The sequence below is a fragment of the Perognathus longimembris genome, chromosome 20, assembly GCF_023159225.1.
Source record: "Perognathus longimembris pacificus isolate PPM17 chromosome 20, ASM2315922v1, whole genome shotgun sequence".
In the NCBI taxonomy this organism is placed as follows: Eukaryota; Metazoa; Chordata; class Mammalia; order Rodentia; family Heteromyidae; genus Perognathus; species Perognathus longimembris.
The window spans coordinates 19,412,964-19,684,626 of NC_063180.1; the positions used below are offsets into that span (position 1 = coordinate 19,412,964).

General features: G+C 54.3%; 18 protein-coding genes across 33 annotated transcripts in view; 12 read left to right on the forward strand and 6 right to left on the reverse strand.

Annotated features, from left to right (window-relative positions):
* The first annotated feature begins 3,982 nt into the window (after positions 1-3,982).
* Positions 3,983-7,638, forward strand: Sertad1 (SERTA domain containing 1). The gene is made up of 2 exons (XM_048369272.1): positions 3,983-4,416; positions 6,586-7,638. Exon 2 carries the CDS (start codon positions 6,586-6,588, stop codon positions 7,291-7,293), a length of 708 nt encoding a protein of 235 aa, XP_048225229.1. The 5' UTR covers positions 3,983-4,416; the 3' UTR covers positions 7,294-7,638.
* Positions 7,639-20,302: 12,664 nt separating this feature from the next.
* Prx (periaxin) lies at positions 20,303-32,267 on the forward strand. Its single transcript, XM_048329692.1, has 6 exons — positions 20,303-20,341; positions 20,427-20,525; positions 21,385-21,510; positions 23,991-24,147; positions 27,542-27,738; positions 28,324-32,267. The coding sequence occupies exons 3-6, from the start codon at positions 21,484-21,486 to the stop codon at positions 32,056-32,058; spliced, it is 4,116 nt and encodes a 1,371-aa protein (XP_048185649.1). The 5' UTR covers positions 20,303-20,341; positions 20,427-20,525; positions 21,385-21,483; the 3' UTR covers positions 32,059-32,267.
* Positions 32,268-34,885: 2,618 nt separating this feature from the next.
* Hipk4 (homeodomain interacting protein kinase 4) lies at positions 34,886-41,460 on the forward strand. Its single transcript, XM_048330018.1, has 4 exons — positions 34,886-35,350; positions 37,030-37,386; positions 39,162-39,995; positions 41,063-41,460. Exons 1-4 carry the CDS (start codon positions 34,886-34,888, stop codon positions 41,246-41,248), a joined length of 1,842 nt encoding a protein of 613 aa, XP_048185975.1. The 3' UTR covers positions 41,249-41,460.
* A 464-nt stretch (positions 41,461-41,924) lies between these two features.
* Pld3 (phospholipase D family member 3) lies at positions 41,925-56,530 on the reverse strand. 3 transcript variants are annotated; one of them, XM_048330020.1, is made up of 12 exons: positions 56,397-56,530; positions 51,805-51,894; positions 51,623-51,697; positions 51,384-51,526; positions 50,075-50,258; positions 48,162-48,282; positions 47,952-48,079; positions 46,848-47,048; positions 45,098-45,237; positions 43,511-43,676; positions 42,565-42,664; positions 41,925-42,451 (listed from the first exon to the last, which is right to left on the reverse strand). In XM_048330020.1, the coding sequence occupies exons 2-12, from the start codon at positions 51,829-51,831 to the stop codon at positions 42,264-42,266; spliced, it is 1,473 nt and encodes a 490-aa protein (XP_048185977.1). In that variant the 5' UTR covers positions 51,832-51,894; positions 56,397-56,530; the 3' UTR covers positions 41,925-42,263. The 3 variants fall into 3 exon arrangements, with proteins under 3 accessions (XP_048185977.1, XP_048185976.1, XP_048185978.1); XM_048330019.1 differs by lacking the exon at positions 56,397-56,530 and adding an exon at positions 52,452-52,548; XM_048330021.1 differs by lacking the exon at positions 56,397-56,530 and adding an exon at positions 52,463-52,528.
* On the forward strand, positions 55,631-74,425 carry C20H19orf47 (chromosome 20 C19orf47 homolog). 8 transcript variants are annotated; one of them, XM_048330033.1, is made up of 12 exons: positions 56,695-56,784; positions 57,637-57,784; positions 60,494-60,613; positions 62,484-62,535; positions 64,137-64,224; positions 64,316-64,430; positions 66,684-66,765; positions 68,433-68,570; positions 71,233-71,382; positions 72,016-72,086; positions 73,294-73,645; positions 74,181-74,425. In XM_048330033.1, exons 3-12 carry the CDS (start codon positions 60,569-60,571, stop codon positions 74,258-74,260), a joined length of 1,173 nt encoding a protein of 390 aa, XP_048185990.1. In that variant the 5' UTR covers positions 56,695-56,784; positions 57,637-57,784; positions 60,494-60,568; the 3' UTR covers positions 74,261-74,425. The 8 variants fall into 8 exon arrangements, with proteins under 8 accessions (XP_048185987.1, XP_048185990.1, XP_048185983.1 ...); XM_048330030.1 differs by lacking the exon at positions 56,695-56,784 and adding an exon at positions 55,631-55,647 and having other exon boundaries at positions 73,294-74,425; XM_048330026.1 differs by having other exon boundaries at positions 73,294-74,425.
* A 5,786-nt stretch (positions 74,426-80,211) lies between these two features.
* Akt2 (AKT serine/threonine kinase 2) lies at positions 80,212-110,072 on the forward strand. 3 transcript variants are annotated; one of them, XM_048330022.1, is made up of 14 exons: positions 80,212-80,384; positions 94,535-94,664; positions 96,884-97,012; positions 98,160-98,271; positions 104,154-104,307; positions 104,444-104,575; positions 104,805-104,870; positions 105,399-105,467; positions 105,799-105,921; positions 107,028-107,156; positions 107,263-107,477; positions 107,925-108,012; positions 108,113-108,215; positions 108,724-110,072. In XM_048330022.1, the coding sequence occupies exons 2-14, from the start codon at positions 94,619-94,621 to the stop codon at positions 108,801-108,803; spliced, it is 1,446 nt and encodes a 481-aa protein (XP_048185979.1). In that variant the 5' UTR covers positions 80,212-80,384; positions 94,535-94,618; the 3' UTR covers positions 108,804-110,072. The 3 variants fall into 3 exon arrangements, with proteins under 3 accessions (XP_048185979.1, XP_048185981.1, XP_048185980.1); XM_048330024.1 differs by lacking the exon at positions 80,212-80,384 and adding an exon at positions 85,568-85,701; XM_048330023.1 differs by lacking the exon at positions 80,212-80,384 and adding an exon at positions 91,715-91,854.
* Positions 110,073-112,403: 2,331 nt separating this feature from the next.
* LOC125338982 (cyclin P) lies at positions 112,404-116,918 on the forward strand. The gene is made up of 7 exons (XM_048330034.1): positions 112,404-112,522; positions 112,603-112,788; positions 113,770-113,859; positions 113,950-114,105; positions 114,981-115,139; positions 115,287-115,438; positions 115,912-116,918. Exons 1-7 carry the CDS (start codon positions 112,517-112,519, stop codon positions 116,084-116,086), a joined length of 924 nt encoding a protein of 307 aa, XP_048185991.1. The 5' UTR covers positions 112,404-112,516; the 3' UTR covers positions 116,087-116,918.
* A 1,823-nt stretch (positions 116,919-118,741) lies between these two features.
* On the forward strand, positions 118,742-120,934 carry Ttc9b (tetratricopeptide repeat domain 9B). The gene is made up of 3 exons (XM_048329508.1): positions 118,742-119,404; positions 119,848-120,030; positions 120,706-120,934. Exons 1-3 carry the CDS (start codon positions 118,984-118,986, stop codon positions 120,819-120,821), a joined length of 720 nt encoding a protein of 239 aa, XP_048185465.1. The 5' UTR covers positions 118,742-118,983; the 3' UTR covers positions 120,822-120,934.
* A 153-nt stretch (positions 120,935-121,087) lies between these two features.
* Map3k10 (mitogen-activated protein kinase kinase kinase 10) lies at positions 121,088-135,244 on the reverse strand. The gene is made up of 10 exons (XM_048329507.1): positions 133,948-135,244; positions 129,973-130,153; positions 126,995-127,143; positions 126,367-126,542; positions 125,046-125,292; positions 123,709-123,825; positions 123,316-123,469; positions 123,119-123,231; positions 122,288-122,944; positions 121,088-121,660 (listed from the first exon to the last, which is right to left on the reverse strand). Exons 1-10 carry the CDS (start codon positions 134,633-134,635, stop codon positions 121,338-121,340), a joined length of 2,805 nt encoding a protein of 934 aa, XP_048185464.1. The 5' UTR covers positions 134,636-135,244; the 3' UTR covers positions 121,088-121,337.
* A 5,384-nt stretch (positions 135,245-140,628) lies between these two features.
* Positions 140,629-158,502, forward strand: LOC125338949 (carcinoembryonic antigen-related cell adhesion molecule 3-like). Its single transcript, XM_048329980.1, is given in 9 exon segments — positions 140,629-140,777; positions 140,779-140,915; positions 142,471-142,552; positions 143,583-143,656; positions 152,332-152,616; positions 153,318-153,677; positions 155,659-155,777; positions 158,036-158,298; positions 158,409-158,502. Coding segments are annotated over 9 exon segments (1,563 nt in total).
* A 3,671-nt stretch (positions 158,503-162,173) lies between these two features.
* Lypd4 (LY6/PLAUR domain containing 4) lies at positions 162,174-165,072 on the reverse strand. The gene is made up of 4 exons (XM_048329579.1): positions 164,997-165,072; positions 164,665-164,808; positions 163,130-163,456; positions 162,174-162,423 (listed from the first exon to the last, which is right to left on the reverse strand). Exons 1-4 carry the CDS (start codon positions 165,061-165,063, stop codon positions 162,221-162,223), a joined length of 741 nt encoding a protein of 246 aa, XP_048185536.1. The 5' UTR covers positions 165,064-165,072; the 3' UTR covers positions 162,174-162,220.
* A 4,988-nt stretch (positions 165,073-170,060) lies between these two features.
* Positions 170,061-174,460, forward strand: Dmrtc2 (DMRT like family C2). The gene is made up of 8 exons (XM_048329578.1): positions 170,061-170,288; positions 170,373-170,527; positions 171,474-171,550; positions 172,021-172,201; positions 172,325-172,451; positions 173,159-173,219; positions 173,370-173,544; positions 174,348-174,460. Exons 1-8 carry the CDS (start codon positions 170,065-170,067, stop codon positions 174,458-174,460), a joined length of 1,113 nt encoding a protein of 370 aa, XP_048185535.1. The 5' UTR covers positions 170,061-170,064.
* Positions 174,461-179,922: 5,462 nt separating this feature from the next.
* On the forward strand, positions 179,923-185,406 carry Rps19 (ribosomal protein S19). Of its 3 annotated transcripts, none has more exons than XM_048329580.1 (6): positions 179,923-180,061; positions 180,551-180,621; positions 180,935-181,035; positions 184,230-184,413; positions 184,755-184,872; positions 185,119-185,406. In XM_048329580.1, exons 2-6 carry the CDS (start codon positions 180,551-180,553, stop codon positions 185,227-185,229), a joined length of 585 nt encoding a protein of 194 aa, XP_048185537.1. In that variant the 5' UTR covers positions 179,923-180,061; the 3' UTR covers positions 185,230-185,406. The 3 variants fall into 3 exon arrangements, with proteins under 3 accessions (XP_048185537.1, XP_048185539.1, XP_048185538.1); XM_048329582.1 differs by having other exon boundaries at positions 179,980-180,061; positions 184,755-184,809; positions 185,341-185,406; XM_048329581.1 differs by lacking the exon at positions 179,923-180,061 and adding an exon at positions 180,212-180,310.
* A 4,398-nt stretch (positions 185,407-189,804) lies between these two features.
* Positions 189,805-194,540, forward strand: Cd79a (CD79a molecule). Its single transcript, XM_048369280.1, has 5 exons — positions 189,805-189,939; positions 191,220-191,513; positions 191,702-191,820; positions 193,908-193,976; positions 194,107-194,540. Exons 1-5 carry the CDS (start codon positions 189,864-189,866, stop codon positions 194,218-194,220), a joined length of 672 nt encoding a protein of 223 aa, XP_048225237.1. The 5' UTR covers positions 189,805-189,863; the 3' UTR covers positions 194,221-194,540.
* Positions 194,541-195,939: 1,399 nt separating this feature from the next.
* Positions 195,940-217,754, forward strand: Arhgef1 (Rho guanine nucleotide exchange factor 1). 3 transcript variants are annotated; one of them, XM_048369277.1, is made up of 31 exons: positions 195,940-196,084; positions 201,852-201,893; positions 201,984-202,067; positions 203,004-203,117; positions 205,166-205,264; positions 205,438-205,480; positions 205,639-205,885; positions 206,497-206,526; positions 206,702-206,801; positions 206,973-207,069; positions 207,158-207,193; positions 207,611-207,748; positions 208,465-208,570; positions 209,167-209,178; positions 209,907-210,074; positions 210,330-210,475; positions 212,778-212,924; positions 213,377-213,459; positions 213,600-213,725; positions 214,008-214,122; positions 214,213-214,313; positions 214,475-214,552; positions 214,672-214,747; positions 214,822-214,989; positions 215,513-215,600; positions 215,703-215,792; positions 215,939-216,009; positions 216,090-216,179; positions 216,937-217,100; positions 217,185-217,289; positions 217,398-217,754. In XM_048369277.1, exons 2-30 carry the CDS (start codon positions 201,870-201,872, stop codon positions 217,266-217,268), a joined length of 2,925 nt encoding a protein of 974 aa, XP_048225234.1. In that variant the 5' UTR covers positions 195,940-196,084; positions 201,852-201,869; the 3' UTR covers positions 217,269-217,289; positions 217,398-217,754. The 3 variants fall into 3 exon arrangements, with proteins under 3 accessions (XP_048225234.1, XP_048225235.1, XP_048225236.1); XM_048369278.1 differs by lacking the exon at positions 209,167-209,178 and having other exon boundaries at positions 216,093-216,179; XM_048369279.1 differs by lacking the exons at positions 209,167-209,178; positions 209,907-210,074 and having other exon boundaries at positions 195,941-196,084; positions 216,093-216,179.
* A 276-nt stretch (positions 217,755-218,030) lies between these two features.
* Positions 218,031-250,808, reverse strand: Erfl (ETS repressor factor like). Its single transcript, XM_048329981.1, is given in 11 exon segments — positions 218,031-218,770; positions 218,772-218,794; positions 219,321-219,438; positions 219,520-219,715; positions 219,951-220,217; positions 234,566-234,748; positions 238,757-238,812; positions 239,864-240,068; positions 241,586-241,691; positions 243,784-243,899; positions 250,765-250,808. Coding segments are annotated over 11 exon segments (1,737 nt in total). The 3' UTR covers positions 218,031-218,347.
* Positions 250,809-250,946: 138 nt separating this feature from the next.
* On the reverse strand, positions 250,947-253,608 carry Rabac1 (Rab acceptor 1). The gene is made up of 5 exons (XM_048329432.1): positions 253,419-253,608; positions 253,049-253,261; positions 252,170-252,267; positions 251,270-251,371; positions 250,947-251,187 (listed from the first exon to the last, which is right to left on the reverse strand). The coding sequence occupies exons 1-5, from the start codon at positions 253,472-253,474 to the stop codon at positions 251,099-251,101; spliced, it is 558 nt and encodes a 185-aa protein (XP_048185389.1). The 5' UTR covers positions 253,475-253,608; the 3' UTR covers positions 250,947-251,098.
* A 4,604-nt stretch (positions 253,609-258,212) lies between these two features.
* The window catches only part of Atp1a3 (ATPase Na+/K+ transporting subunit alpha 3), a 17,399-nt gene continuing 3,948 nt past the window's right edge, over positions 258,213-271,663 (reverse strand). Inside the window, exons 2-23 of the mRNA XM_048329431.1 lie at positions 271,317-271,403; positions 271,130-271,189; positions 270,788-270,991; positions 269,450-269,563; positions 269,205-269,339; positions 268,750-268,867; positions 268,375-268,643; positions 267,831-268,029; positions 267,633-267,742; positions 267,397-267,531; positions 265,099-265,291; positions 264,073-264,248; positions 263,844-263,980; positions 262,369-262,519; positions 262,016-262,184; positions 260,834-260,988; positions 260,623-260,746; positions 259,908-260,053; positions 259,454-259,584; positions 258,902-259,003; positions 258,557-258,648; positions 258,213-258,281 (exon numbers count right to left, since the gene is read on the reverse strand). Coding sequence (XP_048185388.1) covers positions 258,253-258,281; positions 258,557-258,648; positions 258,902-259,003; positions 259,454-259,584; positions 259,908-260,053; positions 260,623-260,746; positions 260,834-260,988; positions 262,016-262,184; positions 262,369-262,519; positions 263,844-263,980; positions 264,073-264,248; positions 265,099-265,291; positions 267,397-267,531; positions 267,633-267,742; positions 267,831-268,029; positions 268,375-268,643; positions 268,750-268,867; positions 269,205-269,339; positions 269,450-269,563; positions 270,788-270,991; positions 271,130-271,189; positions 271,317-271,403 — 3,036 coding nt within the window. The 3' untranslated portion in view covers positions 258,213-258,252. The remainder of the gene's footprint in view (positions 258,282-258,556; positions 258,649-258,901; positions 259,004-259,453; positions 259,585-259,907; positions 260,054-260,622; positions 260,747-260,833; positions 260,989-262,015; positions 262,185-262,368; positions 262,520-263,843; positions 263,981-264,072; positions 264,249-265,098; positions 265,292-267,396; positions 267,532-267,632; positions 267,743-267,830; positions 268,030-268,374; positions 268,644-268,749; positions 268,868-269,204; positions 269,340-269,449; positions 269,564-270,787; positions 270,992-271,129; positions 271,190-271,316; positions 271,404-271,663) is intronic.

The window sequence follows — 271,663 nt, forward strand, 5'->3', positions numbered from 1 at the left end:
GATCTCAGCCTCCTGAGTAGCTAGGATTACACACATGAGACATCAGTGCCCAGCTAACTTTTTATTTTTTGGTCAGTCATGGGCTTGAACTCAGAGCCTGGGTGCTGTCCCTGAGCTTTTTCACTAAAGGTTAGTGCTCTACCACTTTGAGCCACAGTACCACTTCCTGGTTTTAGGTGGTTAAATGGAGATAAGAGTCTCACAGAGGGGGGAAGGGGTTGGAAGGTGGCTTGGCAGTAGAGTGCTTGCATGCATGAAGCCTTGGGTTCCATTCCTCAGTATCACGGAAGCAGAAAAAGCCAGAAGTGGTGCCATGGCTCAAGTGGTAGGGTGCCAGCCTTGAGCACAGAGAGACTGGGGGACAGTGCAGACCCTGAGCTGAAGCCCAGGACTGAGGAAGGAAGGAAGGAGTCTTAGACTTTTTTGTACCTGCTAGGTATTCAGCCTCGTGTTGGCCTACTTAATACATTTTACCCAGGAATTCCCTGAAGCATGGGGGGTTTGGAGTAGTCAGTGGTAGAGCAGGTCTGAGACCCTAGATTTTTGTAGCATACACACACTATGCATTCAGGTTTAACTGAAAGGTTGTGTGTGTAGGTGTGTGTGTGCATGCGCCCATGTTTGTGCGTGCATCATGCGTGCATACATCCACATGCACGCATGTGCATACTAGTCCTGAGGCTGGGTGCTGGTGCTGAGATTTCTTTTCTCAAGGCTACTACTCTGCCACTGGAGCCACAGCTCCATTTCTGGTTTTTTGTTCATTAATTTTATCTGCTGGGGCTGGCTTCAAACCCAGGACCCCCTAGATCTCAGCCCCCAGAGTAACTATGCTCACAGACTGTAAGACATTGCTACTGGGTTGCAAGACAGAAAGAAGAGGCCGAATTGGGGGTCAGTACCCCGGTGCAGGGGAACATGGAGGCTCCCGTGGCACCCAGCAAAACGCTGGCTGCAGAAGTGGAAAGGCTGGCCCGGCAGAGGAGGAATGGAGGCCCTGAGGGTAGAGTCCACCTCCCCCAACCTGTCCTCCTCCGTCACACTGCGGGGGAGGGGGGGAAATGGGCCGAGGTGGCCCTGGGCGGGACCGGGAGGCCTTGTCCCTCCCACCTGCCAACCCTCCTCCCTGGCTGGCCAGCCAGCAGGAGACCAGAGCAACCAAGGCAGCTGGAGCCGCCTTGGCGCCTCCTCCCTCCCTGGAGGCTGAGGTTGGGCGGGACCAGTGGCTGGGGCTGAACTCCCCAGGCCATCAACCCTCCTTCTTCCCTCCCCCCACTCCTCGGGGCTGGTGGCTTCCTTTCTGGTTTCATTTCTCAAGGCCTGGTTGCTCTCTCCTGCACTCTCGAGCTCTCTCTCCCCTCTCTCCTTCTCTCTCTCTCTCTCCCCAACTTTGAATTCCTGGCTCCAGTACCTCCTTGGGAGAAGCTCAGTCCAATCACCCTAGCCAAGGCACCTCCCCCCACCCACCCCCAGGCTTCTCCACTCTTCAATTGCTGAACCCAAACAGATATTCTTTTTCATCTTCATTCATCTTCCAGGGACTTTTTGCATTGCCCAACTCTGCAGGTGGAGAAAGAAGATCCACAAAATGGTCCAAAAGTTCAGATAAATTCTCCCATCTCTGAGGCATCTCCCAGTTCAATTAACCTTGCTATCTGACTTGTAGCACCTCAGGGTCTTTGCACTGGCTGTTCCCAGTTAGAATGCATTTCCCCCTCGCCCACCTCCAGAGTTTTTCTGCTGCTAGAATTTTGTCATGTTTGCTCAAATGACACCTCTTCACATCTCTCCCTCTGTACTTTATTCTTCCCCTTTTTATTTCTTTTCTTCCTTTGTTTACTGGAAGTTCTGGGGACTGAACTTAAGGTTTTCCTTGCTTGGTAGGCCTTTCTACCACCAGCTCTTTTTACGCTAGTTATTTTTCAGATAGGGTCTCCTGTTTTTTGCCTAGATTGGTCCAGACAATGATCCTCCTACCTATACTTCCTGCTTAGTTGAGATCATATTGGGTGAGATGAGGGTCTCACAAACTTTTTTTTTTGTTTGTTTGTTTTGCCTCTGCTGGCCTCAAACCTGGACCTTTCTGATCTCTACCTGTTGAACAACTGGAATTACAGACATGAACCACAATGCTCAATTATACTCTCCCTCTCTCATTGCTGTACTGGGGCTTGAACTCGGTGTTCTTTCACTTGAGCCATGCCTCCATTTCTGATTTTCTGCCTCTTGTAAAGTCATCAGCCTGCCTGGTGCAGCTAGTTCATGCCTGTCATCCTAGCTACTCAGGAGCTAAGATCTTAGGATCATGGTTCAAAGCCAGCCCAATCCATGAGACTCTTATCTCCAACAAACCACCAGAAGTGGCTCAAGTGGTAGAGCACTAGCCTTTAGCAAAAGAATCTCAGAGACAGTGCCCAGGCACAGAGTTCAAGCCCCAGGACCAGCAGGAAAAAAAAAAAAAGTTGAGCATGGGATACATACCTGTAATTCTGGCACCGAAAAGCTAAAGGAGGATCTTGGGTTCTAGGAGGATCTAGGGTTCTGGGCTGTACAGTAAGACAACCAACTCAAAAAAAAAAAAAAAAGAAAGAAAGAAAAAAGAAAAGAAAAATGATCAATGATATTTATAGGGGTGATGATTGAGGTAGAACTGTCAGAGTGGTTGCTTAACAAGCTCAGGGTACTGGCTTCCCTTCCAATACCACCAAAAGTGAAAAAGAAAATAAAAAGAATATTCACTTACAAACCACAAGTGAAATACTATTTCACATATTAAGAGAGTGGAGAATTCCATACTATCACCTGTAATGGTTAATGTTAAGTGCCAATTTGATTGCGCTGAAATTAGTTGAAGCTCACCTCTGGGTGTGTCTGTCAAAGTATTTCCAGAGATGATTAACTCTGGGGGAAGACTGGCCTCAAATGCAGGTGCCACCATCCATACACCTTGGCTGGCTGAAAGAAAAGGGAAAAGGAGGAAGCTTCTTAGAGTAAAAGGTAGTACTCTCATTTTTCCTCCCTCTTTCCCGTCCCTCTCTCTGCTTCCTGGCTTCCAGGGGGTGAGCTGCTGTATTTCCTCATGCCCCTCCTTCATGATGGACTGAAATCTCTCAAACTGTGAGTAAAACAATTCTTCCCATTATGTTACTTTTCTCAGGGTATTTGTGGTGGAGATGGAAGGTCTTACTAATACATCCCCTACTATCCAGGGCATATTAAAATATCTTTTGTTGCCTCTGAATCCAGGAGATCCTTCCCAGCTTGGAACTAAAGGTAGACACTGCCATGCCTGGGTAAAAGATCATTTACAGTTGCTTTCCTTCTCTCCCAAATCAGGAACTAACTGAAAGATTCACCTGTTACTTCTGCTTCAATAAAGAAACTACATAGTATCTTTCAGGAACTCTCCCCCCAGCTCCCCTCCCCCTTTTTTCATTTTTTTGTGCTCCCACTGCTGTTTGAATTCAGGGCCTGGGTTGCTGTCCCTAAGCTTTGTTGCTCAAGGCTGGTGCTCTACCACTTGAGGCAAAGCTCTATTTCCAGCTTTTAGTTGTTTAATTGAAGATAAGAGTCTTACAGACTTTTCTACCCAGGCTGGCTTCAAACCTCCAGCTTCAGATCTCAGTCTTCTGAAGGAAGACTGAGGAAGCTTCTCCCTTCCCCCCTTTTCTTTCAGCTAGGATGACAAGAATGAGCCATCCATGCCTAGGTGACACCCCTAGGTGAAATTCCCTTTCCACCCCCTCCCTCTGGTCTTTAACCACAACTGAATCCAACTATCCATCACCCGCCCCGCCGAATCCGGTCGAGTGCTCTTACAGGTAAGATCTTACCCTAACTTTCAAGAGGTAAGCAAAGACCACATTTAGCAGATTTTTGGAGCAGAGTTTAGGCCTTTCTCCAAGGTCACACATTAGCGAGTTACTGACACAGGATTTGAACTCTATGTGATCTAGAGTGTACCCCCTTGGGAGTGTCTGGGTACCTAACCCGCTGGGTTTGGCAGAAACACGGGACTGTAGTTTCAAACGCCAAAAAGCCTCCCCTACCTGCCTCAGTTCTCCTCCCCACCCTTCTACCCCCAGCAAATCACCACCAGCCTTTACTCCTGGCCTCAGGCAGCCGTCTGGGCATGCGCTTTTAAAGCCAACCTCGCCTCCTTTTTAATCGGCCGCATCCAGGACCCGCCCACCTCCGTCGACGACCAATCATTGGGGAGGAGGGCGTGTCCGCCACGCGAGTGGGCGGTGCTTGAGGGTAGTCCAGAGTCTGGAGTCGTGCGCCGGAGTCAGAACTGCGTCTTCCGAGCCGGGCGCCGGTTGCCGGTGGAGAGTGAGCGAGCGATGCTGCCGCCGCCACTTCCTGATTGGCTGCAGGTGGCTACGTCTTCGTTCTGATTGGCAGCGAGTGAGCTGGGTATGTAAATGAAGGGGCCTGGGGAGAGAAGGGGTTACCGGCGGGCCCGCTTTCTTGGCGTGTTCGATCCCCAAGGCTTGGGTTAGATGAAGGTTTACCTAGGATCGAGACGTCCGGGCCTTTACGTGCCACTCGCCCGGGGCCGGGCTGGGTGAATCACGCCGCAGCCCGAGAAGGGGGCGGAGGCGCCGGGCTCCCTGGCTCCGGCTGCGTGACTCACCCGCCCCCGCCGCCGCCGCCTCCACCGCCTTCCGGAAGCCAGGGGCGCGCAGAACCGCCCGTCGGGGGTCCCGACGTCTTGCCCGGCAGGCCGAAGTCGTAGGGCGAGAGACTCAAGGCAGTGTTGGGGATCCCGGGGTCAGAAGGGCCGGAATCCCCTGGGAGGGCGGGGGGAGGGGGCGGCCGGTGCGCCGCTAGGGGGCGCTGCGGGCCCAGGGGGGCGGAGCCAGGGTGGGGGCTGAATTCCTGCGGTTCCCGGACTCCCGGGCCGGCGGCGGCCGAGGGGGCGAGAAAGACTCCGTTCTGAGTCGTGAGATGTCGCCTAGGAAGGGTCGCGGGGATCGGGCCCCGGGATCTTCCCGGTAACCCCCGTGTAGTTTGGGCCAGAGGTCCCCAAACCCCCAGGTCCTCTCACCCCGCGTCTTTAAGCTTGTCCGTCACCGACCCCCTCCCTGTCACCGGCCCCACGTCTGACCCCGGGCCCCTGTGCCCACCTTTATTGCCGCGCACCCCCCTCCGCCCCCCGTTCCGCAAGCCCGGTCCACTCTCCTTGTCTCCCGTCTAACTTCTCAGACCCTTTCCATGCCCATCGTCTGCATCTCGTGTCCCAGGGAGACCCCTCCGTGGGAGGAAAGACCGCACTGCCACCCTGCGACACCCCCTTCCCCCTTGCCATAGCCAAGGGGAATCTTCTGGAAACTTAGAACACACACCCTGCTTGACACCCTCGGGCCTGTGACTCCCGCCACTGGGAAGCCCAGCTCCCCGCTCCGCCCAGCTGCCTTCTCCCTGCGCCCCACCCCCACCCGGACTCCTATGGGGTCCCAGCAGGGGAAGGCCACACTGGATTTTTTTTTTTTTTTCAAGCTCTGGTTTACCATGCTTCTGGATGTTTCTTTGCCTTTGTGACCTCTTCCCAGAATGCTTTTCCCCTGGGTCTTCCATGGCTCACACCTCCTCTTATCAGGGCTCAGTGCCAATGTCACCTCTTCCAGAAGCCTGCCCAGACCACCCTCCAGGATCTTTATGATGTCTTCTTATGACTATCCGTTTTCCCTGTATTTCAGATTTAGTGTTTAGTGCATAATAGACACGCCATGTAAAACAGGTACTTTTGTAAATGAAAAGGCTTAGTAATCCACATCATTTGCTGAAGAGATATTATGAAGAGTTACTTAGTAATAGGAGTAATTACCAAGTAACAGGCAATGTTGCTAGTGCTTTCATTAAATTAGTATTTATTAGTTGTATCAGGGGTCTCATTGTGATACAATGTGTCCCATCAGACTCACTTTCCCCTCAAATGCTGCTTATTTCACTTAATCTTTAAAACAACATATAAAGTAGGAATAACTATCATTTAAACCTTCAAAGTTCCCTTAGAAAGCCCAGACTCAAACTAGGCACAAGTAGCTCATGCCTATAATCCTAGGAGACTGAGATCTGAGGATTATGGTTTGAAGACAGCTCAGACAGAAAGTTTGAGACACTCATCTTTAATCAACCAGCAAAAAAGCCAGAACTGGAGGCATAGCTCAAGTAATAGAGAGCATCAGCTATGAGAGAAAAAGATGAGCTGCAGTATGAGGCTTCTGAGTTCAAGTCCCCATGTGGCACCAAAAAAAGGTTGGGGGGGGGGAAGAAAATGGGCTGGGCTTAGTGGTAGGGTGCTTGCCTTGCATGCATGAAGCCCTGGGTGTTTGATTCCTCAGTACCACATAAACAGAAAAAGCCGGAAGGGGCACTGTGGCTCAAGTGGTAGAGTGCTAGCCTTGAGCACAAAGAAGCCAGGGATAGTGCCCAGGCCCTGAGTTCAAGCTCCAGGACTGGCAAAACAAAACAAAAAAAGGAAGGAAGAAAATAACCAACATTCAGAGAGGTTAAATCACTTATCCAGCATTTGTCACAGTCAGTGTGTGAACTTAATATTTGCTCTTTTCTTCCCTGCAGATGATGCTGAGCAAGGGTCTAAAGCGCAAGCGGGAGGAGGAAGAGGAGGAGGTGGCAGAGAAGGAAACCCTGACAGTGGATGCCTGGTGGCTGGACTCGGGCCCCCCAGCTGTGACACAAGCCCCTCCAGCTGTGGCCTCCAGTTCCCTCTTTGACCTCTCCGTGCTCAAGCTTCACCACAGCCTGCGGCAGAGCGAACCTGACCTAAGACACCTGGTGCTGGTGGTGAACACCCTGCGCCGGATCCAGGCTTCCATGGCCCCCTCTGCTGCCCTACCCTCTGTGCCCAGCCCACCCCCAGCCCCCATGGAGACCGATAACTTGCTGGCCAGCTCGGATGCTGCCCTCTCAGCCTCCATGGCTGGCCTCCTGGAGGACCTTAGCCATATCGAGGGACTGAGTCAGGCCCCACAGCCCCTTCCAGATGAGGGGCCCCCAGGTCGCCCCATGGGCGGAGCCCCAGCAGGTTTGGGTGCCTTGGACCTACTAGGCCCAGCCACAGGCTGTCTGTTGGACAATGGACTGGAGGGCCTGTTTGAAGATATTGATACTTCCATGTATGATAGTGAACTCTGGGCACCAGCCTCCGAGGGCCACAAACCAGGCTCTGAGAATGGGCTGGAGAAGGAGGAAACTCCGGTGTTGGATGAGGCTGAGCTGGACTACCTCATGGACGTGCTGGTGGGCACACAGGGGCTGGAGCGCTGACCCCAGGGCTGGGACAGTTGTCTGAGCTGAGTCTGGTGGTGAGCCCTTCCTAGAGACACACGGCTGGCTTCCCCGGCGCAGAGGATGGGGCCTGGCCATATAGGAGAGACAGAATCGGTCCCTGGGCAAGTTCGCATCCATCCTCTTGTCTGGGGCTGAAGGAGGAGTGGAACAGGCCCCTACTGATGAGTGACAGGACCTGGTTATTGACATGCTTGGCCCAGGCCCTGCCTGTGCTAGACTGAATTTCCTGGGGTAATAACCCTGGCTTTTCCTTCCCCGATGTGGGAAAAGATCTCAACTTATTTTTTTGGTTTTGAAATTAAAAGCATTCTTGAGAAATCTCAAGTTTGTGTGTTTCTTTGTCTCTGATCCAACTAATAAGAGCATGAGATAAAGCACTGATAAATAAATAAATCACAGGCTGGCCGCCAGTGGTGCATGCCTATAACCCTAGCTATTCAGGAGATTGAGATAGGATCATGGTTCAAAGCCAGTCCAGGCAGGAAAGTGTGACTCTTATCTCTCAAGAACCACCAGAAAACAGGAAGTGGCGCTGTGGCTAAAGTGGTAGAACACTAGCCTTGAGCACAAAAGCTCAAGGACAGTGCCCAGGCTCTGAGTTCAAGCCCCACAACTGACAATAAACAAGTAAGTTACAGTTTATTAACACCAAGAAATTAAGCTTCACTGAACATGAACAGGGCTCTAGGCCTGTTTTAAGCACTGACATGTATCTCACTTAATCCCATAACAACCCCAGCAGAGACTAAGGCTCTGGAGGGAACTGTGTTTCAAATCATGGATTTCACTGAAGAAGCAGAACTAGTCTGACAACTGGTGGGACTTTTTCTCCAGAACACCCAGCCCAGTTTCCTTGTCCTGCCTGTATGTTCCTAAGTGTGAAGCCCTAGGCCACTTGAAAAATAATAAATCTGTCTTTCCCTGTGTATTTTGCAGGGAGAGGGAAGAGAACTTGTAGAATGGACGAGATAGATCAGGCCTGTAGTCTCAGATCTGGGGAAGCTGAGGCAAAAGGATAGACAATTCAAGGTCAGCCTGAGATACACAGCCAAACTACCTCAAAAAGGAAACCAAATTGTGTGCTGGGGGTTCACACCTGTCATCCGACCTAACCAGGAAGCTGAGATCTGAGGATCCAGGTTTAAAGCCAGCTGGGGCAAGAAAGTGAGACTCTGACCTTCAATTAACCACCAAAAAGCTGGAAGTGAGCTGTGACTCAAGCGGTAAAGCACCAGCCTTGAGCTGAAAAAGCTCAGGGGCAGCAAGCATCCAGGACTTGGGTTCAAACCCAGGCCTGGCCAAAAAACAAAACAAAGAAAAACAGCAAACCAAGAGAATAGCCTAGAAAGGAAACCAGAAAGCTGAGTAGAGTGGATGGAACTCCATAGGGCATGGCTCTCCAGGAAACTAGTGAAGGGGGGGGGGGGGACGGGGGACGGGGAGGGAAGGGCTGGGAAGGTGGCCTAGTGGTAGAGTGCTTGCCTAGCATGCATGAAGTCTTGGGTTCGATTCCTCAGTAACACACACACACACACACACACACACACACACACACACACACACACAGAAAAAGCAGGAAGTGGCGCTGTGGCTCAAGTGGTAGAGTGCTAGCCTTGAACAAAAAAAGCTCAGACCCTGAGTTCAAGACCCCAAGGCTGGCAAAAAAAAAAAGGGGGGACTGGATCAATTTAAAAAAAAAAAAAAAAGGCTCCTGGCTTCCAATCCCCTAGGGCTAAGGGCAGGCAGGACAGCTGAAACCGGAGCCCCCTGAGTGGCTGGAAAGGGAGGACAAGTGGAGGAAGGGGGAAGGAGCTGGCTTTCCTTCCAGATGAAGCAAGCCGGGGTCGGGGCAGGCTGGGGGCCACCTGCCTAGGCCAGACCGCGCCAGGCCAGGCCCGAGCCGCAGCCGGGGCCGCAGCCGGAGCCGGGCCGGGTGTCTGCGACCGCCCCCGCCGTCCAGCCGCATTCCTGGCCCGGCTGGGCGGGGCGCGCTCGGGCCTGGCACGGGACCGGGCGGCGTCCTTCCTGCGGGGCGGGGGCGGGGGCGGGGGCGGGAGGGAGGCCGGACGGAAGGAGGGACGGAGGGGGGCAGGGAAGGGGAGGGGTGTCCCTGGGATCGCGGCGGGGAGGCCGGGGCCGGACCCCAGGCCCCCTCCCTGCGGGCCGGAAGCTTCTTGCGGGCGCGGCCGGCCGGGGTGGAGCTGGGAGGCGGGAAGGGGCAGCCGGGGCTCGGCTTCCCGGAGCTGCTGAGCCGGGCCCGGGGGAGGCGGTGGCCCCCTCCAGGGGCCTGGGTTCGAGTGAGGGTCTTCTGGGGCGCCCCGGTGAATCCCAGCCCGGCGCCCACCACCCAGGCTGCGGGCGCCCGCGCTGCGCTCGCCGGCGCCCCCTGGCGCCCGCCCCGGGGTGCTGCGGGAAGCTGGGGCGGGGAGGGGGCCGCCTTACCTCCTGTTCACCTGCACTGAGGGCTACTTCTGATATTGGGGGGTATGGGGGGGGGGAAATCTGTGCGTCCTGGAGATTCAGCTAGCCTGCTGGTCTGCAAAGAAACACGGTCACATGTAATGCATGCCTGTAAGCCGGCTACTCAGAAGGCAGGGACTTAGAGGATAGGGTTGGGGGTCAGCATGCTCAAAAGCTTAAGACCTAATCTGAAAAATAACTGAAAAGGAACCAGGCACTGGTGGCTCACACCTGTCATCCTAGCTACTCAGGAGGCTGAGATCTGAGGACCGCAGTTTGAAGCCAACCAGGGCAGGAAAGTCCCTGAAACTTTTTTTTATTTTTGCCAGTCCTGGGGCTTGGACTCAGGGCCTGAGCACTGTCCCTGAGCTTCTTTTGCCCACTCTACCACTTGGGCCACAGTACCACTTTTGGCTTTTTCTGTGTATGTGGTACTGAGGAATTGAACCCAGGGCTTCAAGCATGCTAGGCAAGCACTCTACCACTAAGCCACATTCCCAGGCCTCCCTGAAACTTTTACCTCCAACAAACCAGCAGAAAACCGGAAGTAGGGGGGCTGGGAATATGGCCTAGTGGTAAGAGTGCTTGCCTCCTGAACACATGAAGCTCTTGGTTTGATTCCCCAGCACCACATATATGGAAAACAGCCAGAAGGGGCGCTGTGGGAAGACGCCAGGGATGGTGCTCAGGCCCTGAGTCCAAGCCCCAGGACTGGCCAAAAATAAATAAATAAATGAATAGTTTTAAAAAACAAAACCGGAAGTAGCATTGTGGCTCAAAGTGGTAGGGTGCCAACCTTGAGCAAAAGAGTCTAGGTTCAGTGCTCAGGCCCTGAGTTCAAGCCCCATGACACATAAACACATACAAAACCAACTACAAGGGCTGGGGATATAGCCTAGTGGCAAGAGTGCCTGCCTCGGATACACGAGGCCCTAGGTTTGATTCCCCAGCACCACATATACAGAAAACGGCCAGAAGCGGCGCTGTGGCTCAAGTGGCAGAGTGCTAGCCTTGAGCAAAAAGAAGCCAGGGACAGTGCTCAGGCCCTGAGTCCAAGGCCCAGGACTGGCCAAAAAAAAAAAAAAAAAACCAACTACAAAAGGGAATGGGGATGTGTATGTGGCTCAAGCTATAAAGCATTAGGGAAGCCTGAGGCCCTAAATTCAAACCCCAGTTACTGCAAAGTACTATAAGAAAAAGAGTCCTGGTAATGGTGGCTCACACCCATAATCATACTTACTTAGGAGCCTGAGATCTGAGGATCACAGTTCAAAGCCAGCCCTAGCAGAGAAGTCCCCATGAGATTCTTATCTCCAATTAACTACTCAAAATCAGAAGTAGAGCACTAACAGTGAGCAGAAGAGCTCAGGGACAGTGTCCAGACCCCAAGTTCAAGCCCCACGGCCAGAAAAAAAAAAAGGAAGACAAAAAAAGGGACAAAACTTTTTTCTGAGGCTAGGTACATAGGGTGTGGGCATAAATAAATCTTTGCTGAATGAGGGAAGGATAAAAAAATGAGGGAGGGGGGAAAGTGGAAGGCACCTCTCCAGGTGTCAGACCATGGATGTTGGTGGTGGGGCTGCATGTCGATGAATGCCCTAGAGCACAGGGCCTGGAGTGGGTGGTGGGGCTGGGGTGGGGGGTCCCCACTGGAATACACAAAGGCACTGTGAAAAGCAGTAGCGGTGCCAAGGCTGGCAGCTCTGCCAGGAATGATGTGGGCCCTGGAATCTGCTGGCTGAGGTGCCTGACCCCCAGGAGCTGGCCCAGCATATGGGAGTCTAGCATGGGGAGGTGGTCAGAGGTGGAGGAAGGCAGGGTCTCAGGCCTGAACCCTGCAGAAACTCAGGGATACAAGAGAGATGGGATCAGGGTTGTGCTTTTGTGCAAAGGACATGCTCCAAGGTATCTGACCTCCCTCTGCTGTAACACCATCACGATAAACATGGACACGTGGGCTGGGATGAAGAAAGCACTTGCTTACTAAATGCAGTATCTTAGGTTTGATCCCCAAGTACCAAAATATAAATTTTTTTTTTTTTTTTGGCCAGTCCTGGGCCTTGGACTCAGGGCCTGAGCACTGTCCCTGGCTTCTTCCCGCTCAAGGCTAGCACTCCGCCACTTGAGCCACAGCGCCCCTTCTGGCCGTTTTCTGTATATGTGGTGCTGGGGAATCGAACCTAGGGCCTCGTGTATCCGAGGCAGGCACTCTTGCCACTAGGCTATATATCCCCAGCCCCCCAAAATATAAAATTTTTGAAAAGTTAAAAAAACAAACACCAAAACAGCTGGGTGATCTGAGGATTGTGGTTCAAAGCCAGCCCAGTCAGGAAAGTCCATGAGACTCTTATCTCCAATGAACCACCAGAAAACCAGAAGTGGCGCTGTGGTTCAACATGGTACAGTGCTATCTAGGGAGCTCAGGAACACCACCTAGGCCCTGAGTTCAAGTCCCAGAACTGGCACCAAACACATAAAACTATAATAATGGAATCCATGAGCTCAGGGGAAGGGACCCCGGGGAGGGCCAGGGAGGCCATAGGACTTGTGAGGGTAATGGGAGGATGGGTTGTACAAGGAGATGCAGGGACCTGAGCTAGAGGATCAAGACACCCAGGGACAGTGACCAGGAGAGGAGAGGACTGGAGGTCAAGGCTAAGGCCAGTGAGGAGCGTGGTGGGTGCAAAGGGCTGGGGCCCACCGAGGAGAAGGCATCCCCCCAAACAGGGGCTCCCTAGACAGAGCAGGGAGTGAGGGTGGCATGAAGGGTGGGCGCAAGGGGCTGGGCCACACCGGGCAGGACAGGATGAGCCCTCTGCCTGGGGGTCAGGAGAGGGTGGTCCCTGGGAGTGTGGCTTCCGCCTTCTCTACTCCCCCCCCCCAGCCCTGCAGGATGTCCTGTGTTTACTGAAGTGACCTGGGCCGGAACTGGACACTAATACCGCCCCCCCCAACTCAACTTCCTCTAGCCACACCCCCTCAGAAGAAGGGAAGCAAGACAGACAGGGAGATGGAGCAAAACAGAGAGGAGCTGCTCGTGGTGGTGCTCACCTGTAATCTCATCACTAGGGAGCCTGAGGCAGGAAGAAGATAAGTTCGAGGTCAGCCTGAGTTACAGAAAGAGACTGATTGAAAAACAAGAAATAAAAAGCCAGGTGCAGAGACTTGCAACTGTAATCCATGGATGAGAAGATCACAGTTCAAGGCCAGCCAGGGACAAAAATTGAGACCCTCCCTTCTCAACCAATAAAAAGCTGGCCCAGTGGTGTGTGCCTGTCATCCCAGCTCCATGGGAAGTGTGAATAGGAAGATCGTGGCCTAGACCAACCCCGGCCAAAAAAAAAAAAAAAATTGTGAAGCCCTGTCTCAAACCAGAAAATAAAAAGGCTGGGAGTGTGGCTCACATAGAAGAGTGAGGCCTCCCTAGCAAGTATGCAAACCTGAGTTCAAAGGCCAGTAACAAAAAAAAAAAAAAAAAAAAAGGTGGGCACGAGTGGCTCACGCCTGAATTCCTAGCTACATAGGAGGCTGAGATCTGAGGATTAAGGTTCAAAGCCAACCTGGGTAAGAAAAAGTCCATGAAACTCTTAACTCAATCACCAAAATAACCCAGAAATAGATGGGTTGGGAATGTGGCTTAGTTGTAGAGTGCGTGCCTTGCATACATAAAGCCCTGAGTTTGATTCCTCAGTGCCACATACACAGAAAAAGCCAGAAGTGGTGCTGTGGCTCAAGAGGTAGAGTGCTAGCCTTGAGCAAACAAAACTCCAGGACAGTGCCCAGGTCCTGAGTCCAAGCCCCAAGATTGGCAAAAAGAAAAAAAAAAAAAAAGACATAAAACCGGAAGTAGAGCTGTGGCTCAAGTGGTAGCCTTAAGTAAAAATGATCAGGGACAGCACCCAGGCCCTGAGTTCAAGCCCTACGACAACCCACAATAAATAAAGAAAGCCAGGCTGGTGGTTCTGGCCTGTCATCCTAGCTACTCAGGAGGCGGAGATGCTAGCATTGTGGTTCCAGCCAGTCTATTCCCAAGGTGAATGTCCCCCAGGTTCAGCTCTGGGAGGTTTGTCAAATGAAGAAGGGAATGTTTATTGAGTCAATCAGAGAGAGAAACAGATAGAGACCGAGACCGAGACCGAGACCAAGACGGTCTCTCAGAGCAGCCCTGACCATGGTGTCCCAGCTCCTTCCATGGTCCCGGAGGGCTGGCAGGGCTGGCGCCGGTGCTGGCTGGGTTCCGGCCCCGCCCCAGGCCTGGAAGGCATTTCCTAGAGCTCAGCACATTCCTGTCTCACTGGTGGCTGAGAGTGGGCAGGGGGACACTCTGGAAGGGAAGAAGGAGGCCCCCAGAATTCTGGGCTCTTGCCATCCTGTTCCTGCTCTCCACACCTCTCCCCCACCCCAGGCCCTCAGAACAGGCCTGCATGTGGGTTCGGAGACGGCTGGGCAGGGAGACCACCTGGGTTGGTGGCAGGGCCTGCGGCTGCCCAAGCCCCATGGCAGTGCCTGGCTGCACAATGGGACAGAAGCTGCTGACCTATGCTTTGGGGGTAATCCCCAGCCTTGTCCGGGCCCCTGCCTCAGACCCCGGCTCAGAGAGCCACAAGCAGCCAAGGCAGCAGCCCAGTGGGCACCCAGGGCATGTGGGGGTACTTGTGTTCCCTGTGCCGCCCCCCGGGGTCTGGTGAGTCAGGGCAGGCTGGGGGTCCGGAGCAGTGGAGGGGGGTAGGGGAGGCCTGGGGGCCTTGGTTTGGGATTTGGAAGGTTTGGGTTTCTTTTATTTATTTATTTTGTTGATGGTGAGGTTTGAACTCTAGGCCTGGGAGCTGTCCCTGAGCTCTTCAGCAAAGGCTAGCACCCTACCACCTGAGCCACAGCGCCCCTTCTGGTTGACTTTTCTGCCCAGGCTGGCTTTAAACCCTGATCCTCAGATCTCAGCCTCCTGGGTAGCTAGGATGACAGGAGCGAGCCACAGGTGCCCAGCTTTGGGTTTCTAACAATTGGCTGTGTGTCTCTGGATGACTCATTCGCCCTCTCTGAACCTTCTTGCCTGTGACTTGTGTAGCCCAGTCCTTGGGTTGGGAGTCCCGGTCCACCATTTCCTGGTCATGCAGCTATAAAATGAGCACCTTGAGTCAGAGGCAGAACTTGGTATGTCCAGTGAATAATTAGCAAATAGAAGGGGACCTCCTTAAACGGGGGGGGGGGGGGTTCAAAAGCCCCTTGAGAATAGCCAGCCTTCTAATTTGTGCAGTAGTACAGGGGATGGAACTCACTTACCCACCAGACAGACCATGCCTCGTGTGTGTACTGTGAGCCACAACTCCACTTCCAGCTTTTTCTGCTAATCAACTGGAGTGGAGTCTCTAGGATTTGTCTGCCCGGGCTGGCTTTGAACTGTGATCCTCAGACCTCAGCCTCCTGCCTTGCTAGGGTTACAGGCATGAGCCACAAGCTCCTGGCTTCATTTTGTATTTGAGAAAGGATGTTATGATTTTTTTTTTCTACCTTGGCTAGCCTTGAACTCATAACCATCCTGCTTTCACCACTCAGAGAGCCGAGCTTACAGGCATGTGCCATTTCTAGCCTTTCAAAATACTCAGTCTTCAAACCATCCCAGAAGGGGAGGGGGGGTTGCCCCTACTCTCATTTGAAAGAGGAAGAAATCAAGGTCTAGATGACAGTTGGTTTTGCCAAGGGTCACACAGAGCCAGGCCAAGCTGGATCTGAACTAAAATCATCAGGGAATAGGGAGGAAGAGGAGTTTACCTTGGGGACTGAGGAGGTGATGGAGATGGGGGGATTGCTTAGCCTCCAGGGATGGGTGGTCACATGCAAAGCCCCTCGGCAGCAGGGCCGGGTAGAGGTCAGGGCTCAGGCTAGGGAGGGGCGGTGTCTCTGTCCCTGCCCCCCACCCATGGATGCCGCTGGAAGAAGGGATGTTTGTTTCCCCACCACCCACCCTCTGCTGACATCACCCCTGAGCAGCCAATGACTGGGGTCTCCCTCTCCCATCCCTCCCCATTCCTTTTCCCCCCCCAGCCTAGGGCTAGGATGGGCCAGACAGGCTGGGAGCTCTGGAGGTCCTGGAGGCGCCTGGAGGTCTGAGGGTAAGCGATCAGCTGGCTGGTCCCTTCCAGGCCAGGGCTGAGAAGCCTTGGATAAGAAACCTGGGGACCTGGGAGGTTTGGGAGGTGCTGGGGCTGGGGTGGGAGGGTGGCAGAAGAGCTAAAGGCCGGCAGGGTGCTGGTGGCTCACACTTGTCATCTTAGCTATGCAAAAGGCTGAGATCTGAGGATCACAGTTCAAAGACAGCCTGGGCAGGAAAGTCCATGAGACTCTGATCTCCAATGAACCAGTAAAAAGCCAGAATTGGAGTGGTGGCTCCAGGTGGTAGCCTTGATGACAACACCCAGGTCCTGAGTTTGAGCCCCAGGACTGGCACCACACACACACACACACACAGAAAAGTTAAAGGCTTAGAAGTCAGACCCTGGGTTCAAAGCCCAATGTCCTCCTCTTTCTGGTTGTGCAGACTCAGGCAAGATAATTCAAGCTCTGTGCCTCTACTTTTCCATCTCTAAAATGGGCTGACAGAGGCCACCTCCCTGTACTGAGGGAGTACATAACGCTGCTTATAAAGCTTTGGGGCAAGCTTTCTGGTCCGTGAGAGAGGGGGGCTGGGGAGCTGGTGCTGAGTCTATCCATGGGGATTGTACCTCTCACCCCCTTTGGTTAAGGGATGGTGACCACTGGGGATGCCAAGGCTGGATAGGAGAGCCTGTGAGACAGAAACACTTCTGGACGCTGTTGGAGGCCACTTCCTGCATAACTGGGACTATTCTATGTACCTGTCAATCTTCTAGGCCACTTAACTGGTTCCGTTTTCCAGGTGGAGAAACTGAGGCCCCAGAGGGGAAGGTCCTTTGCTCAGGTCCTCATACCTGAGAGGGGCTGGAGCAGGGACACACGGAGGTGCCACCCCCTCTGGCCCCAACTAATGTCCCAGGGTCTGCAGGAGTCAGGTGGCTTCTGATGACAAGTAGCTCTGTGCTTGATAGTGGTCTCTGGGGAAAAAGTGGGCCAGAAGGGCTTCTGGTGGGTCCCTAGCAGCCATGGCTCCACAGAGGGACCGGGGCCCAGGTGACAGCCCCCCTCCCTTCCTGGCCACCATGAAGGCCTGGAGTAACCCAGAAGAAGCACACCTCCAAATTGTGGACCCAAGCGCCTAGTGAGGGCTCAAGACAGCTAGGCACCAGTGGCTCATGCCTGTCATCCTAGCTACACAGGAGGCTGGGATCTGAGGACTGTGTTTCGAGGCTAGCCTGGGTAGGAGAGTCCATGAGATGCTTATTTCCAATTAACCAGCAAAAAAAGCCAGAAGTGGAGCTATGGCTCAACCTGGAGCAAAAATTAAAGCTTAGGGATAGTACCCAGGTCCTAAGTTCAAATCCTAGGACTGACACAACAAACCAGATCAGAACAATGGTTGGCATCTAGAAGGTTCTGCCTGGCTTCAATAGCTTGAGAAACCCCATGAGATCTCCCATCCAACCTAAGTTGGGACCCCTGGAGGGGGGGCCTCCCTCCTCCCCTTGCCTGTGGGGATTGGCAGGGCTAGGAACAAGGAGTACCTGGGTGGGGTGGGTTTCCTTCCGGAAGCTTCCCTCACTCCACCCCAGGGCCTGTCACTCAGGAAGGGCACAGTTAGGCTAAATATAACCTGGGCTGGCAGCTGTCCTAGGCAAAGATGAGGAGGGTGCTCTCCTGCCCCTGGTGCCAGGCTCTGAGTGTGACTGTCTCCATCTGGCTTGGAGCTGGGAGGCTGGGGCCTGGGGGAGGGGATCCCCCCTTGACATCTATGACTGCTGCTAAGCCCCTTGCTCCCCATCTCTCCACACCCCATGGTTCCTGGTAGCTTTTCCCAGTTGGGATCCATCCTTGTCTCTCAATTATTTTATTATTTTATTTTATTTTATTTTTGTCAGGTCCTGGGGCTTGAACTCAGGTCCTGGGTACCTGTCCCTGAGCTTTGGTGCTCAAGGCTAGCACTCTATGACTTGAGCCACAGCACCATTTCTGGCTTTTTAATTTTTTTAATTTTTTATTTTATTTTTTGTGGTTCATGTGAGATGAGAGTCCCATGGACTTTGCTGCTTGGGCTGGCTTTAAACCATGATCCTCAGATCTCAGCCTCCTGCGAAGCTAGGATGATAGGCGTGAGCCCCTGGCGCCCAGCTCTTGTTTCTCAGTTCTTGAGGGGGTGCCACCAAGCAGGGTCAGCCAAGGCCTGGCACAGGAATGCATTCATGGCACCCTCGACCCCCGCCCTGCTTGTGTCTCAGATGCTTTGCAGCTCATGCTCTCCCAGGGCTGTACCTCCTCAGTGAAAGTTACCCAGAGCAGGCTCCAGGGCCCTGGCTCCTAACTGTGCCTGTTGCCTGGCTGTGTAATTCTGGGTGGTTCACTTTCTCTCTGAGCCTCACTTTCCCCTCTTTACCAACTAGCACACCCAGCCTGATTTTGAGGCCCGTGGGAGCTAATCCAGCACCCAAACCAGAGCACACACACCCCTCCCCCAGCACAGGAGCCAGCCTGGGGGCTGGGGAGGTCAGCAGGGAGGCTGGGACCCCTGGGAGATCCAGAGAGGCGCCCTCTGACACTGTGGGGGCCGACAGTAGGGGGGAGGCAGCAGGATGCTGAGGGGGTCTTCGTTCTCCGCCCTGGCCAGTGGTGGGCTATGAAGGGCCATTGTGTCTGCGGGCGGGTGGGCAGAGGTGGAATGCAGACTGGCCAGCAGATGGGCCATTGTGTGAGAGAATGTGCCGCGTGAGGTCTGACCTTTCTCTGCCAAGTAGGGGTTGGCGGGCTGGCACGCCAGGTGGGGGCCAAGCTTGGGGTGGGGGGCGGGGGACAATCTCTATGTCCATTCCTCCAGAAAGGGGCCTGGCAGGAGTCCGTGAGCCTCCAGCTCTGTGTGTGGGGCCAAGTTCTCCAAGCAGCTAAGGTGTTCAGGGTGAAACAGAAAGTGAAGTTCAAGCCAGGCACGGTGGCTCACACCTGTCATCCTAGCTTCTCAGGAGGATGAGATCTGAGGATTATGGTTCGAAGCCAGCCTGGGCAGGAACGTCCATGAGACTCTCATCTCCAATGAACCAGCCAAAAGCCAGAAGTGGAGCTAAGGCTCAAGTGGTAGAGTATCCTAGGTACTTAGGAGGTTGAGATCTGGATGATCACAGTTTGAAGCCATCTGAGGCAGAAAAGTCTGTGAGAATCCATCTCTACTTCATCAGCAAAAAGCTGAGCTGGAGACATGGCTCTAGTTGGTAGAGCACCGGCCAAGCAAGCAATATGAGAGAGGGCAAAACCCTGAGTCCAATTCTTGGTATAAGGGGAAAAATAATTATCAACCTCACAATGGTCTCTGGGGCACTGGACCTTCAGCCAGGGACAAGGTCATTCTTTTTTTGAAAGTCATGGGACTTGGACTCAGGGCCTGGGGGCTGTCCCTGAACTCTTTCACTCAAAGCTAGTGCTCTACTACTTTGAGCCACAGCTCCACTTCTGGTTTTCTTGTGGTTAACTGGAGATAAAGAGTTTCACAGACTTTCCTACCCAGGCTGGCTTTGAGCCACAATCTTCAGATCTCAGACTCCTGAGTAGCTAGGTACAGGCATGAGCCGATGGTGCCTCAAGGATGATCTTAGTAACACTAAAAGCAGAAAGTACTTACAATATACCTGCTATGTGGCCACCACTTTCTTTCTTTTTTTTCTTTGCCAGTACTGGGTCTTGAACTCAGGGCCTGTGTTCTGTCCCTGAGCCTTTCTGTGCTCAAGGTTAGTACTCTACCACTTGGGCCACAGCACCACTTCTGCCTTTTTCTAAGTAGTTTATTTGAGATAAGAGTCTCATGGACTTTCCTATCCTGGCTGGCTTTGAACTGTGATCCTCAGATCTTAGCCTCTGGAGTAGCAAGGATTACAGTCCTGAGCCACTGGCGCCTGGCACCACTTTCTACTTATTAACTTATTGCATCTCCAGAACAGTCCTGCCAGGGGGCTGCCCTTCTCCTCCCATCTTATTAGACAAGGAGAAGAGGACCTTTGCCTACGGGATAAGAGGCTGGGGGGACTAAAACTATTTTACAGGGAATTCACTCCCTTTCTCAATGTGGCTGGCACCAGGGTTCGGCTGTCAGACAGATCTAGGAGTCAGAAAGGTTTTACCATTTGTGGCTCATCTGGGCCTTTTGGTTTCTTTCTTTTTTTTTTGGCCAGTCCTGGGCCTTGGACTCAGGGCCTGAGCACTGTCCCTGGCTTCTTCCCGCTCAAGGCTAGCACTCTGCCACCTGAGCCACAGCTCATCTGGGCCTTTTGGGGCTAAGGTTCTCTGAACCTCAGTTTCCCTACCTGCACTCTGGAGATGAGGCCCTGGCAGAGCCTGCTCTGGGAGGGCCAAGCCCTGAGGAAGTCCTCAGTGAGTGTGGATTGACCACAGCTTGCAATTGGTTCTTCTAGAGTCCCGGACCCAGGAGGCCCAGGGTGCTGGAGGTGACCCTCAGGTGAGCTCTGGCTGATGCCACATGTCCCTTCCTGCCTCCCTCCCTGGCTTGGGTGGAACCTCAAGTCCCCTTCTCTTCCTGGCAGGCAGCAAGACCCCAGCGGAAGGGTTTGAGCCCTGCAAACAGCTGTCCTGTACCTCCGGCTGGGCTCCGGTTAGGGGAGAGTACCTGTACCCAGGTGGCGGTGAGGGGACACCATGGGTGGGGCTCTTCCTGACCCCTTCCTTTTCCTCCAAAACTTTGGTGGTAATGGGGTTTGAATTCAGTGCCTCCAGGTGTTAGGCAAGTGTGCTACCATTTGAGCTGCACCCCCATCTGATTGGTTTTTTTTTTTTTTTTTTAGTTTTGGGGTTTTTTTTTTTTTCCACATAGGGTCTTGGTGCTTTTGCCTGGGCTGGATTAGGATCAAGATTCTCCTACGGGCTGGGGATATGGCCTAGTGGCAAGAGTGCTTGCCTCGTATACATGAGGCCCTGGGTTCAATTCCCCAGCACCACATATACAGAAAATGGCCAGAAGTGGCGCTGTGGCTCAAGTGGCCGAGTGCTAGCCTTGAGCAAAAAGAAGCCAGGGACAGTGCTCAAGCCCTGAGTCCAAGGCCCAGGACTGGCCAAAAAAAAAAAAAAGGATTCTCCTACTATTGAGTGCTGGTGGCCCATGACTTTAATCCTCTCTACTCCAGAGACTGAGAGCTGAGGATCTCAGTTCAAAGCCAGCCCGGGAAGGAAAGTCCGAGATTCTTATCTCCAATTAACCACCAGAAAACTGGAAGTGGTACTGTGGCTCAAAGTAATAGAGCACTAGCCTTAAGCAAAAGAGCTTAGGGGCAGCACCCAGGCTCCAGGTTCAAGCCCCACAACCACCAAAAACAAAAAACAACAACAAAAAAGATTCTCCCACCTCCACTTCCCAAACTAGCTGGGATTACAGAAGTGCCCTAGCACACTTGGCCATTCCCTTCTGATGCCTCCCAGGCCTCCCCAATAAGCCTAACCTCCACCCTTATCCTTTCTGATCTTGAACCTCCATACCTGTTGTGGCAGGCGCAGCGGCAGCTGCTCCATGCAGAACTGAAGTTGGTCCTGCAGCAGAAGGAGGAGAGGAAGCAAGAGCGTGGGGCTGGGGAGACTTCTAGCAGCACCATGGAGGTCAGGAGCAGGAGTGCAGAGGTGAGTGACCCCTCAAGGAGCACAGAACAGGGCAGCAACAAGACACTTCCATGCTTTTCTGTGCCTCAGTCTCTCCATCTGCAATATGGCAAGATTCAACTGTGAGGGCAAAAAAATAGCAGACATTTTATAAAATGCTTAGGGCAATGCTTCAACCCACAGCAGCTAACCCACTGGCTCCTAAAGAGCTTGAATTACTAATGAGCCAAAGAAACCCAATAGAACTGGGCCCTGGCTACTCAGGAGGCTGAGATCTGAGGATCAAGGTTCAAAGCCAGACAGGGCAGATTTGAGGCTCTTGTCTCCAATGAACCAGTAAAAAAAATCCAGAAGTGGAGCTCAAGTAGTAGGATGCCAGGCTTGTACAGAAAAACCCCAAGTGAGAGCTCAAGGCCCTGAGTTCAAGCCCCAGTACCAGCACAAGCTATGCCTACCGTCCCACCTACTTCGGAGGTAGAAAGAGGATTGCAAGTTCAAGGCAGCTCAGGCAAAGCTATACAGACCCCATCCAAAGAAGGACAAAATTAAAGCAAAAGGACTGAGTATTCTTGAGGCTCTGGGTTCAATTCCCAGTACCAAGCAAGTATGGGAGGAAAGAAGACAAAGAAACCAGGTAGAAATCCTTCCTCAAACAAGAGTGAACGATCAGTGCCCACTTTCGCTGGGCAGGTGACTTCATCTCTTAAAGCCTCAGTTTCCCCATTGGTGAAATGAGGCAACTCTGAGGACTCACCTTCCTGCCATTTGCACAGTCTGGCGCTAAAGCATCCTCAGACAGTGGTGACTGTTGCTGTAATGGAAAGAAGACATTTTCTTTTTTTTTTTTTTTTGGCCAGTCCTGGGCCTTGGACTCAGGGCCTGAGCACTGTCCCTGGCTTCCTTTTTGCTCAAGGCTAGCACTCTGCCACTTGAGCCACAGCGCCACTTCTGGCCATTTTCTGTATATGTGGTGCTGGGGAATCGAACCCAGGGCCTCATGTATACGAGGCAAGCTCTCTCACCACTAGGCCATATCCCCAGCTTGAAAGAAGACATTTTCATTTATTTGTCCTACTGTGTACTACACAGAGTAGGTCTACTTTATAGGATCTTTACTAAGGATGGGGTGCTGACAAGGGGGTCCCTACTGTCTACAGGATAGCATGGTTTCTGGGGTCACAGATGTACAGACAAGGTGGAGCTTCTTAACTTGTTGTGTGGTATTAGTCAAGTTACTCGAGACTTAGTGTTCCTCTTTGGTGAGTGCCAAAGCTGTAGAGAGGATAAAAAGAGATGGTAGGTAGAATGCTTAGCCCAGGGCCTTTGAAGGCAAAGAGAAGTGGAGATGGCCTTGCTGGACCCTAGTCCTTTAGGGCCCCTGGCATGGGGTGTCTGGCCCAGCCCTGCTCTCTTCCACTCCAATCCTTGCTGGTCTCAAAGCCCTGCCCTGCTCCCTGCTTCCTGAGGTCACCATTCACAATCAGACACTCCTTCAAGTTTACTGGTGCTACCTAACTTTTACAGAGGGATGGGCCAGAGACAGCAACGTGGTCCCAGAGAGAGACACAGGGGACTGGATTCCTAGACAGAACTCCTTTTTGGGGAAGCCTCCATGTGCACCCCCTTTCATGTACTCTAAAGTCAGGGTGATCCTGCATCATTTACAGTAAATACCAAGAATGCCACCATTCATTACCCACATCGCCTCCCCCCTCATTGGATTCCCTCTCCTGTGGGCGTTATGCAAGAACATGGGGTTATACCATCCACAATAGAGCACAGTGTCAACACACAGTCGCTCCCACAGGGGGGCAAGTCCTCCACTCCTCCATCCCGCATGGTTTAAGGGTCCAGCCCTGTCCTAAGAATCCCATCCTTAATCCTATTCAGGAGACTGGGATTTGAGGATTACGGTTCAAGGACTGCCCACGCAGGAAAGCCTGAGAGATTCTTAATCTTCAACTAAAGTCGGTAGTGGAGCTGTGGTTCAAGTGGTAGAGCACCAGCCTTAATCAGACAAAACCAAGTAAGAGTGCAAGAGGCTGAGTTCAAGCCCCAATACTGGCATAGGAAAAAACAAGAAAACAAAAACCACAGGGCAAATCTACCCTTAGCATAAGAGATTCTTCCCCTGCCTCAAATCCTTCATAATCTCCAGCCACACTTCTCTCATTTCTCTGAGAGAACCCTCAGGAATCTTATTGGGCCTCGGGAGCATTGGCTCTTAGCCCCGCCCACCCAGTTGGCCCCGCCCGATTCATGGCCACGCCCCCGGATGGCCCTTATTGGTCCTTCCTCTGTCATGGCCCCGCCCCCAGCGCACATGGGCCGGGCTGTTTAACCGTAAGGTGCATCCGGGAGGGCGAGTCTCCGGCGCGCACGTGCATAAAGGGGAGACGTACCCCGAGGATCCGCGTTCGAGCCGCTTTTCAGCGCGATGGCAGCTTATGGGCGAGGTTTAGCCCTGGAGCCCCATGGAGGCCTCTCACTGCCTTCCGCAGGAGCTGAGGCGTGCGGAGCTGGTGGAGATCATCGTGGAGACCGAGGCGCAGACCGGTGTCAGCGGCATCAACGTCGCAGGCGGCGGCAAAGAAGGGATCTTCGTCCGAGAGCTGCGCGAGGACTCGCCTGCCGCCCGGTCCCTAAGCCTGCAAGAAGGTGGGCGTGGTCAGAAAGCGGGCGTGGCCTCTCCGCGCGGAGGGAGGCCGGGCGGAAACTGACGGGGGATGCTGTGGGCGTGGCCTGTGTGTAGCAGGCGGGATTCTGAGGCCGGGAGGTGCTGTACTAGTACTTGCTGTTTTGCTTCAGGTGATTGTTTTGATCATGCTCCGTGGGCTCATTTTCATTTTGGGATTCCAAAACCTGGGTTAGGCGGTTGCTCGCGCTTGTAATCCTAGCTACTCTGGAGGCTGAGATCGGTGGATCACGGCTTGAAGCCAACGGGGCGGAGAATTCCCAGTGAGACTCGTATCTCCAGCCAACCACCTGAAGAGGAGCTGTGGCCCAGAGTGGTAGAGCGCTAGCCTTGAGCAAAAAAGAGCTCAGGAACGGGGCCCAGGCAATAAGTTCAAGCCCCACGACCACCCCCCCAAAACATGAAAAACAAGTTTGGTTAACTAGTGTGTACTCTTTATGCACCTCAGTTTTCTCATTTTTAACTTTAATTTAATTTTATTTTATTGCCAGTCCTGGGGCTTGCACTCAAGGCCTGGGCACTGTCCCTGGCTGCTTTTGCTTAAGGCTAGCACTCTACCACTTGAGTCACAGCGCCACTTCTGGCGTTTTCTGTTTATGTGGTTCTGAGGAATCAAACCCAGGGCTTCATGCATGCTAGGCAAGCACTGTACCACTAAGCCACAATCCCAGTCAGTTTTATCATCTTATTTTTTATTTTTATTTTTTTGCCAGTCCTGGGCCTTTGACTCAGGGCCTGAGCTCTGTCCCTGGCTTCTTTTTGCTCAAGACTAGCCACATGAGCCATAGCGCCACTTCTGGCCTTTTCTATACATGTGGTGCTGAGGAATTGAACCTAGGGCTTCATGTATACAAGGCAAGCACTCTACCACTAGGCCATAGTCCCAGCTCTTCTCATCTTTAAAATAGGAACAATCAACTGGGTGCCAGTGGCTCATGTCTGTAATCCTACCTATCCCAAGAGGCTGAGATCTGAGGATCATGATTCAAAACCAAGCTAGGCAGAAAATCTGTGAGACTCTTATCTCCAGTTAACTACTTACAGTTAGTGGTGAAGCTGTGGCCCATGTGGTAGAGTATCAACCTTGAGTGAAAAAGCTAAAGGACAGTGTCCTGGTCCTGAGTTCAAACCCCAGTACTGACAGAAAAAACAAAACAACAACAAAAATAGGAACAAGCAGTACTGATGTCATGGTGTTATTATGTAGAACAAATGAGTCAGTGTTTAAAAAACAACAACACCTTGCACAAAGTTAAGTGGCAAATAGTAAGCACTGTGTAAGTGCTAGTTAATAGCTGTGCTGTTAGGGCTGGAGAAAAAGGGTGGAGTTAACTTGGAAAGGACGTGGAGATGCAACTTATTCATGCAACAATTATCAAGTGCCTTCCCTATGAGACATTATTTAAGTGCTTCCTAGTGGAGAGAGGCATATTTTAAAAAATAAATAAAATAGAAAATTAGATGTGTGGTTGCGCAAGGAGCAAAGCTGCATTTTTTTCTTTTTTTTTTTTGGCCAGTCCTGGGCCTTGGACTCAGGGCCTGAGCACTGTCCCTGGCTTCTTCCCGCTCAAGGCTAGCACTCTGCCACCTGAGCCACAGCGCCCCTTCTGGCCGTTTTCCATATATGTGGTGGTAGGGAATCGAACCGAGAGCTTCTCAGGAGGCAAGCGCTCTTGCCACTAGGCCATATTCCCAGCCCCAAAGCTGCATTTTTATGTAGGGTGGGCTGAGAAACATGAGAAGGCTGAAGGAGACAGAAAACAAGTCCCCCCCCCCCCCCGGAATATAGCTCAGTGGTAGAGCCATTTGTCTAGCATATTTGAGGCTCTTAAGTTTGATCTTCCTTGAGAAGAAAAAGCTAAGCATCCAGGCCTTGAGTTCAAGCCCACGCCCCCTCTCCCTACCCCCCAAAAAAGACTGGAGGCCTTTTATTCATAGAGTCTGTGAGTGAAGGAGGAACAGAAGGTTGATCTTGTCTAGGGCATCAACAGTACACCCTAGGGGCAGTGTTGGGAGCAGAGACAAACAATATGGGTAATAGACAGGGATGTTTAGTACTCAAATGGTGTTGGAGATAAAAAGAAGGACTTGAATTCTGGATCCATTTTCAAGGAGGAGCCTAGATATTTGGGATTAGCTGTAGGGTATGATGAAGAGAGAGGAGTCACAGACCCAGGGATTTTTGACCTGAGGATGGAGTTGCCAGTTCTGCAAATGGGGTACCCTGGGCTGGTGCTTGCCACTAGAAATAATAGCATGTTTCCAAGCTGATGGCAATTGTGTGGAAGAGGTGTGGGGAGAGGAGAGAATTGCTGGAGAATGTCCCTGGGCAGGCAATGGAAGATTGGTGTGAGCTAGTCATTTCATCCCTAGGAATGGGAGAAAATCACCAGTAAAGGAAGCAGGGAATGTGGCTTAGCAGTAGAGTGCTTGACTAGCATGCATGAAGCCCTGGGTTTGATTCCTTAGTACCATATACACAGAAAAAGCTGGAAGTGGCACTGTGGCTCAGGTGGCAGAATGCTAGTCTTGAGAAAGAACTCAGGGAGTGCTTGCCTCGTATTCATGAAGCCTTGGGTTCGATTCCCCAGCACCATATATATAGAAAATGGCCAGAAGTGGCTCTGTGGCTCAAGTGGCAGAGTGCTAGCCTTGAGCAAAAAGAAGCCAGGGACAGTGCTCAGGCCCTGAGTCTCTAAGGACTGGAAAAATAAATAAATAGATAAATAAATAAATAAATAAATAATTCAGGGACAGTGTCCAGGCCTCGAGTTCAAGCCTCATGACAGACAAAAAAACAAAAACAGGTTTATTGAGGGCCAGCGGCTCATGCTTATCATCCTAGCTACTCAGGAGGCTGAGATCTGAGGATCACAGTTCAAAGCCAGCCCAGGCAGGAAAGTCTGTGAGACTCATCTCCAGTGAACCACCTGAAAGCCAGAAGTGGAGCTGTGGCTGAAAAGGTAGAGTGTTAGCCTAGAGCACAAAAGCTCAGGGACAGCTCCCAGGCCCTGAGTTCAAGTCCCAGGACTGGGACAAAAATAAAAGGAAAAGAAAGAAGGCAGGTCAGTAAAAAGACTTGGGAGCGTACGAAAGAAGTATGAAAGTTCTCGGTAAAGAAGAGCGTGTGAAATTGTAAGGCTGGAGAAGGGGAGTGGAAAGGGTCCCCTGAGTAGAGTGACTTTGTCCAGAGCTGGGCGGGGCTAAATCATTGGGGCGGGGCTCCGCTGGAATTCCGTGGTGGTGGAGTTTCACCTGCATGGGGTGGGCGGGGCGGGGCTTTACAGATTTGACTTCAATTGGGTGAGCGGGACCAGATGAGACCACGCCCCCGTCCTCCTCCCCTGCCCCCTGCAGGGGACCAGCTGCTGAGCGCCCGCGTGTTCTTTGAGAACTTCAAGTACGAGGATGCACTACGCTTGCTACAATGTGCCGAGCCTTACAAAGTCTCCTTCTGCCTGAAGCGCACCGTGCCCACCGGGGACCTAGCGCTGCGGCCTGGGACCGTGGCTGGCTACGAGATCAAGGGCCCGCGGGCCAAGGTGGCCAAGCTGGTACGCGTGCTTAGCCCGGCCCCGGCCCTGGCCCCGGCCTGCCCCAGCGATCCGGTCTGTGCTCCGTGAGCCCCATTCCCAGCCATGGTGGGCCGGCCTTGCCCCCTCTCTCCCTCATCACTAATCCAACGCTAATCCATCCTCTGTCTTTTGCTCTCCGCTCCCAAAACTCCTCCCCTGGATCCCCTGGAGGGTCCCCCCTCCCCATCCCAGCCCATGCCCCTTCCCCCCACCATCCCGTCTTAGAGAAGCATCCTTATGATGAGATTCAGGCTCCCTAGGGGTACTTGGAACTAAGGCCAGGCTCCATTCCCGAATGATGCTCAGGAACCTTCATTCCCCATGTCTGCAATAATGGTGTTGGGAAATTCCTGGAGGAGGGCCTTAGAAGTCTTGGGCCCCGTTCCTATGTGCCTGTAGATTCCGGGGAGAAATGGCAGGCAGGAGTGGGGACAGTGTTTTGGAGATAAGAGACTAACCCAGCACATCCTCAGTCTGGTGCAATCAGTGACAGTTGGGGTTCTTTCTGTTCACTCCCAGCCTCCCACTGTCCCACCGCCTCCTGCCTCTCTCCTCTCTCCCCAGAATATCCAGAGTCTGTCCCCTGTGAAGAAGAAGAAGATGTTGGTGGTGCCTGGGGCTCTGGGGGCCCCTGCAGACCTGGCCCCTGTTGACGTCGAGTTTTCCCTCCCCAAGTTTTCCCGCCTGCGCCGGGGCCTCAAAGCTGAGATCTCCAAGGGTCCTGTCCCAGCTGCCCCTGCCCGCCGGCGCCTCCAGCTGCCTCGGCTGCGGGTGCGAGAAGTGGCTGGAGAGCCCCAGGCAGCACGGATGGCGGCTGCCGCTCCTCCCCCCAGGAAGGCCAAAGTGGAGGTCACTGAGGTAGCAACAGGAGCCAGGTTCACGGCCCCTCAGGTAGAGCTGGTTGGGCCTCGGCTGCCAGGTGCTGAGGTGGGTGTCCCTCAGGTCTCAGCCCCCAAGGGGGGCCCCTCTGCAGAGGCAGGCAGCAGTTTCACCCTCCACCTGCCAACCCTTGGGCTAGGAGCCCCAGCTGCACCTGCTGTGGAGGCCCCAACGGTAGGGATCCAGGTTCCCCAAGTGGAGCTGCCCACCTTGCCCTCACTACCCACTCTACCCACCCTTCCCTGCCTAGAGACCCGGGAAGGGGCTGTGACACTGACAGTCCCCACCCTGGATGTAGAAGCACCTTCTGTAGGGGTGGATTTGGCCTTGCCAGGCTCGGAGGTGGAGCCCCAAGGAGGGGAAGTGCCTGATGTGGCCCTAAAGATGCCCCGCCTCAGTTTCCCCCGCTTTGGGGTTCGAGGGAAAGAAGCCCCTGAGGCTAAGGTGAAGGGTCCCAGACTTCGAATGCCCACCTTTGGGCTTTCTCTCCTGGAGCCCCGGCCCTCTGCCCCAGAGGCTGTAACAGAGAGCAAGCTAAAGCTGCCCACCATCAAGATACCCTCGTTTGGCATTGGAGTAGCAGGGCCTGAGGTCAAGGGGCCCAAAGGGCCAGAAGTGAAGCTGCCTAAGGTCCCTGAGGTCAAGCTCCCCAAAGTGCCAGAACCAACCCTTCCAGACATACAAGTCCCTGAGGTGCAGCTCCCCAAAGTCTCCGACATGAAACTCCCAAAGGTGCCAGAGATGGCAGTGCCAGAGGTTCGACTCCCAGAGGTGCAGCTCCCCAAAGTCTCCGACATGAAACTCCCGAAGGTGCCCGAGATGGTAGTGCCAGAGGTTCGACTCCCAGAGGTGCAGCTCCCAAAAGTTCCAGAGATGAAACTTCCTGAGATGAAGCTGCCCAAGGTGCCCGACATGGCGGTGCCTGACTTGCGGCTCCCGGAAGTCCAGCTCCCCAAAGTTCCAGAGATGAAGCTGCCCAAGGTGTCCGAGATGGCTGTGCCTGACATCCGACTTCCAGAAGTACAGCTCCCCAAAGTGTCAGAGCTAAAGCTCCCTGAGATGAAGCTGCCCAAAGTCCCCGAGATGGCTGTGCCCAACCTCCACCTTCCAGAGGTGCAGCTCCCCAAAGTGCCTGAGATGAAGCTCCCCAAAGTCCCCGAGATGGCCGTGCCTGACCTCCACCTTCCAGAGGTGCAGCTCCCCAAAGTGCCCGAGATGAAAATCCCAGCCATGAAACTCCCTGAAGTGAAGCTCCCCGAGATCAAACTGCCCAAAGTCCCTGAGATGGCCGTGCCTGACCTGCACCTTCCAGAGGTGCAGCTCCCCAAAGTGCCCGAGATGAAGCTCCCCAAAGTCCCCGAGATGGCTGTGCCTGAGCTGCAACTCCCAGAAGTACAGCTCCCCAAAATGTCAGAGATACAACTTCCAGAATTGCAAGTGCCGAAAGTCCCAGAGGTGTGTCTCCCCCAGGCCCCGGAGTTGAAGGTGTGCAAGACGCCAGATGTGGAGCTCAAGGTACCAGGTGTGCAGCTCAAAGCTCCTGCAGCAGAGCAGGCAGAGAAGACAGAATTTGGCTTCAGGATGCCGAAGATGACCATGCCCAAGCTAGGCAGGGTGGGGCCTCTGGCACAAGACAGGGTGGGCCCTGAGGACTCGGGGAAGCTGGTGACCCTTCCCTGTTTGCAGCCGGAAGTGGGAGCTGAGCCTCGAGCGGGCATTCCCTCCCTCACTCTGCCGTCTGTAGAGCTGGACCTTCCAGGGGCCCTCGGCCTGGAGGCACAGAGTCAAGCAGCCCAAGCGAGCAAGGTGGAACGACCAGAGGGTCTCGGAGTGGCAGCAGGTGTTGGCGAAGCGGGCTTCAGGGTGCCATCCGTTGAGATCGCGGCTCCACAGCTCCCCACTCTGGAAGTTGCCGAAGAGCGACTGGAGATGACGGAGATGCAGGCCAAACCCTCCTCCAAGTTCTCCCTGCCTAAGTTTGGACAGTCGGGATCAAAGGTGGCCAAGGCAGAGGCTGAGGGGGCCAGGCGAGCCAAGCTGAAAGTCTCCAAGTTTGCCATTTCACTCCCCAAAGCTCGGGTGAAGACTGAGGCTGAGGCAAAAGGGGCTGGAGATGCAGGCCTGCTGCCTGCACTCGACCTGTCCATCCCACAGCTCAGCCTCGATGCCCATCTGCCCTCAGCCAAGGTGGAGCTCTCGGGGGCTGATGTCAAGCTCAAGGGGCCTCGCTTTGCACTGCCCAAGTTTGGGGTCAAAAGCCGGGACATTGAGGCAGGGGGAGAGGGAGGGCCAGGGGTGGCTGAGTTAGAGGGCAAAGGCTGGGGTCGGGATGGGAAAGTAAAGATGCCCAAGTTCAAGATGCCATCTTTTGGGCTGGCCCGAGGAAAGGAGGCAGAAGGCCAGAGTGGACATGTCAGCCCTGTGGAGAAGCCGGACTCCGTAGCCGGAACACTGAAGATCCCCGAAGTTGAGTTGGTGACGCTGGGGGCCCAGGAAGAAGGTACGGCCCAGCCTGTGTCCACAGCCCAGCAGGTGGGCACAGAGGGCCCGCTGACCCTCTCCGTGCCCCAGGTAGAGCTGGCCAGCTTTGGGGAGGTGGGGACCGTGGGGCAGCAGGCAAAGCCCGGAACCCAGGGGGCAGAGGGCGAGCTCTTAGTGGGCGAGGGTGTCTTCAAGATGCCCATGGTGACTGTGCCCCAGCTTGAGCTAGACGTAGGGCTGGGCCACGAGACCCAGCCTGGCCAGACAGCCACAGGTGAGGGCGGGCTGAGGCTGAAGTTGCCCAACTTAGGGGCAGTGGCCGGGGGAGAGGGCAGTGAGGAGCAACCCTCAGGTGCCGAGCGTACCTTCCACCTCTCACTGCCTGAGGTGGAGCTCTCCCCACCCGCCGTGGGCAGCCATGCCGAGTACCAGGTGGCCGAGGGTGGAGGGGATGCAGGACACAAGCTCAAGATGCGGCTGCCACGGTTTGGCCTCGTGCGGGCCAAGGAAGCCGGGGAGGAGGGAGAGAAAGCCAAGAGCCCCAAGCTCAGGCTTCCCCGAGTGGGCTTTGGCCAGAGTGAGGGGGTACCCGGAGAAGGGTCCCCCAATTCGGAGGAGGAAGAGGAGGTGGAAGAGCGCAGTGGGGAAGGAGCTTCAGGCCGCCGCAGCCGGGTCAGAGTCCGCCTGCCCCGCGTGGGCCTGGCCACGCCTTCCAAGACCTCTAAGGGACAGGAGGGTGAGGCAGCCTCCAAGTCCCCTGTTGGGGAAAAGTCACCCAAATTCCGCTTCCCCCGGGTGTCACTGAGCCCCAAGGCGCGGGGTGGTAGTGGGGACCGGGAAGAGGGTGGGTTCAGGGTCCGGCTGCCCAGCGTGGGATTCTCAGAGACGGGGCCTCCAGGCCCCAGCAGAGTGGAAGGGGCTCAGGCTGCTGCCGTCTGAAGCCCTATGTAGATGGAGCCCTCCCTCCTGTCTTCCTACCCCCCCCCCCACGTTTCCTCTCCCCACCCTCCATTTCGTGTGTGAGATACTAGCACTAACCCCCAAAAGGCCCACAGGTGGCCCACCCACCCCAGCAGGGTGCCAAGGCCTGTGCACCGCTCATTGGCAGGAGCGTCTGTGTCATGCCATGCCATGTGAATAAAATAATCCCCAAGCCACCATGCGCGTAGTGTTCTGTGTGGGTCTGGGTATGTGGGGGTGTAGAGAAAGGAGCCCCCAAAGAGGAGGTTCACAGCTTCTGGGGACAGGAGAAACAGGACACCCTGGTCTGAGAAGCAATGGTATGGCATTGGGTAGGCCCTGGTTGTAGGTGGCCCATCCTGGCTCTTTAGGGTGTGTGTGTGTGTGTGTGTGTGTGTGTGTGTGTGTGTGTGTGTGTCCCTGGGGCTTGGACTCAAGAGCCTGGGCACTGTCCCTGAGCTATTCTTATTCTTTTTCTTTTCTCAAGGCTAGCACTCTACCACTTGAGTCACAACACCACTTCCGGCTTCTTCTGTTCATGTGGTACTGAGGAATCGAACCCAGGGCTTCATGCATTCTAGGCAAGCACTGTACCACTAGGCCACACTCCTGGCCCCTCTTTAGGAGCTTTTGTGTTTGTGGAGGTGTTACTAAGACTGGAACTCAGGGCCTGGGCACTGTCCCCTAGCTTTTTCCTCAAGCTTGGTACCCTACCACTTGAGTCACAATTCTATTTCTGGATTTGGAGTGGTTCATTGGAGATAAGAGTCTCACAGAAGCCAGGTACTGGTGGCTCACACCTGTCATCCTAGCTACTTTGGAGTCTGAATTCTGAGGATCAAGCCAGCCTGGGCAGGAAAATCTTTGAGATTCTTATCTTCAATTAACTATGAGGAAACCAGAAATGGAGTTGTGGCTCAAAGTGAAAGAGTGCTAGCCTTGAGCAAAAGAGCTTAAGGAAAGCACTCAGGCCCTGAGTTCAAGCCCATGACCAGCCCAAAAAAAAAAAAAAAAAAAGTCCCACAGACTTTTCCATCTCAGCCTGGCTTTGAACTGTGACCCTCAAATCTCAGCCTCCTGAGTAGCTAGGAAGACAGGTGTGAGCCACCAGCACCTAGCTTCCCAGAAGCCTTTGCAGAGAACTCTGGTGAGTCCCCCAACAGAACGTGGCTGTGGACCCCTCTGCCTGGATCCTGCTGTCTTAGGGAACCCAACGTCTACTGGGACAGTTGCTATCCCCTGCCCTCTGCTGACACCTGTCCTTTCCTTGTTGGGCTTGTTTGACAGCTCTGTCCACTTTGGCCCCACCCAGGAGGTCCTACCCATTCCCTCTTGATTCAGAGCCTCCACTCCGAACATTGGACCATCTCTTAGGATGGGGTCCTAGGGTCCTGGGTACCTGTGGGTTCTGGGTACCTGAATATCTGTGCACCTGTTCTGGAGCCATCATCCCCTGTGTGCCCCTTCCTCTTGTCCATTTAAGATCTATCTAGGCCTCCATCCCCTCCATCTCTCTGTGACATAAGGTGCCATGTTCAGCCCCAAGTGTGCCCCTCTGCCCCACTTTGACCTCTTCTATTCTCACACCTGCCCTTCCCATCACAGAGAATGAGGGGCCCTGGCTCCTCCCAGCCTTGGCTGGCTTCGAACTGTGATCCTCAGACCTCAGATCCAGAGAAGCTAGGATGACAGTGCTTAGGTTTTTTTGAGGCAGGATCTGCTAACTTGGTACAGGCTGGCTTTGAAGTTTGATGTTTCCTTCCCTCTGCTCGAATTACAGGCATGTAATTACCTGGTTGTCATTTGTGCCTCAATTTTCTCTTCCATATGACTGCTACTCAATAAATATTGAAGTGTTTTGATGTTATACCCAACCTGACCTTGCCATCTTCTCCCCTAAACTTCTTGTCCATGTCCCTTTGTCAGAGAGCCTTGGACTTTGTCCTACACAGTCCTCCACTTTCAATCTCTCAGCCCCTGGGTTGCCTTCCTGGCTTTCCAAACCTTCTCTGTACAACCTTCTCTGCTTTGCCCCACCCTGGGCCACCTGGGTTCTGCCCTAGCCTAGTTTGGGACTTTCCAGTGACTCGAGCCTAGTGACACTCAGCTCTAACTTTGCTCTCTCTCCCTCAAAGCCCTTCTGTGGCTCCCTAGGCACTCAGGGTGCAAACTCCTTTGACCTGTAGTCAGGGACTTTTCAAACCTGGCTCTCTCCCAGCCATGCCTCCCTCTGATGGCAGCCACAGGCTCTGGCAAGGATTTGCTGGAAACACCACACACACACACACACACACACACACACACACACACACACCCCACACACACCCTTAACTTAAAAAAAAAAGTTCACTTTTTCTCACTTTGACCTGTCGGTTGGTCTGCATTCATGTGTGCAGGGTCCACATGGATTCCCTCCTGGTCAGCCCCTCCAGGGTTCCGCCAGCAGGTGGGGGAGGGGACCTGACCTAACACCCCATCCCCGCATTCTAGCCTGGGGCTCAGGTCTCCAACAACAGAACCAGAGCCACAGAGCAACGCTGGAACCCATTCGGGGTGCCCTGGGGCCCCTCGTCCCAAGCCGGGTGGGCTTTGGGGGAGGGGTGCAGCCCCTGATTGACTTGCCTTGTGGCCAAGGGGGGCTGAGGGGTGCCGGAGAGGCAAGAGGGCCAACCTGCTAAAGACAGACACGAATTCAGTTCTCTTCCCCCCTCTGGGGGTCCTGAGGGGTGGGCAGCTTGTGAGGGCTCTACGCAGTGGGGAGAGCCTGTGGTTCCCGGGACAGAGCAGGGTGGTGATTGGTGGCATCATGGCCACCATCCAGTCGGAGACTGACTGTTATGACATGATTGAGGTGCTGGGCAAGGGGACTTTTGGGGAGGTGGCCAAGGGCTGGCGGCGGAGTACGGGCGAGATGGTGGCCATCAAGATCCTGAAGAATGATGCCTACCGGAGCCGCATCATCAAGAATGAGCTGAAGCTGCTTCGGTGCATGCGGGGCCTGGACCCTGAAGAGGCCCACGTTATCCGCTTTCTGGAGTTCTTCCACGATGCCCTCAAGTTCTACCTGGTCTTCGAATTGCTCGAACAAAACCTCTTTGAGTTCCAGAAGGAGAACAACTTTGCACCTCTTCCTGCCCGCCATATCCGCACCGTCACCCTGCAGGTGCTCCGAGCCCTCGCCCGGCTCAAGGAACTGGCCATCATCCACGCCGACCTCAAGCCGGAGAACATCATGCTGGTGGACCAGACCCGATGCCCCTTCAGGGTCAAGGTGAGTGGGGACGCCTGGGGTCACAGCTTTGCCCAACAGTGGATGCTTTCCCAACGCTCATGGCTCGCGTGTTCCGCTCCCAGCCCTGAATTCCTCCCTCCCCCCTCTCTCATGTTTCTTCTCACTGCTGGCTTCCACTTCCTCCATTTCCCTATCCTAATTATTCTTTTGTTCTTCCTTCCTTCCTTTTCTTTTCTCTCTCTCTCTCTCTCTCTCTCTCTCTCTCTCTCTCTCTCTCTCTCTCTCTCTCTCTCTCTTTCAGTACTGGGACTTGAATTCTGGGCCTGGGCTCTGTCCCTGAGCTCTTCAGCTCAAGGTTAGCACTCTACCACTTGAACCACATCTCCACTTCTGGTTTTCTGGTGGTTCATTGGAGATAGAGTCTCACAGACTTTCCTGTCTCAGCTGGCTTTGAACCATGATCCTCAGATATCAGCCTCCTGAGTAGGATAACAGGCATGAGCCAATGGTGCCCGGCCCCCATCCTACTTCGGAGGTCCCCTCCACCCCAGATCTGAGGACTCCCCATTCTATACCAGTCTCCACTTAGCCACTCTGGCCTAGTCCTGTCCTTATGAGGCTATATGACATTGGGGAGACTGAGTGGTCAAAGTAAGGAGTAAAATGTGGTATGGGAACGAGGAGAAGAGGAGACTGTGGGGTCGTGGTGAGGGGTGGCAGATAGTAATGACGGAAATTTAGATGATGTGATTGGAGAGACTTCAAGGAGAAGGTGATATTTGAAGGATGTCCTGATGAAGGGAGAGAGGGAGCTATGTAGGCACCTAGAGAAGTTCACTATTACATCTGTCTAGGAGATACTGGACATATGTCCTGGTAGCAGCCATGAAAAGGCCCTGAGGTAGGAGCATGTGCTGCTGAATAGGTGTATAAAGAAGCACAGAGGAGGTCTACAGGGGCTGCAGCATGAAAAAAAAGTGAGATCAAGACATGACGGGGTTAGGGCAGACTTTGACTTGGATACTGAGCAGAGGTGGACAGACAGGGCTGTACAGGCCGCCTCTGCCTATGTTGGGGAAGCAGGAATGAGCAGGAGAACAGAGGTAATGAGACAGAGTCTGAACATGTCAAGTTCTGGGTAGGTTTGAGGAGGTTTGAAGCCAGTCTGGGCAAGAAAGTCCCTGAGATTTTGATCTCCAATGAACCACCTCCCCCCCTCCCCCCCCCAAAAAAAAGCTGGAAGTGGAAGTGGTGGCTCAAGTGGTAGAGTACCAGCCTTGAGTGAAAAAGCTCAGGGAGAGCACTTGAGTTCAAGGCCTGAGTTCAAGCCCTAGTCCTGACACACACACACAAAAAGAAACCAGTGTATGGGCTGGGGATATGTCCTAGTGGCAAGAGTGCTTGCCTGGTATACATGAGGCCCTGGGTTCAATTACCCAGCACCACATATACAGAAAATGGCCAGAAGTGGCGCTGTGGCTCAAGCGGCAGAGTGCTAGCCTTGAGCAAAAAGAAGCCAGGGACAGTGCTCAGACCCTGAGTCCAAGCCCCAGAACTGGCAAAAAAAACCCACAAAAAAAACAGTGTAGGTCACAGGCACTCAGCCAGCCAGAGGCAAAGGACAGACACAGAAGGACACCCAAGAAGAGAGAGCAGGTTATCCCCAGTGCTGTACCCCCCATGTGGACCTTCTCTCCCCCCACCCTGCTCTCCCACAGGTGATCGACTTCGGCTCTGCCAGCATCTTCAGCGAGGTGCGCTACGTGAAGGAACCCTACATCCAGTCTCGCTTCTACAGGGCCCCCGAGATTCTGCTGGGCCTGCCCTTCTGTGAGAAGGTGGATGTGTGGTCGTTGGGCTGCGTCATGGCCGAGCTGCACCTAGGCTGGCCCCTCTACCCGGGCAACAATGAGTATGACCAAGTGCGTTATATCTGTGAGACCCAGGGCCTGCCCAAGCCGCACCTGCTGCACGCCGCCCGCAAGGTCCACCATTTCTTCAAGCGCAATCCCCACCCAGATCCCACCAATCCCTGGCAGCTCAAGTCGTCGGCTGATTACCTGGCAGAGACCAAGGTAGTGAGGCAGGCAAAGGGTGAGGGGGTGGTCATCTGGTACACGGCCACAAAAACAGCCCAAATGCACTGGGCGCCGTGGCTCATGCCTGTAACCCTAGCTAGGTGGGAAGCAGAGAGGGGAGAATTGTACTCTGAGGCCAGTGGGAAAAGAGTGAGACTCTACTTGAAAAACAAACTAACAGACTGGGAATGTGGCTTAGCGGTAGAGTGTTCGCCTTGCACCCATGAAGCCCTGGGTTTGATTCCTCAGCACCACATAAACAGAAAAAGCCGGAAGTGATGCCGTGGCACAAGTGGTAGAATGCTAGCCTTGAGCAAAAAGAAGCCAGAGAGAGTGCTCAGCCGCAGGACTGGCAAAAAAAAAAAAAAAAAAAAAAAAAGAAAAGAAAAAGAAAAAGAAAGGAAGAAACTAAAGCAAAAGAGGCTGGCTCAAGTGATAGAACATCTGCCTAGTAAGCATAGGATCCTGAGTTTATGAGGCTAGTTTGTTTTGTTTTGTTTTGTTGTTTTTTTGCCAGTCCTGGGGCTTGGACTCAGGGCCTGAGCACTGTCCCTGGCTTCTTTTTGCTCAAGGCTAGCACTCTGCCACCTGAGCCACAGCGCCACGTCTGGCTTTTTCTGTTTATGTGGTACTGAGGAATCAAACCCAGGGCTTCATGTATGCGAGGCAAGCACTCTACCACTAGGTCATATTCCCAGCCCCAGGATCCTGAGTTTAAATCTCAGTACCACCCCCAAAAAGAAAGAAAAAAATAGGAAGGAAGGAAGGAGGGAAGGAAGGAAGGAAAGAAGGAGGGAAGGAAGGAAGGAAAGAAGAAAGGAAGGAAGGAAGGAAGGAGAAAACAAAACAAAGCCTGCCAGGCACCCGTAGCTTACTCCTGTAATCCTAGCTACTCAGGAGGCTGAGATCTGAGGATTGTGGTTTGAAGTCAGCTCTAGCAGGAAAAGTCTGTGAGACTCTTATCTCCCATGAACCATCCAAAATCCAGACATGGAACTGTGGCTCAAAACTGTGACAAAACTGAAGGATGGGCTCCGGAGACTCACGTGTAATCCTAGCTACTCAGGAGGCTGAGATCTAAGGATCGTAATTCAAAGCCAGTCTGGACAGGAAAGTCGATGAGACTCATCAGAAATAAACCATTCAGGAAAAGCTGGAAGTGGTGCTGTGGCTCAAGTGGTAGAGCACAGAGAGGCTCAAGGATGGAGCCTAGGGACTGGCAAGGCCCAGGACTGGCAAAAAAAAAAAAAAAAAAAAAAAAAAAAAAAAGGAGCTGGGAATGTGGCTTAGTGGTAGAGTGCTTGCCTCACATGCATGAAGCCCGGGGTTCAATTCCTCAGCACCACATAAACAGAAAAAGCCAGAAGTAGTGCTGTGGCTCAAGAGGTAGAGTGCTAGCCTTGAGCAAAAGGAAGCCAGAGACAATACTCAGGCTCAGGCTTAGGCCCTGAGTCCCAAGCCCCAGGACTGGCAAAAAAAAAAAAAAAAAAAAAAGAAAAAGCTAATGATAGTGCCCACGTTGTGAATTCAAGCTCTTTGGACTGGCAAAAGATAAAAGAAATAAACACACCAAACAAACAAACAAACAAACAAAAAACACCCCCCAGAAAACAAGGGGTATGAGTGACGGCGTTAGAACCCTCCTAGCAGCAAGAAAGCTCCAGGTCTAATCACAGTTAGAACCGGATGTCAAGGGCTCCTATGAGGAGAGTCTGGCATGGTAGGCCTGGGCACCTGTCCATATGTCCCTCCCCCTCCCTCCCCTTCACCAGGTTCGCCCATTAGAGCGCCGCAAGTACATGCTGAAGTCTTTAGATCAGATGGAGACCGTGAATGGCGGTGGGGCAAGCCGGCTGAGCTTCCAGGACCGCGAGGCGGTGGCCGAACTGGCTGACCTCAGGAGCATGGTGGAGCTCATCAAGCGCATGCTCACGTGGGAGTCCCACGAGCGTATCAGCCCCAGCGCGGCCCTGCGTCACCCCTTCGTGTCCATGCAGCAGCTGCGCAGCGCCCACGAGACCACACGCTACTACCAGCTCTCCCTGCGCAGCTGCCGCCTGTCGCTGCAGGTGGAGGGCAAGGCCCCCCAGGCCATGGTGGCCACCACTGAAGATGGGGCCCCTTATTACCGGCTGGCCGAGGAAGAGGAAGCAGTGGGCATGGGCACTGGGCCCTTCTTCTGGGATGAGAAGGCACCGGGCATGCAGAGAGCCATTGATCAGCTGGATGACCTGAGCCTCCAGGAGGCAGGGCAAGGTCTGTGGAGTGAGGCCCGGGCCGACACCGTCTCCGACATGCTCACTCCGCTCAAAGCAGCCACTGCTGGCCGCAGAGTCCCCGACTCAGGTCCAGAGCCCATTCTGGCCTTTTATGGCAGTCGTCTGTCTGGTCGCCATAAGGCCCGGAAGCCACCTATGGGCTCCAAATCCAACTCCAACTTCAGCAATCTGATCCGGCTGAGCCAGGCCTCCCCTGAGGATGACGGGCCCTGCCGGGGCAATGGCTGGGAAGAAGGAGAAGGCCGAGGGGCTTCCGTAGAACTGCCCACCATCCCTCAGAGGGACGGGGATGGGCCCAGCATCAAGGACATGACGATGGATGCTGAGGTAAGCCATCAAAGCAGGTGGATGGGGAGGGGTCCTTCCATCTGTTTTTCTTTTATTCTAATTCTTTTTTTTTAAGGGGGAGGGTTTGTCCTAGGACTTGAACTCAGGGCCTGGGCACTGTCCCTGAGTTTTTGTGCTCAGGGCTAGTGCTCTACCACTTTGAGCCACAGCATCACTTGCAATTTTCTGTGGTTCATTGGAGATAAGAGTCTCACGGCCTTTTCTGCCTGGGCAGCTTCAGACTGCGATCCTCAGCTCTCAAGCCTCCTGAGTAGCTAGGATTACAGGTGTGAGCCATCAGTTCCTGGCCTGTTTTTTGGTTTTAGGTTTTTGGTTGGACATGGGGTTTGTACTTAGGGCCTGGGCACTGTCCTTGAGCTTTTCCATTCAGGGCTAGCGCTCTACCTCTTTGACCATTAGCTCCACTTCCAGTTTCCTGGTGGTTAAATGGAGATTATAGTCTCACAGACTTTCCTGACAGGGTTGGCTTTGAACCATGATCCTCAGATCTCAGCCTCCTGAGTTTCTAGGATTACAGGCATAAGCCACTAGTACTGGCTTCTCTGTTTTATCTGCAATGCGCTAACTTACCTTTGACTATGGCAAGAGTTACCCTACTCTAACCCACATCTGGGATGTAAGATTCAGCAAAACACTAACCCATCCTGCAAGGTGATATATAATGGTGTCTTCACACTGATGCTCCTAAGATAGGACAAAGGCTTGGCCATTCTAACACACCTCAGGCTGTAACTAAAACTCAGGCTCTAGTAATACACCTGTAAGAACTGACACACCTGGTGACTCACACCTGTAATCCAAGCCACTGGGGAGGCAGAGGTAGGAGGATCTTGAGATTAAGGACAAGTGCTGGCAAACCTAGCCACATCCTGTCTCTATAGCCAAATAAAGCCAGGCATAGATGGCTCATGCCCGGATATGGGTTCAAAAACAAGCAAGGAGCTGGGTGCTGATAGAAAGAATCCTTGCAGAGGACTGTGCCCCATCCCTGAGGTCAGAGGTCACCCACACTTCTTGCTGAAACCCCCTCTCTTTTCTCCTTGCAGAGGTCTGGCCCTGAGCTCTTTGAGCCCAACAGCTGTCCTGGAGAGTGGCTGAGCGAGCCGGAGTGGGCCTTGGAGAGCGTCCGGGGATCACGGGCTCAGGGGCTCCCACCCCGGCACCCCCACCCCCACCCTCACGGGCCACCCCGGGCTACCAGTTTCCTGCAGCATGTCGGTGGGCACCACTGATGGTGTCACCCAGCTCTGCCCATGACCGGGACTGCGCTAGCTGGGCTGGCATTCCTCAACCTGAACTGCTCCACAGAGCCATCCCCAGAGCCTACAAATTATTCTTTCACAAAAGATAATTATACAGAACCATCCCTTTCCCTTCCCCTCCCCGCCCAGTGCATGCCTGCACCCCTCCCTCCCCAAACACTGAAGGCCTCTAGGGTCTGGCCCATGGCCTCCTCAGCCAGGAAGGCAGGAAGATGGATGCATGCTACTGGCCCCGAGCTCGCTCCCGGCTCTGCCGTCTCTGCCTATTTCAATAAAGAACTGTTCTACCACTCCTGTCTCTGGACTGGCACACGGGAATCTGCCTCCAGAACATTCTCTGGGTTCATCCCAGAAAGTCCTCAGGCATGCTGGTTCCCCCTGGGGACATGGGTGATGGTTCAGGTCATGCTGTATCTAGTGTATCTAGGCACATGCTCTGTGTGTGCAGCACACGCCACCCCATGTTGGCTCCAAGCATGTTCAGTCTGTGCCAGCCCATGAGCCTTATCTACCACCCAGGACACACCAAGCCACACAGGCCAAGGGCTTAGCATACTGTCACCCCCCACCGCCCCCACCAAGACTCATGCTGGCTGTCCCTTGGCCCTGACATCCCATCTCACATCAGTCAGTCAGACACAGGCTGTACAGACAATTATTTACTTATTATAATCTTGGGCCCTCTTTGCCCTAGAAAGGAGGGATAGCCTAGGGGTCTGGGCCCAGCATGCACCCCCCACTTCTTTGGGGGTTCCCTCCCTCAGCCCTGCTAGGCCCCAGGGGCCACAGTATCAGGCTGGTGAGGGACAGAGGTAGAGGCAGGAGCACAGGGGAGAGCCTGTGGAGCCACAATAGGGGAGTCGATAGAAAGCAGGGACACGAGGATGGGGATGGGAACCAGAGTCTGGGTTTTCCGGGATCATGGGGTGGCGAGGGGGGGTTGGTGGGGGGCTCAAAGGCCTTGGCCTGTCCACTGGACTGGGCCTCAGAGCAGGCGACAGGCGTTGCCCACGCTGTCAGCCGAGGCATCCAGGTCGTGGCTGTAGGGAGAGTCCCAGTCCCTCAGGAAGATGGCCTCCAGCTGGCTTCTCAGGCCACCGTGCCCATTCTGGGTCACAAGCAGGGAGGTTCCTGCAGTGTCTGTGAAGTAGCTGCCCGACCAGTTGGAGGTTCCTTTGGATATGGTGTAGAGAGTAAAGGTCCCATGGGGTATTCAGGCGCTGGCACCTGCACCCTCCTTTCTTCTTCTAACCACCCCCCTGCCACCATGGTGCTCCTACACTCACCGATGTAGGCCGCACGTTCGGTCACCATGTATTTGTTGTGATTCACACGGGCATAAGGGATGCGGGCCTGGGCCTCATCCGCAGGGACCACGAAGAGTTTCTGCCAGGGAGAGGAGGAGGAGGATGGGGAGGGAAGGGGAGTTAAAGGCAGTATAGCAAGGAGGTGAGATACAGGTGTGTGTGTGTGGAGGAGGTCAGAAGAGCCCCAGGAAAGCTGGGTACTAGAGGCTCACGCCTGTCATCCTAGCTACTCAGGAGGCTGAGATCTGAGGATCAAGGTTCAAAGCCAAACTGGGCTTTGTCCCCATGAGACTCTAATCTCCAATGAATCACTCAAAAATGGGAAGTAGCTTTGGGGCTCAAAGTAAAGTGCTAGTCTTGAGCAAAAGAACTCAGGGACCGCGTCCCAGGTCCTGAGTTCAAGACCCATGACTGACCAAAAAAAAAAAAAAAAAAGCCCTAGGATTAGAGAGTGGTATGCAAGTGGTCCCGGTGCTGCTGCCCCTGCTGGTGTCTCCACCCGGTCCCCCATCCTCTTGCCCATGTCTCCATCCTGTCCCCCATCCTCTGCCTGTGTCCATCTTTTTTTCTTTTTTTAAATTTGTCAATTGTGGGGCTTGAACTCAGGACCTGGGTGCTGTCCCTGAGCTTTTTCACTCCATGCTAGTGCTCCTCTACCACTTTGAGCCACAGTACCATTTCTGGTTTTCCGGTGGTTCATTGGAGATAGGAGTCTCACAGGCTTTCCTGCCTAGGCTGGCTTCAAGCCTTGGTCCTTAGATCTCAGCCTAAGTAGCTAGGATAACAGGCATGAGCCACCAGTGCCTGGCCTGTGTCTCCATCTTGTCCCAACCCTCTGCCCCTGTCTCTAATTGATCCCTGATCCTCTGCCCATGTCTCTACCTGGTGCCTGTCAGTGCCAAGGCTAGTATGGGCAGGCACTTACCACTTGGATGTCAGAGTGGGTGTGGTTGTCCCTCAGGGCAGCCAGGGAGAGCAGGAAGGACCGCATGGACGGCTCAGAGTGTCCCCAGCAGCTGATGAGCAGGCGCACCTTGACACCCCGCTCGTAGGCTGCCCGGCGCAGCCCGTCATCGATGGTGGGCCAGAACCTGGGGACAGGGATGAGGAAGGCAGCCTTACCCATAGCCTTCATCTTCAGCTTTGGGGACACAGGGCTGGGCCCTGTGTTGGCTTCCAAGAGCATCCGTAAACCTTTACTGCACTCATGGCTGGCTCCTAGCCTGTTCCTGTTTCCTTTGAGCCCTCATCCCCTGTTCCTGACTTGCAAAACCCTGTCCCTCATCATCTTATCTACTCAACCCACACAGCCTCCTCCAACATCCCCTCCCCAGCCAAACCATCCCTTCATTTTGTTTGAGATAGGGTCTATCACTCTGTAGTGGTTTGAGGCTGTCCTCAAGCTCAAAATGCTCCTGACCCATTCTCTGAGTTTTGAGATGATATGAAAATCTCCCTACCGTGTGTGTGTGTGTGTGTGTGTGTGTGTGTGTGTGTGTGTGTACGTGCACACACGTGCACACACAAGTTCTGGGGCTCTGGGGCTGGGAATGTGGCCTACTGGCAAGAGCGCTTGCCTTGTATACATGAAGCCCTGGGTTCGATTCCCCAGCACCACATATATAGAAAATGGCCAGAAGGGGCGCTGTGGCTCAAGTGGCAGAGTGCTAGCCTTGAGTAAAAAGAAGCCAGGGACAGTGCTCAGGCCCTGAGTCCAAGGCCCAGGACTGGCAAAAAAAAAAAAAAAAAAAAAAATCTCACACGTTCTGGGGCTTGAACTTAGGGGCTGGGTGCTGTCCCTGAACTTTTTTGCTCAAGGCTGGCACATGAGCCACAGCTCTACTTCTGGCTTTTTTGGTGGTTAATTGGAGATAAGTCTCATGGGCTTCCTTCCTGCCTGCCTGCCTAGGCTTTGAACCCTGATCCTCAGATCTCAGCCTCCTGAGTAGCTAGGATGAGAGGCGTGATCTATCAGTACCTGGTGCAACCCTAGTATTCGTAGCTACTTCCTACATCCATTTTCAGTCTGGGCTTGTACTTATATGCATGTGTATTATCTCTCTCTCTCTCTCTCTCTCTCTCTCTCACTCCTCCCTCCCTCTCCCTCCCTCTCTGAACTTAAGGCCTTGCAAATGCTAGATAAGCACTCTCCCCCAGAGTTGTGACTTTTTTTTTTAAGGTAGAATCTTGCTATGTCATTCAAACTGCCCTTGAACTTCCCATCTCAGCCTCCGGAGTGCCGGGATTACACGAGTGTGTCACCACACCCAGCTTCCACACCATGCTTTCTGCTGTCCCAAACCCCAAATTCGACACCCTCGGGCTCAGGCCTCTAGCTCCCCAGTTCCTTTGTTTTCCTCACCCCACCCCATCCAGTTCCTGTCTTGGTCATCTGGTGGTGTGTTTGTCACTTCCGCCTCCCTGTCTGTACCTGTGCTCTCGTCTCAGTGCCCGCCTGCTCTCTAGGCTCTGTCACTCCCTCTCCCCAGCCCCTGCCTATGCCCAGCGGCACCTGCGAGGGTGAGAGAACTCCATAGTGGGCAGATAGTTCATGACCGCGATGTAGATGAAGCTCCGGGCACTGTCCACCACGTTGAGCAGGGCCTTCAGGTCTGGGGTGCGGCTACTTGGACACAGAGGTGGGGGTGCACTCTGAGGATGAGAAGAGAATCACAGAAAATGTCCTGCTAGAGGCGTGCTCAGGGGTTGAAGGCATGGCTCAGTGGCAGACAGCCAATGAGAGAAAGTATCAGGTCCTGAGTTCAAGTCCCAATCTTGAATCGAAAACAAAATGAAACAGAGGTATAGTCATAATAGCCCCTGAGTGTGGCTAGTTCCCCATGAACCAGGCCCCTTGGGTCAATCACTATGTCAAGAAACAGGCTCAGAGTGGGAAAGAGACTTGCCTAAGGTCACACAGCTGGTCGATGGAGCCAAGAGTTGCACCCAGGCTACCTGGTTCCAGAACTTATGCTCTGAGTGGTTCCTGATTCAGCATCAACATCACTTGGAAATTAGTTTTAAAATACAAACTGTGCTAGGTACCAGTGGCTCACACCTGTAATCCTAGCTACCCAGGAGGCTGAGATCTGAGGATTGCAGCTCTATTCCAGCCTGGGCAGGAAAGTGAGACTCTTAACTCCAATAACTAACAAAAAGCTGGAAGCAGAGCTGTGGCTCAAGTGGTAAAGTGTCAACCTGGAGCAAATAAGCTAAGGGAACAGGCATAGTAGTACATGCCTGTCATCCCAACAGTTGGGAGGTTGAAGCAGGAAGACTTTGAGTTTGAAGCCAGCCTGGGTTATATATATCAAAACCTGGTCTCAAAAAAAAAAAAAAAAAAGGTAGTCAGTACTGCCTGACAGAAATTTCTGGACTGATAGAAAGGTTCTCTCTGCACTGCCCATCATAGTAGCCACTTGTCACATGCAGATTGTACATCATTTTAATTTTAATGAATATGTTTTTTTTTTCTTTCAGTAGTATTGGGGATTGAATTCAGAGAGCCTTGCATACTCTGAGCAAGGTACTTTACTTATTGAGCCATGCCTCCACTCCTTTTTTTCTTTTTTGCCAGTCCTGGGGCTTGGACTCGGGGCCTGAGCACTGTCCCTGGCTTTTTTGCTCAAGGCTAGTACTCTACCACTTGAGCCACAGTGGCACTTCTGGCTTTCTCTATATATGTGGTGCTAAGGAATCGAACCCAGGGCTTCATGTATGTGAGGCAAGCACTCTACCACTAGACCATATTCCCAGCCCCTCCAGTCCTAATTTAAATGGAAAGAGCCAGCTCTTGGTGACTGCACCAGACAACAGCAAAGGTTCAGTGTGGACTATGCCCAGAGGTTGGAAAATATGTGGCACCCATTTTCTAGATAAACAGAGGCCAGCAAGGCACTTGGCGGCTCACGCCTGTCATCCTAGCTACTCAGGAGGCTGAGATCTGAGGATCATGGTTCAAAGTGGGCTCAGGCAGGAAAGTCTGTGAGACTCTTATCTCCAACGAACCATTAGAAAACCAGAGGTGGCGTTGTAGCTCCAAGTGGTAGAGTGCTAGCCTTGAGTGAAAAAGCTCAAGGACAGCACCCAGGCCCTGAGTTCAAGCCCCATGACTGACAACAACAACAGAGGCCAAAGGAGACTGAACCTCTGCCCAGGCCCCCGACCAAGCAGAACGCCAGGACCAGGTAGGGCCACAATGGAGGCTGTGACAGGTAGTGAGTGGCTGGGGGCAGGGCAGATCCTGCTTTTCCCAGACTTACCGCCAGATAGGCCAGAGCAGGGGTGCCATTGAGGCAGATCTCCATGGGTGTTTCTTGATTGTAGTGGGTGTCATAGGACTGGGGCCAGGTGGACGGAATGGAGCTGCCGGCCTGGCCCAGGAACCAGTAGGCCTCAAAGATTTTGGTCAGGTCTTGAGCCAGGCAGCTGCAGTTGTACATGACCACACCCAGCTCCTTGACCTATGGGAGGAGCAGTACTTAGCCTGGGGACAAGGAAGGCTCCAGCCTCCTCTCCCTCCCCTCCATCCCTCGGTCTCCACCACATCTTTACCCTGCATGGATAACATTCTAGATCTTCATTTCAAATTCACAGGCATGAACTTGACCCATGATTCAGCTTTCATGAAGGTTCACATAAGCTCTTGCTTCTATCCCAACATCCTGCTCCATCAAATGTCTGTCCTCCTCCTGGAAGCCTCCTTGGCCTGCTCAGACTACGTATCCTTCCCATCCCTCCGAGGCTCTCAATCACCATTCTATCAGGTCTTTCCTGTCCTAGATGCTCTGCCTGTGTCTCTCCATCCCACCCAACCCCTCCACCTGCTCCTCTCCATCTACCCCCAACTGAGAGGCCTCTGAGCTGTCACTGCCTGGTTCTAGGCCAGGCTACCAAACTGAAGTACAAGTTCATGATGTCTGCCACATTCCCAGCATCCCCCAGGGTAGAGAAGGGTTTAGAAACAGGTGCACAGGAAATGTGTAGCAAAGACCAAATGGATGGACAGGGTTTTCAATGCCCTTTTTCTTTTCTTTTTTTTTTTCTTTGCCAGTTCTGGGGCTTAGACTCAGGGCCTGAGCACTGTCCCTGGCTTCTTTTTGCTCAAGGCTAGCACTCTACCACTTGAGCCACAGCACCACTTCTGGCCATTTTCTGTGTATGAGGTGCTGGGGACTTGAACCCAGGGCTTCATGTATACGAGGCAAGCACTCTTGCCACTAGGCCATATTCCCAGCCTTCAATGCCCTGTTTCTTATGGGTAGCTTTCATCAGGAATTGAGGGAGCCTCAAGCTAGAGCTGAAAGTGGGGAGTATGGACAGTAGACAGATGTACTGGGAGGAAAGCTGGGCAGGTGAGGGCTCACCTGGGTCAGGGAGCGCCAGTCCATGTTGGCACTGCCCAGGTAGAAATGGGTCTGGTCCACCACCCAGAACTTGGTATGCAGGACACCATGGGTCAGCTTCTGCATGTCCACCATGCGTACCTGGGCACCTGAGGCCAACAGTGACAAGGGTCAGGGAGCCGGCTTGGAGGCCCCTCCCCAGGCCTGCCACCGTTTGTGTTCCTAGCTCACCGCTCTGTAGCAGGGCTTGCAGGTCCGCTGGTGACTGAGGCCCATTGGGCTTGCTCACCGCGATACGGACCTTCACACCCCGAGGTGCCAGGGCCTGGAGCTGCCGGAAGACCTCCTCGCCCTGTGGGAGAGAAATACATTCTCTTGGGCTGTGCCAGCCAGTATGTCAACCTTCCTCCACTCTTGAGTTACTTCTATGGGGCTGGATTTGGCATTGAGATATGATTAAGAATAAACAAGGCCAGGCGCCAATGGCTCACGCCTGTCATCCTAGCTACTCAGGAGCCTGAGATCTGAGGATCAAGGTTTGAAGACAGGCTGGGAAGAAAAGTCTCTGTGAGGCTCTTATCTCCAATGAACCACCAGAAAACCACAAGTAGAGCTCTGGTTCAAAGTCCTAGAGTACTAGCTTTAAGTACAAAATCTCTGGGACAGTACCTAGGAGTTCAAGCCCTATGACTGATGGGAAAAGAAGAAGAAGAAGAAGAAGAGGAGGAAGAGGAGGAGGAGGAGGAGGAGGAAGAAGAAGAAGAAGAAGAAGATGAGGAGGAAGAAGGAAGAAGGAGAAGAAGAGGAGGAGGAGGAAGAGGAGGAGGAGGAGGAGGAGGAGGAGGAGGAGGAGGAGGAGGAGGAGGAGGAGGAGGAAGAAGAAGAAGAAGAAGAAGAAGAAGAAGAAGAAGAAGAAGAAGAAGAAGAAGAAGAAGAAGAAGAAGAAGAAGAGGAAGAAACAGGCCAAGTACCAGTGGTTCCTGTCTATAATCTTAGCTACTCAGGAAGACTAGATCAGGAGGATCACAGTTTGAGGCCAGCCTAGGCGAAAAAGTTCCCTAGAATCAGCAAAAAGCAGGGCTGGAGGCACAGGGAAGGTATGGGGTAGCAGGATACCAATAATAAAACCACAGCCAAAGATCAGCTGGTATTTACTGTGTGCCCTGCCTTGAACTAGTCCTTTCATGTTTGAAATCAGTGAGCTGCTAGGAGGCTACGAGGCAGGGCTAATTCCAACCCTCAGAGGTGGAACAGGATCTGAGCCCAGGCTTTGGTGTCTTTTTGTTTGATGCTTGCTCTTTTTGTGTGTTGGTCCTGGGGCTTGAACTCAGGGCCTGGCCACTGTCCCTGCACTTTTTTTTTGCTCAAGGCTAGTAGTATTCTACCACTTGTGAAACAGCTCCAGTTCTGGCTTTTTATTGGTTCATTCTCCAATGAGTCTCATGGACTTCCCTGTCCAGGCTGGCTTCACACCATGATCCTGATCTCAGCCTCCTGAGTAGCTAGGATGATAGGACAGACCTGTTGCAGAGATCCACTTTGATGGGAGACTGCAGGAAGTGGGGGCTTCTGGGAGTTATTTTGTTTCTTTGGTGGTATTCTGAGACAAAGTATCACCATACAGTCCAAACTCCATCCCCTTACCCCATCCTCCCAAGTGCTGGGATTACAGGCAGCACCATCATCACACCTGGCTGATTCTGTATGGGGCATGGTTTTGGCTCTTCCATCCTGACATGAGCCTTACAGGGCAGCCGGGCATTTTGGACCAAGGACACTGAAGCCAAGGTGTTGACCTGTCTAAGGGGGCACTGCTGGAAAGCTGGCAGCCTTGCTCATGGCTGGGAGTGAGTGACAACCTGTCTGCTCTCCCATGTCTTCGTGGGATGGGGTCAGGGTCACTGGAGCAAATGACATCTGCCAGCCTAATTCCCTTGTAACCAAACCCACAGTCTGACATTCAGAGGCCTCTAGATGATTTTGAAAAATACCTTCAGTCTAGACGGCTGCCTCTGAATACCTGGGAGACACGTCTACATGTCGCCAGGGCTGTGTGTGTGTGTGTGGAGAACCTTTCATCTGTCCCCCCACTGTCACTTCCCACCCCACCCCCGATGCTCCCCAGGGCCCAGACTGAGGGGTACCTGCTGAGCAGAAGGCTCCTGAGTGTGGGTGTCATTGTTGGTGAGGGTCCAGTAGAAAGAGGCGATGTCCAGGCTGCTGTGAGCCCCGGCGAGCAGACCCAGCCAGGCCTGGCTAGTGGAGGGGTTGCTGGTGGTGGTATTGGGGAAGTCCAGGCCCTCCGGAATGCTCTCCACCAGCACTGCTCTGGGGAGGGGGTGGGGAATGGAAGATAAGCGGGGCAACATCAGCTGCAGGGGGCAGGAGGTAAAGGGCTAGGAGGTTGTATGTATTTGTGTGTCTACTCAGGACTCTTGTGGGTCTCCAATGTGTCTAGGAGGTGATGGGGAAGGTTGTGTGTGGCTCTGTGTGCACGCACGTGTGTGTGTGTGAATCCGGTGATGGGACTGGAAATCACTATGCATGCTCAGTGAGGGTGGCTCATGCCTATCATCCTAGCTACTCAGGAGGCTGAGATCTGAGGGTCGTGGTTCAAAGCCATCTTGGGCAGGAAAGTCCATGAGATTGGTGTGTGTGTGTGTGTGTGTGTGTGTGTGTGTGTGTGTGCGCTAGTCCTGGGACTTGAACTCAGGGTCTGGGTGCTGTCCCTGACCTCCTTTTGCTCAATGCTAGTATTCTACCACGGAGCCACACGGAGCCACAGCTCCACTTGTAGCTTCTTTTGTGATTAATGATAGGTAAGAATCTCAGGGATGTTTCTGACCCAGCTGGCTTGGAACCATGATCATCAGATCTCAGCCTCCTGAATAGCTAGGATGACAGGCATGAGCCACTGGCCCCTGGCTCTCTGTGAGACTTTTATTTCCAATGAACCACCAGAAAACTGAAAGTGGAGCTGTGGCTCAAAGTGGGAGAGCACTAACCTTGAGCAAAAAGACCTCAGGGACAGCACCCAGGCCCTGAGTCCAAGCCCCTCAACTGACAAAAACAAAAACAAAAAGCTGGAAGTAGAGGTGTGGCTCATGTGACAATGTGCTGTCCTTGAGTGTGCACACACACGTGCACACACACATACACAGCTCAGAGACAGTGCCAAAAAAAAAAAAAAAGAAGAAGAAGAGAAAGAGAAAATGCTATGCGTTTTCATGTCTATTTGTTCCCAGGCCTGCATAAAAGATGACGCTGTGGCTGTCATGGAAACGGTGTGTGTGGGGAGAAGGGGGCGGATGTGTGTGCGCACTCGGACATCTGCATCACCAATCACCCCTTTGCACTGGGTGGGGCTGGGTGGGTTTACGTGTACCTGGTCTGTCAAGGCCCCTTCCCCCTTCTTCCTCCTGTCCCATCCCCTCTGCCACCCCTCCCACTTACTCGCAGGGGTCATAGCAGGGGGCTGGGCGCTGGTTGGGCCCAAAGAGATGCATGTCCCCATATTCCCAAAGGAACAGCTGAGTCATCAGGGCACCGAAGCCCACCACGGCCAAGATAAGGACCAGCAGGACCCAGCGGGCTTTCTGTGGGGAGGAGAAAAGGAGGCGATCAGCTTGCCCAAGACCCACAACCCAAGCATCCCGAGACACATCAAGGGTTAATAAGGTTACGTTTTTTACCTTCTCTGCTGCCTTCCAGGCCTCGATCTCATTCAGGTGCAGCTCAATTGCAGACTCTTCAGCAGGCACCTTCAGCTGGAGGACGGGGACAGGGAATGGTAGGGGGGTGACAGGGCAAGTCTGTGGGTCTCCTGCCCTCCACTGCACCTGGACCCTCCCCACTGGTGACCCTGTTCACCTACCTCCTGATACATTAGTTTAGGCTTCATGTTGCCTGATAGCTGTGGGTGCAGGGTCTGCAGAGCCCAAACAGGTATGTCAGGGTCTCCAAGCTGGGAAGATGGGGGAAGGAGAGGGAAGAAAAAAAAAGCAAGCACCAAATGGGGCTGTCAATAGGTTTTCAAGGGGATATCACACAGAAGGCAGATTTAGTCTTGGGCAGTGATCATTGTCCATGATCACGAGACCCTTGGCAGTCATCCCCCCCACCCCCAAAAGGGGGAAGCTAGATGGTAGCTGGTCAGCAGGGATTTCGAAATCCTCCAAAGATTCAATGCTTCTGCCTGTCATACTGTGTATCACCGCCCCCCCACCTCCCACACGCCACCTCTCAGCACCCCTTCTTTAGCCTTATCTGAGCTCTAATAGAGATCCCACCCCTAAAGATTCCCCTGGAGGAAGTCAATGGAGAGCTTTGCCCTGGGTTGCCTTTTTGGTTTTTTCCTCCAGTCCTGGGAAGCTTTTTCCGGATGACATTTCTGACCTCACTTTCCCGTACCCACCAGACCTAACAGCGCAGGTCCCCCAGCCTCAGGCCCATCAGGGGCCTTCCCCTCCATGCGGTCCCCCCCACCCTCGTTTTCCTTTCCCTTCTCTCCCCTTGAAAGACCTGGATCTTAGTCTGCAGGCGGCTCGCAGCTACCTCCGCGGGGCCCCAGCTTCTGCCCCAACAGGCTGGGCAGGAGGGGGCGGGAGGAGGGGCGTGACTTCACGGACCACGCCCACTCACTGCAGCGGGGTGCCTGCGCAGTACGTGCGCGCGAGGCTCCACTGCAGCCAGGCAACGGGGGCGGGGCCTCCGGATAAGGCCCGCCCACCTGGGCGGGGACGGGGAGGGGAGGAGGAGGAGGTCTGTGTAACTGGGAGATAGGGTTTGACAAACCTCCCAGGCCGTGAGGGGCAGGGAGGTTACTGCAGGGTAAAATAAATAAAGGAACCCCAACAAACTCTATTAATGTTGTTTTTTTTCTTGCATCATCTAGTTAAAAAATACACAAAAGTACTCATGAAAAAGCTTATAAATAAAATGGAAAGAGGAGATCAAAGTTGAATAGTCTAGAGATGAAGTGGGTGAAATTTATAGCAAAAGGAGAAAGCTGGTGGATTTTCTGTCTGGATTACAGTATTTGATTTTTTAAAATTTATGGAAGCTGCTGTTTTGATAAGGATTAAAACAAAAAACAATTTTTTGAGACCCAGACTTCTGGATCCCATTTCTCCAAGCAGGATTTAAAGCCACCACTAGGGAGGGAAATAAGTACAGAAGATTCTCTCATTTTATCTCTCTCATTTTTGTGAGACAGCACCTTGCTATTCAGGCTTTGAGCCTGAATATGGATGTATATACATGTGTGTACATACATATATGTGTTTGTGTGTGTACTATAATAAATAACTTTTGGTTTCTTCAGGTTTATTGGCTTGTAGGCAGGTCACTCCAATGTCTGCCTTCTCTGTGGTATCTATTCCTTATAAGGACACCTGTCTTTGGGTTTAAGGCTTAATAAAGTAATTCAGGTTAACCTCATCTCAAGATTCTAGATGGTTTTTGGTTAGTGAGGGTTTCACTGTATAGCCCAGGCTATCCTTTTGTGTGTGTTTTTGTACATTGAGACACTGTGTACTATATATCCTCTAGTAAATGCTCTACTACTTGAGCTATGCCCTAGCCTTTTTTATTTAAAAAAATTTTTTTTGGCTGTGGGGCTTGAACTCAGGGCCTGAGCGCTGTCCCTAAGCTCTTTTGCTCAAGGCTAGCACTCTACCATTCTGAACCACGGCATCACTTCCAGTTTCCTGGTGGTTCATCGGAGATGAGAGTCTCACAGACTTTCCTGCCTGGGCTGGCTTTGAACTGCAATCCTCAGATCTCAGGCTTCTGAGTGAGTCACTGGTGATTCACTGGTGCCCAGACTCTTTTTTTTAAAAATAGGGTCTTTTTTTTTTGTATGTGATTTTTTTAGAACACTATTTTATTATTTAATTAGTCTACATTTGTAGTATGAGGGGTCCATTGCGATATTTCTGCATGTGCACACAATGAGCTTTAAACAAATTCACCCCTTCCACCATATTCCTATTGGTCCCCTGGGTCTTGTGCTTTTTGTCTGGATGGCCTCTTGCCTCTGCCTCTAGAGCAGCTGGGATTACAGGCATGTACTCCTGGGCCCCTAAATGCACATAGTTTCTATACAAAATATAATGAGACTTGGCCCCCCTAGATCCCAGCCTCCAGAGGCTAGTGGCCAGAGCTGCAGAAGGAATATGGCTCCACAACTCCAGCCCCAGATCTGGCAATAAAGGGCAAAGGACTGGGTACAACTGGAGTAGTCAGGGCAGCTGGGAGCACTCCAGGGACCCTAAGCCCTTGGTGAGACTCCAGCACCAACAGGAGGCTGATCCTCCTGTTCTACTTCCTCTTGGATTTGGGGCACACCTTGACCATGTAAGACACCCCTTCCAGCCCATAGAATGATTATTCCCCAGTTACCCTGCTCAGTACCCTTCTGGGGTTGCCATTGTCCTCAGAACACCTAAACTAATTCTACTAATTCTCCTCCTCCTCCTCCTCCTCCTCCACCTCACCACCTCTTCTTCTTCGCCAGTCCTGGGGCTTGAACTCTGGGCCTGGGCACTGTCCCTGAGCCTCTCTGTGCTCAAGGCTAGCCTTGAGTGAGCTACAGCACTACTTCCAGCTTTTTTGAGTAGTTTATTGGAGATGAGTCTCACGGGGACTTTTCTGCCACAGCTGGCTTTGAACTGCAATCCTCAGACCTCAGCCTCCTGAGTAACTAGGATGACAGGTGTGAGCCCCCAGAGCCCAGCAGAACACCTAAACTTCTAACCATGTCCCATAGGTACTGACTTGGACAGGCCGTATGGACCCTTGCTGGCCATGATAGCTTCAGTTCCGCCTTCCCCCTTCCATTCCTGTCACTTACTCCCATTCTCACTCTATCTCCTACATTTGTTCTGCCTCTGGGTCTCCATTTGAAAGCTACCTGCAGGTGTCAGCCTGGGTGGCCACCCCATCCCAGCTTTCACGTAACTTTCCCATCTCCCCTCTATCTACTTCTGACTGGTTCCTCCCCTGCTCAAAAGTTCCTTGGTATTCCTAGAAAAAAAAATCATAGTTCCTCCTCACTTCCAGGGCCTTGAGTGAGCTTCTCCCCTTAACCTCTTTCACTTTTTTTTTTTTAGCCACCCCAAGCCTTATTGAATATCTTTCAGTTCCTTGAACTGAAACCACATATTCATCACTAAATCACTCTCTGTGGCTTCTCCTGCCCAGCACACCTTCCCTATAGCCCCTCTACACTTTGTATCCCGCTCAGCATACATACCATCTCCTCCAGGAAACCCTCCTGGATCTCCCAACACACTACAGGCATCTCCTCTGGGTCTCACAGCCATCGTTGCCTCCCTATCCCTTCTCCAGTCCCAGAGATATCTCTGGGCTGTCACTGAAATGAAGATTATGTATTCACAGAAGCAAGGTTTGAGATGGCTGCTGGACCCCTCTGATGTGGTGATCAAGGGAGGGGGAGATTTTGAAGATAGTGTGGAGATTGTGGTGTGTGGGGTGGTGTGACTGCTGTGGAAGAGGGGATGACACCATGGGAACGGAATGGCTCCCGTGGGTGGGGGTGGTGAGCAATGGCAGTCAGCTGACAAAGGGAGTAGAGGAGATTGGATGGGGGAAGGGGACATGCACGCAGCTAACCGGGCACGACAGCAGGACACAGATGTGTCCAGATTCGCCACACGCCTCCCCTGACGTGGGCGTCCTCCTGTGCAATTTACACGTGAGGACGCTGGGGTTGGGATTTAATTAGATGCTCAAGGTTTCCCCGGAGGTTTAGGGAAGGGCTGAGATTCTAGGTGCACCTCAAGTAATGGCTCCAGTATGGAGTTATGGTGGGAGAAGGGAAATAAATGATAGACTATAAGGCGGGTATCTTCCTAAGGGGAAAGCTGGGTGGAGGAGGCAGGATGACTGTCGTGACTGTCGCAGGATGGGAAGAACGGGGGCTATAAGAGGGCAACGAACACAGCGAGGGATGAGAGGAGTAGGGTCACCTGTAACCTCAGCACTCTGGAAGCTGAGGCTGGAGGATCGGGAGTTTGAGGCTTAGCGGGGACTTGAGGGCGAGACTTGGCCTTAAACACACACACAAGTCGGAGGAGCGATGGGAACAGAAGAGGGGGCGGAGGAGGGGGGAGAGAAAGATTTACAAGAGAGGGTTTCACGAAGCAGAAATGGCAACGAAAGAGGGGAGGGGCGGGAGGCCTGAGTTGATGACAACTTAAAAAGGAGGCGACTGCGCACCTGTGAGGGCTTAAGGGGAACGAACACGAACTAAAACGGCTGATGACGACGGAGGGAAGGCGATGAGCACAGGAGGAGAGTACTGACGATTCACATGGGCTACGATCTATAAGAGGAGTGGGCGAAGGAAAGGATGGAGGACGACATAAGAAGGGGGATGCATTGCAAGCGAGGGGTGACGCAAGGGTGGGAGCGGAGGCATCGCACCCTCACATCGCACCGTACCTGTACTTCACGTCGGCCCCTCAGGACCCAGCCAGTACGCACGCAACCTTCCAGGCTGGAGCCCCACCTCCCCAGCCCACCTGTGCGCGTGCGCACTCCAACTCCGACGGCCAGGGGGCGTGGCCTAGGCCTGCGCCCTCCTCATTGGCCGCTTCTCCGCCGTCAGCGCACGCGGGGTGGGGGGTGGGGGGCGCCTCGGAAGTCTGCACGCAGTCACGTGGTATCCTCTCGCTGGTTGGTGGCTGACCGGAAGGCTAGGGCGTTCGCCGGAGCTCAGAGTGACTTCCGGTGCCGGGCGGCACTTCCGGGGCGGGAGGAGGGAAAAGAGGCATCTGACAGTTGGTACGGTCTGGAGGGCGGGCGGCGCGAGTCGGTGCTACTGGGCTGGGTGAGCCACATGAGGCGCGGACCGGGAGAGGAGGGACTGGGCTGGGTGGGATGGGGGGACGGAGGGCGTCCGGGACCCCATAGCCACGGTCCAGGCTCGTAGCGCTTTCTTTCCTTGCGCCTCAGTTTCCTCCCCTGGAAAAAGGGGTGTCAGAATCCGACGGTAGCCCTCGCTTCGTGGGTGACCACGTCGTCACTATGTTGTTTACCATAGGCCCTGAGGCGCGGGAAGGGGCCTTGGGTTTGTAGGCCGGTGGATTTGAGTTCCAAGTTGTAGCCCCGTTGTGTGGCCACGGGTCCCCTGCCTTTCCCTCGCTGAGCCTCAGTTTCCCCGCCTTTGCTGGGAGGGCTGATGGTCCCAGTAGCACAGATTTATTGGGTGGATTCTGAGTTGTTGGGTTGTTGTGTTTTTTTAAGCATAGTAAAAGATAGGTAGGTTTGGGACTATAATAATAGTTCTGACAGGCACTGGTCGCTTAAGCCTGTAATCCTAGCTATCCAGGATGCTGAGATCTGAGGGTCGCGCAATTCGAAGCCAGCCAGAGCAGAAAAGTCCATATGACTCTTACTTCCAATTAACCACAAAAAGCCAGAAGCGGAGCTGTGGCTCAAGTGGTAGAGCATTAGTCTTGAGGGGAAAAAAAGAAAAAAGCTTAGGGACAGCGCCCCCCTCCCCAAGTTCTGAAAGTCAATGGTGTAGCTAAAAATCCCCCCAAAAAGTAGAAGGGAGAAAACTCAGAGATGGCCATAGGAAACATAAAACTGATCCTGGGGCAAATCAACTTCCTGCTTACTTACCCCTTGGCCACATTTGTGGGGTCCTACTAGTTTTTTTTTTTTCTTTTTCTCAAAGATGACTGGTGAATATTCCTGTATTGGACAAGGAAAAATTGCTTTGCCATCTTAATGGGATACTTTGCTTTCCATAAGAAGAAGGAAAACTTAACCTGAAATAGAATGGAAATAGAATAGCCCATTCAATTATAATCAGTCAATGAAAGGTAACTGAAAAGCAAATGATTAATACTATTTGATGATATGTTGTCAGATCTCAGAGACCCCATGAATTGGTGTGTGCGTGCTGGTCTTGGGGCTTGAGCTGGTCTTGGGGCTTGAACTCATGGCCTGAGTGCTGTCCCTGAGCTTTTTCCACTTAAGGCTGTTGCTCTACTACTGAGCAACACCTCCACTTCTGGCTTTTTGTTGGCTAATTGGAGATAAGAGTCTACCGGACTTTTTCTGCCTAAGCTGGCTTTGAGCTGTAATGCTCAAATCTCAGCATCCTGAGTAGTTTAGGATTATACACATGAGCCACCGGTGCTCAGCTCAAGATTTATTTAATTAAGTGCATACTTACCACTTGCTGAATATTGTTCTAAGGGCATTGAAGTTATTTAATTCCTTTTTTGCGGGACAGGGTCTTCTGATATGGAACCCAGGCTGGACTTGAACTTGAGATCCTACTGTTTATTTCATCCTAGTGCTGGGATTACAGTTATGTGTTACCATACCTGGCACTCTTATATTTTTAAGAATAAGTAATCTTAATCATTCTTACTCTATAGTTGAGGGAGATGAGTTCCAAAAAAGTTTAAGCCACTCAGAGCAAGGGTTAGAAAATGTTAAATCATTAGTCAGGATTTGGATCTTGATTAGTGGTAATACTTGGTAAATTATCATTAATCTGGAAAATGTTAATTAAGTGAAGGGGGAGCTGACCTTTTCTTTTCTTTTTTTTTTTTTTTTTGGCCAGTCCTAGGCTGTGAACTCAGGGCCTGAGCACTGTCCCTGGCTTCTTTTTTGCTCAAGGCTAGCACTCTGCCACTTGAGCCACAGCGCCACTTCTGGCCATTTTCTGTATATGTGGTGCTGAGGTATTGAACCCAGGGCCTCATGTATAGGAGGCAAGCACTCTTGCCACTAGGCCATATTCCCAGCCCCTTATTTTTTTCTTTCAATATTTTTATTGTCAAAATGTGATACAGAGGGGTTACAGATTCATATGAAAGGCAGTGAGTACATTTCTTGTTCTACTTGTTACCTCCTCGTTTTATTTTTTGCCAGTCCTGAGGCTTGAACTCTGGGCCTGGGTGCTGTACCTGAGCCTGTTTATGCTCAAGGCTAATGTTCTACTACTCGAGACACAGCACCACTTCCAGCTTTTTCTGATTAGTTTATTGGAGATATGAATCTCATGGACTTTCCTACCTGGGCTGGCTTCAAACCAGTCCTCACATCTCAGCCTCCTAAGTAGCTAGGATTACAGGTGTGAGCCACTGGTGCCTGGTAGAGCTGGCCTTTTAAAGATTGTTATTTTGTTAACTTCATTTATTTAGAAAGTCAGTACTGGGGGCTGGAAATATGGCCTAGTGGTAGAGTGCTTGCTTCCCATACATGAAGCCCTGGGTTTGATTCCCCAGCACCACATGTATAGAAAACGGCCAGAAGCGGCGCTGTGGCTCAAGTGGCAGAGTGCTAGCCTTGAGCAAAGAGAAGCCAGGGACAGTGCTCAGGCCCTGAGTCCAAGGCCCAGGACTGGCAAAACAAAAAAACAAACAGAAAGTCAGTACTGGTGATGAGCTTTTAAGATGGTAAAGAGAGGAAGTTGAACATGGTGACACATACCTGTAATTCTACCACTTGGGAGGCAGACCAGCCTGGGTTCCAGAGTGAGACCTGTCTCAAAAAACAATACACATCGGGGCTGGGAATATGGCCTAGTGATAGAGGGCCTGCCTCATATATATGAAGCCCTGGGTTCAATTCCTCAGCACCACATATATAGAAAAAGCCAGAGGTGGCGCTCTGGCTCAAGTGGTAGAGTACTAGCCTTGAGCAAAAAGAAGCCAGGGACAGTGCTCAGGCTCTAAGTTCAAGCCCAGGACTGGCATAATAATAATAATAATAATAATAATAATAATAATACACAGACAAAACAATAGGGAGAGAAAATTGAGTCCAGTGAAGATTTCTATCATAGTGGGATGGGGGAAATAGCAAGGATTCTGGCAATTATTGCCTTAGGCCTTCCAAAATCAGACCACAGTGCCTGGCTTTCTATCAGCGAGGCACTGGTGGCTCACACCTGTAATCCTAGCTACTCAGGAGGCTGAGATCAGCCACTCTGGGCAGAAAAGCCCCTGTGAGATGTGAGACTCTTATCTCCAATTAACCACTTAAAACCTCAAGTGGTAGAGCCACTAGCCTTGAGCACAAAAAAGCTCAGGCATAGTGCCCAGGCCCTGAATTCCAGTCCCACAGCTGACAAAAAAAAAAGAAGAAAGAAAGAAAAGAAATCTCTTTATCAGCATTAACCATAGCCATTGGACTGACTTGTATTCAAGTCCTGGCCCTGTTACTTGCTGTGTGATGTTGGGCCTACCACCTACTTTCATATACATATATGGGGCTTGAACTCAGAGCCTGGGCACTGTCCCTGAGCTGCTTTTGCTCAAAGCTAGCATTCTTCTACTTGTGCCACAGGACCATTTCTGGCTTTTTCTGAGTATTTTGTTGGAGATGAATCTCTTGGACTTTGCTGCGTGGTCTGGCTTTGAATCCTGATCTCAAATCTCAGCCTCCTGAGTAGCTAGGATTACAGGCATGAGCCACCAGTGGTGGCTCATGTATTTTATTTTATTTTTAAGTTTTGTGTTGTTTTCCTGTTTTGTTCATTTTTTTCTTTTTTTCTCCTCCCTTCCCCCACTCAGGTTCTTTGTGAGAAGACACTGAGATGTGTGTACTTAGTTCCTGGCACATAGTAAACACTCGAAAGGATCTGCTCCATGGGCTTCGGGATCAGGAAGAACTTGTTTTTTAAACCCCGTAAGGTCAGTTGCTTGATGTGACCTTTGGCAGATGACTGGTCCTCACTGAGTCAGATTTTTTTAAATTGATGAAAACAGAGCTAATTACAGTCTTGTTCATTCATGAGGCTACTGTGAGACATCTGCAGGGTGATCAGCTCTGTCCTGGCATGACTAAGCTAATACAGTGAGACCGTGGCTCAATAACATACAACTCTGGGAGAGAGGGAAGGAAGGAGTGGGAGGCTGGGGATGACAGTGGTCTTGCCACGTCCACCCTGCCCGGTCTCAGCGCCTTCAGACATAGAAACCAGTTTAACGTTCATCGCAAGCATCCAGGGTGAGTGACATTTGCATCACCCCACTTTGCAGATGGAGACACTGAGGCCTGACTGGCAAAGTAACTTGTCAAAGCCACAGTATATTAAGTGGCAGAGGCCCTTTGGTTAGGTTCCAGAGCCTTTACATGTAACCATTATGTCATCAAAGTGAGCTGGGGAGCTACGAATCAGAGGCTCATGCCTGTCATCCTAGTTACTCAGGAAGCCGAGATCTGAGGATCACAGTTGGAAGCCAGACTGAGCAGAGAAGTCCATGAGACTTGTATCTAGTTAATCACCCCAAAAGCTGAAAGTAGAGCTGTGGCTCTACCAGTCTTGAGTGAAAGAGCTAAGGGACAATGTCCAGGCCCTGAGTTTAAGCCCTTGGACCAGTAGAAAAAAAAAAAAGGCAAGAGCCCAGAGTGCCTGGTAGAAGTGACGGATGGCTGGGCCAGGTAGAAAGGAGCCAGGGAAAGGAGATGGAGGGAGGGCCAGGGCAGTGTGGCCAGGTGGTCCTGCAGGCTGATAGCATCACATCATCACTTTGCATGTTGCCATTCTTCTCACAGTGCTTCTAAGGCCTTTCTAGCATGTGCTGGTCTTACCCAAATGAAAGTTGGTTTTCTTTCTTCTCTGCCCCCCTCCCTGGCCCCCCATCTTGCCTGCCTCCTCCTGCTCTCTGCTCACTTGCCTCCAGATACATGGGCTCCTCGCTGTCTCTCAGACATGCCAAATGAGCTCCTGGCTCTGGGCATTGCACTCACTGTACCTTCTGGAACACTGCTCCTCCATAAAACCCCCCTGCTGCTCTTTTGCCCTCCTTCAGCAGTCTCTAGGGGTCACTTTCGGGCTTCTTTGATTACCATGTTGAAAATCACAGCCTCCCTCTCCAATCCATCCTGCCAGCTTCTAACACTGCATTGGCTTATTTGCTGTCAGTCTGCCCTCTCACCCGTCCCCCGCCTGCAGGCTGGGCTCCATGGTGGGGTACCCTTGGGATCTCTGGGTGCTTTCACATGGTAGGTGCTCAGGAAGTCTGTTTTTATTTTTACTTCTTGGTGCCAATCTTGGAGCTTCAACTCAGGACCTGGACACTGTCCCTGAGCTTTTTTGCTCAAGGCTACCCCTCCACCCCTTGAGCCACAGCTCCACTTCCAGCTTTTTAGTGGTTCATTGGAGAGAAGGGTCTCACAGACTTTCCTGCCCAGGCTGACTTTGAACCATGATCCTCAGCTCTCAGCCTTTGTGAGTAGCTAGGATGACAGGTGTGAGGCACTGGCACCCTGGGCTGGCTGAGTACACATGGTGGACATGGAGGGCAGAGGGTATCTCCTTTCTGTCCTCCTGTTCCAGCCAGATCCCCTGGGGTATGTGGGACTGGAGCTGCACCTCATCACAGGCAGTAGAGATAAGTCAGAGTCTCCTGCCAGCTGCTCCAGGCTATTCTTGGTTGCTGATCCCCTAGCCCAGGAATGCTCCTCTGCAGGCAGACAGACAGACAGGCACCGGGAGAGGGAGGACACGCTCACAACCCCAGCGACTCATGGTCTCTCTCCCTTCTTTCTCTGCTCCAGGCTTCAGGGAGCAGGGTCAGGGCCAGGGAGAGGATGGTGTCGGTCACTATGGGTGAGTCTAGCCTTCCCTGTGGGGCCCCCTCTCCCCACTAGCCTTGCTGAGGTCCAGCGTTGGCTGAAGGGGCAGGGTGGGGGAGGGAGAGCCAGGTCTCCTTTGGAGCAGCTGTGCTCTGATGACGAAGATAGGGGCGGGGCTGGGGCCTCCTGCCAGGCAACCTACGTCCTTCTGCCCCTTCTCCATGTCTGTGCTCCTCCCTGCCTAGTTTGGCCGTGAAGAACTTGGAGTCCCACCTGGCTTCTCAACCTTGCTTTCCTCACCTGTGAAATGGAGATAATAATTCTGTGTGTTGGGTCTGAGGCGATTATGGCATGTAAAGTCTGTGCACAGCTCTCAACAGATATTAACTATTTATTGCTATGTGACATCCTTAGATTCTTCTTTGCTATATCTACTATCTATCTATCTGTCTATCTAATTGTACTATTTGAGATTGAACCTAGGGCCTTGTATATTACTACGAAAGTGTCTACCTCTAGAACCATGTCCCCAGCTCCTAGACTTTTTTTGTTGTTGTTGGTTGTGGGACTTGAACTCAGGGCCTGAGTGCTATCTCTGAGCTCTTTAATTTGAGGCTAGTGCTCTAACACTTTGAACTACAGCGCCATGTCTGGTTTTCAGGTGGTTAATTGGAGATAAGAGTCTCATAGACTTTCCTTCCCTGGGCTGGCTTTGAAATGTGATTCTCAGATCTTAGCCTCCTGAGTAGCTAGGATTACAGATGTGAGTTACAGGTATGAGCCATTGGCACCTGGCAGCTCCTAGATTCTTAAAACTATTTCTGGATTTCCTAGGGACCAGAGTAGTGGGTAGCTTAGAAAAAAGTTTGAGTGAGGCACTGGTGGCACACCCTTATAATCCTAGCTATTCAGAAGGCTGAGGTCTGAGGATTGCAGTTCAAAGCCAGCCTGGGCAGGAAAATCCTTGAGATTCTTATCTCCTATTAACCAGCAGTGTTAGAAGTGGAGCTGTGGCTGAAGTGGTAAGTGCCAGCCTACCAGCTAAAGGACAGTACCCATGGCCTGAGTTGAGGGACTAGTACCTGTACATACACAAAAACAATTCCCTCTCTGCTCCCATCCTCCCAAAAATAGAAAAGAAAAGAAAAATGGAAAGGGGGAGCTGAGATTCTTTCTTTCAGTCTGGTGAAGGAGGTGCTCAGGAAGAAGTCTCTCACCCTCTCTAGTCCCACAACAGTTCTCCAACACAGCTTTGGCTAGCTGGTCCAAAACCTCCTTGGGAGAGTTGTGGCCACAGCTCTGCTCCTGGACCTTCCATGCCACCCACACACTGTCTGGTCCCTTGTGTGTTCTGTACTCCACTTTGGGCCTCGGTTGGCTGATAAGTAATACCAGATTTCTAATACTCTAAAATAGCATGGGGTAGGCCTGGTAGTGCACACCTGTAACTCCAGCTACTCTGGAAGCAAGGCTACTTGACTCCCAGGTGATCCATTGTGTGCAGAATGAGTAAGCCTGCAGCCTGGCCTGTGATGGGCTTGTAGTTATGGGTCCACTGCTATTGCAGTTTTATTGCTGCTGCTCACTAAGGACAATGGAGAGAATAATGCACCCTGTTCTGTCCACTCCCCCCAGCCACTTCTGAGTGGATCCAGTTCTTTAAGGAAGCCGGCATCCCCCCAGGCCCTGCTGTGAATTATGCTGTGATGTTTGTGGATAACAGGTGAGATGGACAAAGGAACGAAGGGACAAGAGAGCTTGGTGGGGGGGGGGGGGGGATGGAGCTGGCCCATCTACCTTCCCCTTCCATGCAGGATCCAGAAGAGCATGTTGCTGGACCTCAACAAGGAGATCATGAATGAACTGGGCGTGACAGTCGTGGGGGACATCATCGCCATCCTCAAACACGCCAAGGTGGTGCATCGCCAGGTGGGTGCCCTGTGCCAGAGCCAGCAGGAGGCCAGGCAGCAAAGGCAGACCAGCCTGGGGGCTGAGGCTCAATCAGCTATTTGCTGTGTGCCCTGGGCACATCACCTCACCTCTCTGAGGCTATTTTCTCTGTTCAGAGAGCCTGTCTATCGTGAAAGTTGCTTTTGAGTATTAAGTTCACAAGCACAGGCCAAACTTCCTGAAATCTGGGCTCAAGAAATGTTCTCTGTAATTATAATCACTGCTGACTCTTAATTTTCCTCATTCTGATGGTCACCTGCCTCCCTGACCTTCTCTGACCCCAAGCAGGAGTTGTGTTATGGGACTGGGGTGACGGCCTGGCCCTTCCAATCTGGCTTGTCCACTGTTCATAGTGACCCACCTCCCCACACCTCCAAATAGGCTGTTCACATACCCTGCATCGGGTACTAGGGTCTCTACCAGGGAGTCATGTGGCCTGGAGGGAGCTGCTCGCCAAGTAAGTGCCACCTGGAGAGAGATGCTCACTAAACACCTGCAAAGTACTTGGGTGCTGTCTCTGTCCTTTGCACACATGAACCCCTGAACCTTCAGGATCCCCCTGGACCCAGCAGAAGACTTACTCCAGAGTTGAGCACTCAGGACCCTGCTTTATCCCCATACTGTTCCTGATTCCTTCTAGTAGTTTCTTCCAGCCCAGGCACAGGCTTTGAGCTGTCTACCATATGGACAGGATTCCTCAGTAAAGGCTTTCTCAAAGAGGGACATTAGCTCAGTGGAAAGGGCAGTGTACAAAACATTATTTTTTTCCTTTTAAGCTTTTTCTTTATAATTTTTTTGTGGCAAGCATGCTGGGGCTTGAATTCAGGGCTTCACACATGCTAAGCAAGTGCTCTACCACCAAGCTCCTTCCCCAGCCCTGTTTGTTCTTTAAATGGTTACATTTGGGATTACTTTGTGTGTGTATGTGCTGGTCCTTCTGGGGCTTGAACTCAGGTCCTGAGTGCTATCCATGAGCTTTTTCCCTCAAGGCTGGCACTCTGTCACTTGAGCTACAGCTCCACTTCCAATAATTAATTGGAGATAAGAAGCACAAATTTCCCTGCCTGGGTTGGCTTTCAACCATGATTCAAAGTCTTTTTTAATACGTGACAGTTTCATTGTCCTTTCCTGTGTTTCAGTCATCTTGATGGTCTTGTTTATGGGATGGGGACTGAACCCAGGGCCTGGAGATTGCTGGGTAAGCTCTCTAGCACTGGGCTACAATGACAATTTTTTGTTGTTGGTCGTGGTGCCTGAACTCAGGGCCTGGGCACTGTCCCTGAGCTTTTGTGCTCAAGGTTAGCACTCTACTATTTTGAACCATAGCTCCACATCTAGTTTTCTAGTGGTTAATTGGAGATAAGAGTCCCATGGTGGCTCACGCCTGTCATGCTAGCTACTCTGGAGGCTTAGATCTGAGGATCGTGGTTCCAAGCCAACCTGGGCAGGGAGGTTCATGAGACTTTTTTTTTTTTTTTTTGTCAGTCCTGGGGCTTGAATTTAGGGCCTGGGTACTGTCCCTGGGCTTCTTTCACTCAAGGCTAGCACTCTACCACTTGAGCCACAGTTCACTACTTCCTTATGAGACTCTTACCTCCAATTAACCACCAGAAAACCAGAAGTAGAGCTGTAGCTCAAAGCGGTAGAGTGCTAGCTAGCCTTGAGTGAAAGAGCTCAGGGATAATGCCTAGGCCCTGGGTTCAAGTTCTATGACCAAAAAAAAAAAATCTCATGTACTTTCCTGCCTGGACTTGCTCCAAACCACGATCCTCAGATCTCAGCCTCCTGGCTAACTAGGATTTCAAACATGAGCCACCAGCGCCCTGCCCCCTTGACAGTTGGTTGTTTTTTTTTTTTTGCCAGTCCTGGCTTGGACTCAGGGCCTGAGCACTGTTCCTGGCTTCTTTCTGCTCAAGGCTAGCACTCTGCCACTTGAGCCACAGCGCCCCTTGACAGTTTTAAAGTTCTGCTCAGATGTTTCGTGAACCATCTCTTTATTTTGGGGTATGAGATACTTTCTTCTGGTCAGACGCAAGATGGTTCACACCTGTAATCCCTGCCCTCAGGAGGTGGAGGCCAGCCAGGCTGCATAGCAAGTTTGAGGCTGGGCTGGGCTACTCAGTGAGACCCCCTCTCCAAAACCAAAACCAAAACGTCAGTGCTTCTTGTCTGAAGCTGGGGTTCTGACCCTCCAAGTCTTGCTCTGGCTGACCCTGTTCCTATTTTTCACAGGACGTGTGCAAAGCTGCCACCGAGTCAGTGCCCTGCAACTCCAGCCCAGTCTCAGGCGAGCTTCGCCGTGCTGCCTCTAGCGGTGAGTGTCGTCTGTCCAGACCCCCTCTTTCATGGCCCTGGCAGGGACAGGGAAAGCACTTCTGCTTCTATCCTCCTGTGGTTTGCACTGGTAGAAACAAAGCCACCTGAGGCCCTCCTTCCTAGGGGAGACAGTAAGCTGGGCAGCAGGTGGCCATTGTCTGTCATCTGTCTGTCTGTCTCTCTCTTTTTCTCTCTATACTAAAGATTCAACTCAGGGCTTTGGCAAGCACTCTGGCATTTGAGCCATGCCCCCAGTCTGTGTGTTTGTTGTTCTGGGGCTTGAACTCAGGGCCTGGGCACTGTCCCTGGCTTCTTGCTCAAGGCTAGCACTTTACTACTTGAGCCATAGCGCCACTTCTGGCTTTTTCTGTTTATGTGGTGCTGAAGTATCAAACCCAGGGCTTCATGCATCCCAGCCTGACTTTTTTTTATGGTTCATTGAAGATAAGAGTCTCATGGACTTCCTTGCTCAGGCTGACTTTAAACCTCTATCCTCATCTCATATCTCAGCCTCCTGAATAGCTAGAATTATAGGTATGAGTCACTAGCACCTGGCCTTTTTTTTTTTTTTTGCCAGTCCTGGGCCTTGGACTCAGGGCCTGAGCACTGTCCCTGGCTTCTTCCCACTCAAGGCTAGCACTCTGCCACTTGAGCCACAGCGCCACTTCTGGCCATTTTCTGTATATGTGGTGCTGAGGAATCGAACCCAGAGCCTCATGTATACGAGGCAAGCGCTCTTGCCACTAGGCCATATCCCCAGCCCAGCACCTGGCCTTTTTTAAAATCAATTTTTGAGCTTGGGTATCTCACTATGTAGCCCAGGCTAGTCTTGAACTCTTAGCCTCAAATGACCCTCCTGCCTCAGACTCCTAAGTTGCTGGCTTACCACTATGCCTGGCAAAATTGTGGCTATAAACACAAACATTTATTCCTCATGATTTTATGGGTTGGCTGGTCATGTGGGCTCAGAGCCAGCCCAGTGGGTCCCAGTGGTCCCATGAACTACGGTTGGGTGACCAAAGATGGCTCTGTTCACAGGGTAACTTTGTGTCATTTGGGCCAACAGAGGTGATTTGGCCAGGGCCACTTGTTGCGCAGCAGGCTAGCCCAGTATGTGCCACAGCAGTGGTCTCCTAAGGCAGCAGGCCCCAGTGCTCAAAGCCCCTTGCATAGTATTACTTTTTTTTTTTTTTTGCCAGTCCTGGGACTTAGACTCAGGATCTGAGCACTGTCCATGGCTTCTTTTGCTCCAGGCTAGCACTCTACCACCTTCAGCCACGGCGCCACTTCGGGCCTTTTCTGTTTATGTGGTACTGAGGAATCGAACCCAGGGCTTCATGCATGCTAAGCAAGCACTCTACCACTAGGCCACATTCCCAGCCCCCAGTATTTGCTCTTTTTTAATGGCCTAGGGAAGTCACATGGCTGAGCCCCATCCATGTGGGCAAGAGCAACCCAAAAGCATGGATGCTGGGGAGCTGAGCCAAGCAGGGTCCATTTCCACAATGTCCACAGCTGAACCCCAGACAAGGATTTCCCCATGGTGACACAGCTGGAGGGCTTTCCAGACTCCTGCTTACTGTCTCTGTCCCTGAGCTGAGGTTATTGGTTCCAGTCCTTCCTCTGGGAGCACACTAATCAGAGCCTCCCCTTCCTTCTTCACAGCTGCCTCCAGAATGATCACCAACAGCCTGAACCGAGACTCCCCGCCCGGCACTCCCTCCAGGCGGCCAGACACCAGCACCTCCAAGATCTCCGTCACTGTATCCAACAAGATGGCAGCCAAGAGTGCCAAGGCAGCGGGTGAGGAGGCGGGCTGTGGGGAGCAGCTAGGGAATGTAGATGGAGAAGGTGTTTGAGGTAGGGGTCGTGCTCTCCATGTCCTACGTGTGTGGAGTTCATGGGCATGAATCATCTCTGTGAATTTAGCCATCACCTCCGCCCTGAGAGCCTCGTCTTCGTGGTTTCGGGAAGACACAGTTCCCATTGGTGCTTGATGCCCAGGGTCAAAGGTAAAGAATCCATTGTCTCCTTCCAGCAGCCAGAGGGATCCTTGCAGACCTGTGTCTGACCCTCTAGGGGTTCCTTTTAGTCGCGTAATGAGGCCAAACCTTCCCCACAGGGCCCCCAGCCCTCATCTCCAGCATCTCCTCCTCTTGGCCACTGGCTCAGTGTGCCTCACATTCCTCTTGCTCCTCTTCAATGTGGGTCTTTGCCTGGAAACTTCCTCCTGCCTGTATTTCTCCATGGCTGGTCTTTGTTCCTGTGCCTGTGTCTCAATGTAAAAGCTGGGAGCCTCTTTCACCCCTATCTCCAGCATATTCTGGCTGTCTTTGTCAGACTCATCATGATGGCCTGTGGCATATGTAGAAACAGACCTGATGGAGGGCTTCCTCTTTCTGATGCCCAGTCCACTCATACCACGTCATCTGCTGTCATCACCTGCAAGTCTGAGAGAGCCCTACCCCTTCTGGCCTTTTATTAGAGTGCCAAGAACTAGGAAGTTTAATTAGTTCCTAGGGCATTGAAGCAGTGGTCATCTGGGAGGGACTGGTCCTTTCATCCCTTAACACTTTTGAAGGAATTCTTTTTTTCTTGGTGCAGTACTATTGAACTCAGGGCCTGGGCACTGCTCCTTAGCTTTACTCAAGGCTGGTTCTCTACCTCTTGAGCCACAGCTCCACTTCTGGATTTTTGGTGGTCAATTAAAGATAAGAGTCTCATAGAAGGCCAGGCCTGTAATCTTAGCTGCTCAGGAGGCTGAGATCTGAGGATCACTGTTCAAGGCCAGCTCAGGCAAGAAGGACTGTGAGAATCTTAGCTTCACTTAACCACCAGGAAACTGGCAGTAGCAATGTGGCTCAAAGCACTAGCCTTGAGCAAAAGGGCTCGGGGACAGCTCCCAGGCCCTGAGTTTATTAAGCCCTATGACTGAAAAAAAAAAAAAAATAAGAGTCTCACAGACTTTCCTGCTGGATTGGCTTTGAACTGTGATCATCAGATCTCAGCCTCCTGAGTAGGATTATAGGGGTGAGTCACTGACACCCATTCTGGAATTTGTGTGTGTACCAATACCTGGGTTTGAACTCAGAGCCTCTTACTCAGCTTCCTTGCTTATAACTGGCATTCTGCCACTTGAATCATGCCCCCAGTTTGCTATTTTTCTACTTAATTGGAGATGAAATTACAATGAGTTTTCTGCCCTGGGCGTTTTCCACCTGTAGTCCTCCAGGTCTCCTCTTTTTTTTTTTTTTTTTGCCAGTCCTGGGCCTTGGACTCAGGGCCTGAGCACTGTCCCTGGCTTCTTCCCGCTCAAGGCTAGCACTCCGCCACTTGAGCCACAGCGCCGCTTCTGGCCGTTTTCTGTATATGTGGTGCTGGGGAATCGAACCTAGGGCCTCGTGTATCCGAGGCAGGCACTCTTGCCACTAGGCTATACCCCCAGCCCCCTCCAGGTCTCCTCTTGAGTAGGATTATAGGAGTGAGCCACTGTGGCCAGCTTGTTTTGTTTGTTTAATTGAAGTGTAAAACCAGATATGGTGGCACAAATCTGTAATCCTAGCTCTTGAGGATGAAATGCCCCAGGCCAGCCTGGGATAGCAGTTCAAGGATAAATTGGACTCACAAACAAGCATGCCCTTGCTACTACAAAGAAAAGGGCACGGACTGGGAATTTGGCCTAGTGGTAGAGTGCTTGCCTCATATACATGAAGCCCTGGGTTCAATTCCCCAGCACCACATATACAGAAAACAGCCAGAAGTGGCGCTGTGGCTTAAGTGGCAGAGTGCTAGCCTTGAGCAAAAAGAAGCCAGGGACAGTGCTCAGGCCCTGAGTCCAAGCCCCAGGGCTGGGCCGGCCCCCCCCCCCCAAAAAAAAAGGCACCCTTCTGCCTGGCATCTGTAAGGTAGGCTGGAGTAGGGGGTCTATTAAAGAAAAACACATAATTTATAATTTACTTTTTTACTTTGGATAGTCTTTTTTTTTTTCTTTTTTTTCCTGGTACGAGGGATTGACCTAACACTTTGCACTTAACAAGTGCCTAACAGGCAAGTGTTTTGCCACTGAATTACATCCCAGCCCTTGTAATTTACTTTTTCATACCCAAATGGAAATTATTCTACTTGATTCCTTGTTTAAAAGTGAGCATTTGAAAGAGAGAAAGAGGGAGGGAGAGAGAGAGAGAGGAAAGTGGTACCTATGGCGTTCTGGAACCTTCCCACCATCCAGTGGGTTCCCAGTTTAAAGAGATTAGGCTGGACCCTGGTGGGCTGCAGAGAGCCTGGGGTCCCCAGCGCTTCCTGCGACCTCATCCCAGGCCTGGGAGGTGCTGGCTATGCCAGGCAGTAGGATAAGGAGTTCCAGTCAGCCACACGTGGCGATAAAAGGCCGTGGTGTGCCCTCTGCCAGTGCCAGGAGATCGGCCTATCCCAGTGGGTACTGACCCTGTCTGTGTCCCCACTGCAGCTCTGGCCCGCAGGGAGGAGGAGAGCCTGGCTGTTCCTGCCAAGAGGCGCCGGGTCACCGCAGAGATGGAGGGGAAGTACATCATCAACATGCCCAAGGGCACCACCCCCCGCACCCGCAAGATCCTGGAGCAGCAGCAGGCTGCCAAAGGTACTGGCCAGGGGCGCACACAGCACTGTGCGCATGCCTGGGATGCACTGGCTGGCAGTGCAGGTGGCTCTTCCGCCCCTCGTTCCTGAGGATGGGGCATGGAGTCCAGGATGGCTTTCATTTTTGTGCCAGTTCTGGGGCTTAAACTCAGGGCCTCACACTTGTTCACTGCTGGCTCTCTACCCTCTGAGTCACACCTCTGGCTTTTTGCTGGTTAAGCAGACATGGCATTTCGTGGGCTTTATTACCTGGGTGAGTTTTTGAACTGTCTTCCAGGTCTCAGCCTGCAGGGTAGTTAGGATCACAGGAATGAGCCACCAGTGCCCAGGGAGATTTGTGCTTTACTTAGGGAAAGGACTCATGATCAGAGCCTCAGAGGCTGTGACCCCAACATGAAAGAAAGAAGTGGGACTAAGAACCCCCATGCCCATTTCATGAACTTGTACTAAGGTATTAGGAATTTTCAGTATTAATTTGAGTTGATCTTTGCCACAATTGACATTTGCCAGTGAGGAGACAAAGCCTGACCATCCCTGCTGTGGCTAAGGTTACTGGTGTCAGTGCCAAGAGGAACCCAAGCTGTGACCCAAGAGGGGCTCCCAGTGCTCCCTGATAGTTGTATTCTTTTCCCAGGTCTCCATAGAACGTCCGTGTTTGACCGCCTTGGTGCGGAGACCAAGGCAGACACGACCACAGGGAATAAGGTGAGTGGGGCCTGGAGAGGCGACTGCCCCGGACATCTCTGCCCTTGCTCTGCACCTGCCCGGCCCATCTCCCCCACTGGCCAGCCCTGCTTCTCTCCGTTGCTCTGGTGGCTTTCCTGGCTAGCTGATCACCGCCGTATTTCCTTCCAGTGCCTCTCTCCCTGAAGCTACCCCTTTCCTGGGGTTTATCTCAGAGTGCCCACCTTCCCTACGCCAGTCACTGAGTTAGAGGACTCCATGTCCAGCTCCTCCACCATCTTCCCCATCTGGATGGGGCTGTGGCCTCCTGATCAGTCCCTACAGCTGCCACCACTGCAGCAGCGCCTGCTGCACAGGACAGCTGTCCTCCCCCGCAGAGAGCCGAGGCTTTTCTGTGCCTGCCATGAAATCCACACTTCTCGCTGGGGCCCGGAGCCCCTGGCTGCCTGAGTGACCAGGTCACTTAAGCCATTTTGCCTGTTTACTCAAATCAGGGAGGTGCATATGAGGGGGTGTCTTGGGGATGGTAAGTGCAACCTTAGCCTTCACCTTTGAGGGACCCTACAGAGCATTTCCTTTCTCCCAGTCACCAGTGCACACCCTACCTATGTCCCACCTCCCACAGTGTCATGGCAGCCATGGGGAAGCATTAAGGCGATGGGCTGTGGCCTAGTGAGCAGTGAGTGCTCATTAAGTCTGATTTCCCTGGAGGGCCTCTGCTCCCAGCGGAGCAGAGTCATCTCTTTCTTCCTCATCTCCTGCCTCAGCTCTCTGTCCCCACTCCTTGCTGAAAGTACTGCTGTCTGACAGAATCACTGGTGCTGTGTCTAGGGCCATGCCTGTCTCCACACTGGACCATGAGCCCATGAAGGCAGGATAAGGCTGTCCTGACCACCTCTAGGTCCCTGGCCTGCCCAGTGTAGAACGGGGTACAGAGTCAGGCTCAGCAGGTGACCAAAGGGATATTTGTCTCTGTGCTGTCCTGCAGACCTGGCCACTTCTTCCCTCCACGTGGCCACCCTCCTCCCCCATGCCCGCATGGAGCCACTTCATCTGGCCCTCAGAGCTCAGCCTAGCTGGGTCCTTTGTCAGGGAGCCTTTCAAGCTGCCAGGCCAGCTCCCTTGGTCCCCTGTCATGGCCCTCACCACTGTCTCAGTTGTTACCCATGGCTTCCCTGCGTGGAAGAGGAGGTGGCAAGTTGAGTGACTTGGGCCTCTCTGACCTCAGCCCACAGGAGTTTTCAGCCGCCTGGGGGCCACCCCAGAGATGGATGACGATCTGGCCTGGGACAGTGACAATGACAGCAGCAGCTCTGTCTTGCAGTACGCTGGGGTCCTGAAGAAGCTGGGGCGGGGCCCAGTGAAGGCCAGTCCCCAGCCAGCCCTGACGGTCAAAGCCAAGGCCACAAGCTCCAAGGCCACAGTGCCCACCGCCCCAACGCTGCGGCGCCTGGCACTCTCCTCACCCCCCGGGCTTGAGAAGAAGTCGGAGTCCCTGGCCAAAGTCAGCATCATCCACAGACTGGGCAAGGCCGCCCCGGTGCCCGAGGCCCAGGACAGCCAGGTCACCAGCACCAAGAGTAAGTCCTCAGCCAAGGTGAAGGTCACCATTAAGAGGACTCCAGTGGGGCCCCGGGGAAGCAATTCCAGCGAGGGCCTTGGTGCCCAGATGGACCACACGGGCACTGTGAGCGTGTTCAAAAGACTGGGCCACAGGGCCTTCTAGCCCATGTGGGGGGCAGGGGGGCGGGCTCCCCGGTCCCTCCAGTCCTGTCTCTGACCAAATCCTCCTTGCTGATTGTGGACAACATGGCTGTTGAGTGTCCGCGCTGGGCTGAGCCCTCTGCTCTGGGATGGTCCCTGTGGCTGGGCCTTGCCTGCTCTGGGATGGCTCCTCCCTCCTGCCCTCTGCCTTCCCCCTTGGCCTTGGCAAGACCCCGCTTTTCTACTAATCCCCAGCACTCTCCCCTCTCAGCTGCTCCAAACTCCCTGTCCCCAATCCCTGCCCCCGGGGACCTTACCCTAAGGTCCTCTTGTGTCCCCTCCCAGCTGCTGTAGCTTCCCTCTCCCTCTTCACTCTTTCATTTCTCTTCTGTTTTCTGTCCTGGTGGCAAGGCCCGACTCTCCGCTGCGTCCTGCCCGACCCTCCAGCACCTCCGGCCTCTCAGCGACCCCCACGCCGACGCTGGCGTTGAGCCTGTCGAGACTCTTAGCTGTCCCTGGGCTGCCATGGGGGACCTGGGCATGTTTTCCTCTCTCAAAAGTCCTGCCAGGGACTGCTGGGCAAGGGGGCATCAACAGGGGAGGCTGATCGGAGAGAGAAGACAATGGCGGTTTTAATATATTTTTTCGTGACTTCCCATCTGTTTCCCTCCCCTCCTTGGGGGCGAGAGGCAGGTCAGGTTTTCATACCAACACAGTGCTGGGGTTGTGGGGGGGGTACCACTGGCCAAGGAGGGCTTGATTCCCAAAGCCAAGTTCCTGCATACATGGGCCCCTCACCATTCCGTTATACCACCTCCTCCCCCTACAACCAGAGCTGTCACTCTGCCACCCCCCCACACCTGTTTCTGTCACTCTGCCTGTTGTGTCCTTTCTAACTGGGCTCCATTTGTGAGCACCGATTTGTCCATTCTCGTTCCTTGCTCTCAGCAGCCCCTCCTCTGTGCCAGGCCTATCGTAGCTACCACAGTGGGCAAGGCAAGGCGGGCCAGGTCCCCCCTGTGGAACTCTGGCCTCTTTAGCAAGGGAAAGGGTGGCCATGATGATGTGGTCCAGAGAAGCTGGCTAGGGCACTGCAGGGGTGAGGTGGGAGAAGGTTCAGAGGAAGTGACACAAGCAGTTCTGCAAAGTCCAGAACATGCCCAGAGAGGTCTGGGAACAAAGGCCCTGACAAAGGAGCATGAAGAAGGCTGGCCAACAAGGACAGGCCTGCCTTCAGGTCTTTTCAGGCTAGGCTGGTGGACAAAAAGCCCTAATGGCCTAGGACAGCTCTATGTCCAGTGTTTGAGAATTCCCGTCTCAACCAATAAAAGCTGGGTGTGGTGGTGCATGCCTGCAGGATTACAGTCCTGACTGGCCTAGGCATAAGCAAGGAATCCTATTTGAAAAATAACTAAGTCTAAAAGCCTGGAGACATGTCTTAAGTGGTAGAGCACTTGCCTGAAAAGCTTAAGACTTTAAGTTCAAATCCAACTACCTCAAAAAAAAAATCAGGCTGGGCATTGGTGGCTCATGCCTATAATCCTAGCTACTTAGTAGGTTGAGATCTGAGGACTGAGAGTCAACGCCAGTCTGGCCAGGGAAGTGTGTGAAACTCTTATATCCAATAAGCTACTCAGAAAAAGCTGGAAGTGGTGCTGTGGTTCAAGTGGTAAAATGCTAGACTTGAGCAAAGGAAGCTCAGGGACAGAGCCCAGGCCCTGAGTTCAAACCCCAGCACAGGCACCAATAAATAAATAAGTAGGTAAATAAATCAGGCTAAGTGTTGGTGGTTCATGCCTACAATCCTAGTTACTCAGGAGCCTGAGATCTGAGGATTTCAGTTCAAAGCCACTGTACGCAAAAAAGTCCATGAGACTGACCATGAACTGAAAGTGGCGCCATGGCTCGAGTGGTAGAGCACTGGCCCTAAGCAAAAAAGCTTAGAGACAGCATACAGTCCTAGAGTTCAAGCCCCAGAACTGTCAGGAAAAAGAAAATCAGAATACAAAAAAACATTTTTTTTGTAACTTAATTTTAAAGTGAAGGCAACCTTAGAAAAGTGGGAAGAGCAACACCAGAGAAACGATGTGCCCTTTACTGAGCTTGCTACTTGTTTACAACTTGTTCCACCATATACTTAATCCTCTGCTTCCCCCTTTCAGGAGACACACATCTATCCATCCTGCTTATGTGTAATTTTTTTTGACACATCTCTGATTTCACTTGGAGAGCTTCATGCCCCCTTTTTAGAGTAGTTTAGTGTGCAGCCCTAAGGACAAGAGCATCTCTTTAATAAGCACAGTGCAACTATCAAAATCAAGAAACTGGGGGCTGGGCATCATAACCCATCCCTGTAAATCAAGCTATTTGGGAGGTGGAACATGGGGAAACTGCACTCTGAGCAGCCCTGGGCAAATAACCTATAATCGGAGCTACTCAGGAGGCTGAGATCGAAGGATCTCAATTCAATGCTAGCCCAGGCAGGAAAGTCCGTGAGACACACACAATCTAGAAGCAAAGTTGTGGCTCAAGTGGTAGAGCAGTAGCCTTGAGCAAAAAGTTCAGGGACATGAGTTCAAGCCATGAGTTCAAGCTGCAGGACTGGCACAAAAAGAAAAGGGGGTACAAATTGGGCTTATACCCCAATTATAGAATACTTGCCTCTAGTATGCACGAGGCCCTGGATTTGATCTCTAAGCACTGCAGATAACAAACAAACAAAAAGGAAGCATTGGGCACCCGAATGGACATGTTAAATTGCAAACTCCTTGTACAACCATTTGGAATTGAAGAAAAACTGGAAATTTAAAATGGAAACAGTCTACAACTCATGTTGCAATTAATTTCAGTTGTCCTAATTGTTCCTGGTTGTTACTCGCCTCACCACCACTGAAAATCCAATTCAAAATCACATGTTTTTCTTGTTTTTGTTTTAATTTTGGAGTCTTACTATGTAGCACAGGCTGACCTTGAACTCACTGTCTTCTAGTCTCCCATTCTTGAGTGCTGGGATTATGGGCTGGTGTCCTTAAACCTGAGTCATTTGTGGCATTAAGGTGCCATCTAAAAGCTTGCTTTTGTACCATGAGTGTTAATATAACAGCAAAAAAATATCCCCCAAATCGCTCAGAAAATGAAGCTTCAAGACAGCTGAGTTCCAGCTGGAATGGCCAGTTCACGAGGCGCCATCTTGTGGCAGGATCATGAATAGAGTTAAGACCTTGCCCCATTAGGTAGCTGTAAAATTGTGATACAAGTATCTCAATTTTTTTCTTAATGATATGGACACTATGTTTTAAGAATGTGGTTTCTTATAAGGCTAAAACTCTGTCCATATCTGATCTTTATTCCAGGCCTGAACTTGTCTACTAACAAAGGACTGAACAAAATAAAAGAATGCCCTACCTTTATGTATCCCTCACAGTACAGGGTCTGTGTTCACAACCTTGTTAAAAGTTGCTTTGGACAGGGACAGATCTCTTTAACTGCTTTTCTGGTAAGAGTGGGCGATGTTGAAAAACAGTTCAATCACAAGTTTAATTACTCTAGCCTCAGTCTCTTGCTGAACTCCAGGAGATCTCCAAACACTAGAAATGGGAGCTTGAAGTCTCAGCTATCTTTCCCTGAAGGAGAGAGCTTTTCTTCCAGATATTCCTTCCCCTCAAATCTGAACAAGCAACCCTGGGGGTACTGTTCTTCAGCTCCGACCTCCATACCCTTCCCCTTCTTACCAGGAAGCCTAAGAAGTATCTCTCCTCCCTTGGAGGAAAAGAACCTCAAGTAAAATAACCTGAGAGGTTTCTGGAGCCTTCCCAGTAGCTGGATAACAAGTGTGAACCACAATGCCTGGGTTGTTGATGGAGATGAGGTTTAGCTAAATTTTTTGCCCTGCTTCAAAGGGGGTAATGCTTAAATATACCTCAACAATTCCCACACTCTATAGGATCTTTGTGGAGCAGTGCTGGATACACAGTGATGACTGAGTCCTGGTCTCCTTCCTCAAAGGGCCCCTGTACCCTGGGAAACAGATTTGTCACCAGACAGTAATAGTAGAAAATGGCCAAGGATGTGAAAGTTGACACTGGGCAGAGTTATTAATACTGTCTGATGTGGGAAGACTATAAGTTAGGAATAGAGTTGAGCATTAAGTATTAATATAGGACAGTGTATTAAGGACTGTTTTCAGCATTGAATAGCTTATTTATTTATTTATTTATTTTTGCCAGTCCTGGGCCTTGGACTCAGGGCCTGAGCACCGTCCCTGGCTTCTTCCTGCTCAAGGCTAGCACTCTGCCACTTGAGCCACAGCGCCGATTCTGGCCGTTTTCTGTATATGTGGTGCTGGGGAATCGAACCTAGGGCCTCGTGTATCCGAGGCAGGCACTCTTGCCACTAGGCCATATCCCCAGCCCTGAATAGCTTATTTTTGGGAAAACTAAGACCCATATTTGAGCAGGACTTGCCAAGAACTCAAGAGACAGGTAGATTGAGGATTCAACTCTTTTTTTTTTTTTGTCAGTCAGGAGGCTCGAACTCAGGGCCTGGGCTCTGTCCCTGAATTTTCACATGCAAGGCCAAGCGCTCTACCACTGAGCCACAGCTTCATTTCTGGTTTCCTGGAAGTTCCCTGGAGATGAGTCTCACAGGGATGTTTTCTGCCCAGGCTGTCTTCAAATCATGATCCTCACTTCTCAGCCTCCTGAGTAGCTAGGATTACAGGTGTGAGCCACCCGCACCCAGCAGGATTCAACTCTTAAAAAACATTTTTCTCGGGCTGGGAATATGGCCTAGTGGCAAGAGTGCTTGCCTCATATACATGAAGCCCTGGGTTCGATTCCCCAGCACCACATATATAGAAAATGACCAGAAGTGGCGCTGTGGCTCAAGTGACAGAGTGCTAGCCTTGAGCAATCAAAGAAGCCAGGGACAGTGCTCAGGCCCTGAGTCCAAGGCCCAGGACTGGCAAAAAAACAAAAACAAAAAAACATTTTTCTCCCCAGTATGTATTTGCCAAGTTTCCTAGCATATTGCAACCCGAGTTTAGAAGCTAGCAATAGCCTCCCAATCTGTAAGAGATAGAGACCAGGAGCCAGATGCTCCACAGTTGTCTAGAACCCTAGCCAATACATGAGTCAGATTTTTTTCCTTTATTTTGATTTTTTTGGGGACAGGGTCTCACTACATGGCCCAGGCTGGCTTGAATTCACAACCCTGTCTCCGCTTTTCAAGTGCTGGGATTACTAGTATTCTCCATGCCCTTCAGGCTTCCAAAGCTCGTGAGGGCAAATTTTTTTTTTGGGGGGGGGGTGTCAGTCGTGGGTCTTGAACTCAGGGCCTGGGCGCTGTCCCTGAGCCCTTTTGCTCAAGGCTAGCACTCTAGCGCTTTGAGTCACAGCGCCACTTCTGGTTTTCTGGTGGTTGGTTCATTGGAGTTAAGTCTCACGGACTTTCCTAGCCAGGCAAACTACTAACTGTGATCCTCAGATCTCAGACTCCTGAGTAGCCCGGCTGCGAGGGCAATTAAAGCATTTGTGGGTCAACGTAGCTCAAGATTCTTTTGGCATTCACCTTTTGGACTCGTAGACTGTTGTTTTGATAAAACGCCGTTCTGTTTCTAAGACACAGTTCAGGTTGGTTCTATTTTGCAAATACGTACACTCAGAAAGTGGGTTCATGGTCATCCGCAAGGATGAAATTCAAATCTGGGAATAGTGCAGCTTCAGAGCCCAAGCTTATGCCGGGCCGACACACCGAAGAAGAAACCTCTCCCAGCCGGGCACTGGTGGCTCACACCTGTCATCCGAGCTGCTAAATCGGCTGAGATGTAAAGATCACGGTTCAATGCCAGCCTGTGCAGGAAAGTCCGTGTGAGACGCCTATCTCCAATTAACCACCGAAAAGCTGGAAGCTGAGCTGTGACTCAAGAGGTAGAGTGCTAGTCTTAAGTAAAAAAGCACCGAGTGCCCAAGCCCCGAGTTCAAGCCCCAGGATCCGCGCGCGCGCACACACACACACAAAAAGGGGCCTTTTCCAACTCCTGCTCTGGCTCTTTAAGAGAGGCGGAAGCCAAAGCACCAATGAGAGCTGAGTAAAACAAGATCAAAGCGTACGTAAATAGGAACCAAGGACTGCTGGGAAATAATCACAGCCCCAGGCCTCCCGAAAGTTTACGGCATGGAGTCCTACTGCGTCTGCGCCGGAATTCTATTGCGCCTGCGCAATGCTCCCCTTTCAGTCCCGCGCCTGAGCGAGGTTCCCCACGCAAATTAACATTTCGTCTTCCACGCATGCGCCCTACTGGGAGCCCGCCTCCTTCATATCCCTGCGCCTGCGCATTGATGCTCTACGGGCCCGGCCCTCGCTCTCTGTACGTCAGTTCCTGTTCGTGGCGGGAGGCGGTATTTCCTTGGGAAGGGGCAGTGAGCGGGGACTGGGGGGAGGGGGCGGGGGGGGCCGTGCCGCGCGAGCCGTTGGGTCTGGCTCGGAGGAGGCGTCGCCGCTTTCACTGCCGGCCCGCTGCAGTCACCAGGAAACGCCAAGAGCCGGAGCCAGCGCTGCGTGGCGATGGGCGGGGGTAGAGCCCCGCCGGAGAGGCTGGGCGGCCGCCGGTGACAGGTGAGTGCGCCAGCGCGGGTCCCTCAGCGTCTCCCCCTCCCCCGCGATGGTCGCGTCCGGGCCCCCCGCGGTGCCGCGCTGGGCCGTACCACCGGTGCCCGCCGGCAGGGGACCACAGTCCCCGAGCCTTTCCCCCCCCCCCCCTTTCCGGAACTGAATGGGGGTGGCTGCGCGGGGGCGGTGGGACTAGCCCGTAGAGGCCGGGGGCGGAGGCGGGGGCGGCGGGCCGTACCATCGGACGGCCGGGGAGGGGAGCACCTAGTATGTGAGGGTCTAGGGACACCGACCCCAGTAACGTGGGCGGGCTGGGGGTGTGCGGGGGGATCTCGTGCCTGGTATGCGAGCACTGAGCCTCTACGGGGGCGCACCGTGTGGTTCCCACAGTGTTTTTTAGAGGGATGGGGGGAATTTCTGGAGCGTGGCCTATTCCACGGGCGGCCGTGCGGGGGGCCGTCTGGATTGTACCAACAAGGCACCGGAGGTGGGCATCCCCAGGACCCGGCGCCGCGCTCGGCGGGGAGGGGCGCGGGTTTTTTTTTCCGTCGCCGTGGGACGGGGCGCTGGCGGGTGGGGAGGTCAGGACCGGCACGCATGGGCGTTCGGGATGTACTTGGGGGCTCTGTGATGCCGAGTGGTGTGGTGTGGGGCACTTCTGTTTCCTGTGATTTCGTGTGCTGGGGTGGGCGTTTACACGGAGCTCACCCTTCATTTGGGTGGTGCCTGGGCCGCCCGGGGCTCCGGAACCCTCTCCGATTATTGACTTGGAGGTGTGGGATATCCTTTTGGCAGTGGATGTCATCCTTCGACATCTCTTCCTTCCGGGAGGCGGAGAGAGAGGTCTTAGAAGTCGCTGAAAGTTGTGTGGGCTTTAGGCTCCCTGTTAGGAAGGCGGGGAAGGGATGGAGCTTGGATTTGAGGAGCGTTGTATCCCCATACCCCTTTGCTTGTTTAGACTTGACAGGAAGGAAAGAGTGTTTGGAGGGACAGCTCTCCCTCAGGGCAAGCCGGCTGACGTTCTGAGGTCCCATTTCTCTCATTTGGAGACCTCTTGGGGTTCAGCAAGAGGCCTAGGGCTGGAGTACTTAATCAGGCTTGCAATTGGGCTGCTTGTCAACATTGTCCACTCCTTCCAGAGAAAGCAGTTGGAGATGGATCTGCTTCCAGTCTAGGTGGGCAGTGGGTGTGAAGGGGGCCAGGCACCGGCCGAGACCACCACAGGCCCCTCCATCCTCAGCATCTGGGCTGTGTGTGTCTTGGGTTACCAGCCCAGCGGCCCTTCATGTTTACACTCAACTGTTAAGTGATAACAGTTGGCCTGTTCTCTGTGAGGCTGGTCACTTTTCCCAGCTGTTTAACTCGGTGTGGTCCCCAGAGCCCAGGAGAGAGCTTCCCCTCCATCCCAGCCCCAGCCCAAGATGGAAGGCTTCTCTGAATGACTCGAGCCAGTCAGATCCCCCAAAAGTGGTTTCTCATGTGGTTTCTGGGCGGCTGCTTGGAGCTACCAACCCGAAAAGTGTGTGACCAGTGCCCCTGTTCCCTTCCAGCTTGTTACCTTGGCTTACCCTGTAACCTTCGCCCTGAGTCTGGTTTTCCCGGAGGACTTACTGTAGTCCCTGATTGACCCAGCCCATGGGGATGGGAATGAGGTCAAGGGGGCACACTGTCCCCAAAGCCTCACGCTGACATCTGGGGATTACGATTCCTGGAGAGATAGGTCCCCGGGTCTTTTGAAGCAGTGTGCGCTCTACCTATCAGCTGGTTGGCCTAATGGAGTCAACAGCATCAATAAAAAAACAAGAATTGATAGTGATGGCTGATCTTACCTGAGTGCCTCCTGTGGGCTAGACACTGTTCAGGTTCCCTCACCTCACTGGAGAACTTGCCCAGTATCCTAGGAGAGGAAACTGAGGCACATTTCCAGAGTTATTGGCTAGCAAGTGTTTATTAGGCATTTGTCCCATGTTAGGCACGTGCAGGCTTCTTCACACATGACTTAAGCCTCAAAACATACATGGAGTTCTGTCTACAGAGACTTGTGAGTGACGTCAGAGTGTGATACCCATTTTACATATAAGGAAACGTAGGCACTGAGCTAAGACAGTAGTTTTATTTGGGAGTGAACACTCTGTACCTGGCTCTGGGCTTGTAGCTTTATCCACAATTTGTTTCTTTTTCTTTTCTTCCCCGCCCCGCCGCCCCCCCAGTCAGAAATTGAGGCCTGGAGGAGTTACCTTCTTCCCTGTCTTATCAGACCAGCCTGGAAGCCAGGCTGAGGTTTGAACTCAAGCTCGTTAAGTCTTGGTGTCATACTATCTTTGTTTACCAGGTCTCAGGCCTGGTGCCACCGGTCCCCTTGACCTCTGCCCTGGTCACTTCTTCCCTCATCCTGAACCTGAAGATACTGAATGTTTTCTGCCCTGTCAGTGGCTAATCTAGCACTTATGCTTGCTGAGAAACTTGATGTCTCTTCCAAGTTGAGAGAGCTTTGTGCTTACTGAGCAGGTGCTTTAACACCCGAGTTCTACCATGTCCCCAACTTTTTAATTTTTATTTTGTTACCCAGGTATGGTCTTGCATTTTTGCCCAGGGACAGCCCCAGACCGTGATCCTCTTGATCCTGTCCTGAGTCATTGGGGTTACAGTTGTGCTGGGAGGGGAGTAGGGGTGGGAAGGGCAATGGGAAGGCCATGGGGAGGGGGTGTGCAGGCTGTGGGATGACATAGACATCATGGACCAAGCTGTGTTACAGACAGGGTGGTGATATATTTTGGTGCTTTTCCCTTGGTCTCAGAAAGACTTTGGCCTCTACAGTTGTAGGAGTGAGTGAATTAATCCATAAGAAGCCCTGAAGTCTCCATTTCTTGGGCCTGCCACCCTGTCTTGCCCACTTCCCACCCTTGGTTCTCTCAGGCATCCCCAGCGCCAGCTCTGTCCAGCCAGGATCCAGGCATTTGATGTCTGGGTTTCCATATTCCTGAGGAGTTGTGCTAAAATGACTCTGAGCACCTGCTGCTTGTGTGGCCTTCAGTGCCCACATCATGGGAGTGCTGGCTGTTCCCACTCATGGGTGACCAGGAAGCCTAGGTGGACTGGCTGTGGCAAAGAAGCCTTTGTAGAAGACAAAAATCAGAGCCTGCTGCAGGAGCCTAAAGTGCCACTTCCTCTTCTTAATTATCTTTAAGAAGTTGTGCAAGGGACTCACCATTCAATAAGTTTATAAGCACAATATGTCTTGACCAATAACATTCCCCCTTTTCTCCCTCTAGTCCTGGGGCTTGAAAGCAGGGCCCAGGTGCTGTCCCTGAGCTTCTTTTGCTCAAAGCTAGTGCTCTTCATTTCTGGCTTTTTTGATAGTTCAGTGGAGTCAAGAGTCTCTCAGGCTCTCCTGCCTGGGCTGGCTTTGAGCCATGATCCTCAGATCTCAGCCTCCTGAGTAGCTAGGGATGATAGGTGTGAGCTACTAGTGCCTGGCAGTGGCACACCTGTCATAGCTCCTGGAGTAGCCAGAAGGAGAGTGGGCATGGAGGCCCTTGGGTGAAATGTGGGTTTGGTCCTGAAGTCACTGAAGCTCATAACCATACCTATTGGATGCTGGGTGTTAGATCAAGTGCTGGACATATGGGGTAAACCCAAGTGTCCCCTCGCAGAGCTGAGGGAGAGCAGGGAGGTGAAGCAGGTGAGGGGGCAAGGAGTGGGTGGGTGCCTGGCAGGGAATTCAGAGCAAGTGGGGGCTGTGTGTATTGATCCTGATGGGCAAGGTACGCAGGCAGTCATGTGGGAGCAAGGGCACAGGCTCACTGCATGAGCTGGTGTGTGGTGGGGCAGAACAAGCAGGAGCCTCGGAGCCTGGGCCTCCCCACAACCTTGTCAAATAGGGAGGAGTTTGGACCGGCAGATTTCACATGACTTGTCCCTGAAGGGTCTTGGCTTTTCTTAGTGGCTCTGGATGTTTTTGTTTTGGGGTTCTGTTTTGTTTTGTTTTGTTTTGGGTCCTGGGGCTTGAACTCAGGGCCTGGGCACTGTCCCTGAGCTTCTTTTGCTCAAGGCTAGCTACTCTACCACTTGAGCCACAGCAACACTTTCAGCTTTTTCTGTGTATGTGGTACTGAAGAATCGAACCCAGGGCTTCATGTATGCTAGGCAAGCACTCTACCGCTAAGCCACATTCCCAGCCCCTGGGGCTCTGGATGTGACCCTGCTGGGCTGGAAATTTCAAATGCCTTCCATTTCTCCCTCAAGTTAAATCGCTGGGCAGAGGCTCCGAGGCCTCCCTCCCTCTGGGTTGGTTTTCACACTGTTCCCCAGAGTGGGGTGGGCAGGGGGCTGTTGTCCTTAGGGAGAAAGGCAGGGGTGGGGGGCTTAGTTGAGCTAATTTTGCTGTTCATCCCACCCAAACCCAGCCCACCGCACTGATGACAAGCACAGGGAAGAACTGCAGTCCCACTGATAGATAGCGGCTGCCCCACGGCTGCTCTACGGTGGAAGGAGTAAGTCCTGGGGACTTCCAGAAAGGACTGCACATCATGTTGAGGGTTGATGTCATGATAATGGGCGTCTAGTCTGGGCGATCAGGGAGGCCTCTCTGGGGAGGTAACGTGTGGACACAGCCTGAGGGAAATGGAAGATTATTCTAGGCAGGTCTAGGTGAAGACTCCGTGGGCTTGAAGGAACTGGCTTCAGTTGTCACTTGTGGGTTGGTGACAGCCTCTGAGACCAATGCTGGGTCTCACCTCCCAGTAAGCACAGTGAGCAGGGGGCCTGGTGTTCATTTCTCCTAGGCTCAGTCTGGTCTGGGGAGCCATCCTGAAAGTTTAGCCCTCTCTGCAAACTTGGGAGCTCCAGAAATCCTCCAGGCTAGATAGATGTCAAGGGCTGCCTCCTGCCCTTTGATCTTGGACTATGGAGAACCACGGTCACCCCTCCCTAGGCCTCCAGCCTCCCAGAGCTCTGGGCGGAAGGCCGGCAGCCACCAGGCCTCTGGGCTGCATGGTGGGGTGGTTCTGTGGCGGGCTCTTCTGGACAGCCAGCCAAGCAGTAAGAGGCCCAGCTGGGGGAGCAGCGGGCCTGGGAGCAGGGCCGGGAGGAGGGAGGGAGGGAGCAATCGTGGGTGGGGCCTGGGGTGGGATCAGGGCTTGTCCCCCTGAGGCAGGACCTGCTGCCAACTCGGCACCCACAGCAGGACTGGAGTGCTGTGGGTGAGCTGAGCAGGACTACAGTGCCGGCCCGCTGAGGAGCCTTCGTGGCAGAGGTCCTTGTCGAAATTCTTCCTGCCCAGCCACCCTGGCGAAGAGCTTGTCCACAGACGTTGTTCCTAAGGGTGAGGCCAGAAATCCCAGCCTTCCTTGGTTTGCCACCTCAAGGCCCTTTCTGAGCTGACTGTAGCAGCTGCCACTGCCGGGTCTCCTCCCAGCCTGCTCCCAGGCTACTCGGGGGCAGACAGTTGCTGGCCTGCCCTCACCCGGCCTGGCCTGCCTAGTCACCCAGGCCCATGGCTGATAGTGGACAGCCCTTCTGGCACCCCACAGGTGCCATGGAGCCCCATTTCTCCTGGGCACAGAATGTTGAGCAGGGTTGTGGGGGAGGGGGTTAGAGAGCCTGGCCTCCAAAGTGGGCGGGCAGGGGAGCCAGCTGGGGTGGAGGGCTCAAGGGGCAGCCTGTATGTGGTTGGCAGGGTGAGTTCCTGGTTGGAGCATTGGGAATGTGGGGACCCCAGTTGTGGGGTACCTGTCCAGGTGGGCTCTGCACTGAGCTGCTGCTGTAAAGGTCCTCTAAAGACCTCTGTATAAATGGGGAACTGAGACTCAGAACATGCTATATAGCATGTTTAGGTTATTCTTTTTACTTTTATTTGGTCCAGTCCTGGGGCTTGAACTGGAGCCCAGCTGCTGTCCCTGAGCTTTTTTGCTCAAAGCTGACACTCTACCACTTGAACCATAGCTCCATATCTGGCTTTTTTGCTGGTTCATTAGAGATGAGTCTCACAAACTTTCCTGCCTGGGCTGACTTTGAACCACAGTCCTCAGATCTCAGCCTTCTGAGCAGGTAGAATTCCAGGTGTGAGCCACTGGGTCCCGGTGTGTGTGTGTGTGTGTGTGTGTGTGTGTGTGTGTACCACAATCCTCAGATCTCAGCCTTCTGAGCAGGTAGAATTCCAGGTGTGAGCCACTGGGTCCCGGTGTGTGTGTGTGTGTGTGTGTGTGTGTGTGTGTGTGTGTGTGTACCACAATCCTCAGATCTCAGCCTTCTGAGCAGGTAGAATTCCAGGTGTGAGCCACTGGGTCCCGGTGTGTGTGTGTGTGTGTGTTCAAGCTCTTGCAGTATAGCCCAAACTGGATTAATACTGGTGCTCCTCCTGCCTCTGCCTACCCAGTGCTGAGATCACAGGCTGGAACCACACATCTTGGTCTCGATTCTCTTCTTCTTGGGAGAAACTCTGTGCTCAGCCCCCAGTTGGGCCCTGCTCTGCACCCTGGGAGTTGGGTACAACTGTTTGTCCCCATTTGCCAGGTGAGAAAACAGGCACGGGGAGGCTGTGGCACTTCTTGGGGTTGTGAATCCTCTTGGGCCCCTCTTCTGACTGACACTGGCTGCAGTTATGGGGTCATAGCCATGCGTGTAATGAATTCTCCTAGACAGAGCTGGCTGCAGGCATTTCCCCCGTGTCCTGGAAAAGCCTCCATTTGGCTGCTGGGGGAGGTGGGTGTGGCTGCTTCCAGCCCATCCCTAATATGGGCGCGGCCTTGGCCTTGGCCATCCTTTCCTAGAGGCAGGGGAGAGCTGAGTGTGGGAGGCTGCTGGCAGCCAGAGTCCCCAGTTCCCAATGGCCACCGGAGCCGGCCCTTGTCTGGTTTTTGGTCATTTCTGATTTCCATTTGGAGCCCCCATGGCTGTGTCATTTTGGGTGCCAGTACCCTGCCTGAGGAGCAGAGAAGTAGCATTTGCCTGCAAGGATGGCGAGGAAGGGACAGTGGGATGGCTAGCTGGGCTTGGGGAAGCTCCTGATGAAGGAGCAGTGGGCCAGAAAGGACAGAGTGAGGGCTGCCCAGGACAGGGCACCTGGGGAGAGCCCTGCTGCCTTGGCTCTGGGGCTGGAGCAGAGGCAGTGGGAGCTGGGCTGGGGTGAGGAGCCATGGGGGTGGCCCTGAAATAGGAGCCAGAGAGAAGCAACCAGGGCAGGAGGCAGGCCAGGTTCTGCTTTGGAGACATGGTTCCCTAGAGCTGGCCGGTCCGGGGTATGCAGTGGAGTCTGCTTCTCCGTTTTGCTGCCTCTTTGCATCTCTCTGGGAACTCGGCACAAGGGCTGTGTTCTGGTTGTCACCTGCCCTGTGCTAGGGGTGCTGAGAACACAGTGGGGACCATTGCAGTACTTTGTGAAGTTCCTGGTCCAGGGAAGCCACATTGTTCAGATAATGGTGGGGTAGCCAGGGAGGGATCTGACCACGTGGGAAAGGGACAGTCAAGGCAAGGCTTCTCTGAGGAAATGAGGAGTGGGCAAGTGAAGATGGGTGAATAGCGTGCTGGCTAGGGAACATGCTGAACATGTGCAGAGGCCCTGGGGTCGGGAAAAGCAGTCTTCCAAGGGACTGGCAGAAGGGAAATTGGGTTTGTTGAGGCCAGCAGACCCCTGAGGCTGCAGAGTGGAGAAAGGACCAAGGCAAGCGGGCCCTGCAGTATCCATAAGGCCCTTGGACATGTCCCATGGGCATCTGGGAGAGGCTTGTTGGTAGTGTCAGAGCTGGGCTGAGAGGATCTTTCTGGCTAGGGCTGGGGCTATCCATGTGTGTAGCCCACAACAGGAAGACTGGAATATCGGATGCAGTTTTTGAGGGAGCCATAAGGCCTTGGACAGGCAGCATGAGGGGGAAGGTGTTGGGGGACATGGTAGAGAAGACAGGAAAGTCTGTTCTGGAACTTATTCTTGTCCCAGTTTCTTTCGCAGCCTGCCCACGCCTCCATCTCGCCCTCAATCCTACCTGCTCCAGCAGACAGATGGGGCAGGCGAGGAGCATGGTGACGGAGAGAGGCATCTAGAACGCCACCTTCTCACCAAGGAGGCGGAATAGGTAAAACTTCACATGTTCAGAAATACATAGTGTCTCCACCCACTGAGGAGAGGGTGATTTAACCTGACGTGTGCCAGGCTGTTGCTGTGTCCAGCTTTGGGGAGGACTTCAGTGGAAAGCTTGGCCAGTCCTCTGGGAGGACTGTACTCTTTCGTCTCACCATCCAGGTGAGGCGATGTGCCCTGGGACCCACCGTGAGCAGCAGAGCCAGGGTTGGGATACCCAAGTGCCAGGGTCTGCACCACACTGCATGGGGTCCTGGCCACACCCTGCACTTCCTGTCTAGACAAAGCGCCCACCTCACCCCTTGCTGTGCACGTGACATTTGCACTGTCACTGCTTTGTAGTGGCCAGCATGGAGGTCACTTCTGGCCGGACACTGGTTCTCAGCTGGCATGGCTTTGCCCCACAGAAGACACTTGCTGCTGGCCACGAGTGGGTGAGAAGGTGTCAGGCGGCCGTGGCACAGGCTGGCTTTGCCACAGGAGACAATTCGTCAGTTTTGCCAAAATGTCCTGAGATTGAGAGCCAGTTTACAGGGTGGTGAGTGGCAGTGAAAGCTTCGAGCAAGTCTTCCTCAGAGCCTGGATGAGAGTCAGAGGGCAGAGGTCCTGTCTGCTCCCCACGGAACCCCAGTCAGCTAGGGGGTGAGGGAAAACTCAGCAAGTCCAGCGATGGAGCCAGGCTGAGTTTGAGCCATTTCTATGCGATCCGTGTAGTTTTACTAAGTACTCACTCTGACCATCCCAGCGGGGAAGTAGGGGTCGCAGTCCTCCCTGTTCCACAGCAGGGCAGGGCAAGGCCATGAGCAGATGGTGGCTCAGTAAGGAGACATGGGAGCAGAGCGTGCCACGGTCCTGTGGCCTGTCCGCTCCCTTGGGAAGCAGGAGTGAGGGGCATCCAACCTGGAAGGCCAGTGGGCCAGAAAGTGGGATGGTTTGGCTCTCACAGCATCCAGGACTTGAGGAGGGGTACAGATACAACCCTAGGATTCCTTGAGGCCCCACAGCCCCTACATGGCAGAACTCAGAGGCCCCCTTTTACAGATGAGTATACTGAGCTTTGGGAGGTCTGGAGCCTCGAGGTGGCTTCTGAAGGAGGTCCAGGCTGCCCTGGGAGCCAGATGGGTGGAAATAAAATGTTGAATCTTCAAGCCCGTAGCTCATGCCTGGAATCCTAGCTATTCAGAATGCTGAGATCTGGGGATCCGTTCAAAGCCAGGCTGGGCAGGCAAGTCCATAAGACTTATCTCCAACGAACCACCAGAAAACCAGAAATAGAGCTGTGGCTCAAAGTGGTAGAGCATAGCCTTGAGCTGAAGAGCTCAGGGACAGCATCCAGGCCCTGAGTTCAAGCCCTACAACCACCACCACCAAAAAATAAAATAAAGAACAAAAACAAATGTTCTCACACTCTAAAGCGATTTCTTACTGAGAGTTTGAGCTGTTCATTCAGATCCCCCCCGCCCCCCGACTCAGCAGCTTTTGAAACACATCCTGGGCAGTGCACGGGGCCCAGAGCCTTCCTGACTTGCTCCACACCACCACAGCCCTGCAGGGACAGGCGCTCAGGTGCCCCTTGGATTGAAGCCCATGTCCTTTGGGCTGTGCCATCACCTCACCACAGACACACAGGCCTCTGAGCAAGGGGACGGCAAGGCAGGCCTCCTGCCCTAGTTGGACTCTTGTGTCCTCTGAACTCCCACACTTGGATTCTTTTTTGTTGTTGTTGTTGGTCATGGGGCTTGAACTCAAGATCTGGGTACTGTCTCTGCTCTTTTCTGGTGCTCAAGGCTACCACTTGAGCCACAGCACCAATTCTGGCTCTGAGTAGTGTATCAGAGGTAAGAGTCTCATGGACTTTGCTGCCCAGGCTGACTCTGAACTGTACTCCTCAGATCTCAGCCTCTTTTTTTTTTTTTTTTTTTTTTTTTTTGCCAGTCCTGGGCCTTGGACTCAGGGCCTGAGCACTGTCCCTGGCTTCTTTTTGCTCAAGGCTAGTACTTTGCCACTTGAGCCACAGTGCCACTTGCGGCCTTTTCTATATATGTGGTGCTGAGTGATCGCACCCAGGGCTTCATGTATACGAGGCAAGCACTCTTGCCACCAGGCCATATTCCCAGCCCCAGATCTCAGCCTCTTACATAGCTAGGATTACAGGCATGAGCCAAGGGTGCCCTGCTGGCTTATTCTTTTGTCATGAAAAACAAATGTATTAGTTAGACTGTCGTATAGTAGGGCCAAAAACTGTAACACCGGAACCATATGGACCACACATAACACAACAGAATATGGTCAGCTCCCAGAAACACCCTGCTAACACTGCCCCTGCCTCTGTGGCATTTCTTCTTTTCCTTGACTTTCTGCATGGTTGTGCGGGAGCGGGGGGGGGGGGGGGGGCAGAGGGGAAGGGAGCTGTCATCAGGGACCATCATCTGCCTGGTTATTTCATGTTGGGCTTCTGCCACCCAGGCCGATGTTCACACACTGCCTCCCTAGTGTGCATACAAACAATTTGGTCCTATTTGTTGCAGAGTAGTGTGCTCCACTGTATTTATGAATTTCTTGGTTGACGTATTTTTGTGCACAGTGAGCTCCTGGTCTGTTAGTAGTTTAGGGGATCACTGTGAATATTGCTGCTTGTGATCTTTCTTGTTTTTGTTTTGATTTGTTTTATTTTGGGTAAACAAATGCACCCATTTTTGTTGAGGGACTGAGGAGTTGCTGGGGTTGCAGAGTAGCCTTACATTTTTAATTCCTACCACCAGTTTTTCATGGTGGTCTCAGCACTTCATACTCCTACTACTGAGGAAAGAGTTCATGTTCTCCAGCTTTGCCGGTAGATGGCATTGTCAGGGTTTTGTTTGTTTGTTTTACCTGTCCTAGGCAAATGGCTTGAATCTGTTTCCCCATGTGTGTTCCTTAATTGAGTATCTTCTGTGATGCTTTTCACCTGGCCTCCCTGGTGACTCACATCTCTTCTGCAGCTGCCACTAGCAAGCCGTGGGGAGGGGTTGCCAGGGCTCCCTGCTGTGGGGTGCCAGTGCCTGTGCCCCTGTGAGCTGCCTGGCCTCTCTGTCCTCCTGCTTGGGTGTCCTCGGCCCCCAGCTCCCCAGTGGGCAGACCGTCCTCTTGGCTGTGCTGCCCTGCCCGGCATTTCATCATCCAGGACTGCGTCACAGACACCTCGGCTGAGGCGCCACCCTCAGTGGGAGGACAGGCAGCAGCCGGCAGGGTACAGGGGATCTTCCAGTTCCTCCCTGCTCTTGCCACCCGCCTGAGCTGCTGCTGCTGCCGTCGCCGCCACTGCTGCCACTGACTTCTTAATCACTGAAAGGAGATCATAAAAAGTGGCTGTGTTGTGCCAATCCTCAGCTGGGGCGGCCGCCACTCGGCTGGGGACCCAAGGTAAATGGCTTCCCCTCTCTGAGTCTCTGGCGCCTCCCCTCTAGTGGGGTTGGGAGTGCTGGCACATTGCCCAAGGCCACCTTGACCACATCTGGCCACACCTGGCTGCCTCTCCTTAGCTTTTGAACAGAGGCGATTGTGTGGCTTGGGCAGTGGGCTGAGCCCTGTGCCCCAGCGGGCTCTTAGCGCTGTTGCTAGCCCTGGTACTGCCTGGGCCAGGGAAGGCAAGGGAGACTGGAGGTTGGACCTGGGCCCTGGCTGCTCCCCTGGACCCCGGATCTCCTCAGCTCTTTGGGAAATGTTCCAAACTGATCTTGTAGCTGGGGAAGTGTGGCACCAGACCTCACCTCACACAGTCCTGGCACCCAAGCGGCTTGATTTCTCCTGCCCCGCTCTCCTTCCTGGTCAGCATCTTGCATTCGCCGTTTCCCTGCCTGAAATGAGTCACTCAATGGGGCTTGAACTCAGGACCTGGGTGCTGTCCCTGAGCTGTTTGATCAAGGTTAGCGCTCTACCACTTTATGCCACAGCTCTACTTCTGGTTTTCTGGTGGTTCATTGGCTTATGATAAGAGTTTCATAGACTTTCATGCCTGAGGTGGCATCAAACCGCAATCCTCAGATCTCAGCCTCCTGAGTAGCTAGGATAACAGGCGTGAGCCACCAGCACCTGGCATGCCCCTTATTCCCTTGGTTGCCCTAGGTGTCTGCACATGTGTCCCCTGCACTTAGTGGCTCACACAGTACCCTGCTCCCTTCCGTCCTTGCCCTTTCCCTCTTACTTGGTGCTGTGTGTGTGTGGTTCTGCAGGGTATGGAGCAGAGGCCCATTCGGGGAAGCTTGGGCATGAGTGATGGATGAGCAGGTGCAGCAGGGCTAATCATTGCTTAGAGATATTGCTCCAGACTGACCCACTGAAGGTGCTTTGGAGAGAGTGGCATGAGCCCCCTGCGGGTGCACAGCCTTTAAGAGTAGGGGTGTAATATGCATGGCCAGATGCCCAGGGGAGCCCAGAGCAGGGTGGGAGAGAGGCTGGAGAGGTGTGGGACTCACTGTCCTGGTCAGACTTTCCATTTAGGAGCGGGTCTTGGCCCCTTGGGCCACCTCCAAGTGGCAGATGGGATGGTGTACGCCATGCACACTGGTAGCTATGGTGAGACTTGAGCAGAAATGGGTGAGGTCAGAATCAGCTGGTGTGTGGGAGTCTGGCATCGGGGAGAGGCTCACAGGAGGCCGCCCCCCCCTCGGCATTGTGGGGACTGAGCCCTAGCTGGGGAGGCCTGTGGCCCAGTGGACAGGAGGCCGCAGGAGCAATGGGTGGCCAAGGCTAGGTCCTGGACAGCCTTGAGCACTGGGCCTAAGAGTTGGGCTGTTTTGCCAGGGACAGTAGGGGTCAAAGGAGGGTCTGAGCGGGGGAAGGTCAGAACCAGGTGGGAGGGTCCCTCCAGCTTCAGGGGTGGGGAGCAGAGGAAGGGGTCCAGTGGGGAAGAGGCCAGGAGCCTGCCAGTGGTCATGGGACACGTGTTGGAGGCCGGCATCAGTGGGACATTCACAATTGAAGGCTGTGGGAACCATGTATAGAGTGGGGACCATGCCTGCCATCCCAGCCCCGTGAGTTGGAGCCCAGCATGTGATCCTCTCTGTCCTGTCTCTCCCTGTCGTTGTCCATCTTGCCTTTCCTCCCACTTCCTCCGGCTTACTGCCCTCCCTTCTGCTGGGCCCGGGCAGCATGCCACCATCACATGCCAGGCAGGAGCGTGTCCGGCCCCCCGCTCCCCTGGGGCACGGGAGAAAGCTGATGCCTACGGTGTCCCTAGAGTCAGCTGCCACTTCTCCGGGGGCCACTGCAGCTTCTGACCTTCTGTCCGCAAATAACCCCAGGCCAGGAAAGGCAAAAGGCGCCTTGGGCTCCATGGCCCAAGTCCTGGCCCCAGGCTCCAGGTAGGGGCCCAGCTGGCAGCTGCCTGGTGCCCTTCTCCCCTCCACTTGGGAACCCGAGAAGCAGTGGCCTAGGCGTCTGTCAGTCTGTCGGCTGCTGGTCCCTGAGGACAAGCACAGAAGTATTGGGGGAGGGTACAGGTCCTTTGGTCAAGCCCCTAGGCTGGCTTTTGGGGTCCATGCTCAGTGGCTTGCTTATTGAGGATCCTAGAGCTTCTGAGATCAGGATCCATTGGTCATTTATGCTCTGGCAGAACCCGGAGGAAACTGAGGCAGGGGTGATGTGGGGCAGCCCTAGTGGGCCTCAAAGGTGGTAGGTTGTTGGCTCTGGTTTGAAAGGGGGAGAGTGAGTATATGCGCATGCGTGTATGTGCATGGGTGTGGGGGGGGGCGTGTGCCTGTGGTGGGGGGGGGGGGCGGGGCAGATGAGGGGGGTTGATGGATGCTGGTGGCTTTGAGCACACCCACAGTACCCAGGGCTGTCTGATTCATCCTAGGTTACCTCAGTGCTGGGGTATGGGGGTGACACGGGGTGCGGCTGCCAGGAGCAGGGGTAGAGAACGGGGCCTGGCCAGAGGAGTAGTGCTTCCTCCCACATTACTCTGGTCAGCAGGGTCCCAAGGGAGAGCTCTGCCCTTCCCTCCCCCCCCCCCCGCCTTCCCCCAGCAAGACAGCCAGAGAGCCTTAACTAAGGGAGGATCCGGGGGTCCCTTTCCCTCTGACGCTCCCCTCTTGTTTTGCAGCCTCTATTCCACCCACAGCGCCTCCTGCATGTCCTGCTGCCTTGAGCTGTTCCAAGCTAGGTGACAGCGTGTCACGCTGCCACCATGAACGAGGTGTCTGTCATCAAAGAAGGCTGGCTGCACAAGCGCGGTAAGAGGCTCCCATTGCCCACCAGACTGCGTCTCCCGCCTTGCACCCTGCTCTCACCCAGCACCCCGAGGGGCAGAGGGGCAGGATGAGACAGCCCCAGGCATGTCCCCTGCCCAGTGGCAGTCACAGAGTGTCTGCGTGTCCTGGGGCACTGCAGCGCCTCCTGGGGGTGACATTGCAGAGGGCAGCGAGTTCAGAAGCGAGTGAGCAGGCGTGTAACGTGAGGTGGGAGAGAGCACCATTGTGAAAAGTTGTAAGTGAGCAGGGTGCCCGGGTGAGCTCACAGAGCCTGGCAAGGGTGCCCAGAGAGGGCCTGCAAGGACAAAGGCTTGGAGGCAGGCATGTGCCTGCTGTTTCTAGGAACGGTGTGGCTGGAGCTGGGTGAGCAGGGGCAAGGTGCAGGAGGCCAGGCAGGGTAGTGACTCGGAGCCAACGGTTTGGGGCCCTCTGGCCATCACTGGACCTTGGCTTCAGCTGCAGGAGACAGAAGCCCAGGGTGCTGGGGGCCAGGCAAGACTCGATCCGGGGGTATTGGTGGAGACCTGAGGCCCTGGTGAGGTCCTGGACAGGAAATCCCATAAGCCTTGAGACCCCCCCCCCCCCCAGGGCTGCCTGTTCACCAGGCCAGCTGCCATGTGACATTGACAGGAAGATAAGTGTGTGCTGAGAGCTGGCCTTGTCCTGGGTCTGGGGAGCCACAGCAGTATTCTGCAAATGCGTCCTTGCAGGCAGCGCCTGTGGGCTGGGCACTGTCTTACAGGCACCCCCCCCTCACCCCCAGCCTCACCTTGACACGGGGTCCTGGTGGTGGAATAGAGGCTTCCTGTACTCATGGTGAGGGCAAGCATCACAAGTAAAGGCCCTGGGAGGTGGGGAGTGAGCCTGGCTGTGCACAGGGAGAGGGCACAGCCAGGTGTCCTGAGGGGACTGAGGGGCAGCAGAGCAGAGAGCTGATGGGGGGGGGTCCCACATCTCCCCATGCAGAGCAGCAAGGAGAGCCACTTCCCACCGCTTTTCCTGCACCTCAGCCCTGGGTGAGCCAGGGTTCTAAGCTGGGCTTGACCACTTGCCCTCAGCGTGATGGCAGGCTGTGCAGTGGGTTAGCAGCCTCGCCTCCTGAGGGTAGGATTCCCGTGTGGCTCCACCACCTTGGGCTTTCCCCAGGAAATGTGAGGGAGTCCTTGAGTGACTGGGGTTGTGTGGTGCAAGTGGCTTTTGGGGACACCAGGCTCTGCGGCTCCTGTGCCTCCACTGTGGGCTGTGGGACAGGAGGCCTAGAAGTTGCTGGAGAACTGCTGAGGCGGGGACATGGCTCAAGCTGAGACCAACAGGGGCCAGGGGGTCCTGGCCTCTCCTAGAGCCTCACCGCCTCTGGCCATAGGCCTAGCCCTGCTGCTGAGATGACCCAGCCTGGACATATCTGCCCTGGCCTTTCCCTGCCTTCCTCCCTCCCTCCTCTACCACCCTCCCTCCCTCTCTCCCTCTCTCCTTCCCTCCTTCCCAGGCTTTCTAGATGTAGTAGCTAGCAGAGGTAGGCCAAGAAAGTGGGCTGTGCTACTCTTGGTACCTGTGCCAACCCTCCCAGCTCCCGCTAGTGGAGATTTCTGCCCTGGTTTATTGAGTTCCCACCTTGTGCCAGGCCCTGAGCTCCTGAGGAGCGAGGGTGTGTGTGTGTGTGTGTGTGTGTGTGTGTGTGTGTGTGTGTGTGTGTGTGTGTGTGTGTGTGTGCTTGGATGTTCACAAGCAGGACAAAGGGAAGAGATCTAGGGGTGCTTGGAGGGTGGGTCAGCACCTGCGCCCCAGCGGGCATAGAAGTAGTTTGGTGTTTGCTCTGCCCACATGGCTGTGTTGGTGAATCCCAGCCCATGGGATTCAGCCTCACAGGGCCACCGGGCCACATGCATTTGGAGGCCTGGGCCCCCCGTGGCCAGTGCTGGGCTGTGCTGGCTGGGATAGCTTGCTGCTGGCCACATGCTGAGGCAGCTGGTGCTCTGGGGCTCTGCCATGGCACCTTCCTGCCAGGCATGGCCTGTGGATCATTCGGTCAGCCCAGTGTCCCAGCCTGCGTCAGCAGGGGCCATCTTGAGGGCTCCCCTGGGGTGGCCCTCATCACCCCTCCCCCCAAGCACCCCGTGAGTCACCATCACAGGAGCTGCCTGCGGAGGAGTGGGGGATGTCCTGTTCTACCTGTGGTGACCTCCCCTCCTGCTTTGTTTCAGGTGAATACATCAAGACTTGGAGGCCCAGGTACTTCCTGCTGAAGAGTGATGGCTCCTTCATTGGGTATAAGGAGAGACCCGAGGCCCCTGACCAGACCCTGCCCCCCTTAAACAACTTCTCAGTCGCAGGTGTGTGTTGGAGCACGCAGGTCAGAGTGCTGAAGCCGGCACAGGGCCAGCAGGCCTGGGGGACACGTGGGGGGTGTCCTTGAGCTGGAGCCCATCTTGGGCCTTCTGTCTCTGCTTTCAGCTGGACCCTGCACGGCTGAGCTGCTAGGTGGAGAGTGAGAAGCAGAGCCAGGGTGCTCATGCCAGCCCAGCCCTGGCCCCAGTTCCAGTTCTGGCTGCTCTGACTCCTCCCTCTGCCTCTAACCTAACAGGATGGCAGCTTTCATTCAGCTGATCATGGGGCCAGCCATTCCCAGCCAGAGCAGCTTCACAAACCCAAAGCTCTTGATGGAGCCTGGCAGCATTTGCTCCAGCCCCTGCTTTTTCCTTCCCCGCTGGCTTGTTACCTCCCAACCCCCATCCCACTCCCCAGAACCTGATCGCGCTCTTAGCCCACAGGCTTCTACACAAAGCCTTTCCTGGCTGTGCTTTTCATGTGCCTGTGGCCACGTCCCTGGCAGCTTCTGGGACAATTTTCCCTAGTAGGAAAGGGGCTCTGGGTGCCTCGTGCTCCCCATGTCCTAAGCTGACCCCACAGCCTGCCCTCTCCATGGCAGGGATTACCCTGTTGCACTGGAGACCACATCCAAAGCCTAGGCCTGGCCCTCCAGCCGGCTGCCCTTCCTCCCTCGGCCCTGTCCCACCCTGTCTTCTGAACCCAGACCTTCCCGAATCGCCTCTCAGCCTTTGGTCCCCTTTGTCTTCCTGTCCCCATCCCTTCCATGGCTCCCTGCTGCCCAAGGACTTCCCAAAGCCTCTCTAGGATTGGCTCTCATCTCCCCTCTCTCTGATAGTGGGCTTCTGTGTGACATGGCCTCCTCGTCTCCAGGGCCCAGGGGTGCTCTTTTCTTGGGGCTACACTCCTTGGTGCTCCAGGCTCCATCATATGCCTCCTCCGGCTTTCCCAGCCCCTGCCCTCCTGGCCGAGTTGTCACTGCTTCTGGGCACCTCCCCCACACACTGTATCTCTGAGGAGAAGGCCAGGCCTGGCTTTGTCATTATAGGGGCCCTGGCACCATCTGGCATGGGGCTGGGCACACAGGAGGTGGCTTGGGGATGGTGGTCCTGTCAGAGCTGTCCTCCTACTCTCCCTTCATCTTGTATGCAGAATGCCAGCTGATGAAGACAGAGAGGCCACGGCCCAACACCTTCGTCATCCGCTGTCTGCAATGGACCACGGTCATCGAAAGGACCTTCCATGTAGACTCTCCTGATGAGAGGTGAGGGGCTCTATGCGGCTTCCCCTTGGGTGGGGGAGGATGGATGGACAGATTTCTGTGGTCCTTATGTAGTCGTTGTTTGTCTCCAGCCCCTATGGTGTGGTGTCACAGGCAGAGCTGGTTCGGCCATGCCTCTTCAGAGGGTCTGCAAGTCCCATGAGCCTTGGTTTGGCTCTAACTAGTGATCCAGAGTCAGCTAAAAAGATCCATTTAATCATAAGAGCTGGTTATTGGGATTTGTCTGTTGTCAAGTCGAATGTGCTGGGCTTTGTCTCAGGGGCAGCCCTAGACTGTGGGGCCCAACACCATCCCCAGGCGCACTTTGTGGGAGGGATGTTTGGTGGGAGCCTCATGCATCCGGACGGCAAGGGGAAGCCCTTGGGTCTTCCATCTGTTCGTGGACTATCTGCACATGGCCCTCCTATTTAAGCTTTCTGGAGCTGGGATGACAGGTCCATCCCACTGCATCCAACTAGTTGGTTTAGTTGAGGTCTCGGTAACTTTTTGCACAAACTGGCTTCTTACCATGATCTTTCCCATTTCTTCTTCCCAAGTAGCTGGGATTCTAGGTGTGAGCTACTGCTTCCAGTCCTGCTTTTCTTTTTTTTCTTTTTCTTTTTGCTGGTCCTGGGCCTTGAACTTAGGCCCTGTGCGCTGTCCCTGAGCCTCTTTGTGTCCAAAGCTAGCACTCTACCACTTGAGCTACAGCGCTACTTCTGATATTTTTGAATTGTTTATTGGAGATAAGAGCCTCACAGATGAGACTTTTCTACCTGGGCTGGCTTTGAACTGCGATCTTCTCAGCCTTCTGAGCAACTAGGATGTCAGGCGTGAGCCACGGGTGCTTGGCTTCACCCTTTTTATTGATGATTTGAACTCAGGGCATTGCACTTACTAGGGAGGAGCTTTAGCACTGAGCTAGTGCCTCTTTGCGTGAGGGCACTGAGCCCTTGTGGCAAGTAGCAAATGTCTTTGTTCTTTGTCCCTTCAGACATTGCTTTGAAGAACACTTTCCTTTTGTTGTTGGTTGTGGGGCTTGAACTTGTGGGTTCTGTCACTAGCTCTTCAGCTCAAGGCTAGCACTCTACCACTTTGAGCCACAGTTCCGCTTCCTGGTTTCCTGGTGGTTAATTGGAGATAAGAGTCTCATGGACTTTCCTATGTGGACTAGCTTCCAGTCACAACCCTCAGATCTGAATCTCCTGAGTAGCTAGGATTATGGGCATAAGCCACCAAAACTGGCTCTTGTAGGGCTTTAGCTGTGCCCAGGCAGAGCCCTAAAAGGACCATTCAAGTGACCTCGGTGCCTTGGAGGAACTGTCCTGTCTATGCCAGTGTGTGTTGCCTGTTAAACATTTGAAGTATGGCGACAAGAGACTGGGATGTTGATTTCATTTATTGCTAGCCGATTCTATAGCCACATACGTGGTCAGTTCCACACTGTAGTTCTTGAGCCTGCACAAAATGGAATCATGAGGCTACCACAGTCTCTACTATAATTATTGTTGCATATCTCCCCAAGGTTAAAAATACTCTCAGCCATTGAGGGGAACAGATTTAATATCTCAGGCCAGCTGAGGTGTTAACCCATTGAAGGCGGGTAGACCCAAACACCAAGCTGCCAGTAAAAGCAAAATCTGCATGAACAGATGCCTAGCCCTGGGGATTTATTATTTACTTATCTATAGTACTTATATAGCCTGGAGATTTATTATTTATTGGGCTATTTTTGCAGGACAAATAGGAAGGAAAAAAGGCCAGGAAGCCAGGCACTGGTGGCTCATGTCTGTAATCCTAGATACTCGGGAGGCTGAGATCTCAGGATCCATGTTCAAAGACAGCCCCGGCAGGAAGGACTGTGAGACTTAAATCAGTCACCGGAAAGCCAGAGGTGGAGCCGTGGCTCAAAGTGGTAAAGTGCTAGCCTTGAGCAAAAGAGCTCAAGGATAGCGCCCAGGCCCTGAGTTCAAGTTCTACAACTGACAAAGGAGAAAAAAAGGGCCAAGAAAAAGGACTGACCAGCATCTGCAGAGGTCTGCAAGGGAAGCAGTTTCTGTGTCCCCAGAAGATGGAGGGGTGAGCATATTGGGGGAGAGGAAGCGGAGGCTTTTGAAGCAGGCCTTGGCCCTCAGAGGAGATCTTTGCAGGGTTTGGCAGACATGGGGTTGTTAGAGATTCAGGAGATGACAAACAGGAAGCAGTTGAGCGGTACCTGGCACACAGTGTGGGAGCGGCAGGGAGCGGGCCAGAGAGATGACCTAGCTTCCAGTTTTGCAAGGCAACTTGCCCTTCATTGCCGGGAGAATGCTGTTGCCAAGACTTGGGGGACTGGAGAGCCTCCCTGCCTTCCTCTTTTGTTCGGGCCCCTCTGGTGTCACTGGAGAGAAAACTGCCTGGACTGCTGAGATCAAAGCTCAGATTCTTACCCTTAGCCTGAGGGAGGCAGGAGCCAGAAAACACAGCTCGCCCCAGGATGGCTCACACTATTCTGTGGCCCTGCCTCATGCAGGTCCAGTGCCGCTGGCTGCTCAGCCCATTCAACATGGGGGACAGGCAGGCAGGAGGTGCCCTGGCGGCTGGCACCCTTGAGGCTGGTTGCCTCTCTGGCCTTCCACCAGGTGGCAGGGACCCCTCTGCCCCTGTCCCCACCCCCCTTGTGTTCCATTTAGAAAAGTGTGCAACATGTGAACAAGGAGCCTGGGTCTGTGTGTATCGCTGCCCTTCGCCTCATGTGTGCTTTCATGCAGAACTGCTGCAGTTTTTCTTTGAGATGCCAAACCTTGAACTTGGGCTCAGACTTTATGACAGCACTCCTAGCATTTGTCCTGTGGGGTCATGGTGTCATTACTGCGCTGGAGACAAGGTCACAGGCAGGGCCTCAGGCCTGTTGAAAATGTCTGCAGCTGAAATGCTCAGAAAGCTCTGACCTTGAGTGTCAGCAGGGTGCTCAGAGAGTTTCAGATTTTCCACTTCGAAATCCCCAAACAACCGCAAAGTCTGTGCACGCATTCCCAAATCTGAAAACCACCTGGGATGGGAATCAACTTTAGGTCCTGAGCATTTTGGATAAAGTGCTTAGCCTATAACATACATACATTTTTTTTTTTTACTAATATTTTCTCTAAGTCCATGCTACTACTTTAATTTCTCTGTTCTCTTCAAAATATTCTTTTTTTTTTTTTTCTTTTTTTTTGCTGATCTTGGGGCTTGAACTCTGGGCCTGGGTTCTGTCCCAGAGCTTATTTTGCTCAAGGCAAGCAGCACTCTACCACTTGAGCCACAGCATCACTGCTGGCTCTTTCAGAGTAGTTTATTAGAGATAGTCTCAAGGACATTCCTGCCTAGGTTGGCTTTGAACTATGATCTTTAGATCTCAGCCTCCTGAGTAGCTAGGATGACAGGTGTGAGCCACTGGTACATAGCTGAAATCTTCTTTAATCAGGATTCATTCAAGGTACCTCTCTAGCCTGTTTACTTCAGTGTTTTTCCTCTGAAGACATTGCTATTCTTGGCTAGCCAGTCTGTCATCTTGAAGAATGTTTCAGATGTGACTCCTCTGCTTTTGCTCGCTCTGTTTCCTAGGAAGTCAGGTCTGCAGCAGGGGAGGCAGCCTGCAGTCCTGCCTCTCCACTTGGCAGATAAAGTTGTCCCTTTGTGTGTGCATTGTCTGTGGCACCTTTGCTCTGCTGTGGCAGTGTATACTAGTCGTGACGGACACATGGTGGCCACAACGCCTGAAAGTCGGCTCTCCTGCTCTATGGAAAGTCTTGGCAGAAGTGCCCTGGCTTGGGCTGGGGATATGGCCTAGTGGCAAGAGCGCTTGCCTTGTATACATGAAGCCCTGGGTTCGATTCCCCAGCACCACATATACAGAAAATGGCCAGAAGTGGCGCTGCGGCTCAAGTGGCAGAGTGCTAGCCTTGAGCAAAAAGAAGCCAGGGACAGTGCTCAGGCCCTGAGTCCAAGGCCCAGGACTGGCCAAAAAAAAAAAAAAAAGTGTCCTGGCTTGGTGTCACCTTTCTGATGTAATCCCTGGGGCTCAGAACTCTGGGTGGGGTAGGGTGGGGGGGGCTCAGTGGTAGAGCACTGACCCAGCATGTGCAAGGGCCTGGGTTAATCCCTTGAATGGTGGGGGAGCGAGGTGGGGGGAGAAAAGAATCCTGTGGAGCTGGCTGTTAACTGCCCTGGTTTTAGGATCTTTGGCCATGATGTGGGGGAGTTGGTACTTTCCCTGGGGACCGGTCTTCAGAGTTGAGGGGGTAGGAGGTAGCTGCAGCTCTGGGTGGGAGCTCCCCTCTGTCCCAGACACGGTGTCGCAAGCCCTGGAGGGGTGTCCGGGACAGAGGCCCTTGCTTTTTCTCTGGAATTCTGATGCTGCAACCTTACAACCTCGGTCCAGTTGGAACTGGAACTGGATTGGTGGCTGGCAGGAGAGCCACAGTCACCCCCACCTCCTGCATCTGGGTGTGGGGGGGGGGGGGTCCCTCAGTTCTTATTCTGGCTAGCAGCTCCAGCAGGAAGTTGGGGGTGGGGTAGGTCTGAACCCCATCCAGTGTCCTCCCTGAGACCAAGGCTTTCCCACTGGACTGCGTGATGCGCCCCAAGTACTGGCTTGCTTCTGTCTTGCCTAGTTCCAAGAGGAGGGGAGGCGGGGGGGGGGGGTGCTGTACTGCAGACCTACTGTGTGTACCCCCAGCTGCTTCCCAGCTTTGTGGCACTCTCCCACCTCCGTCAGCAGGCTCCTGTCCCACCTGATTTTTTTCTTCAGGACTATCTCTCCAAATCCATATATGCACAAGAGTCCCTTTTCTTAGATCTTCCTGTTAGGAGAGCTGTGGGGGTTTTGTTTTGTTTTGGTCAGCCACCTTACCCTCAAGGTCATCATTTTATAACTCCTAAGAAAACAGTTGTGGTCGATAAAATGGACTTTGCATGCTCCTTGTTATTTCATTATTTTGCTTTTTGGAAAACAGGGACACTAATAGAGAGATAGGTTTAGATTGCGAGTTGTCCAAAGAGGACACGGGTTAAAGCCCATTGAGAAATGCAGGCTGCAGGCCACAGAGCAGGGGAGGGCGGCGCCATTGGGCCTGCTCTGCGCGGCCCCACCGTGCGGGCCCTGGGCCTCGCGGGGGTGGCTGCCCATGTACCTGGATACCCACCACATTCAAAGCAATGGAAGTCCTTGCCATCGTGGGCCATCCCAGTGCAGTAGGTGAGGAATGAAAGCTGTAGCAGTTCTCCATCATTCAGCCTAACAAATAAATACTTTTTTTTTGGTCTCGGGTCATTTGACTTTGTTAGAACAGTTTGCTAGTTGCTTTCTAAGCAGCTTTTTTTGTTGTTGGTGGTGGTGCCGGTCCTAGGGCTTGAATTCAGGGCCAAAGAGCTGTCCCTGAACTTCAAGGCTGGTGTTCTACCACTTGAGCCACAGCTCCACTTTGACTCCTTGGTAGTTTGTTGGAGATAAAAGTCTCACAGACTTTCCTACCTGGCTGACCCTTAACCTAGATCCTCAGATCTCAGCCTTCTGAGTAGCTGGAATTCCAGGCATGAGCCACAAGTGTGCTTGGCTTGCATATTTTCCCTTGGTTTCCCTTTGTGGAGCAGTGATGACTTGTGAACTTGAACTTGAGCTCAGAGGAGCACTAGCCTTCTCTAAGGCTCAGGTGGTGTCATGGTCTGTAAACACCGGCTGCACCCCCTAACCATTTCTATGCTGCCTGGCTTCTGGGGGTCCTCAGGACAGACCTTGCCAGCAGAGCAGTGCTCGGTTCTGTCCCCTCCCTGCCTGGGCGGTGCCCAGTGGGGCTGGGCAGGCTGCAAGCACACGGTGGCAGGGGGCTGGGCTGAGCGAGGTCTCCACTCATTGTTCCCCACAGGGAGGAGTGGATGCGGGCCATACAGATGGTGGCCAACAGCCTCAAGCAGCGGGGCCCAGGTGAAGATGCCATGGACTACAAGTGTGGCTCCCCCAGTGATTCGTCCACGCCGGAGGAGATGGACGTGGCTGTCAGCCGAGCCCGGGCCAAGGTGGTGAGTACCAGGGCAGGGCCCCCCCCCATCACCTGGCTCCCCAGGTGGTGGGTGCCAGACAGGTAGGGGAATGTCGGGTCAGCATGACCTGCTGGCTGCTGGCAGGGTGCTGAGGGCCTTACTCTTCACAATACAGACCATGAATGACTTCGACTATCTCAAGCTCCTGGGCAAGGGCACCTTCGGTAAAGTCATCCTGGTGCGGGAAAAGGCCACGGGCCGCTACTATGCCATGAAGATCCTGCGGAAGGAGGTCATCATCGCCAAGGTGGGCACCCCAGACCTCGCAGAGTTCCACTGACATCCCCACGGCTGTGTGCTGTAGCAGTGCACTTCAAGTGGTAGAGCACCCAGCTGCAGGTTCAGCTTCAGCTGAGAGCTGTGCTCTGCGCTTCACACTTAAGATGGTGCCCTGGGTGCTGAGCCCGGCGTCACTTGCCAAGGGTTCGCACAGCCTGCTTCGCTCCTCCTCACTGTTCTGTGCTCTGTGCCTGCAGGACGAAGTCGCCCACACGGTCACTGAGAGCCGGGTCCTCCAGAACACCAGGCACCCCTTCCTCACCGTGAGTGGCTCTCCCTTCCTGGGCATCGGACATCAGGCCCCGCCGGCCCGGCCAAGTGCAGGGCACTGGAGGCTGGGGGGGGTGTGGGGGGATGGCAGACAGCTTCACGAGAACACGCCTCCACACAAGGAGCCACACCGCCATGTAGGGCAGCACCTCTGCCTCACCTTACTTTACACTGTCCGGAGCAGATGTTGTCCAGGTGTTGCCCTTCAGCCTGGCTCAAGAGGGGCCTCCCCAGAGCGGTTAGCTGATAGTGAGTGTGTAAGCATGTGAGTGACTATGTATCTGTGGGGGTTGGGAGGGAAGGAGTGGGGAAGAGGGAGAAAGAGCGCATTTAACATAGCTTACTGTTAGAGCAGAGGGGCGATTAGTGCCGAGGCCCTGGGTGGTAAGATGTTCCCTCTGCCCTGGCTGTGCCTGTTCCTAGGCTGAGCAGTCTGGTGCAGGATGGGCAGAACCTGTCCCTGGCTGGTGGAGCACCTCCTTGGCGCCCTCTTGCCCCAGCTGCCCCGCTCTTTTCCGCAGGCACTCAAGTACGCCTTCCAGACCCATGACCGCCTGTGCTTCGTGATGGAGTATGCCAACGGGGGCGAGGTGAGCCGCCTTCCTGGTGTGTGTGACTGGGCCTGGTGATGGGCGGGGCCGGGGAAGGCTTGCTCAGTGTCACTCAGCCTGCCTCGAGAACTCGGCTGCGGGCTGGGACAGAAGGAAACCCAGGTCCTGAGAGGAATGTGGCACTGTGGGCAGCTGACAGTGCCAGGGCGCTGTGGTTGGGGCTCCAGAACCACACCATATCCCGCACATTGTGAGCACCCACTCCTTCTGTCCCGTCCCCCTCTGCACCAACACCCCCATTCCTGCCTGGTCCCTTATCCCTGTGGAGCAGGCCTGGGGTACCAGGCTAAGCATGCCTCTGCCCGCACAGCTGTTCTTCCACCTGTCCCGGGAGCGCGTGTTCACGGAGGAGCGCGCACGCTTCTATGGCGCAGAGATAGTCTCAGCCCTGGAGTACCTGCACTCGCGGGACGTGGTATATCGCGACATCAAGGTGAGCCCAGGGCAGCAGCACCAAAGGTCCACTGTGTGCCTGCCTGCTAGGTGCACCCCAGACTCCACCACACCAGCCACAGCGCCCGCTGCCAGGGAATGGCAGGATGCCAGGTGGCAGATAGCACAGCATACCACACCACTCAGCAGCAGAAATAGAAATCCTAGGCCCGGGAGGGGTTGCTTGGGGGGAGAGAGATAGGCTAGCATTGACTCCCTGGGTTCCATCTCTCTTAAGAAAACACCTATAGGGCTGGGAATATGGCTTATGGCCTAGTGGTAGAGTGCTCGTCTTGTATACGTGAAGCCCTGGGTTCAATTCCTCAGCACCACATACATCAAACAGCCAGAGGTGGCGCTGTGGTTCAAGTGGTAGAGTGCTAGCCTTGAGCAAAAAGAAGCCAGGGACAGTGCTCAGGTCCTGAGTTCAAGCCACATGACTGGCAAAAAAAAAAAAAAAAAAACACCTATGAAGATGAAGGAAGTCCGAGCTGCTTCTAGTGTGGGCACATATGGATCCCAGGTCCTTGACCTGATTAGGTTGCACAAACACCTCCCCTGGCCAATGGTGCTCTTCCCTAGTGTGTTTGATAACTAATCCTAGGTACTCAGGAGGCTGAGATCTGAGGATCACAGTTCAAAGCCAGCCCAGGCAGAAAAATCCACGAGACTCCTATAAACTACTCAGAAAAAGCAGGAAGTGGCACTGTGGCTCAATTTGTAGAGCGTCAGCCTTAAGCACAAAGAGACTCCAGGACAGTGCCCAGGCCCTGAGTTCAAGCCCCCACACTGGCAAAAAAGAAAAGGAGAAGTGCAGTGGCTCAAGCCTATAGTCCCATCTACTTGGGCGGTGGAAATGAGGAATCCAGACTCAAAATCAGCTCAGACAATAAAAAGTTCCCAAGATTCCATCTCAGCCCGTGGCTAGGCGTGTAGCACATGCCTGTCATCCCAGTGAGCCATGTGGGGAGGAAGAAGGCGTTCAGGAGAGACAGGGCCACTCCTGTGTGCTGTGGCATCTTGGCCTGGGGAAACAGATACCCAGGAGCTTGTGGTGTGGCACCTACCACCCTGCGTCACAGCTCTGACACCCAGACCTTCCTGCAGCTGGAGAATCTCATGCTGGACAAAGATGGCCACATCAAGATCACTGACTTCGGCCTGTGCAAAGAGGGCATCAGTGACGGTGCCACCATGAAAACCTTCTGCGGGACCCCGGAGTACCTGGCGCCTGAGGTGTCTGGGGCTGGGGGTGCAGGAGCACAGCTCAGGGCCTGGGGACCCTGGTGGGGCCACACCGTGCCCCCACCCTGCCCCTAGCTTCTCCCTGGCCTCTCCTCAGGTGCTGGAGGACAACGACTATGGCCGAGCTGTGGACTGGTGGGGGCTGGGCGTGGTCATGTACGAGATGATGTGCGGCCGCCTGCCCTTCTACAACCAGGACCACGAGCGCCTCTTCGAGCTCATCCTCATGGAGGAGATCCGCTTCCCGCGCACGCTCGGCCCCGAGGCCAAGTCCTTGCTTGCCGGGCTGCTCAAGAAGGACCCCAAGCAGAGGTAAGGGCTGGCATCCGCCCTGCCTTGCCCCCTTAGCCACGCCTGCGCATCTGCATCCAGCGCGTGGTCCCACTGCTGCTACCTGGACTGTTCAGGCTCATCCTTAGCTGTTTCCCTGCCCTGGGATTTGAACTCGGGGCCTTTTGCTTGCTAGGCAGGTGCTGTACCACCTGAGCCCCCGCACTGCTCCTGTCCTGGGACACTGAGTCTTGCTTCGGGTAGCTGAGTCGTCTGTGGTTTAGGCCACGTGCCAAGCCTGCTCTGTCCCTCCCTTTCCCAAGTCTGGGCGAGGGCAGCCGGGAGGCCACCCAGGGCCAGGTTGGAGCCTCTGCGTCTGACCCCAAGCTTCGCCCTCCTCTGTGAGCGGGCCATGGCTGGGGCCCGGCACGCCCAGCTCCCAGAGCCCATGGCTCCAGGAGGCCGGAGCTCATAGCCATCTCTGCCCAGGCTCGGTGGGGGCCCCAGCGATGCCAAGGAGGTCATGGAACACAGGTTCTTCCTCACCATCAACTGGCAGGATGTGGTACAAAGGAAGGTGAGCACCCCTCGCCTGCCCCCCACAGGAGCCCCGTGAGGCCTCGCCTGCTCCTGGAGACCTGGGGTTCCTGAGTCTGGGACTTCTTCTCTCTCCACAGCTCCTGCCACCCTTCAAACCTCAGGTCACCTCCGAGGTGGACACCAGGTACTTCGATGACGAGTTTACCGCGCAGTCCATCACGATCACACCCCCGGACCGCTGTGAGTGCCTCAGGCTCCCCATCGTCCCCACCGCAGTGCCAAGCAGCTGGGTGCCGTTGGTTTTCCTTGGCCTGGCGAGGGTCACCGGGAGCTGGAGGGGAGGCGGCCCTGGTCAGGCTCATGTTTGCAGCCTTGCTGCTTTCATCTAGGGCTGGAGACAGAGTCCCCGGGAGGCGAGGGACACAGGCCAGACACATTGGAGACCTGGTGTGGACCACCCTGGGCTAATGGGGACCTTGAACATGGGAGCCAGGAAGGGCTCTGTGTTGGAGGGGGACAGCATCTGGGCTGGAGAAGGTCCCCAGGCTGTGCCAGAGGGTTCTGGGTTAGACCGAGGGGAGCAGACACCCAGTCCTGCCCAGGAGGCCCAGGCCTTCTGACCGGCACACGATCCTAGGGAAAGGCTCCTTGGCCAGCCTGGGCTGCCCAGGGCAGCCCTGCAGGCTGAGGTGGGGGTGCCGGAGCCCCTGCGGGTCCTCTGTCTCTACCACACCCCCTCGCCCCACAGATGACAGCCTGGGCTCCCTGGAGCTGGACCAGCGGACGCACTTCCCCCAGTTCTCCTACTCAGCCAGCATCCGCGAGTGAGCGCCCGTGCCTGCACCTCCGCACCAGACATGCGCACGCCGCAGCCACCGTCGGACATGCGCAGACCGCTGCCCGCCACCCAAGTGGCTTTTTAAAACAAACTTTATATTTTGCCTTCCTGGTTTGTACCCCATCTCTCGCCCCCTCCCCTTCCACTTCCTCCACAGTCTTCACCCAAACTCAGCAGTCTCCCCTTTGGGCTGTCCCTTTCCTGCCCCCGGTGGGCGTGGGACAGTCAGAGTGCTCGGCACCTGCCCAGCGACGTCAGAGCGGACACTATGCAGGCAGCTGCCTGCGCCACTCTTCGATATGGAGGCCACTTCTGGAGATCTGGCCACCCCAAGTGGACAGCTGCCTTCATGTCCTGCCCCCTGGCCTGGCAAGAACAGCCCACCCGCCATTGCCCCATTGCGGGGAGAAAAGCAATAATGGCTGGGGACATGAAATCAGAAGTTGGGGTTGGGAAGCTAAGGCTCCCTCACCACCTTCCATCAGAGCAAGGTCCTGCCTTCCCTTCTCGCCTAGGTGGCTCTCCCGACCCTGCGGGTGAGGCTGGAGGCAGCCGGCCCAGCCTCAAGCCCCGTGCCTTACCTGGGCGTTCTTCCAGCTGCCCTTGCCTCCCGCCGGACTCCTGGCCTGGCTGGGCGCCTGTGTGGCGGAGGGCATCTGGGCTGTTACACATCCCACGAGAGACAGTATTGGGCCCTGGACTCGGGTCAGGGGGTGGGGGTGGCGTCTCTGGTACGCATGGGGGCTGAGGCCTCTGAGAAGGGAGGCCGGGGCCTCCGCACCCCCTCCCCATCTCCAGGGCCCTCCCTGTGTTTGCAGCCTTAATGTGAGCATGATTGAGTGTGTGCGTGCGCCTTGGAGTGTGTGGGCATCCAAGCCGCTGGGATGCGTGTGTGTCTGTGTGTGCGTGCGTGTGCAAGTGCACACACTTGAGCAGGCAAGTGTCCTGGCCCTTGAGTGTGTGCGATGTGGGCTTGGGGCCGGCCACCTGCCGCCTGCCCCCCCTTTTCTCTTCCCTCTGTCCAACATTTCTGGGTGTCTGGAAATTAATTTTTATGGTTTTGACCTCCCCACCCCAACCTCCCCAGAGTAGGCAGTTTATGGAAAGGCAAGGGGGAGGGGGTGGGGCAGGAGTAGATTTTTGGGGGGGGGATTTTTCCTTTGTGTGTGTTTAGTTGATAATTCTCCCCCACCCCCACCCCCGGCCTTTCCTTCTCATATTTGTACGGTACAAGCAATAAAGATGAATTTCAGACCAGGGCCTCACCTGGACTCTGTGCCATCGCGCCAGCCTTGCTGCCATCGGGTGGTGGCCCCTGGGCTCCACACCCCTGCCCCGTTGCTGTTTTGAAGCCCTGTAGAAAGCTATGCAGGTGGAGGGAGTGAGTACAGCTGGAGTGAGTGGAGGGGGGCAGAGACCAATGCAGAGGAAGAGGCTATGGGGGCCACCAGCGGCTCTGAGCGAGGAGGGTGCAGATGGTATCTTGGCCGGTGCCAGTAGGGGCCCTGCCACCTCAGCCCCCGCTCCCCACTTGTGCCACAGCAAGAAGCCACGAGACCCCTAGATTTCACCATCAGTACACGAGATGGAAGACCTTGAAAAATTGAGCCCACGGAGCATGGGGGGGCTCAGGGGTGCAAGGCACTGGGTTCCAAACCAAACCAGAACCAGAAAGCAAGCTCACAAGAGCGTCCTCTGATGGGGTGCAGCTAATGGATGCAGGAGACATCAGGAAAATGGAACAAAGCTGACCGTCTGAACCACCAAAGAGAAGGGTATTGGGTTTTGCCCAAAGTATGAAATGCAGTGTCTCCGCTAGGCCATCACAATGAGGAGAACAGAGGGGAGGCCTCGCTCTCTCTGGGTGTGGTTGGTGCTGACCACAGGGTGTGTACTAGAGAAGGCACCTGCTGTAGCAGCGGTGATGTCCCCTCAGAAAGGCTCACATGGCAAAGGCTGGGCCCTGCCGGTGGCACTGGTGATAGGTGGCTGGATCACAGGGACACGTCCCATTAATTGGTGACTTTGATGCGTTCATTGCTGAAGGGCTATTGAGTCTGAGAGAGCTCGTGGGCAGCATGCCTTTGAAGGGCCCATCGCTTGGCTATCACTTCCCTGCTCCAAAGCCCTTCTTCCCCTCAGGCCCACTGCAATGGGGCCCAGCAGTTCCAACCCAGCCCAGGCAGGAAAGTCTGCGAGACTGCATCTCTAAAATAATTACAAAAAGCTGTGCTGGTGGCATGGCTCAAGTGGTAAAGTGCCTGCCATGAGCCAAACCAAGTGAGACCTTGACTTACAACCTGAGTACCCACAAAAAATTTTTAATGAAATCTCAGAAATCAAGAGCTCAATCACCCAAATAAACAATTGAAAGCCTATCTAGTAGAAAATAATGAGTTGCGAGTACCAAGAATTGGAAGATAAAAGAAATACATCAAAGACACTGGGAGGAAATAAAAACACCACCAAATAAATGCAAATAGAAATTTACAAGCCCCTAGGAGACCACTAAAAGACCAATACTAGCCAGGTACCTGTAATCCTTGCTACTCAGGAGGCTGAGATCTGAAGGTCATGGTTCAAAGCCAGCCCAGACAGGAAAGTCTGTGAGACTCTTTTTATCTCCAATAAACTACCCAGAAAAAGCCAGAAGTCATGCTGTGGCTCAAGTGGTAGAGCATAAAGAGGCTCAGGGACAGCACCTAGGCCAGAGTTCAAGCCCCAGGATGGATGGGGGTGAGGGGGTGGGAGACCAGTCCTATGGATCATGGGAAGAAGGGTATAGATACACTATTAATAAAATAATTGAAAGCATCCCCTAACCATGAGGAAGAGGTTCATGCAGGTATGGGAGGCTTAAAGAAAACCAAACAAGATGAAAGAAACACCCCTAGACATAGAGTTAAAGCAATATACAGATCAAAGGAAGAATACTGAAAGCTACAAAGGGAAAGTAACAAGTCACATACAAGAGTGTAAACCTATTAGAATAACAACAGATTTCTCAATCACGACCTCTAAAGGCAAGGAGGACATGGAATGACATAAGCCTTGAAAGAGAAAAATGTTCAATCGAGTGTGCCCTTCAAAGCTATTCTTCATAACTGAGAAAAAAACCTTCCACAATAAACACAAGCTAAAGGGACTCATGACCACACAACCAGCCCTGCAGAAGATACTTAAAGGAGTTCCACACACAGAAGACAAATGAAACAGTGGGATGCTGACGGCTCGTGCCTGTAATCCTAGCTACTTAGGAGGCTGAGATGTGAGGATCACAGTTTGAAGCCAACCCAGGCAAGAAAGTCTGTGAGACTCTTATCTCCAATGAACCACCCAAAAGCCAAAAGCAGAGCTACGGCTCAAGTGGTAGAGCAAAAAAGCTCAGAGAGAGCACCCAGGCCCTGAGTTCAAGCCCGAGGAGAGGTGTGAGTGCATGTGTGCACATACACAGAAAAGAGGAGTGAAAACAGGAAATGATAACAAACCCCACTAGATAAACCATGATTCTCAGATCTCAGCCTCCTGAGTAGCTGGGATGACAGGTGTGAGGCACAGGCACCCTTTCACCTTACATTTGCACCTGCCCAGGATTAGGGAGCTTGGTGAACTCAGCACGCAGGTGTCCAGGTGCATTCAAAGCGCCCACAGCTGCCCTTTCCCTCCCACTGGAAGCTGCCTGCTTGGTCTCAGCTAGTGGAGGATGCGGGTGAGAGGCCTGGGCCCAGGGTCAACCTCCAGCTCTGAGCCTCTTTCCAGGCACTGCCCCTCAGCCTCTGTACATTTCAGGGTCCCAAGCCAGAACTTCCAAGTACCCCAGTTCCCGACGGTGTGGCTGTGGATAAGAGAGTCTCCCCAGGACTCCCAGAGAAGCCCCAGGGTCTGGGCACACCCCCGGGGCTGGAGGAGGCTCTGAGCACACTGGGGCTAGAGGGAGAACGCGAGTACGCTGGGGACATCTTTGCTGCGGTCATGGTGAGCACCCAGGAGAGCTGAGGGGTGGGGGTGGGCAAGGCCAAGGTGGGCCGGTCTCCTCTCTCACCTGTATGCAGCCTTTTCTTGGCGATTTCACAGTCTTTTGTATTTGTGCCTTGCATTCATTATTGGGTGTGTGTGTGTGTGTGTGTGTGTGTGTGTGTGTTTGCTCAAGATTAGCACTCTACCACGTGAGCCACAGCTCCATTTCTGGCTTTTGGGGGGCAGTTAATCAGAGGTAAGAGCCTCACAGACTTTCCTATCTGGGATGATTTTCAACTGAGATCCTCAGATCTCAGCCTCTTGTGTTGCTAGGATTATAGGCATGAGTCACCAGCACCTGGCAAACTGTATTCACTAAGGAATGCAAAATGAGACAGCGATGGGGTGTAGGGGGGGTGGATAGAGAAAGTCGGGGACTTTTTGAATGACTGAGAAGGTAATGCAAGGAGCTGGGGGCAGGGACCATTTCGGGCAGAAGGAATGATAAATACAAAGGTCCTGAGGTAGGAGTGAACTTGGCTTAGCCAAGGGGATGTTAAAATGTGGGAGAGGAGGGAGGAGACATTGAATCAAGAGCAAACTTAAATAAACTGGGTTTTTCCCCCTAAAGAGGGTACAGAGTCGTTGGACATTCTAAGCGGGGGAGGTCCTTGGTCAGATTTTCAGTTTGGACAGATGCTTTTAGTTGCTCTGAAGGAGTAAATGGTTGACTGTGGAGTCTGTGAACCTAGGGGAAAATGGCCAGGATGCAAGGCCATGGAGGTTCCACATGGGACAAAAGGGTTAGGAATAATCTAGAACAAGGTCCAAGGCACTAGATGGGGACTCAGAAGAGGAGTTCTACTGGAGGCTAGCGTGGGATGCGGCACCCCTGTGGAGTCCAACTTACCTTGAGGAGTCTGCTGCATCCAAGGGCTGGAGCTCAGGAAAGTCGGAAGCCCAGGTGTGGAGAGTAAAGCCGTGCTCGCCCCGCCCCAGGTGTGCGGCGCGCTGCCCGGGAGGGCCCTGTCCCGCACCGTCACCCCCGAGATGCGCGCGCTGGTGGTGGACTGGCTGGTCCAGGTGCACGTACGTACCGTCCCGTCCCGGGACCGGGGAGGGGGCAAGGCTGGATCCGTGTTGCCTGGGGCCCTGGTGGTCACCCGTGCCTCTTGCCAGGAATACCTGCGCCTGGCAGGGGACACGCTTTACCTGGCCGTACACCTGCTTGACTCCTACCTGCGCACGGGCCGAGTGCGCCTGCGCCGCTTGCAGCTGCTGGGCGTGGCCTGTCTGTTCCTGGCTTGCAAAATAGAAGAGTGCGTGCTCCCCGAGGTGCTTCCGGGGCGGGGCCTGGAGGGGCGGGGGGCGGGGTTTGGGGCGGCAGTAGTTGATTGTATATACCTGGTGGGGTTGGGACTGCTAATGTGTCCCTTGAAGATGGAGGGGGATCCTGGGCCGGCGGCTCACGTCTGTCATCCTAGCTAGTCAGGAGACTGAGATCTGAGGATCGTGGTTCTAAGCCAGCCTGAGCAGGAAAGTCTGGGATACTCTTACCTCCAATTTACCATCAGAAAACCGGAAGTTTTTTCTCAAGTGGCAGAGCGCTAGCCTTGAGCGGAAGAGCTCAAGAGCCCAGAGTTCAAGCCCCACGACCCGTCAAAACCGACAAAAGAGAGGGGGCTGGGGGAAAGGAGGAGGAGACTGAGTCCTGGAGAGAGAATGGCCTTTGCACTTGGGACTGGATCCCATCTTGAATCGTTTATCTCAGCTTCTTCTTCTTTTTTTTTTTTTTTTTGCCAGTCCTGGGGCTTGGACTCAGGGCCTGAGCACTGTCCCTGGCTTGTTTTTGCTCAAGGCTAGCACTCTGCCACTTGAGCCACAGCGCCACTTCTGGCCATTTTCTGTATATGTGGTGCTGGGGAATTGAACCCAGGGCTTCATGTATAGGAGGCAAGCACTCTTGCCACTAGGCCATATCCCCAGCCCCTATCTCAACTTCTTGGGTGAAAAAAGGAAGGCAGAGAGTTTAAGTGACTGTTCCTTACCACCCAGCGGCTAAGTGCTGGGTGAATGAACCATGCTAAGCACATTATCTTCCAGATAAAAGGCAGGTGCCTCAGTTTACAGACCAGGAAATTGGAGTCTCCATCCCAGTCGTTCCAGGGCAAGGAGTCCAAGGCGACCCCCACATCTTTTCCAACCCGCAGCCTGCTTTCCTGTGTCTCCTGAGTGCTGGCTCCTTCTCTCGTGTGGAGCTGCTGCGCGCCGAGCGCCGCATCCTGAGCCGCTTGGATTTTCGGCTGCATCATCCGGGTCCCTTGCTGTGCCTTCACCTGCTCGCGGCATTGGCCAGGAGCGACGCCCAGGTGCTCGCAGATGGGGGCGTGGCTTGTGTTGCAGTTAAGGTCTGCATGCACAGTGGGTGTGGCCGTCCCACGGTAGGGTGTGGCCTTGCGGTGGGCGTGGTCTGCTTGGTGGGCACAAGGACATAGTCTGATATTTCTCCCTGGCAGGTGATACTTCTTGCTACCTACTTCCTGGAGCTGTCCTTGCTGGAGGCTGAGGCCGCGGCGTGGGAACCTGGGCGTCGAGCTGCTGGGGCTCTGAACCTGGCCTACCGCGTGCTGGAAGGGGCAGGCTCCAGGCCTGTACCTGCGCTTTACAGGTATGGTCTTGATGGAGGGCCTGTGCTGCTCCAGGAGCCTCCCTTGCTGATCAGAGAAAAACAATTGTGTGTGTGTGTGTGTGTGTGTGTGTGACTAGACTTGATTATTTTGAATGTGAGAGAGAATGGGGTCTCATTGAGAAGATTCCATTCACTTTCTCAGGGGAGGGGTGAGAATGAGGGTGTTTGTACAGACCTGAGAACTCACCGCTCAGGGTGGAAGACTCCCCAAGCTTGGAAGATGCTGTGTTCCAAATCTGAGAAGATCTGTCAGGCCTTGTGTCCCCCAGCTCCGTAACTGTGCTAGGCTGGAGTGTCCCTTGTAGCTAGTAGAGCCAGTGACTCCATCCCATTAGCTACACCACCAGATAGAAAACGAATCAACTTGTCCCTCAGATTGTGCCTCTTTTCTCTCCCCTCGGGGCTCTGGCTCCCCTCCCCATAGTCCTTAGTGTCTCCATTTCCCAATGCAGCCCTGCAGAGCTGGACCCCCTTGAGCCGTGCATGGTTCGAGCCGCGCTCCGAGGTCCTGCGGCAGGTCGTGCTGCTGTGTTCCTCAAGTATGCGCGGCCGCAGCTCCAGGGCACTAGCCTCACAGCTGCCCGTCTCCTCCTGAGTCGCCAGTCTGCGGCTCCCCGCGCGCCCTAACCTGCTACCAACCAACCGGAAACCCAGTGTGCGCGCCTCCCTCCTCCCCAGAAGAGGTTCATTTTATTCTGCGCGCTCTCTGCTCTCATTGGTCACATCGTAGTCCCGCTCTCGGTTTTGATTGGTCCTTTCCTAAGCCTCTCATCTCTCCGATTGGATATTCTTACCAAGGCCATTTATTACGTCTATAAGGGAAATTTTAAAGTCTTCCAAGAGGGGGCGCTGGCGGACTTCCCCAGCACCCCTCATCAAGATGAATGAGAAGGAATTTCCAAGGATGGGAATTGGGAAGGCAGGGATCCCTCCTAGTTATGAGGAATGCTGCCTCAACCTTACCAGGTTTTCTGATTTTACTCAAGTAAATCTGAAGGTCTGCAATTTCGTAAACGCTCTGTATTTATACTATGTCACCTAATTCAATATTTTTAATGGTTGTGTAGATCTTCAGTTTGTAAGTCTTTGATAGGGAGTTCAATAAATGAAGTCTAATCTACTTAACCCCTGAAGTGCCACAGTGACCATAAGTATATCAGCATCCTCACAGTGGTGGTGAGGATGGGCTTTTTATGTTATTATCCTTTCTTTATTTTTTTATTTGCATAAGTTTGTTGTAAAAGGGAGGTTTCACTATAACATTTCCATGCATACATACCATGTATGATCAACTCTATTGTCTCTTCCTCAAAGGGTGTGGTTTAATGTGCATATCAAGCTTTAAGACAACACTGACATGTAGTAGGTATTATAAAATCTCAGCACTGGCTGGGCCAATGGCCCATGCCTATAATCCTAGCTACTCAGGAGGCTGAGACCTGAGGATCACAGTTCAAAGCCAGCCCGGGAAGGAAAGTCCCTGAGACTCTTATCTCCAATTAACCACCAGAAAACCAGAAGTAGCGCTGTGGTGGTTCAAGTGGTAGAGCACTAGCCTTGAGCTGAAGAGCTCAGGGACAGCGCCCAGGCCCTGAGCTCAAGCTCCACTACCAATAACAATAATGTCAGTACTGCATCCATGCAGGACCATGAATGAGGTAGAGTTGTCCTTGTTCACATCCGTGCTCCAGGACCTTGTCATTTACTAGGTTAAAAGAACATTTTTTGCTGATTGCCACTGGCTCTTGTCTGTAATCCTAGCTACTCAGGAGGTTAAGACCTGGAGGATCATTGTTTGAAGCCAGCATAGGCAGAAAAGCCAGTTAGACTTCATCTCCAAAGTAACCAGCAAAAAACAAGGCTGGAGTTGTGGTTTAAATGGTAAAGCACCAGTCTAGCAAGCAAGTTGAGAGAGTACAAAGCCCTGAGTTCAAGCCATAGTACTACCAAAATTTTTTAATGAATTAATTGATTTCCACTTATTTTTTCCTCAGTAGATTTCTTTGTTGTTCCCCCCCCCCCCCTTATCTTGCTTTTGGACCTAGGGTCTTGCTGTGCATCTAGCCTGGCCTTGAACTTGATATCTTCCTGCATCAGCCTCTGGAGTGCTAGGATTACAACCACACACAGTCCTCTATATTGTTTATTAAGAAAACAAACTCCAGGGGCTGGGAATATAGCCTAGTAGTAGAGTGCTTGCCTCATATACGCGGAGCCCTGGGTTCAATTCCTCAGCACCACATAGAAAAGGCAAGAAGTAGCACTGTGGCTCAAGTGGTGCTAGCCTTGAGCAAAAAGAAGCCAGGGACAGTGCCCAGGCCCTAAGTTCAAGCCCCAAGACTGGCAAAAAAGAGAAAGAGTAGATTGGAGTAGTGTTTCATGAGGTCATGAAAGGTGAGTGTAGCATTTGGGAAATCAAACTCAGGAACTTTAGACTGTAGCCAGGTTGGGTGTAGAGGTACAGAGAGGAAGATGTTTCCATACCTAAGCGGTTTGAGGCTGGACCCTCAGGATGAGGAAGCAAGAATATTTCTTTATGGCAGTGTTGAGGTTTGATCTTAGGGCCTTATGTTTAGCCAGGAGTTCTACAACTTGAGTTATGCTCCTTCCCACTCTTTTTTTTGCTTTAGTCATTTTTCCAGGAGAGTCTCCCTCCTCCACCCTAGGGCAGGCCTCACACCAAGATCCTCCTCTCCTATGCCTCTGGAGTGGCTGGGATTATAATTCCATACCACCGTACACAGCTTGTCTGTTACAATGGGGTCTCCTTAAGTTTTTTTTTTTTTTCTGGGCTGATCTGGAACCTGGATCTTCCTAAGTAGCTAGAATGCAATGTCCTCCTTTGAATGTTCTTTTTTTTTGTGCTGCTAACTCTGGGTGCTTACCCACTGATTCTCCCTGGCCGTTATAAACTCCATGAGGGCAGTAAGATCTCTGCTGATCACAGCCATCCCCTCCTCCAGGAAGCCTTCTGATACTGAGCACAGAGATCAGCAATTATTTGTTGCCTACATAAAAAGGAAAAATACCCAAAGTAGATATTGTTTCATGTTTCTGGATACAAGAGTTCTCTGGTAATTTCAGTGACCAAGTCATATCAAAGCAAGAAAGTAACATTTTTATTTGGATAATATAAATTTGTGTGGCTTGAGCTCATATCCTATCTTATCCAATGTATCAAATACCTAGCGGGCTAAACACAGCCTTTCATGAGATTGATAGCTTCCTGCTCGTTTCCTTGGGCTCATCCTTTTCTTCCAAAACCCTTTGGACAGTGGGAGTGAAGAGCAGACAGAAGGGTGGGGACAGGCAGGGGAGTGGGAACAAGGGAGAGTCAGCTGGAGGACCAGGACCAGGGCTGATTGGAAGGTGAGCGAGGTGGGGAGTCTTGAGGGGCTCTTCGTAGACCCCTAGGGGGCAGCCGGAGCCGGCAGCTGGGAGGCGCGGGGGCGGAGGAAGGGTGGGGACCGGCCCCGCGGGGGGCGATGCGGTAGCTGCAGCGGCGGCCGCAGGAGTTTCCCACAATGCAGCGCGGCGCGCTGTCCCCGGTGCTGATGCTCAGCGCTGCCCCGGAGCCTCCGCCGCGCCCGCCTCCCGCCCTCTCCCCGCCGGGCCCCAGCCCAGGTCCCCGCCATGGCTCAGCTCGGCCAGGTCCTGCCCCAGAACCGTCGGGGGGCCTGGCTGCGGCACTTGACAGCAGCTTGCGGGCCGCCGTGGCATTCAAGGCGGAGGGCCAGCGCTGCTACCGGGAGAAGAAGTTCCGGGAAGCCATCGGCAAGTATCACCGGGCACTGCTGCAGCTGAAGGCGGCGCAGGGGGCTCGCCCCGGCGCCCTGCCCGCCCCGGCCCCCGGGCCCGCCGCCAGCCCGGGGCCCGCCCGCCTCAGCGAGGAGCAGCGGCGCCTGGTGGAGAGCACCGAGGTGGAGTGTTACGACTCCCTCACGGGTACGGCCGGCCGTCGAGGTGGGGGGGGGCGGCAGGGGGCATGCGTGGACACGGTGGGGCTGAGGGGGTGATCAGGGACACCCGTTGGGGGGGACTGGAACCTTAAAGGAGCAGACCTCAGAACTTGATCAAGGAAAGGGATGGGTCGCAGACAGGGACGCAGGAAATGGGGTAGGGGCTATCGTCACCCCTCTCCTGCCCTGCCTCGGGCACACCAAAGGTGGCCAGGGTGAACCCCGACGCGCCCCTCGCCCTCCCTGCCCAGGTCTCCTGCACCTTCTGGCCTGGGCACAGCCTGACACTACTCCAGTGGGGTAACAGGTTGGCGCCCCCTGGAGGCCCCCACCTGCCTTGGCTGAGGGGCAGAGGCCGGGTTCTTCCAGGTCATGAGGGTTCTGGGGTGCTGTGGGCACTGAGTGGGGATCCTGCCCCCGACCCCGCAGCCTGCCTGCTGCAGTCAGAGCTCGTGAACTATGAGCGTGTGCGTGAGTACTGCCTCAAGGTGCTGGAGAAGCAGCAGGGCAACTTCAAGGCCACCTACCGCGCCGGCATCGCCTTCTACCACCTGGGCGACTACGCACGTGCCCTGCGCTACCTGCAGGAGGCCCGAAGCCGGGAGCCCACAGGTGAGAGCCAGGGCGGGGCAGGGGTGAGGGCCGGGCTCCCCAGGACAGGGAGAGGGAAGAAAGGCAGGAGAGTCAGGGCAGGGCAGACAGCCCTCCTCCCACAGGGCTGTGTGCAACCCCCTTCACTTTCTCACCTAGACAGACATTGTGCCCTCCTGACACCTCCCCTGCCCTAGCCAGCTGCAGCCCTACCCACAAGCCACCCTGAGCCCCATCCTTCTCACCCCCCCCCCCACTACCCATTCACACTTGCACCTCCTCAGTGATCCAGAGCAGGTGATACCAAGCAGCTGGGCTGCAGGGAGTGGCAGGGCTGGAGGCGTGTGCCCTCACCCCCAGGAGGGCACGCAGACAGGACACTGGGGGCACTGAGGTTTGGAGTGAGAGCCACGGGGTGGGAGCCGCAGCAGGTGTGCTGCAGGGCGTAGGCGAGGAGGCTAGATGAGTTTTCCTGGGAAGCGGTGTGGTGAGAACAGATGCCGCGGGGTGGGGGGGGGAGTGCAAGGGTGCCGGCGCCCACCTCTGTGAAGGGCGCCCGAGGCGGAGAGCAGCACGTGCAAAGGCAGGAGCTGCTGTGCTGCCGGGACCCGGGAAGGGCTGGGCAGGAGTGGGAGGCGAGTGTGACAGAACCGGTGCCCGGGGACAGCCGGGTGATGCCTGCCCACTGCCCTGCAGACACCAATGTGCTCCGCTACATCCAGCTGACCCAGCTGAAGATGAACCGCTGCGGCCTCCAGCGGGAAGACAGCAGCCACGGCGCGGGAGCCTCTGCCCGGGATGTGCTGGGCTGAGCCACACGGCCCTCTCCACCCCACTCCCCGCCTCACGGTGTCGCTGCCCCCGCCTCGGCGTGCTGGGGGCCGGTAAAGCATTGTCACCGATGCCCATGGCTTTGTGTGCTGTTCTTGCGGGGACATGGGCCTGGCTGTCCGCCCTAACTTGGGACTCTGAGACCCTGGGGAGGGAATGTGGGGTGCCCCCCTGAGCCAAGGCTGCACTGGGACCAGGGTGGGGAAAGACACGCAACAAAGAGGGGGTATAGGGGGCAGGGGTTACCTTTAATGCTGTGTTTTGTGCCAAATCCCCCATGATGCCGTCCCTGAGAATCCCTGCCGACCCTCCCCCACTATAGGGTGGGCTCCACCCCCCTGGGGTACAAAGGAATAAATTAAGTGTCTCCCCCCTCCTCCCTTCCCCAATAAATAGTGAGAATCCTGCCCAGGCCTCCCCCCGCCTGGGGCATGACGGGCGGCGGGGCCGGGGGCGCTACATTCATGGCTGCCCTGGCGGGCGGTGGCGGGCAGGCCTCAGTGGGAGCTGTAGGCCCCGCACAGGGGCACGGTGCTGTCCTGGCTCTGCCCCTCCATGTCCATGTCCAGCAGCGTGGGCTGCATGTTGGGGGGCCCAGGGCTCTCTGGAGTGTCTGGCCTGCTAGGTGGTGAGATACCAAGTGTCCGGCCAAAGGAGACCAGTTTCCAGGGGTCCAGGCGGGGGCGGCTGGCGGCCGGCCGGGGTCTCGGGGCAAAAGTCAGAGTAGTAGGACGGCCAGGGAACTCGGGGGGTCGGCGTCGGGTGGGGAACAGGGTCTGGGGGTCAGGCAAGCGGGGGAAGTCCAGGGGGTCTCGAGGGCCTGGGAAGAGAGGATGGCAGGAGGTGAGGGGGGATTCCATGCCAGCGCGTCTCAATGAGAAGTGCGGTCCTGGCTTCTGTGGAGACCTCTGCAGATTTTTCTGGTCCCACCGTGGGCCCCACTGCTCCCCACAGCTCCCTCTTCTGGGTGGGACTATAGGCTTTTGGAGAACAGGATGCATCCCTCCCTCTCTTCCTCCTTCCATTGTTTGGTACTGGGATTTGAACTCAAACTCAAGGCCTCCTGTTTGCTTGGCAGGCTCTCTACCACTTGAGACCTTTTTGTTTCCATCATTTTCGTGTCTTATGCTGGACAGATGCCCTGTTACCACCACCTCCCAGGTAGTGGGGACAACAGGCATGAGCTGACAAGCCCGGCCTGGAGCAGGGCTCTGGGTGGCACTGGGGTCAGCGGCCCGGCCTCCTCCACTGGGCTGGGGTTAGACAGCCTGGGGGGGGGCCCTCAGACAATGCTTCCTCTGAATGGGGAGGGCTGCAGTGCCCCCCCCACCCGGCAGAATTAGGGGACCCTGCTGGGCCCAGCCCTGGAAGACTCTAGGTTGCCACCCTGACTCATCTCCGTGGGGTTCACCTGGGCACCCCCGGGGACCATGGGTCCCCCGCTCACCGGCAGGGCAGTGGCCCAGCGCTCCATCCGACGGTGTTCGCCGGTGCCCTCGGCTCACGGCGCGCGTGACGGTGACGTGGGTGGGTGTGAGCGACTGGCGCGGGTCCTTCTTGAAGCTCTCGAGCTCTAGGTCCACCAGGGGGTTGCAGGCGGGCGTGGGCGCGGGCGGGGAGGGCGGTGGGGAGGGCGCGGCGGGCGCCGCCTCGTCGCTGTCTGAGCGCAGCAGGGAGCGCGTGGAGTTGCAGTCGGACACGGAGGACAGCGACACCAGGGTGGCGGAGGGCGCCAGGCCCGGGCCGGGGGGCAAGTCCTCATCGTCTCGGCGGCCCAGGGGGCGCCCAGGGGGGCTGAGGCCGCGCGGGAAGCGGCCGGCGGCGCGGGGGAAGAGGCCATCCAGCCAGCGCCGCTGCTCCTCGCCGTCGGCGGCCACACGCGCCTCGGCCAGGTCGGCGCCCAGGCCCACGGCGCCCAACAGCGTGGCGCAGCCCAGCAGCGCCAGGTCGCAGCGCCGCCGCGTTCCGTGGGGCCGCGCGGGCGCCCCGGGGGATGGGGACGGGGCCAGCTCGGCGGGCGGCACCGGTGCGGCCAGCGAGGTCGCCGTGGGGGTGTAGGGAGAGGGTGGCACGCTGCTGCCTCCGTCGGCCTCCGCAAACTCCTCTGCAACCCGAGATGGCCATCATGGGGTGCCCGGCCGGGTGACCTCCGGGCCTCGCCATCCTCCCATCTCTCCCCCCCACTCTGGGTAGGGAGCTCCTTGAAGACTCCCCCTCCCCCCCGGCCCGGAACCACGACCCCCCTCGAGCCCCTCCCCCCAGCACCCTGAGTGCTTACCCATCTCGTTGAGGCTGGCGAAGCCGGGGGCGATGGGGGTGTGCTTGGGTGATTTGCCTAGGTTGGGAGCACTTGATGACCATTGTTTGCTTCCTTCCCCCAGGGCCTTGAGCCTAAAGGGGGTACAGAGAGATGAAGGGTGTCCTGGCGAGGGCCTGGGAGGGCACAGGGTAAGGTGGGGGCACACCAGCTAGTACCTCTCCTCTCCTCCAGCCCGCTCCTTCTGCAGGGTGGAGCTGGGCCCCCATGTCCGGCCCTTCTTCTTGCCCCCCACCAGTTCTTCCTTCTTTGGGGGCCCACTGCGACCCCATGTGCCACTGCCTCCACCACCACCACAGTCCACAGGAGTCACTAGGGGAGAGAAGACACAAGGTTACTGGGACTTGGGGACCCTCTGACCAAGCAGAGCAGGACCCCAGGGGGTGGGGGTGGGGCTTATACTATCCCCACTGTCTCCTCCCTGATCATTACTAGAAATTATCCAACCCACAGATTTATCTGTGAACCCTGAGAATGCAGGAAGGAAGGACGGTCCTACTCCTTGTTGATTGACAGGCAGGTTGACTGCTGAGGGCCCTACAGATACTCACGGCGAATGGCCCGCAGCCGGGGGATGATGCTGGGGCTGGCAGGGGGGCTGGCCCCATCCGATCCTTTTCTTTTGTCCAGGGTTGGTGAGGCCTGGACTGTGATCTTATGCTCAAACCCTGCAAGGAGGAAGAGACTTTGCCAAGCCAGTCACTGAATGGTGAATGGCGGCCTAGCAGATGCGTAGCGCAGGTCTGCAATCCAGCCAGGCATGACTGAAGAGCTAGGCCTGGGTGTCCGACATGATAGCCATGAGCCTGGCTCTGAAATGGGGCTGGGCAACACAGGCAGTGGGCCTTCAGTCCTGACTTATAATCTAATTATAACTACATTTACATTTTGAAACACTTCATTTGGTCACGAGACCTTTAAGCAGGTTTGGAGAACCTGGGCATATGAACTTGTTCCCCCCACCCCAGCTATACATTGGTGAGATCTACCATTGGTGAGATAGTTACAAATTCCTTTTGTGCAATGCTGAGGGGCAAACCCAGGGCCTGCTGCATGTGAGGCAAGTGTTCCACCACTACACCACAGACCCAGCTCTAGATTACATTTCTTTTTTTTTTTCTTAAAAAAAAAGGTGTATTTTGGCAGTATTGAACTCAAAGTTTCCTACCTGCTAAAACAAATACTCTACCACTTTACCACCACCACCCCCCACCAGCACTTCTCTTCTAGCTTTAGCTTTCTTTTCAGATAGGGTCTTGTACTTTTGCCCTGGCTGGCTTTGGACTGCAATCCTCCTGTCTCCATCACCCCAGTAGCTGGGATTACAGGTGTGTGCCATCAGGCTCTGCCTAAACATGTTTTCTGTTTTTTTGGCCAGTTCTGGGCCTTGGACTCAGGGCCTAAGCACTGTCCCTGACTTCTTTTTGCTCAAGGCTAGCACTCTGCCATCTGAGCCACAGCGCCCCTTCTGGCCATTTTCTATATATGTGATGCTGGGGAATCGAACCAAGAGTTTCATGTGTAGGAGGCAAGCACTCTTGCCACTAGGCCATATTCCCAGTCCCCTAAACATGTTTTCTAAGTCAGAAATGGCTGAGTATCAGCAGTTTCACCTGGTGTACACCCATAGCAATCTCTAGGAAATTCGGGGGACAGTGTGGACATGCTAAAAGTGACCAGCAGCAAAAAAAGAAAAGAAAAAAAAACAAAACAGGAAACTCCACAGGACAATGGATGCTGTGTGTCCAAGAAATGATTGGCAGGAAGTAAAGGAGTGGCTCAAGTGGTAGAACACCAGCCCTGAGTGACAAAGCCAAGCAAGATCTACACACGCATGCACATGCATGCATTCGTGCACACACACACACACGCACGCGCGCGACGGTACCGGAGGGCAGGCTGATGTGGCTGCCGCCTTCGCGCAGCTTGAGCAGCCGGCTGCGCTTGAAGTTGCCCCTGCGCTTGCGGACCCTGGGCTTCTCCTGGCTCAGCTGGCACATAAGCAGGTGCAGCTCCCGCTCCACGATGTCCATCTCGCGCTCGGCCAGCTCCTGCTCGCGCCTGCGCAGCTGCTCCTCCTGGAAGCGCTGCTCCTGCGCAGCCCGCAGCAGCTCCTCCTCCCGGCTGCGGAGCTCCTAGGGCAGGACAGGGCAGGCTGGGTCAGACCGGGCTGAGCCTCTCTGCACCCCAGGATGGGATTGTCCTGGGGCTGCTGGGCATGGCGGGCACCCTGCTCTGCCGTGGCACCCGCCCTGGGGTACACTGAGCTCAAGCATCACTAGCTTTAGGCCTGGTAGGAGAGCTGAGGTAGCCAAAGGAAATAGGGTCCCTTTTTTTGTTCTCTTATGACTCTGCAATTTATTATTTGTTTGTTGGTTGGTTGGTCCTGGGGCTTGAACTCAGGGCCTGGCTGTTGTGCCTGACCTCTTTTGCTCAAGGCTAGCACTCCACCACTTTAAGCCACAGTGCCACTTCCAGCTTTTTCTGTGATTAACTGGAGATGAGTCTCACGGCCTTTCCTGCCCAGGCTGGATTTGAACGCAATCCTCAGATCTCAGCCTCCTGAGTAGCTAAAATTACAAGTGTGAGCCACCAGCACCTGGCTTACTTCTGAAATTTAGAAAACTTCCAACATCCACATAGACTGAATAGTACACCCCATATATTCATTGTTCAACTACAACTATCTGTACTTTGCAAATCTCCTGTCCCCTTCCTGCTCTTATCTTTGCCCTCCTTGCACTTTTGCTGTTATTTATTTATTTATTAGCTTATCCTGGGGCTTGAACACAGGACCTTGGGAACAGTCCCTTGGTTTTTTTTGCTCAAGGCTGGTCCTCTACCACTTGAGCCACAGCTTCACTTCTAGCTTTTTGGTGCTTCAATGCAGATAAGAGTCCCACAGACTTTCCTGCCCCAGCTGACTTTGAAACTCGATCCTCAGATCTTGGCCTCCTGAGTAGCTAGGATGACAGGCGTGAGCCATGAGTGCTGATCTGCTGTAGTATTTTAAGGGCAATCTCAGACACAAGGTGTGTCCATGTGTACACCCATCCAAGGCGCCTTGTTCTTACTGTCTTTTCTTAATGTGCAAAAAGGCCCTGCTGGCCCCACAGACTGGGGCTCAGTGGAAGGGTTCTGAACCACCCACGGCACCTGAATCAGGGCTCCTGTTTGTCCTCGCCCCTGCCCTCTGCCCCCACATTCACCTTCTCCTTGGTCCGAAGGTCATCGAACATGTGCTGGATCTCCAGCTTCCAGTCTTCCTGCAGCGAGTGGAAGGACTCAAGCGGCATCTGGAACAGGGCTGACTGCTCGATCACTTCCAGCCGCTTTAAGATGCTGCCGAAATCTGGCCGCCCGTGCGGGTCAGGGTCCCAGCATTCTGGGGTGGGAGGGAAGTGACAGAGGTGGGGGTGGCAGGGGAATCAGCAGATATCTGGGTCAGCTTCTGGGCAGGGCAGGTGAGAAGGGGATATGTGGCTTGTCACAGTAAATGGCTGGGATGGGTTCCAGCCCTTTTTTTTTTTTTTTTGCCAGTCCTGGGGCTTGAACTCAGGGCCTGAGCACTGTCTCTGGCTTCTTTTTGCTCAAGGCTAGCACTCTACCACTTAAGCCACAGCACCACTTCTGGCCTTTCTGGTTATGTGGTGCTGAGAAGTCAGACCCAGGGCTTCACGTACGCTAGACAAGCACTCTGCCACTAAGCCACCTTCCCAGCCCTGGTTCTAACACTTCTGAGTCCCCGCCCCATGGAGAGTGAGAAGGAGAGAGATCAGGCCCAAGGCTCCCTGCCCCTCAAGCCAGGCCTAACCTTCCCATGGGCCCCTGTCTCACCCTCCAGGAGGCGGGCAAAGGGCTCAGGGCACGTGGACGGGATGGGCAGGGTCAGCTTGTTCATGGCCACGCCGTACGCCACAGCCAGGGCATCGATTTCTCGGTAGGGGACCTCACCGGTCAGCAGCTCCCACAGCAGCACCCCGAAGCTGCAGGGAGGGAGAGGTTGGGATGATAGCATAGCAAGCCCAGATCCTCACATGCTACCCCAGTCCTGTGCCCAGGACGACCACCGAAACCCAAAATGACCTCCAAGGCCTGCTTCTCCAATGAACAAGATGGACTGGCCAGCCATCTGCTAGCACCCTTCCCCTGCCCCCCCCCATGCCTACTAGGCAGATCCGGCCTTCTGATCCCCGACTTTTCTAAACACTCAGCCCCAAGCCCAGCATGGCTCCACCCTGCAGCCACATAGAACAGTCCAGTAAGATCCCTGTTCTCAGTCCTGGCCTTTGTACGTGCCACTCATGCCTTTGATGAAGACACCCTTTCCTTTGTGTATCAGCTGACATTACCTCTTCTCTCAGGAAGCCTTCCTTGACTCCACAGCCGGACCAGAGGCCTTTCCTCTGTGTGCCCCAGGACCCACAGCCCCTACCTCAAGAGACAAATTAACACTCCCCTTCACTGAGGAGATATTTACTCCAGGCCAGGCACTGTGCCCAGGCACTCTGGTAACCCTCACTGGAGCCTGTGAGGCAGAAAGTATTGGTATGATGCCCATGTTACCTGGGGAACAGGCCCAGGCTCCAAGAGGCCAAGCTGCCTGCCCAGGACCACACAGCCGTCATGTGGTGTAGTCACACTCGGACTCCCCTCTGGCTGCCTTCTACCACGTTCAGCTCACCCGTTGCCAATCCCAGAGTGCAGATCACTGCATGACAGCCACTGGCGTGTCCCCATTCACCCGGACCCTGAGTACCCTCAGGGCCCTGATCACCACTCCCTAACGCAAGCTCCATCCGTATTCTCTCCCATGGCCACATGTGCATTCATTTGGCACCTACTGTGTGCAAGGCACTGTTGTTCTAGGCACCAAAACCAGATGGGCATAACTGCTGCCTGTGTGCAGCTCATAGCCCCCTTGCTGCCTCAACGACAGCACTGGTGAATTTGAGCTGGGTGTAAGCTGCTTGAAGTGATTTCCCATCCTCTTTTGGGGCCAAGGATGCCCCAAGGACTATGGTCCTGGCCACTGGGATGAAGGGGGATGTAGAAGTGTCCTTAAAGAGGACTTAAAGAGAGAGAGAGGGGGGTGCCCCTTTCCTCTTTTCTAGCCATTGGAATGTAGACAGATCATGAAGCAAGCTTGGTAATGGAGGTCGAGGTGAAGGAGAGTAACAGAGGTTTTCACCTGGAGGTGGCAGGAGCCCCCTCATCTCTTGCTCCCATGTGCCTGCAAACCTGTGGGGATGTTTTCACCGCCTCAGTGACTGAGGAATGTGGCTGATGTTTGGTGGCTGGAAGCAACTGGTATTTAGTGTCCTGGAAAGTACAGGACAGGGGCTGGGAAGGTGGCTTAGCAGTAGAGTGCTTGCCTAGCATGCATGAAGCCCTGGGTTCGATTCCTCAGCACCACATATATAGAAAAAGCCAGAAGTGGCGCTGTGGCTCAAGTGGCAGAGTGCTAGCCTTGAGCAAAAAGAAGTCAGGGACAGTGCTCAGGCCCTGAGTCCAAACTCCAGGACTGGCAAAAAGAAAAAAGAAAGTACAGGACCATGCCACGCAAGGGAGGGTTCCTCTGCCCCATGCCAGCAGCATTCAGATGAGGAGCCCAACATAGGGTCAGCTGTCACGCCGAGTCACTGGTCAGCCTGGCCTTTACATGAAGCACAAACTTAGTCGTGTGTGTGTGTGTGTGTGTGTGTGTGTGTGTAGTACTCGAGTTTGAACTCAGGTCTTGGCACTCAAGCCACACCTTCAGGCCCCTTGGTTGTTTTATCTGGTGTTTCTGTGGGGGTTTTGCTGCAATGGGTGTTGGGTGTTGTGGTGAATTCCTTACATGAGGGCTACAGGTGCCCAGAGGCCACCCTGCTGTAGGGGAGCCAAAGGCACCTGCTTCCTCTGCCTTAGCCCCAAACTCCTTCACTTGCTGTCCGGGTCATCAGTGACCAGGGGAACTGTTGGAACAGCAAATGGGGGACCCATGGTAGACGAGTTTCTTTTGTCATCACCCACGCTCACTGCCACAGAAACACCCTCAAGGGCCTCCTGTCACCACCACTGTCATCACCGCACAGCCAAGGGAGCTTTGAACACACTGGATCAGAGGACATCGTTCACATGAGTGTGCCAGGGGAGGGGGGATAATGTCTACGCTGCACTGAGAACAGTGGGGGTGGCCCTCGCCACAGGCCTTGCAGCTCTCTGCCTCACTTCCTGTCCCACTCTGGCCACACCTTCTGGAACATACCATGCTCCTTGGTGGTGCTCACATGAAGGGACCTAAAGCTGCCCTTTCTCAGAAGAGCCTTCCCCAGCCATCCACCCTCCTTCTTTATGCTAATAACCTCTGTCTATCTTCACAATTATTTTACAAGTTTGCAGACTTCAAAACAACCTTTTTCTCTTAGAGAGAGAGAGAGAGAGAGAGAGACAGAGAGAGAGAGAGACAGACAGACAGAGAGACAGAGAGACAGAGAGGGAGAGGGAGCGTGAGCGCACCTGTCTTGGGGCTTGAATTCAGGGTTCTGTCCCTGAGCTTTTTTGCTCAAAGCTAGTGCTCTACCAACTAGTGTTCCACCTCTGGCTTTTTTCTGGTTAGCTGGAAGTATGATTCTCATAGACTTTTTCTGTCTCAACTGGCTTTGGACCATGATCTTCAGATCCCAGCCTCCTGAGCAGCTAGGATTACAGACATGAGCCACCTGCACCCAGCTGGAGATTTCTTTCCATTCTACTTCAAGTCCCTCCTTGCCCCATCTCCCATCCCTGAGCACTCCCCCCCGACCCTCGCCCCTAGCCCTGCAGCTCAGCACCTCCAGACATCGCTGCTTTTGGAGAAGAGGGAAAGGCGGATGACCTCAGGTGCCATCCAGGCGTAGGTCCCTGCAGCGCTCATTTTCGTGGTCTTGTGCCACTCTCGGGCGAGGCCGAAGTCCGTGATCTTGAGCACCGTGTCTGCGAGGTTGTGGTTCTCAATGGCCTCCAGGATCAGGACTGGGGGACAGGGGAGTAGGAGAAAGTCAGAGTCACCAGACCTGTGGGGGCTGCGGCCACCTGCCTTGCTGGCTCTCCTCATATCAGCCCCAATCTGCTTAGCATCTTCCTAGTCCCAAACCCCACAAGTCATTTTGCATGCCTTGTCTCAGCTCCCTGAGCCCTCTGTCATCTGCCAGGGGTCTGGGAAACTCAATGAATGGCCAAGAACAAGGGGCCAGCAAACAAGAAGGAAAGAATGATTCTCCATCTTAGTCCTGTGGTCTTCCGGGGCCACAGGGGGGGCCAGTGCCACCCCTTCCTGTGTGTCCACTCTGCTGTATGATTCTACAGCTCTTTCCCCATATTTTGGCTCTGGGGTAACTATACAACTTGTGATGGGCAAAGATAAGCCAGGCAGGACAGGGGTCTTAAGAGGCTTTAAGTATCTATTTGACCTCTACAGCTTCTGCTGTTGCCATGACATGTCCTGGTGATGGGAGATACTGGGACTAAGTCTCTCTGCTTTACTGCTGCTCTAAGAGGGGCTCCAAGTATACAGGCAGTAGTGAGCAACTATGTTAAGACAGTTTTGGGGGGATGGTTTTGTTACACAGCATCACTGTAACCAAGTCTGATCAATCCATCCACACATATTCAGTGTTTCCAGCTGATCCAGTCTTTCACAAGAATTGACTCACAAGCAATCTGCTCTTATTGACTAGCAAACACTCAGAGATGTCACTTGATCAAAAGCATATGGCTAACTAGAAGACAGCAGGACAAAAGCTAGCTCTGTGATCAGACTGTCTTGCTGCTATGGTACTTATTTTCCACTCAGAGTGTAGCTTGATGTCTGGTTTTGAATCTCAGCTGTGACACTTTTATTGTTTTGCGTGTGCTAGTGCTGTGGCTTGAACTCAGGGCCTTTCACTCTAGCTTGGCAGTTTTGCTCAAGATTGGCACTCTACCACTTGAGCCACAGCTCTACTTCCAGCTTTTTTGGTGGTTCATTGGAGATAGGGTCTCATGGACTTTCCTGCCTGGGCTGGCTTCGAACCACAATCCTTAGATCTCAGCCTCCTGAGAAGCTAGGATTAAGGTGTGAGCACCTGACTTGGGCTCTGCCACTTATTAGCTTCATAACAATGCATCATTTACTTCACCTTCTTCACGCCTGGACTCACTTCTTCTATGCTAATAAACAGGATGACAACTGAGTTCCTTACTAGGATTATAAAGGTTTATTGCCTGAAACTCAGTGTGTCCCTGATGGCTCTGATTATTAGCATACCATGGCCTCAGATTGTTCCTTGTTTTTTCACCTTTTCCACATCCCTGTCAATTTCCTCAAGTGAGACAATCACAAGGCTATTCTGACATGTCTGAGGGGCAAGTCGAGGAACTGGACACTAGAGAGACAGGCACATTGCCCACACCCTGCCATCCTTCGAGAGGCCTCCTGTGACATCTCGGTCTGTGACCACCTCCCCAGGCATTCTCCCCCTTCTTAGGGCTCCTTCTTCATCCTGCTGGTATATAAACACTGTGGCAGATGGAGCTCTGTCTTGGCCTTATGCTTTATTTCTGCATCTCCCAAGCTGGGAGCATATCAATCCCCTTTGAAAGTCTTATGTGCAGCCATGTCATCCCGTGCTGGAAACTTCTACTAGTGCCCATGCCATCAGAGAAAACACTTGGGGTCTTTTGTATGGTCTCAGGGTCCTGGGAGCTGGCCCCTGCCAACCTTTCGCATCTTATCTCCTCTCCTCTGGAGGTTCTGGTCTGTGCTTCTGTGCCAAGGCCAAGCTCATCCACCTGGACACCTTCCCGGGGCTCTCCTGACCCAGTCTTCTCTATAAATCTCTGCTTCAGTGTTACCTTCCCTGACCAGCAGATCCAAACCACTCTCTCTGTCCCACCCTTAACCCGCCTTATTTCCCTGAGAACCCCGGTCTCTCTAAAAGCCTAGCAATCTTCTTGTCCATCCACTTACGTGTCTATAGATACCATCTAGTCCTCCATACTAGCATGTAGAGCCTCACATGGAGGGGAGGGGCCAATCTTGCCTTGCTCAGTCCTGTGATCCCAGAGCCCAGGACTGAACCCAAGGATGAAGGACACTGAATGAGGGGCTCTGTGGGGAAGGAGAAATGGAGATGCCATGCTACAGACACCCTGTTTCTGCCTCCGGCATGGAAGAAACCCTCTATCTCAAGGGGAAACCCTAGCTTAAGAACTTCATCCACCCTCTGCTAGGTCCCAAGAAAATCTTGGGTGCATGCTCTGAATCAGCTGGGGTGAGAAAGGGAGCATCCTGGCCCTGAGGAGAAGCCCACCAACGGCCCTGCCTCCATCCACTCGGCATTCAGAGGAGTGGGATGTGAGTATCGGTGAGGGCAGGGCCCGTCTACCTCTGCCTCGCACAGTCTTCCAGTCTGGGCATGGGCCTGAGCATACATGGCACTGGGTGGCTTCCTGTGAGTGGACACAAGCCAGACCTGAGGTGAGGACCACTCTGCCCTTCTGTTCTAGGGGCTTATAGCTGAAACAGCCTGGCAACATACTGGTTTGGGAAAAAAAAAAGTGGGCAAATTTGATGATGTTCAAGTGGCAAAAATCAGAAAACAAGATAAGTGTGCTGAGGACAAAGAGGGACCCCTCAGGCCTCTGGGCTTGAGTGTGAGCCGCATGAAAACAGGGGCCATGCTGGCTTCGGTTGCTGTGGACACTTCTTCACTTAAGCAATCCGGCCTTGCAGATCCCCAAGGAAGGAATAAGACAGGACTAAGAGAATAAGAGTGAGAGAGAGGGGCAGAGCAAGAACGGGAAAGCTAGGAAGTGTACCCCTCCAAGTATGTAGCACAGGGCACCCTAGAACTATCTGTGAAAAGAATAAGTGAAATGTTAGGGCAGAAACCATGCTTGTCTTAGCCTCTGTGTGGTTACTAACTTAGCAATTAATATTCATTGCTGTCCCCAAGTCACTCCATGGCCCAGAGAGGAATCCTGGGGAACCTTCCCTTCCACATGGGTTTCAAGAAACCAACGTTGGGGGAACTTATGATCAGCCAGGGAGCCTGGAGGCTTCCATGTAAACCACATCCAGTCTGCCTCGGAGGCCCGCCCAGAGGACTTTGGGAAGCCATTAACTGCCAGTGAATTTGTCCCTGTGGGAACACAAGGCACTGTCTGGAGACACTTTGGTTTTCCTAGCTGGAGACAGAGCAGGAAATGCAGAGTATGAAGAAGCCAAGGATGCAGATCTGGACAGCCAGCGGTGTTCATTGAAGTCAATGGTGCCAGGTTGGGAAACCCCGTCTCCAGGTAAGCTAGGGTCATTTTGTCAGGTAGATTCTGGCACTATGACTGGAAGGTGGGTACCAGGAGGGCAGGCTCTGTGCCTGTCCTGTTTATAGCATGGAATGTAGGTCCTGTCACCGTGTGCATAGAGACATATTTATTGAGCTATTGTGACTGTAACCTGGGAGGCAGTCTGGTCTTTAACACTTCTTTTTATTCCCTGTATGGAGGGAGGTATTGTGACTTAAACTCAGGGTCTTGAATTCTCACTTGGCTTTTTCACTGGCACTCTACCACTGTAGCCACACTTTCAGTTGGTTAACTGGAGATAAGAATCTCACAGATGTTTTCTGCCTAGGCTGCCGGTCTCACTTGGCCCTGAAGGTCTACTGCTGCCCCTCTTTACCCAAGGCATGGTGCCACCTGGTGTCCCTGGCCCTTATTCCCCATCACCTAGGCCTGGCCGTGGGAGGTTCTGTGGAAAGGAGTTGGGGAGAGAGGGCACCACTTACTGTTGATGGACTTGAGGTCCCGGTGGATGATGGGCACAGGGGCATCATTGTGGAGATAGTTCATGCCCCGGGCCACCTGCACGGCCCAGTTGACCAGCACGTGAGGGGGCACCCGTCGTCCTGCCAGCACCCTGCTCAGTGCACCTCCCCTGGCATACTCCATCACCAGACAGAGGTTTGGGGGGCTGAGGCAGGCACCCCTCAGGGCAATGATATTGGGGTGCTGCAGGGCACCAAAGAGCCTGGCCTCCTGGCGCACTTGCTCTGCTGTCACTGCCGGGTCCCGCTCGGGGTCCAGCCGGGCGGCCTTGACGGCTACCTCCTCGCCTTGCCACACGGCACGATAGACCTTGCCAAAGCCCCCGACTCCGATGATCTCCTCCAACTGCAGCTCATGGAAGGGGATCTCCTGGGGCAGCTGCAGACCCGCGGGCGCCGCAGGTGTGGCAGGGGCCACGTAGTTGCTGGGGAAGACGCCCACACGGCCGCTGGGCAGCTGCCCGGTCCACCAGCCTTCATCGCCAGACACCGCACAGTCCTGGGAAAGCACCTGCACGCGATCGCCCCTCCGCAGCGTCAGCTCCTCGTCGCCCACTGCCTCGTAGTCGAACACGGCGGTCCAGACAGGCCCCGCGGGGGTCGAACCCCACTCCTTGGCCGCCGCCCCCTCCTCCTCCTCCTCCTCCATGGGGGAGGAGGGGCTGCAGGAGGTCGCTTCACACCGGGTGCCCGCGGGGTGCCGAGGGCGGGCCCGGGCGGCCAGGGTGGGAGGCTGTCCCTGCGGGTCCACGGGCGCTCCTGGGGGCCATGGCGAGAGGGGGGCCCTCTGGGGGAGCAAGCAAAGCCTGCCCTGAGGAGGGCAGGGCTGTCCCCTCGGATTCGGCGGTCCTGGGGTGGGGGGCAGCAGGTTCACCTGTTCCCACCCCCAGATGTCAGGGCGCTAAGAGGGCCCGGCCCACCCCAGCGCCTGGAATCCCGCCGTGCCCGCCGGTGGGGGCCGAGGGCGAGGGCAGCGGGCAGCCACTCCTCCCCGCGCCTCCCACCCCGCGCAGCTCCACCGGCGGCCCCCGGACTCCGCATCCCGGGCCACGACCATACGGGTCGGGCGGGGATGGCGAGACCCGAGGGGAAGGGGCGGCCGCCCCAGGAAGGGGTGGCGCGCCCCTCGGCCTCCTCACGCGCGGGGTGATCGAGTAGCTTCCATCTTCCGCACCGGGTTCCAGGTCGGCCCCAGACCCTGCCCCTCCCCCCCCGCCCGCCTGCCTGCCCGCTGCCCGCCCGCGCGCGCGCGCGCCTCTTCCCGGGGGCAACTGGCAGTGCCGGAGTGACGTAACCGCAGCGCCCGCCGCGATGCCGCCTGGGACTTGTAGTTCCGAGGGGGTGCCTGTGAGGCCTCCAAGCAGTCTCCCAGTCTCCCAGCTGTGAGCTGACCTACTCGTTCCCCTCCCCCCCCCCCCCCCCCCCCCCGGCCCCGAGCGCTAGCAACTCTTCCCGAGGCAGCCGGAGGTGTCGGAATGACGTAACCTCAGCGCCGCCCACGGTGCCGCCTGGGAATTGTAGTTCCGTGGACCGTGCGGCCTTCCGTCTGCCTCCCGGACACCCCCCCCCCCCCATTGTGAGCTTCCGGCCGAGACAGGACCCGAGGGACGCCTCCCGGGGTGGAAAGCGGAGTCTCCTCCTGTCTCAGGGGACTGGACGTCGAGAGGAAGGGCCAGCGGTTCCCCCACAGATTGTGAGGATCATATTCTGCGGGGAAGAACAAGGGTGACAGATAACGCACTCGCTTAGGAAGCCGAAATCTAGGAGCTGAGTGAATGGACGATGCCGCCCCAAGCCCGAAACGCCCGCTGGACCCAGGAGCTGGGTGACCCTCAAGGCCCCCATCCCGAGGTGCACTCTGGGAAATGTAGTCCGTCCTCTGGGCCTGGCGCTGCGGGAGGCGGCACCCCAAGCTTTCAGGGAGCCGTGGGTGAGGCCTGCGGGCCGGGCGCCAGGATTAAGCAAAGGAACACGGACCTACACAGAGTGTTTCCTGTTCCTGGAAATGTCACCCCCACCTCTGCTGGTCCCATCAGCTTTGGGCGAGGGGGCAGGAGGGAGTTTCCTCTGCCGCTGTGGTTTGTGCTCTGCAGAATCTCCATCACCCCCTGATAGAATTTCAGTTTTGGGCTCCTAAATGTGCAGTGATGCCAAATACATTGCACAGACACTGTTGTTCAATCTTCACCGTTTTAAACAGATGACGCACAGAGATGCAAAGTCAGTTGTGCACTACAGAATTATAAATGGCGATGCAAGAGCCAAAGGTAGTTTTTAAAATGCAACCGCCACCATGATATGGGGGCGGGCGGGGCCGGGGAAACTGAAGAAGAATGAGTGGCCGTGTATTTGTGGCTCACACCTGTAATCCTTGCTACTATGAGGCTGAGATCTGTAGGATCACAAGTGAAAGCCAGTCCAGGCAGAAAAATCCCGTAAGACTCTTATCTCCAATGAACCAACCAAAAAGCCAGAAGTGGAGCTGTGGTTCAAGTGGTAGAGCACTGGCTAGCTTTGAGCAGAAAAAGTTCAGGGACAGCATCCAGGCCCTAAGTTCAGACCCCAGGACCAGCAAGAAGAAGGAAGGAAGAGGAGGAAGAAGAAGAAAAGGAGGAAACAGAAGCAAAGTTGAGCTCAGAGTAAAGAAACCAAGATGGCAATGGAGAACATATAAAGAGAGGTGGGGTGTCGGGAGGAAGAGGAAAAATAATTTTATGGTTAAGGGTGTAACTCAGTGGTAGAACACTGGCTTAGTATACACAAGACTCTGGGTTCAATCCACAGTAACACACACACACAGAAGTTAAAGCAGAGACACCAGGGGTGTGTGAGAAGAGAAAAGGCTATGTGAGGACACAATAAGTACGTGGCCATCTGCAAGCTAAGGAGTGAGGCTTCAGGAGAAACTGAAGCTGCCAACACCTTGCTCTTGGACTTCAGAACTGTGAAAAAATACATTTTGGTTGCTGACACCACCCAGTCTGTGCTACTTTGGTATGGCTGCCTGAGCAGACAAATAGGGCCTCCGGTGCTATAAATTTAGACACCAATTTAGCCCAGAGGGAAGAACTATGACTTGATGTGGGGGCTGTGGCCAGTCCTGTCCCCAAGCTGTTCACATCATATTTGAAGCACTTGGTTCTGGACTTAAGCAACTTGGGCCTCAGGGGTGTCTCACTCACACATTGTTATGGTTCCGTGTGTGTGTGTGTGTGTGTGTGTGTGTGTGTGTGTGTTGTGATGGTAGGGTTTGAATTCTGTCTTCATGCGTGCTAGGCAGGCTCTCTATCACATGCGCCATGTCTCCACGCTTTTTTGCTTTGTTTAGGTTTTTGTTTTTCAAATAGAGTCTCAGGTTTATCCTTCCATGTATGCTTTCTGTATAAGTAGGATAGCAGACATGTGTCAATGTAGACTGCATCTCCAAAATAAGCAGACAAAGAGGGCTGGAGGCATGGCTCATGTGGTAGAGCACCAGTCGAGCCAGCAAGTAGTGCAAATGCAAGGCCCTGAGTTCAAGCCTCAGTACTACCAAAAGAAGTTAAGTTGGCAAATAACTAATCAGTTCCATATTCTGCATACAGTTTTATCATTGATGAATATCTCAAACTTTAGAAATACTCTATTTTTTTTCTTTCTGATGCTGGTAGTAGAGTTTGAACCCAGGGCCTGAGCACTGTCCCTTAGCTTTTTCACTCAAGGTTAGTGGAATGTTCTACCTCTTGTGCCGCAGCTCCATTTCCAGCTTTTAAAGGAGTAGTTGCAGATAAGAGTCTCATAGACTTTCCTCTCCAGGCTGGATTCAAATTGCATTGCTCAGATCTCAACCGTCTGAGTAGCTCAGGTTACAAGCATGAGACACAGGCACCAATCCTCACGGTGACTTTCTTCCTAACAAAGCCCCTCATAAACAATCCTGAGAGCCCAAGAAGCCACACACCACATTTTCACCCCCTGCCTCCAGCCCCAATTCGTCCCCTAGGAAAACCCAAAGCTCACATCTGCCCTTCCATACGTGAGGATGGACTGGAATCTTGCAATTGCCTCTGCCCCATTCCTGCACATAGCAAGTATGGTAATAAATCTCCTCTCTCTCATTCTTACCGCCACTCCTGGATGGTGTGTGTGTGTGTGTGTGTGTGTGTGTGTGTGTGTGTGTGTGTGTGTGTTGATACTAGGCTTAAACTAATACTTGTGCTATTGCTTAACTTTTTCTCTCAAGACTGGTTTTCTACCACTAGAGCCACACTGGCTTCTTCTTTTTTTTTTTTTTTTTTGCTGGTTAACAGGAGGTAAGAATCTCTCTGCTTTGTCTGCCTGGGCTGCCTTCAAACCTCAGTCCTCAGATCTCAGCCTCCTGAGTGGCTGGGATGACAGGCTTGAGCCTCCAGTACCAGGCCCCTGACTCCTCTCTTCAATGGCATCTTGGGGGGAGTGGCTGGACCTGACATCTTGGAAGGCTTGGAGTGTGTGGCACAGAACTCCAAGGACATCAGGATTTGTATTGACTCATACAAGTTCAGAACATTGAGCTGACATTGGCCTCCAGTTGACCAGGAAATCGGGATGCTAGCTGCATCTGTGGTTCACCCTGCTAGGTGCTGGGAAGAGCCCATGGGCATCTGGAGACAAGAGACTATCAGGAGCCACGGCAGGGCCACAGGCTGCACAGGACAATGGGGACAAACAGCTGGGTAGGACTGAGGCCCTCAGACAGGAGAGGAGACCAGAGCTGGGCCCTCAGGACCAGAACTGAGGTGCCTCGGCCAGCAGCACTGAAGAGGGGTGTTGGTGACCATCCCTGTAACCCCAGCTACTTAGGAGGCTGAGATCTAAGGTTCAGGGTTTCAAGCCAGCCCAGCGGGCAGTAGGGGAGAGAAAGTCTTGTGAGACTCTTATCTTCAAAGAACCAGCAAAAAGCCAAAAGTAAAGGTATGGCTCAATTTGTACAGTTCCAGCCTTGGGCAGAATAGCCAAGCAAGAGTGCCAGGATGGGCTGGGGATATAGCCTAGTGGCAAGAGTGCCTGCCTTGGATACACAAGGCCCTAGGTTCGATTCCCCAGCACCACATATACAGAAAACGGCCAGAAGCGGCGCTGTGGCTCAAGTGGCAGAGTGCTAGCCTTGAGCGGGAAGAAGCCAGGGACAGTGCTCAGGCCCTGAGTCCAAGGCCCAGGACTGGCCCCCCCCCAAAAAAAAGAGTGCCAGGATGTGAGTTCAAACCTCAGTAGTGGGGCTGGGAATATGGCCTAGTGGCAAGAGTGCTTGCCTCGTATACATGAAGCCCTGGGTTCGATTCCCCAGCACCACATATATAGAAAATGGCCAGAAGGGGCACTGTGGCTCAGGTGGCAGAGTGCTAGCCTTGAGCAAAAAGAAGCCAGGGACAGTGCTCAGGCCCTGAGTCCAAGTCCAGGACTGGCAAAAATAAATAAATAAATAAAACCTCAGTAGTGACACAAAAAGTAAAATTTAAATGAATGAATAATAAGGAAGGCTGGATTCTCAGAGCCGCTCTGTCCATAGCACTCAGTGGTATGTGCTCCTAGCTCTCCATCAGCTTCACACACCCACATCCAGGGAGGGTGACCACTTGACACCCCCCACCCCTCGTGGTGACTGACAGGCAGCTCTCTACTGGCTGATTCTACTGGACTGTGCAGAGGGAAGAGAATAGCAAGAGGATCTGAAAGACGCCAGAGGAGAGGGAAGAAGGATGGCAGAGCTGACCTGCGCTGTCCAGCCTGGGAACAGGGCTGGGGTCAAAGCACACCTCCACAGAGCCCCAGACTGGAAGCAGAGCCCATGGAGGCCCGCTCAGCCCTTCCCCACAGGGGACACATGCCCTGGCAGGGAAGGAGGGAGGGCAGGGTGAGGAGAGCACAGAGAGCTGCTGATGTCTCCTATGAAGGACAGGGGCTAGCAGTAGACACAGAGCTTCTATGTGGAGCTTAAGGGAAAAAGACATAAAAAGGAGACAGAATTTCAGCCCCAGGAAATTCTCTTTATTTAGTTTTTTTAGTTTTATTTAGTTATTTTGTTTTATTTCTAGATTTATTATTTTTTATCATCCTGGGGCTTGAACTCAGGGCCTGTGTGCTGTTCCTGAGGGTTTGTTGTTGTTGTTGCTGTTTTTTGTTGTTGTTTTTGCTCAAGGTTAACACACTGCCACTTGATCCTTAGCTCCACTTCTGCCTTTTGCAGTGGTTCATTGGAGATGAGTCTTACAATGACCCAGTGGCTCATGCCTGTAATCCTAGCCACTCAGGTGGCTGAGATGTGAGGATGGAGGTTCATAGCTAGCTAGGAAGGAAAATCAGTGAGATCCTTATCTCCAATTATCTGCCAAAAAAAAAAAAAAAAGCCAGGAGTGGAGCTGTGGCTCAAGTGAAAGAGCACTAGCCTTGAGTTAAAAAAAAAAAAAGCTCAGAGACAGTACCCAAAACCTGAGTTCAAGCCCTAAAACCAGGCTAGCTTCAAACCACAGTCCTCAGATCTCATCCTCCTGAATTAGCTGGGATTCCGGGCAAGCCATGAGCACCTGGAAGGTCTCAGTATTGATGGATTTCTCTCCCTTCCCTCCCAGCCTCACTGTAAGCCTCCAGAACACACCCATGAAGGCCCAGCTCCCTGCTGAAATCATGCCCCTCATTGCAGCTGAAGGGGGCACTCTGCTCCTGCAGGTCCATAATCTGCCACCGAATCTTTTTGCCTTTCACTGGTTCAAGGGAAAAGAGGCTGTCCTCAGCCATCACACCTCTTTCTGCCAACAAGTGGACAAGCCAAAATACCAGCAGAGAGATAATGTTCTGCCATGGGTCCCTGGTGTTCGAGAATGTCACCCAGAATGACACCGGGTTCTACACCCTACGAATCGTACAGGACTCCCTGTGGAGTGAGATGGTGTCTGTGGAGCTCTGTGTGGCCTGTGAGTGATTCACCGGCACTCTGGGTGCTGGGTGGGGCGGATGCCCTGCATACACAGGCTGGCAAGCCTGCACAGAGCCTACCTCTTGTTTCACAGGATGTGGCTTTGTTGGGGTTTGAGCATTGAAGGAAGGAGTCCCTGGGAGCCACGTCCACCCACTGAGACTTGTTACAGCAGGCACAGAGGGATGGTCACAGGCCACGGTCCCACTGCCCTAGGGAGGGGTCTATGTTCCCAGAGAGCAAAATGGGAGAAAAGATGTCCCGTACGGGTCCCTTTTCCAGAAGGAATTGTGCCCCATGTGTTGTCTTGTGGGTCCTGGAGAACGAAAGCTGCTTGTGAGATATCTACTTGCCCAGAAAATACTGAGAGTGTTGCTTTGTTTTGTGTTAGTACTACTAGGGCTTGAATGCAGGGCCTGTGTGCTGTCCTGAGATTTTTTGCTCAAGGCTAGCACTCTACCATTTAAACCATGGTTCAGCTTTGGGCATTTTGGGTGATCAATTGGAGAAGAGTCTCATGGACTTTCTCAGGTTGGCTTGAACTGTGATCGTCAGATCTCAGCTTCCTGAGTAGCTAGGATGACAGGCGTGAGCTACCAGCACCCCATTGGAATTGGTCAGGAGAGAGGAAAAGCTCAATTATTCCCCATTCAAGTTAATCATCACTGGCCAACATATTTTGAAAATTGATGTTAATATGTCAGGATGAATCTTTTTTTTTTTTTTTTTTTGCCAGTCCAGGGGCTTGGACTCAGGGCCTGAGCACTGTCCTTGGCTTCTTTTTGCTCATGGATAGCACTCCACTACTTGAGCCACAGCACCACTTCTGTTTATATGGTACTGAGGAATCAAATCCAGGGCTTCATACATGTTAGGCAAGCACTCTACCGCTTAGCCACATTCCCAGGCCATTAGGATGAATCTTGAGATAAAAAAAATGGAACTTAGCCACCAAGCTCAGAAATTGCCAAATAAACCCTGTGGACACGCAGGGCCCTGGGAACGCTGGTTCATCCATCCACGGGTGTCTGAACCTGTCCCAGGCCTGGGGGCCACCACAGGAACCACAGCATACCTGTCCCCACAGAGCTCCCGCCCCAGCAGACAGCAAGACAGCAGCCATGGCATCTAGCGGGGGAGACCAGGGGGTGACAGCAGCTGCAGAGAGGACACAGCAGAGAAAGGTGAGAAAGCAGAGCTCCAGGGTCTCTAGAGGAGGGGGATCAGGGAAGGCATCTCCCCAGGACACCCCAAGTGTGAGCAGGAGGTGAGAGGGCAGCGAGGGGTGAGCTGTTGAAGCCCCTTGAGAAGATTACTGCACACAGAGGGGGTGGCAAATTCAGGGGCAGTGAAGGAATGGAGGTTATGCTGCTGACAGCCAGTAGGAGATAAACAGACAGACACAGACACACACACACACACACACACACACACACACACACACACACACACACACCATGGTAGGAATTGAAGACAACTCTCAGTACTGAGCTCCATTTCCCATCCAATATGGCGGTCTCGCTAATGATGGATTTATCTTTCTCCTCTCTTAGCCTTACTGGCATCAGTCCTGAAGCAGATTGCCCCTGCCAAGCTCACTGTTGAAATGATACCGCCCTTGGTTTTCAAAGGAGAGTATGTGTTTCTCCACATCCACAACAAGCCAAGGAACATGTTGGCCTCCATTGGTTCAAAGGAACCAAGATTGACACCTGGGAAGTTATCTTGCATTTTCCCTACAGTGGACAATTTAACTGAGGACCTGAGTCCAGTGGCAGAGAAAAATTGTACCCCCAATAGGTCTTTGCTGTTGAGGAATCTCACTTGGAAAGATACAGGAGTGTATAGCCTATAAATCATACAGGACGGTCACAATATTGACTTGTGGTCCATGGAGATCGGCCTCCCCGAGTGACACTTGTGAGCCCTGGGCGGGGGGATGCATTGCACATGCAGGAGGTCAGAGTCTACTTCCTGGTCTTCATAAGGTGGCCTTGATTTGGGCATCGAAGGCAGGACTCACAGGGAGCCAAGTCCACTCCCTGAGACGTGGTATAGAGAACATAGAGAGACGGTCCATAGGCCACAATCCCATTGGTCCGGGGAACCACGGAGATCCCCTAGGGAGGTCTGTGTCCCCAGAGGGTTAAATAAAAGATGTTTTTAGAGACCCTTCTTGCAGAAGAAAATGATCCCCAAGTGTTGGCTTGTGGGTCATTTAGAACAGATGCTGCTTGCAAGAGTATCTGATCTCCCTGAAAATACTGGAAGTACTTTCCTTTTCCTTTTTCTTTCTTTTCTTCTCTTATTTTCCTTTCCTTTTCAGTCTTTTCTTCCCTCCCCCCCCCCTTTTCTTTGGTGCCAGTCCTGGAGCATAGACTCAGGGCCTGGGCACTGTCCCTTTTGCTCAAGGCTAGCACTTTACCACATTGAGCCACGGCACCACTTCATTTTCTGGTGGTTAAATGAGGATAAGAGTCTCACAGACTTTCCTACCTGGCTGGCTTTGAGCTGTGATCCTCACATCTCAGCTTCCTGAGTAGCTAGCTAGGGTTACAGGTCTGAGCCACTGGCACCTGGGGAAGGTCTCACTATTGATGGGTTTCTCTCTCATTCCTCTCAGCCCCACAGTTAGCTGTCCAGTCTGTACCACCTTTTCCCACAGCTTTGTGAAGTCTGTGCCACCCAAAGTTATTGAAGGGAAAGTTCTTTTCCATGTCCTTAATCTGCCACAGAAGAGTATGGCCTTTCGCTGGTTCAAGGGAGAAGGAGCCACTGAGAGTCATCAAATAGCCTTCTGTTTTTTCCAACCATCAGCATATCTCAGCGGCAGCACACAGTGGTAGACAGAACTTGTTCTTTGATGAGTCCCTGCTGTTGCAGAACCTCACTCTGAAAGATGGCAGGTTCTACACCCTCCAAGTCAGTGGACAGAGCAGAGGATTGATTTGGTGTCTGTGGAAATCTCTGTTTTCTGTGATTCTCATGATCCCTGGATCCCAAGTGGAGTGGATGCACTGCACACACAGGATGTCAGGCCTACACAGAGCTGTGCATGTGTATGCACATTTACACACACACACACACACACACACGTGTACATATGTATACATCCCAAGGCAGGAGATTGAGGACACTTTCTCAGGGCTCTATTTCACTCCATACCAAGGTTTCAATATGAATGGGGTATCTTTCTCCTCCCTCCTAGCTTCCTTTGGAACCCTCTGGAAGACACCAATCCATGCTCAGTTAAGCATTGAACCAGAACTGCCCAGGAAAGTGTGGAACGTTTTCTTGTGGGTCCATAATCTGCCAGAGAATCTTTTAGCCTTTTCCTAGTTCAAAGGACAAAAGAACATTGCTTCCCATCAAATCACCGTGTATGTGCCACGTCTTGGAGTTATATTAGGGCCTGCAGCCAGCTACAGAGAGTTTGTGTACCCCAAAGGCATGCTGCTGCTTCAGAATCCCACTCAGGAGGACCTAGGAATGTACACACAACAAACTACAAGCAAAGATCTGTGGTGTGAGAAAATCTCTGCATATCCCACTTTACTGTGAGTGATTCTCACCATCCCTGGGTGCCAGGTAGGGTGGATGACCTGCTCACACAGAATAACAGGCCTGCGCAGACTCTACCTCCTCGACTTCATGATGCGGTCTTGTTGGGGTTTGAGCACTGAAGGCAGGACTCACAGGGAGCCAAGTCCACCACCTGAGACTTGTTATAGAGAGCACAGAGGGTCGGTCCACATGCCACAATCCCACTATCCTGGGGGCCACAGAGATCCCTAGGGAGAAAAGATGTTTTCTGGAGTCCTCTTTTCCAGAAGGAATGAACCCCAAGTGTTGTCTTGTGGGTCATTGAGAACAGAGACTGGCGGGGGGGGGGGTGCTTCTGCTCTCCTGGAAAATACTGGAAGTGTTTTGTTCGGTTTTGTGCCAGTGCTAGGGCTCAGGACCTCACACTCTCGCTTTGCTTCTAGGTCAATGCTGGTGTTTTACCAGTTGAGCTATGCAACTGCTTCGGGCTTTTTGCTGTTTAATTCAAGATAACAATGTCAAGGACTTTTCTACCCACTATGGTGTCAAACCTTCAATCTTCAGATCTCAGTTTTCTGATTAGCTAGGATTAGAGGTGAGCTCCATCCACACCTGCTGGAATTCCCAAGAGGAGTCAAAATGCTCAACACTTCACATTCAAGTCAATCATTACCATCCACTATATTTTGGAAAGTGATGTTAACATTGATGTCAGGGTGATAAATGAAAATAAAATACAACTGCTGCTTGAAATGTGTTCTTAATCATCAATCTCAGAAACTGTCAAATAAATCCCATGGACATGCAGGGCCCTGGGAACGCCGGCTCCTCCATCCACAGGTGTCTGAGGCTGTCCCAGGCCCCGGGCCACCTCATTGTCCCTGTCCCCGGAGTGCTCCTGCCTCAGCAGGCAGCAAGACAGAACAGTGAGGGCACCTAGAAAGGAAGGCTAGGGGTGACAAGAACTGCAGGGGGGACAGAGCAGGGAGAGGTGAGAAAGCAGAGTCCTGGGGCCTCTAGAGGAGAGGTCAGGGAAGCTGTCTCCCCAGGACACCCTGAGTGTGAGCAGGGGTAAGCCATCAACTCCCTGGAAAGTTTGTTGCGCACAGAGGAGATGGCAAGTTCAGGGGAAGTAGAGAAATGGAGATCATGCCAGGTGCTGGTGGCTCATGCCTGTCATCCTAGCTACACAGCTACACAGGATGCTGAGATCTGAGGATCACAGTACAAGGCCAGCTTGGGCAGGAAGTCCATGAGACTCTTATCTCCAATGAACCACCAGAAACCAGAAGTGACTCTGTGGTTCAAAGTGGTAGAGTGCTAGCCTTGAGTGAAAGAGTTCAGGGACAGGGCCCATCCCAAGTTCTAGTCCCACAACCAATTAAAAGAATTTTAGAATAATAAAAAGAAAAGAAATGGAGGTCAGGCTGCTGGAGCCAGTAAGACAGACAGACAGACAGACAGACAGACACACACACACACACACACACACACACACACACACACACACACACACACACACACACAAACCTATAGTTTGGCACCTGGAATTGGTCATCCTAATTTGGTGTTATTTCCTACAATGACATCCATAGCACCCTCCAGCCCCTCAGAGGGAGTCGGGGCCCACACAGTACCCCAACTTCCCCATTCCTCCCTGGCAATAGCTCTTGACTGTTAGGAATAAATTGCTGGGAGCACGGGGCTCACCCGCCTTTCTCCCGCGATTAGTGGTCAGCACCATGGACAGCGCCGTGGGCCTCCTGTCCCCAGGCTCTGCAGCAGGAAGGAGGTGGAGGGGGACATCACAGCGGTAAGAGCCACCCACTTCTCCCCTGCCCAAGTTCTTACAGGGAAGATCGGGGGCTCCTGTGCCTTCTGCCCTGCGTGTCCTCAGCGTGTGAAGGGACATTAGGGTCATGGCCTGTCCACTTTGTCCCCCCAGGGGGAAGATGGCTGCACCCCCAAGCGAGGCCTTGTGGGAACTGAGAGCTGGCTCCAGACTCATGGCGTGGGCCCGTCCTGGAAGTCAGGGGCCTGGTGTATGGCACAGTGGTAAGAATAGGCAAGTCCCTGTTTGACCACTGGCAGTGTCAAATCATGATCAATCCATCAACCAATCATCACTTGAGACTTAGGACCTCTCCCTATCAAACTGATGGGGACTTTTTTTTTTTTCTGGGCTTGAGGCTTGATCTCTGGGCCTGGCACTGTACCTGAGCTCTTCAGCTCAAGGCTAGTGCTCTACCACTTGAGCCACAGCACCACTTCCAGTTTTCTGGTGGTTCATTGGAGATAAGAGTCTCACAGACTTTCCTGTCCAGGCTGGCTTTGAACTGCGATCCTCAGATCTCAGCCTCTTGAATAGCTAGGATTACAGGTGTGAGCCACCGGTGCCTGGCTGATGAGTGATTTCTGGCTTTACTGCCTGGCCTTGAAACTACACCTATTACCAGCCCCAGAGACACACACCCCCTCCCAGGTCACAGTGTCCCCCTCTTGAGCTTCAACTGGGTCCCTGGGAAACTGAGCCAAGCCAAGCCCCCTGCAAGTTGCTCCAAGCAAAGCCTTGTCACCACCCCCACCACTCCACCTTCGTCGTCCACATCTCATCCCATCTAGGGAGCCACTCCACTTCTACAAACTTAGCTCTGCCCCTCCCAGAACTCAGGCCCAGTCTCGCCTTCACACCTCCCAAGTCACCCTGTGCCAGGACCCCCTGGATGCTCAGGGGCCTCCCCCACCTTGAATAGGGAGGTACTTGATTCTCTGTCCTCTTTCCTGAGGAGTCACAGGGCCCTGCAGACCTCTTCATACCCTCCAGATTCACACTCACAACTTCAGATCTACATTAATCATCTTCAGGGGGAAAGCCCTGGGAGGAACAGCAGGTTCTAGAACATTCCACTCTCAAGAATCACTCCTGAGTCTTCCCCTCTTCCATCACCTATGCGTTGAACACTAATTTATTTTTTTAATTTTTAAATATTTTTATTATCTTTAAGTAGTTGTACAAAAAGTGGCTCAGCAAAGCAGCTTATAACTACAATGATTCTTGATCAATGTCCCCCTTTTCAACATCCTCACCCATCGTTTTGTCTTGTTCTTTCTGTACCATGTCTAAGAAGTTTTTGCTAGCCGGGCACCAGTGGCTCACACCTGTGATCCTAGCTACTCAGGAGGCTAAGATCTGAGGATTGTGGTTCAAAGCCAGCTGGGGCAATAAGTCCACGAGAGTCTTTTTTTCCAATTAATCATAGAAAAAATGGAAGTGGACCAGTGCCTCAAATGTAGACCACTAGCCTTTAGAAAAAGAAAAGAAAAAAAGAAATCTTTGGAGGCTGTGAATGTGACTTAGTGGTAGAGTGCTTGCCTAGCATGCACAAAGCCCTGAGTTCGATACCTCAGCACCACATAAACAGAAAAAGCCGGAAGTGGTGCTGTAGCTCAAGAGGGAGAGTGCTAGTCTTGAGCAAAAAGAAGCCAAGGACAGTGCTCAGGCCCAGAGTTCAAGCCCCAGGACTGGCAAAAAGAAAAAAAAACTTTGCCTACTCCAGAATTGCAGATATAGTCCCTTGTTTTTAGAGATTTTACATGTTAGTCTTACCACTGGATTTATGATTCACTGTGAGTTATTTTTTTTATCACATGAGCTAAGATTTAAAATTCCTTTTTTGTAGAAGAGTTATACATCTGAATCTTGGCATAATTTTTTGAAAAGACCTATCTCCTCCTTGTATTATTAAACACTAATTTAGATGTTTCTCTTGTTCATACAGTGGAGATGACTCTCATGTTATACAATTATTGTGACCTGCCAGGTGATGGTGGCTCATTCCTGTAATCCTAGCTACTCAGGAAGTTGAGATCTGAGGATCATGGTTCAAAGCCAGCTCAGGAAGGAAAGTTTGTGAGACTCTTATTTCCACTTAACCATAAAAAAAAAAAACAGAGGTGGATCTGTGGCTGAAGTGGTAGTGCACCAGCCTCGAGTGAAAGGGCTGAGGGAAGGTACCTAGACTGGGAGCTTTAGCCCCAAGAGTGGCACAATTTTTTTAAAAGAGAAAAAATTTTAATCTGAATGTTCAAGAAACTAAGGTAGAAAACTGTGAATGAGTATCGTCCATGCTGGAAAACAGCTTTAGTTTAGAACACTGATATTTCACGTGGACCTGCCCAGTGAAAAGGGACTTTTTTTTTTTTTGGCAATCATGGGGCTTGAACTCAGGGCCTGGGCTCTGTCTCTGAGCTATTTTGCTCAAGTCTAGTGCTCTACCACTTGAGTCACAGATCCACTTCGTTTTCTGGTGTCTCCTTGGAGATAAGAGTCTCATAGATTTTCCTGCCCAACTGGTTTGAACTGCAATCCTCAGATCTCAGCTTCTTGAGTAGCTAGGATTACAGGCAACTGGCTTGAAGTATTTTTTTTTTTCATTTTAGGTATGAGACTGGGACTTAAACCCAATATTTAACACTATGCCTCCCTGGCTACTGATCTACCAACTGAGCCATGCCTTCCGGCCTGGTCGGACTGACTTCTCCACTCTGAGCCACACTCTCCTGCAGCCACCTTTCCAGTCACCCTGCTCTGCAAGAATGACAGAACCCATGGCTAAATATCTTGTAAAGAGTCACACAAACTTGTGATGAGCCCCCTCTCAGGCCACAATGCCTGTTATCCCCGACAAGTCCACCCCACCACCACCACCACACACATACACAAGCTAAGGAGAAACCACAAAGCACATTCATCCAGATTCCTCACCCAGTTCAACCCCTGCCTCCAGCCCCAATTCATCCTCTAGGAAAACCCAAAGCTCACATCTGCCCTTCCGTACATGAGAATGGACTGGAATCTTGCAGTAGCCTCTGCCCAGTTCCTGCACGTAGCAAATGTGGTAATAAATATCCTTTCCCTCTCCTTTACTTCGGCTCCATTTTTTAAAATGTGCTGGTATAGGACTTGTACTCAAGTACTCATGCTCTAGCTTGGCTTTTGCTCTCAAGACTGGTTTTCTACAACTTGAGCTACACCTCCACTTCTGGCTTTTTCTTTACTTTTGCTGGTTAACAGTGGGTAAGAGTCTCTCTGCTTTGTCTGCCTGGGCTGCCTTCAAACCTCAGTCCTCAGATCTCAGCCTCCTGAGTGGCTGGGATGACAGGCTTGAGCCTCCAGTACCAGGCCCGATTCCTCTCTTCAATGGCATCTTGGAGGGAGTGGCTGGACCTGACATCTTGGAAGGCTTGGAGTGAGTGTGTGGCACAGGACTCCAAGGACATCAGGATTTGTATTGACTCATACAAGTTCAGAACATTGAGCTGACATTGACCTCTCAGTTGACCAGGAAATCGGGATGCTACCTGCATCTGTGGTTCACCCTGCTAGGTGCTGGGAAGAGCCCATGGGCATCTGGAGACAAGAGACTATCAGGAGCCATGGCAGGGCCACAGGCTGCACAGGACAATGGGGACAAACAGCTGGGTAGGACTGAGGCCCTCAGACAGGAGAGGAGACCAGAGCTGGGCCCTCAGGACCAGAACTGAGGTGCCTCGGCCAGCAGCACTGAAGAGGGGTGTTGGTGACCATCCCTGTAACCCCAGCTACTTAGGAGGCTGAGATCTAAGGCTCAGGGTTTCAAGCCAGCCCAGGGGGCAGTAGGGGAGAGAAAGTCTTGTGAGACTCTTATCTTCAAAGAACCAGCAAAAATCCAAAAGTAAAGGTGTGGCTCAAGTTGTACAGTTCCAGCCTTGGGCAGAAGAGCCAAGCAAGAGTGCCAGGACTTGAGTTCAAACCTCAGTAGTGACACAAAAAGTAAACATTTAAATGAATGAATAAGGAAGGCTGGATTCTCAGAGCCGCTCTGTCCATAGCACTCAGTGGTGTGTGCTCCTAGCTCTCCATCAGCTTCACACACCCACATCCAGGGAGGGTGACCACTTGCCACGCCCCCCCCACGTGGTGACTGACAGGCAGCTCTCTACTGGCTGATTCTACTGGACTGTGCAGAGGGAAGAGAATAGCAAGGGGATCTGAAAGACACCAGAGGAGAGGGAAGAAGGATGGCAGAGCTGACCTGTGCTGTCCAGCCTGGGAACGGGGCTGGGGTCAAAGCACACCTCCACAGAGCCCCAGACTGGAAGCAGACCCCATGGAGGCCCGCTCAGCCCTTCCTCACAGGGGACACACGCCCTGGCAGGGGCTCATGCTCACAGGTGAGGGGAGAGTTTCCTGGAGGAGGGAAGGAGGGAGGGCAGGGTGAGGAGAGCACAGAGAGCTGCTGGTGTCTCCTATGAAGGACAGGGGCTGGCAGGATACACAGAGCTTCTATTTATAACATAAGGGCACAGGACATAAAGAGAGACAGAGGCTGAGTCACAGGAAATTCTCAATGAACTCAATGATCTTTTTCCCTTTTTGTATCAATCCTGGGGCTTAAATTCAAAGCCTGGGAGCTGTCCCTGAGCTTTTGTGCTCAAGGCTAGCACTCTACCACTTGAGCCACAGTGCCCCTTCCAGCTCTTTGATGGAAAATTGGAGTCTCACAGGTGGGCGGGGAATGTGGCTTAGTGGTAGAGTGCTTGCCTAGCATGCATGAAGCCCTGGGCTCGATTCCTCAGTACCACATAAACAGAAAAAGCCGGAAGTGGCTCAAGTGGTAGAGTGCTAGCCTTGAGCAAAAAGAAGCCAGGGACAGTGCTCAGGCCCTGAGTCCCAAGCCCCAGGATTGGCAAAAAAAAGTATAAATAAATAACAGTAAAATTAAAGAGTCTCCCACTGTGGCCCAGGTTCGATTCCCAGTCAGGGAAACCAAAACAAATAAAATAGTCTCACAGGCATTCCTGTGCAGGGTGGCTTCGAACCACACTCCTCCTGAGTAGCTAGTGTTACAGGTTTGAGCCTCCAGCACCTGGCTTAAACTGGAAATTCTTAATGGGATAGGAAAAGTTCAACCCTTCCCCCATTCAAGTTAATCATCAACAGCCACTATATTTTGAATATTGTCAATAATTATGTCTGGGAATGTTACAATAAAAACACAACTAAAGCTTTAATCCAGTCCCTCTCTAGGTGCTGGTAGCTCATGCCTGTAATCCTAGCTATTGAACAGGCTGCAATCTGAGGATTGTGATTCAAAACCAGCCCAGGCAGGAAAGTCCATGAGATTCTTATTCCCAATGAAGCATCCCTCCCCACCCCGCCAAAAAAAGCCAGAATTGGAACTATGTCTCAAGTGGTAGAATGCAAGCCTTGAGCAAACAAGCTAAAGGACAGCACTGAGTTCAAACCCCAGTAGTGCAGGGGGGAAAAAAAGGAAGTTCTTAGCCACCAACCTTAGGAATTGTCCAATAAACTCATGGACATGCAGGAAAGTTCAGGGGAAGTGTAGAAATAGAGATTGTGAAGAAATAGAGCTAGAAGGAGACAGACAGACAGACAGACAGACACACACACACACACACACACACACACACACACTTCAAGGGAGTGGATTGAAGACACTTCTCAGGGACCGTTTTTTTTTCTTTTTTTTTTTTTTGCCAGTCTTGGGGCTTGAACTCAGGGCTTGGGCTCTGTCCCTGAGTCTCTCTGTGCTCTAGGATAGCACTCTACCACTTAGTGAAAGTGCCACTTCTGGCTTTTCTGTTTTCTGTTTCTGTGGTGCTGAGGAATCGAACCCAGGGCTTTGGACATGGTAGGCAAGCACTCTACTGCTAAGCCACCTTCCCAGCCAGGGCTCCATTTTCCTTTCAGTACCAGGTCCCACCATTGATGTACTTCTGTCTCACCCCTCCCAGTCTCCTTTTTAACCCTGTGGAACCCATCCAGGTGGCCCCATTCACTGTTTAATCTGTGCCACGTGTTGCTGCAGAAGGAAGCATCGTTTTCCTACAGACCCAAAACCTGCTACACAGTGTGTTTGCCTTACGCTGGTTCAAAGGCGAGGAGATGGTGCACAGCCAACAAATTGTCTTCTATTTGCCAAAAGAGAGATACTTCAAAGCAGGGCCCGCCTACCGAGGCCAGCAGATCCTGTTCCATGATGGCTCCTTAATGTTTCAGTTGGTCACAGGAAACGACACTGGGTTCTATACCTTGGAAGTCATCCAGGATGACCTGTGGCGTGAGGTGGCATCAGTATTTCTCCATGTGTCCTGTGAGTGACTCTCACATGAGCTATGGGGGAGGCAGAGGGGTGACAAGAACCACAGAGGGGACATAGCAGGGACAGCTGAAAAAACAGAGCCCCAGGGTGTCTGGAGGAGGGGATTAGGGAAGGTGACTCCCTGCCTAGGACACCCCGAGTGTGATCAGAGGTGAGAGGGCAGCAAGGGGTGATCTGGGAAGCCCCCTGGGAAGAGTACTGCACACAGAGATGAAGTGACAAGTTCAGGGGCAGTGAAAGCATAGAGGTTGTGCTCTTGGCAGAGCCAGTAGGATACAGACAGACACACACACACACACACACATACACACACACACACACACACACGTACATACCACTCCAAAGCACGGGAATGAAGATAACCTTCTCTCAAAGCTCACAACTCCATTTTCCAACCAATACTAAAGTCTCAATATTGCCAGGTGCTGGTGGCTCACACCTGTCATCCTAGCTACTCAGGAGGCTGAGATCTGAGGATTGCGGTTCAAAGCCAACCCCGGGAAAGGAAAGTCTGTGAGACTTTTATCTCCAATAAGTCACTAAAAAGCCAGATGTGGAACCATGTGTGGCTCAAGCGCTAGCCTTTGAGCCGAAGAAACTCAGGGATAGCATACAGAGGCCCTGAGTTCAAGCCCCAGGACTGGCACACACAAGAAGTCTAAATATTGATGTGTTTTTCTCCTCCTTCTTAGCTTCATCTCTACCCTTATCCAACTGGACCACCCCTGCCAACATTCGATTTGAATTGGTGCCGTCCTATGTTTTTGAAGGAGAGAACATTCTTTTGTGGGTCCACAAGTTACCCAAGAGTTTATTAGCCTTTCGCTGGTTCAAAGGAAAAGAGGCTAAAGATTCCAATAGAATTTTCTTTTATTTGCCAACCATTGAAAAATCGAAACCAGGACAGGCCTACAGTGGCAGAGAACAGATGTACCCTAATGGCTCCCTACTTTTCCAGAACATCACTCAGAATGACACTGGCTTCTATACCCTAGAAATGATCACAAAAGATGTGAAGAGCGAATTGCTGTCCATGGCGATCCACCTGACCTGTGAGTAGTTCTCAGGAGCTCTGGGTGCTGGGCGGGGTGGATGCCCTGCACACACAGAATAGCAGGCCTGCGCAAACTCTATCTCCTCTTGTGCCAAGTCGTGAGACCACCACTGAGAAGACCACCGAGACTCAGACATTCCGAAATGCAAAAGCAAGGCAAGGCTTTATTTAAGCAAGCTGCAACTCGGGCCTCGTCCTACCCACCAACACAGCGGAGGTTAGGAGGGAGCCCCGAGCTGTGATTACATAGGGCTTATAAAGGCTAAGAACAAGGTTACAACAATCAGCTGTTCAAGCAAGCAAGATTAGGACACAGGTACAAATCTGATTGGCTCAGGGTTCGATTCTAAAATGGGGTTCACGTGGTAAAATGGGGTTCACGTGGTAAAGTGGGGCCTGACTTCAAAGTCTGGCACTTCATTCTCCTTCATGATGTGGTCTTGCTGGGGTTTGAGCATTGAAGGCAGAGCTCACAGGGAGCCAAGTCCACCCCCTGAGACTTGTTATAGAGAATGCACAATTCCACTGTCCTGGGGGCCCCTAGGGAGGTTTGTGTTCCCAGAGGGATAAATAGGAGAAAAGATGTTTTTTGAGTGGCGCTGTGGCTCAAGTGGTAGAGTGCTAGCCTTGAGCAAAAAGAAGCCAGGGGCAGTGCTCAGGCCCTGAGTTCCCCCTTTTGAGTCACAGATCCACTTCTGGTTTTCTGATGGTTAATAAAGATAAGAGTCACATGGACTTTCTTGCCCAGGCTGACTTTGAATCATGATCCTCAGATCTCAGCCTCCTAGATAGGATTACAGGAGTGAGCCACCAGTGCCCGGCTTCTTTCTCCTTCTGCTGTTCCTCCTCTTCCTCCTCCTCCTCCTCCTCCTCCTCCTCCTCCTCCTCCTCCTCCTCCTCCTCCTCCTCCTCCTCCTCCTCCTCCTTCTCCTCACCTTCTTCGTCTTCCTCCTTCTTCTTTTTTTTGCCAGTCCTGGGCCTTGAACTCAGGACCTGAGCACTGTCCCTGGCTTCCTTTTGCTCAAGGCTAGCACTCTGCCACTTGAGCTACAGCACCACTTCTGGATGTTTTCTATATATGTGGTGCTGGGGAATCGAACCCAGGGCTTCATGTATACGAGGCATGCTCTCTTGCCACTAGGCCATATTCCCAGCCCCCTCCTCCTTCTCTTGGAAAGAATGGACAGGCCTGGGAATGTGGCTTAGGGGTAGAGTGCTTGCCTAGCATGCATGAAGCCCAGGTTTAATTCCTTAACACCATATAAACAGGAAAAGATGGAAGTGGCGCTATGGCTCAAGTGGTAGAGTGCTAGCCTTGAGCAGAAGAAGCTCAGAGACAGTGCCTAGACCCTGAGTTCAAGCCCAGGACTGGCAAAACATAGTAGATATATGATAGATAGATAGATAGATAGATAGATAGATAGATAGATAGATAGATAGATAGATGCTCTACCACTTGACCAACAGCAGCAATTCCAACTTTTTACTGATTACTTGGAGATAACAATCTTATGGGGTTTTTCTGTCTTTGCTGGCTTTGAGCCCTGATCCTCAGATCTCAGCCTCCTGAGTAGCTAGAGTTGCAGGCGTGAGCCACCAGTACTCCACTGGAATTTGTAAACAGAGAGGAAGAGCTCAGCTCTTCCCCATTTAAGTTCATCACCACTAGCCAATGTATTTTGAAAATTGGTGTTAATAATTTTATCAGGGTGCTGGTCATCGGAGGCTAATGCTACTCAGGAAAGCCCATGAAACTCTTCTCTCCAACCAACCTCCAGAAAACCAGTAGTGGTGCTGTGGATCAAAAGAGCAAAAGATCTGAGACAGTGGCCAGGCATCAAGTTCAAGCCCTGTGACTGACCAAAAAAAGTTCAGGAATAGCATCGGGATCTTAGTGAAGATACCTTCCCAGGGTTCAGGGTTCCTGTTTCCATTTAATACCAAAATCTTAGTTTTGGTGGGTGTCTCTCTTCTCCTAGCCCCGCAGTTAACCTTCTGGTACCGCACTACCTTTGCCAACGCCACTGTTGAAATCATGCCACCCAAGGTTATCGAAGGGAAGACTGTTCTCCTAATCGTCCACCATCTGCCACAGGATGTGCTAGCCTTTCTCTGGTTCAAAGGAGAAAGCACAATTGATAGTCAACTAATTCCCTTCTCTTTGCCAACCATTGGACAGTCTCAAGGGCCTGCACACACTGGCAGAGAGATTATGTTCCCCAATGGGTCCCTGCTTCTGCAGGGCCTCACTCTGAAAGACACCGAATTCTACACCCTCCAAATCTTCTGGATGGATTACAGGATGGATTTGATGTCTGTGGAGATCTTTGTATTCCGTGAGTGATTCCCATGAACTCTAGGTCCCCCGCAGAGTAGATGCACTGCACACACAGGATGGTGGGCCTGCATCAAGTCGACCTCATGTTCTGAATATTGTGGCTTTGTTGGGGTTTGAGCATCAAAGGCAGGACTCACAGGGAGCCAAGTCCACCCGAGACTTGTTACAGAGGGCACAGAGGGACTGTCCACACGCCACAGTCCCACTGTCCTGGGGTCTATGGAGATCCCCAGGGGAGGTCTGTGTTCCCAGAGGGCAAAATGGGAGGAAAGATGTTCCTTAATGGTCTATTTTCTAGAAGGAATCATACCCGGAGTGTTGTTGTCTTGTGGGTCATGTAAGAATAGAGGCTACAGTCAGGCACTGGTGGCTCATGCCTGTAATCCTAACTGCCCAGAAGGCTGAGATCTGCGGATTGTGGTTGGAAGCCAGCCTAGGCTCCAATGAACCACTCAAAAAAGCAGTTCTGCTGTAGCCCAAAGTGGTAGAGCACTAGCCTTGAGCGAAAAAGCTCAGGGGCAGTACCCAGGCCTTGGCCATTAAAAAAATAGAGGCTGTAAGATATCTTCTCCCTAAAATATACTGGAAGTATATACTTTAAATTAGTTTTGTGCCAGTACTGGGGCTTGAACTCATGGCCTGGGCACTGTCCCTAGCTTTTATGCTTAAGGCTGATTCTCTCTCTCTCCCTCTCTCTCTCTCTCTCTCTCTCTCTCTCTCTCTCTCTCTCTCTCTCTCTCTCTCTCTCTCTCTCTCTCCCCCTCTCTCTCTTTGGCCAGTTCTGATCCTTGAACTCAGGGCCTGAGCCTGTCCCTGGCTTCTTTTTGCTCAAGGCTAGCACTCTACCACTTGAGCCACAGAGCCACTTCTGGCCGTTTTCTATATATGTGGTGCTGGGGAATCAAACCCAGGGCTTCAAGCACTCTTCAAGCACTCTTGCCACTAGGCCATATTCCCTGCCCTCTCTCTCTCTCTCTCTGAAGGGTGATTCTCTACCACTTGAACCACCACGTCTAGCTTTTTGATGGTTAACTGGAGATAAGACTCTCACAGACTTTTCTGTCCTGGCTCTGCCTTCAAACCAGGATCCTCAGATCTCAGCCTTCTGAGTAGCTAGGATTACAGGCGTCACCACCAACCCCCTACCAAAATTCTTTAGAAAGAGGGAAAAGCTCAGCTCTTCCCCAGTCAATCTACCATCACTGTCCAAGATTATTTGGAAAAAATCAATGTTAATACTTACATCAGGATGCTCATTGAAATAAAAGTACAACTGAGGCATGAACATGTCCTTAGCCACCAGCCTCAGAAAACTGCCAATAAGCCCCATGAATAAAGCCCTGAAAATGCTGATTTATTCATCCATGGGTGTCTGAGCCTGTCCCAGGCCCGGGGACCACCACAGGTACCACAGCGTCCCTGTCCCCACAGAGCTCGGCCCCCATGGGCAGTAAGTCAGGGAAGTGATGGTGTCTAGAAGGGGAGGCCAGTGGGTGACAAGAGCTGCAGAGGGTACCTAGCAGGGAGAGGTGAGAAAGTGAAGCTCCAGGGTCTCTAGAGGAGGGGGTCAGGGAAGGCATCTCCCCAGGACACCCAAGTGTGAGCAGGGGCTAAGAGGGTATCGAGGGGTGAGTTGTGAAGCCCTCTGGGAAGATTACTGCACACAAAGAGGGAGTGGCAAGTTCAGGAGCAGTGAAGGAATGGAGGTCATGCTTCTGACAGAGCCAGTAGGAGACACACAACCACACACACACACACACACACACACACACACACACACACACACACACACACATACACACACACACAGAGCAAGGAAAGGTATTGAACATTGAAGGCACATTCTCTGGGCTCAGTACTCCATTTTCCATTCAGTATGATTCACTAATGATGGATTTCTCTCCCATCCCTCCCAGCCTCCCTTTTAACCCTCTGGAAGTCACCAATCCCTGCCCAGTTCACTATTGACATCATGCCCCCCCCCCCCGGCCACTGAAGGGAGGGACATTCTCCTGCAGGTCCACAATCTGCCACCGAATCTTTTCGTCTTCCGCTGGTTCAAAGGGGAGCAGACCATCGCTCACTGTGAAATAGCGTCCTATGTGACCCAGCTGAACATCACCACACTAGGCCCTGCATCCAGACACAGAGAGATCGTGTACCCTGACGGGTCCCTGCTGCTGCAGAACGTCACTCTGAAAGACATCGCATTCTACACCCTCCAATCTATAAAGGAGGATCTGTGGAGTGAGACCGTGTCCTGCATAGCCCTGGCCTTACCGTAAGTGATGCTCAACAGCCTTGGGTGCCAGGCGGGGTGGATGGCAGGCCCACCCCTAGTCTACCTCATGTTCCCCATGAGGTGGCCTTATTGGGGTTTGCACACTGAAGGCAGGACTCCCAGGGAGCCAAGTCCGCCCCCGGAGACTTGTTACAATCCACAGGCCACAGTCCCATCGTCCTAGGGGCCACAGAGATTCCTTAAGGAGGTCTGTATTCCCCATGGAATAAGTAGGAGAAAAGTTGTTTGTTCCTTGGTGGGCCCTCTCATCCTAGAGGCTGAGATCTGAAGGTTGTGATTGCTGTCCATCCTGGCAGACCACCATGTGAGCTTCTTATGTTCCAATTCACCAGTTAAAAAGTCAGAAGTGAGCTGTGGCTCACATGGTAGAATACTAGCCTGAAGTACAAAAGCTAGTTATCCAGGTACTGGTGGTTCACGCCTGTCATCCTAGCTACTCAGGAGGCTGAGATCTGAGCATGAAGGTTCACAGCCAGCCCAGGAAGGAAAGTCTGTGAGACTCTGCTCTGCAATGACCCACCAGAAAAACAGAAGTGGCTCCAAGTCCAAGCACTAGCCTTCAACAAAACAGTTCAGGAAGAGTGTTCAGGTCCTCTGTTCAAGCCCTATGACTGACAATTGAAAAAGCAAAAAGCTAAAGGACAGCCCCTAGGCCCTGAGTTCAAGTTCCAGTATTGGCATGTGCACGCGCGCGCACACACAGACACACAGAGATACACACACACTTAATGTCACCTGAACAAAGACACAGATGCTCTTCATAGGGTCAGGTCCACCCTGTGGCCACCACACAGAGCTCACAATGGCCCTGGGAACTGGCTGATAGCTGGAAGCAGCATGGTTCAGGCCACAGGATAATTCCCAGTCCCTTCTTTTCTGTTTCTCCACAGAGCCAGTAGCACGGCCCTCTACATAAGCTAGAAAGCCTACAGTCACAGAAAAGGGGCTTGTAGTCCTGACCTGTCTGCCTAGTGACTCTAGGGTCTCTATCTGGTGGATCTTCAATAACCAGAGTCTGCATCTCATGGAGAAAGGATAAAGCTGACCCAGAACCTGTCTCAGGAGAGACCCTGTCAGGAAGGACAACACCAAGGAGTGCAAATACAAGGTCTCGCACCCCATCAGATCCACACTTGGACACTCCCAAAGGTTATTAAAGTTTCTGGGTACTGGTGGCTCATGCCTGCCATCCTAGCTACTCAGGGGGCTGAAATCTAAGAATTGAGGTTCAAAGCCAGCTGGGGCAGGAAAGTCTGTGAGACTCTTATCTCCAGTGAACCATCAGAAAACCAGAAGTGATACTGTGGCTCAAACTGGTAGAGCCCTAGCCTTCAGCAAAATTGCTCAGGGCAGTGTCCAGGCCCTGAGTTCAAGTCCCATGACTGACAGGGAAAAAAAAGATTATTAAAGTCTCTTGATTCATGATCATGTGACATCGCAGCTCCCAGACATTCCTATGTACTGGGCAATTGTGAAGAATCCAATGAATGAATAGAGGACAGGAATTGAAGTCAGTGAAGGCGCAGACTTCACAGGAACCTCACAGGAGCCTATCACAGGAACCTCAGACTGGTGGACGGCAGATCCCATTCTTTAATGGTCTCAGATGACCTTCTTCACTGGGATGCTGTGTTCTCTAGGGAAAAGCATACACTGGCCAATGGAAGTTGGGCATTGGGCGGGCTCATTCTCCCTTGCTCAATGCTCCCAGCAACCCCCTGGCACATGAGCAAGGTTAAGTCCTGCTAGTGGTTCAACCCTTTAGCCCTGAACCCACCCACCCTCCATGTCTACAATAGCCCCTGTAGTCTCCTTCTCATGCACCAGCAAACCCCCAGTCCATAGAGAGGAAGTGGTCTTGGTCCCACTAAGTACTAGTGGATTATTGACTTACCCACTTAATATTCTTAGAGAGAGGGACCATAGGTTATCCTCGGAGGACCAGACTTTGATTCTCAATCTCAGCAAAAAAAAAAAAAAAAAATAGGGAACCCTCTCTCTCTCTCTCTCTCTCTCTCTCTCTCTGTGTGTGTGTGTGTGTGTGTCTGTCTGTCTGTCTGTCTCTCTCCCTCTCCTTCTCCCTCTCCCTTCTTCTCTCTCTCTGTCTCTGTCTCTGTCCCACTCCTTCTCCCTCTCCCTTTCCCTTCCTCTCTCTCTCTCTCCCTAGACTCCTGCCTTGGCATCCTTGCACCGATCATAGAAGTAGCTCTTACCTCACAAAGCAGGGAGGGGGGACAGTGAACCCCAGGATCAGAGCAGCTCAGTTTCCCTCCCAGGCAGGTAATTAGTGAACAAGGCAAGCTCCTTCTAGAACAGAGCTTTCCTGTGTCCCTCAGGCTCTGTGGGAGGACACAGGGTTCTGACGACATTTGTGGGGTTTTTGTAGAGAGGCCGAGTGGAGTTGAGTGATTGGGAGGCTGGAAGTGATAGGATGGGCTGGAGAGAAAGCTTTTGAGAATAGGGCAGGACTAGGCTGCCCTGTACCAGAGAGAGTTCCGAGAAGTATTATGAAATCCTGATGCTAGCCAGGCACCGGTGGCTTATGCCTGTAATCCCAGCTATTCAGAAGGCTGAAATTTGAGGATCGTGGTTCAAAGCCAGCCCAGCCAGGCAAGCCCATGAGACTCTTCTTATCTCCAATGAACCACCAGGAAACCAGAAGAGGCACTGTGGCTCAAAGTGGTAGAGTGCTAGCCTTGAACAAAAGAGTTCAGGGACCGTGCCCAGGCCCTGAGTTCAAGCCCCATGACTGAGAGAAAATAAATTTTGATGTCAACACAGGCCCAGAACCACCACAACACAGCTTCAGTTTCTCCCCATCCCCAAAAACAGCTGCTATAAGCCGTGGGCGGATGACAGGTTAGCCATTCTCTGGGAAGACAGGGGTCCCAGAGAGAATGAAGTCCCATTAGAGAGGTCACCTGCAAAGGAACTAAATAGAATTTTTTCCCTTCAGTGGCTCTTTCTGTGCTCATGGGACATCTGAGCAAAAATTCGAGGTCAGCTCAAGTTATCTCCCCACACTGAGGAGGTAATGATCTCCAAGTTGTTCCTACACAGTCTCTACCTGGGAAAAGGGATCTGAGATTTGGGAACCAGGGTGAAGATTGGGGTCCACGCACAGAAAGGGCTGAGATTCACCCAGAAAACGCTCAGTCCAACAGCGCCCTCTTCCGTTGGCATGGGATATGTGTAGTTTATCCTTTCTCAGGAAGGTTTTTTTTAATGCTTTTCTGCATGTCTTGAGATGAGTTACATAATGATATTGTCTCTAAAATCAGTGGTTTATGCATGTAATCCTAGCTACTCATGAGGCTGAAACCTGAGGATTGTGGTTGAACCAGCCTGGGCAGAAAAGTCCCTGTGAGACTCTTAATCTCCAATGAACCACTCAAAACCAGAAATGGGGCTATGGCTCAAAGTGGTAGAATGCTCGCCTTGAGCAAAAGAGCTCAGGGACAGTGCCCAGGCCTCAAGTTCATCCTAGTTACTCAGGAGGCTGAGATCTGAGGATCAGGATATGAAGCCAGCCTGAAAAAGTCTGTGAGACTTATCTCCAGTGAACCAGAAAAAAAAAAAAAAAGCAGGAAGTGGAGCTATGGCTCAAGTGATAGAGTGTTAACCTGGACCCCAAAAGCTCAGTGACAGTGTCTAGTCTGTGTGTGTCACCAAACTGGCATGCACAAAAACATACGCACATGCACATGTGTACGCACGCAGGCACACACACACACACACACACACACACACACACAGAGGATTTGTTTGGCCCTTCTCACACACTTTTCCACACACCTGTACGTGATCTGGAATCACAGGAAAATTCAGAAAGGTAATTATGTCTACAGCTTTATTTGGTTAGGCAAAGGGGTCTGGGTGCTTGTCCGGTCCAGCTGGACAGTCAGTGGCTGAAGGCAAGGAGAAGGCCTAGGATGAGGATTCCCAGAGAACCATGGCGGAAAGCGCCTGCACCTGTGTTCTGGGATTTTTCCATACCGTTAAGGGTCTCAGTGACCTGGATGCTTCCCACGTGCTGAAAATCCGCTAAGAGCCTGCGATACTGGCGAGCGCAGCCCATGAGCAAGAAGGTGCTGTTGAGATCTCCTGCAAGTCAGGATGGGAAGGATCAGGGACGTTTTTCCAAGACCCAGCTCTCCTCCCTCAGCCGAGAGTCACTGCCTCACCAACCAGGACACATACGCTCCCGCCAGAGAGTTAGGTAGAGTCACACTTCCTCTTTGGACTCGTGGGGGGGAGGGGTTGCCAGAACTCAGAGCCTCACACTTTACCTTTTCTTTTGCTCAAGATTAGTGTTACCACTTGAGCCACAGCTGTACTTCTGCTGTGTGTGTGTGTGTGTGTGTGTGTGTGTGTGTGTGTGTGTGTGTATACCAGTCCAGGGTCTTGAACTCAGTGCCACAAGGTCCTGGGCTTTCCCTGGAATTCTTGCACTCCTAATCCCACCTCTGGATCCCACCGGATGCTCTGAGACATAGGTGGGATGGCTCTGGACATGCCTTTGTACATGGACTAGACACAGAGTAAGAAATTTGATCAAAAACTTCCTCTTCTGACTGGCAAAAAAGGGAGGGGCTGGGAATGTGGTTTAGTGGTAGAGGGCTTGCCTAGCATGCATGAAGCCCTCAGTTCAATTCCTCAGCACCACATAAACAGAAAAGGCCAGAAGTGGCACTGTGACTCAAGTGGTAGAGTGCTAGCCTTGAGCAAAAAGAAGCTCAGGGACAGTGCCCAGGCTGAGTTCAATCCCCAGGACAAGAACAGAGTAGAAAAATAGTTCCTCCTCTCTCACCCGCCTCAACCTTTAAGGTGGAGCTGTAGCACGTAGAGGCACTGTAGGGGCAAGTCTCGTTGGTGGCAAAAGCTGGATGGCATTCCTCATCGAATCTGCCCACACAGGTGGGGCAAGTACGGGTGGACAGAGGGATGTTCTTGGGGAAATTAGACTTGATCCTCCAAAACGGGTCTACGTTGGTGAGGTTGTTGCAGAGGTAAGACCGGCAGATGTGGCTGTAGGAGGCGACGGAGATTCCAGGTGGTGAAACAAGGTAGGAGACTTGAGGCGGGTAAGAGGTGGCTGAGCTGCAGCCTTTAAAACTCACAATTCCTCTGCTGGTTCCTGAAAAGCACAGTTAGAGTTTGATCATCCCTGGGCTTCCTATACCTGCCCTCCACGGGGGCCTTTTGATAAACTAGGATTAGATGCCAGATGTTATACTTGCTCACCCATCTCCCTGGAGAAGCCCCTCTGCACATGTCTCCCTTGATACCTCCCCCAGGTTGCCCCTTTCCTTCAGGGATCTGCGCTGTGCTCCATTCTGCCCTTTTGTGTGTATGCTGGTCCTGTGGCTTGAGCTCAGGAGATAGCGGCCTAAGCACTATCTCTGAGCTTTTGTGCTCAAGGCTAGCACTCTACCACTCAAGCCACATTTCCACTTCTGGCTTTTTGTTGGTTCATTGGAAATAAGAGTCTCATGGACTTTCCTTCCTGGGCTGGCTTTGAACCGCAATCCTCAGATCTCAACCTCCTGAGTAGCTAGGATAACAGGCGTGAGCTGCCAGTGCTCATCCAGAAGAGGAAGTTTTTGATCGATTTGCCTACTCTGTCCATGTACAAAGGCATGTCTAGAGCCATCACACCTCTGTCTCAGAAAGGCTTGTGGGACTTAGAGGTGGGATTGGGAGCGTGAGAATTCCAGGAAGAGCAAGGCCTTACAGGTGGCTCACGCCTGTAATCCCAGCTACTCAGGAGGCTGAGATCTGAGGATCAGTTAGTTGGAAGCCAGCCTGGGCTGGAAAGTTATGAAATTCTTTTGTTGTTGTTGTTGTCATGGGGCTTGGACTCAGACCCTGGGCTCTGTCCCTGAGCTCTTTTGCTCAAGAACTAGTGCTCTACCTCTATGAGGCACAGCACCACTTCTGGCTTTTTGTTGGTTCAATGAAAATAAGAATCTCATGGACTTTCTTGCCCATGCTGACTTGGAACCTCGATCCTCAAATCTCAGCCTCTTGAGTAGCTATGACAACAGGTGTGAGCCACCAGTGCCAAGCCCTTTTATTTTGTAGGTCCAAGACTGAGACTTGAATATGGTACCTGATGCTTTCACTCGTTCCCTAGTGCTCTACTAACTGAGTCACACCTCCCACCCCTCCATTCTGCCCTCTTCTCCATCGCACAACACAAACATCTGGGATCCAGTCTATCCCTCGCCAGTATCCTGACATATATGATGAGATAAGCATCGGAAATCCTGGTCTTGGAGGGTTATGGCGAGAGCTGGGGTGGGGAGCAGGAGAGGAAGGAGAAAGAGAGCCTTCGTGTCTCACCTGTCTCGATGAGCAATACAGTCTCCTCACAGCCTTCTCTCAGCTTACACACCATGCTCCTTGTCAGCAGCCAATCCCAGTCATGGAAGGAAACTGTCCTGAAGTTGGAGGCTATTGCTTCATAACACAAAAGGGCCTCGCCCCCTAAAGAGAGAGTGCTTGTTGTCTCCATCCCCACCCCTGGCCTTCTCAGCCCTCAACTGCCAACCAAGAGCTCAGCCTCCATAGGCCCTTCCCCACAAGAAGCCCAGATATCCAGCCCTCCTCCCAGTAATGTGACTCCAGCCTCCCACCTTTTGGGGCCTTATAGCATCCAGCCCCAGAGGACATACGAGGCAGAGAAGAGATGGCCCCTAGGAGACAAAGCAGCTGCACGGGTCTCAAAGACTGGTGTCCCATGGCTTTGTGTTTGGGTCTTGGATGCTAGAAGTCAGTCTGGAATGGATCCTCAGTTTAGGTCCCAAGTTTGATTCTTGTCAATCTTTGAATTCTCTGTCCATCTGCCTCCCGGTCACTGTTTTTGGAACCAGAACATTAACTGTGTCAGTTGCTGTGGCTCTGTAGGCTCTCTTGAGACATTCACAGGGACATACACGAGTCCCATCACCTTCTGATCTGCCTCAGAAAGCACTTCAACTTCTCAAGGTTTGGCTCCTATTCTCTTGCCTAGGCCCTACCGCTGGCTATGGTGCTGATAGAAGGAGAACCTAAGGCTGTTCTCCAACCAAATGCAGTGAGATCGCAAGAGCAAATAGAGGCCTATCCTGGGCACTGCCAGTGGCTCAGGCCTATCACCTTAGCTACTCAGGAGGCTGAGATCTGAGGATCACAGTTCAAAGAAAACCAAGGTAGGAAAGTTCGTGAAACTCCTATCTCAATCAATCAGCAAAAAGCCAGAAATGGAGCGGTGGCTTACATGGTAGAGTGCTAGCCTTGAGCACAAAAGCTAGGGACAGCGTCAAGGCCCTGAGTTCAAGCCCCAAGACTGGCCCCCAAATTAAACAACATCATCAATAGAGGCCTAAAATTGTCCCTTGGTTCAATAAGAAAATTTGAAAGCATGGTGACTGCTGGTGCTCACACTTATAATCCTAGCTACTCCAGAGGCTGAAATCTGAGAATCGTGGTTCAAAGCCAATGTTGGCAGAAAAAAAAATCTGTGGCACTTTTATCTCCAATTAACCAGCAAAAAAAGCTGAACAGTAGAGGTGTGTCCCAAGTGGCAGAGCACTAGCCTTAAGCAAAAAAGCTATGGGACAGCACTTGAACCCTGACCAGCACCAAAAAATACAAATAAAAGTTAAAGTAAACCAGAAAGGCTAAGGAGCACATGAAGAAATTCAACTGTCATGAGAAATGCATCTAGTATTGGCAACAATGTGAGAATAAAGGTACCCTTGTGTACCACATTGCTGCTTATGGGGTAGCTGGGAGAAACAGTGCACCCCTCGACCCCTGAGGAAAAGAAGAGTTGAGACTTGTGCTCAGTACACCATTGAGGGACAAAGTCTGAGCATACCAATAGATAACCCATTTCTGATATGTCCTAGATACACATAGTAAAAATTGGCACCCTCAGGTACAGGAGAATACAGAAATAATGGGATGACAACTTGAAGCCACATAGGAACATAAAATCTCAGGGATTGTTCCCTGTCTGAGACGAAGTGAAACACAATGTTCAGGGGATACATACCATTAAATATCACACAGCATTTAGAAGCTGATTAGAAATACACATACGTTCCTGATGGATCATAAAAGTCCTGTGCTAGGTGGGTGCCAGTGGCTTATGCTTGTAATCCTCGGGAGGCTGAGATCTGAGGCTTGTGGTTCAAAACCAGCCTAGGCAGGAAAGTATGTGAGACTTTTATCTCCAATAAACTACTCAGAAGAGGCCAGAAGTGATGCTGTAGCTCAAAGTGGTAAAGCCAGCCTTACACAAAAGCTCAGGGACAGCGCCCAGGTCCTTAGTTCAAACCCCAGGACCTACACACGCACAAATCCCATGCTGCCGGGTGCTGGTGGCTTGTGCCCATAATCCTAGCTATTTAAAAGGCTCAGGTCTGAGGATCAAGGTTCAAAATTAGCCCAGGTAGACAAATCTAAGAGGTACATATTTCTAATTAACAAGCAAAAGGCCAGAAGTGGAGGTATGGCTGGTTCAAGCAGTAGAGCACCAGCCCTGAACAACAACAAAAAGTCAAACAGGCAGGGTGCCAGTGGCTCTTGCCTGTAATCCTACTCAGGAGGATGAGATCTATGGATCATGGTTCAAAGCCAGCCCAGGCAGGAAAGCCCATGAGACCATTATCTCCAATAAACTACTCAGAAAAAAGCCAGAAGTGGGGCTGTGGCTCCAGTTGGTAGAGCGCTAGCTGTGAGCACAGAGAGGCTCAGGGACAGAAACCAGGACCAGCAAAAGGAAAAGAAAAAAAAAAAAAAAGCCAAGCAAGAGAGGCAGTGAATTCAAGCTACAGTACTGGCATCTATATATCACTATCTACATATATACATACATAACCTATTTGGCATAGAATATATTATGTATAAGTATATGTTATTCTATAAAATTATAGAATGTAGACTATATTATGTATATTTATTAATTTATATGTATATAAAATGTATCTGGCAAATGCTCAAGTCCCTACACACGGTGTAGCCCTCCCTTTTTCTCCCCCCTCCCCAGGATCAAGTTCACTGTCTTTGGCTGATCTTTCAAGCCTCCCTCCCTCTACATGAACCCCAAACCACCTTTCCAACTTTATCTTCAACAGCTCCCCGGCACCACAGGCCTGCTAGAGGTCACTTCTTCCATCCTTTCATCCTGGTGCGCCACAGTTACACAAGCTATGTAACCTAGAAATTGGCAGCAAGAAAACCAGCTAAAGGCTGCAGAAAAAAATCCGACATGGAAAGAGGAAACCAAGGCCACCGAGAGCGCAGGGGAGACGGAGGAGTCCGCACATGCGCAGAGGGGCCCTGGGCAACGCCTGTGATCCTTCTGTCAGCCGAGTCTGCAGTTCCCGAGGGGGGAGGGGAGAAGGGGCGGGTCCCGCGTTGCGTCAGAGATGGTACTCGACGCCCCATTGGCTAGCTTCCCGCAAAGGGTAGAACAGTCTAGAAAGGCAAGCCGCCACGGGGCGGGGGGGAGGGGTCAGAGACACAAGGCTCAGTTCGACGCGCTATTGGCTGGCCTGGTAGTTGGGCCCTCAGGAGGGGGGGGTAGGAGGAAGTGGGAGGAGCTTCAGGGCAGGATCTAGAACCACATTGGCGTAGCGGGAGAGAGCGTGTTGGAAGCTCATTGGTCGTTGCGAGAAGGGGCGGGAAAAAAGCAGCGCGAGGCACGGCAGTTCCTCTCTTCACGGCTTTCTCGTTCCTTCTCCTGGTCTCCTCCGGGCAGAGACTGGCTCTGCTCGAAGCTGTGGTAACTGTAGGGCTGGCGTCCGTCCGGAAGCGGATACAAACCCCCCCTCCTCCCTGGGCCTTCATCCCCCTCTCCCTGACGCTGAGCCCCCCTCCCCAGGCACCTCTTCTCCCCTCCCCCCCCTCGCGCTGCTCGCGACTCCCCCATCCCTCCCAGCCCCCCCCCCCGCGCAGGCCTCGTGCCCTGCCCCCTTTCCTGGGACCCTGGAGCTGGGGAGGGGGGCACGTATCCAGTGTTGGGAGGTGGGGGCTCCTGGAATGGTGTACCCAAGTATGAAAAAAAGGGGTGCTGAGGTTTATTGTTAGTGCATGGGGTTCAGGAGTAGTCGTGATTTTATGGGTTTGTGCGAGGGCCTGTGGCCATCCTGTGGGGTCCAAGGGAGAAACTGGCTTCAAGAAAAGGGCTGTTGGCCTAGATGGGGACTCAGCCTGCAGCAGGGACCCAGGAAATGATGGAAAGAATGAAGGAACGAATGAGCAGAACTAATAAAAATGGGGCAGTCGGGTCCTTCACAATGATGTCCTTACTAGGGAAGGACTGTGCAAGAACAAAATCAGACTGAAGGAGCACAGGGAAGATTTAATGGGATGGTCTATGTGAGACTAAAAGTTTCAGGGGACATAAAAATCTTTTTAGGCCAGGCACTGGTTGCTCATGCCTGTAATCCTAACTACTCAGGAGACTAAGTCCCTGAGACTGTTATCTCCAATGAGCCACCAGGAAACGAGAAGTAGCACTGTGGAGTGAAGTGGTAGAGCACTAACCTTGAGCAGAAAAGCTCAGATATAGTGCCCAGGCCCTGAGCCCAAGCCATACAAACGGGGGGGGGGGGGTGACAAATAGGAGAGGACATGGTGACCTGTAGTCACAGCTACTCAGGAGGTGGGCCAGGAGGGGGCTAGGAAGATGGAGAGTTCAAAGTCAGCTGGGGGGGCTGGGAATATGGCCTAGTGGCAAGAGTGCTTTCCTCCTATACATGAAGCCCGGGGTTCGATTCCTCAGCACCACATATATAGAAAATGGCCAGAAGTGACACTGTGGCTCAAGAGGTAGAGTGCTAGCCTTGATCAAAAAGAAGGCAGGGACAGTGCTCAGGCCCTGAGTCCAAGGTCCAAAGTCAGCTGGTGTAGGGGTGGGGTGGAGGAAGGGGAGAGTAGCCAAATTGGTAGAGAGCTTGGGAGAGGCCCTGGGTTCAATCCCCAGTGTCCCAGTGTATGTATTTGTGTACATATATATATAAACACTGTATATGCACATAAACACTATAAATATAGCACTATGATGTATATAAATACTACATATATATGTACACAGAATATATACACAAGGAATTGCGTTGGGACGGGGGATTAGCTCAATGGTAGAGCACTTGCCTAACACCTGCAAGGATTCAATTCCCTAGCACTTGGGAAAATCCAGTAGAGATACTTAGTGAAAGCTTTTGAGGGGGCTGGGAGACCCATGCATATGCCTGAAACTGAGATTCATCATGGGAAAGTGGGCAGGTAAGCTAAAGAGAATAAGCTGGGCACTGATGGCTCATGCCTGTTACCCTATTTACTTAGACTGAGTTATAAGGATCTCAGTTTGAAGCTACACCAGACAAAAATCTGAGACTCTTGGCTCTATTTAACCACCAAAAAACTGTAAGTAGAGCTGTGGCTCAAGAAGCAGAGCACTAGCCTTGAGGAAAAAAGTCATGGGATAGTGCCCAGGCCTTTAACTCAAGCCCCAGTACTGGCTTGCATGTGCGCACCCACACACCCGCGTGCGTACACAAATGTAAGGAAGGAAAGAGGGATCGCTTAGGAAAGAGGATCCATAGGAAAGATCAGAGGGCAAAGAGAGGAGAAAGCAGGGTGAAAACTAGGGGATGTGATGGAGAGCCACACATGCCTCCCTGAGCAGGAGGGAAGGTTAGGGGAGGGCACACATGACCATCCTAACCTGCTACTTCTGCCCTTAGATCCATGGACCCAAAGGAAATGCCTGATGCCCACCACTGCCCTGCTGACTCTGCCCCAAGGGGTGAGACCAGGCCCCCCCAGGGCATGGAGCTTATCCCCCGGAGAGCTGTGAGTCGCTCTCCAACTTGTGCACGCTGCCGAAACCATGGTGTCACTGCCCACCTTAAGGGCCACAAGCGACTCTGCCTTTTTCAGACTTGCGAGTGTCACAAATGTGTCCTCATTTTGTGAGTAGAAGGTCCAAGAAGAAGTAGAGGATGAGCCTCTGTGGAAGAGTGGCTGGTTGCTCACTCATTCTCTCCTCATTTTAGGGAGCGCCGGAGAGTCATGGCTGCTCAGGTGGCACTGCGTAGGCAGCAAGAAGCACAGCTAAAGAGGCACCTGGCTCAGGGACTAGTGAGAGGGGCAGCCCCTTTCAAAGCGCTGAGCCGAGTTAAGAAAGGAGCTGCTGGACCAGTAGTCCCTTGTGAGTGTCTCTGGCTGGGGATATGGCAGGAATTTGAAAGTAGGAAGAAGGATCTCAGTCCTGCCACCAAGTTGGTGTGTGACCTTGGGCCGCATGTTCTGCTCTCAGGACCTCCAGCTCCCCAACTATAAAATGTGATTGTTAGGAGGATGCAGTGAGATGAAAGGTTGAAAATGGCCAGACAGGTGTGGTAGTGCATGCCTGTAATCCCAGCTACTCAGGAGCATGGCAGTCTGAGGCCTGACCTCAGGCAAAAAGAGCTAAATACCCTACCTGAAAAATAAACTAAAAACAGGGCTGGGGATGTGGCTTAGTGGTAGAGTGCTTTCCTGGCATGCATGGAGCCCTGGGTTCCATTCCTCAGCACCACAAACAGAAAAAGCCAGAAGTGGTGCTGTGGCTCAAGTGGCAGAGTGCTAGCCTTGAGCAAAGAGAAGCCAGGGACAGTGCCCAGGCCCTGAGTCCAAGCCCCAAGACTGGCAATAAATAGATAGATAAATAAGTAAATAAAAACTAAAAGCAAAAAGGGTAAGGGGGTGGGGCTCAAGTGCTAGGGCACCTGCCTAGCAGGCCCAAAATCTTTTTTTGTTTGTTTTTTTGGCCAGTCCTGGGCCTTGGACTCAGGGCCTGAGCACCGTCCCTGGCTTCTTCCCGCTCAAGGCTAGCACTCTGCCACCTGAGCCACAGCGCCCCTTCTGGCCGTTTTCCATATATGTGGTGCTGGGGAATTGAACCGAGAGCTTCATGTGTAGGAGGCAAGCACTCTTGCCACTAGGCCATATTCCCAGCCCCAGGCCCAAAATCTTGAATCTGAAATTCAGTACCAGGGAGGGAGAGAACAAAGGAGGGGTGCAGGGAGGGAGGGGAAAAAAGAAAGAAGGAAAGGAAGGAAGGAGGGAGGGAAGGTTGGTGTGAGCTCACTAGATCTCTCCCTGGTCTTTTACAGCTGGAAAGGAGAACATAGCCCCTCAGCCTCAGGGTCCCCTTGGTGCAGTCCCACTGGCACTAACACCCCCTGGGAAGGTAAGAACCTGGCCTTGAGGGAGAGGCTCCCAGCTTAGCTCCTGTACAAAGACCCCTTCCTCTGCGCCCTTCACACCTGTGTTCCACTCCCAACTGTGAAATCATGAGCAGGTCGCTTCTTCTCTGTGGGCAAAAAAAGAGAGGGTGGAACATTAAGGCCCATCCAGACATATCCCCATCCCAGAACATAGCCACTCTTTTTTTTTTTTTTTTTTGGCCATTCCTGGGGCTTGGTCTCAAGGCCTGAGCACTGTCCTTGGCTTCCTTTTGCTCAAGGCTAGCACTCTGCTACTTGAGTCACAGCGCCACTTCTGGCCATTTTTTCTATATATGTGGTGCTGGGGAATCGAACCCAGGGCTTCATATATACGAGGCAAGCACTCTTGCCACTAGGCCATATCCCCAGCCCCCATAGCCACTCTTTCTCCAACCTTTTACCTAGCTCTAACCTGTGCCCTCTGTCCTTCCAGGAAAACTGTGGGCCCCTGCTGCTCAGCTGTCCCCCAGAAACCTTGCCTTTGCCCTGGACTCCAGTGCCTTCTGGCCCTTGGGGCCCTGGACACTGGCTGCCTCCAGGCCTTCCCATGCCACCCCCAGTGGTGTGTCGTTTGCTGTGCCAGGAACCTGCTGTCCCTCTGCATCCCTTCCCTGGTAAGAAAAGAACTCAGCCTTCATTCAGCAAAAAAGGAAGCGGGAAAGGATGCAGGTGAGAAGAGGGAGGACAGAGATGTTGCTTCTGAGCCCTGAACACTTGCATTGCCTTCCCTGCCTTAGGCTTTGACCCTGGCACCTCCCTCCGCCTGCCTGCCCATGGGCCCCTCCCGCCTTGCCCAGCACCTCGCTCAGTACTGACGACTCCTCTTTCTGGAGAGCCTCAAGGACCCCCTAACCTGCCCCACACGTGAGTAGGGACACAAGGATGCATATTTATTCTGAGCATACCTCTGTGCTAGATACCATAGTAAATGGTAAAGAAAGGCCTCAGACTAATAGGTCTGCCATTACCTAGCTGTGAACTTTTAGACAAGTGTCTGTACCTTTCTCAGCCTAGTATTCTATCCATAAATGGGAGATGTCATTACATTCAGGTTATAATTGTCATTCAGCTTTTCATAGCAGTAATGTATGGGACACACCCAGCAATGGCCCTGACCTTGATGAAATATTGGCTATCAAACTTAAGCATATAAGATGGAGTGAGATTATGTGCTGAAACAGAGTGCCAGGAAAGCTACAGAGGGCCAAGAGAAAGGCCGGAGGCCATTAGAGGAAGCTTCTGCAAGTTGGGGGCAAAGCTTATCTTTAAGTTCCAAAGGGATTAGAGAACTGGGGGAAGGAAAACTAGGCAAGACAGAGACAGAAACCCCAGTCCCTTTAGGTATTTTGTTCATTTTTAAAAACGAACACCAGTGATTTCTTGTAATCCTCAGTATCCTAGGAGGCAAAAGCTGATAGAGATTTTCATTTTCTAGAAAACAAAGTAAGCCAACCCAGGGGACAAGACTTAACCAAGCCCATGAAATCTCCAAATCCTAGACCAGAATGTCTGACCCTTTTTCCACATGTACATGTTTGTTTACTCTCCCTGGCATCTCTCCCTCTTTCTAGGTGCTCCACGCTGATACTCCAGTCCTGTGGTACCCCAGACTCTCTCCTGCTGCAGCCACAGGTCCTGGGGAAGAAGTGGCATCCTGGCCAGGGAGGAAGTGGTGATGGGAAGGGGAAAATAAGGGGACAGAAGGAACCAGGGTCAGAGGGAACCTGGCAGGGCAGGAAGAAGTAGGGGTTTCCAGTCCTCTTCTCTCCATCTCCTTTGCAGGCCCCCGGAGCCTCTCGCCTGGCCTGGACGTCTGCCTCCTCAGAGCGGCAGCTTCAGCGAGAGGCAGCTGAGGCCCTTGTGGGTCTGAAAGATTCATCCCAGGCTTCCCGCCTGACCTCTTCTGTCCCCCCCAATCCTGCCTGGATCTCCCTCCTGCACCCCTGTGGCCCACCAGGTAATCTTCTCTCTGAAAGGAGAGGACAGGGTAAGAATGGTTAGGAGAAGAAAGTTACTAGGGTAAGCAGAGACTGACCAAGGAGATGAGGGGGTCAACAAGTTGAATGTTCTCTGGGCCAGGCCCCCAGTTCCTCAGCTTGGCCTCTGAGATTACAGTTGAAGTTGTTTAGTGAATCACTTTTGCCAGTTTCGTTCTCAACAACAAATGTCTAGTGCCTTGAAGACGAGGAAAGTGAGGCCCTGGTCTCTGACTCCAGCCCAAGCCTCCCTCTCTAGACCCTAGCTGCCAGCTGAAGTCTGAAGAGGGAGTAAGTGAGCAGGATCTGGCCTGGGAAAAGGTGATAATGGCTTCCCAGAAGCTTCCACTCTAGTGGGGAGACTTGGACACTTTCAGGAAGCTCAGTGGCAAGACCCAGGGGGAAATTCAGGAGTGAGTAACATGTGGGGACAGAAGAAGGCTGAGAACCCTAACACCAATCATGGATTGGGAACTGTTGGAACAGGAAAAGAGGCTGAAGAGGCTCTACTTTTGGGGATCTGGGATGCCAGGCTTAGAGTAGCAAGCTGTACAAAGGGAGTCCAGGAAGAAGGTAGGGGTACATTTAGGCAGCCTGAGCTCTAGAAAGAAAAGTGTGGAGGCTGCAAAGGAGGGAGGAAAAGCAAGAGTGGAAGTGGGAAAACCAGCAAAGAGGAATGAAGCAGGTAGAAGAGGATGTGGCCTGATTGGATGGGGTAAAGAGAGGGAACTGCAGGGAGGGGGATGGATGTAACCTGGTCCTGCCCCTTCCTTCCTGACTATAGCTCCTGCAGGGGGAAGAGGATTCCAGCCTGTTGGCCCCTCTCTCAGACCCACCCCAGCTCCCTCCGTCTCTCTGCATATTGGGCGTCTGGGATCCATCTCCCTCCTGAGCTAGAACCCAGAGGTAGACAACTGCCTCACTGAGGCAGGGAGGGGGGATAGCCTGTAGTCATTGCATATTTGCTATTTTACTTAATGGATTTTTGCATGGAGTTTAATATAGTACAAGCCTCAGGATTCTTTTATAAGCCTTCAGGTGCTTCAGTTAGCTTTTGGTTCCTTTTGTAGTGTGGGCATTTCCTTGGGACCTTCTTAAGTACCTAAAAAGGAGAAGGTTGTACAGTTAAAACTGACCAGAATGTAAGTTTTTGCAAGAGTTCATGCTCAGTGTATACCTGTGCATTCATGTTGTTCTCTGTACAAGTGAAAACAGGAGAGTATTTTCATTTTGTTTCTAGATTTGTGTAAGAATTAAACCTTTGCCAATTTAAGCCACTGTGACTTGGGGATTATTTATTACCACAGCCTAACCTAATCAATCTATCCTGATGACCAGAAAAGATTTGTTCAACTCACCTCTCCAAATTAAAATCATCTATTCAAGAACAACCACTAGCCAGTTACTGGTGGCTCACACATGTAATCCTAGCTACTCAGGAGGTAGGGATCTGAGGATTAAGGTTCAAAGTCAACTACAGCAGGAAAGTTCATCAGACTTTTACTTTTCTTTTTTTTTTTTTTTGCCAGTCCTAGGGCTCGGGACTCAGTCCTGAGCACTGTTCCTGCACTTCTTTTTGCTCAAGGCTAGCACTCTACCACTTGAGCCACAGCACAACTTCCAGCCTTTTCTGTTTATGTGGTGCTAGGAAACAGAACCTAGGCCTTCATGCATGCTAGGCAAGCCCTCTAAGCCACATTCCCAGCCCCTATACCTCCTATTAATTACCAAAAAAGCTGGAAGTAGAGCTGTGGCTCAAATGGCAGAACACTAGCCTTAAGCAAAAGAAGCTCAGGGACAGAGTCCAGGCCCTGAGTTCAAGCCCTAGGACCAAGCACACACAAAAAGAACAACTTTCTTATTATAGCCAGATAAGAGTGATAGAGGGCTGGAAATATGGCTTAGCGGTAGAGTGCTTGCCAAGCATGTATGAAGCATGGGTTCGATTCCTCAGCACCACATGAACAGACAAAAAGCTGGAAGGGGCACTGTGGCTCAAGAGGTAGCGTGCTAGCTTTGAGCAAAAAAAAAAAAAAAAAAAAAAAAGAAAGAAAGAAAGAAAAAAAGAACAAAAAAAACAAGAAAACAGGGACAGTGCTCAGGCCCTGAGTCCCAAGCCCCAGGACTGGCAAAAATAAAAAATAATAGAGATGGTAGAGGGCTCACCATTCACTGATGTCATAACGTAATTGCCTGCTCTGTGCCAGATATAGCTTCCTGCTCACCAGGGAGCCACAAATGGAGACAACTACAAGGACAAGCAGATAATATAAATGAGTAAAGAAGGCCAGATGGTGGCTAGCAAACTTAGAGCGTACGCCTTACCTAAGGGGCAGCTTCTTCTTGCCCTAGTGGATGGGTCCAGGCAGAAACAACTGGGTGCTTTCACATATTCAGATTTCTTGAGGAACAAGAAGCTTAGAAGGGATTGGGGGTATGGCTCAGGTGGCAGAGCATCAGCCAATGAGTGAAAGCATCAGATACCGAGTTTGAGTCCTTGTTTTACCCCTCCCTCCCAAGAAAAACAACCCATAGAAATGAAGTTTCTATGTTCAGTATCTTACTTTTCAAATATTAGCACAGTTTTCTTCCTTTCTTTTTTTTTTTTTTTTTTTTGCCAGTCCTGGGGCTTGAACTCTGGGCCTGGCCACTGTCTCTGGGCTCCTTTTGCTCAAGTCCAGCTCGCTAACACTTTAAGCCACAGCACCACTTCCAGATTTTTCTGTGATTAACTGGAGATAAGAGTCTGACTGACTTTCCTGCCCAGGCTGATTTCCAACCCTGATCCTGAGAATGCAGCTTAAGTTTTCTGTTTTCTATCTTCTGTGGGCCAAAAGAACCATATATTCAAACCGACTTTGGCCAAATGGAATGCCAGTATGATGCTGATCTAACATGACATTTATCCAGATGTATAATTTCAAAGCCATCCAGGACAGGAGGAAGATCCAAGTTAATCTTGCAATTTTGGGGTTTGAGCTGAGGGTCTTGCACTTCCTAGGCTGGTGCTGTACCACAGGTTTGGAAGAATCCATGAAAGGTGAGAAGGGATCATTACACCACCCTCACTTCACAGATACCTCACTGAAATCCTCCCTGCAGGCAATGCATTACAGAGAAACAGGCTTAAAGAGGTAAAGTGGCCTGTCTGAAATGTTAGGGAAGTATTCTACAAGACAAGGGAGAAATTCCTCCTCCTGCCTAGGCCTCAAATTAACAGGCGATCATTTTTATAAAAGAGTGAAAGATTTGGGACTCCAGAGGACAGGTATAAGTCAGAAGGATTTTCTGAGTCTTTTTCTATTCAAGCTATTATTACATAATAAGATTTTGCCTGCATTGGTTTCTTAGTCCTCTTTTAACCATTCCAAATATATGAAGACCTGTTGAACTACTCCAAAGTCCCATTCATTCCCACCTTTAAAAGGAACAGACAAAAAGCTCACGGGACATGCCTTATTAAAGACCCTTTTTTCCTGATATTATCTCTACACCTCTTTTTCCTCAAGATGAATAATAGCGATAGTATCCAGTTAGAACTTGCTCTCTCATTCACAGCCTTCAGCAGGTGATCAGATTCTGCCACCTAACAGATTCCAGAGTGACAAACATATAACACTTCTCTGAAGGCATTGTAAGATATCGAAAGGTTTTAAGTCCACTTCATGCCTTCCATCACTTCCTAGTTGTAACTTAGATATATGATTGTCCTTTAATAGACCTGCCTAAGCTTACTGCACCATGCTCTCCTCATGACAGATGGCCAAGCCCACATAGTCACAGAGCAGTGAAGCATTGCAACATGCAACACAGCTCACACTGCAGCTCAGGGCCAACCCAGGGTCCTCCATGCAACAAGGTCATGCTTCTGGGAAGGGTATAATTTGGGGATACACAATGGCATAAAAAAAAGGAGGAAAGAGGAAAATGATGGAACTGGCAACGGGGCAGGCCTTCTCACTTCTCTGGAGTCTACCTCCTCTTCAGAGCCAGAATTGGCAAGGCTTTCCACGTCTAACTAGGTCAGTTTATCTTTCAGCTCATTTGGACTTCCCAATGGGGCCTGCAAGAGTGAGGCTGGCTTGGGAACAGGGCAGATAAAGAATTGCCCATGCTTCCAACACTGTGTCCTGAGGCCAGCACTCTTCCTGTGTCTCAGGAAAGCCAGAAGGCTCCTTGTCTCTGAGCAGCCCTTGGAGATTTCAGCCCATGGACTTTTTCCTCTGCAACCACCCTCCCCTCTTCCCATTTCAGAGTACTGAGAGGTGTTGCCCTGGTCCAATAGAGGAGTAAGTCCTCCCCTTCTAAGCTTTCTTCTTGTACTTCTCTTGGCACTGCAAAAATAACAAGTTTCCAAATATAAAGCATCATCCTCGTTCCTCTCTCTCTTCATAATACTCCTCCCCATGCCACCCAGGTTTTATTTCTGGAGTACATTTCATATTCTGTCCTTTGAGAATCCACATTCTCTTTATTTCAGCCCTTCATGAACTTGGTTCATTCCTGATCACACTTCTAGTCCAAGGCCACCTAAACCAGGCAACACTTACACACTTGTTTCCGGCTCAGTCAAGTTCATCTGGCACCCCTGTCTCCTTGTTGGCTTTATAGCCCCTGGTACATGTTCACATACACATAGTCCTATAACTCATACCCTGTGTGGAGCTTCATATATTCCTGAGCTCCTCTCCAAAGCAAGAGTCATCCTTTTCCTCTGTATTAGTATCTGCGAGTAGCTAAGATTACAGGTGTGAGCGACACAGACAAGCCTGTTTTATTTCTTTGATATTAACATTATAACATGCTTATAAATGATTACATACATTTTTCATATGTAGTAGTTCAGTGTGGAAATATATTTAATGTTTTCAGTTTTTTCAACTTCAGAAAATAGCTATATAATGTTTTTGTTGGTCGTGGGGCTTAAACTCTGTGCCTGGATGCTGTCCTTGAGTTCTTCAGCTCCAGGCTAACGCAGTACCACTTGAGCCACAGTGCCACTTCCCGTTAAAAATCTGGTGGTTAATTGGAGATAACAATCTCACGGACTTTCCTGCCCAGGCTGGCTTTGAACTGCAATCCTCAGATCTCAGCCTCCTGAGTAGCTAGGATTATAGGTGTGAGCCACCAGGGCCCTGGCATATTTATTTATTTATTTTGCCAGTCCTGGGGCTTGAACTCAGGGCCTGGGCACTGTCCCTGAGTTTCTTTTGCTTAAGCCTAGCGTTCCACCACTTGAGCCACAGCAGTACTGCTGGCTTTTTCTGTGTAGGTGGTACTTGAAGGATTGACCCCCCCCCCCTCCACAACACCTTATTGCCTTAGGCCCATACAGACACCAGGCAGGAACCTCAATGTGCCTGCATATCAAAGCAAGTTCACACATTGAGGTCAATCCTTCAAGTACCACATAAACGCATAAAGGGTTGTTTACAGCTGGGCCTAGGCACCTCCATGGGAACCTGCTTTGATAGGCAGGCAGGAAATCTCACCTAGGCCCAGCTGTAAACAACCCTTTATGGGCCAATTGAAAAAGCCCCAACTTCCTAGACCTAGTGGTGCTTTCAATAACCTGCCTCCTTGCTCAGACCCAGATAAGCCTGGTCCCAAATTCATCCCTTTGCACAACCTCCAAACCCGCAGGATGGTCTGTGCCCCTCACCGTTCCTCAATAAACAGTCCTTGCCTGTTGATGAGTCTGGCCTATTCCTTTTCCACTTAAGCCACAGCTCCACTTCTGGGTTTTTTGGTGGCTTATGGGGAGCAAGAGTCTCAAGGACTTCTGATCCTCAGATGGCAACATCCTAGATAGATTACAGCCCTGAGTTACCGGCGACAGGCCCCGCCTCTGCACTTCAGTCTCCGCCCTGTCTCCGCCCTACCCCCCTCCCCCGTCGGCTTCTCTTTCCTGTTTTCTCCCACTCAGATCGCATGAAGCGATTTCCGCCCTTTCAGGGGCGGGTCTTCCGGCTCCTCCAGCTCTCGCGGAAGTGGAACCCACAGTTCTTTTTTGCCCTTCCTCTGGATTTTTCCATCACAGTTCCGCCCTTACTAGTCCCACTTCCGGCTCGGCAAAAAAAAAAAAAAACCACACTTCCACCCGGAAAAAGTGCCGCTCGTGATGGCCGGGCATCCTTCCTTTTCTGCCCATTCAACTTCCTCCATCCCTGTTCCTGACAACTACGGACGCAAACGAAGCCTCATTCCCCGAGTCCCGCTGGAGCCGCGCCCCGGGAGAAGGGTGGGAAGGAAGCGCAGGACCCGCCCCCTGCCGTCCCCTCGGCCTCTCCCACCGCCTCTCCACCCGTCATCATTGACCCGCCCACCTAGACGAAGAGGAAGCCATTCTCGCTGATCGAGGCGGAGCCCCGGCTATAAAAGGCTCCACCCCGCCCTCTCGCGAGCATTCAGAACTCTCGCGAGACTTGACGCCCGACTTGTGCGCCCGGGAAACCCCGTCGTTCCCTTTCCCCTGGCTGGCAGCGCGGAGGCCGCACGGTAAGCGGGCGCTCCGTGTCGGGTTCGGTGCGGGACGGCGGGGAGGGACCACCCGGCCCCGGGGCGCGTGCCTGAGCACTTCGGGGAATCCGGCGCGGGGCCGCCCCGCCCCCTGGAGCCGCGGCCACGTGCGAGCGGCAGGCCCGGACATGCCTGCTGGGCGAGTTGCGGGAACCCCGAGGGCTCTAGCGGGTTAGTGGAGGGGCTCGTGGGGCGGCTCCGGTCAGGGATCTCGGGTACGGCGGTGTGGCAGGTTTTCGCGCGGTGTGTGTGTGTGGTGGGGGAGGCCGGGCCTGGCTGGTGTGACCCATGGGGACCGTGAGCGCTGGTGAGCTCCGTGAGAACGGGGTGGGAGTCGAGGTGCCCTGAGGAGATGACGAGAGGCTCCGATCCAGGTCACGGAGGAGCGTGCTTATCCTGACTGGGGCCCTAGTATTGGTTACCCCAACAAGGCCTGTGCTCACGTGCTTGCCTGCTCTTTTCTCGCAGATGCCCGGAGTTACTGTAAAAGACGTAAACCAGCAGGAGTTCGTCAGAGCTCTGGCAGCCTTCCTCAAAAAGTGAGTGTGGGGCTGGGAATGTTGCGTCGTGGTAGAGTGTTTGACTAGCATGCACAAAGCCCTGGGTTCGATTCCTCGGTACTGCATAACTGGAAAAGCCGGAAGTGGCTCAAGTGGCAGAGCACCGAGAAGCTCAGGGACAGCCCAGGCCCCGAGTTCAAGCCCCAAGAATGGCAGAGAAATTGAGGGGGGATGGAACCTGAGGGGATACCTCCATCTCCTGCCACCCCAGAAACCCGTCCCCAGTGTGAGGTTAACCTTCAGTTGTGTTTGGGGGAAGGAGATTTGTGATTGGTGCATTTATTTGCTTTAGGTCCGGGAAGCTGAAAGTCCCCGAATGGGTGGACACTGTCAAGTTGGCCAAGCACAAAGAGCTTGCGCCCTACGATGAGAACTGGTTCTACACACGAGCTGGTGAGGAATTTGGTCAATGGCTGGGGGTGGAGGGCTTAGGGTACCCCACACCAGTTATGGATTTCTATGTTGCTCCCATTCCAAATTGGCAATGGGAGGAGAGAGACACCTTTTGCTCAGCACCACTTTGTTTGGGTGATGTGACATTTTAAACAGCTGTGGCTTTTAACATTTAAAGTCAGAACAAATTGGTGTTTCTGTTTACATTGTATGTGGGGAGGGAATTGGGGCTTGAACTCAGGGCCTGAGCATGGTTCCTGGGCTTTTTTACTCAAGGCTGGTGCTCTACCCTAGAGCCACACCTCCACTTCCTACTTTTTGGCGGTTGGTTTGAGATAAAACTCCAGCCTGGGGCAGCTTTGAACTTCAGTCCTCAAGTCTCAACCTGAGTAGCTAGGATGACAGGCCACCAGCACCCAGCTAAAAGTTGGTTCTTTACAGAAGCAAAATCCCTTTTGGATTCTTAATTTGCCTGTTCTTACCCTTATCCCTACAGTTAGCACATAATAAACAAGAAGTTATGATATGTTTTAAGTTTTTGTATTTAGTCAGAGCTTACATTTGAATTATTGCATTCAAGAAATAACGTATCTACTTCTTTGTCATGTTAGCTAGCTTTCCTTCTATTTCTGAGTGGCTTGGGATTTGAGCAGCTTAATTCCTTGCCTTAGAACTTGACATAGTGGCTGGGAATGTGGCTTGGTGGTAAAGTGCTTGCCTAGCATGCACCAAGCCCTGGGTTCAGTTCCTCAGCACCAAATAAATAGAAAAGGCCAGAAGTGTTGCTGCATCTCAAGAGATAGAGTGCTAGCCTTGAGCAAAAAGAAACCAGGGATGGTGCTCAGGCCCTGAATCCAAGCCCCAGACTGGGAAAAGAAAAAAAAACCCAACTTGATAAAATTGAATGCATTTGCTGACTGCACAGTGCTAAAGGTCACCTATGGGGACACTTAAAGATTCTATAAGTCGGGGCTGGGGATATAGCTAGTGGTAAGAGTGCCTGCCTTGGTATACCCGAGGCCCTAGGTTCGATTCCCCAGCACCACATATACAGAAAAAAACGGCCAGAAGCGGCGCTGTGGCTCAAGTGGCAGAGTGCTAGCCTTGAGCGGGAAGAAGCCAGGGACAGTGCTTAGGCCCTGAGTCCAAGGCCCAGGACTGGCCAAAAAAAAAAAAAAAGATTCTATAAGTCCACCCTCCTAACCTAGGGCTAGAATGCCTGGGCTGGTTTGTGCCTAGGTGGCTGCCTCTGCGGGCCTTCATGCCTTGGCCTCTCACGTCTGCAGCCTTCTTTTGTAGGGTGGGGGCTCGTCTGGCTGAGACTCTTCAGCACAAAGGAAGCAGTTTAGATATTGGCAAACCTCAAAAGATGAGTTGACTTTCCTTGGCACAAGTGGCCCAGCCCTTCATAACATGGAGCATTGTGTGCATTTGCAGTGTATCTGTTGTATTTGGGGCTCACTTACATTGGGCATGGGGCCTACCATGATTGGACCACAGCCTCTGCTCTCTGGAGCTTGGGAAGGTCAAGATGCCTGTGGGTTTAAGGAATTGTAGAGTCCTGACCACTTTTCCTGGTGGATAGGGTAAATAGGCAGTCTATGAAATACCCTAAGTAGGGTTAGTTGGGTCCATGCAGCATTTGCTCTCGGGAGGTGGGTAATGTTTACTTGCATCATCTTAACGATATTGAGCACAAACATCCTTCTTCCCTGGCAGAAGTTTAAAAGGCTAGGAAGGCTTAGCACAGGGATGAATGAAAACCCTGAATAGGGGCTGGAAATATGGCCTAGTACATAAGTGCTCGCCTCAACTACATGAAGCCCTAGGTTCAATTCCTCAGCACCACATATACAGAAAAGGCCAGAAGTGGCACTGTGACTCAGGTTGGTAGAGTGTTAGCCTTGAGCAAAAAGAAGCCAGGGACAGTGCTCAGGCCCTGAGTTCAAGGCCCAGGACTAGCAAAAACAAAAACCTGGATAATCAAGATGGTCTACTTGGTCACCTGACTTACTTTACTGTGGGCTTTTTTTCCCCAGTTCCAGAACCCAGTGAGGTTCCACCAAGTTGAGCCCCATCCACTGACACTGACAGGTTGTCATTGTCATGGGAGAGACTAGTGGTGCCTCAGGGGTGCTATAGTTCGCCTCAGTACCGCAGGCAGTTGGGGTGCTGGGGTACGGTGGCTGGTGTGGAGTGGAGTGACAGTCTTCAGCCTGGTAGAAACAAGCAGCTACTCCTGAGCAGCTTCCTGGAGTGCAGGGGTGTGGGAGAGGAGCAGCCTGGCTTGTTGACTCTGTTCCAAATAGGGCCCCCTGTTTTTTATGCTTACAGCAGCTCTACCTGTGAAGTGCTGGGGCCTGGGTGTGGAGTGAGGAGGGGGTGGAAAAAAGAGGCCCCCACCCCCACATGGATAGGGAGGGGGGAGGTAGCAGCGTTATAGTAGCTGGCAAGGTGGTTGGCCACCGGGTGTTCCAGGCAAAGTAGGCACTTTAATTGGTGCCACTTAGTCTGGGAACCATTAGAGTTTGGTGGGTGCCCGCTGATGATGAGCAGTATGGAGTCCACTCCTCATCTGCGTGCTGTACTTGGTCTCCGCTTCCCTTGTCTGGTGCTGGTCCTGGCGGGGGCAGGCATTGGGGACATGCAGGGGGGAGAGCATCTGGCTCACCTGGTAAATGACACAACAATGCCCATCCCTGGCTGAGTTGCTGGCCATTGTGGACATGTGTCCCCAGTTGGCTCGGTTGGATTTTAGGGTGCTGGCTGGTCTCACCACTTAGGCGCTGCCATTAAAGCTGGGCTTTATGGCTGTCCTGGGACACAAACCTGTGTCCGTGTGTGGGTGACTCCTCTCCACGTTAGTGATGCCTGCTGCTTAGGGCCTGCCCCGCTGTCCCCTCCCGAGCTCTCCAGGGCTGAACTTCTCATAGCAGTGGGTCCCATTTCTACTTTGCCCTGCCAGTGCTGGGGTGTCCTGATTGATCACAGGCCACTTTGCTGTGGCAGATGGGGGAGGGGCCTGGGGCCTGCCTGGTGAGGGTGCCTTTTCTTTACTAAGGGGTAAGCATAAAGTGGTACCCACCAAGCCGCGACTGTGTGTGCTTGTGTGCACACATGGACCCGCTTGCACGGGAAAGGCTGCTTCTGCTGATTAGGATCCTCATGTTCTTCCCTCCCCCCCCCCCCCCCAGCATCCACAGCACGGCACCTGTACCTCCGGGGCGGCGCTGGGGTCGGCTCTATGACCAAGATCTATGGGGGGCGGCAGAGGAATGGCGTCATGCCCAGCCACTTCAGCCGAGGCTCCAAGAGCGTGGCCCGCCGGGTCCTCCAAGCCCTGGAAGGGCTGAAAATGGTGGAGAAGGACCAAGATGGGTATGTTGTGGGGAGCCAGGACCTTCCCCCACCACTAGAGAGGTGCCCTTAGCCCATGGAGGCAGACAGGGAGTGCCGCCAGAGAGCAGATGGTACAGGGCCCTCACCCCGACCTCTCTGGCTGACTTGCTTGGCTGCAGGAAGGTAATTTAGTGACTGTCCGCTTTCATTAGCCTGCTCGTTAACTTTTCCCAATTGATTTTTCGGGGCTTTTGATCTAATGTTCGCACAAGCGACACCCTGTCAGCTCCCAGGAGGGTTCCCGCCCCTACACCAGTGTGGGGCTTGGCTGGTACGGTGTCCGAGAAGGGGGGCTGAGCATGTGACCCTTCCCTCCACAGGGGTCGCAAGCTGACACCTCAGGGACAGAGAGATCTGGACAGAATCGCCGGACAGGTGAGGCTGTGCACCCATCGGCCCTGGGCAGGAGAAATGTGTTTGTGCTGGTGTTGGAGGGAGGTTGGGGTGCAGGAGTACATGGGTCCTGGGTTAGCCAGCTTAGAGATTCAGCTCCTTCCTATTCTTTATCTTGCTGACATTGAGTCAGGCAGCCTGGGCCCAGATCTGTCCCCATGTTGTCAAAAGACCTCATCTGGCGCATAGTAAGAGCCCCTTGCCTGAGCTGTATCATTAATTCAGACTCAGGAATTGAGTGTTTGAGTCACAGCAGTTCCCAAGATAAAGGAAAGCTGCCAGTCCTCTGAGGTTGGAGTGGCCTGGGAGAAGGGAGGCTCTTCTAGAATGCAGATCCTGTCACCCTGTTCAGAGCTGACTGCCAGCTCTTGTCCCTCACCTCACAAGGCTGTGGGTGCTTAGACTCCTGCTCTGCTTCCTGGAACTCCACAGGGTTATGGGGATGGGGTAAGGGGGCATGCAGGCACCCCAGCAGAAATCCCATTTACCTTTGTCTTCTGCCTCTTCCCACAGGTGGCAGCTGCCAACAAGAAGCATTAGAACAAAGGATGCTGGGTTAATAAATTGCCTCATTCATAATCCTGGTCTGGGACTCTTGATTGCCAGGTTTGAGAGCTGAGGAAGGACCCCCTGAGTGGCCCTGGGGGCTGCAGGACCCCTGCCTTTGGCCTCCAGTTACTCATGTCTGGATAAGATGGCTTCGCCTAGGGTCCTGTAATGGATCTAGGCCGGGGGTAGGGGAGCAATAAGGTCCCTGGACCAGTGGAGGGGTAGAAAGGGACCTCCAGGTGGCCCAGCCAAGTAGTCCTTGTAGGTCTCCAACCCAAGGTGTTTTGTGTGCCTTGAGCAGTGTGGGCCTGTGCCCTCCCCTCCTGCCCCACTTGAACGGTTCTGTTCTTGGAGAGGTGAGCATGGAGACTCCATCCTTAGCTGGCCACAGTGGCCTGCCATCGGTCCAGCAACATGGCTGCAACCTAGACAGGGCAGAGCCCTGCTTCCGCACCAGGACAGGAGGGGCAGCTGGCAGTGTGGAGCTCCTGCCTTCCAAGTGTTGGGCCCTGAATTCAATGTCTCCACACCAAAATTGTAGGTGCTCGCTGGGGCAGGGCTCGCACACTTCCTGCTTCAGCCTCCCCAGGGCTGGGATTCTAGCTGTGTCCTTCCCCCAGCCTAGTTCCTCTCCGTAGAACCTGAGCCTGTCCATTTTCTTGTGACGTGAAGTCAAGGCCTTGGCACTGTCCCTGAGCTGTTTTGCTGTTCTCTACTCCTTAAATGCCTGCTTCTGTGGGATTCTGCACCTTGCTCTTTCTTGTCTTCCTCAGCTGTTTATGCTTATTCAGCAATATGCAGTAGGCAGCTCTGGCTTTAAGCAGAATCCCAGGTAGTAGATGTGGTGGGGTACCTTGTAATCCCAGCCACCCAGGTGGTAGGAAAAGGTCTTGAGGCTGAGATCCTTCATCAAAAAAATAAGGGTTGGGGGGCTGGGAATATGGCCTAGTGGCAAGAGCGCTTGCCTCCTACACACAAAGCTCTCGGTTCGATTCCCCAGCACCACATATATGGAAAACGGCCAGAAGGGGCGCTGTGGCTCAAGTGGCAGAGTGCTAGCCTTGAGCGGGAAGAAGCCAGGGACAGTGCTCAGGCCCTGAGTCCAAGGCCCGGGAGTGACCAAAAAAAAGGGTTGGGAGCATGCCTGAAGTGTTAGAGCAATTTTCCACCCCCTCTTCCCTCGGCCTGGGTTTTGTCCCTAAACTACAGCATTACTGGCTTCAAACCTTCAGCCTCCTGAGTGGCTAGGATTACAGGCGTGAGCCATAGGTGCCCGGCACACCTTACAAATTTTATGTCTGCTAGCCCTATAAAATAGATCCTTAGCATCATGTCCATATTGGGAAGAGGGCAGGAATTCATGAGCCTTCCCAAGGCTAGCAGTGGCAGAAACATTTGAGCCTAAGCAACCCTCCCCAGCCTGCTACAGTGCCTGGGAATGTGGCTTAGTGGTGGAGTGCTTGCCTACCATGCATGAAGCCCTGGGTTTGATTCCTCAGCACCACATAAACAGAAAAAGCTGGAAATGGTGCTGTGGCTCAAGAGGTGGTAGAGTGTTTCCCTTGAGCAAAAAGAAGCCAGGGATGGTGCTCTGGCCCCGAGTTCAAGTCCTGGGGCTTCAACTCAGGACCTGGGCGCTTCCCTTGAGCTTGTTTTGAAGTCTCAGGCATTTTTCTGCCTGGTCTGGATTTGAACTGTGATCCTCAGATTTCAGCCTTTCGAGTAGGTAGGATTACAGTTGTGAGCCACCAGCACCTGACTTGAAAATGACTCGTACAACATTTGGTGTGAGCCAATCACGCCTCACACTAGTCCCCAGTTTCTATAGTCCATTGAGAATGAGACATGAGCGTTCAGTGCCTAGCCCTAGGTTCACACAGGCTGGAGCACCAGGGGTACCGGGTAAGCCAGAGATGGAGGTTCCCAGTCAGGGCACCTGGGCAGGAGAAGCAGGCCTGCAAACCACAGCTTTGCCTTGTCGGCCACCGGGGGGCAGTCAAGAGCCTGGAAACTGGCTTAGCTTTGGTGGAATGCTGGGGGTGGATTCCTTCAGCTCCAGGCTCAGGATTTGTACTTCCTGGGGAGGTAGTCATAGGAAACTGAGGCACAGGGACAGTGAGGACTGGTTATCTAGTGATTTCTAGTAACAGCAAGAACTCAACAGATAGCTAGGTCTCTGAAGGGAAAGGGTCCTTGGTCCAGTTAAGGGGAATTTTTTTAGAAACCGCTTTAGCCAGGGGTCAATGGCTCATACCTGTAATCCTACCTACTGCAGAAGCTGAGATCTGAGGGTGGAGGTTCAAAGTTAGCTCAGGCGGGAAAGTCCAGGAGATACCTCTCCAATTAACCACCAGAAAACCAGAAGTGGGGCTGTGGCTCAAGTGGTAGGTAGAGCACTAAGCTTTGAGTGAAAAAGCTCAGGGGCAGTGTCCAGACCCAGAGTTCAAGCCCCAGGACTCAAAAAAATAATAATTGGGTTTTATACTAGCAGGAAGGGTGAAGGCTAAGAAAGAAGAGAGTGAGGATACATATGGTTTGTTTACATGTATGAAAATAGAACAATGAAACCTTTTTGCAAATGTTTTAAGAAGGGGAAGTGGGAGGGCTGTTTAGTCTGGATACATTATATACATATGTAGAAATGTTACAATTACATTCTGCTGAGACAATTAGTATATCCTAATTTGTCCTAAATGTAACCTATTTTTTTTAAGTTTCTAAAGAGGAAAAAAGAGAAACTTTCTTTTATGGCCTGGAGCTTGCTACCACTTGAGCCCTATACCTTGGACACAATTCTCCTGCCCATGGCAGCCCTAGTACCTGAGAACACAGGCAGACACTACCATGCTTGGCTTATTTATTGAGATGGGGGGCCAGGAGGAGGTTCTTCCTAACTTTTTTTTTCTGCCAGTCCTGGACCTTAGACTCAGGGCCTGAGCACTATCCCTGGTGTCTTTTTGCTCAAGACTAGCACTCTATACCTCTTGAGCCACAGCACCACTTCTGGTCTTTTCTGTGTATGTGATACTGAGGACTTGAACCCAAGTCTTCATGTCTGCTAGACAAGCACTCCACCACTGAGCTACATTCCCAGCTCCCTCTTTCTAACTTTTTGCTGCAACTGGCCTCCACCTGTGAGAACCTCCTTATCTTCACCTCTTCAGTAGCTTGGATTACAGCCACAGACCCACTCACCTAACTAGAAGCTGTTCATTACACATTTCATATTTGTATAGCCTCACAAAGCCAGGTTGTATCTGTTAGGTTTTTTAAAGTAGGTAGCCGGTAAAGGAGAACGCCACGCGGTATTCAGGCAGGAGAGAACTTTTATTACAGAACTGCTGGCCTGTGGCCAAGATGATCCATGGCCGGAGAGAAGGGAGAGAGAGAGAGACCCCCACCCAGCCCTGCTTTATTTAGGGCAGGGGCAAGGGGTGTGGCCAGGTGGATTAGGAGGTGACCTCAGGGAAAGGGGAGGTAACTGCCTCCAGGTCTGCAGGTTACCCAGGTAACTGGGTGGAGACTTAATGAGGTGGGGGCATCTGCATGTAGCCCTCAGGGAGAGGACCTAACAGTATCCACATTACAGGGGGGAGAAACTAAGGCTCATCTGAGATGCAAAATGAAGACTTCTCCAATTATCATCGGTGGCTCACACCTCGCTACTCAGGAGGCTGAGATCTGTGGATCAAGGTTCATAAACCAGCAGGGAAACCAGGGCAGGAAAATCTGTGAGACTGTTATCTCCAATCAACCAGCAAAAAGCCTGAGAAGGGCTCAAGTGGTAGAGCAACGACCTTGAGCCAAAAGCTAAGGAATAATGCCTAGGCCCTAAATTCAAGTCCCAGGACTAGCATGCACACACGCATATACACACATACACACAGGCTCATGCACACACACACACACACACACACAAAGCCAAGGGGAAGTGACAACCTAGCTACACAGGCAGTTGGCTAAGGGTCACCTTCCTTATTTGTGTGTCGTGAGTGACAGTGATCAACATTTAGTGAGCTACTACTACACACTTGGCCTTGTCCAGAGCTATGCATATACAGCCCTCTGCATCCATGTTTCCAGCCCAGAGAGAGAAACAGAGAGAGCACAAAGGGGAAATGGGGGTCCAAAAAGAAGACAAGTGCTGCCCAAGAGTCATGGAGGGACAAAATCACTCTGCAGATTCTCTGAACTCTGGCTCCATCCGGCTTCTTTCCCAGGTGCACACGGCAGTGACAAGCCAGGCCTTAGAGCCTCAGCCTCCGCCTCTGCACCCGGGCAGCCCTGCCCCAGGGGGATTGTGGTCACCACAGGTGCTCCAGCGCTTGGGGCTGAAAGCTCACTACAGCTGGCAGCAAGAGAGCCCTGGAGTAGGGGCCAATGAAGCCCATCTCCGGTTGGCTGGGCAGGAAGTAGGTGGGGCTTGGGGTGGAATTTTGGTACCCCAAGACTGCTACCACCCGGACAAACCAACCCACTTTGAGAAGATGCCTGGGGGTCCAGGATTCCTCAGAATGCTACCTGCCACCATCTTTGCCCTCTTACTGACTGCAGCCTGCCTGGGTATGTAGCTGAAGGGTGGTTGGAGGGAAGGCTAGAGGGAGGGCCAGATGGGGGAAGGGCACTGGAGGGAAAAGAAACAGAACCAGGAGGAATTGCTGTTAGAAATCCTGCGGGATACTGGTGGCTCATGCCTGTCATCCTAGCTGCTCAGGAGGCTGAGATCTGAGGATCACAGTTCAAAGCCATCCCGGGCAGGAAAGTCCATGAAAGTCTTATTTCCAGCAAACCACCAGAAAACCGGAAGTGGAGCTGTGGCTCAAACTGGTAGAGTGCCAGCCTTGAGCAGAAAAGCTCAAGGACAGTACTATGAGTTCAAATCCCATGACTGACAAAAGAAAAAGAGAAAGAAAAAGAAAAGGAGGGGCTGGGAAAATGGCCAGTGGCAAAAGTGCTTGCTTCATATGCATGAGGCCCTGGGTTTGATTCCTTAGATCACATATATAGAAAAGACCAGAGTGGCGCTGTGGCTCAAGTGGCAGAGTGCTAGGCTTGTGAGCAAAAAGAAGCCAGGGACAGTGCTCAGGCCCTGAGTCCAAGCCCCAGGACTGGCAAAAAAAAAAGAAAGGAAGGAAGGAGGAAAGAAGGAAATGAAAGGAAAGGAAAGGAAAGGAAGGGAAAGGAAAGAAAAAGCCCCATATCTGTCAGTTTGACCATCTCAAGGTCTAGCTAAAGCAAAAGGATGTTCTTGGAAGTTACCTACCAGTTGTCCAAAGCCCCCTGGAAGGACCACCACTGAGGCAGCTTTTTTGTTTTTGTTTTTGTGCCAGTCCTGGGGCTTGGATTCAGGGCCTGAGCACTGTCCCTGGCTTTTTTTTTGCTCAAGGCTAGCACTCTGCCACTTGAGCCACAGTGCCACTTCTGGCTTTTTCTGTATATGTGGTGCTGAGGAGTTGAACCCAGGGCTTCATGCATGCTAGGCAAACCACTAAGCCACATTCCCAGACTCTTAATTGACAGAAAACTGGGAGTGGAGCTTTGGTTCAAAGTGGTAGAGCACTAACCTTGAGCAGAAAAGCTCAGGGACAGAACCTAGGCCAAGTTCCAGCCCCACAACTGACCAAAAAGAGAAAAATCACAGACTTTCTCCTGCCTGGGCTAGTTTCAAACCTGATCCTCAGCGCTCAGCCTCTTGAGTAGCTAGGATTACAGGCGTGAACCACCAGTGCCCAGCTTTCATAAAAGGGTTTCTTGATGATTGCCCGAAGGAAGTTGAGAGTCCAGCTGCAGGTGGGATCCTAGACCTTTTGGGGTCCTGACCCAGCCTCATCTCCCATGTGCAGGTCCTGGGTGCCAGGCCCTGTGGGTGCACGGGGGCCCGCCTTCAGTGACAGTGAGCACTGGGGAGGAGGCTCGGCTCTTCTGCCTGCACAATGGCAGCAACCCCAACGTCACATGGTGGCGCATTCTCCAGAGCAACCATTCATGGCCCTCTATGTTCTTGGGTCCGGGCCAAGGCGCCCAGGGCGAGTGGACCATCTCGAAGGTGAACAAGAGCCACGGAGGCATATACCAGTGCCAGGTGGAAGACAAGGGAATGTTGAGACACTCCTGTGGCACCTACCTCCGTGTGCGTGGTGAGCATGCAGATCCCCTGATCCCACTGGGAGCCCCCTGCCCCCCACTTTGTTCCTTTATCTGTGTTCTACCTGGGCTCCCCAACCAGCCACTAGGATTCACATCTGCAGAATGCAGCCTGTGAGGTGGAGGGGGGGGAGGAAGGGAGGGCCAGGGATCTGAGCAACAGCACCCCCCCCCCTCACAGAGCCGGCCCCCAGGCCCTTCCTGGATATGGGAGAGGGCACCAAAAACCGCATCATCACAGCTGAAGGGATCATACTGCTGTTCTGTGCCGTGGTGCCGGGGACGCTGCTGCTGTTCAGGGTGAGCCCCATCCTACCCCCCAGGAGCCCAAAGCCAGCCCAGCGAGGGACCTAGGTGGGCCAGAATGTCAGCTCCCAAATGCCCAGCGGGACCTGTAAAGTCTCAGGTTCCTCCACCAAAGCTTGAGAGAATAAGAGCACCCCTCTCCCAGGCTGGGGGCTCTCTGCCTGCCTGACCCCCTGCAGGTGAAGCCAGTCACAAAGCTGGGAAGAACAAGCCCGGGGCTCCTCCCAGAGTCACCTTCATAGGCCGCCTCGCCTTAGGCCACAGGGCAGCTATTGCTATTGACATTATTGGTGGTATCAGGGTTTGAACTCAAGGCCTTGAGCTTGCTGGACAAGTGCTCCATTACTTTTCCTCCTGCCTATACCTCACTTGTAGCTAGGTTCATAGGTGTGTGCTCTCAAGCCCAGTGTGTGTGTGTGTGTGTGTGTGTGTGTGTGTGTGTGTGTGTGTGTATTACTTGAGCTCTGGGCCTCAGGCTCATGCTGGGCTTTTTCTGCTCAATGCTGAAGCTCTACCACTTAAGCCACACCTCCATTTCTAGCATTTTACTGGTTAATTGGAACTAAGACTCACATTCCCCCCCCCCCCCCCCCGGCTGACTTCATCCTCAGTAGTTAGGATTATAGTCCTGAGCCAACAGTGCCAGCTCTTTCTTGCTTGCTTGCTTTCCTTCTTGTCAGTTAGGGGGCTTGACCTCAGGGCCTGAGTGCTGTCCTTGAGCTCTTTTGCTCAAAGCTAGTCCTCTACCACTTTCAAGCACAGCACCACTGCTGGTGTTCTGGGGGTTCACTGGAGATAAGCATCTCACTGACTCTTCTACCTGGACTGGCTTTGAACTATGATTCTCAGATCTCAGCCTCTGGAGTAGTTAGGATTACAAGTGTGAGCCACCGGCATCTGGTTCATCTTTATTTTTATTTTTTTCCAGTCCCAAGATTTGAACTCAGGGCCTGAGCACTGTCCTCGAGCTTCTTTTGCTCAAGGCTGTTGTGGGGAGTACAGCTGACTCCATCTTGATTATTAGGTCAACCTGACCCCAAAATTTTGCTTCTGTAAATGGCTTGTTTAACTTGTTTGTTGCTTGCTCCACCCCCTACATCTGTGCTTCGCTTTTACCTTTATAAACCCCAATTTGAGGACTGCTCGGGGTCACAGTGGCAGCTCCCAAGTCTGCACTGTGTCCCTGGCCGGTCAGTCCACTTTTCACTGTTGCAGTTCAGCTTCTGAGTCTGTGCTGCGTCCCTGGCCGGTCAGTTCGCTTTTTGCTTCCCTAATAAATTCATCTTTTTGCTTGAGACTATCTCCGAGTGGTGGACACTTGGAGGGACAGGGAATCCCTTCCCTTAAACCCCATAACAAAGGCTAGCACTCTACCACTTGAGCCACAGCACCACCTCTGGCTTTTTCTGTTCATGCGGTACTGAGGAATGGAACCCTGGCTTCATGCAGGCTAGGCAAGCACTCTACCACTAAACCACATTCCCAGCCCCTCATCTTTATTATTATTTTTTTTATTTATTTTTTTTTTTTTGGCCAGTCCTGGGGCTTGGACTCAGGGCCTGAGCACTGTCCCTGGCTTCTTCCCGCTCAAGGCTAGCACTCTGCCACTTGAGCCACAGCGCCGCTTCTGGCCGTTTTCTGTATATGTGGTGCTGGGGAATCGAACCTAGGGCCTCGTGTATCCGAGGCAGGCACTCTTGCCACTAGGCTATATCCCCAGCCCCTCATCTTTATTTTTTTGAGATAGTCTCCATAGTTTTTTTTTACCCAGGCTGACCTTAGTTAGGATTCTCCTCTCTTCACCTCCTGAATAGCTGGGAATAGAGTTGTGAAACCACCCTGCCCAACATGTTATTTGTTGCTGTAATTCATGAATAATAAGACAGTGGAGAAAATCAAAAGGAAACTAGCTTTGGGTCCAGAGAGAATCCTACCATGTCCCATCTCCAATAGGTAGCCTTGGGCCCTGCACCCTTTCTGGGAATATACCTCCTGATATCCAGGAAGTGTTGGAGATTTTATTTATTTATTGCCATCCCCTGCTGAGACTTGCCCCACCCCACCCCCATCATCCTCTACAGAAGCGCTGGCAGAATGAGAAATTTGGGATGGATGCTCAGGATGACTATGAAGATGAAAACCTTTATGAGGTAAGCAGAGAATGCAGATGGGGTGGGGGCAGGCATATGGGGGGGATGGCCAGGGACTGCGGCCATCTGAGGGGTAGGAGCAGTATATGGGGCTGTGTGTCACTGGGCCCACCTCTCCTCATCCCTGCAGGGCTTGAACCTGGATGACTGTTCCATGTATGAGGACATCTCCAGGGGACTCCAGGGCACCTACCAAGATGTAGGCAGCCTGCACATTGGGGATGTCCAGCTGGAAAAGCCGTGACCACCATCCCCATCCTCTCTTGCTGCCCCTGGCTGCTGCCTGCTCAGCTCCAAGTCTGCCCTCCATGCCTGTCCCTGGAAGTTCTCTTGTCTTTTCTTCCCCAGTAGCTAGTTTCCCCCCTGGACTGTCCCACTCCCCCCACCCCCAAGCCACCCCTCCCCTGGCTGTCTTTCCCAGGCTGTCTCCCCAGTGGGTAATGAGCCCTTAATCGCTGGGGAGGGAGCCCTTAAGAAGGCTGATTGTTGCAGCCTCGTTAGTATCTCCCCCCCCCCCCAGCCCTGTCATGGCCACTTAGCAGTAATAAATCCTCTCCAACAGCAGACCTTGGCAGAAGTCATGGATCTCAGAGGAACACCCCGCACCAGATCCTTCTCTCCCGGGACCCACGAGTCTGACCCAAGCTGCCCCCTCCTCTCTTCTGCCCCAGGATTCTGGACCAAAGCAGTCCCAGGCCTAGGCCCACTCCAGGAAGCTGGGGACTAGGTAGCTAGTTTAGCTATATGCACCCCCTAACCACCCCCCCCCCCCACATCCCCGGAGAAACAGGAAGTCTTTAGGGGGGAAGTCCCCACCACACCAACAAAAGGACTGGTTTGGCCCCTTTCCAAGTGCCCCATTTCTCCCCCCTCCCTGGTCCCTAAGCAAATGGGGACCATTGGGGGAGTTGTGGCTGCCGAATTTTGTGTGCATATTTAAGCTCTGGGAACATATAGGCTACTCTGTTATAAGGCTGGCATCCTATTTTCCCATGGGGGATTTAAAGTCTGTGGGCCATCACATGTGGATGTGGGAGCAACTGACACAGAGTCACAGAGGTAGGGAAAGGGACTCAGAGGTAAGGGAAGAAGAGACAGAGACTCAGTGACTCGTGGAAAATGCAGACAAAGAGCCCAGGTGCCAAGACAGACAAGGAAAGAAGAGCCTCAGGGAAAGTGGGGAACACTGAACTTGAAAGAGGCTGAAGGGAGACTCAGGGGGGAAAGGACTGAGCCAGGCGTGAGAGATTCAAGAGCCTGGGTGGTGGCTCATGCCTGTCATCCTAGCTACTCAGGAGGCTGAAATCTGAGGATCCTGGTTCAAAGCCAGCCTGGGAGAGGAAAAAGTCCAAATCTCTAATCTCCAGTTAACCATGAAAAAGCCAGAAGTGGACCTGTACTCAAGTGGTAGAGCGCTAACCTTGAGCTTTGAAAAAGCTCAGGGACAGCGCCCAGGCCCTGAGTTCAAGACCCAGGACAGGCACAAGGGGAAACAAGGTAGATGGTGGGGGGCGGGGCGGGGGGGAACCAGAGGAGGAAGAGCAGGGCGAAGCAGAGTACAGGGAAGACCCGGCCCCACCTGGGGAAAAGGGTGAGGGGCAGAGATCCAGGGCCAGGGTCCCAGACAGGGTGTGGCTAGCGGGGCGGGGAGGGGGCTCAGGGCCTGGGGTTCACCTCTTGGTCGTCGCCCTCGGGTAAGGCGAGGCAGGCGGAGATTGGGAAATGCGGAGGGGTGTGGGGGTGGGAAAGGGTCGTGATTTCCCCAGCGTCTGACGCGAGGACCGACAAACTGACAGACAAAGCATCCTCGGAGAGCTCAGAGCCGGGCGGGGCTGGTGCCCTCGGGGAAAGGAGGAGCCGGCGGCCGGCGAGGAGAAGGGGAAGGAAGCGGAGGTGCCGGGCGGGCGCGGGGCGCGGGCAGGAAGCAGGGAGGGGCAGCGGGCGGGGGCCTCCGGGGAAAAAAAAAAAAGAAGAAAAAAAAAAAAAAAACCGCCCTAACTTCCTGCCCCGCCAGAGCCAGGAAGCCGGAGCCTGTACACCGGGCCCGGGATCGCCCGCCGAGCCCGACCTCGGGCGCCCCGCCGGTCACCTCCCCGCGCTGACACCAGGTACACGGGGGCCCCGGCCCCGCCCGGCCTCCGCCCCTCGGCTGCCAGGGGGGGGAAATGGAGAAGAGCGGGGTGGGGATCTGGGTCTGACAGCCGAGGGGCCTCCCGGCTTGGAGCCCCACTGAGCCAGCGGCCTCCTCTCCTGGGACCTCAGTTTACCTATCTGTCAAAGGGACAGATACCCTGCCAATAGATGGGGCGCGGGGGGGGGGTGGTGGTGGTGGAATGTTTGGTTCAGTCTTCCCCTGGATCGTCCAGTGGAACACGGCTGATCACATCCATCCGTGGAGAACCTGAGGCATAGGGAGCCACACTGACAGCGTCCCTTTGTGACACTCGCTCCAGTTAGGATTTGAACTTGAACGTGCCTCCGGCCCAAGCGCCGACCTCCAACACCCCCCACCCCCGCAGGCTTGAAGGTCACCCCGAAAGAAAAACAACAACAAACAACCGTGCCTGGGGCCGGCGTGAGGCTGAGAGTGGCAGAGAGGGTTTAGAAACTTAAAAAAACAAAACAACAACAACAAAAAAAAAACAAAACAGGCCGCCCCCCCCCCCCTCCCGGGGGTGATTCATTCTACCCAGGGAGATAGGTAGGTGTGGGGGCAGAAAGCTGGACGCTTCTGCCGTGCTCCGGGAGCGGACTGAGCCCTGGGAAGTCTTTGCCCCTAGAAAGTGGCATTGAGGCCAGCGAGCGCAGGTTGAGCCTGCGGGGGGGCGGAGGGAGCCCCTGGGTCCGCGCTGGGAGCTCGGGGACCGGGGGGGGGGCGGGGAGGGACGACACACAGAGAGGGGGCCCTCCTGCCCCTCCTCCCGCCCTCCCTCTCCCCACGGTCCGAGTTCCGGAGGACAGCGGTGCCGGGGGTCCTCGAGGACTGCCTGCTGTCTGTCTGGGCCCGGAGTTCGGGGTCGGCCCGCTCGGCGGGCGGAGGGGGCGGGGCCCCGGGGGGGTGGGGGGGAGAATGACAGGAGCAGTCGAGAGGAGCCCTCCACGCCGGGCTAGAGCGGCCCCCGCCGGCCAGCGTGGCGCCGCGGGGAGCTAGAGCGTCCGGCGCGACGCAGTCGAGTTTTCCCGGAGGCCGCGCTCGGGCCGGGCGTCGGGCTAGAGCGGCCGGCGGGAGGAGTGGGAGGAGTGGAGCTGGGCGCTCGCGCGCGCGCGGGGCGGCGGCTAGAGCGGCGCGGCGGCGCGGGTGGGGCCGGCCCGGAGCTCGCGCGCGGAGGCTTCGGTTCCGGAGGCTGCCCAGGGGGGGGGAGCTTCTCTTCCCGCCTCCCCCCCATCCGAGCAGGTGAGGGACGCGGCCCCCGACGGGGCCCCCGACAGGCACTGCACCGCACCCCCGGGCACCCCCGCTGTCCACACCGCCACGTCCGCGGGCATTGGGGGGGCTCCTGCGGTCAGACCCCCTTCCCCCAGTGGCGGGGGAGGGGCTCGTGGAGACGCTCCACGTTCCGTGGGGATGACGAGGGTTTCCAGACCTTCCAGGGTCTGGCTAGCATCCCTTAAACCCGGGGCCCTTAATAAAAAAAAAAACAACAACAATAAAACAACTTCAGGCCCGGGACTTGCCACAGTGACCTGTACAATTCTGTGGGTTTCCTATAAACCAACCGTTTTCCCCTATGATGTCGTGATGCCCGGGTTCTTTAGACCCACCGGGTATTAATAAATAGTATTGGGAGGAGTGGGGGAGACACAGTCCTAGAGCCCTCTCCAGGCTCTCAGGTTCTTGGAGTTCCTGGGTCGCTTGCTTTAGGAGCCCTGAATTCTGCACTGGAGCCCCGTCGCCTGTTCGTGTGTGCCTCCTTTTCTTCAGGACACCCTCACACCTCAGCCTTGATCGCTCCTCAGTTTCTTCCTCTGTAAAATGGGGATAGGAATAATAGTAGCCCCCACCCCCAATAAAGCAAATCAGAAGCTGGGCATGATGGCATACATAGCTATAATCTTAATTACCTGGGAGGCCAAGATTGGGAGGATCAAGATTCAAGGCAAGCCTGGCAAAAAGTTAGCAAGATATCATATGGGAGGCGCACAAAGGAGGATTGCTCCCTGAAGCCTACCCAGACACAAAGTCAAGACTTTATCTGGAAAATAACTAAAGCAAAAGAGTTGGGGGTGTAAACCATAAATGGCAGAGCAGCACCTTCCTAGCAAGCATAAGACCCTGAGTTCAAATCTGAGTATTCCCCCCCCCAAAAAAAATGTTGACTTTGTGAGGTCATTGAGAAAATGAAATGTCTTAAAACCTGTAAGGTTTTGTTATATACTGAGTGCATGTAAAGTGATAGTTGGCACTCTCTCTGTGTCTGTCTCTGTCTGTCTCTGTCTGTCTGTCTGTCTGTCTCTCTCTCTCTTTTCTTTTCCAGTCCTGGGGCTTAAACTCAGGGCCTGGGCACTGTCCCTAAGCTTCTTTTTTTTTCTTGCCCGTCCTAGGCCTTGGACTCAGGGCCTGAACACTGTCCCTGGCTTCTTTTTTTTACTCAAGGCTAGCACTCTGCCCCTTGAGCCACAATGCCACTTCTGGCTGTTTTCTATATATATGGTGCTTGGGAATTGAACCCAGGGCTTCATGTATGGGAGGCAAGCACTCTTGCCACTAGGCCATATTCCCAGCCCACTTTCTTTTTTGTGGGTCATAGGGATTGAATTCAGGGGCTGGGTGCTGTCCCTGAGCTCTTTTGCTTAAAGCTAACACTCCACCACTTTGAGCCACAGTGCCACTTCTGGTTTTCTGGTGGTTAATTGGAGACAAAAGTCTGACAGCGGTCTGGGAATGTGGCTTAGTGGTTAAATGCTTGCCTAGCATGTATGAAGCCCTGGGTTCAATTCCTCAGCACCACATAAACAGAAAAAGCCAGAAGTGGCGCTGTGTCTCAAGTGGTAGAGTGCTAGCATTGAGCAGAAAGAAGCCAGGGACAGTGCTCAGGCCCTGAGTCCAAGCCTCAGGACTGGCAAAAGAGATTTCTGTCCTGGCTGGCTTTGAACCATAATCCTCAGATCTCAGCTTCCTGAGTAGCTAGGAGTAAGCCACCAGTGCCCAGTGATAGCTCCTATGTTTTATTCTTACTTTGTTTGTGTACCAGTACTGGAGCTTGAACTTGGGGCTTCATGCTCTCATTTGGCTTTTTCACGTTTTTCACTCAAGGCTGGCACACTACTACTTTGAGCCCAGCTCTGTTTTTGGTTTTCAGGTGGTTAATTGGTGGTAAAAGTGTCAAGGATGGGCTGGGAATATGGCTTAGTGGTAGACTGCTTGCCTTGCATGCATGAAGCCCTGGGTTCGATTCCTCAGCACCACATAAACAGAAAAAGCTGGAAGTGGTACTGTGGCTCAAGAGGTAGAGTGCTAGCCTTGAGCAAAAAGGAAGCCAAAGACAGTGCTCAGGTCCTGAGTCCCAAGACTGGCAAAAAATAAAATAAAAGTCTCAAGGACTTTCTTGTCCTGTCTGGCTTTGAACTGTGCCCAGCTCTACTTCCAGCTTTTTGCTGTTTAATTGAAGATACAAGTTTTATGGATTTTCCTGCCTTGGGCTGGCTGGGAACCCAAATCCTCAGACCTCAGCCTCCTGAGTAGCTAGGATTACAGGTGAGAGCCACCAGCGCCCAGATGCAATTTTATTTATATGATTTTTTTTTTTTTTTTGTCAGTCATGGGGCTTGAACCTAGGTGGCACTGTCTCTGAGTTCCTTTTGCTCAAGTCTTGGGCTCTACCACTGAGCCACAGGGCCACTTCCAATTTTCTGGTAATTCATTGGAGATAAGAGTGTCACTGATTTTCATGCCCCAGCTGACTTTGAACTGCTATTCTCAGATCGCAGCCTCCTGAGTAGCTATGATTACAGGCCTGAGTTACTGGTACCCAGCTATGTAAACATTTAACAATACTCAAATTCTTGAAATTACTCAGGCTTGGATGGTGGACAGCTACACATTATGAAAAATAATAAATAGGATGCCTGGACAGGTGGACCCTTGGGATGGTATTTGGACATTGGAGAGAAGTCATCATTGTTTAGTAATTGGCATCAAATTATACCTCCCACTTATTGAATACTAGGGAGGGGCCCTACAGAAGAGAGAGCTGGCTCAGACAGGGTGGGTTATAAATAGCTTTGGGGTGTGGGGTGCTGTCTTTCACTGGTCCATAGAAGACTTTGCTGGAAAGGACACTGGAGGGCAGACTGAGAAAGGCAGCAAGAACTTGAGGAGAGAAAAGGATGAAAAGAGTCAGCTTGAGATTCAGAGATAGACTGTTTAGAAACTCGCGTGGAAGGACTGGAAGACTAAGAAGAAAAGAGGGAAGGGAGGGCTGGGAATGTCCCTTAGTGGTAGAGTGCTAGCCTAGCATGCATGAAGCCCTGGGTTTGATTGCTCAGTACCACATAAACAGAAAAAGCCAGAAGTGGTGCTGTGGCTCAAGTGGTAGAGTGCTAGCCTTGAGCAAAAGAAGCTTAGGGACAGTGAGTGCCTAGGCCCTGAGTTCAAGCCCCAGGACTGGGGGAAAAAAAAAAGAGGAAAGGGAAGCTGAGATGATGGAAGAAAGCAGGAGCAGGAAAAGGAGGAAGATGCAGGTACCTGAGGGTATGCTGTTGAAAACCCTCCGTGTTTTGTTTTTTTGTGCAGGCACTGAGGCTTGAACTCAGGGCCTAGCCATTGTCCCTTCACTTTCCCCCTTGAGCCTGGTGCTGTACCATTTGAGCCACAGCTCCACTTCCAGCTTTTTGGTGGCTAATTGGAGATAAGAGGCTCAGGAACTTTCCTGCCCTTCCATCCCTGGCTTTGAACCTCAATCCTCAGATCTCAGCCTCCTGAGTAGCTAGGATTGCAGGTGTGAGCCACTGCACCTGGCTTTAATAATTTCACTTTTAAATGTCAGAATGAGTTGAAGTTATTCTTCCTTCCTTTTTTTTTTTTTGTTTTTGTCCATTGTGGGGCTTGAACTCAGGGCCTGGGTGCCGTCCCTGAGCTTTTTCATTCAAGGCTAGCACTCTACAACTTGGAGCCACAGCTCTGCTTCTGTATTTTAGATGGTTAATCTGGGATAAGAGTCTCACAGGTTTTCCAGTCCAGGCTGGCTTTGAACCTTATCCTCAGATTTCAGCCTCCTGAAATAGGTAGGATGACAGATGTGAGCCACTGGGCCTGACCCTGCCCTCATTTTTCTGGGACCAGAAGCCTAAGAAGCTGGGAATGATAGGAGGACTAGAAGAATCTCTAGAGTGAGGCTCCAGGTTCCTGAGGGAGAGGGCTCAGAGTTTTGTTTTCTTTTGTGTGAAAGAGTTGGGGGTTGGGGGTTCGCTTTAGTGACTTCCTGTCACAGGAAGTGGGGCTGGTGGGTTCAGAGGCAACATCCTGGCCTAAAAAGGTCACAGATGAGAGAGCCCCCCACACCTCAGGCCTCTCCTTCCTACCTCTCCCCTGAACTAACTCAACTCCACTCCCCTCAAAACCCCTACCCCACAGACCAGCCTTTACTTCCTTGGCCCTTTCTCCTTCAGGGACCCAAATTGCCTGCTCTCCCCCACCAGCCTGCCTGGGCCAGGACCCAGGGCTCCTGGGCCTGCAGCCTGTTCCCTGTTCCCCCCATACCCCCCTGCGCCCTTCCTTGGGCTCCCCGCCCCTTGGCTGGCCTGTGAAGGGCTCTTTGTGGCCACACAGAGGCCCCATTGAGCTGCGGAGGCCGCGTGGGGGGGCTGTTTACTCACCTTCACACCTGGGCCAGGAATCTGTGAGTAACCTCCCCTCTCCTCCTACCCCAACCGCAGCCCTGCTGAGCCGTGGAGATGGAAGACGTGGCCCGAGGGGCGGTGAGTGTGGAGATGGACCCAGCTGGGATGGGGGGATGGGGCTGCAAGGCAGGAGCCCTGTGGCCTGAAGCTGCCCCTCCTCTTCCTCAGGCCCCAGGGCCTCCACGACCTGGCCTAGTGCCCATCAGCATCATCGGAGCCGAGGACGAGGATTTTGAGAATGAGCTGGAGACGGTGAGCCGAAGCTGGGGTGAACACACTTCTGCTCCGTCCTCAGTGCTTGTCCTTCCTTCCCACCACAGACAGGCTCAGTTCTCCAGCTCTGTCTCCTGTCTCTCCCCACACCTCCTTCACCTCTCCACCCTACCCCCAGTGCCGGCAATCCATCATAGACCCTTACCCTGCTTTTCGTTGTTCCAACACAAGGTTTGGAGCTGCCTCTTAGCTTTTTCACTCAAGTCCAGTGCTCAACCCATTGAGCCGCAGATCCACTTTCAGCTCTTTTTGGGATGGGTGGGGGTGAGTGTAGTTTATTGGAGATAAGAGTCTTGTGGATTTTCCTGCTTGGACTGACTTTGAGCCAGGATCCTTAGATCTCAGCCTCTTGAGTAGCTAGTAGCTAGGATGGCAGACATAAGCTACTGGTGCCTCACTTCTACCATACTTTTTTTTTTTTTTTGTCAGTTGTGGTACTTGAACTCAGGACCTGGGTGCTGTCCCTGAGCTTTTCTTGCTCAAGGCTAGTGCCCTACCACTTTAAGCCACAGCCCTGTTTCCAGTTTTCTGGTGGTTCACTGGAGATAAGGAGATAAGAGTCTCAATGACTTTTCTGCCCATGGTTGGCTTTGAACTGTGATCCTTAGATCTTAATCTCCTTATTAGCTAGGATAATAGGCGTGAGCCATCAGTGCCTGGCTCTGTGCCCTACTTCTTGTAGCCCCAGCTCCTCACTGCCTCCCCTGCATGAGATCCCATTCCTTCTCTCTTCTGCAGTGCAGCATCTGATCGTATCCATTTGCTCAACTGCCCTTACTGCCACCTTTACAGAGCAGACATAGTACCCCCACCCCACACTCCACCTTGTCTTGGCTCCATCAGGAGGGCAAGCCTAAGCTCCGCCCACGATTCTTTCCCCCCATGGGTATTCAACCTCTCTGTCCCTGTGACCAGAACTCGGAGGAACAAAACAGCCAGTTCCAGAGCCTGGAGCAGGTGAAACGGCGTCCAGCCCACCTCATGGCCCTCCTGCAGCACGTGGCTCTGCAGTTTGAGCCAGGACCCTTGGTAAGGGTGCCCAGGAAGAGAGGAAGGGAGGGGGAAGGCTGGGGGCAGGTCAGGCATTCAGTGAGTGACACCGATGCTGACTGGCCTGGAGGGCATGGAGAGCCAGATCCAGAATACACAGCACACAATGTAGACATGTGGCCTCAAGGCCAGACATGGGATCTGCACCAGCGGAAACCTGAACGAGCCTTGAGTGCAGTGTGTGGGGGGGCAGGCCATGCACGCAGCAGCCTGGCAGAAAGCACGTCCCCTTCCCCTTTTGGGCCTGTGACAACAGCCTCCCACGGGAGACATAGCCCCTCCCGGGCGCTCAGGAGGGACAGTTGTCCAGCTGGTGTCCACAGGTGTCACCAGACAGGTGTTAAGGGTTGATGCTCTGGAGAAGGCTATGAGCCAGTGCAGGGCTTGATCTGAACCAGGACCTTCCTAAGCAGGGTGCCAGTGGCCCATGCCTGTCATCCTAGTTACTCAGAAGGCTGAGAACTTACGGATCTAGGTTTCAAGTCAGCATGAGCAAGAAAGTCCCTGAGACTTTTACCTCCAGTTAACCTCATCATGAGGAAACAGAACGACAGGGAACTACACAGAATGAAAAGTATTGGGCTGGGCCCAGTGCCGGTGGCTCAAGCCTGTAATCCTAGCTACTCAGGAGGCTGAGGATCTCAGTTCAAAGCCAACCCAGGCAGGAAATTCTTTTTGTTCAAGGCTAGAACTCTAGCTCTTAAGCCATAGCACCACGGATGGACTTTTCTGTATATGTGGTACTGGGGAATCGAACCCAGGGCTTCATGTATGTAAGGCAAGCACTCTACCACTAGGCCATATTCCTAGCCCCAGGCAAGAAAGTCTGTGGCTTTTTTTTTTTTTTTTTTGCTAGTCCTGGGCACTGTTCCTGAGCTTCTTTTTTTTTTTTTTTTTTTTTTTTTTTTGGCCAGTCCTGGGCCTTGAACTCAGGGCCTGAGCACTGTCCCTGGCTTCTTCCCGCTCAAGGCTAGCACTCTGCCACTTGAGCCACAGCGCCACTTCTGGCCGTTTTCTGTATATGTGGTGCTGGGGAATCGAACCTAGGGCCTCATGTATCCGAGGCAGGCACTCTTGCCACTAGGCTATATCCCCAGCCACCCTGAGCTTCTTTTTGTTCAAGGCTGGTTCTCAACCAGTTGAGCCACAGCACCACTTCTGGCCTTTTCTGTTTATGTGGTACTAAGGAATTGAACCCAGGGCTCCATGCATGCTAGGCAAGCAGTCTACCACTAAGCCACATTCCCAGCCCCCTCCATGAGACTCTTATGTCCAATTAACCACCAGAAAATCTGGAAGTGCTGCTGTGGCTCAAGTGGTAGCGGATAGCCTTGAGGTGAAGAGCTCAGTGACACTGCTCAAGCCCAGAGTTCAAGCTCCACAACTGACAAACACACAACAAAAAATACTATCCTGGGGGCTGGGGATATAGCCTAGTGGCAAGAGTGCCTGCCTTGGATACATGAGGCCCTAGGTTCGGTTCCCCAGCACCACATATACAGAAAACGGCCAGAAGCGGCGCTGTGGCTCAAGTGGCAGAGTGCTAGCCTTGAGCGGGAAGAAGCCAGGGACAGTGCTCAGGCCCTGAGTCCAAGGCCCAGGACTGGCCAAAAAAAAAAAAAAAATACTATCCTGGGAATGTGGCTTAGGAGTAGAGTGCTTGCCTATTATGCATGAAGCCCTGGGTTCAATTCCTCAGTACCACATACACAGAAAAAGCCAGAAGTGGCACTGCAACTCAGGTTATAGAGTGCTAGCTTTGAGCAAAAGAAGCTTAGGGACAGTGCCCAAGCCCTGAGTTCAAGCCCCAGAACTGGCAAAAACCCATCACAACAAAAAGCAAAAATATTCCTGGTACCCCCCCCCCCCCCCCCAGAGGCTGCAAGGAAGACGAAGGCCTTGGGCAATCAGGGTAGAAATCAGAGAATGCTTCTCAGGAGGGGGCATTTGAACCCCATAGTCCTAGTGTGGCTTGGGGGGGGGGGGGGACTAGTAGGGAAAAGAATTGTGCTCTGTGTCTTCTCTAGCTCTGCTGCCTGCATGCCGACATGCTGGGTTCTCTGGGCCCCAAAGAGGCCAAGAAGGCCTTTCTCGACTTCTCCCATAGCTTCCTGGAGAAGACCTCGGTGAGACACCTGCTGCCCTGACCCTTGACCCCAGCTCCTGCTTGGTCCTTCCTGGAGCCCCCCTGTGTATCCCAAGCTCCACCCATTGAGGCACACACCCACGTGGGCCCCATTCCTGCCTACTAGGTATCCTGGGCCTCCTTTCCCACCTCACTCCATTCTCCTCTGAACAGGTCCTGCGGGTCCCAGTCCCTTCCAGTGTAACCTTTGAGCTTGGTAAGGAGGAACCTAGGAATGAGGGAGGGTCTCTGGCTGGCCAGGCCAAGGAATCACCTTCCTTCATTCCTGCTTGATGGTGGTACCCAAGGAAGCTGGGTTGTCAGGAGCCAGAGCCTGGCAAACGTGCTCCCCAGCCCCCAAACGTGTCCCTGCAGACCGCACTCGGCCTGAACTCATCTCTGAGGACAGCCAGCGCCGCTTTGTGCAAGAGGTGGCCCAGAGTCAGCAGGCGGCCGTGAGCCGGCAGCTGGAGGACTTCCGCTCCAAGCGGCTCATGGGCATGACACCCTGGGAGCAGGAGCTGGCCCAGCTGGAACCCTGGGCAGGCCGGGACCGAGCCAGCTACGAGGCCCGTGAGCGGCATGTGGCAGAGCGGCTGCTGGCCCACCTGGAGGAGATGCAGTAAGTGGGCATCAGGCTCTGCCACCCACTGCGGTCAGTCCCCATCGGCCAGCTCTCACCCACACCAGGGTTTGTTCCAGGGACGTTGGGCTCCGGCCTACCCTGTGCTGGAGCTTGAACTCAGGGCCTGGGCACTGTCTCTGAGCTTTTTCACTCAAGGCGAGCACTCTGCTACTTATCCTACAGTTCTACTTGTAGCTCTTTGATAGTTTGTTGGGGATAAGAATCTCCACAGAGGGGCTGGGGATATGGCCTAGTGGCAAGAGTGCCTGCCTCGGATACACGAGGCCCTAGGTTTGATTCCCCAGCACCACATATACAGAAAACGGCCAGAAGCGGCGCTGTGGCTCAAGTGGCAGAGTGCTAGCCTTGAGCAGGAAGAAGCCAGGGACAGTGCTCAGGCCCTGAGTCCAAGGCCCAGGACTGACCAAAAAACAAACAAAAACAAACAAACAAAAAAAAAGAATCTCCACAGACGTTCCTGCCCAGGGTTGGGTTTGAACTGCAATCCTCAGATCTCAGCCTCCTGAGTAGCTGGGATGTCAGGTGGGCTGTGGGCTCCTGTCTCCACCTTCACAGCTTGGTCAGAGGTTTTTCTTCTCCCCCCGCAGACACACCATCTCCACAGACGAGGAAAAGAGGTGATGGGCGAGGTGGTTGGTCCGGGCCTGAGGAGCGCTGGGGCCTCCCTGGCTCAGCCTCCTCTGACTCCCAGGAAGTGCTGTGGGAGCGGGGAAGGGAGGCCTCAGCCCTGGCAGTAGGGTACTGCCGATGGGGGGGGTGCGCTCGGGGGTCCTCACCCTCCCCTCCTCACAGTGCTGCTGTGGTTGCCGCCATCAGCCTGTACATGCGCTACCTTGGAGTGCGGACCAAGAGTGGGGATAAGAAATCTGGACGTAATTTCTTCCGGAAAAAGGTGTGGAGGCCACATTTGGCCTTTTTTTTCTTCAGGGACCTACCCACCCCATCTCCACTGCCCCCACACACACCCAGGGGAGCCTCAAGACTGGACACTTGGGGTCTGGTTCTGCTTTGTGTCGTCTCAGGAACGTTCACCTCTCCTTCCCCGTCTCCCACTCTCCTGTAGGTGATGGGGAAAGGGCGATCAGACGAGCCCCCCAAGACCAAGAAAGGGCTGAGCAGTATCCTGGATGCTGCTCGATGGAACCGGGGCGAGCCTCCAGGTATGGAGGGCTAGGGGCCACACCTCAGCCCTGCCTGCCGTGTCTTTCCCAGGCCATCCGCACCTCACGTCCTCCTCTCTCGTTTCAGCTCCAGACTTTCGACACCCCAAAGGCGAGGTTGATGGTAATGAACTTGTAGCCAGGGCATCCACCCTGGAACCTGAGGGAGGAGGGCTGGGGTCTAGGGCCCTGAGTCTGAAAGAGGAGGTGGTGAGGCCCGGGTCTGAGGGAAGAGGAGGGTTGTTTCTTGACTGTGTCAAGACCCTTGTGTCTGAAAGAGGAAGGTTGGGCTGGACTCCTGGGTCTGATGGAGGAGAGGCTGGGCCCTGAACCTGTGGGCATGAGGGGGTGGACTGGAACCTTTATCGTTGGGTCTGAGGGAGGAGTGCTGGGGCCTGGAGCCCTGGATCTGAGGGCAGAGGGTACTATGTTGGGGCCTCTGAGGCCTTAAGGGAAGGGGGACCGAGGCTGATGTCCTAGGCCTTGGTGGTTGGGGTAGGGACCACTGCTCTTTCATTCCCCCCCCTTACTGTCTCTCCAGGGGAAAAACCAGGCCCTGTAGACCGGAAGGGAAGTCTTGCTGTGCCTTCTAGGGACAGGACTGTGGGGATTCCTAGTCAGGACACCTCTGGAGTCTCCCTGCATCCTCTGCCCATGGACAGCCCATATCGGGAAGCAGGTGAGAGGTTTGGGAGCCAGGGAGGGAGTGCCACCAGCCCCAGGGACGGACCCCTTCTGGGGTGAAATACTTGGCTCACTATGCCATCTCCCCTTCCTTCTTACCATCTGCTCCAGTTACCAGTGTTGATAATGGCTGCCTGGGTTTACCCTTTGCACTGCTTTCTCTCTGGGCTCTGGCCTCTCTCCCAGTGCCATGTCTCCCCTCTTGTATTGTCTCCCCTGCCACCCCCAGGGCTTCATTTCCAGAAACCGAGTAGAGAGCATTGCCCCCTCCAAGTAACACTTTCTATTTCTCTTGCTCCCCTCAGCTACATGGCCTTCTGCTCCTTGAGTCCTTGACAGCTGCTTGTCCAGCTTGGGTTCAGAGTTCAAATCCTTACTCCTTAGTATATTTTTCTTTTAACTTAATTTTTTTTTTTTTGGTGTAGGTCCTAGAGGTTGAACACTCAGGGCCTGCGTGCTATCCCTGAGCTTTTTTTTTTTTTTTTTTTTTTTTTGCTCAAGGCTAGCACTTTACCACTTAAGCCACAGCTCCACTGGCTTTTGGGTGCTTTCATCTTAGAAATAAGAGTTTCATGGACTTTCCTGCCCAGGCTGGCTATGAACTGCCATCCTCAGATCTCAGTCTCCTCTGTAGCTAGGATGACAGGTGTGAGTCCCCAGTACAGGGCTCCGGGGACTTTCTAATGTGCCTCACTCCTGCCCTACCCATAGGTGCTGACACTCCTCTGGAGACCGGAGACATTCCTCCACAAGGTCCTGCAAGCCTGGAGCCTCCAGCACCCCCAGAGAACCCAGAGGATGGTGCTGAGACAGAGAGGTACCTGGCTAAGGGGCCAGGAGGCCCTGGGCTGGGCAGGGACAGCTTATGGTGGCTGGGAGGGTGGCTGGGGGTCGCAGCTGCCATTTGCACTTGCCTATTCCCAGCCATGTCCTCACTGCTGCCTCGCTCCTGCCTTTGGTCCACATCTGCCTTCAGTCCCTTCTCTTTCCTTCTTCCTTCTTCTTCCTTGTTCGCTGATCCTCCTCCTCTTCCTCTCTTTCCTCTCTCTCCTGTGTTTCCTCTGTCTCCTCTCTGACCAGGTTTCCTTCCGCACCTTCCCTTCCTCTTCCTCCACTCCACTCGATCTGCCTTCCTACCTCTTCCATTTTCTATATCCTTCCTCTTTTCTTTAAGCCCCTCTCCATTTAAGCTCCACCCACCTGGCCCCTCCCCTGCTCCTGGTGTCCCCTCAACCCCCCCTGTGCTCCATGCTCCCTTTCCTGCTCCCTTCCCTGGGGCCCTGTCCCCCTCACAGTTGGGGGACAGGTAATGCCCTATGCCAGTCCTTGTGCTGCTGCTTTGGGCGGGGGTGCGTGGGGAGGTGAGTTGGGGTCCATCGGGTCCACTTCTGACCCTGTGCCCTCTCTCCCCAGAAGGTGGAAGAGGTGGGTGCCTGGGCCCTGGGTGGGGGAGGGCCAGCCCTCCCCTGCTTTTCCCAGCCCCTCCCTCCCCTCCCCCATGGCCACCCCATCCCCTCCACCCCTCTGTGAGGGGTGGGTGGGGACACCACCCTCTCAGTTGAAGAGCTAAGTATGGAAATCCTCTCCCCCTCCCCACATTCCTACCTCAGGGAGGGGAGGGGTCCCTCCACCCCTTTTGCCACCCTCCCCCATCCCCATACCCTTCCCCACCCCACAAATGCCATGCTATTCCTGACAACTCTCTCTTCTGTTGCATGTTTGGTTCCTGTCCTGGTCTCCCTGTTCCTGTCCTGTCTTCTGTTCTCCCTGTCCCTTTCCCTGTCCTGGTCTCCCTCCCTGTCCCTGTCACTGTCCTGGTCTCCCTGTCCCTGTCTCTGTCCTGTCTCCTTGTCACTGTCCTGGTCTCCCCATCCTGGTCTCCCTGTCCCTGTCCTATCTCCTGTCCCTGTTTCCCTGTCCCTGTCTCTGTCCTATCTCCCTGTCCTGGTCTCCCTGTCCCTGTTCTTGTCCTTATCCTGGTCTCCCTGTCCCTGTCCTGGTCTCTGTTCTGTCTCCCTGTCCTGGTTTCCCTGTTCTGGTCTCCCTGTCCTGGTCTCCGTGTCCCTGTTTTTGTCCTGGTCTCCCTGTCCCCGTCCTGGTCTCCTTGTCTCCGTCCTGCCCTCTGCCTGACTGTCCTTGGCCTTGGGGTCCAGGCTGCCAGGGCGTCTGGGGCGCTCAGAGAGCCTTCGGGTGAGTGACCGCCGCCGGCCTTCCCGGGGCAGCCTCGGGGCTAAGGGCCGGGGTGGGGGCCGCTCCAGAAGTGATGTGGACATGGACCCCAGCTCCGCCACGGCCGTGCTCGGCCCTGCCCGACAAGCCACGTACGTCCCTCCACGTCCACAGAGGCTGCCTGGAGACCCGGGGAGGGGAGGGCAGCCAGAGCCGCAGAGAAGTGGCCAGCCAGTGGTCGAGGCCTCACACTTGTGTCTCGAGCCTTGGGGGAGAGGGCAACGGGGTTAGACCACTTTAGGGGCCACCAGTGCCAAGACCACAGAAGGGTTGGGCACTGAGGAGGTGAAGGCTCCTCCCTGGGGTTCCTCTGAACAAAGGGTACTAAGGAAGGCCTCTATCCACAGCCCTGAACCTGGAGATGATGGGGAGCCGGGACGATCAGGACTGGAGCTGGAGCCAGAAGAACCTCCTGGGTGGCGGGAGCTGGTCCCCCAGGACACCCTGCTGAGTCTGCCCAAGAGCCAGGTGAAGCGGCAGGAAGTGATCAGTGGTGAGTGCCTGTCCTGCCCTCCCCATTGCAGGCGGAGTCCCCTCCGTGTTCCTTACCATGGGGAGGGCTTGAGACAGGAGAACCTCACCATAGTCCCACAGAGGGAGGAGCATCAGAACAACAGCTAAAGTGACCCTTTGGGCTATTTAGGAGACATTGAGGGTCGAGGTTTCAGTCCAGCCCTGACAAAGTTAGCCTGAGACACTACACTATATGAGAAAAATAAGACGGGCGCCAGTGGCTCACACCTATCATCCCAGATACTCCAGAGGCTGAGATCTGAGGATCGGAGTTCGAAGCCAGCCCAGGCAGGAAAGTCTGTGAGACTCTTATCTCCAATGAGCCATCAGAAAACCAGAAGTGGAGCTAAGGCCTTAAGCAAAAAAAAAAAAAAGGCTGAGGGACAGTACCCAATTCTTGAATTCAAGTCCTAGGATCGAAAAAATAATAAGTAAAAGGGCTGTGGTGGCTCAAGTGGTAGAGGGAGGGAGGGAAGGAGGGAGGGGGGAGAGAGAGAGAGAGAGAGAGAGAGAGTGTTCAAGTCCTAGTACCAGGAAAATAAAAGTAGCAGAACTCTTGGAGGTGAGTTAATTCCTATGACATATTTAGGACGGTTCTGGCACAAAAGAAGAACTTTTTAATGTTCTGATTCTTGTTTAGGGTTATGACTTTTTCTGGTGGTACTAGGATTCGAACTTGGGACCCTGAGCTTGAAAAGGCAGGCACTCTACCCACTTAGTCATATTTCCAGCACTTTATTGCTTAAGTTATCTTTCAGATAAGGTCTCTTGTTTTTGCCTGTGGCCAGCTTCAGACCTACCTCCTCTAACCTATGCCTCCCAAGTGGCCGGGAGTACAGCTTCACACCACCACGTCTGTCCTTTTTTTTTTTTTTTTGCCAGTCCCAGGGCTTGAAATCAGGGCCTGAGCACTGTCCCTGGCTTCTTTTTGCTCAAGGCTAGCACTCTGCCACTTGAGAATCGAACCTAGGGCTTTGTGTATGTGAGGCAAGCACTCTACCACTGGGCCACATTCCCTGCCCTTGTACCCTGGCTCTCCACAAATTGTGGGCTTCCCAGTGTCTCCCTTCCTAGTAGCTGTGATTATAGGCATGAACCACTATACCCAGCCTTGTTAGTATGATCTTCATAGTTTCGAGGGGGGAAAAGTATTCCCATAGGGAGAAGGTGGGGAAAATAATACGTTAGCAGTGCTTGCTTCTGAGTAGAAAGTTAATGGTGTATTGTTTCTGTCATGATTTTGCCATCTGCTTGGTGAGACTTTTTGTTGTTAGTTGTGGAGCTTGAACTCAGGGCCTGGGTGCTGTACCTGAGCCTCATTCTGATCAAGGCTAGCATTCTACCATTTTGAGCCACAGTGCCACTTTCAGTTTTTGAGTGGTTGATTGGAGGTAAGAGTTTTACAAGGACTTTTCTGCCAGAGCTGGTTTTGGAGCTGGCTTTGTACCATGATCCTCAGATCTCAGCCTCCTGAGTAACTAGGATTACAAGAGTGAGCCATGAGTGGCCCAGCTGATAAGACTCTTACTCCAATTAAACTTCAAAAAGTTGGAAGTGGCTCTGTGGTTCAAATGGTAGAGCACTCACCTGGAGCAAAAAAAGTTCAGGGACAGAGCCTGAATCCTGAGTTCAAGCCCCAGGACCAGCACCAAAAAACAAAACAAACATGTACCAATAACAAAAACCAGAAATCCAAGCTGTGAAAATGTCTAGATAGTTAGGTTCAGCTTTTCTGGGAGTGGGTCATCACCTGCTCCTGGTTTACATGGGGATTTTCCAGTTTTATCCCCCAAAGTCCTAGGAGGGGTCACTCTACAGACAGTCCCAGCACAAGGGAAAGGGCAGTAGCTCAAGAAATCCTTAAAGGTGTGTGTGCACACGCACGCGTGAGCATGTGTGCATGTACACGCACGTGTGTGCACACAAGCCGGTCCTGGGGCTTGATCTCAGGCTTGGAGACTGTCCCTGAGCTTTATGCTCAAGGCTAACGCTCTACCACTTGAGCCACAGCTCCACTTCTGGTTAACTGGAGATAAGAGTCTCAGACTTTTTCTGCCTAGGCTGGCTTCGAACCTTGATCCTTACTCTCAGCCTCCTAGGATGACAGGTGTGAGCTACTGGTGCCCTAGCTCAAAGGCTTTTTAAGGAAGTGAATGACTCAGAGTGTCCTCCCACTAGGAAGCACCCCTCTGGCCCTGCACCCCCCCTCCAGCGCACCACAGACAGTCCCCCCAGAGCTGGCACCCTCCCCGTGACGCTTCCTGCCTTGGGGCTCCCCACAGAGCTGCTGGTGACCGAGGCTGCCCATGTGCGCATGCTGCGTGTGCTACATGATCTCTTCTACCAGCCCATGGCCGACGGGGGCTTCTTCCCCCTGGAGGAGCTGCAGAACATCTTCCCCAGCCTGGACGAGCTCATCGAGGTGCACTGTGAGTGCCAGGCTGAGTACCCCCTGCTCCCTCCTTGGGTGTGTGTGTTGGTCTTGGGCCTGGATCCTGTCCCAGACCTTTTTGACTCAAGGCTAGCGATTTGCCATTGGAGCCACAGCTCTACCACCAGTTTGTTTGTTTGTTTGTTTAGTAGTTTAGTGGAGGTAAGAATCTCATAGGCTTTCCTGCTTCAGCTGGCTTTGAACCTGGATCCTCAGATCCCAGCCTCCTGAGTAGGATTTACAGGCATGAGCCCCCAGCCCCTGGCTAGCTCCCTGGCCTGCCCTAGGCAGCCTCCTCTGTGCTGGGGACCTCCCGTTTCTGGTTCCTGGTTTCTGTCCCCATGAGCTCACTGTCCCTAGGGAAGAGATGATGCCTGGAGCCAGGGTTCAGACAATCCTCTGGGCCCCCATAAAGTACCCCTTTTCCTTAAACTCCACCCCCTCCCTCAGCTTTGTTTCTAGATCGCTTGATGAAGCGGAGACAGGAGAGTGGCTACCTCATTGAGGAGATTGGAGATGTACTGCTGGCCCGGGTGAGCGCACCCCACACTGCCCTGTCCTGCGCCCCACCCCCACCCCTGGCAGGGCTCTGTCTGGGCCAGGCCTGGCCTGGTTGAGGATGGGTGCTTGCTAATCCCACCCAACACCTTGACTGGCTGGGCTTTCTCTATAGTTCGATGGTGCCGAGGGCTCCTGGTTCCAGAAAATCTCCTCCCGCTTCTGCAGCCGACAGTCATTCGCCTTAGAGCAGCTCAAAGCCAAACAGCGCAAGGAGCCTCGATTCTCTGCCTTTGTGCAGGTGAGGGGGCAAAAGCTGGTTTGGGGGCTTCAAGGGAGGAAGGCTGAACCCCTGGATCTGAGGGAGGAGGCTGGGGGCTGGGTCCCTGGGTCTGAGGTAGGAGGCTGGGGGCTGTGCCCCTGGGTCTGAGGGAGGAAGATAGGACTGCGCCCCTGGGTCTGAGGAAGGAGGGCTGCGGCCTGAACTTGTGAGAGGGGAGGACCTAGTGCTGGTGTCTTGGGTCCTGGGGGATGGAGGGGCTGGAGTCCCGGCCCTGGGCCTCCAGCACCGCTGTCCCCCCAGGAGGCGGAGAGCCGCCCCCGCTGCCGCCGCCTGCAGCTGAAGGACATGATCCCCACAGAGATGCAGCGGCTCACCAAATACCCCTTGCTGCTGCAGAGCATAGGGCAGAACACAGGTACTGGCCAACCCCCTTTGAGTCCCCCCCGAGTGTGGCCTCCCCCAGAGGGCAGAGGTTCACCCGGGCTGGCCTCTCCCTTGCACGCAGAGGAGCCAGCGGAACGCGAGAAAGTGGAGCTGGCCGCCAAGTGCTGCCGAGAAATCCTCCACCACGTCAACCAGGCCGTTCGCGACATGGAGGACCTGCTGGTGAGCTGGGCCTTAGCGCTGGGCTCCCACCTGCCATCCCAGCTCCTCAGGAGACTAAGCTCTGAGCACTGCAAGTTGGTCTTGGCTCTTGACCTCTTTGGGGGTCACTGAGGGTCAGCCCCATACTTGACTTGTGCCTGTGACACTTCCGTCTCTGGCAGAGGCTCAAGGATTTCCAGCGGCGCCTAGACCTGTCCCACATTCGGCAGAGCAGCGACCCCCTGCTGAGCGAGTTCAAGGTGAGTGCTGCAATTCCCCCCAGCTGGTGACTCCAGACTCCCGTCTGCCCCCCACCTATGGTGCCTGCTGCTCTCTTTCCCTTTCCCCCTCGGCTGACCATAGCTCCCTCCCACCCCAGAACCTGGACATCACCAAGAAGAAGCTGATCCACGAGGGCCCGCTGACATGGCGGGTGACCAAGGAGAAGGCTGTGGGTGAGTGCCTGGGTGGGTGGGGGTTGGTGAGTGGGATGGGGGCGGCATGAGCGCCCACTGGCCTCGCCCTGCAGAGGTCCACGTGCTGCTGCTGGATGACCTGCTGCTGCTGCTCCAGCGCCAGGATGAGCGGCTGCTGCTCAAGTCACACAGCCGGACGCTGACGCCCACCCCCGACGGCAAGACCATGCTGCGGCCCGTGCTGCGGCTCACCTCCGCCATGACCCGGGAGGTGGCCACTGGTCAGTGTGACCGCAGTGCGGCGGGGGACGGCTTACCTACCTAGAGCTGGGGAGCCCCCTAGGGACTGGGGTGGGCACTCAGGGAAAGCGGGGAGCCACCAGGGCCCAGAGGGCAAGAAGTTGGCCCAGCTGCCGGTGACTTCTGCCCATCATCCCAGCTACTCTGGAGGCTGAGATCTGAGGAGCGCGGTTCAAAGCCAGCCTGGGCAGGAAAGTCCATAGACTTTGATCTCCAGTGAACCAGCAAAAAAAAGCCAGAAATTGAAGCTGTGGCTCGGGGTACAGTGCTAGCCTTAAGCAAAAAAAATAAATAAATTCTCAGGGACAGTGCTCAGGCACTGAGTTCGAGCCCCAGGACTGGACAGGAGTGGATGGTGGGCAGCAGTTAGCATGGGGCTGTGAGAAGACGCGGGGGCCCAGGGAGGGTGAAGTGTGCCATTGCCTCTCGGGGGCTGCCCAGGGACTGGCACACGGGGGTCGGGGGGACTCCCTGGCTGTGAGACCATCCTCTCCCCCCCTGCAGATCACAAAGCCTTCTATGTCATTTTCACTTGGGACCAGGAAGCCCAAATATATGAGCTGGTGGCACAGTCTGTGTCAGAGCGGACAAAGTAAGAGAACCCTTAAGGGCAGGGGGAATGGGAGGTCCTTGCCCAGGGTTTGGCGGGGGGGGGGGGTACTGACTGACCTGAGCCCATGGTCTGTCTCCCCAGTTGGTGTGCCCTCATCACTGAGACTGCTGGATCCCTGAAAGTCCCAGCCCCTGCCAACCGCCTCAGGCCCCCCCGGCCCAGCCCAAGCAGGTGAGGGGGCAAGCCAAGGAGAGTGAGAGTGTCGCTGGGTATCCATGGCAACCGAGCTTGGCCCTGTGTCAGTGTGCCTGTGTGCCCGACCCCTGCCACCCCCAGAGCCAGGGGCAGGGGGGTCACCCAGCACTCTCTCCTTCCAGCACCCGAGAAACCCTGCTCAGCAGCTCTGAGAATGGCAACGGTGGTGGCCGAGACATGCCTCAGGCAGAAGGTGAGCCAGGAGGGGGACGGGGTACTCTGGGGTGATGGGAAAAACATCCAGGATCTGAGCACCCTCTCTGTTCTCCCAACCAGCCCGGACTGAGAGAGTTTTCAGCGACCTCCTGCCCTTCTGCAGACCCGGCCCCGAAGGCCAGCTTGCTGCCACAGCCCTCCAGAAAGGTAGCAGAGCCCTCCGTCCTCCAGGAGCACCAAACACCCCCAGACCCTGTTCACTAGACAAAGGCTCTGTCCTGTGTGTGTGTGCGCACATGCGTGGTTTGCGCATGCATGCGCACAGGCATGTGCCAGCACTGGGGCTTGAACTCAGGACTGGACACTGCCCCTTAGCTTTTTTTTGCTTAAGGCTGGTGCTCTACCACTTGAGCCACAGAGACACTTCCTTTGATTTGGTACTTAGTTGGAGATAAGAGTCTGACTTTGTTGCCCCAGGTGGCTTTGAACCTTGATCTTCTGAGTCAGCTAGCTAGGATGACAGGCCAGAGCCACTGGCACCCCAAAAGACTTGAAAACCCGTGTTTCCTCCTATTTGTGGGTGCCTAAGTTTCTCTTTATGCTGCCACTTCCCACTGCCCCCCCATGCCCTCCTGCTCCAGCCTCACCTGCACCCCCCACTTTTTTTTTTTTTTTGCCAGTCCTGGGGCTTGAACTCAGGGCCTGAGCACTATCTCTGGCTTCCTTTTGCTCAAGGCTAGCACTCTACCACTTGAGCCACAGCACTACTTCCTGCTTTTTCTATATTTGTGGTGCTGAGGAATCGAACCCAGGGTTTCATGTATACGAGGCAAGCACTTTACCACTAGGCCATATTCCCAGCCCCATGCACCCCCTTTTAAGCCCCTAAACTGTAGCACAGGGTGCTACATCTCATAACTCCTATACCACATACCTCCCTCCCCCCCCCCCCCCCCCGCCACAGTGCTGGCCCTGAAGCAGCTCCTGTTGCCTATGGAGGAAGGCCGTGGGGCGGGGCCTCCCGGTGAAGGGGACGGGGTGCCAGGCGGCGGTCTCCTGGGACCTGCACAGACCCAGGAAGTTCAGGAGCACCTGCTCGGCCTGGAGGAGGCTCTCAAGCAGCTGGAGGTGTGACTGGTGTTCGACCCAGTTGGGCCAAGGAGGGGAGACAGCGCCTCCTCGTACCCAATAACCACCTTTCTCCCCAACCAGGAGTTAGAAGAGGAACTCTGTCGCCTGCGGCCCCTCCTGTCCCAGCTTGGGGGGAACCCCGTCCCCCAGTCTAGCTGCACCTGAGGTCCCTCCCTGCCTTGGCAGGTAAGTGGGTCGAGGGTGCTGAGGGGCGGCCCTGCTAGGCGACAGTGGATGTCTCTGCCTCTCATTCCTTCTCACCTCTGCCTCTGTCTGCTTCTCTCCATCCCTCAGGCCTGCCGCTAAGAGGAGAGGAACAAGGGGGAGGTGCGAGGGCCCCCACCCTACAGTGGGCCACAGCATCTCCCACCCCAAGGGCCGGAGAAGGAGCCGGGATTCCCAGGCCGCACCCTGGGGGGGTCCCCTTGCTAGGGTCCCTGCCTCCCCCCAGCCTCTGCCTTCTCTCTCCCACCTCTGCTTGGGGGGACTCAGGGCTTCGTTCGAGGGGCTTCACTGGGACCGCTCCCCTTTTTCAGGCCATCTCAGTATTGCCTGTGGGTGGCCACCCTTCCACCCCCACCAAGTGCCTTTACTCTTGTTTTTGTTTTTTGGTACCCTGGAGGTTTATTTTTAATATATATTATCTAAGGAGAGAGGCTTGTGTGTGAGGGTGCCCCCTTCTGGGACCAGCTGGGCACTGACTTTCTGGGTGCTGTCCACTGTGTCCCTCCTGTTTGTTGCGCCTTCGTTCATTCACTGGCTCAACATGAATTACTCCCAGGTGCCCCCCACCAACGGTCTGAGGAACCCCCCGCCCAGCACCCCCATGATCATCTGAAATTCTGGGCATCTCCCACATCTCACTCTTTTATTTTTGTAATAAACTCTCTGGAGGTGGCTGGGTGTGGGGGGGAGGGTGTCGGGAACTGAGGGGGAGGAGCCCCTCCTGGGCAGGGGCTGGGGGCGGGGTTATTGCTCTGAGCTCCCTGTCCCCAGGGGGGGCCTGTGTGGGAAGGGACCGGAGATCAGGACACACAAACACACAGGTCACAGCACAGGGGGGGACAGAGGCTGGGCGCCATATTGCACTTGGAGAGTGGGGCCAGGTGGGGACCCCCCTCAAACTGGAACCTAGGGAGGAGGCCGGAGGCCATCGTTCCGGGGCTGATGTTGGGGGAAGACTTGGACAGGAGAGGTTTCACAGGCGGTCCCCGCCTCCTGGAATCCATCGCCTCCCCCAGGGCTCAGCTGCCAGCCCCCCCTTTGCCCACCTCGGCTTTGGGGGGCACCGGGAGGCCATCTTCACCTTCGCTGTCTGAGCTGCAGCCACTCACGTCAGTAATCTCCAGCTCCGAGTCGCTGTCCTCCTTGCCACCCAGCGTGGCCTCAGGGCCCCCGGCCCCTGGCAGGGCCAGGCGAGGGGCTGCTGCCAGGCCTGGGGGGCGCTCAGGGCCCAGGCCTTCCCCTGTCGCAGCCAGCAAGGGTGCAGCTGTGGGGGCCCCCCCTGCCCCTACAGAGGGCAGGTGGCCCAGGGAGCCCAGAGGGTTGGGGTAGAAGTGAGGGGGATAGAGTGAGGGGGACAGCTTGGGGAAGGGACCCGTGAGGTACGGGTTAAAGTTCCAGGGGTACTCCGGGAAGGTGCGGCCATAAGGACCCAGCAGTCCGGGGTGGCTTGGAATAGCCGGTGGCACCTGGGGGGTGGGGGGGAGGAGCTGAGCCATGCCGCTATGGGGTGCTCCATGATGGCGCCTCTTTTCTCCCACGCCCTCCCATTGTGTGTCTCCCACTTTATGTTGTTTTGTTTTTGCCAGTCATGGAGCTTGAACTCAGGGCCTGGGTACTATCCCTGAGCTTTTTCATCCAAGGCTAGCACTCTACCACTTTGAGCCACTTCGGTTTTCTGGTGGTTCACTGGAGCTAAGAGTCTTGCAGACTTTCCTGCCTGGGCTGACTTTAAACCACAATCCTCAATCCTCACATCTCAGCCTCCTGAGTAGCTAGGATGATGCGGTGAGCCACTGGCACCCACTGTATCTCCCACTTTTACATGTCTGTCCCCCCTCCCATTCATTTAGTGCTCTGAAGCCCTTCCCCCAGTTGGCCCTCCCATCTGGCTTTTACACACATACGCCCTGCACTGAGCCTGGGCCCCGTCCACCCCCCCCCCCGGGAGTCCCCCTTCTCTCATTCTCTGCCCACATACAACCAGGCTCTTACCAGAGCCCAGGAACGGGAAGGGGGTATCCAGACGCAGTTTATCCATCTCGGGGGTAAACAGGGGTGTCCTGGCTCCCGGCTCTCCCAGACGTGGGGCAGAGAAGAGGGTCTGCAGGGCCTAGAGAGGCATGGGCTCGGAGAGGGCACTGAAAAAAGCACCCCTCCCCCTGGAGACTGGGAGCCCCGTATCTAAACCTACCTCTGGGGTGAGGGGAGGTGCATCAGGCCCAGGCCCCCCTCCGAAGGGGCCGGGGGTCAGCAGGAGCGGAGAGCCACTGGCGGCGGCGGCCACGTCCAGCAGCGGGTAGTTGACGAGCACCACCTTGCTGAAGTTGAACTTGTACGTGAACCTCTTGCCTTTGGTCTTGTGCAGGATGCGTTTGTTGTAGTAGTAGCTGTGGGGGCAGAGAGGGTGTGCTGGGGAAGGTCAGGGACACTGAGGCAGGGCTCCGACGCTCAGGGTTTGGGTTCTTCCAGCCTCCCTCCCTTTCACAAGTCGTCACAGCAGCCACCATATTGAGCCCGATGCTTTGGGGTCCCCTGGGACTCAGCCCCAGCCTGAGGGGCAGGGGTGCTGAAGGGCTAAAGCTGGGCAAGGCAGGGTATCCCGACTGCAGCGCCCCCTCTCACCGCAGGGCCCTGCTCAGCTTGTCGTAATTCATGTGGGGCTTGCACTTGCGAATGCCCCAGAGGCGGGCCACCTCATCGGGGTCCTTGATGACGAATTCCCCGTAGTCCCCCTGCCAGGCAATGACGCCCTGGTATTCCTCCTTCTGCAGCAGCTCCAGGATAAAGTGCCACAGCTGGATCTGCCGAGAGCCAGGGGACGACTCCGGCTTGTAGGCCCAATCTGGGAAGGCAAACCCTGAGGAGAGAGACAAGGAGTATAGCCCAGGGGGTCAGTAGGATGGGGGGGGGGGCTCCCCAGCTCTTCCCTGCTGTGTCTAGTCCCCAGATTGTCCAGAGAGTGAGAGAGGATCCCCAGGGCTTGGCATATAGGAATGGGGGGGCGGGGTCTGGTTTCCTGCAGCTGGGGCTGCGGGAAGGCACTGGCAGGAAAGGGCACTCCCAGGCACAGTAGTCCTCCCCCTGCTACCACCCTACCCAGTGCCCCCCCCCCGTCTCCTTCTTGCCCCTCCTTCCCTGAGGCCCCCACAGGCCCCAGCCTGGCTGAGCCTGTGTACACATCTCTGTGTCCTGCAGGTTCCTGTGCCTCTGTGTCCTCCACAGCCCCCCTACCCCCCAGCCTCTGCCCCATTCGGTGACAGCTGTCTAGGGGGAGTGTGTGTGCAGACACACCAATCCACCACACAACAGACACCCAGCCACACTACACTGCAGGACACAGACCCTGAGGGCCATTGGGAAACCAAGATACAGCACCCAGCCTCACCCACAAGCACAGATCCCCTCACCCCCGGGGACTGGGGCCCCCCAACACACCGCTGTGTGAAAAGACGCCGGAGCCCAAAGGCCCTCCGATGCCCAGCATGGGAACAAAGCAGCAGCAGGCCATGCAGATCCCCAGGGACAGGATGGCACAGGCAGGGTGCCATGGCACAACAGAACAGCCTCCAGGCCTCCACCATCCACGGGCACACGCGTGTCCACGCACCCACAGCCCACACACTGTGACCCACATCACCCTGCATGGACAACCTGACCCCGCTACACATACACTACAACTGGGCATACATGGAGAGGGGGGGACTTGGCCATCTATGGCCTCCTCTCCTAGCTAGGAGACCCTAAACTCAGCTTCTCTGCCAGCTCCTCTGCCATCCTCTGTCCCCTTCTCCCCATTCAGAGACCCCAGACCCAGGCAAGGCCCCAGAGCACACAGCTGATCCCCACCATGCCCCAACCAGGAGGAGAGAGCTAGGAGGCTGGAGGCCAGGCCCTCTTGCTGTGCAGCCCTTTCTGTCTTGGGGGGTTTCAGAGCTGGGGTCCCAGCTGGGCTGCTGGCATCTAAGTGGGTGCCAATGACAGGCAGGTCCCCTTTGAAAGGAGAATTTCAAACTCCTTTTCCACTTCTTTATCTCATACCCCAAAACATGGCTTCCTGGGGAACCCACACAGGCGACAACACAAAACCCAACTCAGAAAAACCACCACTCCTGGTACACGGTCCTCAGAGGGCTCACCCCAGTATCTTACACATGCACATGGCAGAAGCCGGCCTGGCCCCCAACACAGAGGCCAGGGGCTTATCCACTGTACCCCAATGCTTCAAGACACCTGCCAGGAACGTTTCACACCATGCCACGCCACACCAGGAAAAAGCTCCTTCACCCCTCTGAGATCACACACACACACACACACACACACACACACACACCCCTAAAAAACCTCTCAGATGGCCTTGGCAGCATGCAGACACTCACACACAGGCACTCAGCTCATGCACGCCCCTGCAGAAACACAAGTGTGACAGGCCGGGGGTAGGGGGAGTGGGCACACTCCCCAATGGGAGCCATACAGCCAGGCAGGGTCAGGCTCCCTCCCGCCCTGCCTCCCACCCGCGGGACACGTCACCTCCACGCTGACCGTCCTGTCCACCACGTCCCCAGTCCTGAGCAAGCCATCCTGTCTTCCCCCGGGGCTCTGGCTGCCTGTCCATCTGTCCCTCTGTCTTTCCAGCCCCGGGCCCTGCCCTCTGGGCAACAGATTCTTGAGGTGGTGTGCGTGTGGCAAAGATGCTGGGGGGCTCAGCCCCCCACCTCACCCACCCTCCAAAAAGACCCCTCATGTCTCCCCAGCAGGCTGGGAAGTTCCTAGCTAAGTTTTTCCACGAAAGAGCCTTATCCAGGGGACTTCGATGGAGAGCAGAGGAGGCAGACACAGGTGGATGGCGAGCGAGTGAGCAAGCGACAGAGAGAGAGAGAGAGAGAGAGAGATGGGGGCCAGTTACCAGGGGTCCAGAGAGCCGGCAGAGCGGGTGGGGCGAAGAGAAGGTCAGAGACGCAGCTACAGTCCATGGCGGCCGGGCCCTGCAGAGGCCAGGACAGACAGACAGACACAGGACAGGACAGCAGGAGAGACAGACACGGATCAGCCAGTGGGCACTGCTGGGGCTCCCCGCAACCCCAGAACGCCCACCCTCCAAATCCCTTCCTATCCCTGCGGTCTCCCTAGAGAGCCCTCCTTCTGCCTGTGGTCATTGCCCCCACCCCGTCTGTCCATCCGTCTGTCCGGCTGGAGCCTGCGCCGCCGTGGCCCTTCCCTCTTCCCCGCAGCCTCCTCGCCTTCCTCCAGTCCGCTCTGCTCCTGGCTGGGTCCCGCCGCTCACTCTTAGCTCAGCACCACCCGCCCCTCTCTCCCGCTGTCCCCGCCGCCTTTGCTGTGCCCCCTGCCTCTTGCCTGACCTCGGGACTGTCCCCCGCTCCCCTGTGCCCTGTCTCCCGGCGAGGCTCTGGGTGCCACTCTCTTCCCGCGCTCCCCATCCTCCTATAGCCCACTCCCAAGAAACTCGCCCCCACCCAGCCGACCCCCAGCGCTATCTGCTCTGCTCAGAGCTGGGCAGCTGCAGACCAGACCAGAGGATGGGGGGGAGCCCAGGACCCCCACTGTCCCCCCCCAGGCAGCCCCCGTCTCCAGCCTGAGTCCACAGACTCCTCCCCTCCCCACCAACCTGCAGCTTATCCCGACTTCCCAACTCCTGCCCCTGAGCTCTGTCTTCCCCCATTTCCCTGGGATCCCCCCAATTCAGACACCCTTCCTGGGGATTGAGATCTGCCTCTCTCCTTGGGCATCCACTCCACTCCAGCTACCCCTACCCCTCTCACCCCTTCAACAGCCCGACCCCTCACACCCCTACACCCCACGCACCCTCAGACCTGGACCTCTCCTCTCAGTCTTCTGACTAGTCCAGGTACCCCGTCCCTCAGGTTCCCCCAGCTCCCCAGGCGCTCATCCCACTCCCTGTCTCCCCTGAGCACCCCAACTCCCGACCCACACAGCTTCCTTCCCCAGGCCCACATCTGCCGCCTGAGGCCTCCCCTGCATGTCCCCGGGGCCTCGCTTACCACCCCCTTCCTCCCCACCCCTGCCTCTCCCCATTACCTGCTCCCTCCCCCCACACCCCTCTCCTGGCCCCTGCTCCACCTGGAGAGTCTCTCCCCATCTCCTCCATCCTCCAGTCTCTTCCTGAGTCTCTGCTGCTCACCTCCACCCCTTCTCTTCTCCGGGCCTCTCCTGGTCCCCCTTCTCTTCCCCTCTCGGCCCCACCTCCCCAATGTGTCTCTCAAGTCTCTCTCGGCTTTCCCTTTGTCTCTGTCTCTCTCTCCCTCCCTCCCCCTCTCCCCTTCCTCCACTCCCACCCATCCCGTCTCTCACTCCTGTAGTCTCTCCCTTCTCCTCTCCCCAGCTCTCCCTCCCTCCCCACCTCTCTCCCACCTCCCTCTCGCCTCCCTGGGTCCCCCTCCTTCCTCCTGCCCCCACCCCCCCCTTGGCCCCTCTCATTTCCGTGTTGGTTTTGATTTCTCTTCCCGATGCTTTCAACTCCCCGCCGCCTCCTCCGGACACGTTATAACGAGGAGCCGTGGGATCGGCGCTCGGGGCCCTGCTCCCACGCTCCCCCTCGCCAGCGCGCGGGCTCTCGGCGTCTCCGGATCCCTGCCTCTCTGTGCCTGCCCCCCCAGCCCCCCCAGCCCTGTCCCACCCAGCCACCGCTGCTGTTCCCGCCCTGAGACACCCCCTCCCCCCCTCCCAGCCGGGGTGTCCGGCCCTGCCTCTGTCTGCCTGTCTGCCGGTCCCCCAGTCTTTGGTTCTCCGCAGGGTTTGCTTGTTCCCCCATCTCTACTTCCCATCTCCACTTCGTGCAGAGTCTCCGTCCCCATATCTGCCTCGGCCCCCTCCCTACCCCATCCCATCTCCAAGTCTGTGTCTCCGGGTCTCGGCTTCAGTCCCCGCGTCCCTCTCTTGGGGTCCTTTTGATCTCCTCCTGCCCCTGGCGCCCCCCTTCGCCCCATTGATCGCCCATCGACCCACGGAAGAAGCCAGGGCCTGTGGCCCGGGGCTGCGAGGGCCAGGTAGGACGGGTCAGCTGGACGGATGGACAGAGGGCCCCGCTCGCCTTGGTTGTTGGGGGGTGGGAGCGTGCAGCCCCGCCCCTCCCTGCCGGCTGGCCGCTCGGTGCAGATGGGGACTCCGGGCAAGCTTTAATTTTTAATTTTATTTTGCTTCCTCCACTCCCCCCACCCCCATCTCCACCGCCCGCAGCCACAGCACGGAGTGTGTGTGTGTGTGTGTGCACGTGCGTGTGTGTGTGTGTGTGTGTGCGCACATGTGCATGTGAGGCAGCTAGGTGGAGAGGGGCTGGCCGGCCTGCTCCCTCTGCTTCTTGTCACGCTCAATCACACAGACCCACACCAACCTAGGCACAACCTGCACCCCGGGGTGATCCACACCCCTCCCGCCCACCACAACACATGGCACAGACTCGCACACATCAACATGATCTCACGGGGGTGTCCTCACTGTCAAGCAATGTACAACCTCAGACCCACAGTTACAAAGTCACACACACGACCCCATGCCACACAAAACACACCCCACGCCACCTTTGGTACACAACCCTTGTCATGTGGGCCCCACATCTACAAATCACATGCACCAACACAGTCACACACAACACCACAGACAGTCACACAGAAAGACACACAACTGGACACAGAGACCCAAGACACCAACTCAGTCTTGCACAGAAACAAAGACCCACAACCACAAATCCCAGACTGACAGAGACAGTTACAACGAGGGCTCATGGATGCTCAGACGTACCCACTCACGCACAGAGACAATGTGACATAGAAACAGACACACTGGGTCCCACAAACACCCAAGACCCTCCACCACACACACCCATGGTCATTTGCACAGATGGAGAGACACAGAACACACAAACACCAACACAGCCAGTCACAACCAGACAGCAAACTCACGTGGCAGCTTCTTCATTTGCACACACACGCATACACACCCTCACACATTCACAAATACACAAACACACACACTCACTTCCCCAGGACAAGGCTTGGTTGAGAGGTGAGGAACATTCAGACCCCACCCAAGTCCCCCCGTTGCTCCTGCACTGCCTGTCCCTCTGTCTGTTCACCCCTCTGTCCATCCATCCACACACGTCTCAAGCGTGTGTCTGCATGTGTGTGGGTGTGTGTAAAATGTGCACCCATGTCAGACCTTCTTCTGTGGCTGCCTCAGCACCCTCCAGCTGTCAGCATCTGTCCATCTGTCTGTCTGCCTGCCTCTAAAAGTCTCCCTCTGAGTGTCTCCATTTGTCTGTCTGTCCAGCCGTGTCTCAGGGTGTCCCTCTGTCTGCCTGCTCCCTCTCTGCCCCCCTTGTCTCCCCGTCTGCCCCCTCCCCCCAGCAGCAGCCCCCTGGGCTGGGGTTTAACCAGTTGTTTTGATTTCTCTAAGCTGCGCTGGCCGCCTCGGGAGCCGCCTCGGGCCTCACGCCGCCCCCAGCCCCTTCCTCCCTCACCGGGCCGTCCCCACCCCCCTTAACACAGTCTGCACAAGTGGAATGAAAATTGATTTTTTTTTTAAATTTCATATCTTCTCCGGGGCTCTGTCTAAAGAGGAGAGAGACGCGGTGCAAGACCCTCTCCCACGGCTGCCCCTGCACGCATGCGCGTGAGCACAGAGGCACACACGCACAGGCATGCTCACAGGCACACCCTGCCTGGATGCACACCCATGACACACTCCATGCACACAGCTCCCACCGGAGCTGGCACCCCGCCCTGCACACCCTAGGGTCCCAGGGAGCCGTGCTGCTCACCCTGCCCTGTCCTGCCAGGTGGGTGGGAGGCCCGGTGCAGCTCCACCCACGCTGTGTCTGTCCTGCTGGTGTGCATCCCCCCACCAGAGTGCCCAACCACACCTGCCAGGCCACCTGGTGCTGCCCGGCCCAGAGGGGGACCAGTCCTGGGGTACACACACACCATGTCACCAGCCACAATGTGCCACACGCCACACAGCGCCACACCATGCCACACCATGCCACACACCACACTGTGCCACACACCACACCCCAGTGTACACCACACATGTCACCCCCACCATGTGCACACCACCACATCAACACCTATTGCACACCACCTCCACATGTACCATATACACCCCACATACTGTACCAATGCCACACACAGACATGGCAACACCCGGACACAACACACACAGATACCAGACACATAACACACCATGCATACACCGCACACCGCACACCACCCACGGCCCCTCCTAACCCTTGTGTGGGCACACAAGACACAGACACTGCAATACAGTCTCCCCTAACACCCACACACCGGCACGCATGCACACACACACACACGGAACAAACCCAGTGTCCACCCATCATCACAGAACTGGGCATAAACACACACAAACTGCACCCAGCCACGAGTAACTCCATAACCACACACACCATCGGCACCCGACCCAGCCCCGATCCTGACACAACACCCTGCCACTCAGACTCCCACACAAGTAGAGGTCTGACACAGGTTTGGGGGTCCCGCTAGCTGGCCCCCCACTCCACACTTACCAGCCTGGCTCCTGGGGTGCCCTCAGGCCTTACCCCCCTTCTCCCTCCTCACCCTTAGGGACATGCTGCCACTTGGCCTACAAACGCCACGCCTGGCGCAGCCCTGCAGAGGCGGACTGTCGTGCTGGATACACAGGGCTGAGTGCCACGTGGGTTCCATGGACACAACATGCGTGAGCTTTATGCAGCTCCACAGCCTGACACATCCACACCTAGTCCACTGCACACACAAGCCACATTCACACTGTGACCCAAAGCACAAGGGCACACAGACAGGGACCTCTGCAGAGGCTGCCCTGGGCGGGATACACAGGGGGCAGGCTGGCGTGGGTTGGGGGAAGTTGTTCCCTGAGCCTACAGGAGGGTCCTGACACCAGGTGTGGGGGTGGCTGGCAGAGGGAGACCCACACCCTCCCTCCTCCCGTCTCTGTCTCTCCCTGTCTCCTGTGTCTCTGTCTCACTGGGTCTCTAGCTCCCTCCTGGAGTTCCAGTCTCCGCCTGGATGCCCAGGGCTGCGGCCGCATGCGGAACAGTGTCGGTGTGTGTGTGTGGGGGGAGAGGGAGCGTCCCCAGGGAGGTGGGAGCCGCAGTGCCACGTACCCCGCCTACCAAATAGCATGGGGGAGGGGAAAGGGAGGCCAGGGCGCCATGGGCTCCAGCCGCTGCTGCTCCCCACGCTGGCTGCCAGCCCATGGTCCCTCTCCCGGCAAACACCCACAGTGCTAGAGGAGGCTGGGCGGGTGGGGGGGGGTACCCAGAGACCCAGAAGGGACACACAGAGAGAGGGAAATGAGCGGTGGGGGGAGTGAGAGAAGGAGAGAGAGAAAAGGCAGAGACAGGGAGAGACTCACAGAGATGACACCAAGAGACAAAGAGACAGGAGAGATGTGAATTCGGGGGACTGGAGAAGAGGGAGGAAGTGGAGAGGCTGAGACAAAGTAAATTAGAGTTGGAGGTCTCAGGCAGGGAGCAAGGGCACACGTAGACCCCGGGTCACAGAGGAGGCAGAGGAGGGGGCAGAGATGCGGAAAATTGAGGGATTAGGGCCCAGGCAAGAAGTGGATGAGGAAAGCCGAGGTGGTCAGAAGGGGAGCCCAGGAAATTAAAAAAAAAAAACAAAACAGCCATGTGGATTCATGGTCTCCACCTGTCATCCGCCCATCTGGCCCAGCTTCCATCCTAGGGGTATGGCCACGCCCCAAGCAACCTCCACCTGTCCTGCAGAGCCTCCCTTCCTCTTGGTCCACCCCCTCCCAAACCCATCTTCACAGCCCCAACCCCAGCTTCCGGGCCCCACCTGTAGTCTCAGCCCACTTCCTGGGCCCCAAGCCCTACATAGCCCAGTGAGGGCTGCTGGGGAGGGGAGGACAGAGGGGCGGGATGGTGGGAGAGGGCACAGGCAGTGCCAGAGCCCTTCCAGCCCGGCCGATCGCCACGGACTGGGGGCCTCCACATCCTGCTCCGGGGCTTGGCACCAAGTACGTGCAGAAGGAAGAGTGTCTGAGCAGAATCCCGATGAGGCTGAGTGGCAGAGAAGCAGGGAGGCATAGAGGGGTGGCAGGGTGATGGCAGGTACCACAGGGGGTGGGAGGGACAGAGACAGGACATGAGGGTGGGGGAACAAGACAAGGAGGGGGCCCAGAATGGGGAGAAGTGGGCAACTGAGGGTCTGAGACAGAAAAATGGAATCCATGACTCCAAAGGGAAGGGACGAGGGGAGAAGACAGCAGGGGCAGCGCCCCAGTGCCCAGCGGCTGGCCGCAGCCCCCATGTGCTGACTACCGGGGATCCCATAAGGGCCAGGGTCCAGCCAGGCTGGGGGAGGCCCGGGGCTCCGGGGGCATCAGGCGCGGTGCTAATTCAGCGCCATCGATCAGGCGGGATGAGAGCAATAAATTATCGTGACAAGATGCAATCCTGGCCCGCACACTGCCGCCGAGGCGGATCGATGCCTGTCCCCAGCCCGAGTGCAGGGCCTGGGACCAGGCCTGGCCGGCTGGCTGGGACTCCAAGCCACCTCTCCCTCCATCCTCCAGATCACATGCACTTTCTCCCACTGGTGGCCGGGCCGGGCCAGAGGGAGACCCATGGAGGAAATCCAGCCCCAATCCTCCCTGGTCCTCTCACTGCTCTCAGCACCTGGGAGATTAGGATGACCCCTTGATGGTCACTTCACAGTTGTGGGAACTCAGGCTCGGACAGGGTGAGAGACATAGCTGGTGGCAAAACCTGAACTTGAACCCAGGCCACGATGACTTCAAGCCCTCGCTATCTCAACTGCCCAAGGAGAGTGCAAGGGGCAGAAGTGACAGATACAATGGTATGGATTACAGACTCGGAGCGCCAGAGGTACAGAGAGAGACTCCAAGGAGTTGCGTCGTGGTGGTTCACACCTGTCATCCTAACTACTCAGGAGGCTCAGATCTGAGGACTGGGCTTCAAAGCCAGCCTCAGGCAAAGAAAAAAAAATGTCTGGGAGAGAGTTTTATTTCCAAATAACCAACAAAAGGACAAAGATATGGAGGTGTGGCTTAGGTAGTAGAGCACCAGCCTTGAGTGACAAAGCCAAGTGAGAGTGTGAGGCCCTGAGTTCAAGCCCCAGTAATGGCCCAAGAAAAAGAAATAAGAAATAGAATGAAAAGACGAGGATAGAGTAAGAAACAAAAAGAGAAAAAGAAGATGGGGGGGGGACAGACAAAAGCAAAGGTACCTCATAGAAAAGAACTCAAGGTGGCAGAGGGGAGCGTGTAAGAAGAAGTGGGGTGTTGGGAGGAGGGTAGGGTGAAGATGTGGGCCCAGGAGACAATGACTATGGGAGGCAAGCCTGAGCGCAGAAAGCTAGGGTGCTTCCTAGAGCGGGAGGTGGGCCTGGACACAGCAGGTGGTGGTGAAGGTGCCAAATAGAAGGGGACAGGCATACCTGTGGCTTTGGAGGGGGCCCGATGGGACCTTGAAGGGAGGGGGGGTCTCCCAAGTCAGATGACCTCTGGCTGACTCAGTTTCCCAAGAGCTTACCATTCCTGGGACCTCAAAGAAACCACTTGACCTCTCAGAGCTCTGTTTCCTTTGCTGGAGACCAGAGTGAATCCCTGCCTCAGAAGGTCCCTCGAGGATGAGTGACACTAGGTGCCCTGTCACACAGACCTTTCATCACCTGCACCAGTGGGCACGGGGCAGGCAGGTGTGATGAGATGAGGACACGGCTGAGCAGGTAGGAGAACCAGCAGCAGCAGCAGCATTTATAGCTGGTTAGAAATAACAACCACGATACGCTGGGGCCGCGTGGGACTCGGTGGTAGAGCACCTGCCTAGCAAGTACAAAGCCCTGAGTTCAAACCCCAGTGCTGCCAGAAGCAAAAGAAGAAAATCTAGAGCTAGTGTCTCACGCCTGTCATCCCAGCTACTGAGGAGGCTGAGATCTGAGGATCATGGTTCAAAGCCAGCCTGGGCAGGAAAGTCCATGAGACTCTTATCTACAATTAACCATCAAAAAAACAAAACAAAACAAAACAAAAAACAACTGGGGGCTGGGAATATGGCCTAGTGGTAAAGTGCTTGCCTCATATACATGAAGCTTTGGGTTCGATTCCTCAGCACCACATATATAGAAAAGGCCAAAAGTGGTGCTGTGGCTCAAGTAGTAGAGTGCTAGCCTTGAGCAAAAAGAACCCAGGGACAGTGTTCAGGCCCTGAGTTCAAGTCCCAGGACTGGCAAAAAAAAAACTGAAAGTGGAGCTGTGGCTTAAGTGGTAGAGTGCCATCTTTGAGTGAAAAAGCTCAGGGATAGCATCCTGAGTTTGAGCCCCAGGACTGGCAAAGAAAGGAGAGAGAGAGAGAGAGAGAGAGAGGAAGAAGGAGAAGAAGAAGAAGAGGAAGGAGGAGGAGGAGGAGGAGGAGGAGGAGGAGGAGGAGGAGGAGGAGGAGGAGGAGGAGAAGGAGGAGAAGGAGGAGGAGGAGGAGGAGGAGGAGGAGGAGGAGGAGGAGGAGGAGGAGGAGGAGGAGGAGGAGGAGGAGGAACAACTGGTATGAGGCCCAGAGATCTGTGGTGGGCATTGTGGCTGCAGGCTGCTGCCATTACAGTGCTGGTGCAGGTGTGGGGCCGGTGGCTGGGCACAGGCACCACCTGCGTTTAAGAGATGCTTTAAGGTGCTGGGTACCTGTCATCCCAGCTACTCAGAAGGCTGAGATCTGAGGATCATGGTCCCAAGCCAGCCAGGACAGGAAAGCCCATGAGACTCTTATCTCCAATAAACCACTCAGAGAAAGCTGGAAGTGGAGCTGTGGTTCAAGTGGTAGAGCACTAGCCTTGAGCACAAAGACAGTGCCCAGACCCTGAGTTCAAGCCCAGGACAAAAAAAAAAAAAAAAGATGCTTTAGGGGTTGTGTTGCTCACCAAGAAAGGGGCTCCCTGAGGAGATGGCTGAGAGCCAGGCCCTGGGCCAAGGGCCGGGCGTGTGGCATGTGAAGGTTTGGCCCCTTAAAGTGTGGGCTGCAGGAAGTGGAGATGGAAGAGCTGAGAGCGAGGGATTTGGAGGATGTCCCCGGTGCTTAGGCAAGGTGAGGGTGACCCGGATGCTGAGGAAAAAAAGGGAAAGAAGTGGAAAGGGTGTTGTCTCTGGGGCAGGGTTTGTGGCGTCTGGGGCCTCTTTAGAGATAGGTTAGGAAGGTCGGGAGCGTGGCAGGGAGCAAGCAGAAGAGATGATGTGTACAGGGTGGGGTGGGGTGGTGATAAGGTCTCAGCACTTATGGGCTGAAGAAATTAGTGACTGTGTGGTGGAAAGGTGAGGACTGAGGTAAACTGAGGAATGGTCTGGTGTGTGCAGGTGCTGGTATAATTGTGTGTGTGTGTGCATGCGCGCAGATCCCGGGGCTTGAACTCCAGGCCTAAGCGCTGCCCGTTAGCTTTTCTGCTCAAAGCTGATGTTCTACCCCCTAAGCCACAGCTCTCCTTCTGACTTTTTAGTAGTTCATGGGAGATGAGTCTCACAGCTGGAAATGTGGCTTAGTGGTGGAGTGCTTGCCTAGCGTGCACGAAGCCCTGGGTTCCATTCCTCAATACCACATACACAGAGAAAGCCCGAAGTGGCGCTGTGGCTCAAGTGGTAGAGTGCTAGCCTTGAGCAAAAGAAGCCACGGACAGTGCTCAGGCCCTTAGTTCAAGCCCCAGGACTGGCAAACAGACAAACAACAACGTCTCACGGACTTTCCTGCCTGGTCTGGCTTTGAAGCATGATCCTCAGCTCTCAGCCTCCTGAGCAGCTAGGATGACAAGCATGAGCCAGCAGCCAGGGTCTGGCATAGCCATAGAAAGCAGAGCAGGGGGAAGGTGTGGGAGAAGAAAAGTGGACAGCCAGCGCCTGAGGGCCAGGTGGGAGGACGGCTGCCCCACCCAAGGGCGTGAGTGTGCTGTGCTCTAAGAGGTGGCGATGGAAGGCCTCAAGCAGCTGGGTGCTGGGGGCTCACGCCTGTAATCCCAGGCTGAGGCTGAGATCTGAAGATCGAAGTTCAAAGCCAGCCTGGGCAGGAAAGTCCATGAGATTCTTATCTCCAATGAACCACCAGAAGACCTGAAGTGGAACTGTGGCTCAAAGTGGTAGAGCGCCAAGATCAAAAGAGCTCAGGCCCCGAGTTCAAGACCCATGGCTGACCAAAAAAAAAAAAAAAAAAGCATTAGACACCGAGAGTGGGTGGGGACAGAGGACTCCCAGGGGACCAGGGCTCGGGAGGAAGACAGTGTGGGGTGAGGACATGAGAAGGGGCCCTGGGACGAGTGGGAGTGGCAGGTGTGAAGGGACAGGAGGTGCAGGTGGAGAGAGATGTGGGGTGCACCTGGGCTCTAGGGGACCATTGAGGAAGGGAGGGTGTTCTGGAAGACGTGAGGATAGGTAAGAAGAGTGAGCAGGGACGGGATGTAACTTAGGATGAAGGTTAGGAGGCCGCCTATGAGTGCTCTGTGTGTGTGTGTGTGTGTGTGTGTGTGTGTGCGCGTGTGTGTGTGTGTGTCCGAGCATGAGCCAGTCCTGGGCTTGAACTTTTGTGCCCAAGGCTAGCGCTCTACCACCTGAGCTGCAATTTTTCTGGTGGTTCATTGGAGATAAGAGTCTCACGATCTTTCCTGCCTGGGCTGGCTTTGAACTGTGATCCTCAGCCTCTGGAGTAGCCAGGGTGAGCCAGGGTGAGGAGTGTGAGCACTGTCATCCGGCTGGGTGTGACTTGTGAGGTGACCGGGGCTTGCTGGGGGAAAGGCAGAGGTGGAGGACACGCCAGCATGCAAGGCAGAAGACAGCCCGGAGTAGAAGGAAGGGGTGAGAGGTGTGAAGAGGCACACCAGGCTCCTGGCATGGGGGTAGATTTTGGACACCCAGGTGTTGGGTATCTGGCAGGGTAGGTAAGAGGGGACACGACGCTGGGACAGGTGAGCGACTGAAGGAGCCAGGGTGCAGGACCGGTGTAGGGGCCTGCCTGAGGGTCCAGAGGCGGGGGACTCGCGGGGGTCACAACTGCGAACGACAGGTGTTACCTGAGACTACAGGTATGTGCTGCGGGACTGTGCCCCCAGGGGTGGCTGCCTCGGTTTCTCTCCATGCCCTGGGCTCCCCTCCCCCGGGGGCGTCGTTTCCAGCGCCGGGCCGGGGTCCCTGTCTCTGTGGCCGCGGGGCTCGGGAGGCTGCTTGCCGATGCGGAGCGCGTGCGGGCCCCGGCGGGCCGGCGGGGCGGGGGGAGCGGGAGGGGGGGGCCGTTTAGCTGTGATAGATCCGCGCGCCGCTTGTCTCTTAATCTCCGGAGCGACCGATCGATTCGCTATTTCCCTTTGTTGCCAGAAAATTCGATCCTGGGCCTGGAATTAGGTCCCCGGCTTAATCTGAGCGGAAACCAGTGAGGGGGAGACAGAGACCGAGAGATAGGGGAGAGACAGAGAGATGCTGAAGGAGACAGACCGACGGACAGACACACGGAGAGGGACAGACACCAGACACAGATTGCCTATTTTAGCCATAGTCTAAAAGCTGGACCCAAAAAGGGGGGGGGGGAGAGAGAGAATCAAAGAGACAAACCCTGGGAGAGAGTTAGAGATGACTAGGAGAGACACAGGGACAGACAGACAGACGGACAGTGGGTGGGCATAGGTCTAGCTTGGGAGAAATGGCAGCAGTCAGTGCCCAGCAGAGGCGACTGCTAGGGAATGAGGGACAGGAAGGGTGCCCAGAGGTTACACCCCCCTCGCCCCCACTCCCAACCCCAGGGTTGGCCCCAGGCCCTCCCCACAGACCCTGGGACCCCCCCCACATACACAAGCCAAATTCGCGCCCGAAACTCTGGCCAACACCCCCCACATCCAAACTCACGTGGACCCCAGCCCCAACTTGTCAGCCCCCCAATCCTAAATACCCAGTCCCCAACCCCACCCCAGATATTCAAGTCTGGCCGCTAAATCCCACTGGCTTATCCAGACCTCCATCAGGTCGGATCCCCCAGCCCCAGATCCCCCCCAAACCCAGACCCCATCACCAGCGCTCGCCAACCCCCTCCCTCCCTCCCAGCGCCCTGCAAACCCCTCACCCCGGCCCGAGGCCGCACCCTGGCGCTCTCCCCCGGAGTCAGGCGCAGCAGCACCCCACGAAGACCCCATCCCGGGCCTCGGGGACCCCCGTCCCGCCCCCTTCCCGCGGCGCGCACTCACTTTCCCGGGCTGGCGCGTCCGCTCGGGTCCTGGGCGAAGTGTTCAAAGTTCGGGTCCCGCAGCCATGGCCCGGCCTGGGGAGGGGGCGCCGGGCGGGGGGGCGCGGGGATGTCCGGAACCCCCTGGGGTGCGGTGAGGACGGAGATCGGAGGGACGAGGTCGAGGAGACCCCGACACTGGGAGCTGGGGACGGGGTGCGTGGAGACACAGAGAGGCGAGCGGAGACCCCGAAACCGAGACGCGCGCGGAGGACGGGGCGGCGGGGGCGCGCGGCGGGGCGCGGGGCGCGGGGCGCCGGCGGCCTCGGCGCCTCCTCCTCCCCTCCCCCTCCTCCTCCCTCCCTCCCTCCCCTCCCCCCGCCCCCGCGCCGGCCCCGAGCCCTCCCCGCCCGCGGATGGATGGAGGCGGCGGGCGGCGCGGAGGAGGGGAGAGGAGGGAGGGAGGGAGGGAGGGGAGGGGGCGGGCGCGCGATCGATGGAATATAATTTTCCTCAAACTCGGAAAATAAAGTTCAGAGCTGATCAAATTTGAAAACAGATGTCGAATCGCGACTCTAAATAAGGTTCGATCCCGGGACTGAAGGAGTGGGGAGGGCGGGGGGGGGGCGCGGAGAAACCCTCGCTCCCTCCCCCTGAGCCCCCGGTTCTCGGCCCCACCCTGCGGAGGACCACTCCCGGACCGACGGACCGGACAGAGGCCGGCCCGGGCTGGCCGCGGGGCAGGTGAGGCTCCGCGCTTGAGGCTGGACCCGGCCAGGGCCCGGAGCTCGCAGTGCGCGCACACACGCACAACCAGAGATCATGGACACACACGAAGTGCACACAGACCGGCCCTGAGGTCACAACACGCAGGAACACAGTGACACACACGGAAACAAACAACCCACGCACCCGCACCTATACAAAATAAAGACCTGTGCACTGATACACACCCACGCTTCTAGACTTCTGCACACTGGACGCCCTAACCCCAGGGACACAAGGCCCTGGTCGCTTCAGACACCCACCCCCTCCTTTTCTCTCTCCCCTCCATTTCCACAGTCCTCCCCCCAGGAGAAGCCCCCTCCCCCAGCCCCATTGAAATCCCAAGTACCGGAGGCTCACACTTGTGATCCCAGCTACTCGGGAGGATGAGATGGGAGGATTGTGAGCCAGCTCCGGCCGTGGAGAGTCCTGGCGACTCTGACCTCCAATAAACTACTCGGAAACCATCAAGGCGTGAAGAGCCCTGGCCTTGAGCAAAAAAGCTCAGGACAGCACCAGGCCCTGAGTTCAAGCCCCAGGAACCCCGCCCCCCTCCACGTCTATGGACTGATCTCAGGGCCCAGGGAGCATTCAGGGCTCCCTGGGACCACCCCCCCACACCTTGGGCTGCTGTCCACCATCCCATTTTAAATGCTCCTGGGCTCCTTTCCTCTCCTCCCCTTTCCTCCTCCTTTCTCTTTGTCCTCCTGCTCCAAACATCTGGGTCCCAGCCCCATGTGAAAAGGTCTCCCAGCCTTATCCTGGGCTGTGGGGGTGCAGGAGGGACCCCCCCCCAACAGATCACCTCCACTGTACTGACACAGGGACACCGGGAGGGAGGAACCTCAGCCCTGTGAGCAGGCCAGGCCCAGCTTGGCTGCTTCAGTCTCCTCATCTATAAAATGGGGACACAGTAACAAGCACCTCCCCCAGAGTGGCCAGGAAAAAAGTGGGAAGGGCAGACGTGTGGGTATGGCTCCTTGAAATTACAATTTAAAAATGCTAAACCTTCTGCCAGACACCACAGCTTCCCTGGCTTGGCTAGAACTTTTCTCATTTGGACTAGAACAACCAGGAGCCCAGCACGGGGTGGGGTGTCTGTCTGCTTCTCTAGCCTACTCCTCCCCAATCCTGGGAGAGCCATGGTCGTGGGGTGCCTAACCTGTGGGTGACATACAGCATCCACAAGACAGCATCTAGCTAGAGGGTGATACCGACCAGGCCCACCAGACTGTGGAGAATATCCCCAGTCACTTCTCCTTCTCCGCATCCGAGGAGGTGATTCTGGAATATTCTCTGTACAGGACACTCTTTGGGAAAGAAATGGCACTCTCTAGGGAGATCTGTAGGCTACACCCTTCAAGCACTCAAGCAAGCACCGGCTAGGGCATCAAGAACACTAATTGTAAACTGCGCAGGGTTGTGCATGCCTTTGTCCCAGCCCTGGGGGGCATGGGGAGCTCAGGAGCTCACCATCCAGGAGAAATTAGTGATCAGTGATCACCAGGGCCCTGGGTAATGTCTCTACCCCACCCCCAGGAGAGGTGAAAAACTGCAGTTATTTAAAAACAAAAAACCCAAGCCAGGAACTGGTGGCTCACACCTGTCATCCCAGTTACTCCAGGAGGCTGAGATAGGAAGACCGCAGGTGAAAGCCAGCCCTAGGCAGGGAAGCCTGTGAGACTCTCATCTCCAATGAACTACTCAGAAAAAGCCATAAGTGGAGCTGTGGCTCAAGTGGTAGAGTGCTAGGCTTGAGCAGCAAAAGAGCTCAGGGACAGCACCGAGGCTCTGAGTTCAAGCCCCACAACTGCCAAAATCCAGCCAAACAAGACACCCAGATTGCGCATGCACCCTCACACAGCTCACTTGGGGGGGAGGGCAGGACCTACCCGTGAGGGTGTGTGTAGCCATCCACGTGAGGGTCTTCAGAAGCCCCCTAGTTGCTCCCTCCCTTATGCACCTCCGGGACTTCTGTAACCTCTGCTGTGCTTTGGAGGCTTCCCACGCCCTCTCTGACCCGGGGCTGGAGGAAGCCTCGGGCTGAGGCTGGGGGGGGGGGGGGCGTGTAGCACACCCAGGGGTGGGGAAATCCTCTCTCAGGAGGGGGTCATTAAGCTGTAGTTAATACCCCCGGGGAGGCTGCAGGAACAAAGCCTGTACTTAATACCCTGCAGAGAGGGGGTGCCCTCTGGGAAGGAGGGAGGGAGGGAGAGAGGGAGAGGGAGAGAGAGACAGAGACAGAGAGAAAGAGAGAGAGAGAGAGAGAGAGAGCTTTCACTAGCTTGCAACATCCAGAGAGTTGAATTTATCACCCAGGAAGGAGAGACCAGCTTGGAGCCTGGGCCTGTAGTATTCTTAAACACTTATCCCTCCAAAGGAATGAGAGGCCCTCTGTGGGGACTGACACCCCCTCTTTTTCACCATGAACAACACCTCCTAGGGCAGCTGAAGGTGACCCAAGGTGAAATCTGGGTGGGCTGACTTCCTGCCAAGAGCCAGGCTTCCCAGCCTGTCCTCCCCATTGCTATGGGGTAGGGGGCTCCTGTACCCACAGTGCTATAGGGATGGGGGCTCCCCCATTGTGCCATGGGGATGGGGGCTCCCCCACAGTGCTATGGGGATAGGGGCTCCCCCACAGTGCTATGGGGATGGGGGGGCTCCTGTACCCACAGTGTCATGGGGATGGGGGCTCCCCCACAGTGCCATGGGGATGGGGGCTCCCCCACAGTGCTATGGGGATGGGGCTCCCCCATTGTGCCATGGGGATGGGGGCTCCCCCACAGTGCCATGGGGATGGGGAGCTCCTGTACCCACAGTGCCATGGGGATGGGGGCTCCCCCACAGTGCCATGGGGATGGGGGCTCCTGTACCCACAGTGCCATGGGGATGGGGGCTCCCCCACAGTGCCATGGGGATGGGGGCTCCTGTACCCACAGTGCCATGGGGATGGGGGCTCCCCCACAGTGCCATGGGGGTGGGGAGCTCCTGTACCCACAGTGCCATGGGGATGGGGGTTCTCCCACAGTGCCATGGGGGTGGGGAGCTCCTGTACCCACAGTGCCATGGGATGGGGGCTCCCCCACAGTGCCATGGGGATGGGGGCTCCCCCACAGTGCCATGGAGATGGGGGGCTCCTGTACCCACAGTGCTATGGATGGGGGCTCCCCCACAGTGCTATGGGGATGGGGGACCCCTGTACCCACAGATCCATGGGGGTGGCGTTCCTGTACCCACAGTGCCATGGGGGTGGGGAGCTCCTGTACCCACAGTGCCATGGGGGTGGGGACTCCCCCACAGTGCCATGGGGGTGGGGGCTCCTGTACCCACAGTGCCATGGGGATGGGGGCTCCCCCACAGTGCCATGGATGGGGGCTCCCCCACAGTGCCATGGGGATGGGGGACCCCTGTACCCACAGATCCATGGGGGTGGGGCTCCTGTACCCACTGTGCCATGGTGATGGGGGGCTCCTGTACCCACAGTGCCTTGTGGATGCGGAACCCCTGTACCCACAGATCCATGGGGCTGGGGCTCCCGTACCCACAGTGCCATGGGGATGGGGGGCTCCTGTACCCACAGCGCCATGGGGGTGGGGTTCTCCTGTACCCACAGTGCTATGGGGATGGGGGCTCCTGTGCCCACAGTGCTAAAGAAGGGCTGGATGCACCAGTCTGGGTTGGAGTTTTGCATTTTACCAGGATTGCTCTGTGGCTGGCCCTGGGTGTGGTAATTAGCTTTGTCCTCATTTTATCAAGAGGAAACTGAGGTACAGAATTTGCTTCACCTGAACTGCACAGCTCCTGGGTGTTGGAAGTAGGCCTTGAGCCCAGGAGGCCTAACCCCTGGGTGGAGCTCCCCACTCCTCCCCCCTTGGGGCTCCAGGCCTGCACCCCTCACCCCCACCCTCTGCCCAGGGCCTCAGGCAGTGTCTGCCCCCCCCAGCCTGGACCCTCTGGGTCCATCAAGATCCCCCATCTCCAAGATCCGGGCACCCTGAGTGCCAGGCCTGAGTCTGATTTTCCTCAAGGTCCCCACTAAGAGCAGAGCTCACCTTTGCCCCCACCCCCTGCCTGGGGAGGAGGCAAAGAGGGAGAGGAAGGGGTTAATGGGGGCTGAGGAGAAAGAGCCGGCGTCCTGGGGGGGCGAGGCTGGTTAACCGGGGATGGAACTGGGCTAGGCAAGGGCAGGGTGCTGGGGGAATCCTGAGGTACCAAGTTATCTGGGGAGGGGGTCACCAGCAGAGGTCCCTCCTCCCTCCCTTTCCCTCCCCCTTCCCCCCATTAGAGGGGACCGACTGGAGGCCCCCCACAAGGTGGAGGAAGGTGGAGACCAGATGAAGAAGTTCTGGGAGGATGGACAGACAGCCACAGAGGCAGAAAGAGGCTTCAGGGAGTTTGGGGTGTGTGTGTGTGTGCAGAGTCAGCCGACACACAGACAGACAGACAGACAGACAGACAGATCGGGTGTAAGGGGCTCAGTGCCAGGGGAAGGCTTGGGAAGGCTGAATTGGTGGACCAGGGCTGGGGGGCGGGGTGGGAGGACAGACAGACAGACAGCTTCCAGATTGGGGCTGGAGTAGGGAGGGCAGCCGGACGGCTGGGGAGTGCGGCCTTGTGTGCGGCACACGGGAGTGGGTGGACAGATGGACACGGGGCCGGGGCCGGCACGCGAGGCCAGGGCCAGGCCGAGGGCGCACGCGGCGGCGGCGGCCAGCGCGGGAGGCGGAGGCTGAGCGAGCCGGTGTTTGTGGAGCTGTCGGCTGCGGTGGAATTATGAAAAATAGCGGGCATCGGAGCCGGCCTTCAGCTTCGATTAGGGGAGATGGGACATGACAGGTGCGATCAATACGCAGCCGTTCTATAAAGTGTCAAGTAATGAATCAATTTCGACTAAATTTTCCATTTTTCAGAGGCCGTTCTCCGAGAGAAGAATATCCTCTTTTGTAAAGATATTATTATCGATTTCGGCGGCAATTTGACATCAGGGGTAGTTAATTCCACTCAGAATAAAATTGAAAACACTTGAGAGAGAAAAGAGAGAGGCGAAGAGTGAGACAGAGAGGGAGAGAGGGGGAGGGAGGGAGGGGCAGGGAGGGAAAGAGATGGATGGACAGAGAGACAGAGACCGGGAGATAGAGATGGAGGGGCAGTGGGGAGAGGCTGGTGTGGGGAGGGAGGGAGGAAAGGAGGGAGGGAGAAAGAGAGAGAGAGACAGAGAGACAGAGAGAGAAAGAGAGAGACTTGGAGGCTATGTGGAGAAGAGACTGAGGGGCAGAGATAAGACAAAAAAGCAGGCAGATGGACAGACAGACATGAAGGAAACATGACGAGAGATACGCAGGTGTCTCAGAGAAAAACCCAGACATTAGCAACTTGCCATAGAGAGGTTAAGAAAAAAAAAAAACCCAAAAAATAATAAAGTCAGAGAAAGAGAAAGATGTGGAGGCAGGAGGAGAACCAGACTGACACAGAAAAGACAGAAATGAGAGGACAGGCAGGGACAGGAACGGGAGCTGGGGAGATGCCAGAGACGCTGGAGGCCCCAGAAGCAGAGGCGAATGTGGGGAGCAGAGGAGCCATGGGCCTAGAGAAGGAGGGGTGTCCCAAGAGACGCAGGGGTGGGGGCAGAGGGCAGATGCAGAGGACACGGGGAGTTCTGGGGAGACCTTTCCGGTCAGCTTGTGGGGAACTGCTCTGGGGGCCGGGGCTTCTGGGGTGGCAGGGCTATGTTTAGGGGTGGGGTCTCTGTGCGCCTGTGCCCTCTGCACCCCCCACGTGGGTGTGGGCCAAGTCCGCTTTGTGACCCCACCCACCCAGCCTGGGCCCTGGGAGGGCAGCACCCCCCACCCCATGGGTCTCAGCCACAGGCGGTGGTGACATTTCTGGTTAGTGCCTGTCAGTTTACCAGCTGAAATCTCCATTTATCCCAGTCCTGGGCTGTAGGGGAGGAGAGATGGGGGAGGGGCTTCTTGGTCTGAGGGAGGAGACCTGGGGCCTGAACCCCTGTGTTCAGGGTGTTGGGGTCTGAACTCTGGGTCTGAAGGAGAAGGATTTGCCTGGACCCTTGGGTCTGAGGGAGGAGGCTAGGCCTGGACCCCTGGGCATGAGGGTGGAGGCTGGGGCCTGGCGGGGAGGGGGGGTGTGGGGGGGCAGACAGACCAGCACAGACCACGGTGCTGGCTGGGAATCCTGGACCACTGTCGGCCTCCCATGCAGAAAAGCCTGTGCCTGCTGCCCCCTAGTGGACAGGGAGGGGCCGTGCCGAGAGGTCAAGAACCTGGAGCCCCGGCCGGAGCCGACCCCTGTGGCAGCAGAACTGGGGGGTGGGGAGAAAAGGATGGCCTCGGAGCCAGGGGGAGGGAGAGGAGGGCTGAGCAGCCGGCCTAAAAAGAGGAAGGGGGCAGACAAGGCAGAGGGCCCCCCCCAAGGAGAGAGGGCACAAAGCAAGATCCATGGGGGGTGGGGGGCACTGCTGTTGACCGGCAGCCGTAGCTGTGCTGCCAGGCCTGGTACAGACAGACAGCGACCATGAGGAGCGAGCAGTGGGGGAACAGGGATGGCGCAGGTCCCGCGATGAAAGAAGACACGGAAAACAAGCAGATCCGGAGGTCAGGAGCACATGGAGAGGACAGGCATGCACGGAAAGACACACGAACAGACAGACAGACGGGTGGACACTTACACGGGTAGACAGAGAAGGGCCGGTGGACAGAGGGAGGCAGAAAAGGCAGGGCCCCAAAAGGCAAGCAGACACCCCAAAACAGAGGAGAGAGCGAGTCCCTGGGGATGAGGGGAGACTGAGGCCCAGTGGGTTTTTGTTTGTTGTTTACAGACTGAGGGGCTTTGGTGGCAAGACTTAGGAGGGAAGCTGGGGTTGGGGGGCTCTCCTGGCTGGGGTCTCATCTACTCGTCACCCCTCCCCGCTCCCCCCCACCCGGCGGGCTGCCCGGCGGAGGCGACAGATTGAGCGATGAGACGCATTACGCACTTAATCCGCCTGATTGAATGTTTTGCTTTCGCCCAAATTGAAACATTAAACAACACGGGACGAGAAGAGGCGGCCGCAAATCACTCATGAAAGATTCATCTTCTCCAGGCGGCCGCCGCTGCCACCCGCCTCCCCATGGCTGCCCGCCCCAGCTGGAAAGACTGAGAGTGGGGTGGGTGCGGGTGGGGGGCAGCACCCCTGTCCGCTCAGGGCGGACCCCCAACACTCATGGCCTGGGGAAGTCCTTCCTACTGTCTAGCTTCCATCCCACAGGTGGTCTTAGGAGACAGACACCCAGCTTCTGGAGAGTGCCTCCTTGGTGCTGTCCCTGCCTCTTTGAATGGGGAGCTCATTTGCCCAGGTCCAACTTGGGGCCACGGAAAGAGCTCCCAGGGTTGTTATGGGAGGTGGGGGGAGTGGGCTGCAGTTTGGGAATGTCTAGGAAGAGGGGGTACAGCGGGCTTCCTGGGTTCTGGATCTAGGGTGGGGTGGCATCCAAGATGGGAGTTGGAGGCGGTGGTAGTTGGGTCTGGATGAGTGGAAATGGGGGGACAGGAGTGGGTGGCGGCGTTCTCTGCCACTTGCCGAGTGCATCCGTGTGTCTGTCTGCCCGCGTGGCATGGGTGGCTTTTGTCGCTGTCTCACTCTGCTGGGCATCACGGGACCCCGGGTGGTCTGCCTGGATCTGAGTGTCACACTCTGTGTACTGGGTGTGGGGAGAATTTTTCTGGAATCTGTGACTGTCTGTGTGTCACTCTGTCGGCATCTCTGTGATGCTGGCTGTGCACTGTCTGTGTTTAAGCACTTCTGGGCCAGGCCTGTCTGTCTGTCTGTCCACCTGTCTTGGGGTTCCTGGGGTGTCTATGGCTGCCTGTGTCTCTGGCTGAGGGGGCATCACGGCGAGGACCTGGATAGAAACCAGGGGAGAGAGGGGGTAAGAAAGACAGAAGGACAGGACAGCGGTGGTGACGGTGACGTTGGGAGCGGGGAGCGGGGAGCAGGCGCGAGGCAGCTGGGGGGGCATCGTGGGCGCCACGGCCGGAGCGGGTGATCAATATTCGATTTAGGTTTTAATTCCGGGGCTTTCGGAGCCTGTCAGGCCTGATGTATGAGCTCAGACCAGGGCCGCCCAGCCAGCCACCCCACCGATGCCCATGGCCTGTGGCCTGGCCTGGCCCCTGCTCTCCCTCCGTGGCCCCTCCAGGGTGGGCTATGGCAGAGGGGGAGGGGAGGGCCCGTGAACTTGAACTTGGCTGCCTTCTCCACAGGCAGGCGTGGCGGACAGGGGGGCCAGCAGGAACCCCACAGGCCCATACTGCCTCAGAGACATCTGTGTGGGGTCCCACAGCCTGGGCAGCAGCACTGGCCTGTGCACACGCCACCACACACACACACACACACACACACACACACACGTGCGCGTGCATGCACACTCCCCCATTCCAAATCCATGGGCACACGCCAATTCTGACACAGCTGCCCCATACAAATGTCCTCCGACACGGGTCCACACACAAGTTCTGACACCCCCAGAAAGCACACGCAGACACACGGAGGCCCCACGTTGATCGGAGCCGAGGACAATGGGGAGACGACGATGGTTCTGGAAAGAGGAGACAGAGCCACTCAGAGAGACAGACTGACAGCCACAGACTGCGAAGAGCAAAAGCCAAAACTCAAAAAGCCCAGCCGGCCGCGGAAGTGGCCACTCAAGGCCGGGAGGGGACGCAGAGGCTGGGGGAGGGGGGCGCGGAGACTGGGCTCCGGAGAGGGGGATGGGGACCCTCTCTTTTCCAGATGCCCCCCCAAACCCTGTCTCTCTCTCTCAGGAAGATGGATCCACCGCCCTCCCTGATGACAATGCTGTCTGCGCAAACTTTAATTAACACTTTGAGTTAATTAGTTCGAGATCATTTAGGAGTAAAATGTTTTTATTAGGGAGGCTGCGAGCCTGTTGATGGATGGGGCGCGATTCGCTCTTCCGCCTGCGGGGACAGGCGGTAAACAGAAATCAATCAGGGGCTCCCAGCCCAGCCCCCCAGTGCCAAGCTCCCAGCCTAGGGCCAAGGAGTCCAGGGTCGGGGTTCCTCTCCCCAAGGAGGGGAGTGCCTGCTCTCGACCTCCTCCCTCAGACCCAGGGGTCCAGGCCCCAGCCTCCTCCCCTCAGACTCGGGACTCCAGGCCCCAGCCTCCTCCCTCAGACCCGGGGGATCCAGACCCTGACTCACTGCTCAGCCCTCAGCCCTACTAGTCTGGACTCCAGGCCTCCTCTCCTCCCTCAGACTGCAACCAGCCGCGTCTCCCTGTATGGAGTCCCTCTCCCACAAGGGCCAGGAGTCCTGAGGCACAGCTCCGAGAACCAATGTGGGGAGCTCCCCAGGCCTCAGGAACCCCAGCCTTGCCTAGCCTCACAGGGGGACCCTGTGAGGGGGGGGGACCCCCCCACCCCCTCCATCCCTCCCTGGGTCTGGGTTCCCCCGCCCCCTAGGTCCCTCCCAGGGTCTGGGTCCCCCTCTCCTCCTGGGGTCCCCCACCCCGTCGAGTCTTCCTAGGGTCTGGGTGCCCCCACTCCTCCGGGGTCCCCCACCCCTGCCCGTCTGCCCCGGTGACTGACGGCTTCATCAGGTGTCCGCGGCGAGGGCGGGGCCGGGCCGGGGCCGGGCCAGGGCGGGGGCCGGGGGTTCCGGGGCGATAAATCTTCATCAGGCGGCGGCGGGGGGGCCATTAGGCGCTAATGGGAAGATGGAGGGGCTGTCGGCCGCGCGGGCCGGGCCTCATTTGTCCTGCTTCCCGCTCCATTGCGCCGCCGCCCCCGCCGCGTGCCCCATTTCCGCTCCAGACCTTTGCAAAGGTCTGGGGGGGGGCACCAGGAGAGGGGAGCCCCGGGGCCTGGGGGGCATCAAGAAAGGGAGCCCCGGGAACCGTGGGGGCACAGAGGAGGGGAGCCCCGGGGACGGGGGGGGCACAGAGAGGAGGGGGCCCCCGGGGACGGGGGGGCACAGAGAGGAGGGGAGCCCCGGGGACGGGGGGGCACAGAGAGGAGGGGGCCCCCGGGGACGGGGGGGCACAGAGAGGAGGGGGCCCCCGGGGACGGGGGGGCACAGAGAGGAGGGGAGCCCCGGGGACGGGGGGGGCACAGAGAGGAGGGGAGTCCCGGGGACGGGGGGCACAGAGAGGAGGGGAGCCCCGGGGACGGGGGGGGCACAGAGAGGAGGGGAGTCCCGGGGACGCGGGGGGTCACAGAGAGGAGGGAGTCCCGGGGACGGGGGACACAGAGAGGAGAGAGCCCCGGGGACGGGGGGGCACAGAGATGGGGGAGCCCTGGGCCCGTGGGGGGGGGGCACAGAGGAGCTAGCAGCCCGGGTGACTGGGGAGTTCCCCGGGGGGCGCCCAGGAGCCCGGGGAGGGGAGGGAGGGGAGCTGGGCCGCGGCGGGCTCGGCGGTGGGGAGGGTGGGAAGTTGGGCCCTGGCGGACTGAAGGCGGCGGAGGTCGGAGGGACAGGGATGGGGCTCCCGGGGGGGGGGGTGGTGAACAAGAGGGGCCGGCGCGTCCAAGGGGAGTGCGAGGGGCGTTCAGGGGGGCCGAGCCCGCGCCCGGCTGGAGTGGGGCTCGCCGGCACCGGGGCGGGGTCCCTGGAGGCCGCGCCCCGCCCGCCGCGCCCGGACTCGGGGCCGCGTCCGCTCTCATTTCTCTGCCCATTTTTCTTCCTCTCCTGTCACTCGGCGCCGCCCGCCCGCGCCCGCCACCGCCGCTGCCCGCGGGGACCCCGCGGCCGCCCGCACCCCACCCGCGGGGGCCCCTCTGCAGCCACGGCCCACATCCCCTGCCTCTCCCTCGTACTGTGTGCACCCCTCCATTCTCGGGGTGAGACCCCCGGGGCGCCCCCCTCCCACGTCTTCCCCCACCGCCCAGCCCGGGTCAGCACCTGCTCCCCCAGCACCTGCCTCCCCCAGCACCTGCCCCCCCCAAGCACCCAGGCAGACTGCAGGCCTCTGGGGCCGGGCCTGGAGTCTTCCTCAGTTCACCAGTGCCACCCGGGCCCAGGACAGAACCCCAGTTCACCCCACCCCCCACATGAGGACTCCGGGCCCTGTTGGTTCCTTCCGAAGCCAGGCATGCAGGCCCGCTCCCTGTCAGGGAAATTACTTCATGGGGCACCCCTAGGCTGGGCAGTCAGCCCCAGACTGGAATCAAAAGTCCCAGGGTGGTCACCCCTAAAGTATGCTTTCCTCAGGGAACCCTAAACATCCATCAGCACCCCTAGGCCAGTCACCCACGATCTGGTCAAATGGTCCCCATGGCTCCACACACCCACTCCTCATGGACCCCAATTCTCAACACACCTCAACTAGGCAAACCAAATCAACCCTAAAGCAAGCACCAGACCCAGAATCAGCACATGGGTGGCCGAACTTGGGTCACCTTCAAGTTCCCCAAATTTGGCATCTGGGTCTCCAGACTCACCATCCCGAGACTGGGCAGGTGGGAGCCCAGGAAATGACTCCTGAGCTCGCCATCCCGGCCCTCAGCTGTCCTCACAAGTGTATCCGGTAGCCCCCAGAACCTGGCAGAAGGCATTCTAGTCACCCCCAAATTCAGCATCTTTTCCCTCCCTCCCTCCCTCCCTCCCTCCCTCCCTCCCTCCCTCCCTCCCTTCCTTCCACAGGATCTCAGTATGTAGCCCAGACTGGCCTTGAACTGCTCATCCTCCTGCCTCCATCTCCCAAATGGTTGGGATTACAAGCATGCTTCACCACACCCCGCCAAAGTCTGCAGTTCAGCCTCAGCATTTCCCTCCTCAAAGCAGGAACCAGCACATAAGTGAATCTCTACCACCCTGCCCACCTGCCCACCTCCCCAGCTGGAGTGTGAACCCACAGGATGGTACTATGTCAGATACAGGCAGTAGAGCCTCCGGGGGGTGGGATCAGAACCCTTCATAGTTAATTGGACCCCTCTCAGAACCCCCAGGCAGAGTGCAGTAAACTAAACAGTTTCCCTTCAAATGGACCTAGGACTCAGCCTCCCCTTGAAAGAGTGACACACAGATCAGCAAACAAAACACCTTCTGCTACCTGCAACCCCCCGCTGCCAAATTGGGATGGGATCTTGGCTCCAAATAGACCCAGCAAACTTGACTCAGCCTTGGGTCCCCCAAGTTTCCAGCCTGCCTTGGTCTCCCAGGATGAGGCACTCTCCCTGGGGAACGTCTGGAGGAAGGACTTGTCCACCCTCTGGTGGCCAAAGCTGGAACAGCAGCACCCTTGGTGTCTCTCCAGGCTTCAATTGGGGAGGGCATCCTTGTCTCCATACTCCCAAGTCATTTGACCACACTCAGGTCCCTCCTCTTCCTTCACATCTCTGCCTCACCTTCCCCAGATTAGATCCTCTCAGACACAGCCCATTCCCCGCAGGCCCCCAGAGGGTTGCTTTTTGTTTTTATGGTCTCTGTTCTGGGAATTGAACTCAAGGCCTGGGGGTGCTGTCCCTGGGTTTTCTACTATTAGAGCCGCAGTTCCACTTCTGGCTTTTTTGGTGGTTAGTTGGAGATAATGGTCTCACAAGCTTCTTGCTCAAGCTGGCTTCAAGCTCCAATCTTCAGATCTCAGCCTCCTGAGTAGCTAGGATTATAGGTGTGAGCCACTAGTCCCTGGCTGGTCTGTCTCTTCCCCCCCCCCCCCTTTTTTGGCCAGTCCTGGGCCTTGAATGCAGGGCCTGGGCACTGTCCCTGAGCTTCTTTTGCTCAAGGCTAGCACTCTACCACTTGAGCCACAGTGCCACTTCCAGCCTTTTCTCTTTACGTGATACTGAGGAATCGAACCCAGGGCTCCATGCACGCTAGGCAAGCACTCTACCACTAGGCCACATTCCCAGCCCTCATCAGTATATACAGGTCTTGTGTGATCTGGTCCTCAGTTTTACGTAAAGTTGTTCCCTTTGTTCTACCACAGACAGAAGCTGTCCTGTCATTAGCAGGTCTGACCTCAGTGCCTTTGCACTCTCCCTCTGGAATATATTTCTCTCGACCTCCACAGTATCCGCTAGGCCTCAAACCCCAGCGAGAGCTGTCACTCCACTGTAGGTGAGCGTCCGGCTTGTCCCCTCCCTTCAGCCGTACATATGGATTCACAGTGTTAACTTTCCATATTATATTATCATCACATCTTTCCAAGGTGAAAAAAAGTGAAGTGAGGTCTGGGAATGTGGCTTAGTGGTGGAGTGCTTGCCTAGCATGCATGAAGCCCTGGGTTCGATTCCTCAATACCATATACACAGAAAAAGCCAGAAGTGATGCTGTGGCTCAAGTGGCAGAGTGCTAGCCTTGAGCAAAAAGAAGCCAGGGACAGTGCTCAGGCCCTGAGTCCAAGCCCCAGGACTGGCAAAAACAAAACAAAAAAGTGAAGTGAATCCTATGTCCAAAATTGTATCCTGCCAGCACAGTCCATGTAGAAATGGCTAATGAGGATGTCACCGCTTTTCCTGGTCTCTGCACAGCTCACCGTGTTTTATACATAGACAGGTTGTGCCTCACGTGCACACTTGCCGCCCAGGCTGGGATGGAATGCTGGGCAATGCCAGGGTAGGCGGGGCCACTTGGGTGATGGGGGTACAGGCTGGAGAGGCGGGGCCACACTGCAAGGCCTTGGGAGAGGCTGCCTCAGCTCTTCCCGTGGCTCATTCTGTGTCCCAGAGGCCTCCCCTCCCAGCAGCCCCGTCTAGCACAGCTTCCCAGGCCCCATCTGGTACTCGCTCTGCCAACCTGTGCTTCCTGCATTTTGCCCACCCATTCACATTGGTACCAGTGTTCCCACAGGGTGAGCCTGCAGCTCAACAACCGGTCAATTGCACTGGGTGTGGTAGTGCATGCCTATAATACCAACACTGGGAAGGCAGAAGCAGGATTGAGTTCTTGAGGCCCAGTTTCTGGGCTGCATAGTAGAATGGTTGCTTTGAAAACACAGGCAGAAGCAATCTTCTCTCTCTCTCTCTCTCTCTCTCTCTCTCTCACCTCCCTGCTCATTTGTCTTTCCCATGTCACCTTGGAGGTGGTCATCCTCTTTTGTTTGGTGATGGGGGTACTGGGGTTTGAACTTGGGTCCTCAATTGTTGCTAAGCAGACACTCTTACCACTGAGCCATACCTCCACCCCTAATCTTTGCTGATTATCTTTGAGAGAAGAGTCTTGCTCCCTGCCTTGGTTTGTATTGGGGAGGAACCTGTCAGGCTTTCCTGTCCCTAGGATAGTGAATGCTAAGCCATTGGTGTCTGTCCAGTTCTTCCTTGAGATCGGGTCCTGAAGAAGATTTCTGCCCCTGTTGGTCTCAAACTGTGAACCTCCCATTCTAGTAGCTAGGATTACAAGGGACAAGGGTGAGCTATAGACGCTGGCTTTGAACTGTGATCCTCAGCCTCCTGAGTAGCTAGGACTATAGGTGCCATCCACCAGTGCCCGGCTTGGCTTCCCTCTTTTACGTGGAAACCACCTCAGGACTCTCTCTGAGCACAGACTCTCTCATAGCAGCACGAGGGTGCCAGCCCAGGAAGGCCTTGTGCGGAGGGTGCTTGGCTCACATCTGGGGACTCAGTGTGTCTTCTGGCCTGGTGACTCGGTAGGTAAACTCCTGCCTTCTATTCTTCAGATAGTCGCATGCTTTGCCTGGTCCAGCTCTTGACCTCCATCCTTTCTATTTTCCCAAGTAGCTGGGGCCATGCTTGGCTGCAAACAGCATTCTTTACAGAGCCGGGAGGCTGGAATTGTGGCCCACGGAGGAGGGTATGGATGTGGCCCCTCCCAGAGAGCAGCTGAGGACAGCTCCCATAGGTTGTCAGTGCTAGAAGTCAGCCATCCTGGGTGACAGAGCTGGGAGACTCCGAAGCTGGCTTCTGGGTTGCTCTTAACTTGCATCCCCCCCTCTCCCTTACCCCTCCCTCCTGCCCCCACCCCACCCCTGCTCCTCTTGCTGTTTCTGCTTTGTTTCTTCATGGTGGATCATAATGAAGAATGACTCTGCTGCGACCTGAATACTCCCAGCAAATTCTCAAGCCTGGGGCTGGTCTTGGGGCCCTGACCACTCTCCTCTGCTCTTCTTAGCACTGGCCCACCTAACAATGGAGCTTTCTAGGAGGTGCAGGGGATGGCACCCAGGGCCTTGAGCCTGCTAGGCAGGTGCTCCACCACGTGAGCCATGCCCCAGTCCTGTCTGGTCTGTTTTTCTTTTTTTTTTTTTTTCCAGTCCTGGGGCTTGAACTCAGGGCCTGAGCACTCTCCTGGCTTCTTTTTGCTCAAGGCTAGCACTCTACCACTTGAGCTACAGTGCCACTTCTGGCTATATAGCCATATATGTGTATACACACATATGTGGTACTGAGGAATGGAACCCAGGGCTTCATGTATGGGAGGCAAGCACTCTACCATTAGGCCATATTCCCAGCCCCTAGCTTCAGTTTTTTATAGAAGGGCACTCACTCTCTGCCTCCTGAGTATCTGGGATAACAGGTGCGCACCGCCATATCTGGACCAGCATCCTATAATATTTTACTCACAAGTCCTGTCTCCTGTCTTTCCCACGTCCGGTCCCCATCTTTCTCTCTGGCATTCACACCACCCCCCTACAGACTCACAGAAGACACCAGAAAAAGTGCTCAGAATGAACGACAACAGTAACAACTTTATTTCCACAGGTGGGTCCCCCCTGGGCTGGTGGTATGGGGGCACCTGTGGCTGGACTGTGGGGCATATGGGACAGGGTGGTCAGGGTGGGGTGCCCACCTGGGGAGGGAAGCAGACTCTGAAAGACACCTCACACCGGTTCCATCTGTAGTTCCTCCCCCTCTGCAGCCTCGACATGATGGAGGGCGGCGTGGGAGCCAATGAGCACCAGGGTGGCTCCTGCCCCCAAATGTACAGTTCAGGAACTCTTCCTCATCCGTCCCCCACCACCCAGTCCCGCTCCCCCGGGCCCAGTACTCACCCAGGACCCAGAAGACCGCAGAGCCCGCGCCAGCCAGCCAGAAGAAGGGGAAGGAGACGCCTCCGGCCAGTGCATACTGATGGGCTGGACTCAGTTCTCGGCCTGGGGCACATGCAATGCACATCGGTCCCCCACCTGGCCCTTCTGGGGTACCCCTGCTGCCTCCCTCTCCTCACCTATGGTGACTATGCAAAGCCCTTCACTTCACAGTTCCCCCAACTCTTTTCCATCCCCCATCTGCACTCAAGGACATGCCGGCCAAGTCTCTATGTGGTGCCCCCCCGGGGCAGAGGCTGAGCTGGGTCTATGTCCTTTGAGATGTTTCACAAGGACTTGGTTTGTGGCTGACAAATATACTTAATACAGATTTCTGTGCTTCACAGCTCCGCCCACCTGCCTGCCTTCATCTACACAACTTGCAGGCCTTGACCGACCTTGACCTGGGTCTGTCCGACCCATCCCAACTCCCTGGAATTTTCCCCAGCATCTTTCTCTGAGTGGCCCTCAACACCAGGCTGGGGACTCGGGAGTCTAGGCCTTCTCTGGCAAGATATTCCTGATCTGAGCCCCGGGAAGCAGGAGGCAGGGACAGATCTAGGCCTGTGCAAGATCGCCATCTGCTGTCCAACAAGGGCACCTGCAGCTGATGCTAGCTGCAGAAGTTAGAGGAAAGCTCACCTCACAGGAGATCCAAGGGGCCATGAGTTCTAAAGTATTTTATTCGGAGAAGAGCCATTTGGGGGTGGGGGTGGGAGTGGAACTGAGACTGGGTGAGGGTATCGAGAAGATCTAGGATCTTAAGGTTCAGGATTGGTGATTGTCGTGTATACTCAGGCACTGGAAGACTTGGGTTTGGGATTGCAGGGACCAGAGATCTGAGTCCGGGAGGGGATGTCTTACCAAAGAGTACAAGCTTGGACTGCAGCGTGCGCAGATAGAGGATGTAACAGGCACCAAAGAAGACGGCCAGGGCAACCAGCAACATGGGGGATGTTACCCTGGGGGACGAGGGCCGAGATCAGGCATCTAGGGCCCTGACAACCAGAGGACCCCAACCTCCTATACAAGTGGCTGGAGCTATGGCCCTGAGGCAGGAAGGCCAAATCACATCGGGCTACCCTGAATTCTGGCCAGGTTGGTGAGGAAGTACAGACCCAGTCCTTTGTACCCTGGTGACAAGGTCTGGCAGCATTAACCCCAGGGAGCGGGGCTTTGGGTGGAGCTGGGCTATGGGGTGGGGCCTCTGGCTGATTCAAGGCCTATGGGACCAGGGCTGGGCAGGTCCAGGGATGGCCTGGAGAATGGATGGGGCCTCTAGAGGAGTCAGGAGGCGGAGCCTGGCCATGCATCAGGAGTCAGGGCAGGGCCCAGGGCGGAGCCAGGAAATGGGAAGAACTGGTCTGGGGGTCAGTGACTGGAGGAAGGGGCTTCAGGGGGCTACGGGGGGGGGGGGCGTGGGGGAGAAGGTGGAGCCTGTCAGAAGGGCAGGTATTGGAGGGCGGGGCCAGGACAGGGCAGAGCCTGTCAGCGGGATAGGGATTGGAGGACGGGGAGGGACGGGGCAGAGCTTGTCCGCAGGACAGGGATTGGAGGGGGTCCAGGGGCGGGGCTTGTCTGAGGGGCAGTGATTGGAGGGCGGGGCCAGGGCGGGGCGGAGCCTATCAGAGGGACAGGGTTTGAGGACAGGGCCAGGGACGGGGCGGAGCTTGTCCGCAGGACAGGGACTGGAGGGCGGGGCCAGGACGGGGTGTGGGGGGGTTGCAGGGCTGCGGGACTCACACGCAGTAGACGATGAGGCCCAGGAACACGAACACGTAGTTGCTCTGGTAATACTCCACATTGCGTACCAGGCGCTGGCACAGCTCACCCAGGTTGCGGGGTCGTGAGAATCGATTCTGGTCCACGAAGGTGCCCCAGGGCCGGATGGTCGCACGGCGTCGCTCCAGCCATTCCCGGCCTACGCCAGAGGGAATCAGCTTGGGCAGCAGGGTCCTGGAGGGCGGGGGCGGGTCAGCGGCAGGCGGGGACGGGGGCCCACACCCGAGGGGGACGTGCAGGGGAGAGGAGCTGGGCTCAGGGTTCTGGGAGCGGGCCCGGAGATCCCGCGCCTTGGGTCGCGGGGGGGAGGGGAGTAGGGCGGCTAGCTCACGCGGCGCTCAGCCCTTCCGCCTCGGCGTCGTTCTGCTGGTCCTTCTGAGCAGCCATGTCTGCGTCAGGACGGGTAGAGCCGCTGTAGCCCGCCCCTAGTCCCGCCGACTCTGCCGGCTCCGCCCGAGCCTCCAGCTCGGCGGAGCCGACGTGGCCACGCTCCGAGCCTCGGCAGGCGGTAGTTGCGCCGCTGAGCATTGTGGGAATTGTAGTCCTGGCGGCGTCCGGAAGGGTGGGCGTCATCATGGCGGCCTGGTTCGCAAGACACCTTGGGAGTTGTAGTCCCGAAAGGCGGTAAACGCCTTTGAACATTTCGGGAGTTGTAGTTGGGGGGGGCGGGGAAAGCGGGTGGTGGTGGTGTGAGGTCTGGCAAGCTGGCTGTCAAGAGTGAAGACATTCGTTATGTTTAATGTTCTAGGTGAATTTCCTTTGGCGTACCCCACGTCGTTACTGTATATGATTTTGGTACACTGGATATTGTATATATGATTACCTGAACTAGGGAAGGGAAAGAAAAATGAGGAAGGGTGTAACAAATATGACAAGAAATGTACTCAGCACCTTATTATGTAACTGTACCCCCTCTTGTCAATAAAATTTAATTTAAAAAAAAGAGTGAGGACATTCTGAGGGCTCGAATAGCAGAAGCAGGTGTGTATACTCTCCTGTGGAGGGTGAAATGGGAACTGCAAACCTGTCATTCTAGAGAGCATAAAAGACATTGGACTGGCTGTTGGTGGCTCACGCCTTTAATCCTAGCTACTCAGGAGGCTGAGACAAAACCAATGCAAGGACTGGGAGTGTGGCTTAGCGGTAGAGTGCTTGCCTAGCATGCATGAAACCCTGGGTTCAATTCCTCAGCACCACATAAACAGAAAAGGCCAGAAATGGTGCTGTGGCTCAAGTGGTAGAGTACTAGCTTTGAGCAAAAAGAAGCCAGGGACAGTGCTCAGGCCCTGAGTCCAAGCCCCAGGACTGGCAGAAAACAAAAAAAAAAACAGTGCAAGCAGGGCTAGACAGGGCACACCTGTCATCTCTGCTACACCAGAAGCTTAACTAGGAAAATTGTGCCTGTAATCTCCATCCCAGAAAACCACATGCCCATACATTTACACAGAACAAAGAAAGAAAAGTTTATTGTCAGCAAAGGGACTGACAAGGCCCATTCTTATAGGGAGAAGATGCACTTGGCTTTGTCTGAGGTGGCCTTTATAACCTAGAGAGGCTAGGAGGCGGAGACAGGGACTTCATCATGGTGGACTAGGATTTATGGCACCAAGCAGTATAAAAGGGGGCCCGCAGCTGGCCAGACTGAAGGTCACTTTTAGGGGGTCCTGTTACTTTTTATGGTTGTAACTGGCCCAATGGAGAGTCATCTCAAGGTAGAGGGAAGATCAATTATTTACTGCCTGCACCATATGGACCTGATGTTGGTCGTTCCAGGAAAGGTGCCTGCCAGGTCCTGGGAAAGGAGCATGCAAAGCTATGGGAAAGGAGCCTATTGGACTAACAGTGCCCTAGGCAGGCCCAAGCATAAACAGGAGGACTTATTTAAGAAATAAAACAAAAAGGGCTAGAGGGTGTGGCCCCCCAAACTTTCATTTGAATTCAGAGTGATGGGGGTGCAGTGGTGACTAGCTGAGCACCCCAGGGAGTGAGGAATTGCTGGAACCAGGCTGGAGGCAAAGGCCATGCCAGCCTTGGATGCGCTGAGCTGAGGTCCCTGGTGAGAACGGAGTGAAAGCTCTTTGTCCTGTGACCCACCAGCAGCAGAACTTGGGGAGCAGATGCTGTCGAGTTGGGCTTTATGGGGTAGGGCTCTCTGAATGTGTTGAGGGGCTTGGGGGGACAGGATGCAGGCATGGGACAATTGGGGACTCCTGAGAGAGGAGTCCCGGCAGATAGCCCTTGAACCAGGGCTGGTGTTGGGGGATGAGAGGCGCTTGAGACGGTTGGGAGAGATGGTTCCTGGCGCTGAGAGGCCTCCTTCCTGCCTTATGCATCCACAAAGAAAGTGGGGCTGGCAGGGGAGGAAGACAGCACAGCCAGCCAGAAAGATGGGTGGCATTGTCGGCTGTGTGAGCCAGAAGTCCCGCTCTGCTTGGCCTTGGGCTTCCCACCTGTGTGAGCGAGGGAGTATTTTCCCCTACTGGGAACGAATGGAGCATGTCCATGGGTGATCCAACAGTGCTCTGGGCTCACACAGCCTCTTCCAGAACCAGCTCTGTCCAGTCCCAGGACAAGGCCTAGTGTCTGGCTCCCTCCCTGCTCGGTGCTCTTCAGATGATGTCTTGTACACACACACACACACACACACACACACACACACACACACACGCATGCATGCCTCTTAGGGCCTAGTGTCCTGGCCACCCATATTTCTGAATTGGGGGTCAAGCAGGCCTGGGTCCCCTCCTCCAACTTATACCCTGGTCTGTGTGAGAAGGGCAGCCTCAAGGTCTTAGCTGCCTGCCAGAATGGCGAAGGGCACAAGGCTTGGCAATACTGACCGGTGGTGGGGATTTGCAGCCATGAGGACTTTGTTGCATTGCTGGATGTAAATGCCACAGCTACCAGGCCCTTGGCTCTTGTAGTTTCCATTAAAGCTAAACAGCCGGGGCTGGGGATATGGCCTAGTGGCAAGAGTGCCTGCCTCGGATACACGAGGCCCTAGGTTCGATTCCCCAGCACCACATATACGGAAAACGGCCAGAAGCGGCGCTGTGGCTCAAGTGGCAGAGTGCTAGCCTTGAGCGGGAAGAAGCCAGGGACAGTGCTCAGGCCCTGAGTCCAAGGCCCAGGACTGGCGGGGGAAAAAAAAAAAAAAAAAAGCTAAACAGCCTAAAGCTAGGCAGGCATGGTAGTGCATGCCTCTAATACCAGCTACTAGGGAGGCAGAAATGGTAGGACTGTGGTAAAAGTACAAGACCCTATCTAAAATAAACTAAAGGACTAGGAATGTGGCTTAGTGGTAGAGTGCTCGCTTTGCATGCATGAAGCCCTGGATTCGATTCCTTAGCACCACATAAACAGAAAAAGCCGGAAGTGGTGCTGTGGCTCAAGTGGCAGAGTGCTAGCCTTGAGCTCTAAAAAGAAGCCAAAGACAGTGCTCAGGCCCTGAGTCCAAGGCCCAGGACTGGCAAAAAAAAAATTTTTTTTTAAACAAACTAAAAAGGAAGAAGAAAGAAAGGGACCAAGGGCTTAAGTGCACATGCAAGCCTTGAGTTCAAATCCCAGCATTGCCAAAATGTTGAAAAAGAACAGATCCAAGCCAGGTGCCAGTGGCTCAAGCCTGAAATCCTGGTGACTCAGGAGGCTGAGATCTGAGGACCATAGTTCTGAAGCCAACCCAGGCAGGAAAGCTCATGAGACTCTTATCTCCAAGCAACCACCAGAAGTGGTGCTGTGGCTCTATGTGATAGAGGGCTAGCCTTGAGCATAAAAGCTCAAGGGCAACACCCAGACCCCGAATTTAAGAAAAGAAAAAGGAAAGAAAAAAGAACAGATACAACTTGTTGGGGATTCAGCTTGGCCTTGAAGGGGAGGGGCGATGGGAGCGATCCTGAGATGCTGCCCTTCCCCCAGCCCTGGGGTGGTATGGGGGGTGGCCACTCCCACCTTCTTGCTTCAACTGGGAGAGAAGCAAAGCAGCCCCCGCCTCTCGGCTAGGCCATGAGTGTAATGGCGGAGACCTCAGAAACCCGGTCTAATCCCCAATAACAACTGGCTGTTAAGGTGGCAGCAGCCGCGGCCTGTGGAAGAACACAGCAAAGGTGCAGGATGGAGCATTCTGGGTTGATGAAAATGATCCACATCCTGGTCTGGGTGATGGCTGAACAGATTTTATGTTACTCTCTTTATATTATTACTGGTACTGGATTTGGAACTTGGGGCCTCTTGTGTGCAGAACCAGGGCTGTAACACTGAGCTCCATCCCCAGCCATGAGTATAACTTTCACAACTTGGGCCTACATCCCTAAGCTGCATCCTGTGTGTGTCACAGTGTGCAAGTCACAAACGCAGAGACTCCCATCTTGGATAGCCTCAGCCCACATGCAGCTCTGTCACCTCCCAGCTGGATGGCCCCAAGCAGTCACTTCTTGCCCTGGGCCTCACATGCAGTGTGAGTCAAGGAGCCAGGACAGGCAGAGCACCGCAAAGGGCTTCCAGGGGGCGCCATGGCCACCAGCCTCAGGGCACCTCCTCCCTGGGGGTCTGCTGAGCAGGAGGGGATCCCCTCTGCTACCCCAAATCCCAGTCCCCACTGCCCCCCACCCCCACCCCGTGCTCATCCTATGAGCCCATCCCTTGGTGAATTCTAATTTCTGTATTAGTGAAGACTCCAGGACGTGGTGATGACTCCTAAGCCGGTGCCAGGCTAAACTGGGCTCCCATGAGTCACCGGGACTCCTGTGCCACGGGAGATGCCAAGCGCCCACGGCCCCGGCCCTGACTCAGGCACGACACACACACACACATGCTTCTCTCTTCCCACAGATGTATTTGATAATTGTCCAGAACCAGAGATGGCGTCAGCCTGAAGGGATGGGGCTGAGGAGTAAAAAAGAGCCCAGGGAGGGGGCTGTGGGTGGGGGAGGAAGAGATAGAAGGGGGGAGAAGGAGAGAAACAGACACAGAAAAGAGGGGGAGAAGAGAGGCAGGGGCTGAGGTGGGAGGAGAAGCCAGCCAGAGAGAGGCAATGGAGGGGTGAGAGCCAAGGTGGGGGCCATGGGGAGAGACGGCCCCTCCCCCCAGTGTACAAAATGGGGGGACCAGAGGAGGATTGCCCTGGGCTTGGGGACAGGGAAGAGGTGGGTGACGTGGTGGGATTGAGGTCAGTAGTAGGTTTCTTTCTCCACCCAACCTGGAAAGAGGAAGGAGAGAAAGACGGAGTGAGAGAGGGGAGACAGATAACCTGAGAGTTACAATCTAGGGGCAGTGATACCCCAACAGTGGCAAAGAGGTCAAAAGGGACAGACACGCTTGGAAGGACAGGGGAAGGAGGCCTTGACTGGAGGAGATAGAACTCAAAGGGAGGAGGGGGGCAGGGGGAGACGTCCAGGAGAGAAGGGGACACAGGGCGACAGGGGCCAGGCCATCCACGCGGCTCCCCTTCCCAGCCTTCCGCCCAGCCCTCACCCCCGGGGTTCCTGCGCAGGATGAGCTTGCGGATTTCATCGTAGACGAAGATGAGGAAACTGTAGGGGAAGGCACAGAACCACCAGCTGGGCCTGCAGAAGGGAGAAAGAGGATCAGCAGGGACAGGAGGAGGGAATCGCCCAGCATCTCCTACGTCACACACGGGGGCCTCTGCTCCGGATGCAGCCTCAGAGCTGGGATGGCGATGGGGGACAGACAGACAGACACTGGGAGAGGAGGGGGCCTCGGCCTCGGCCTGTGGCAGTGATCATCCCCCTCCCAGGGAAGGTGCCATGGAGGGAGGGGTGCAGGGGCTGGGGACCTTAAGGGCGTCCGGGCACTCACTTGAGAGGGTACATGCGGAGGGCCACGTCCATGCCAGGGCAGTAAGACAAGAAGGCAGCCAGAGCTGTCTCCTCAAATAAGCCGAAGATCAGGATCTTGTTCCTAGAGGCACAGACAAGGCGGTACTGGGCCTGGGGGACCCCCATACCTGGCATCCCCAGAGGCAAAGATGTCAGATATACAAAGATGGAATGATGGTGACAAAGACAAAGGTTAGGCACATAAAAAGAGAAAGCAGCCAGGTGTGGTGGGGCATGCCTGTAGTTCTTGCTAGGAGGGAGGTATAGGGAGGAAGATCTTGGTCAGAGATCAGCCCAGCGAAAGTGAGCAGGGACCACCCCCCCCAGCCTGTCCCACACAACAGCTGAGCAAGACAGCATACACCTGTCTCCACAGCTACTCAGGAGGTGTACATAGGAGGATCATGGTCTTAGGCCTGCCTCCATCCCAAGCAGAGGCAGACTGAAGGAATGAAGCCAAGGCACAGGAAATAAAATAGTTCTGGGAGTGTGGGGAAAGACAGGGGCTGGGCGGGGCACCGCGAGGGCTCACTTCATGCCCTGCTGGAAGACCGAGTTCCTTCGGGTCTTGCAGATAATCAGATCTGCCCACTGGACAACCACGATGCTCACGAAGAAGGCCGTGTGGCAGGTGAACTCCACCACCTTCCTCTGCTCATAGGTCTGTGGGAGAAGTGAGGGGGCGGGGGGTCAGTGTGCAGGGGCGGAGCGAAAAGGGGCGGAGTCATCACACCGGGGCGGGGCCAGTGCACGGGGCGGGGCCAGTCTGTTCCCGGCCACCAGCAAGAAGGAGGACATGGATAGGAAAGGTCCCAGGAGGATAGACTGAGATGGGAAGCACTTCATCTCTGCTAGGTCTGGCAGAGTCCCAGGAGGCACCTGGTGCTCCCCAAGGGTTTGGGTTGGAGACTTGGCTCAGTTGGTAGAGCGCCAAGGGTCTGCAGACAGAGGCAGCTATGGCAGGGATGGCTGCCTGGCTCCCTTACCCACTGCTGCCCGTAGCTGTCCTCCAGGTCGTTGACGGTCCGGTCATCCCAGTTCAGCCGGATGCCCACCAGGTTGCCAGGCAAGAAGCCATTTTCTGCCAGGATCACAAAGTAGGAGAAGAAGCCGCCAAGAGCCTGGATCATCCCTGGAAGAGAGCAGGGAGCCAAGGAGGGGCTTATGGGGGAGCTGGCAGCAGGCCTGGGGCTCCCCTGAGGGCCCTTGAATTTGTGTGTGTGTGTGTGTGTGTGTGTGTGTGTGTGTGTGTGCGCGCGCGCACACTGTTGTCCCTTAGCTTTTTTCATTCAAGGCTGGTGCTCTACCACTTGATCCACACCCCTACTTCCTCCTGTATTTGGAGATAAAGAGTCCGTGGAGTTTCCTGCCCAGACTGGCTTCATACAGGGGTACTCGGTGCGCAGCCTCCTGAGTCACTTTGATTACAGGCATGTGCCACTGGCACCCATCTCCTGAGGCCCCCTGAGTCTGTCACAGGAGTTCAGGGGCCCCCTCAGGCCTTTCGCTCAAGCTTTGTCATCTGGCCAGTCCCTGAGATGCCCATCTGGTAGGGGGAGCTCCGGAGAAGGGACCCTCCCGGATGGTGAAGCCGGAATCCTCCCGCCACCTGCCTGACCACAGAAATACTGAACAATCTGGAAATCTCAGAGACTGGACCCACCCCATGGGGGTCCTCCTGGTCCCCTCAGATTCCCTCACCGATCTGCCCATAGGCCATGCTAATGAGCCTCTCGTTGACCAGCTTGTCTGTGCGAGGGTTCCTGGGCTGTCTCTTCATGATGTCACTCTCCGCAGCCTCGTAGGCCAGTGATATGGCGGGGACCTGGGGGGTGGGGCCAGCTGAGTGGGAAGGGAGGACCCAGCCCCCTCTCCCAGGCCCAGGGGAGTGCTGGGGATGGCTGGGGCTCACCATGTCAGTGCCCAAGTCGATGCAGAGAATGGTGATGGTGCCCAGGGGCAGGGGGATGTTGGCCATGATGAAGAGCAGGAAGGGGGTGATCTCAGGGATGTTACTGGTCAGGGTGTAGGCGATGGACTTCTTCAGGTTGTCAAAGATCAGGCGACCTGCAAGGGTGGAGGGAGGCTCAGATCCACTGACTCTGCGTCCAGGGCTGGGGCCTGGGTGCTGCCTCAGAGATGTTGGTTGCTGTTGTTGTTGTTGTTGTTCAAAGCTAGTGCTCTACACTTGAGCCACTTCCAGCTCCACTTCCAGCTTTTTGGTGGCTAATTAGAGATAAGAGTCTCTTGGGCTTTCCCGCCTGGGCTGGCTTGGAACTGTGATCCTCAGATCTCAGCCTTCTGAGTATCTAAGATGACAGGCATGAGGATTTTTCTTTTGCCAGTCCTAGGGCTTGAACTCAGGGCCTGAGCACTGTCTCTGGTTTCCTTTTTGCTCAAGGCTAGCACTCTGCCACATGAGCCACAGTGCCACTTCTGGACATTTTCTATGTATGTGGTGCTGAGGAATCGAACCCAGGGCTTCATGTATACGAGGCAAGCACTCTTGCCACTAGGCCATATTCCCAGCCCTTTATTATTATTATTTTTTTTTATAGTAATTACATTTCAAATGGAGAGAGAAATGGGAAGAAAATCACCAATGCACAAATAGTATGTATTTCTGGATGGTGAGACCATGGGTGAGTCTAAGTTTTCTGCATCTCTGCATCTTATAATTAGCATGAATCACTTTGATGGTGGGACTCAAATAATATGTGACTCAGAGGCTCCACCTCTGGAGTAGAGCCACCACACTCCCGCCTCCCACACCCCACCACCCCGTGACTCCTGTCCGCAATGGCAGTGTGTGTGACCCACAGGCTTGCCCACAGCTGGCCCCATTCACTCCGGAGAGTTCCCAGGATCCCCAGCTCATGTTAGAGAGGGGTTTCCTGGTCCTCCCAGAATCCTCTGCTTCCTGCTGGCTGTGCTTAGGATCCTGACAGCAAGGAAGACCCAGAGGAGGAGCACAGGCCCTACCAGGGCCCGGTGGGTACCTGGAACCCTGCAGCAGGCCTGGCATGGCTCCCCCTTTGCCCTGCCCATGCCTCCAGCAGCCACCCCAGTCTTCAAACCACCGGCCCCCACTTACCCTCCTCCACCCCTGTGACAATGGATGCAAAGTTGTCGTCTAGTAGAATCATGTCAGCAGCCTGCTTGGATACATCAGAGCCAGCAATACCCATGGCCACCCCAATATCAGCCTTCTTCAGAGCAGGGGAGTCGTTCACACCATCGCCAGTCACAGCCACAATGGCTCCCTGGAGGGAGAGGATGAGATCTCAAGGCCAGATTCCAGATTCCCCCCTCAGACCCAAGGGGTCAGACCCAGCCTCTTCCCTCAGACCCAGGGGTCCATGCCCCCTCCCCCCTCCCTCAGACCCAGGGGTCCAGGCCCTCTCCCCCCTCCCTCAGACCTGGGGGTCTGGGCCCTCCCCCCCTCACCTGCCGCTGGCAGCCCTCCACGATGATGAGCTTCTGCTGGGGGGAGGTCCGGGCAAAGACGATTTCAGTGTGGTTCTGCAGGACCTCATCGATCTGCTCTGACGTGAAGTCCTTGAGGTCGGTGCCATGGATCACACAGGCCTTGGCGTCCCTGAGGAGAGCGGAAAGAACGGATGGCCAAGGTCCAGGTGAGGATGTGGAGACCAGAGTGCCAGAGGTCCTGACAGGAGGCTGGAAAGGAGCTTGGGGGCCAGAGGTGAAGGGTAACTGGTGGAGGGGGGAGGGCTGGCCTCAGGAAGGGCAGAGGGACACAGGTACAGAATGATTGGGCGTGGAGGCGGACACAGCCGTGTGTGATGATGGGGAAGTTGAGGAAGTCAGAACAAGACGACAAAGCACTGGTGGCTCACGCCTGTAACCCTGGCTACACAGGAGACTGAGATCTAAGGATCCTGTTCGAAATCAGCTGGGGCAGGAAAGTCTGTGAGACTCTTATCCCCAATGAACCACCCCAAAACCAGAAGTGGAGTGGCTGAAAGTGGTAGAGCGCTAACCTTGAGAAAAAGAGCTCAGGAACAGCATCCAGGCCCTGAGTTCAACCACAAAAAGTCACAACCAACAAAAAAAGAAAAGAAAAAAGAACAAGACAGAAGAGACAGAGAGAGACAGTAAAAGAGACACAGAGAAATTGAGGGCCTCACTCTGATACAGCAATTGTTAATGGGCCCTGAAATGGAGCCCTGCATGTCGTAGACAAACACTGCTACTAAGCTACATTCCAGTTCTTGATGTTCTGAGACAGGGTCCCACTGTGTAGCCCTAGCTGCCCTTGAACGCAAGATCCTTCTGCCTCAGTCTCCCAGCTGGGGCTGCAGGTGTGTACCACCATGGGTAGCTTTATATATATTTATTTTTTGTCTTGTTTGCTCATTTATCTGTCTTGGGGGGTATAAAGGGGAGCACAGAGAAATACTGGCTTTGTATTTTACTTGCTTGATGGTTCTGGGGATCAAACCCAGGGCCTGTGCATTTAGGCAAGTCTCTACCACTGAGCTCCAACATCCCCCAGACCTAGTAGCTCTGTGTGTGTGTGTGTGTGTGTGTGTGTGTGTGTGTGTGTGTGTGTGTGTGTACTGGGGTTTGAACTCAAGCCCTAAGATTCTGGCTTTTGGGGGAGCCTAACTGGAGAGACGAGCCCTCTGGACTTCCCTACCCAGGCCGGTTTTCAAATCTCCATCCTCAGATCTCAGTCTCAGCTAGGACCACAGGCGTGAGCCACTGGGGTCGGGCCTCCTAGCAGCGGCTTTCACAAGGAGGGAACTGAGGCCCACGGAGACGAAATGAGTTGTTCAAGGGGAGGTGCACAGTGGTGTGGTGTGGCAACACTGGAAAGTGCGGACCCTGCGGACCCCCAGTGGCACCAGGCCTCCTGTTCCTACTGTCATGGAAGGTGGCGGGGAGGGGGCGCATCTCACCTCGGGTTGACCTGGCTGACGGGAATGTTGAGTCGGGCGGCGATGTCCTCCACGGTCTCATTGCCCTCGGAGATGATGCCCACGCCCTTGGCGATGGCCTTGGCTGTGATGGGGTGATCGCCTGTGACCATGATCACCTGCGGACATTGTGTCTTAGGGATGGCCTGGCCTCCCACGCTGATCCCCGGCCCCGTTTCCCCCAGTCGTCCCTGCCCCACGCAGGCCACACCTTTATGCCTGCGCTTCTGCACTTGCCCACAGCATCAGGGACGGCTGCGCGGGGAGGGTCGATCATGGACATGAGGCCCACGAAGCAGAGGTTGTCTGTGGTGAAGTTCACGTCGTCACAGTCGAAGGCGAAGCCCTTGGGGAACTGCTCTTCCGGCAAGTAGTAATGGCAGAAACCTTAGTGGAAAGGAGAGGATGGGGGGGACATGAGGGCCTACAGTTCTCCATCAAATCTGTACCCCATAACCCTTAGCCATCTGGATTCCCAGCAGGGAGGGTCTCCACAGGACATTCGTGAACCCCCTTAGTCATCCATCCATCCATCCGCAGTATGGGAGGCCCCGTTTCATTCATTCATTCACCCATCCATGGTATGTTCTGGAAAGCCCTGTTCCATCCATTCATTCATGGGACATTCTGTGAGGTCCTGTTTCATTCATTCATTCACTCATCCTTCCATCCTCCCATGGTGCATGGTTCTGAGCCAGCCATTCATTCATCTCCTCATTTGTTCAATAATTCGTCTCTGCATTCATAGTGTGTTGTGGCAGGACTTCTCTCTCCCTCTTTCTCTTTCTCTCTCCCCCTCTCTCTTTTGGGGGTAGGGAGGCTTGAACGCAGGGCCTAGGGACTGTCCCTGGGCTTTTTTTCTTTTTTCTCAAGACTAGCGCTCTACCATCTGAACCATGCCTCCACTTCCAGCTTTTTGTGGTTAATTGGAGAGTCTCATGAACTTTTCTGCCTAGACTGGCTTTGAACCATGATCCTCAGCCTCCTGAGTGGCTAGGATTACAGGTGTGAGCCACTAGCATCAGACTGGCCTGCTTGCCTGCCTTCCTCCCTTCCTCCCTCCCTCCTCCCTCCCCCCTCCCCCCTCCCTCCCTCCCTCCCTCCCTTCCTTCCTAGTGAACTCTTGGAGGCCCTGTTTTAAGCCAAGCCTGGGATAGCACCACACCCCCACTTGTTCCAAGCCCCTAGAGCTGGCCTGGCCCCTGCACCCCGATCCCCTTCTCCCTGCAATGCGCACCAAGCACGCGCTCGCCCAGGCCGCCGAGCTCCAGGTAGGCGTTCTGGAAGGCCTCCTTCATCTCTTCATCCAGCGGCTGCTCCTTGCCTTGCAGGAGGATGGTGGCGCAGCGGTCGAGGATGCGTTCGGGGGCACCCTTCATCACCAGCAGGTATCGGTTATCGTTGGGGTCCTCGGTCTCGTGGATGGAGAGCTGCAACAGAGCAGAGGCATCTGAGCCATGCGGGGGGGGGGGGGGGCGCTGGTGCCCTGGAGATTTGTCTGGGTTTCTTAGAGTTTCTCCATGATCACTGTTCATTCTACCCTGCTGTGTCTCTCCATCTGTCACCTGTGTGTCCCACAGATTCCCAGTGAGCCTTGAGTTCCATGTTCTCCATCTCTGCCAGATCTAGTCTGCTCACCTCTGAAGTGCACCTAGAATCCAGCTCCTTCTTCTTGTGTGTGTGTGTGTGTGTGTGTGTGTGTACACACGCCAGTCCTGGGGCTTGAACTCAGAGCCTGGGCCCTGTCCTTGAGCTTTATTTGGTCAAGGCTAGCACTCTACCACGTGAGCCACAAGTTTACTTCTAGATTTTTGGTGGTTTACTGAAGATAAGAGTCTCATGGGGTGGGGTGGGGGGGGCAATGGCAAGGGTGCTGGAGGAAGGGCTTACTGGGTAGAATGCCAGTCAATGAGTGAAAGTATCAGGTACTGAGTTCAAGTCCTGGTCTCGGACAAATAAAAAGTCTCATGGACTTTCCTGCCTGGGGCTTTGAACTTCGATCCTCAGCCCTCAGCCCCCTGAGTAGGATGATAGGCGTAAGTTACTAGTACCTGGCTCGTGATTCCAAATTTAATGAAATGTCCAAGTCCACAGAGATAGAAAGTAGGCTAGTGTTTACTCAGGCTGGTGCAGGGATGGAGGAGGACGGGCTGGTTAATAGGTAGGAGGTGCAGGATTTCTTTTCTTTTTTGTTGGTCCTGGGGCTTGAACTAGGAGCCTGGGCGCTGTCCATGAGCTCCTTTTTGCTCAAGGGTAGTGCCACTTCCAGCTGTGTTTTTTTTTGTGTGTGTGTGTGTGTGTGATTAATTGGAAATAACTTTCCTGCCCAGGCTGACTTCAAACCTTGCTCCTCAGATCTCAGCCTGAGTAGCTAGGATGACAGGTGTGAGCCACTAGCACTTGGCTCAGGATGTCTTTTTGAGATGACAAAAATGCTCAAAAATGTACTAGGTCGTTGATTGCATGCACTGTGAATACACTGAAACTACTGAATTACATAGGTAACACAGATGGCCGCAGTATGTACATCTTATCACCACATTCAAAAAGATGTGAGACGGGCTGGGGATATAGCCTAGTGGCAAGAGTGCCTGCCTCGGATACACGAGGCCCTAGGTTCGATTCCCCAGCACCACATATACAGAAAACGGCCAGAAGCGGCGCTGTGGCTCAAGTGGCGGAGTGCTAGCCTTGAGCGGGAAGAAGCCAGGGACAGTGCTCAGGCCCGGAGTCCAAGGCCCAGGACTGGCCAAAAAAAAAAAAAAGATGTGAGTCAAGTCCTCTCTCTCCTCTGCCCAGTGGCCTCTCATGACTCAGGTGCCCTTGGTGGTCTCAGCCAGGTCCTTGCTTAGCTGTGAGGCAGCAGGGGCTCCCTGCCCAGCATGCACTGCCTTTACCTCCCCCCACACTGCCCTGTGGTTCGGACACATTGCATTTCTGCCTCAGGGCCTCTGCGTATGCCACCTGCTGCGCAGTCACTCTGCCCCAGGCATCTGCAGGGCTCCCTTACTTGGCCTGGTGTTTCCTCATCCTTCATCACGGTCTCTTTCTAGGGTTAGGCTGTCCATTCCAGGGAGGAGCAACTTAACCATTTCACTATCAAGTAGATGCCTGAAAAGCTTTAATCTTTTTTTTTTTTTTGCCAGTCCTGGGCCTTGGACTCAGGGCCTGAGCACTGTCCCTGGATTCTTTTTGCTCAAGGCTAGCACTCTGCCACTTGAGCCACAGCGCCACTTCTGGCCATTTTCTGTATATGTGGTGCTGGGGAATCGAACCCAGGGGCCTCATGTATACGAGACAAGCGCTCTTTTGCCACTAGGCCATATCCCCAGCCCTGAAAAGCTTTCATCTGATCAATGGAAGAAAGTTTCTCCTCCACCAGCTGGGCATTCCCATTCTACAGAAGGGGAAACTAAGGCTCTGACAGGTGAACGTCCCGCCCAATGCAAAAGAACCCTAGGGTCATGCTGACTGCCATCCGGGCATCAGAGAAGCCGGGGGTCTGCTGCCGCCCCGGGGAGCACCTAGTGTGTACCTGGTATTTGTTGGTGGAGTTGAAAGGAATCTCGGCCACTTTCTTGTTCCGTTCGCGCATGAGCTTCACAGAGCCAGAGGACAGCTCGATGCATTTGAGCAGGGCGGACTCACTGGCGTCCCCAGCCACGTCTCTCTGAAGCGGGGAACGGGGTTGAGTCAGGGGTGTGGGGTGCGAGGGAGGGGGGATGGACAACACAGGCGGGACGCAGGGCAGGTGGGGGGCTCTGCACCCACCTTGAGCACTGGGATGTTGTCCTGGCCTCCCTTAAAGACAGCCCGGTTGCAGAGCCCAGCGATGTGGGACAGGGCCACCCAGGTGTGCGAGCTCTTGTCGAAGGAGGTCCCTGTGCGGGGCAGGGGCGAGCGTGGGTGAGTGTGGGTGAGGCCAGGGGTGAGGGGTGCCCACGGGGCCCGCCCTGGGCCCTCACTGACCTGACTGGTCCTCCGTGGTGTCTGCCTCATGGATCTGGTTATCAAACCACATGTGGGCAACCGTCATGCGGTTCTGGGTGAGGGTCCCCGTCTTGTCTGAGCAGATGGTGGATGTGGAGCCCAGGGTCTCCACAGCCTCCAGATTCTTCACCAGGCAGTTCTTGCGGGCCATGCGCTTGGCAGTCAGCGTCAGACACACCTGGGCAACAGACATGGGCAGGTGAGATGCCGGTGGTGGCCCTAAGAGCAGAAGTAAAGGCCACAGCACTGGGAGACCAAAACAGTCAGGTGAGAGAACAGCGCATGCCAAGGGTTTGGTCCCATTGTTGCAGCACCTTCATTAGTGAGCATGGGCCTTGTAAATGGGGTATATAGGTTCCAGCCCTCCTCCCTCAGACCCAGGGGGCCAGACCTCAGCCTCCTCCCTCAGACACAGGGATCCAGACCCCAGCCTCCTCCCTCAGACCCAGGGGTCCAGGCTTCAGCCTCCTCCCTCAGACCCAAGGGCCAAAGCCCCAGCCTCCTCCCTCAGACCTAGCCTTACGGTGACAGTGGCCAGCAGGCCCTCTGGGACATTGGCCACGATGATTCCAATGAGGAAGATGACAGCCTCGAGCCAGGTGTAGCCCAGGATGAGGGAGAGGACGAAGAAGGAGACGCCCAGGAAGACGGCCACGCCCGTGATGAGCTGGATGAAGTGCTCGATCTCAATGGCGATGGGCGTCTTGCCTACCTCCAGGCCCGAGGCCAGTGTGGCGATGCGGCCCATGACTGTCCGGTCACCTGTGGCCACCACCACGCCCCGAGCCGTGCCTGTGGGACAGGGCATGAGGCCCAGGTGGGGTGGGGCTCAGGAAGCTCACTGGGGAGGGAGGGGGCTCTGGGGTGCAGCCCTCCACCAGTGCCCAGTGTCCCTCACCTTCCACGCAGTTGGTGGAGAAGAAGGTGATGTTGCGAGTCTCCAGGGGGTTGTCGTGGGTACAGTCCGGAGAGCGGGTCTGGGGTTCGGATTCACCGGTCAGTGAGGAGTTGTCGACCTGGGAGTGGAGCAAGACACAGGCTCAGCTCAGAGGGCGGTGTCCAGGGGACCAGAGGCTGGGGACCCAGAGGGGCAGGCGGCTCCCAGGGGTTCAAAGGCTGGGGACCCAGAGGGGCAGGCAGCACCCGGCAGGGGTCCTGAAGGTAGGAAGGGCCCTGAACTTTGTGCTAAAATCTAAGGTAAATGAAGGTTCTGAGGGTTGAAGAAGGGCCTGCATGGACCACTGATCTGAGGGAGGAAGCTGGGGCTTGGCCTGGGTCTGCAGGAAGCTGGAGGCTGGGGTGTCTGCTCCTGACTCCTGGCAGAGCGGGGGGTGGGGTGGGGAGGGGGCCCACCTTGCAGCCATGAGCTGAGATGATGCGCAGGTCGGCCGGGACTCGGTCTCCACCCTTGATCTCCACCAGGTCCCCAACCACCACCTCCTCGGCATTCACCTGCATCTTCTCACCTTCCCGGATCACGAGGGCTTGCTGGGGAGTGGGGCAGAGAAAAGGCTCCTTCTAGACTCTGCTCAAGGCCTGGGAGTGACTGGGCACCACCCCCTGCCCACCTCCTCCAGCCCCTTGCTGAGCCCCCTCACCTGGGGAACCATGTTCTTGAAGGACTCCATGATCTTGGAGCTCTTGGCCTCTTGGTAATAGGAAAAGCAGCCTGTAATGATCACCACGGCTGCCAGCACGATGCCCAAGTACAGCTGGGGGGAGAGGGGACATGGGGACCCATGGTCAGGGCTGTGTCCCCAGCCCCTGCCCTGGGTCTGTGCTTTGGGAAAAGAACTTATGCTGTTTTTCAAATTATTATTTTTTTTAATTGGTTCATCCTGGGTCTTGAACTCAGGGCCTGGGCGCTGTGCCTGAGCTTTTTTTTTGCTCCAGGCTAGCACTCTACCACTTGGAGCTGCAGCTCCACTTCCAGTTTTCCTGGTGGTTCACTGAAGAGTCTAATGGATTTTCCTGCCTGGGCTGGCTTTGAACCATGATCCTCAGATCTCAGCCTCCTGAGTAGCTAGGATGACAGGGGTGAGCCACCAGCACCTGACCTGTTGGTGGGTTTTTGTTTTGTTTGTTGTTTTGAGCCTCACATTCACAATCCTCCTGCCTCAGCTTCCCCAACAGTGGGACTGCAGGTGTTTCCGAGCGTGACGGTCTGGGTTCATTCAGCGTGTGTATGTGAGCTGTGGAGAGCTGTGTGCGGGTCTGCGCCCACAGCCGCGGAACTGCGGTCCCCTAGTCCCCTCTGCGTCCTTATGTGGGGTGCAAGGCCCCTCACCCATCAGCAGGCGGCGGCGTCTCTACCTGAGCATGGTCACTCATCTCTTGGGTATTTGTCAGGCTGTGACCACCGGTTGGGTTGTGTGTTCCCAAGGTCACAGAGGTCACAGCACATCTCTGTGGTGTGACCCTGGACAAATTCCCTGGGGGGCTGGCCTTCCTTCCTTTCCTGCTTTATTTACGTTTGTTTTGTTTTCGTTTTGGAGACAGTTGTTTTGCTATGTCCCCCAGGCTGGCCTTGAACTCACATTCCTCCTGCCTCAGCCTCTGGAGGGGTGGGATTATAGGCATGGACCACCACACCTGGTAACATGTTTATTTGTTGGTTTGGTTGTCTGTTTTCTCCCCAGTGCTGAGGATTGAACTTAAGTCCTCACAAATGCTAAGCAAAGGCTTTACCACTCAGCCACCAACCCCCACGCCGAGACCAGCACTCCTAGGCCTTTCTGAGCCTCTGTTCCCCTCACAGGTGACCTTGTTCTCTCACTAGGTAATTGTGAAAACTCAAGACACAAAAGGAGAGCGGGCTTGGAAAACTCTATAGGAACAGGGAGGTGTGTGTGTGTGTGTGTGTGTGTGTGTGTGTGTGTGTGTGTCCCCATCTGTTGGTTGTCCGTCTCTGACAGACCATGGGGGAAGACACTCACATTGTCACCAGAGGGGTCGTCTTCGGTGCCCGCCTGGATACCATAGGCCAGGAAACAGAGTATGGCCCCAATCCACAGCAGGATGGAGAAGCCCCCAAAGAGCTGGCGGCAGAACTTGACCCACTCCGGAGTGGTGGGGGGCGGCGTGAGTGCGTTAGGTCCGTCCCGGGCTAAGATCTCCTGGGCTTTGCTGTGCGTCAAACCCTGGGGGACACAGAACTTCCCTGAGCTCACCTAGCACCCCACACTGCCACCACCAACCTCAGGCCATCAGCAAGCAGGCCCTCTCCCTCCTCCCTCAGACCCAGAGGCCCAGGCCCCCACGGTGCCCGGTGGCCTCACCTGCACGCAGTCCGTGTTGTATTTCCGGCAGACCTCTTCCACTGACATCTTATGCTCTGTCTGAGGAACAGGAGTTTGGGGGAGGCATGAGCCAAGGCCTTTCAGGGAGGGAGTGGGGGAGGGAGGGAGGGTGGGAGGGCAGGGCTGCTGTGGGGGGGGGAGGGGAGGGCACAGAAGTGGCACCTACCATCGCCACCTCCTTCTTGAGGTCATCCAGGTCCCGGCGCTCCTTGCCCTTACTCTTCTTGGGCGAGCCCTTGTCATCTTTCTTGTCCTGCGAGGTGGCGACACGATAGCTGTCAGAGCCACCAGACTGCGGGCGAGAAGGGGTTCCAGAGCGACACCGCGCCCCCCCCCCCACACCCCAGCTCCCAGCCTGCTTGCAGCTCTGTGTCTCTGTGTTGAGGTTGTCCCTGCCCGCCTTCCAGAACCCTCCTCCCCCCAACAGTCCACCTTATCCCACTGTCTCCCTGTGGTCCTGGGAGTCTCTTCTTGCTCTGTCTCTGTCTTTCACCTCCTATCTTTGTGTCTCTC

Coding starts and splice junctions, on each gene's coding strand:
- Sertad1 (XM_048369272.1), top strand. CDS start 6,586: ATGATGCTGAGCAAGGGTCTAAAGCGCAAGCGGGAGGAGGAAGAGGAG.
- Prx (XM_048329692.1), top strand. CDS start 21,484: ATGGAGGTCAGGAGCAGGAGTGCAGAG. Junction 21,511..23,990: donor TCAGGAGCAGGAGTGCAGAG/GTGAGTGACCCC, acceptor TGCCTTCCGCAG/GAGCTGAGGCGTGCGGAGCT. Junction 27,739..28,323: donor GGGCCAAGGTGGCCAAGCTG/GTACGCGTGCTT, acceptor CTCTCTCCCCAG/AATATCCAGAGTCTGTCCCC.
- Hipk4 (XM_048330018.1), top strand. CDS start 34,886: ATGGCCACCATCCAGTCGGAGACTGACTGTTATGACATGATTGAGGTG. Junction 37,387..39,161: donor ATTACCTGGCAGAGACCAAG/GTAGTGAGGCAG, acceptor CCCCTTCACCAG/GTTCGCCCATTAGAGCGCCG. Junction 39,996..41,062: donor ACATGACGATGGATGCTGAG/GTAAGCCATCAA, acceptor TTCTCCTTGCAG/AGGTCTGGCCCTGAGCTCTT.
- Pld3 (XM_048330020.1), bottom strand. CDS start 51,831: ATGAAGCCTAAACTAATGTATCAGGAG. Junction 51,527..51,622: donor CCTGGAAGGCAGCAGAGAAG/GTAAAAAACGTA, acceptor TCCTCCCCACAG/AAAGCCCGCTGGGTCCTGCT. Junction 42,665..43,510: donor CCCACTCTGACATCCAAGTG/GTAAGTGCCTGC, acceptor TCTCCCTGGCAG/AAACTCTTCGTGGTCCCTGC.
- C20H19orf47 (XM_048330025.1), top strand. CDS start 62,382: ATGCTCCTCTGCAGGCAGACAGACAGACAGGCACCGGGAGAGGGAGGA. Junction 64,431..66,683: donor CCAAGGTGGTGCATCGCCAG/GTGGGTGCCCTG, acceptor TATTTTTCACAG/GACGTGTGCAAAGCTGCCAC. Junction 71,383..72,015: donor GCAGCAGCAGGCTGCCAAAG/GTACTGGCCAGG, acceptor TTCTTTTCCCAG/GTCTCCATAGAACGTCCGTG.
- Akt2 (XM_048330022.1), top strand. CDS start 94,619: ATGAACGAGGTGTCTGTCATCAAAGAAGGCTGGCTGCACAAGCGCG. Junction 104,871..105,398: donor CCAGGCACCCCTTCCTCACC/GTGAGTGGCTCT, acceptor TCTTTTCCGCAG/GCACTCAAGTACGCCTTCCA. Junction 107,157..107,262: donor CGGAGTACCTGGCGCCTGAG/GTGTCTGGGGCT, acceptor GCCTCTCCTCAG/GTGCTGGAGGACAACGACTA.
- LOC125338982 (XM_048330034.1), top strand. Junction 114,106..114,980: donor AAGAGTGCGTGCTCCCCGAG/GTGCTTCCGGGG, acceptor TCCAACCCGCAG/CCTGCTTTCCTGTGTCTCCT. Junction 115,439..115,911: donor CCTGTACCTGCGCTTTACAG/GTATGGTCTTGA, acceptor TTCCCAATGCAG/CCCTGCAGAGCTGGACCCCC.
- Ttc9b (XM_048329508.1), top strand. CDS start 118,984: ATGCAGCGCGGCGCGCTGTCCCCGGTGCTGATGCTCAGCGCTGCCCCG. Junction 119,405..119,847: donor GTGTTACGACTCCCTCACGG/GTACGGCCGGCC, acceptor CCGACCCCGCAG/CCTGCCTGCTGCAGTCAGAG. Junction 120,031..120,705: donor CCGAAGCCGGGAGCCCACAG/GTGAGAGCCAGG, acceptor ACTGCCCTGCAG/ACACCAATGTGCTCCGCTAC.
- Map3k10 (XM_048329507.1), bottom strand. CDS start 134,635: ATGGAGGAGGAGGAGGAGGAGGGGGCGGCGGCCAAGGAGTGGGGTTCG. Junction 130,154..133,947: donor GGACCTCAAGTCCATCAACA/GTAAGTGGTGCC, acceptor CCTGTCCCCCAG/TCCTGATCCTGGAGGCCATT. Junction 123,826..125,045: donor CCACATCAGCCTGCCCTCCG/GTACCGTCGCGC, acceptor TCCTCCTTGCAG/GGTTTGAGCATAAGATCACA.
- Lypd4 (XM_048329579.1), bottom strand. CDS start 165,063: ATGGGACACCAGTCTTTGAGACCCGTGCAGCTGCTTTGTCTCCTAGGG. Junction 163,457..164,664: donor TGTATTGCTCATCGAGACAG/GTGAGACACGAA, acceptor TGTGCTTTTCAG/GAACCAGCAGAGGAATTGTG. Junction 162,424..163,129: donor CACCTTAAAGGTTGAGGCGG/GTGAGAGAGGAG, acceptor CCTGACTTGCAG/GAGATCTCAACAGCACCTTC.
- Dmrtc2 (XM_048329578.1), top strand. CDS start 170,065: ATGGACCCAAAGGAAATGCCTGATGCCCACCACTGCCCTGCTGACTCT. Junction 172,202..172,324: donor CCCTCTGCATCCCTTCCCTG/GTAAGAAAAGAA, acceptor TCCCTGCCTTAG/GCTTTGACCCTGGCACCTCC. Junction 172,452..173,158: donor CCCCCTAACCTGCCCCACAC/GTGAGTAGGGAC, acceptor CCCTCTTTCTAG/GTGCTCCACGCTGATACTCC.
- Rps19 (XM_048329580.1), top strand. CDS start 180,551: ATGCCCGGAGTTACTGTAAAAGACGTAAACCAGCAGGAGTTCGTCAGA. Junction 181,036..184,229: donor CTGGTTCTACACACGAGCTG/GTGAGGAATTTG, acceptor CCCCCCCCCCAG/CATCCACAGCACGGCACCTG. Junction 184,873..185,118: donor TGTGCTGGTGTTGGAGGGAG/GTTGGGGTGCAG, acceptor CAGTCCTCTGAG/GTTGGAGTGGCCTGGGAGAA.
- Cd79a (XM_048369280.1), top strand. CDS start 189,864: ATGCCTGGGGGTCCAGGATTCCTCAGAATGCTACCTGCCACCATCTTT. Junction 189,940..191,219: donor ACTGACTGCAGCCTGCCTGG/GTATGTAGCTGA, acceptor TCCCATGTGCAG/GTCCTGGGTGCCAGGCCCTG. Junction 191,821..193,907: donor GGACGCTGCTGCTGTTCAGG/GTGAGCCCCATC, acceptor CATCCTCTACAG/AAGCGCTGGCAGAATGAGAA.
- Arhgef1 (XM_048369277.1), top strand. CDS start 201,870: ATGGAAGACGTGGCCCGAGGGGCG. Junction 205,886..206,496: donor GCCCACCTGGAGGAGATGCA/GTAAGTGGGCAT, acceptor CTCCCCCCGCAG/ACACACCATCTCCACAGACG. Junction 215,793..215,938: donor CCCCGGCCCAGCCCAAGCAG/GTGAGGGGGCAA, acceptor CTCTCCTTCCAG/CACCCGAGAAACCCTGCTCA.
- Rabac1 (XM_048329432.1), bottom strand. CDS start 253,474: ATGGCTGCTCAGAAGGACCAGCAGAACGACGCCGAGGCGGAAGGGCTG. Junction 253,262..253,418: donor GCGGAAGGGCTGAGCGCCGC/GTGAGCTAGCCG, acceptor CCCGCCCTCCAG/GACCCTGCTGCCCAAGCTGA. Junction 251,372..252,169: donor GTCCAAGCTTGTACTCTTTG/GTAAGACATCCC, acceptor CATGTGCCCCAG/GCCGAGAACTGAGTCCAGCC.